Source organism: Siphateles boraxobius, unplaced genomic scaffold, assembly GCF_051911475.1.
Source record: "Siphateles boraxobius isolate OS27281-9 unplaced genomic scaffold, OSU_SipBor_1 2, whole genome shotgun sequence".
NCBI lineage: Eukaryota > Metazoa > Chordata > Actinopteri > Cypriniformes > Leuciscidae > Siphateles > Siphateles boraxobius.
The window spans coordinates 17340455-17628812 of NW_027508810.1; the positions used below are offsets into that span (position 1 = coordinate 17340455).

At 38.4% G+C, this 288358-nt stretch overlaps 4 protein-coding genes across 17 annotated transcripts in view; 1 reads left to right on the plus strand and 3 right to left on the minus strand.

The window, feature by feature from the left end:
- Positions 1 to 25545: 25545 nt before the first annotated feature.
- On the minus strand, positions 25546 to 179021 carry fgf13a (fibroblast growth factor 13a). Of its 9 annotated transcripts, XM_077236225.1 has the most exons (8): positions 178989 to 179021; positions 178786 to 178898; positions 177331 to 177511; positions 109064 to 109231; positions 56623 to 56733; positions 47876 to 47979; positions 31637 to 31835; positions 25546 to 27246 (listed from the first exon to the last, which is right to left on the minus strand). In XM_077236225.1, the coding sequence occupies exons 3-8, from the start codon at positions 177377 to 177379 to the stop codon at positions 27110 to 27112; spliced, it is 768 nt and encodes a 255-aa protein (XP_077092340.1). In that variant the 5' UTR covers positions 177380 to 177511; positions 178786 to 178898; positions 178989 to 179021; the 3' UTR covers positions 25546 to 27109. The 9 variants fall into 9 exon arrangements, with proteins under 9 accessions (XP_077092340.1, XP_077092345.1, XP_077092339.1 ...); XM_077236230.1 differs by lacking the exon at positions 109064 to 109231; XM_077236224.1 differs by lacking the exons at positions 178786 to 178898; positions 178989 to 179021 and adding an exon at positions 177745 to 177920.
- A 13196-nt stretch (positions 179022 to 192217) lies between these two features.
- f9a (coagulation factor IXa) lies at positions 192218 to 198440 on the plus strand. Its single transcript, XM_077236232.1, has 8 exons — positions 192218 to 192363; positions 192494 to 192666; positions 192734 to 192758; positions 192943 to 193056; positions 193143 to 193277; positions 193468 to 193763; positions 193937 to 194063; positions 197623 to 198440. The coding sequence occupies exons 1-8, from the start codon at positions 192309 to 192311 to the stop codon at positions 198201 to 198203; spliced, it is 1506 nt and encodes a 501-aa protein (XP_077092347.1). The 5' UTR covers positions 192218 to 192308; the 3' UTR covers positions 198204 to 198440.
- Positions 198441 to 200803: 2363 nt separating this feature from the next.
- On the minus strand, positions 200804 to 231445 carry mcf2a (MCF.2 cell line derived transforming sequence a). 3 transcript variants are annotated; one of them, XM_077236234.1, is made up of 30 exons: positions 231005 to 231445; positions 224741 to 224809; positions 224444 to 224558; positions 223895 to 223985; positions 221172 to 221291; positions 220963 to 221079; positions 220729 to 220878; positions 219500 to 219621; positions 219276 to 219390; positions 218142 to 218261; positions 217868 to 218059; positions 216967 to 217158; positions 216140 to 216311; positions 214938 to 214975; positions 214093 to 214175; positions 213947 to 214013; positions 213705 to 213820; positions 211957 to 212026; positions 211756 to 211848; positions 211575 to 211667; positions 210204 to 210329; positions 209911 to 210132; positions 209601 to 209693; positions 209080 to 209158; positions 208929 to 208992; positions 207079 to 207179; positions 205664 to 205776; positions 205443 to 205555; positions 201488 to 201591; positions 200804 to 201384 (listed from the first exon to the last, which is right to left on the minus strand). In XM_077236234.1, exons 1-30 carry the CDS (start codon positions 231138 to 231140, stop codon positions 201344 to 201346), a joined length of 3327 nt encoding a protein of 1108 aa, XP_077092349.1. In that variant the 5' UTR covers positions 231141 to 231445; the 3' UTR covers positions 200804 to 201343. The 3 variants fall into 3 exon arrangements, with proteins under 3 accessions (XP_077092349.1, XP_077092348.1, XP_077092350.1); XM_077236233.1 differs by having other exon boundaries at positions 214938 to 215020; XM_077236235.1 differs by lacking the exons at positions 200804 to 201384; positions 201488 to 201591; positions 205443 to 205555; ... (1 more) ...; positions 207079 to 207179; positions 208929 to 208992 and having other exon boundaries at positions 209080 to 209179; positions 214938 to 215020.
- Positions 231446 to 233246: 1801 nt separating this feature from the next.
- The window catches only part of atp11c (ATPase phospholipid transporting 11C (ATP11C blood group)), a 70075-nt gene continuing 14963 nt past the window's right edge, over positions 233247 to 288358 (minus strand). Inside the window, exons 2-31 of one of the 4 annotated variants that reach the window (XM_077236240.1) lie at positions 270137 to 270256; positions 267811 to 267900; positions 260251 to 260331; positions 257739 to 257846; positions 256380 to 256508; positions 255957 to 256045; positions 255180 to 255230; positions 254748 to 254812; positions 254575 to 254656; positions 253936 to 254086; positions 253463 to 253660; positions 252687 to 252848; positions 248799 to 248986; positions 248636 to 248707; positions 248394 to 248467; positions 247725 to 247828; positions 247427 to 247608; positions 247080 to 247346; positions 246403 to 246580; positions 246194 to 246296; positions 245567 to 245712; positions 245410 to 245469; positions 244743 to 244870; positions 244523 to 244658; positions 244041 to 244106; positions 243841 to 243944; positions 243222 to 243378; positions 238328 to 238436; positions 236291 to 236322; positions 233247 to 235774 (exon numbers count right to left, since the gene is read on the minus strand). In XM_077236240.1, coding sequence (XP_077092355.1) covers positions 238332 to 238436; positions 243222 to 243378; positions 243841 to 243944; positions 244041 to 244106; positions 244523 to 244658; positions 244743 to 244870; positions 245410 to 245469; positions 245567 to 245712; positions 246194 to 246296; positions 246403 to 246580; positions 247080 to 247346; positions 247427 to 247608; positions 247725 to 247828; positions 248394 to 248467; positions 248636 to 248707; positions 248799 to 248986; positions 252687 to 252848; positions 253463 to 253660; positions 253936 to 254086; positions 254575 to 254656; positions 254748 to 254812; positions 255180 to 255230; positions 255957 to 256045; positions 256380 to 256508; positions 257739 to 257846; positions 260251 to 260331; positions 267811 to 267900; positions 270137 to 270256 — 3396 coding nt within the window. In that variant the 3' untranslated portion in view covers positions 233247 to 235774; positions 236291 to 236322; positions 238328 to 238331. Of the gene's footprint in view, positions 235775 to 236290; positions 236323 to 238327; positions 238437 to 240697; positions 240931 to 243221; positions 243379 to 243840; positions 243945 to 244040; positions 244107 to 244522; positions 244659 to 244742; positions 244871 to 245409; positions 245470 to 245566; positions 245713 to 246193; positions 246297 to 246402; positions 246581 to 247079; positions 247347 to 247426; positions 247609 to 247724; positions 247829 to 248393; positions 248468 to 248635; positions 248708 to 248798; positions 248987 to 252686; positions 252849 to 253462; positions 253661 to 253935; positions 254087 to 254574; positions 254657 to 254747; positions 254813 to 255179; positions 255231 to 255956; positions 256046 to 256379; positions 256509 to 257738; positions 257847 to 260250; positions 260332 to 267810; positions 267901 to 270136; positions 270257 to 288358 lie in introns of those variants that run through there. The other 3 variants (XM_077236241.1, XM_077236242.1, XM_077236243.1) reach the window with 3 other exon arrangements.

Sequence of the window (288358 nt, forward strand, 5' to 3'; positions counted from 1 at the left end):
TCAAGGCGCACATTTTCATTACACAAAAATACAGGTCATGCAAGTTTTAGGGTTCTTCTGATCATGTAAGCATGCAGAGGTGAACAGTAACAAAGTACATTTACTTGAGTACTGTACTTAAGTACACTTTTTGAGTATCTGTACTTTACATGAGAATTATTTCATTCTGGAAACTTTTTACTTTAACTTCACTACATTTAAAAGACAAATATCATACTTTTTATTCCACTAAAATTCTGTCAAGGTCCTTGAATAGAAAGTAGTAACGTCAGTCAGAGGATGATTTTGGTTCCAGGGGTTTCATTTTGGTTGGAAATGAAAGTCGGGTTGACCTCAGAACCCGACGTCAGAATCCAAAGTCAGACAGAAGTAGGATTTTGGTTGGAAATGAAAAATTTGGTTGGAATTTGGTTGGAAATGAAAGTCTACACTACGAAATCAATCCAGTCTAATGCGTTTTCAACTACCTCTGGAAGTGGTCGAAAGTGGACCTCAAAACTTTTAGACCCCGTTTACACTTGTATTTACCATCGTCTACTTGTGATCCACTATCCCATCTTAATATCAGGTGTAAACAGGACCTAAGAGGAAAGGAATTGCACAGGGGTTTTCTCTGATAGTGCTGCTGCTCTGTTTTTGGAAAGACAAACTGCATTGTCTGCTTCTCATTTACACATGCATTAGCTCAAGCCAATGACTCAATTTCTGTCTCTCTCACTCTCATCCTCTTGTAATGTTTCGATAGAGAAATTCAAACAGGTACATAACAATAAAACCGCTAGCACACTGTAAGCATTGTGAAAGAGGTCGGCTTGTTTTTCAAAAGCTGTGCAGAATTTAGGTTCACCTCATTTGAATGCATTTGTTCAACAGCTTGAGCACAATGACTCATTCACACATCTCTTTCTCTCTCCCCATATTTCTTTCCCTTTCACACTTGTATATCCTGTATTCCTCCAATGCATTCCCTAGTGTGATCATTAAAGCGAAATAAAGAATTGAACTGTGTGCGAGTAAGGTTACCATAGTAACTGATTGGTGGGCCATGATTTGGGCTCTACTCATATTATAGGCATTAGGAGGATTTTGCAGCCCGTTGCCTGGTTTCATTAGAAGCTAATATGGGTCGGGATGAGTCTTCTGCTGACCAGAGAAGACGGTTGCTAGGCGGACAAGCGTGCTGTGTAGGAGTGCTATGCTGCCTTGAGACCACCAATATATAATCTCTTATCTCATATGAATCCTTTTTTCCCTAAAATTGAGCTCTTCTTCTATTCTGTATGTGGCTTCGCTCTGCAGCTAAAGCAGACAATGAGTTATGAGTACTGGGACCTGCCCACACTGAAGGAACAAAGATTTATCTAAAGTGATCCAAACATGTAAAGAAGCTTAGAGAACAGAATGATTCATCACAATATTGTTGACTGGATCCCGCAGCTCTCATGTGTCTGTCTTCTTAACAATCACTCCTCTGAACATCCACATCCTCCTTCGACGTCTTGACGGCCTCATCTGTTTGTACTGACAGAGGGAGGACTGAAAGGGTTCCGAGAGTGGAATTATTCCATTACAGGATCTCATTTACTATGGAAGGAGCAAATCCGAACGAATGATGGATATTAATATTAAGGATTCGGTAGTGCTAAAAACAGCATCTGTTTGACAGAGACAGAAGCACCAGCTGTTAATCACACATGGAGCTCGTATAGCCTCTAGACTCTTCAAAAGGGTCACTGCTAACCTTCTACCTGCTACTGTATACAGTACATGCATGCAGTTATTCTCTATTCAAAAAATTCACAGGAGTTCACAGGCCATAGATGTCACTATATGAATTTCATGTGAATTCAAAAAAGGAACCGTTTGAATAATATCTTTAGAAAGAGGTAATCAAAGCCAATTTCTAGTGCCTGTAACCATAGTGACAAATTTCAAGATTTTGTGTCTTAATTGTTATTCCAAACTATTCTAAGAAGCTCCCACTGCTTTCATCTTTTTAGTTATGCAGTTCCGTCTAGTTCATTTTTTATGACTTTGCACAAATACCCCTGCTGAAAAATCTAATATAAACCAGCATGAATTTTATGCTGGTTTAGGCTGGTTTATGCTGGTCTAGCTGGTGGAGCAGCATAGTCGTGCTGTTCTCAAACAAAACAGCGCTGGTCAAGCTGTATGATAACAGGGGTTTGTTCAATAACCGTGGTTATGAGAAGAGTTCTTTCAATGGTACAGTTAATAACTTGATAATGAAAGTTCAAAACTGAAAGTTGCTGTTTTTAGACTTTTGTGCTCATTTGGGAACAAACTTGTCAAAATCTAGCTATCAGTCTCTGATTCCAAAAAGTTCTCATAGTAATAGATATGTCATTGCAGTCAGGAGCATGAAATATTGTAGACAATAGGGATGAACTTTCAACAATTGCTGAAAGGGAATAATTTAACCAAAGTCAAGGGCCAAGTGTGCAACTACAGGGAATACTGATCATCATAATGGTGACAAACATACTTTAACAACCTTTGTACCATGTATATGAAAGAAATAAAGCCAAACTGGTGTATACTAAACAAACATGGTAATGCTGTTTTGGAGCTGTTTAAGCATCAATTATTGTCAATTATTTTATTTGAAATAGATTTCATCTAAGTTTGTGTAGCTGTGAGTCAGTTGTAGTTGTTGTGTGTCTTCTCTTTTTCTGCCCTTGTTGTTCCTCTTATCTTCAGTGATTCTGCATGTTAACTGCAGGTATCATCACTAAAGCTCAATCATAGAGTGAATCTACTTTATTTCACCATAACTGCAACAATGTCAGGGTTATGTTTGTTTTTGATCTGTTTCCCTGTTTTGTTCGTGTCTGAATTTCACTTGTTCCTTTGTTCAGTTTCCCGCCTTTGTTTGTTACCATGGTTACCGTCATTATTAGTTAATTTGTCCTGGCTGTGTCTCATTTCCCTCATCTGCTCTGTGTATTTAAGCCCTGTGTTTTGTCCTGTTCAGTGTCTGTCGTTATAAATGTTAAGCTGCTTGTTCAGTCCTGGTTCCTAGTCTCCTGAGTGTTTCTGTAAGTTTAAATCTATTGTTAATAAAGTCTGTTGCACAGAAATCCTGTTTCCTCGTTGCTGCAATCAGAACAACAAACATGGCTTAATTGTTAATTTACTCTCTGTATATTGAGACCATAAGAAAACTGAGCAGTGTTCGTTTAACACTGAGGACTTTGCTTGGTACCAGTAGACATCACCTGCAAAAGGCGTTTTTGTATTAAATAAATTATACAAATTAATTGGAAATTTGTCTTGGTCTTTATTTAAAGGTGCAATGTGTAAAAATTGAGTATCTATTAACAGATATGCAATATGGCATCCATAACTATGTGTTCAGTGGTGTATAAAGAACTTACTTAATAAACCGTAATGTTTTTATTACCTTAGAATGAGGCATTTATATCTACATAGGCGCGGGAATCCCCTTCTATGAAGGTCGACATATTGTGACGTCATGTTTCTACCGTAGCCGACAGCGAACAAACAGCGTTACAGAGCGCGTTTCGTCACTACCTTGAAAGAGAAGCAGCAGAAAGCTAGAAGCTAGCCATAAACACCGTGAGTAGTGACTTTTCCCTTGTCAGTGGTGTAAAATATGTAGTTGGATTGTTTCATGTAACTTAATTCTTCTCCCTCGCTGTGTTATGGCTTTGCAATGTGGGGATAAATGTGCTGGTTACGTTCGTGAGACAGCTGATTAGAACTCTTGTCATTGACCGTAAAACAGTTACAGGAATCACCAACCCGTCGATCTTGGAAGCATTTTAAGTCGATCGAGTTTCCAAAATCAGAGAAAAAAGGCCTATTGTGTGTAGTAAATGGTGTCTAGGAGATGTGGAGGCGCGCGCGCTGTTACAATCACGTTATTTTTGCCGCAGGCAGCTTTGGGCTCATGCGGACGCGTCCAGTATAAACAAGGCTTTACGCTTTAACCAGCTCAGCAACAGTAACAGCTCATATTAGCCAGCTAAACTTTTACTACCCTGTTAGAAAAAATACATAGTTGCATAGTTTCATGTGGTTCTTCTCCCTCGCTGTATTATGGGTTTGCTATGTGGGGAGAAATGTGCTGGTTACGTTCGTGAGACAATCAACTAATTACTATTATTATATTACGTATTAAGACCCTTGATCCTCACCTGACTATGGCTTTGTAAACTTTATCCATGATGTGGTTTATAATGGACTGTGGTACAGAAACTTGGTTTACTATGGCTATTCTCTGCCGTCTCAGACGACGATGTTTGTCCCGTTTTAGCCACGGTAGCTTCTTCGAAAGGGACGGGTGAGCGGTGGGCTGAGCCCTTAGTGTAAACTCGCAATCGAACCGCTAGATGTCGCTAAAAGTCACACACTGCACCTTTTATTTAACAGGGAACACACACTAAGATGTAATACATATGCGAGTTTTGTTGTGGTCTTTCTGAGATCATACCTGCACTCAAAATACAACATATGCTGGTCCAGCAACACACCAGCACCCCAAGCTGGTCCCAGCATGCAAAGTGTACATTATGCTGGATTTGTTTCATTCTACTATATTGTAACATTTTGTATAACCGAAGAGAGATTGACAGCCCTAACATTAGTGATTGACAGCAAAAAATAATCAGAAGCATATGTCTTATGACATACTGTATTTCAATGTCATGACAGAGTATTACTGTAGTTCTTTTTCTGCAACACTTATCAACCACACTCACTCTAAAAATTCAGTTGAAAGTCCCAGAATCTAAGGCAGTCCGTTTGGCTATAGCATGATAATTTCTGTCTCTTTTAGCAAACTGTGCATGAACAGAGCCAAATTTAACAATACAAACAGGCCTGATAACTGTGTTTTGCTACTGTGTGAACAGCCATAGATTTTCTAAGTCTTTCCTTTAGACTAGGGCTGGGATAAACGATTATTTTTTAAACGATTAATCTAGCGATTATTTTTTCGATGCATCGATTAATCTAACGATTCATTTTTTCTGTCCGATTCAATTTCGATTCGATCATCTCCCCATTAAAGGTACAATATGTAGGAATTTTCGCCACCAGGGGTCGCTAACCTCTTACAATAACAAAGGCATATAGTGATGACGTAGGGCTGGGCGATAAATCGATTTTATCGATTAACTCGAATGTGTAGTTTACGCCGATTTTTTTGAATGAAAATCGGTTTTCTCTTTAACAACCGCCGACGCTCCCATCTGGGCTCCCGTAGTTCCGACCGGGCTCAGCGCTTGCCATGATAGAGATACACAAACAACATGGCAAATGAGCAAGACCGCGGCAGCAGAAGCACACCCGTCGAAAACATTTACAGGCTGAATCTGCAGGGCCGCCAACTCACGAGTTCACTGTGAGAGACGCAATTCTGTCACTTTCTACACGCTCTCACGCCACACATCCATTTTCTCACACAGAGAAAAATCGCGAAGCAAAGAGGACACTGACACCGACAGACAAGACCGAGCAGGTTACTATCGATATGAAACAGATTCTCAGCTCTCAGATTCTGTCAATTTTATTACAAAATTCAAACAATAAACACCGTTTTGGCGCTTGTAAATGTGAAGTGAAAGAACGCTGGCAGATCTCAGTTCAAGCAGCACGTGAACCGATCATCTGTTACTCTTTACTACTAACTTACCGAGATGTAATAAAATCGATCGATCAGTGCTTTTCAACCGCGGAAAGATGTCCATAAAACAGCTGGAGAACAACATATGCGCCACGTAACGTTACATTTACCTCAGGATGGCTTTTAATGACCCATAGCACGCATGTTAGTTAGACGCATTATAAAATAAAAAACGCATTATATTTAATTTGAGTTAGTTTTAACCTTTAATAACACCAGCTGACAGGGCTCTCTGTATGTTTACAGCATTAGGTGATTTTTTTTTTTTTGGGAGAACAATTAAAACATTAACGTATCTACTGTACCTATTTATCCAAAGGAATTTATGTCACAAGGAATCAAATCACAAGAATTGAATTGAAATTGTGAAATTTGTGTTAAGCAATAATAAAAACAGTAGCATACCAGTAAACTTAATAAAATTATGTTTAGTTACCAAATAATTTGACAATCACAATACACTTATTGTGATGCAAGTTTTTTGTTTTTTTACACATCCCCCATTCCCAATCCACCCATTTTATTTGATGTTACATTTTCACTGTTTACAAAGACAGGGCCTGTCCTCTTTTCTTTTTGGCTTGTTGTTTCTGATTGCACTTTAATGGAGATCAATTCCCAGAAGGGAATATTAAAACAAAATAAAGTTAAAACTTGTTTTGAACAATTTCTTTGTCATCTGCAGATTGATTTTAAGTACGGAGAGAAAAAAATCGATTTAAATCGTAAATCGGATTTTTTTGTGAAATTTTTCACAAAATTTTTTTTAGGCCATATCGCCCAGCCCTATGATGACGTATATTCCGCATTAAGTGTAAGTATGGATCTTGTCGTCAAGCTGATGGATCTTTTATGGATGAGTGAATACATTGATGTTTTTAACATGACTGTGGTATGAAGCAGGGCACGATTGCTAGACGTATACCAGCGCCACACGCAATGCGAGTCCCGCATAATATAAAGGAATAAGGACATTTCATTCTACCGAAATACACGCAAGTGCTGAATTAATACTCACGCAGGTCAGTTTATTGGACGAATGAAACTTGAGGTAACGCAGCGCTGTTTCACTTGCTCTAACAGTTACACTATCACATTGAACCGCATTTGAGTGTGTTGAATGTTGTTAGTTAGGTTGTTTGTTGACTGTACATGATCTACCGGTAAGCTAGATCAACATTAGAATAACATACAGATCATATTCTAACATTTCATCATGTTGAACTAAATAATATTGATTAACGTTAGTTTTATGTACATTTGCTCACCTTTCTAATAAAGTAAAATGCAACACTCGCGTCTCTGTCAAGTCGAAGTTAGTCGCGGACGTGAAGCTCTCGGCATCACGAAAGATGTTGATCTTCGTTTTAGTACTCTTTTTGTCTCAAAGTCTGCTTGCAATGGCCCATAATGTTTGAACAAATCAGTGAGCGTCCTGCTAGGCATAACGGGCATAACCCGGTTGTCCTCGTCTGTCGCCATGGTTACTATAGCCAGTACAAGCATAGACATCATATAGATAGACGCCCTATCGACCGCTACTGCCTATTGGCGCGGACGAGCCGTGGGGCCGCCATCTTAAACCGGTCACCCGCTCCGCTCAGTGTAATCTGTTTGGCAGGTGCAATGAGCTGTCAGCGCATTTAATTAATCATATCTCACTGAATACCGAACTGATTTTCACGCGGGTTTTTTTGCTGCAAAGGTCATACACGTAGCTACGATACAGGACACATTGAATATTTTGTTCACAAAATAGGCCTACAACTAATAGTACGGTAATGTTAAATGTTAAATCTTACTTGTGTAAAGTAATCCCCGAGTGATGGTCCGCCGATTTGAGCAGGAATATACTGCACAGTGCTCTGAAATCTACTGCTGCTATGCAACGCAAATAGGAGTATGACCTGCTTAATATGGCAGCCGCATTTCTTGCGCCACATCGGCCAATAGGGCATCTAGTCTCTATATGATATCTATGAGTACAAGCGCAAATCTGGCGGAAACTGGGGGTAACGCGGATATGACGTCATTGACTGGCGACTCCTCACCCCTGCTCACATGTCCCGTTTCCTTGGTTAAAATCGCAATTTTCTCACGATTTACAAATAGTTGGAAACATTTGGGATATTGTAAGTAATCAACTAAACAAAATATATAACATTGGCCAAGTGTTTTTTGGATATTTTACTGCAAAATTCCTACATATTGTACCTTTAACTGACTAATAGCAATTTATACATGTTTGATTTACATATCTGAATGAAAAAAACATGAATTTCTTAACATTGCAATATATGTTTATTGCTCTTAAAATTCCAAAATTAGTGCAAAGTAATGCATTAGTAGTCAGAGGTACCATTCAATAAAACCTTGAAGCCTTGAAAACACATAGGCCTAGCTTACTGAAAAAATTTGCAATCTGTCACGACACATTGAAGAGCAACACAATAGTAGGCCTGTTTATGGTTTAATTTTCTTTGATTGACCAAATTTGAAAGTTGAGAGTTTATTAAATGTTACCTTCTTGGTCCTGTCTGTCAGCGTGTTGTCAGTGTCCTCTATGTATTTTTCACGACATTAATAGCTATAAGCGCATATTTGCAGCAGTCTCGCACGCGCTTAGAGCTCGTGTGAATTGCACGTATAAAATGAAGATCAACCTCGATCCATCTGGAAACGCCATCAGGTCTTTACATTTCACTGCACTTCATGACATTTTTTCCTTTTGCGCAAAGAAGCCGTTCGCCGGAGATGTGTTAAAAGATAGCGGAGTGCATCCATACATAATCATCCTGGCGCCCGGTCTGAGTGAGTAATTTTTCTCTTTAAAATAAAATACTTTATTTTACTCATTTAAGACTGCTCTTATGAGGACACTCGACAAAACGGACAGTTTTAATTTGTGTGTTATGGTTCGTTCAAGCCCGAAAGAGAACTCGATACTGACGCACATTTTTCGGTGGGTTGTGTGTGTGTGTACTTTAGAGGAACAAGTAACGAGTGCGTGCCGCCTTGCACTTCTGATAGTTTGAGGAGCCACTCGTGTTGCTACTACTCTCCGGCGCCACGATCTTTGTTTTGGGTCTGACGAATCGACACGAATATTTTGCGTCGACGTAATCGATGACGTCGATGTGTTGTCCAAGCCCTACTTCAGACCCAATACGTTCATTTATTATTGATGGCTTATTTCTCTCTATCTGTCATTAGATATTTCAGACTTTATCTTTATTGCATGTTACTCCTGGGGGTTTATGGGCTGGCAGAAGTATTGTGGTTTCTTCCCTGAGAGTCATCTGATTTTGAGTCAGTGTTCTATGGGTTGAATTATTGAAGAAGTTTATGGAGGACTGGTACCCAATCAGTAGTGGTGAAGAGTTGGTGTGGAGCTGATGTGTTCCTGAGTGTGTCTGAAATCATCAGGTCCCTCAGATAGAGCTCGTGTTCATCTCATGCTGTGACAAGAACACCACAGGACAAACCTTGAACATTGCACAGCTCTCTCTCCATTTCATTTTCAATTTTCTTGCATCAATACTCACAGTATAACAGTGACATGATTTGTTGTTGTTGTTGTTGTTGATAAAAGTTACATAAAATCAGAAAAAAATAAAATAAGTATTTAGCCTACCTTTGTCTAATTTGTGTAAGTATTAGTGACTGTGGTTTTCATTCACAGTATTGATTTTTATTTTATTTAAAAGTTATTTAATAATATTACAGATAAAGCAAACTGAGAAAAAGTTTTGTTTCCAAATGTATTCCCCACATACACTAATATTCATAATTTTGGGTTCAGCAAGAAATTAAAACTTTTTTCCCCAGCAAGGACACTTTAAAAGGATTATAAGTGACAGTAAAGACTTTTATAATGTTACAAAAAAATATTATTTCAAGTAAATGCTGTTCTTTTGAACTTTCTAGTCATCAAAGAATCCTGTAAAAATTTATCTTGTTGTCACAAAAATATTAAGCAGCACACCTGTTGGTAAATGATAATAATAACAAATGTTTATTGAGCAGCAAATCAGCATATAATGCTATCTGAAGGGTCATGTGACACTGAAGACTGGAGTAATGATGCTGAAAATTCAGCTTTACTGTACGTTTTGTGCTTTGATCAAATAAATGCAGCCTTGGAGAGAGAACAGATATTAAAAAACCTCACTGCCCCCAAACTTTTGAATGATAAGCGTACATTTGAGCGTGCACGAGATTAGATTGTGAGAATGAAAGCGCATGGCTGTTTAAGTGTATGGTGTTTAAGTGCTTGTGAGTACTCGGCTCTTAGAGTAATGAATGGTGTTGTAGGTCTCCTTTAGGAATGTAGCCGTTGTGTATGTAAGTGAGTGTTTAGGGTATGCATTAGTGTTTAAGTGCTTTAGATAAGTGCCTGCTCTCACTGTAAAAGAACAGTGATTGGTGAAGCAGCAGCGACCCCCCTGCTGGCTCTCGACGGGGGGGATTGTAAAGGTGAGATTCTCGGGTGCGGCGGTACAATGCGGGACCCCTGGTGCGGGTAATCACCATGAGGCCAAGAGCATGCCACAATGCAACAAAGACCCCCTGTAACACACACATGTGCCCTCCTTTGTGCAGTTAACTGCACACTCGGCCCTCTCCGGGGGTCCTAAGAGCCTCGGCAGGGGGCCGATTAAGGAATTAGGCACTGGGGAAAACTAGTGGTGTTGACTAACACTAAGTGGAGGCCCATCTCCAGTCAGAAAGCAGTGACTGAGGACGAGAGGTGGGGGGATACAGATAGAGTGACGTGTGTATGTGCATGTGTTTGTGACCTCTAGGGAAACAGGCTCTCTCTCTTTTTCACTCTAGTGCTGTGAGGAGTTCACTGCCCTTCTCCAGCAAAGAGGCAACATGATGTCAAAACCCAATAAATAAATAATCTCACCGCTGAGCCATGCGCACACATCAGGGGCATTAATGCAAAACAACATGGAGCAAATAAACAGCCATTACGGTCAAAAAATCCAAGTCCAGCAACAAGCAAAAAAGTGAGGATTATGCAGAGTGAAACTGAAGTTTGTATGATGTCAGGAACTAACTAAAGTATGGTCTGAGTACAAAAAAAGATTCAGAGTAAAAGAGTAAAAAGATCCATTGCATATTATCGATTACTGTAGCATAGAGATGTATGAAACACAGCTCACACAGCAATCACTTTCAAACCAAGCCGCTTTCTGTTGGTCAATGCGGTGAATTTGAATACAAGAAAAATCATAGTGGGGAAGCATGTGGATTCCTATCGAAATGACTGGATTTTGCAGTGAAGTTTTCACAGAGCAATAATAAATGACCGTGCTTTGATGCTCACAAAAAGCAGATTGTCTGCAAAAGCAACTTCGCAAGTGTTATCTGTGAAAGCTGTTGTGTAAGAAAACTGCTTATAAAACAGAAATAGCTTGTTATGAAACTGTTAATGCATTTATGTAAATAATAATATTTTCCCTCTAAAACAAGAGAATATTGCTTGTGCAGCATCTATGACAAAAGCCTAGCAAGGTTTTGTTAAACTTTACCAAGAATAAAGCCAAGAAGAAAAACTTTAAAGAATGTTTCATGCTTTAAAACTCATATGGATTCCCTTCAGTGCATCTTTCATAAGAGCTCATTCAGTAATAGCAGAGTGGGTAGTAGTTCCTTTACGCCGTAACCCTGAAATCCCTCACACTTACGAGATGCTCTAATGATGTTCAAACATAGGCAGGGGGAACATTGTGCTTATCCACCTTTACACAAATCCTCCCTCTAATGAACGCTCTCAGTGTTTCCACGGCTAATAGCAGAGGAGCTGTTGAGGATATGCTGATAAATAGAGCCAATGCTTCCTAAGGGAGTGAGGAAACACTGAAAGAGAGGCCTTACCGCTGAGGTTGTACAACACATCATCACGTAAAGGAGTGCGGCCGTCAACTTACATGCCCTGTCCTGAGGAGAGAGGTCTGCATTTACCACTGCCTTATAGTCAGAGCACAGGTGTGAGAGGAAAACAGAGACACCACATGAATACAAATACACAAACATTGTTTCTGTGCACTACACATAGCATGCTGACAATACAGGTATACTGTGAAATACAGAGGGAATTTAGGTGAGCCAGGCATTCGATTTGAAGTTGACTGTCAAAGCACATTTGATTAAATACCCTCATTTCTGTGCAGTACGGAATGCAGCTATTAGCATATTAATGACTCCTGTGCATTGTATGAAGGAGAAAAAGAGAGAAAAGGAGATGCTTGCTCCTGTGTTTCTTATGCTCAGTATTAGTGGTGCTCTTATCTTTGCCTTAGTTTCTTCAAATATTTTATTCTGTAATGTTTTTCGTTTTAGCTTTCTTTTTCAATTATCCTACATATTTTGTCTTTTAATAATCTAGGTGCATTGTTTTGGACTAGTTTTGTTTTTGCTTTATTTCCTTTGAATGCAGCTTAGCTGTCGATGCTTTGGAAATAATTATCTGTTATGCCAATAAAGCACATTAAAACTGAGATAAATATCTTTACAGGTAAAGATTGCTCTGTAAAATATCTTTACAAAACAAAATCTTTTAAAGGGTTAGTTCACCCAAAAATGAAAAATTCTGTCATTAATTACATGAAATCCTCATGTCGTTCCAAACCCGTAAGACTTCCGTTCATCTTCACAACACAAATGAAGATATTTTTGATGAAATCTGAGAGCTTTCTGTCCTTCCATTGACAGTCTATGCAATTACTACTTTCAAGCCCCAGAAAGGTATAAATACAATGAACAAAATTATAAACGCAACACTTTTGTTTTTGCCCCCATTTTTCATGAGCTGAACTCAAAGATCTAAGACTTTTCCTATGTACACAAAAGGCCTATTTCTCTCAAATATATTTTCAATGGCTGTGCGAAGTTGCTGGATATTTGCAGGACCTGGAACACGCTGTCGTATACACCGATCCAGAGCATCCCAAACATGCTCAATGGGTGACATGTCAGGTGAGTATGCTGGCCATGCAAGAACTGGGATGTTTTCAGCTTCCAAGAATTGTGTACAGATCCTTGCAACATGGGGTCGTGCATTATCATGCTGCAACATGAGGTGATGGTCGTGGATGAATGGCACAACAATGGGCCTCAGGATCTTGTCACGGTATCTCTGTGCATCCAAAATGCTATCAATAAATGCCGTTGTCCATAACATACGCCTTCCCATACCATAACCCCACTGCCACCATGGGCCACTCGATCCACAACGTTGACATCAGCAAACCGCTCACCCACACAACGCCATACATGCTGTCTGCCATGTTCCCTGTACAGTGAAAACCGGGATTCATCCGTGAAGAGAACACCTCTACAAAGTGTCAGACGCCATCGAATGTGAGCATTTGCCCACTCAAGTCGGTTACGATGACGAACTGCAGTCAGGTCGAGACCCCGATGAGGACGACGAGCATGCAGATGAGCTTCCCTGAGACGGTTTCTGACAGTTTGTACAGAAATTCTTTGGTTATGCAAACCGATTGTTGCAGTAGCTGTCCGGGTGGCTGGTCTCAGACGATCATGGAGGTGAAGATGCTGGATGTCGAGGTCCTGGGCTGGTGTGGTTACACGTGGTCTGCGGTTGTGAGGCCGGTTGGATGTACTGCCAAATTCTCTGAAACGCTTTTGGAGAGACGGCTTATGCTAGAGAAATGAACATTCAATTTACTGGCAACAGCTCTGATGGACATTCCTGCTGTCAGCATGCCAATTGCACGCTCCCTCAAAACTTGCGACATCTGTGGCATTGTGCTGTGTGATAAAACTGCACATTTTAAAGTGGCCTTTTATTGTGGGCAGCCTAAGGCACACCTGTGCAATAATCATGCTGTGTAATCACTAACAGAGATTTAGACAGATTTGTGAACAATATTTGAGAGAAATAGGCATAGAAAATGTTTATGTACATAGAAAAAGTCTTTGATTTCAGCTCATGAAAAATGGGGGCAAAAACAAAAGTGTTGCGTTTATAATTTTGTTCAGTGTACATCATTAAAGTAATCTGAGTGACTCCAGTGATTTAACCTCAATTTTATAAAGCAACGAGAGTGCTTTGGTTGCATAATTGTTTTTTACAACTTTATTTACAAAATGTTAATCTCCAACGTGCATTGTCGTGCACCACGACAAATTGCTTTTGTGTGAACCTGCGTTGGAGATTAATATTTTGCAAATAAAGTGGTGCTCTAAACAAAAAATTTATTTGTTTGTTTGTTGCTTTTTAGTTGCCTATAGGCTGTCAATGAAGGGACAGAAAGCTCTCAGATTTCATCAAAAAGATCTTCATTTGTGTTCCGAAGATGAATGAAAGTCTTACGGGTTAGGAACGACATGAGGGTGAGTAATTGATGACAGAATTTACATTTTTTGGGTGAACTATCCCTTTAACATACCACTTGAACTTCTGGGGTGCATATTCCATTACTTAGGAATCACTGAAATAAAGCATCTTAAACTCACCATAGCTGATTTAATTTTTTATTTTGTCAAGTATGAAGGTCTGACTAATTTAATCAATTTAAATCAAATGATTGTAAATTTGTAACAAAAAAAATCCCCTATTACCTTTTCCTCTAATTCCACAAAGACCTCAACAAAGCATTCATTAAGATTGGTCATTCTTAAGACTGCTCAGAAACCATGAGATGAATTGTCATTGTTTTATTTTATTAAGTAAGATTTTTTTTGGGAAAAAAAGGAAAACATACATAATGTTAATCTCAGATATTCTTTCAGCTTAATAAAAAGTCATTCTTTTCAATATTTTTTTGATTACAATGACCATCTTATTTCTTTGTCTTTATGATATTTCACTTTTTATCACACATAAGTGCTTTTGTACATGGCAAAATAAAACATAGCTGCCTTTATATTTTCGAAAGGAGATCATCATATTTGAGGGTCCTTGGCATCAGAAATTTTGAAAACCGCTGTATTAGAGACTGAAAACAAACAAAATGTTGTAAATTCTCTGACTCAAACTTGAATAATTACATGGTGCACTGCAGCCCTGAAGGATGTACAGAGGTTAGATCTGTCTCTAACAGATGGTGAACCCCTCCTGTTAAGAATACTAATGTCGGCACATCTTACAAAATCATACAGCAGCAATCACCATGTGTTTCTGAGCTGGTCTTGCTTTACAGAGACCCATATTAGGGCTTCAGATTCTTACAAAGCCCTGTAGGCTTTATCTTTTGTTGTTAATTAACAGTGTCGTGAGTAGACTCGAGTCTCCTGAGACTTTTTAATTGGGTAAAGCAGTGATGTTTGAATGTACTTTTCCAAGAAAATGACCAGGTCACAAATAAGAAATGAGGCTATTCTTCAATACTTTGAGGGCCCTTTCGCTGCCCACCTACATTTCTTTTTTAGATTGTTCTTTGCATGTAGTAAAAGTAGGATATTTAACCATTAAGTCTTTGCTTTTGTGAACATACTGTATTGTATACCATAACATATGCACACCATGATTTTTCAGAGACGTTCCAGCGTCAACATATTTTGTTGATCCTGGAACGACATTCCTGTCCGAAATTTTAATCACTCCTAAACCCAACCCTAACCATTAGTTATCCCTAAAACTCTGGTTGCAAGCCTAAACTTGACATCAACTGTAAACTTATCTCTCAAATCTGATTGGTTGATTGGAATGTTGTTCCAGGGTCAACAAAGATGTTGATTTAGGAACATTGTACTTGGTGAAATCAGGTGCTGCAACATTATTTCACACCGCTTGTGGCTTTTTCAATATTATATCAAAAGTAAGTAAATAAATACAGGTTAATGCTCTCTCTCTGTTATTCAATTGGCAGATGTAATTCATATCCTCCAGATGGGAAGGTGCGTGTATCAGAGATCCATTTCCTGGAAATCTTGGAATCTCCATCTGGCTTGGGAAGATTCAGTGTGCCATTTCTCACATGGCAACGAGAGCCTCACCCCCTGCATGACCCTCATCCTCCCTCTCTCGTTCTCCTGCACACTCAGTTTGTGTTCAGCTCTAGAGGTTAACACAGGCATAGTTAATGAGATGAATTGATTTGTGCTTACATTCAGATATCAACAAGCAGCTCTCTGAAACAGCTCAGTGTACATGTCCTTAAACACAGAGCAAAAGAGGCTTTATACAGTTGTGGTGGATTCAGTACTGAAACCTGCAAAAGAAAGAAAGAAAAACAAAGACTTTGCTCAACACATCAGCACTGGCTCAACCAGTGGCTTGAGTTTAGGGAGGGGCTATCTATTCGACTGACCAATGGCAGAGTATGTTTGGGGAACCAGTGTCAGTGTTTGAAACTTTTTACTTGTTCTTAAAGTTACAATAATGGATAGGCTACACCGCCAGTAATATTCTTACTGCCACATCTTTTTCACATCTTATAAAGTTGCTCATTAAATGGCTGAAAAATCCTCTCGCACCCTCATCCTATTGGAAGCACATGATTGTCTGCTGCTATAGGAGAAGCTGAAGTGCATTTCTATCTCTCTCTTTTTCCTAGCTCTCACAATGCTTTCATCATTTAACCTGTTTCAATGTTTCACCTGTTTCTCAACATGTGACTAAACAGATCCAAATCAAGTTTGACCCACATTGCATGTTCTGTGTAGACAGAATTTAAACAATTAACTCAGAAAATCTATGAGCACGATTTGTATAGCTTAAATGAACTGAGTTTAAATTAAGGTTCAAGAACCATGTGTTGAAAGTGCTATAAAGAACCTTAATGGTGTTATAAATAACCTTTTCAACGATATTTATTTTCATTAATATTATTATATTAGTATACTTTATATTATTAATATTACTATTATTTTAGCCCTCTATCTGCCTGGTCTTATATCTTGTTGCCTCTATTTGGGTTTTATATTAAAACTAAACAGCATGTTGTTTCAAATTAGGTAGGAACTTTTATTTTTTATTGACTTGGCAGATTGTAGCAATAATTATAGTGCTCTAACCACAGAGGTTAGCTGAGTACATTAATAAATAACAATTGACATTGAACACAATGAAGACCATGTTTCAGTGAAATATCTTCACAATCCCCTATATGATGTCTTTACGTCCTTCATTATGTGTGTATTCTGAGTGGCAGTTTCTCTCAGCAGATGATGAGGTTATGGTACGTGACAGCATCTGAAATACACAATTGAGTTTAGAGTTACATTGTGTCTCTTCCATTTGATAATGTAAAAACAATATGTTCATGAAGGCCAAAAATTGAGAGAATGAGCCCTTTGTTAAAAGGAAAAAGTGATATAAAGTCATAGCTTAAATGTTTTTTGTGACTGTGTATGTTTAGGCATAAAGTCATAATTTAAAAAAATCAAACAATTATGGACCATAAATTCCATATCTGTTACTTACTTTGTGGAGAAGAGAAGATGAGTATCCTTAAACTGAACAGAGCTGCTAACTGCTCACTTACATGTTCTGTTAAACTAAAAAGAGAAACAGACATGATTGTTACAATTTTTAAAGTTATAATTTATACACATTTTAAGAAAGAAATAATTTACCTGTTGAGAGTTTGTTGACAGTCTGTAGTTGTATAGCTGAGCTCCAGAAAATCAGTAATGAGGAGGCTTTGACAGTTACAGATTTGAAAAACAAAAAGGCGTGAATAAAGAACCCTAAACTCTAACCATTTCTCAGCATATAAAGGGTTTGATACGGTACTAAATAGAACTGTTACTAGAAGACTCAGAAGGTGCTTTATTGCCAAGTAGTGTTTTACACATACGAGGAATTTGCTTTGGTCGTAAGGTGCTACATGTAGACAAACATACAGTTGACATAAATAAATGTAGGAATATATATAAATATGAAATGAAATACAAATTGACAAAATAAAATATACAACAATAAAGATTAACTACAAGTATGAGCAATGTGCCAGGTTGTGCATGAAATGAGAAGAAAGTTTTTACATGTGCAGAGACATTTGAGTAATTTGCAAGGGGGGAGTGTCAGTGGAGGACCCGGGCCTTGTTAAGGAGGCTAGCTGCAGACGGGAAGAAACTGTTTTTGCTCCTGATGGACCGCAGCCTCCTGCCAAGGGGGGATTCTGAAACAGTATGTGTCCGGGGTGGGAGGGGTCAGCTGCAATTTTTCCTGCTCGCCTCAGAGTCCTGGAGGCGTACAGGTCCTGAAGTGATGGAAGATTGCAGCCAGTCACCTTCTCTGCAGAGTGAATGATACGCTACAGCCTGCCCTTGTCCCTGGCGGTGGCAACAGCGTACCAGATGGTGATGGAGGAGGTGAGGATGGACTCAATGATGGCGTTGTAGAAGTGCACCATCATTGTCTTTGGCAGGCTGAACTTCTTCAGTTGCCGCAGGAAGTACATCCTCTGCTGGGCCTTTTTGGTGATGGAGGTGATGTTCTCTACGTGTAAAGAACCTTTAAATAACCATCTTTTAAGAGTGTAGTGTACCTTATTTACTTTGATTGCATTGTGTTCAAAACGATCCAAGACTCCCTTTATGAAGGTCAATAGTTAAAAAGAGTCTATTGATCAAATGCATCATTTTAGTTTTTGATTACCTGTCTGTCTTCATTTCATCCGTACATGAGACCTTGACTCCAGGGTTTGTTGATCTGTGATCTGTCATTCACGAATACACTGAGATAAAATCTCCTCATAGGCTAGCATAGTTTTCTCCTGTAGTAAATTCCTATTTGTAAATGTCACAGCCTATGTGAATCACAGTGATTCAGATTGATTGTTACAATCCCACGACATCCTGTGAGACATTGTGAAATGCGTTTAAAGTAATTATTGTATTGACTGCAAATTAGACAAGATTGGAAAAAATCTCAAGTGTCATTAGTGAACTGATCCTTGCGGTGATGGATTGAGTTAACTAATGAATGAACAAATGCATTAATTGAATTGGCTGACTTTATAATTAAGCATTTTAGCCAACCAAATAAAGTGATCATTATTTATCAATTTTTTTACAGTGACACCCATCACAATCAGTTTATACAAAAGCCAATAATACACATAGCCTACTGCAACCTTTTAAAGATTCAAGATTCAAAATCTTCATCAGCTATCTTGTAAAAGGCTCACAAGACACAAATAGTTCTAAAACTTAGACACATTTAAGAATAAATTAATAAGAACTAATATGCAAATTTAAAAACTGGCCTTATTTAAATTAGATGGATGAAAGAATTCCCATAAGCCCTCTTTTTGGCCAAATGAACTCTGAACCAGCGATCTGATGGAAGTAACTGAAAAGAATGATAAAGAGGGTGAGAGGGGTCTGTAATAATAGAAGCTGCCTTCTTTTTACGGCAAAATTTAAATTATCTGAAAGTTGAAGTTATGAAGTAGGCTACCAGTATTTTTTTAGTTGTCTCCTTAATTACTCTTGTTAAATTTGTTTGGTCACACTTTATTTTAGGGTCCAATTCTCACTATTAACTAACTGACTTTTGCCTCAATAAACTCTTAATTACTGCTTATCAATAGTTAGCAAGGTAGTTGTTAAGTTTAGGTATTGGGAAGGATTAATGGATGTAGAATATGCTCATGCAAAAAAGGCATTAATTAGTACTTTATTAGTACTAATAAACAGCCAACATCCTAATATGCATTATAATAAGCAACTAATAAATAGAGAGAACTGGACCCTAAACTAAAGTGTTACCATGTTTTTCTTGCTTTCAACTGAAACTAAGTTATACCAAGATGGAATGTTAAGTATAATGACTGATTCAACAAGTGACCAGTGAAACTGCTGTTTAGACATCCTGTCTGACATGAACACCTTTCAACCTTCTCAAGAGAAATAAACACTGTTTAGCCTTTTTATGACTCCATTCACATGTGTGAAGGATAAGTGGTTATCAATCGCAGTGCCCAAATATGTGAAGGCCTTAACCAGTTCCACTACCTGTCCCTCTAGCCTAAGTAGTTCAGAAAGACGGTGTAAGGTAGTATTAAATGGACGGAGCCTCCCACAGCACAGCTCTTTGGTCTTACTAATGGCCACGACATTGATTTCATTTGTATATATGGGAATTAAAATAGGTGATAAGACACAGCCTTGTGGGATCTCAGTATATACAATGATGCTGCTAGATTTTAACCTGTACATTTTAACATGTTGGGGTCTATCTTTAAAAAAAAATCTTGATCCATAAAAATAAAAGTGGCGTATTGACTTGTAGCCTCTGAAGGCGGTCCAATAATAAATATATATTAAATGTATTGAAAGCAAATGAGATGTCCTTGAATAAAATCCTGACAAATGAGTTGGACCTGAAAATCCAGGTGACTGGTCAAACTGGCATCCCCCTGTTTTGGCTTGGAATTTTGTGTTTGAAATCTTTTTTGCGGTAGCTCTGTATATTTCTCTGGCATCGCTGTCGAAGAGAAATTAACTGATGAAGTGGATTTACATAATGTAGAGTTGTAATGTTTGAAGCGGATTTCATAACAAGCTTCAGTAAATCGGGAAGATTTTAAAAAGAGTTGTTCCTTCATAAATCCATAATATCTTACCTTCATGCTGGGGAAATACAAACAAGCCCAGCGCTGAAATGGGACGGGGCTACATAAGGTCTTAAATAGAGAAAAGAAAGTAAAAGAGGGTCTATTCATCCCATTGGTGAGTTATTTGATTATCTGTGAAGTTTCTCTATGTCTATATGGGTGAATCCATCAATGAGTCCATTAGTAAAAGCTTAAAAATCATTAGTAAACTTTTCACACCGGACAACATTGATGAAGATAAATCCATGGCCACCGAGATGCTACCGAACAGGATAATGAGTTTATCAGAGAACTACTTTGAAAAGCTGACAGTGAAGCCAGAGGGATCACTGGACTCATCAGTAGAGTTATTGATCTGCTTACAGTGAATGTGTTACGTCAGGAAACTCACTCATTGGCAAATTCACAGATCCCCCTCATGACCTACCTAATCAATAAAAAAATATTTATTAGCTAACTAACTGATAAACTTGGACACATCTGTGTTAAAACAGCTCAAGCAAGCACTCTGAAAAATAACAGTTCCAAAAGTTTTATTATTTTTATTATTCACAGCAATGCCATTAAAGAGCTATTTTGGGTTCTCCAAAGAACCTATATTGCAGAGTTTTTAAAAAAAAAAAATTGTATCAGTGTGAAGAACTTTTTAATAATCTGATTAACCTTTTTCCACGATGTGCAATGAATAGCTTCCATGGATGTTTAATGTTCTAAATGCAGATACCAATAAATAACCGGTAGCACTTTGTTTTACAGTCCTGTTTCGCATGAACATACTATGTACTTATTGTAGTAATGACACTAACTAGGTACTAACCCTGAACCACTAAACCTTAACTTAACCCATGTAGTTACCTTATTACTTTTGTGGTAAGAACACTGTAAGTACATTGAAAGTGCACGTACTGTAAAATGAAGTGTTACCAAATAACCTTAAATATTTTTAAGAGAGTGGGGATCAACGCAGCTGAAGAATAAGGGGAAAAGTGGGGAGCGAGAGCCAAGGTGTGTAAATTCTTCATGATCAGTGCTGCTGGAGTGGCTGTTTCCCTGGCAGGGCCTGGAAGTGTCAAGAATAGGAATGCAGTTTTGATGTAGAGAGCCTCATGAATAGTACATGACCGGCGGAGAGCGGAGAGGTCTGTCTGCTTCTCTTATGTAATCCCATCGCTCACACTGCAGCAGCACAAGAAGTCCGGGATTCCCTCCTGCACCTGCTCACACACAGCGGCCTGGGACTGGGAGAGGTGTATGATCATGAGGGTGGAAAAAAATAAGGTGAAGGAAATTATCGTTCAGATCTACAGATAAAACATTCGGATAATATAAGTAGGCCTATGTTATGTAACTGCAAATTCACACGCGGATCATTTTTCATTCTGTAATTTAAAGATTTACATCATCTATTTTCCTCACAGGGCAAAGTCAAAGTGCAAATGATTAGTGTTGGATTATCCGTTCAGAGTGGATTGTGCTTTCTGCCCTGGATTATGTCTATACGTTGAACATCTCTGTGGGAATGTAATGCTCGATATGTGATACAGCATTTGAAAGAGGCTGAGAATTATGTCATCACATCAAGAGCTTCCCTTTCCATGCGTTCATGTCCTTCAGTGAACTCCGAGCTGTGCCTATGTGCTAGCGCTATTATCTGAGCACATATACAGCTCTTGCATAACGTCTCCCTCGCATGAGCCTCAGATGTTCCCAATCAGTCTCATTTGCTCAAGCACTCTCTCAGAGATCAAACGACCTTCTCCAGAGGACTCTGCAATCATCAAACCACACGCATGGAGTCACAAAGAGCTTTAGGAAAGACATGTGCTGTGGGCTTCAACATTAGAGGTTACCCAGAATGTCTAATAATGTCATGTCATGTTTTACCTTGTCTTAGTTCATCTTCGTTTAACTTCAGCCCACTCCAGTAGACGCACTTCCTCTCCATGATCAGTAAGTGTGAGTCAGAAAGTTGACATTTCAGAGATGACAGCTGAATGTAATTAAGGGGAATGATGACTTTGATCTGTTCATTTAATTGAATGGATCTGGAACCATACTCCACATGGACAGATGATACATACAGAAGCTTAAAGAGATTAAACTACAAGAAACTGTACTGATAAAGGAAGATGTTATTAATCCATTTGCTCTCCACGCTGATGAAACTTTTGATAGTACTTGACTGAAAAACATTCAAATAAACATAGCATGATAAGTTGGTACCATGTTGGCTATCAGGTGATATTAGTTTTTAATGTATCAGTTGTACTAGATAAATACACACTTATTAGAAAAAGATTATGTGGTCAAGTAAATACAACAGAAAAAACAAACAAATGTAATTTCTACACTGAATAAGTTAATAAAAGGGCAATAAAAAGGGCAATTCTATATTAGTACTCAGTTCAAGCTTGTAGAAATTAAAGAGAAGTATAAGTGTAAGTAGGCCTATATTTTACTTAGACTATTCTTCAAGTAAATAGCAAAGTTACAGAATTAAGTAAAAACTTCTCAACTTTCTAATACTGGTGTTCCCATTATGCAATGGGGCATGAATAACCAATACGTTTTCCAGTTGTATTAACATTGTTTTATCACTGTGTTTGTTACAGTAGGTTTAGTAACTTGATGCTTTGTAATATCTCGAGTTCATTTTCCACTCAAAATAATCCATTCATATTCAAAAACTATCTATTGAATGTATATTGTGTACCAAGTATTGAAGTCTCTGTGTTCAGTTGGCTATCTCATTACCTGTATCGTATAGATATATATTATGCAATATTCAGAAAAATACATCATTTGGCTGGTTCAAAGTATAACATCAAATCTACTGTATTGTTTACTAGAATGATTTTTAAAGACTTAGTTAAGTAGATTTTACTTAATTCCATACGTGTGATATTTACTTTTTTCTTTTGAACTCAGAAAGTAAATACTCAAAATTCTAAACAAAATAATGTAGAATCCCTTAAAATACAATTTTTATAGTTAGAAAAGCTTGAAAACTTTAACATGTATGTTCTGTTTAAGTTTCGTTTTCTCTCTGTTTGCTGTGTTCCCGTTTTGGTTACTCATTCACGCTCTAGTTATTCACTGACTATTAGATTCTGTTCACCTGTGTTCATCTAGTTCCCTTTGTTTGTTCCTTGAGCCCTGAGTTTCCCGTGTTCATTTGTCCATTATTGTTGATGGTATGCGTGTTTGTTTAGTCTATTATTAAAGATGATCTTGATTTTCCATCCCTTTTCTTGTACAAAAAGTACATACCCGTATGCCTATATACATTGAAAAGACCAATATATTAAAAGTCCTATACCCTTAGCTTTCTGTACAAACGTCGATACTAGATCATTTCATGCAGGGTTTCATACGTAAAAAAAGAATCAGAGTCTATTGAGAACTGTGTAAGACTCTTTTCAGCAAAAGGCTCTGATACAGACTGAATTATATGATACATTTCTCTCACTTTTTGTTCACAACATTTGTCTATAAGGTGTGAAGTCTCTATACTGAAACTACTCGGTTCCTGAGGGTTCGTCTTCATTATGCTGTCTGTTCAGGGTAAGAGCTTGTCCAGTTGGCTTACAGAAAATGGTCAGTGTTAATGAATTAGAGTGTTCTGGTTAATCAACAAGAAGAAAAGGGCCTCAGAGAGGAAATAATGGGAGTGCATAAAGCAGTAGCACAAGAGATGAAATGTGTCGATGTGCTGCTGTGGAACAGACTCCTCATTATTTCATTACAGATTACAGAGCGCTAGACTGCTGTATATACATACTGCACCATAGGAGATTCTCACTGTCTTACATACTCAATAGATTTACAGACATCAGTCACATACATTTTTACAGGGATTCACTGATATTAAAAAATATGGCTGATATTAAAGTCTGTTTTGTCTAAATACTGTACATTTAAAATAAAACACAAAAATCTATCGTTTTAAATGCTACAGGTGAATGTATGCATCACATTATAATGTACAGAATGAAAAATGTATATTTATTTTAAGATTTGCTAAAGATTACATTTACAGTGTTATAAAATTAGCGTTTTTTGTTAAGATAAACCCTAAGTGAGCGTTAGATGACAGCAAAGGTAATACAATGAGCATGCATCGATCAACACTACCGTTCGAAAGTTTGAGGTCAGAAAGATTAAAACAAAAAAATTATTTAACTTTTATTCAGCAAGGACACATTAAACAAAAATGACAGTAAAGACATTTATAATGTATCAAATAAATGCTGTTCTTTTGAGCTTTCTATTCATCATCAAAAAAATGCATCAAGATTTCCAAAAAAATTTAAACAGCACAACTGTTTTTAACATTGATGATAATGTTTCTAATAATGTTTCTTGAGCAGCAAATCACCATATTAGAATGAATTCCAAAGGATCATGTGACACTGAAGACTGGCTTCAGTAAAATTCAGCTTTTTGTTAAATATATAGAAACAGAAAACATTGTTTTTAAATGGCAAGAATATTTCACAATATTACGATTCTTACAGTATTTTTAATTAAATAAATGCAACATTGGTGAGCATAAGACTTCTTTCAAAAACCTTAGCAACCCCAAACTTTAAAACAGCAGTGTATTTCTAATATTGACATTATATATACTGTAATACATCAATAAACATCCATATGGTGAACTGTGGAGACCTATAGTTCTATAATGCGAGCTGATTTTCCAATATAAACTCTTTTTTTCCAACAGTGATCTCCAATGTTCACACTATATTACTCAGGGGAACTCTTGGTCACAAGGCTGTCTATCAAACTGATTCATTACATAAACTGCTCCACGAGGTAGAAGCCATGCAGGAGTCTTCTTGACTCTGCAAGCAATTAAACAGCACATTTTTCCAGGGGCGATTCATCTTTGTCCAGAGGAAGTGGATATAGTTGGCTATATCACTGGCTCAACTACACGCCAGCACCAGCCAGGAAAGCATCAAAAACAACATCCATTCCCCATTGCTGCGCTATTTGACACATTACAACATAGTTCTTTGTTAAGTGCTGTTTTACTTTTGTTCACGCTGGAAACCAACAACTGCACAGTTTGATTCCCAATGGTTTTTTGTTCTCTGGTATCAATCTAATTGCTCTGTTGCTTCAGTATTTGATTATGTTGGCACAATATAACTATTTAATATCCCAATTCCAAAAGGGTAAATAGATTAAAATTAGATGTAAGAGGCCATTAAAACAAACTGAATTGGCAAAGAGAAAGATAGGATCCATTGGCCAGTATGCCAAGAGAACAATGATAATACAGTTATGGCGATCGAAGTGAACAAATAAAGCACAGACGCATTTTAAAAGTATATCTTAATATAAACATTTTATTCAGTGCATTGTATGTACACAACAAATCAGAAACAACTTGAAGGTACGTGGCAGAGTGCCAGTCAGTACGTACATGTTGTTTGCCAGTTTTATCCTGGTAGTTTTGAACATATGATCCAGGGAGGAGTTAATACACATAGCCTAAATCATGCAGCTCTATTCCTCACCTCTCTGCAGTCTCCCATGCAACAGATACTGTAAAAGAACGAAACCCAGAAGGAAACAGAAGAGAGAACCCCCTCTATCATGTATGACGTTATGTTGCCAGAGGGAAAGAATATATACTGTGCTGCAGCCCACAAAAAGGGTCCTTATTGTACACAACCTGATTTGTACATGCCCTGTACAAGGTTTTTTTTATGTAATTTTTTTACTTTTACAAATTAGACACACCCTAAAAAATGCAACCAACTGAAGTTCCACAGTATCATTTTTTGTTTGCTCATTTATATAGAAAATTGTCACCACCATAAGTTACTTGTACACAAAACGGAGTCCAGGTGGGACCGGTAACGGTGACCAGCATTGACCAAAGAAGAGACGACATGGGCGGGAAAGGCAAAAACACAAGCACACAGATTTAAGGAACCTAGAAAAGAGATGACGGGACGCTAAAGAGACAAAAGGGGTGACATCGAACAGCCATCATTAACCACACATCCAACTCCTCGAATACCGAAACCTCTCACTTAACTCTCCCATCAGAAAAAAACGATTCATCATTCCTGTCATGCGTGTATATATACATATATATGTACCGGTGTGGTCTGACAGCTCGAGCGGAAACTCTCACAGTTCTGTCTTTGGTGCGCTGGATCTCCAGTCGCTGTTTAAACCTCAAAAAACACTGATGTGGGGGAAGAACAAGAGGAAGAGAAAGTAAGACAAGCTCACAGCTAATTTAAACAATTAGCAAGCCAAGGCCTCTTGCTTCTGAGAGGCTCAGCTTCTCTCTTCATGTGAGCAGAACGTAGGCTTTATATTCCCATGCTAGAGAGCAAGCTCTCTGAGCGAGTGCACATGAACGCAGAGCCCCCTCCCCACACACACGGGGAATGGGCGCTTACCTATCGCTTCACACTCAGGAAGCATGGAGGACAAGGGTGGCTTTCTTCCACCGCACCCGTTCAGCTAAACCCTCACTTACTGCCCTGAACTCTTAACAAATGTATTATTTCATCAGGACCTGCAATGCTAATAAATGAACCTTGACTGTTGAGAGGGACTAAAACCAAACGTCCCACTGCATGAAACGCTACAATTGTTGTTTCACATGGAAAAGGCATTAACGAGAGTGGTAAAGGAGGAAAAAAAAAACCAACAACAACGAGCTAAACATAACAAAAACTAGCTAATTATAAAGAAGTCCAATCAAATGTTACTCTAGTTTGCAAAGTGAAGCATGGTTATGTTGTGTTTCATGTTGTCCTGAACCGCTGAGAGCTTTTTGGAGAGAAGTCTGTGTGAAGTCTCAAGCATTCAGAGGTTTTGGTGAAGGCGTAAGGTAGCGGGCCGGGCCGGGTTTACCGGGCTACGTTGACTCGTTCTGACTCACAGCTTTGCCCCCGTTCAGCACAGCGGAAGCACTCCGGCTCTTAGTGGGTGTCCCGCTGCCAGAACGTGAGAACTCGGTCAGGTCGTGCAGAGAGGGTTCCCTGTACATGGCCACTGAAAAACACAAACAAAGAAATAGAGTTTGGTTAGTAAAAGCTTCCCACATTTTATGTTAGATGTTGTGCACAAAAGAAAAGGATAATGTGGAGGAAATGTGCTTGTTACTACCGTTCCAAACTTTGGGGTCAGTAAGATAAGTAATAAAGAAATGAATACTTTTATTTAACTGTTTTCAGCATTGCTAATAATAAGAAATGTTTCTTGAGCATCAAAACAGGATATTATCATTATTTCTGAAGGATAATGTGACACTGAAGACTGATGGAGTAATGATGATGAAAATTCAGCTTTGCCATCACAGGAATAAATAAAATTTTAAAATATATTGTAACAGAAAACAGTTAGTTATTTTAAAATGTAATAATATTTCACAAATTTGTTGACTTTAAAACTTTCAAAAACATTAAAAAAAAAATCTTACCTACCCACATTTTTTATTGATAGCATTTGTATACTGTAGCTATTATTTTAGGAATAAGGTTTGGTAATTGAAGTAGCAAAATATTACGTCAAAATTGTTAAATTGTTAGAAAACCCTACTGAGTTATACACACAGGTCAAAACTGTTGCGGTACAGTAGAGCAGAACAGACTGTGAGAAGTGATTATGGGAGTCAAGCAGAAAAGTTCTTCGGTTCTGAGAACTTTTCAGCAGAAACATATTCTTTAGGGAGCTAATATCTATGTCTATACAGAAAATGCATCGCCCCAACTCCTGCTATTTGACACGCATGTCAAACCCAAGCACTTCAGACAGCACTTTTACATCATAACTCCAAAAATCCACTAGGTAGCCAGTGTGCTAAAATGTGTCTGTCTGATCATCTTAACTATGGATGTGCAGTACAACCAGCATCACAAAGACTTCCTTCCTTTAACCTCACAAAATGCTTCTGCATGCAACAGCCAATCGATACAGCACTTAAGTGGAAAGCTCTAAGAATCAATAGTTGACATATTGGTAGTGCAACCAAGCGTGGAGCTTCTCCCTGGAGGGATGCAGGAGTCTCGAGGCTCACGGCCAGGTCATTATTAGTCCAGGTTTCTCTGGGCTTTGTCATATAACATCTCATCATTAAAGTCAAATGTTCTGCAACAATGTGCTTCAAAGTGTGACTGCATCAATTTGACAATACATGGTTGAAGTGTTAAACACTTTGAAATGTATAAAACATGTTTTCTAATTATAGTAATTGAACTTAAAAATGAGGCCCCGAGCTCAGGGATTATGGATGAATATACGTCAGCCAGCCGTATGGTGTCTGGTTCTTTGGCAATGGAAATGGTCTTTCAGGTTGACTTTGTGTGTGTGCACTCTGGACTGAGACTACAGTACTTTGTGAGCCGAGAACTGGCAGCCGAAGCTCTGTTCACAGCGAGGAGACCGTTCTTTAATTGGTCCTATGGAAGAATTGTTGGAAAATCCCTCTCTGTCTTCAAATGACATAACTCTCCTCTGCAACAACTAAACACACAACTGACACAATCATCGCTTTTCTACAAAAGATTATAACACTTTGCAAAAAGGTTCAATTTGTTAATATTTGTGAATGTATATGGTTAACAATGAACATTTTTTACAGCATTTATTAATCTAGGGTAATGTTAATTGTTTAATATACTAATATGTTTATGTTCATTCATACTACATTATATTACTATCATAATACTACCGTTAGAAGTTTGGGGTCAGATTTTTTTTTTATGAATAAATTAATTAATACTTTATTTAGAAACGATGCATCAAATTGATTAAAAGTGACAGCAAAGACATTTACAATGTTATCGATCAAAGAATCCTGAAAAAAGAATCAGTTTCCACAAAAATATTAAGCATATAAACTTAATATAAACTTTTTGTTTGCAATATAAACTGTTGTCAACATTGATCACAAGAAATGTTTCTTGAGCAGCAAATCATTATATTAGAATGATTTCTGAAGGATCATGTGACACTGAAGACTGGAGAAATGATGCTGAAAATTCAGCTTTGCCATCTAGGGACTAAATTACATTTTAAAATATATTAAAATAGAAAACAGTTATTTTAAATTGTATTCATATTTCACAGTATTACTATATTTCCTGTATTTTTGATCAAACAAAAGCAGACTTGGTAAACATAATAAACATTTAAAAACGTTGAATTTAGTGCATGTAGAATTTAACATTAACTTAGACTAATAAATGCTGTAAAACTATTGTTCATTGTCATTTAAATTGATTTTTAACAACTCCATTAACTAATGTTAATGTATAAAACCTTATTGTAAAGTGTAATCAATATTTTCCTGCATTTCAACAATTAAAAAAAAAAAATCGGGCCAAATTTAGGTGAAGTATCTCGATTGTGTAAATTGTGTGACCTTCTTAGTTATATACTGCAAACGAAATAATAACATAATGATAAAAATATAATGTATCAAATATCTATATATAAAAATATCCCCAGTAAAATATCTAAATATCCTTAAAACAAGACAGCATTCATTGGAGAAGCAAATTTTCTCAGAGAATGTATCCTGAATAAGCGTACTTTATATTGTTATTTCACCCTTTAAGCACAAACGACACTAAATGGCTGTGAGGTGGCCTCTAAAATCAGCCTTAGTAAACCATCTTCACAGTGAATGTCCTTCAAAACCAATGCATTACTGCAACTGCTAACACTCACCATTATCCTCTCAACACACTACAAGCCTCTTTAGAAAAAGGAAATGCATTTTCACGAGCTAAGGCTTTCTCTGAGAACAAAAATGTTTCTCAGTTGGTAAGCCTCTTAAAAAAGCCATTTTTAATTTCTAATCAAACAAAATACCTTGTTTTAATTCCTTAAGCAGTGAAAAGCATTATTGATTTCTGTAAGTACTTGAATTGTGTGACATTATCAGACATAGGGCCCTATCATACACCCGGCACAATGCAGCGCCAGGCAAGTGTTTTTTGCTAGTTTCAGCCCGACACAGTTATCATTTTCATGTCCTGCGCCACGTTGTTTAAATAGCAAATGCATTTGCGGCCATTTGTGCGCCCATGGGCGTGCTGGTCTGAAAACAAGGTGTGTTCAGGCGCATTTGTTGGCACGTTGCTATTTTGAGGCAATTGAAATAGACTGCGCCATTGACCAACCAATAAAGTTTGACCTGGTATAAAGTCAATTCCGCAATATTTTTTTTTGTTATTTAAAGATCGCGTCAGTAATATGCGCCTATAGGGGGGTCCACAATGCACGTACACTTTGTCCCTTAGATGGTCGTCGCTCGCGCCATGGCGGATTCGCTTCTCTAGCGAGGAAACGGATCTGCTCGTGCATGAGCGCAACTGGCTTTTAAAGGCAATGGGAGATGAGACTCTGATTGGTTTATTGCATGTTATGCTCAAAACACACCCATTAATCATTAAGAGAATAGGGACACACCCTAAGTGCGCTTGCATCATGCGCTTTAGACCATGTGCTTAGATCGTTAAAATAGGGCCCATTATATTCAAAAACTCATTTGTGTAGCATGAGCCATTTGAGAAGTTACTGCTTCGCATAAAAGCAAAGCGGCTCTTAGTTTAGAGATTCGTCTAATCTTCATTAAGAGAAAAATCCTAATTATGCATCTTTACTAAAAGATGAGCAAGACATTAAAAGTCCATCTAAAAGCAACAACACTTAATGTTTAACTATGTCTTAATGTTTTAAAATGTAAGTTTTTATTAGTTATCATGTGACACCTCCTTCATACTTTGTTTTTGTTGTTTTTTACAACATTAACAACACATTTCCACAGAGTTAGGATTTTTGCTTAGAGAACACTCTCTCTGTGTTTGTTGACAAGGAAGTATGCAGACAGCAGATGAAAGTTACAAGGAACTTTCACAATCGAACAAAGCTCTGTTGTGTTCTGGTCTGAGATGGCTGCCTTGGCCTGGATGGAAGAGTACAGGTCTGTTTGCTGTCAAAAGCTGCTTTATCATTCCAGAGCCTTTATGCATAGACAATGCTTGAAACGGTCTGATTGTGCTGGCGTCCGCAGCACTCCTTACAGACTTCACTATTCACACCTCATCACCTCAGCCAAGAGCCAGCGACCAGCATTTCCCACAGGCGCATAGAGAGAACAAAGTGCCACACTTTACAAGGGTTAAGAGACAGATTGTGTGCTCACAGGTCTGGAGCCCAAAGTTTAGAGAATTCAGTCATTTTCAGTCATTTGTGATTACTATAAGCTTTTTAAAGAATCATTTTAGAGAGACTGAACTGAAAACATTCACACTCAAGACTTTTTTAGCTGATGAAATGTTTTAGAGCTGGATAAGGACGGTAGTTCTCACAAAGGGCAAATTACAGTAAATGAGTCAATAGCAATATATTAAAATGTGCAGAGGTGGTGACTTACCTTTCAAAGGCTTGGGGAGGAAGTGTGCAGCAGGCTTGTTCTTTTTCACATGGTTGCCCTTCATGATCTCTCCTTCCTTGTTCAGGCCCAGGTACCAGCCCCTGCCCGATTGCTGTTGTCTATAGATCATGGAGGAGTATGTCACGTAGTAGTTCTCAAACACTGACTCCTTAAACTTGCACTCTGGTGTGAAGTGTTCCTGGACAGCAAGGGACAGGAGAAAAAAGATGCAAGATGAGGATTGGCCAGAAATTTAAAATCCTTTATGTGACACAGTGCATTGTAAGAAGTAATATGGTATTATACACATTCATAGAAAAATACAGCATCTAAAGGTCTCTGGGGGTGGTGATGGCGCAGTGGATAAGACACATGCCTTTGGTGTGAGAGACCCGGGCTCGAATCCACTGTGAGACACCAATGTGTCCCTGAGCAAGACACTTAACCCCTAGTTGCTCCAGAGGTGTGCGACCTCTGAAATATAGCAATTGTAAGTCGCTTTGGATAAAAGCGTCAGCTAAATGAATAAATGTAAATGTAAAATGTCTCTTCACTCTGAACACTTACAGCAGAAGTTATTATAAAATAATTTATAATTTCTGAGCTTAGTATACAAAGACAACTATAGCTAAGCCATTTAATAGGCTGATATCCCTGCAAAGTATATATAAAAAATATATCCATAACCAGTTTTGGGGTGGGTCTATCTGTCTGTCCAACCAAAGGCTGACGAGGTCAATTTAGTTGAAATAAACCACTCAAATAAAATAAAATATAGAAAAACCTTACACTTATTTTATTTCAGCAAGTTAGCAAGGAAACATTTCTAAATTTCATTTAGTTTAACATGATGTACTCAAACGAATAAAACTAAAACTAAAATAAAAATGATTAAAAAACATACATATTTTATAATACAAAAAAAAGAAAAAAACATTACTAAAACTTGAACTAAAACTAAGATAAATAAAAAAAAACATTACAAATATAAATAAAAACTAGATTATTTTCTCAATTATAATTATATAACACTGTTGAAAACAATACATTTTTTGCAATCGCTCTTGAAGTTAATAAAAAAATAAAAAACATGATTAAAAAACTTTTGGTCCCAGTGCAATAAACTGTATTTTTCTCTTTTATCTGGTCTGGTCTTTTCTTTTCTTTTTCCCCCTAATAATCCTCACTCTTCCCTGCTTGGTCTGTTGTACGCTCTCTCCCATTATCACTTCCAAAAGCAATCTATGTTGTAGTGTTGCATAAACATGCTAATGGAGTTTGAGGATGGATCGCTCTTCAGCTCGGTCTATGGATCAGGCCGTATTGAATGTGTTTGAGTACACCGTGTGCACTTCATTGAGTCATTATAAATGCTCGCCTCCCACTAGGCTTGATCCTGTATTGACTACTTGCTTCGTTAGGATATTGCAAACAGTGTAAGAGGGTGAAAAGATGAGAGACAGTGAATGGAGCAACATCAAATGTTATTCTGCATGTTACCTGACTAACTAATTGCTTTTCAAGAGGTGTCTAACTCATTCACCAGCACAAAAGAGCATTTGAATTAAATCAATGCCTAGGCAAAGCCACAATAACACACCCACTGCTCATGGATCCACACTTCCTGCTTATATATACAGGTGCTGGCATTATAATTAGAATATCATCAAAAAGTTGATTTATTTCAGTAATTCCATTCAAAAAGTTAAATTTGGATATTATTCTTCCATTACACACAGATTTTTTTATTATATTTTTTCAGATATATTTCAAATGTTTATTTCATTTAATTGTGATGATTAAAACGGACAACTATGAAAACCCCAAATTCAGTATCTCCGAAAATTAGAATATTACTTAAGACCAATAAAAAAAAGGATTTTTAGAAATGTTGGCCAACTGAAAAGTATGAACATGAAAAGTATGAGCATGTACAGCACTAAATACTTAGCTGGGGCTCCTTTTGCCTGAATTACTGCAGCAATGCGGCGTGGCATGGAGTCGATCAGTTTGTGGCACTGCTCAGGTGTTATGAGAGCCCGGGCTTCTCTGAGAGTGGCCTTCAGCTCTTCTGCATTGTTGCTTCTGGCGTATCGCATCTGCCTCTTCACAATACCCATTGATTTTCTATAGGGTTAAGGTCAAGCGAGTTTGCTGACCAATTAAGAACAGGGATACCATGGTCCTTAAACCAGGTACTGGTAGCTCTGGCACTGTGTGAAGGTGCCAAGTCCTGTTGGAAAATGAAATCTGCATCTCCATGAAGTTGGTCAGCAGCAGGAAGCATGAAGTGCTCTAAAACTTCCTGGTAGACGGACCTTGGACCTCAAAAAACACAGTGGACCAACACCAGCAGATGACATGGCACCCCAAACCATCACTGACTGTGGAAACTTTACACTGGACTTCAAGCAACGTGGATTCTTTGCCTCTCCTCTCTTCCTCCAGACTCTGGGACCTTGATTTCCAAAGGAAATGCAAAATTTACTTTCATCAGAGAACATAACTTTGGACCACTCAGCAGCAGTCCAGTCCTTTTTGTCTTTAGACGCTTCTGACGCTGTGTCTTGTTCAAGAGTGGCTTGACACAAGGAATGCGACAGCTGAAACCCATGTCTTGCAAACGTCTGTGCATGGTGGTTCTTGGAGCACTGACTCTAGCTGCAGTCCACTCTTTGTGAATCTCCCCCACATTTTTGAATGGTTTTTGTTTCACAATCCTCTCCAGGGTGCGGTTATCCCTATTGCTTGTACACTTTTTCTACCACATCTTTTCCTTCCCTTCACCTCTCTATTAATGTGCTTGGACACAGAGCTCTGTGAACAGCCAGCCTCTTTAGCAATGACCTTTTGTCAGTTTTGTCAGTGCCACAGGCTGATCGACTCCATGCCACGCCACATTTCTGCAGTAATTCAGACAAAAGGAGCCCCGACTAAGTATTGAGTGCTGTACATGCTCATACTTTTCATGTTCATACTTTTCAGTTGGCCAACATTTCTAAAAATCCTTTTTTTGTATTGGTCTTAAGTAATATTCAAATTTTTGGAGATACTGAATTTGGGATTTTCATAGTTGTCAGTTTTAATCATCACAATTAAATGAAATAAACATTTGAATCATATATCATATAGCACATATATCAGTCTGTGTAATGAATGAATATAATATCCAAATTTCACTTTTTGAATGGAATTACTGAAATAAATCAACTTTTTGATGATATTCTAATTATATGACCAGCACCTGTGGGTATATATATATATATATATATATATATATATATATATATATATTAGGGCTGGGAATAGATTAATCGCGATTAATCGCATCCAAAATAAAAGTTTGTGTTTACATAATATATGTGTGTGCACTGTGTATAATTATTTTGTATATATAAATACACACACATGCATGTATACATATAAGACAAAAATTATATTTATATGTAAAAAAATTATATTTATATATAATATAAATTATAAATAAGTATATACATGCAAATATTTCTTAAATATATACATGCATGTGTGTGTATTTATCTATATACAAAATAATTATACACAGTGCACACACAAACTTTTATTTTGGATGCGATTAATCGCGATTAATCTTTTCCCAGCCCTAATATATATATATATATATATATATATATATATATATATATATATATATATACACACATACACACATATATATACACATACACACACACACACACACACACACACACACACACACACACACACACACACACATATATATATATATATACTATATATATATATTCCAGCTAGTCTCAGCTGATTAATGCTGGTGAACCATGCAAAACTTAGCCATGCAAAGCTAAAATGCAGCATATTTCTTAAACATTATGAAGAGGTACTTGTACAATCTTTGACAAAAAAATAATTTTAGACCCATATTGGTAATAATATACACATTGGATTTATTATGCTTGACTTTTCTAAATCAAATGTTCATACAATATCCATGTCTTTAAATGCAAGAGTGAAGTAAATTCAAACAGAAAGTCATTAGAAGAGGTTAGATTAATATCCACACAAGCCTGTGGGCTGCTGTTGCAGTAACTGAACGGCTCAGTTAAAATGGATTACAGCACCTCAGGGTCTTATGGCTGTAATCTTTACTGTTTGAGTGTGGCAAATGATGTGGAAATATTACAGAGAGAGCTGTAAATCAAATTATGTTTTTCATCAGAGCTAAGGGAAGAAAGAAAAAAGGTAAATAATCTGTGTCGCTCAGCAAATATCACTCGGGTAAAGTGTTCCTTCTGCTCTGAGAGCTTAATGCACTTAAAAGGAAAATTTACAGCAACTTCGAGATTTATACAGGAGACAGAAGATTAAGTAACAGCAAATTTTGTTATTTCATGCTGCTTCCTGCATGACTTACATAAGTGTGTTTGTACATGAATATTGTGGCTACAATTTCAATATCTGACAAACATGCATAAGCTAATCAGACATCTCTTCCACCTAATCTGAGTTTGCCACTTAAGAATTGTATCAGTTGCTATTTTTCTAGCATACCATATCAGTTCTATTTTTTTAAGTGTGTAGCTCCACCTATAGAGCGAAATCTCATTGGTCGAAAATCTAATGCAGCATAACTATTAAACTTGACATATATTCTGTTTGGCTGTGATTGTTTGTAAGCATGATTTGGTAAATTCATGATACAATTCTTAGTTTATAATATGTGGGGGGGGGGGGGGGGGGGGGTTTAAAGCATCCTTGCTGAATAAAAGTATTAATTTCTTTAAAAAAAATCCTATTAAAGTCCAATTCTTTAACAATAGTGTGTATGCGCATATTATCTTAGCAAATACCTACCCAGGGGGTGTTACTAAGATTGGCTACCAAGACCAGAGAGCAAACTGACTGCCTTAAAGGGAATTTGTAATAAACATATATAGGCAGCTTTTGTAGCAGCAATGCTGAGAATGTCCCTTCCTCATGTGTCCATACTCAACTCTCACACATCACAGCTGAACAGGAGCACTCCAATGTTCGACGTACAGACTTGAGTCGTCCTTCTGCTCCGGGTGACTCACACAGACACTGAGCTCCCACACACACTGACAGGAACATTCCTGATGTCACAGACCAGTTGTGACATCCCACTTCCTCTGAGACAGGCTGTCGGCCCAGCACTGAGCTACATCCCGTAAACACCCAGGAAACAGAAAGTGTTTGGGAAGTGTAGACATTGAAAGGACCACTCTGATGTCAGCCTGGTCAGAAAGTTTGATCTGTGATTACGTGTGAGATCCTACGAGCAGGCACACCGGGACGGATCTGTGATCGATACTTCGCCTGTGATAAACATCACTAAAATTCGGTGAGATGCTACTTCGGTTAGCTAAGAATACTGAGGCAAAGACACTTTTGGGTTCACTCAGGGTGAGAACTTAAAGGAAGGCAGAATCTCATCTCAACACTTCTCATCTGTGCTTCCAGTCAGAAGAAATGCTCCCTCTCAGACATCCTGTATCTCTTCGCTTTAAATATGATTACTGCTATAAAGCTATTCTGTTAATAACAGTTAATGTCTCAGCTGAAGGTCATAATAATTACAACCAAATGGAGCACAAAAGCATTATGTAGAGCGGCTCTCAATAACAATTGGATTGCACCCTACCTTATCAGCAATAATTCATCATAATTATCATAATAACATAAACAAAAACAAAAGAGTGTAGTGTTGAGAGGATGAGGTCAGGAAACAGGGATGATTGTGAGTGCCACATGCTTACCACTGAATCCATAAAGCACAATAACATGATACTTTTAAATGCCTCTGTAAATGTCCATCCCAGCAAAAGTTCAGAAAAATAAAGGTCTTAAAATAAACCGTTTCATGAGACAATGTGCTGCTATGAAATTGAATAGGCAACGTGCACTTTAGCAAAATGAATTTTAAATGTTCAAGTCAGCAGCTGTAATACCTTTCAAATGTGAGAGAAAAAATATTGTTACAATTTAAAATAATAGTTTTCTATTTGAACATATTATAAAATGTAATTTATTTATGTGTTGGCAAAGCTGAATTTTCAGCATCATTACTCCAGTCTTCTGTGATCCTTCAGAAATCTAATATCATGATTCGGTGCTCAAAAACATTTATTATTATCATCATCAACATTGAAAACAGTTGTGCTGCTTAATAGGTTTGTGGAAACTGCAAGTAAAAAAAATAATTAATTAAACTCTTATTTTCAAAAAAGACTAATGTAACTATTGTCTAATTTCACATGTGTGTTAACAGTTGCTTTTACTGCATCTTTTTATGCCACTTCAGATCTGTTTCTCCATGTGGAGAAGAAAAAAAACACTGTTTATAATTATGTTAATATATGAAAAATTATTTTTGATCGGGTGAAACCAATCTTAAGCTCATATCTGGACTATGGTACACTAATTGGAGACCGCTGCTTTAGAGAGCTGGTCCTCTGACACTCACTCAGAGAATCATTAATCATTTTCATCCGTTAATGCTGAAATTCACTTTCATAGAAATTCTTCTTCCTCCTCTGTGCTTTAAGTTGGCCCTATTATTCTTTTTTGAATTTTACCTTTCGTGCAGTGTGTAAAATAGCTGTTTGTGAAGGTCAAAGGTCCACAACGTTTTAAAGATCAAAGTGCACGACAAATAAAGTTAGTCACATTATTCCTGTCTTACTGAAATATTTCTGCTAGCAGCTGTGGGCCAACTATTGCCTACAATTGTGTCCATTAATGCAGATTGTCTGTTGATCTTACTACTTTGAGTAATGATAAAGGATGGCGCAAGATTTGAGTTACTAATTTTAGCGTTACCTCAGTCATTCATGTTAGTGCTCGGTTAATGTATGCGCTGTTATGATAAAAACCTGCATGTGCACTGCAATAAATTAGAAATATACACATGGGTTTGTTGATGGACATAATCTTGTTAATGCTGATAATGATGGTGATGAATTACAGTTGCAACATCTCATAATGTACCTCAAACTGAGTAGCATATCACTGAGAAACTTCCTGCTGAAGTAGTCCTTGCGATGGAGGTTTGGGTTGAATAACCATTTCTTTTAATGTTTTATCAATGGACTCGCGATCAAATTAATACAGTTTGGTGAAACTGACACCATTGTTACTGTCTTTACAGAGTGTACAATTGCTTAGGAGTGAGGAAGCTTCCGGAGCTGAAGTTCACTTAGGCATTTCGTTTTCGGTAGGCGCTGTACGCGGTAGACCAATCACAATAGACTGGGCAATTTGGCCAATGAGACAAGAGCAGGCTCTCAAAAAAGGAGGGGTTTAGATAGACTGAATCTTCGAACGAGTCGTTTGAGAATCATTGAAAAATGTGGTGATGTACATTTTGAGAAAATGACCTTGGTGATGCATGTAAACCTGTTTAGGGGAGACCTCCAAAACAAAATTAGGAACCTTTAAAATAGCATAATAGGGACACTTTAAGATAAATCAAATCTTTCCTATGTTTTTTTTTTTTCAGAAATTTGAGACTAGGGCCATTCATCATCGATATAGAGGCACAATGCATTACAGTATTGATTTAATAAGCAAGACAGAGCCTCTATTTTGCCTGTAAATGTGGTATACTAGGCACAAACGTGGGTATGTGTCGTGGGTATAAGAATGTGCTACCGTATCCTTTCAAGAAATGGACACAGCAAGAATTGACACCACAGGCTTAGGAAGTGCCACGATATCATGCACAATACAAATGTACTTGTACCTCCACGCACACAGAGGAAAAGGCCTGTAATATCTCAGAGGCATCACTAGAGGCATACACACTGTAACACAGCTTCCAGATGGAGTGTGTTAGATGAGAGCCGCACTGTGCAGAAACGGCAAACACATTTTCTTAATTGTCCATGCCATTTTATCACCAACAGTGATGAAAATTGCAGTAAGCTGTGGCATCATTTGAAAATGGTGGAGAACAGCTATATAACACAGCAGATATTTTTGGACACCCGCTGATGTCTTGTGGAGAACAGAGGCTGTTTTATCGAAATTAACGCATATACTTGCAAACAAAGAAACAAAGAGAAGTGAGATAATGTGCACTGTGAAGGGACGAGAAATATTATGTCTCATTTAGCTCTTCACTATCCACCATTTTTATTTTTGGCTTTGTGGCTAATACAGGGAATATTCCCTCTATCTGTCACCACATGGGAAAAACACTTTTATTTAGCAATTCACAGAAATTTCTAAAATAAACAAATAAAATGAATGTTTGGTTTCGGCTGAAACCGTTTTGGAGGGCTGAAATCATTACGGTATTGATTATTACAGTATTGAATAACCAGTTAGCAGTTCTTCAGTGATGCTAAACTTTCCTTGGACTGGTTTATCACCTGTGAACAACACCCTGAACAACATACAGACTTCAATTACCCAATTATAATTACCAAAACTTTATTTTGTGTTTCATTTTTTGGTTAAACATAACCTTCGGTTTTGGCGTTTAAGGATTTTCATATAAATTCTGTTGAAACCATGTATTATATTGTAGTTCAGTACCTCAAGTATCAAAATGTTAATTTTGGTAAGTAATGTGAGCTCCGCCTGTTCCTCAATACTGTCCCTAACCACACGACCAATCCACCATCCTAACAGCTAAAATAGAAGAGAGCAGATACTGAGGTGTTGTAGCGCTTTGCATTCGAGTTGACTATCTCCTAGTGTAATTATATCAGGAGCTGCAGTCATGCTGTTGCCAGCTCACTGATTCGTATCTAATATCTTTTCCTCTGGCAGGGGAAATCCCGCATTGCCCCTCCCTCTCCCTTCTCCCGAAGGGTTTCCCCCTCCCTGACAGAGAAGCATGAAGAGATGTTTGTGTGTGTGCTAGAAACAGATAGAGTTTCTACTTGTTCTTCATATGTGTATAGGTGCTCTATCTCCTGTCATTCGCTCAGCTCAATGCCTAAATAGACATCCATGAAAAAAAGTAAAGTCGTTTCAGAGGAGCACGCCATTACATCTCACAATTCACAATAATTTAAAAAGATTTTCTATGGTATTTGCAGATTGTTAATATCTAAATAATAATATATTACTATGAAACAGTTTGTATTAGTCCTTAAAACAAAATGTATGGAATTTGCACCCTAATTGTTTTTTTTTTAAGTTATAGGAGACCAAAATGTACTGTAATGGTAGAAAGTGCCCTGTACGGTCTGAATTCTCCCCTTGCAGAATACAGAAGGACACCGTGTCTGTGCTTTCTCTGTAGTCGGTGGGCTTTTAATATTGATGTGCCTGTCTCTGCTGTTCCAAATGACCCAACACTAAACTGATTTCGACTTCAAATGCGGCCGCAGAGCAGCTCACAGGGCAGCCAATGTGCATCAACGCCGGTCATCTGATTAACTGTTCATTTGTAATATGTTGTGATGAAATCATGTATATTTGCAAGGTTTTTTAATATTTGATGTGCTCACTGATTAAACAGAAGGTATTATCATTAAACAACTTAGCATTGGATCACGTGGTTCTGTATAATAAATACAAAGAGAAAATGTGCAGAGAACAGGAAATATGTTTAATTGATTTCCTCTCTCCCTCACTCTGTCAAGCTGATGGATGAATACATTTGAACCCAGACATACAGACTCACTCATGCATTAAAAAAAAACTCTTTCTATTATTTTCAGGCTTCTTATCACAAACAAAAACGCACACAATGTTTTTAACGTGTTGCTGTGGGGATGCTTCAGTGTTCTAGGTGGTCACTGACCAATCATAAATTCAGATTCATATTGTAATATTTGTGTGAATTTAAACCTGGTTAGTGTTCAATATGAGGGAACCTTTGAAAATGATTAAAACTTTACAACAACATGCAGAGGGTCAGCAGAGGTTACACACCACCACTATGCTTTCAAGTGATAAAAAAAATAACTCATTCATGGACTGCCAAATTAATCTCCAGAAGAAAATCACTGAAAAGTTCACACAAAAAAATGTCACTGTGCATCTTTTAGGGGTGTAACAATATACAGTATTGCAATACAAAAATGCAACAATATGTATCATGAATAGTGACAATATGTATCGTGGATAGTTCACCCAAAATAAAAATTACTGTGTGAGAAATCTGTTTTGAAAAAGTTTGGGTTTCTAGCACCAAGACCAAGCATATTCATTTACACCCACAATGTAATACCAATTTTTCACCATTTTAATCAACAGTACATTTTATGTTAACTTTTTATCATATGTCTTCTAGTATCGCAATAATATTGTACTCCGAGTTCAGTATCGTGATATGCATCGAATCGTGACATGAGGGTATCGTTACACCCCTAGCATCTTTTCTTCAATCTGATTTAATTCTGTGCTGATGTAAACCACGTCAAACCATCAAAAGATTAGTTTGCAGGATCAGTCAAAATGGTCATGGATATCTCAGTGTGGCATTTTCATAAAGATTTATGAAGATAAATAAAGTCGGTTATGAATATCTATTGCTATGTTTTTATAAATGTGAATTATTAAATATTCTTCCTTCGGTAAACAAAGTGTGGAAAATATGTATTTTAAATATTCAAATTTAAAATACTTTTTTTACTTATTTAATTTTTTTTAATCTGCTTGACTGCAAATGGGTGAGGCAAATTTCAGAGCGAATGATACATATCAAGATAAAGTATATTAAATTGCCCAAAATATCTAAAAAACTATGGAAATACGTCACCATTCAAAGGTTTGGGGTTGCTACAATATAATTTTTTTTTTTTTTAAAGAAGCCTCTTATGCTCAAGGCTGCATTTATTTGATTAAAAAATACAGTAATACTTTTACAATTTAATTAACACTTTTCTATTTTTATTTATTTAAAAGAAATGTATTCCTGTGATGGCAAAGCTGAACTGTCAGTTACATGATCCTTCAGAAAACATTCTAATATGCTGATTTAGTGCTCAAAAAATATTTCCTATTATTATTATTAATGTTGAAAACAGTTATGCTGCTTAATATTTTTGTGGAAACTTTAATACATTGTTTTCAGGATTCTTTGATTAATAAAAAAATTAAAAGAACACCAATCATTTGAAACAGAAATCTATTGCAGATTCATAAATGTCTTTACTGTTACCTCCGATAAGTTTTATGCATCCATGCTGAATTCAAGTAATTTCTTTCAAATTATACTGATCCCAAACTTTTAAACGGTAGTGTAGATATAACTAAAGTCAAACTATTAAAACAAAAAACAGATTATGAAAAACTATAGAAAAAGGAGAAGCAGCAACACAAGAGCAGCTTCAAACCTCTCATACATCACTCACTAAACTCTTCATTGATTGGGGATTTCCCAACATCACTGGTGTGTGATTGGCTGGCTGTGTAGCTCAGGCTGTGTGTGGCTCCATAGCAGCAAACACAGAGTCAATGAGGGGCATCAGAGAGCACAGAAGCACCCATACACATTACAAAAACAGAGAGACTTCAGAATTACAGCATACTAAATCATTCAAATACCTTATAATACTGTTTAGAATGCAGTAATGCCACACATTCGGTATCCACTTATGCCAGATGAAAGCTCTCCACCACTGTAAGCGCTGGATTACTTCAGAGCTACTGTATACTCAATAAGATCAGCACAGTCTGCTTTCATAAAAAAAAATCCACAAAATTGAAAGGTAGATCCAATATTGGACAGTTAAAATGGATTTAATTCACAATGGAGAGGACACAACTGCAGGAAAAGCTTTTAACATGGAAATGAATACAGGGAGTAAATGAAGATGAATGTTCAAAGACCTAATTAACACTCTCTGGGACTAACGGTTACAGCTGGAATAAAATATTAACACCTACAGAACCTTGCTGTGCTGTCACTCAGAGAAACTGTTAAATATAGCCTCCATCCTTCTGCCTTCGACCAGGATGCCACCCGGCAAACACAACGTTGCTGTTGTGGAGAACAGAGCTTTAATTTAATGAGCACTCCGGCACATATGTTTTAATTACAGACGCTGAGGCAAACATCATTAAAGTCACTGAGCGGGAACAGAGAACCTCCGTGAGTTAGTGTGCTTGTGCTCGGGATGTGCAGTAGCTCTATGCGTGCGTGTGTGTGTTTAGATCCCGCTGCTTCCCTATATCATCAGGATATGTCACGGCTGCATCACACCAAATGTTATGATCAGATTACATGCTTTTGTCAGACTTCATACGACAGTCTCTTGTCTGCTGCCTTGTTTGTCTATCTCCTGCCTGCTGCGAGCGGGTCCAGCACAAAGCTTCCTGGAAACAGCATTACACAGGACAGATTAGATGGCAACAGGTATGCAGTGAGGATGAGCGAGCTGAAAACACTGCTCCTGGACTAGGTATGTAAACAAATTCATATTTTCTAAATTGACTAGTTGGTGGGTTGCTTAAATGACTAGTCAACTAAACGGTTTTAGGAAAGTCTTGCATAATTAGGGGGTTTGAGGCTCGCCTGATGTGTTTCTTAAGGGGTGTTTACATAATATACATTTAAAAACAGATAAGACAGATGCAGTGGGGCAGCAACCTCTTTGCGCAATTTATAAGGTAAAAGATTGGTTTATTTTTAACTTGACATATCCAATAAATCAGTAATACATCAACCAAAAACCAATTAGTCAACATTAGTGAGGTTCATGTTTAATTTTTTACAGTTGTTACTCTGAATCAAATTATATAAATTGATCAAAAGTGACAGTAAAGACAATAACAAAAGATTTATATTTCAAATAAATGTTGTTCTTTTGAAGTTTCTCCTTATAAAATAATCCTGAAAAATGTAAATGTGTTTTCACACAAAAAAATATACACTGTTTTTTAATATTGATAATATTAAGAAATATTTCTTGAGCAACAAATCAGCATATTAGAATGATTTCTGAAGGATCATGTGACCCTCATGACTGGAGTAATGATGCTGAAAATTCAGCTTTGTCATCTTACATTTTAAATTACATTAAGTAGAAAATTGAAGAAATATTTCACAATGTTACTATTTTTTTATTCTGTATTTGTGATCAAATTAATACAGCCTTTACCAGGCAGCATAATTTAAAGTGCTTTGAAACAATCATCCATCAGAGTCTGTTCTTTATTTTGAATTTGCAGCAGCCATTCCCTCCAGACAGTACATCACTGCAGACGCTCTCCTCTAATAAACAGAACGGGTTGACATTTGAGGAAAAAGGCTTAGCAATATACCATTATCAATATAGTAAAGTTTTGCTAACTAATAAATACACCCTTGGTGAGCATAAGAGACTTCTTTCAAAAACATAAAAATACCTTTTTCATTCAAACAACTTTTGAATGATTTTGTGTGTGTGTGTGTGTGTGTGTGTGTGTGTGTGTGTGTGTGTGTGTGTGTTCCTGGTAATCCCTACATTATGGGGACAAAAGATGGCAATATCCAAAATCCTTGCCCCTGTGAGGACATTTTGGGTCCCCATGAGTTTATAAATCATACTAAATGATGTTTTTTTCAAAATGTAAAAATGCAGAAAGTTTTCTGTGATGGGTAGGTTTAGGGCATAGAATATACAGTTTGTACAGTATAAAAAATCATTGTTTATGGAAAGTCCCCATAAAACACGGAAACTCAATGTGTGCGTGTTTGTGTGCATGTGTGTGTATGTGTGTGTAAAATCTAGATATATCAGTCGGACTTTGTCAATTTGGTAATTTGACTCATTCCTATCCTGGGCCAGGCCAGCTTTCTCAGGCAACGTCTGCTTACTGCGTTCTGATAAGTTTCCTCAATGATCCTTTACTGTCCCATCATTCCACTGTTATTCATAATATGGAAGATTTCTGTCAGCCTCGAGATTGAGGTTGAGTGAGAGACTGTGTATTCGTTTGCACCCACTCTCTCTTGTCAGACAACACAAGCTCCAGTAATGCCAACCACATAGTGAAATTCTGACATTAGTCTTGCAGCAGAAGATTGGCAGGTAGGTTATTGCATTATTAATGTCTTCATGCAGTCAATTAATGTTGGGGTGCAGGCTGCCTGTTCAGCACATTTCCACGAGTCTCTAAACGTTTTGATATTAGTCATCTTTGTAATTATAATCATGTTCCTCAATTCATACACTTGGAAAACTCATCTGTCCAATTTCAGAGCAAGGTGGAGAAGAACCTCTCCGTAAGGGACCTAATCATCTGGACAAAAAACTATGAATCAATAATGGTAATAATTCACAATTATTGCACCAGTCAAAAAAAAATCATCTTGAATGTACTTTTAAACATTTAGAGCAATTACAAAGAGTCCTCCATATCAACATACTGTATTTTGCTAATTGCAGATGAGTTCACATGTGCTGGAGGATATTATGAAAGCACTGGGTCTCATCCATCTTTTGCTGAAGCCGAATTAAATGATAGGGACTGGTGTACATTCACACAACCCACATACTGCCTTGCCTGCATCACCATAGTAACCAAGACGAATGCCAGAGTGCCGACAATTTGTCTGGTACAGGCAGGCGTGAGGTCAGGACTGTGAGGGAGTGAGAAGGGCAAAAGGGTGGCCCAACCACAGCCAGTAAACAGACATTTCTAAGCCATCTACCCTGTAATCACGCCACTTAGTGAGCAGGGCTGCGCATAATCTAAACTATGAGTGTGGAGCTGAGGTTATCAAAACATCTTGAGATATTTGTCATAGCTGTAACTTAACTCATTTTATGACAGCATGCCATATGGAGAGAGGGTGTGAGAATAGTGCACAATGGAGGCATCATCTGTTTATATGGATAACTCTGTGAAATACTGTGCAGTGTTCTTGAGAGTGACAGTTTTTTCAGCACACTAAGGGGGTTCAGGAGCAAGAACGCATCTTAAAGGCTATGTGACCATTTGATCTTGGGTCACATGAAGGTCTGTTTATCCGGGGTGTCTGATATCAGGATTTGGCAGTAGATGAGTGGTGTGTGTGTGGTAATGGAGAGAGTGTTGATAGAATAGAGCTCAGGTGTTGGTCTGTGATGAAGCAACTTGGTGTGATTTCCTCATCTTGTTTTAAAGGGGTCATGAACTGAGAAATCAAATTTTCCATGAGGATTTAAACATATAAGAGGTCTTCATATTATAAGAATATCCTGAAAGTTTCAGAACTGAGACCTTCCAGGTAGTCCAAAATCAGCTTTTATTGTTACCAGGCGAACGACTCGTCCTGGTTTGTGCCTCTTTATGACGTAATAAGTATAGTGAAAGACCGCCTCTGCACAAGAAAACCAACAGGGTCCAACAGAGAGAAGAGCACAGGGTCACTCACTGGACTAAAAATAACATTACCTTCCAAAGGATCCTAATGCTAGGAATGTGGATATTTATTTTCAACAATGTGAATTAGTAGAACTCAGTAGAACATTATTTATTCCTATTTGGTACATTTCACTGGATTCTTTGGTAAATCAATCCGCAAACTCGGCGCAGACTTTGCAGGCTGTTACGATGTGGACTCGACAGTATTGCCACAACATGTAAGTATCCCTGTTCACTAATGCCTGACCTGTGACCAGTGATTTCTGATGTAATGATTCATGTAGTCAGATGTTCTTTGTCCTGTCAGTAAATCAAACCAGTGACCAACTTCACATTGTTTCTCTTAGTATGGTGTAAATAATATGTCATTTAAACGGATTGAATTATAAATAGAAAGTGATCAAAGAACGCTCCGTTTACAATAGCTGTAGCTGTCAATCAAACCGCGCACGCTAGAGCTGTCAATCAATCAGTGACTGAGTTCTGGACTCTCGCCAAATCTCCCATTAGAATCAACTAATCTCTTATTTATATATGCACTGTTAGTTATGATGAAAGCATTCGTTAAGTGTGCAGAAATTATGCAATGACGCAATGATATCGCTGCATTCATGCGCTCAACGTGTCTGTGATCGGCTACAATGCTCACCAGTCATCACTGCAACCTTTCATGCCACGATCTAAATATAGTGCCATAGATCTTACTGTAATGCTAATTATTACTTCACACGATTAGCTAACATTGAGAGCTGTAATAGTAAAAGCGTGCTAAAAGTTTTCGAGAGAGTTCCACATGTAATATTAGCTATTTCATATGCAAAGCTGTTAGCCAATCACAGCAGTGGGCGTTTACACTGAAGTCTCACAGCAGACACGCCCCTTGACACACATAAACAAACTTCTATATAGGAAGTTGCAGTTACTTACTGATGTATACAGGTAGCCCTCACTGTTCATGGCCAGGTAGAGTTTGGTCTGAACTCCCTGGATGGCCACCACTCGCAAGCCCACCGGGATGAGGTTGAACATGGCTGTATAGGAAACAAGAAAAGACACAATTATATTTTCAAACATTTATGCCGAGTACAGCTAATTAATAAGGATATCACTATCATGTGTTTTATATAGTAACCTATAACTGTGTTTCTCAACCGATAGGTCGCGAGACCGTTTTAAGTGGGTTGCAGAATTTTTGGTCAAATAAACAAAAACAAAAAACGTAATTCTAAATGTTTTACTCAATTCTGAAAGGCATGCGTGAAAGGCAGTTTAAGTAAAGAATGCCTGAGGAAAACGTCTTGTTCTAACTCAGTATCTGCTGTCAGATGAGTTGTTGTCAGGCTATATGTCAGTCATTATTCTAATTTCTAACATTATTTACATTATTCACTTTATAACTGAGATGGTCAGAGTTCATTTGAAGTGTTCACATGCATTGCGAAATTTTTGCACAGCCCCCAGAAACTAATAAAGTGCCACTGACTGAGAGGTGGACATACCACACAAATGTAAGCAGAATGAGTCTGAGAATGCAGATACGCATCATCATCATTCTGGCCACTCACATATGCTTCATCAACGCAGCATCAAGCTCACCAGAATCAGCAGACCACTAAAGCTGCACAGCTAGAAACACCCTAAAAAAAGCTTTAGGAACTTTCTAGAAAACCTTAGAAAAACCCTAGCAACCGGCCAGAACATCTTAGGAACCACCCACAACAACCTATGTTTTTGGAACCACCTATCTGATGGTATCAGTCTATTAGATTTGTCAGTAGAAAAATTGCTTTAGAGACAAAAAAAAAGTTGTTAGGTACAGAAAAAAAGGGAATTTTTTTGGGAATAATGGTTTGTTCTGGTGAAATTTAGTGTTTGAAATATATTTTTTAAATATTGTATTCAACATTAAAACTTCACTTTATATTGTTATTGTTAACTACAACTATTAACAACCTTTATCATTAACTTAAAAGCTGAAATAACGTAAACTTTTCTCTGAACTGCCGCCTCTTTAACATAGTTTCTCTTTTTCCCTTTCACACACACGCTCTCTCTCTCACTCGCAGTCTGTCTTGTTTCACACTCTTCCCTCGGTCTCTTTCACACATTCTCTCTCTTTTGAGCAGAGTTAGTGAGCTGAGCGGGGCTCGGGCTTCCGGGTACCACTGGCTGTGCCAACTCTCCTCACACCTTTGTACCCCCCCCCCCCGTCACCACGTAAGCCATAAAGCTGACAATCTCTCCCATCCACACAGCCTCTTTCTGCCAGTGGGAAGAGTGAAGCAGCCAGATAGCCACCCCTGACACTGGGAGTATCTGAGGAACATAAGCTTGGGAAGAAAACAGCACAAGCTTTTTGAAAGAAAAAAAATGTGTGAGCCATTTCACTGGTTATGTAACCTAGCTTGATTAAAAAAAGTAAAAGGCTGCTGTTTTTAAAGAGAGAGAGAGAGAGAGTTATTTTCACACATTGTGTGTGTGTGTGTGTGTGTGTGTGTGTGTGTGTGTGTGTGTGTGTGTGTGTGTGTGTGTGTGTGTGTGTGTGTGTGTGTGTGTGTGTGTGTACAGAAATCAATGCACACTGATCTAGGTTACCAAATGTATACTGCCTTGATATGGCAATCACACAAGATATTAAAGTACAAAATTTCGAGTTAAGAATATACACTTGCGTCATCTAACATCTATCCTTCATCTCTTCAATTTTTAGTTCAATATAAAATGAAAATTTTGCCATGTACTCAGACTTGTGCAATTTAAAAGACTGATCAACAAAAAAAGCTAATTATTATGTAATTTATTTTTAAAGGTTTTTCTTATCAACTACTCACCCTTGTGTCACTGAACCCATAAGACTTTTGTTCAAAATGCAAATACATATATTTTTAATGAAACCTGACAGTTTTCTATCCCTCCACCGAAAGTCTATTAGAAAAAGCTATAATATAAAGAGATCATTTCAGAAAACAGGTCTTAGATTAGGACAGGATTAGGCCTTAGTTCAACTAGGGCCTTTAAGCAGCTTTTATAAACGTGCATTAGAAAAAAAAACATACTGGTGGGAATCTTGAGACAAAACAATGTCTTAAAATATGTCAGTGCAAGTTGCTATCAGTTAAAACAGCTCAAACATGCATTTTAGTCTGGGACTAGGCATCTGGGACTAGAATCAAGCGGTTTAATCCAGGTCTTCTGAAGAGATACGATAGCTTTATATTTATAACGATTTAGAGTGCATCAGATCAAGTAAAAGGAATCTCAAATGTTCATGCTTGAAGATGAATGAAAGTTGTTTAGAACTAAATGAATTGATTAATTGATGGCATATTTTAGATTTTTGGGTGAAGTATCCCTTTAAAGGAAAAATGTCTGCCAAAAAACAAAAAAAAATTTTTGTCAATATTTACACTCTCTTATCTAATTTAAAATCTGTCTGAATGAAGAACTTTAACTCAGCCCACATTCCTGCTTCCTCATTCTCCAGAGAGAACATAAACAGTAACCCCTTCTGCCTTTCATCGTAACCATGAAAGCTCTTGATTAATATTTTTTCTTTCCTGCAGAGCTCAATCGATGGCCATGTTGCTATTTTATCTAACAGTCCGGAGTGTTCTCCATCCCCTCTAATCCAACATTAAGGTCCTTCCTCTTCTCTCTGAACCCGTCTGACACCAGCCAGGTCCACCTGTAGAGATCAGCCCTTTTCCCTGCTCTGTGCTTTACAGCCACTGAGTTCATATGAAGAGTTTTTAGAAGCTAAATGCAGATGATTTAATGAGATATTGATTATATTAGTACTATAGGAAGATAATACGATCTGTATCTTTTTTATTTGTGGCATACACACATGGGCGGCACACAGAACCCCAGGGTTACGGCGGACTTCATTTCAGAGGGATCAGCAGAGCTTGGTCGCTGAGGGTTGTGGAGAGAAGACTCAATTACTCGCACCTAATAGAGCACCTGAGCACAGAGATTTGGGAAGATCAAAAGGGCATAATATCTTCTCTGCAAAAACACCAATATAACAACCATCAGAATTCAAAAAAGCGCCTCTTCTACAGCACCAATCACTGAAACCATGGGTGAAAAACCTTCATGTTCACATATAACATTACTGCCTGGTTTCACAGACATGCCTAGTTCCAGACTAAAATGCATGTTTGGGCCGTCTTAATACAAAGCAACTTGCACTGACATATCTTAAAATAAGATGCACACCAGTAATGTTTATATATTTTTTTCTAAGGCATGTTTAAAAGCTACTTAAAGTCCCTTAATCTGGCTAATCCTGGCTTAATCTAAGCCTTGTTTGTGAAACCAGGCTATAAGGATTAATTCAAAGTCATATTCATGCACTTTTTTCTTCTTAAAGGGACAATGTGTAGTTTTTTAGGTATTTTATTATCTAAAATCAATATTTTTATTCATAAATATGAGTACAATATATAGTGTACAAATACCTCTGCCAATTATCTGACTTACCCTCGTAACGAAGAATTTATTATCTTTATATACATGTGACGGGTAGGTCCACGGAGGCTTTCCTGTCGTTCCGCCATCTTGAAAAACTATCTTTATATAAAACTATAAACTATAGCGGAGAGGGTCAAAAAGTACTAGGCCAACGCGTTTCCACAACGCGTTTTCGTTCAGAGCCAGCGTCACGTAACTGAAAGCAGCAGAAATATGTGTGTGTATATATATATATATATATATATATATATATATATATATATATATATATATATATATATATATATATGTGTGTGTGTGTGTGTATATATATATATATATATATGTGTGTGTGTGTGTATATATATATATATATATATATATATATATATTATGATGCTCAAAATTGAAAAGACTGATCAACATTTTTTTTTTATATATTATGATAAATGTTTAAATATTATGTAATCTATTTTTTTAAAAGGGTTAGTCCAAAATTCCATCATTGTTGACTTTCATTCATCTTCGAAACACAAATGAAGATATTTTGAATTAAACCTGTCCCTCTATTGAAAGTTGTCCTGGGTCAACATTTCATTCGGTAACATTAGGCAGTTTGATTTATATGCCATTTAATGTTGACAATCACGTTATTTTACATATGCATCTGCTCACATACGATACTGTTTGTTTCTGCCTCTTTATTGCCTGTGTTTTGATGAGGAGAATCAGCACTCTTTCAGAAAATGTGTAATTGCCCCCTCTACCGTTTAACAGTGAAAAGACGGAAAAGTCCGTCAATGGTGAGGAAGTGTTCCAGTTTGTATTGTGAACAAATATTCAGTTTGGGTTTTATGGACTTATTTAGTGAGTATTTTATTTTATTTTTATTTTTTATTTATTTATGAGAGCTGCTTTCTGTATTGTTTAGTTTTCACATAAATATGCTTTAAACCGATCTGTTATACGTACGTTATACGTTGGTTTACTGTACTGCCCTCCACAGCACAGTGCAATGCCAGTCACAAAGAGTTACATTTTGATTGTGCTCTCTGCAGATGTTCATTTACTTTTTTTGTATAAGCTGTTTTTGATTGTGATATACAGCAAACATTTAAAGGTATAACTCTTTGTTATTTAGTTGTGTATAAGAGCGACTTTGTATGTTACTACTTATTCAATATATACTCATTGCACAGGAGTATATATACAATAACATGAGGATGGTTTGTTAGAAGTCCATTATTATTAAATGTTAGAGATTCAGAATATGCTGAAGTTTGTATTAATTTACTACAAGTATGCTGCTAGTACAGGCACACATTTATTTTCCTGTTGGTTCTTTGCAATGTTGGGACATATGCTGGCAAATGTAACCTACAGTTGACTTGCCAAATCACTTCCATTTGTTTTATTAATAAAATGAATATAGGAATTATTGAAAGTAAATTCTTTATGGGTCATTATAAATATGTTTCTTTAAAAGTACCAATTAGTCACACAAAAAAAGATGTATCAATAATCGCTTTAGCATCGCAGCCCTTTGAATCGTAATCGCATCGAATCTTGACGAAATACTATAATAGTTAAAGACATAGCTAAAAGTGAGACTATGTGTGTCGTGATGCTGTATTATTCTGCTAGTTAGAAATGTATTATGCATTAACTTACAATATTGCTTGGAGCGTGTGCGTGTGACAGTGATTCATGGCCATACATGTAAGTCAGCATGGCATCGCACATCAAGTTCGTAGAAAGCTATATTCAGTCCATTTCAAATTCTGATTTTGGCCACCACTCAAATAGGTCAAACCAAACATATTATCTAAGAAGTTCAAGTAAATACGCTAGAAATTCAAGGATGTGCATTTATTGCATGGACGGAGAAAGCACTGACACCTGCAGGATTTCACTACGTGCACAAGGATCTGAAACCAAGGATCTGTTCCGTGAGAGCAACAGTACCGCAGAACGAGTGTAGCGTCTATAGACGTTTGAAAACTCCAAAAAGCAACAAAATTGTCAGACATCCATTAGTGCATGTTCACAGAGAAATCACTTGTTCTCTCGATACTCAACAACGACGGAATCCAATGGCGTGGACGAAGGTATAATGCGCGTATTAAATTGCGGCAATCCACCTGTCACTCAAGTGGCCACGCCCTTATTATGTAGTATTATGCAGAACTTTAAGGCTTAATATAATTTAAACAGATGAGTTATAAAAAAATTCACCCCCTTCATAGTTTTCATGAAGGACAAAATGAGCTAATGAGTAAATTTGGGCTTTTTAACATGGGTATATATGGAATTGACTCCCTTTTGGAGCCTGTCTCTAGCGACCAGTCGATGAATAGCAGTTTAAGTCACTTTCGTGTTGGCTTCAAGAGAGAAACAGGAAGGTTTCCGCTCGGTTAAAACACCTCCAGGGCCCAGAAAACACCTCAGATCCCAGAGGGTTAATGCCAGAGAGTGAGGTTTGTCCTTTGCGTATCAAGCAAGTATGGTTGAGGTGCCATGGTTGATTTCTCAAGTTCCATTAAAAATATCTTTATTTTTGAAGATGAACAAAGTCATACAGGATAGAACAACATGATAGTGAGTGAACGATGAGAGAATTTTTAATTTTGTGTGAACCTTTTGAATTTTATTACAAAAGGATCTTGGATGTGTTCATTTTGGTGGTTTATCTGGATGCCTGGATAAACCTCTATACAATAAATGCAAGTAAAGTTTTATTGCTTGTTTAGAGAAGTGTTTTGGCATTTCATTCAGATGTTAGTATTTCCGTTAATTATATTTAGAGACAAATCAGACTGATTAGAATATGACTGTGACTGACTGAAAAACACATCAGCCCACTCTATAGAAGGAAGACGAGTTAGTAGAGATAAAAACGAATGTTGACGGAGAGAAAGGCCTCCTGCCACGGCACATTGATTAGGAATTGAATTAAGCGCTAAAACTCTGCACAAGGAGACATAATCCAATAGAGCAGCCATACCTGACATTTACTGCCAAGAATGAGCTTTTGTCTTGTTCCTCCAAAGAGCTCATCACAGTCAGACTTGAGAGATGGAAAGGCTGATTTTCAATAAGATCTTTATCTTTAAATGTTCACTTTCCAACCCCCTGACTAGCTCAATTTCATCTAATAAAATCAAATATGATCCACCGTTAGCAAATGGGAATGGGAGCTTCTCATTCTCGCTGTCATTTCTCACGCAGTTAACATTTTTTTTTAATTATTTTATTTATTTGTTTAACATTTTTGAAACTTAAAGGATTTATAGCAGACTGGCATGACTTCAGGGCAAAAATAATTAGTATTTGGCTGAGATCTGCTGTAATCACACTTAAAACCTGGCACTTATGTGATATTTAAGTGATTTAAGTGAATCAATGACATAACCTGGCACTGCTCTGAAGTGCAAAGAACAACAGTCAAAGAAATATGATAAGAGGCATACATCAAGAGAGTAAAGACAGCATTGGAACAGACCCTCATCCCTATAACACATACACACACACACACACACCAAGAGATGAGCCAAGAGGACTGCACTGCGTCGCTATGGAGACAAGGGCACCAAGCTCCTAACAATTCTATTTTTGTAGCGTGAGAGATAGAAGCTCCCTGTTTTCCCACTTCTCCTCTCCAGCAACAGCTTTTCATTCTCTCCACAAAATAAGGGAGTGTGGTGGGAAAAGCAGGTCAGCTTCTATTATCTAATCTCACCCCTATGCAACTCATTTTACCTTACAGTCAATCACACAGGGGAAGAATACAGACAAGAAAATAAATGAGCATGCAATGAAAGAGGAGTGGCCAATTGCACCAGTGTCGCAGATGGGTGAACTCAAGGGTGAATAAAACATGTATACGTGAGTCAAACAACCACTATTTAAATTCAAGTAGGGGGTGTTATTTCAATTAGCATGGCCCTTTATGTTAAATATTGTTTATGTGCACTAGATACAAATTTGTGTTCATCTAGATGAGCTTGATGGATGAGAGGATTTGGAGCCTTGAGTGATCACAGATCCAAATGACTCCGATCACCACAAACTCATTTGCTCGACATGAGCATCATCTTCACCCAGTGACTAATTGAATAGTCAAGCTAATTTACAGGCCCCAGAATGCCACAGACACTTAGTGTCAGTGAGATATAGCACATATTAAATTAGAGCCCTGCAAACCAGCCAGCCGGCTCCTATATGCAGTATAGCTCAAACACTGACTGGGTAACGCCGCACTTGCCTATGGACTAAATAATTCACACTTGCAGGTGCCCAGTAAGATGACTTCAAATGGCACAAAATAATTTGTGGATGAAAGGGGAGATAAAGTTGTTTCTCAGGCATTATGGACATCTGCCTAAAATGTTTCACTTGTACTTGGGCTTTCCAGCTACATTAACTGTGCTCTCAGAATAATTGTTTTCTGAAGAATGGTAGTTTTATGCGACTGCTCCTGCTGAATTTTCCATTTCATGATAATACAGAACCGAGTCTCTTGACTCTTCTGACCAATACAGGAACTGAAAAGGTATTAAAAAGTGAAAAGCAAAGCTGAAGCTGTCTATAAGTGTACTGTAGGAATAAGGCAGAAATAAAGTCTGATAGAAGAGTTTACAGGAATAAATAACAACAGCAGCTGTCACTGAAATACAATACCAGTAGACACACAGTGGCCCAATTTAAAAAATGTGGACACTTAAGACACACTTCGATATGTCTGGATGTCATTGCATTAGATGCAATATATCAAACCTAGTGGCATCTGCACATAAATGATGCAAGACCAGAACCAACTTCACTTTCCTGAGCCATTTCTGTAATTACTTTTAACCAACTGGTCTAACTAGGAAATATGAAGTCAGTGTACTAGCTGAGTAACTATGGACAAATGCTTTTTTATTATTTATTCTAAACAGTATACTGTATATATTGTTTTTTGCTGTATCAATTGAAGCCCAAAAAAACATTTGCTTGAAAAGTCTCTATAGTTCTTTTAAAATGAAATGCCAGTTGTATTGACGTTTTATTATGTAACGCAAAAACATTCATAAATCAATGTGTCCAAATACTTTTTGGGGGGCCACTGTATCAACCTATTAATCTAGTACTTCCTTGTTTCCTACACTGAACCTCAAGCTGTGCCTGGATAGGTGAACATTTGAAAATATATTCTGACAAGATGCCAGCTGACTTACTGAAACCACTGTCCTCCTCTTTAGTGCCGTCAATGGTTCCATCTGCTTGGAGTTGCAAATGAAAGCCCTGTCGACTGTACAGCTTCGTTACTATCCCCTTCAGCTGGGGCTCTGCAAAGAGAGAGAGAGAGAGAGAGAGAGAGAGAGAGAGAGAGAGAGAGAGAGAGAGAGAGAGAGAGAGAGAGAGAGAGAGAGAGAGAGAGAGAGAGAGAGAGAGAGAGAGAGAGAGAGAGAGAGAGAAGACAGGGTTAAACAGGCATTGCCACAGTGACAGTTTTAGGGGCTTCAAAGCTTCTGGCTAGGCTAGAGCATTCCCAGTCTAAAGATTTTAGCTTGCATGCATTACAAACAACAGTCCACAATGACAACAGCAACAAAAAAGAAAAATCTCTACATGTGGGAATAGTCACCAGAGTCACCACACAGAAAATTGGTGAGAGCTGCGATTTGTAAAGAAACTACAGTCTGCTGATAAGAATTCATGTGAATATGTAGATGCACAGAGCAATATTATTTTAAATGGATCTGATCTGCATCACTAGAACTAATAAACACATATATAGGACACAGATCTCCTGTGCAAAATACCAGAATGCAATTGCATTAGCAGATATGTAGTTAATCAGGCTTAGTAAGTTGGTGGATCATGCTCTTAACACTGATTAACTTTCATTTATCATAGGAGATTAAAACATGTGTGGATATTAGGTTACGTCTGATAATAACAACTATAACACATACCCTACATTTCAGTCAAGAAAACACAAAGAATTGCGTATTCCAATATTCCAAATAAGCCAAAGATACCAATTCAGAATAAACCAAAATAAACTACCATACAGATGCTATAATATGGTACAGTATAGATACAATACGAATGGCCCAATAAAGGTGTGAATGAGTATAGATTTGCTGAGGTATCGCTCCTCAACATATCAAACGTCACTTGTATATGAAAACATGTTTAAGTTCACATAAAGAAGCACATTCATGTGAGTGTTAGTCCATTTGTGTATATGTGAACACGATTGTTAAGCATGAGACTGTTTAATGAAGACCAAATCACTGCTATAAACAGCTGCTACTCTACACACACAAACTTCCACACTTCTGCTAAGGTGTCACATAAGGGTTATGTAAGATGCTGTCTGGGGAGGGAAGCAAGGTAATTGAGACTACGACAAGCTTGTAAGTAAACAGTTGTGCTGAATGTGGGTTTTAGATAGATAGATAGATAGATAGATAGATAGATAGATAGATAGATAGATAGATAGATAGATAGATAGATAACCCTCAGATCTTCATAATTTCAATTAATGAAAATGAAATGTTACTAAATAGATATAATAGATTCAACTGAAGGTAACTTTTAGTAAAGGAATTGTAGTTAATAAAGCAATCAAAATCATTCAGAAGACTGAACGATTCATTAAAGCAGATTTTGCTGCAGAATATATCTATATGGCCCACTGTGTGAGAATGAATCACCAAGGACTTGTTAGCTGCTGTCCATGGCAGGCAATAACCTGCTTAGTGTGCTTTCTATTGTCCCTCTGTCTCTGAAGGCATTACACACACTTGAGATCTGACACTGAATCAGCATCAACATAATTGCAACACAATATCTGCAGAGTAACAAAAAGTTGTATACATTCATGTCTTTTTTTTTCCTATGACAAATTATTTGTTCAAAATTCCTGAGAAGTTCTGTAAGGTCATATAACGTAGTTTAAAGGAGCTCTCACAATTAAGTGTGAAAGCACATGCTGGCTAAAATTTTAAACTTGCAGTCTGACTTAAGCATAGCAAGCACTTCGTTTTAAAATCCAATGTTTTGAAAAGTACAGACAAATGCATTGATAATGATGGCGATTCTGGTACAAATACAATGGCCATATTAAAACAGGACATAAACAAAGGTAACATCAGACCTGGTCGTCGTCGTCTGCGCTTTTTGGAGCCGAATAACTTGACCCTGGAGAAAACACTGAGTCGACTGGGTTTCTCGCAGGTTCCTTTGGTTTTGTTCGGACTGCTCACGCAGCGGCAGGCGTTGGATTTCTCACGCTCCCTTGCCTGCCTCTTCTGCCGAATAAGGGAGCTGGCGATCGCCGCAGCCATGGCCAGTTTGACGGTGCGACACCCAAAACTTTCAGAGGACACTATCCGTTTCCCCACTTACTCCACAACAAGATTTTTTATAAGGGAATCGTTAACTTAACAGCTCACATCCAAGTCTTCATACGCCAGAGACCACCATTGTGACAGATCGGCAGAAAAGAGTTAACTAAAACGGCTTTAACACAAAACACAATTATGCAGGTGACGGCGCATCTCTTCAACGCTCATTGTTTTCTTCGGGGATAAAGTCCTTAGACGGCTCTACATTCAGTTGCCTGAGGTCTTACCGCATCTGTCTCTTGATAATGTCACTACCTTGTCATTTCGACAAATAGCGGAGATGTTTCTCCAGACACCGAACACGTTTCGCAGCATCCCACGACGAAGCGGTCAGTCACAGCACACAGAACAGAGCCATGTAAGAGAAACACCTGTTCGCGAGTGCGATTCAGCGCTCTTGTGTGCGCGCGCTTTGCGTGTGTGGGTGTGTGAGCGAGAGTTTGTTTTCAGTTATCATCTGAATCCGTGTGTAATGTGTAGACCCAGACAGCTACAACGTGAGCGACAAGTTTCTATTAAGTCTTAATATTGCACCTGAATCATGGCAAGTGCAGGAAAAGAAATCACTCAATGGGAGGTCTAAAACAGTTGTTAAATTTGTTTGTGGTATGTAACGGCAAGTGATTAAGTCCGACTCATTTGTGCGAATCGGTTCTTTCGGACAGTTCATTTCCAAGAATAATTTAAAGTGATTCAGCAATTCCTTTACGACATGGCGTAGTGACGGTTATTTTAACGAATTATTTTTAAGTTGTATTAATATGGGTCTTTATTGTAATTCGTCTTTTCCTGTAATAAATAGTCTGTTTATTATTATTATTATTTTATATTAGTGAAATGCAAATATATCCAGGTTTATTAGTAGGCCTAGGCTATAGCCTACTTTGTAGCCTGTTGTGCTATTAAAGTAAAATAAGTCTAACTAAAAAATGCAATTAATATCACGTTATTCATAATCAGTTCTTCGGTCATTGTAAATTATATTATTTGATTAAATGGCTGATTAAATTCATATATTAATATATTTGTATTGTACACTCGTAGGCTAGTAAAATCGTTATAGTCAGATCAGACTCTGACTACCTGTCCGAGAAACGGTCTTGGTTCATTGGGTCAGTGTTGACTCGTTGTGACTGATTCAAAATCGTTACAATTTATCAGACTAGGACGAATCGGACATTTCGTGACTTTTACTGTTTATGGTTCGTGAACGTTCACCACCACAGAGCTAAGAGCTGCTAGACTGTGCGATTTCGGCAATCCTATAAGATCATTAGTCTACAAATCACTGACATGAATTTAATAAACTTGGATACGACGACATGTATGTAGTAGACTGTAGGCTACTGATGAATCCTAGGCTACGACGCAAGTTACAGCGTGCGCTAGTGGTAAACTAATAGAGCAAAACCAACCGCACTCTGGCAATTGTGGTTTTTAATGTGCGCTGAAAAAAAAGTTTAAGCGAAAGAGGAGAATATGGACGCGGCAATGGCTAGGGGAATTGACACGCCAATTTAATGAAACTTGAGACAAGTAGTGCCATGTCGCGTTGATCATACCATTTCATGTTGTATTTTTATTGGCTAGTCAGTAGGTGTAGGTCATAGCAGCAAACACAGTGAGACGATCATGCTAAATTTCTGACACTGTCAGAAAATTAAGGCAGGCTGTCTTTGGTCGCAAGACCGTCTTTGAACCTCTCTCACTGTACGACACAGAAGAACCACCGCTTAGAAGCCACGACCACAGAAATCGCCACGATTGGTCGGTCATCTTTCGTCTGGGAAAGCCAAAATGTGTAGCCTACCGGGTATAAATTGGGCAGTGGGCGGAGACTGATGTGGAACAGCAAAACAATATTTTTATGCGTAAAATTAGGTTAGTCTTGAATATTTGGGTGTTACTCAGAGTGAACAGCAAGCTAGGTAAAGAGCGCGATTAATCAATATTTAACAGGGATCCGGATCTATCAGGCTGTCTCTCCCGTTAGACTCGCAAGGAGACGGTGACGCACACGAATGTGACAGTTGCAAGTGAACTGGAGATCTTACAGCTTTATAAAATGCTAAGACAGTTAGTCGAACATAGTATGCTAGTCATGTGTTATGTTTCTTCCCCAAAACATTAAGGATTGCGTGGAAACAACAGAGTTGCGATGTCCTGATTGGAGCAGTGTTGGTTGCCATGGCAGTGAGTTTCCTGGATGCGTGGCAAAAGCACATTCTGTCTCCTGGCCCACTCATAATAACATGCATAGGCCTATTAATATTTGCACAGCACAATATTTTAAATAATGAATAAAATTGTTGTTTTTGTTTACATTGGTATGATGGAGGTATGATGGATAGAAAATTTGTTTTTAGCTGTTCTTAAATTATATTTGTTTAAATATGGTAGGCCTATACCTTATTAGCCTACTGAAAGATAATATTTAGAAAATAATATACTTGTTGAATTAGATATACAAACAATGTATTGCCATTGCACTAATCAGAGGGAGCCAATCAATATCTTTAAAAAAACGCAAAGTCCAAGAACAATCACGTTAAATGAGCCATTGAAGGACGGCCAAACACACACAACACCCTCAGCAACTAGCCTAACTAGAGCTCAACCCTCCTGCCCTACTCATTCAGCAGCGGGATATTATATCTTCATCAACAGCGCCATCTACTGTACAATCAGGACATTATGAAACGGAATAACTAGACTAGACGTTTGGACAGAAGACAGATCGGCTTACGAATGTAAAGAATGAAGAATAATAATAATAGTATAGAATTATATTCCTTAAGTATTGCAAAGTTATTCTGAAAACAAAAATCAGGAAAAATATTTCTGTCCTTCTCATGTCAATAACAGACATTCTTAGTTTAGCTAAATAAACGTGGATTCTGAAGTCCACAAATATAATTCAGTCCACATAGAAGGGATTTTAGTATTAAATTTGGGTCAAATATATTTTGAAATGCTCTTTAAATTAAAACCCTGTCCCTAAATCTTTACAAACACATGCTACAAAGCTTAAATAAAACAAACCAAGATTAAGATAAAAAGAAGACTGAAAGAATGAAGAGTGAATGAACAAAAATTCAAGAAAAAAGAAGACTCTATCTGCAGTTCAGCACCTCGGACAGCGCCAACAAGCTGAGATCCCACAGAAAACTTCTAGACAAACCAGACAAATCCACTGAAAGCAATACACAGTGAATTCAGCAGGTGAGTCTCAATACTCAGTACACAACTCTAAATATTCCTTAAAACCAAAGAGCAGAAAAAGTGAAGATAATTCTTACCTGATGTCGATTTTCTTAGAGGAAATGTCATATTTCGCAGTTAAATAGTGGAAAGAATAAAGCTGGAAGCCAGTGACGATTCACTGCAAGCAGGAGGATGTTTTCAAAGTTTTTACCATACTAAAAAGAAATCCTAATGGAACAGACGAGAGGCTATCAAGGCGGGGCCAGCTGTATTCAGAAATCATTAATGGACATTAGTGACTAGCCATTACGACTTCTAAAGCGGTCATTAAAGATTCATTGCGAAGCGCTGTTGATCCGGCAAACACAGGGCGTGTGTTCACTAAACTGCAGTACTCTGGGTCAAAATTGCAGGGAGAAAATCGAACATTGTACTTCCTACTAGAGCAGAGCTTTCGTTCCTCTCACGTTACAAAGAAACGGCTGTAAAGTGATCCTTTAATGCGTCGTGTAAACCAGTTATACCAGACCTTCCATTCTCCACTCAGAAGCATCAAACATTAGCTGTGCTTTTCACTTCTGTTGTTCTGAACACGCCAGGCAGATTTAGCAATGATCTGAGCATCCAGATAAAAGAGATTCAGCACAATTCTTTAATAAAAACAACTGTAAAAGCTGACGGTAGTCCAGTAAAACGTCCATGATCTTGACAAAACGATTTGAAATGCCAAAATAGCAGGAGGAATTTCAATATATAGTTTTAAATCACGAGCATGATAACATTAACGTGGTCAAACTTATAGTTTGACACATCAAACATGTGAATCAGCCCCTGAATGTTAAAAAACAGTGCAATATGTGACCCTGGTTCACAAAACCAGTCTTAAGTAGCACGGGTATATTTGTGGGAATAGCCAACAATACATGGTATGGGTCAAAATTATAAATTTTTCTTTTATGCCAAAAATCATTAGGATATTAAGTAAAGATCATGTTCCATGAAGATATTTTGTAAATTTCCTACCGTAAATGTATAAAACATTTATTTTTGTGAGTGAATGCAGCACAATCGCGTACATAAATGGACAACTTTAAACGCGATTTTCTCAATGTTTAAATTTTTTTGCACCCTCAGATTCCAGATTTTCAAATAGTTGTATCTCAGCCAAATAATGTCCTATCCTAACAAACTATACATCAATGGAACGCTTATTTGTTCAGCTTACATCATTTATGATGTATAAATCTCAATTTCAAAAAAAAAATGACCCATGTGACTGGTTTTGTCATCCAGGGTCACATATAACCGTCAGAATGAATATGCTCATGACTGCAGTGGGATATGTTAAACGAGGCAGATCTCAAGTGATTCTCTAACACATCATTGGACGTGAAGCCAATAAACAATCAACTGTGACATCCAATCACACTTAAATTTAAAGTGTATTAATGAAGGCAACATTGTATTTATAACCTACTTTTGTATTATGCCTTTGCATAACAGACATTGTAAAACTTAACAAGAGGTCCAATGTCCAGATGTACAAAATATCTTCAAACTAAGGTTGGAGAGAGGATCTACAGCATCAAACACAAAACAGTAAACACACCAAATAACACTCACTGTCCCACTTTTTATTGTATTTACTGTCACACGCCATCATGGTTAATAGCGAATATTCCTTGCTTATACTGGAGGGTAAGTATTGTGTGTTTAATCTTGCAATGTGTATCCCCTTCATAACTCTTTATGGAGCCTATAACCATATTTAGTCCTACATATTTATTAAAAGTGACATTTAGAGAAGGAAATATCCATGAATCACTGCCTCAAAAGTGTTTATCTGTGGTTTGTCCACTAGATGGCGCAAGCGAAGCATATTTATGAAAACAAAAGCAGATATTTTGAAGAAAATAATCAAACAGTGGACGGTATTGACATTTTTTTCCCTACTATGGAAGTCAATGCCGGCCATCAACTGTTTGGTTACCAACATTCTTTAAAATATCTTATTTTGTGTTTAACAGAAGAAAGAAACTCATACAGGTATAAAACAACATAAGTGTGAGTAAATGATGACAGAATTATCATTTTTGGGTGAACTATCCTTTAACCCAAAGCCAACTCTGTTTGTCTGATACATTATTATGCAATAGTACATATTTACTACTGATAATTAGGCTATTAATATTATCTATTTGGCCTAACTTGAAATTGGCAAACTTTAATTTTATAAGGTAAACAAGTAGCCTTAAAAAAAAACTTTTTCACATTTTTTGCATTTTGAAACCTTTAAAGAAAGACCAGCATTCTACATACATTGTGAGATCACTAATAAAATACATTGATGTAGAGAAAGAAATGCAAGATAGCCTGTATAAAATAAAAATGTATGATAGCGCGCGCGCGCACACACACACACACGGTTTTCATGTTTTATAGGGATTTTCCATAGACGTAACAGTTTTTATACCGTACAAACTGTATATTCTATTCCCATACTAACCCTACCTCTAAACCTACAATCACCAAAAACTCTATTTTAGATTTTTTTTAAAAACATCAAATATTTATAACATTGTTTCCTCATGGGGACCAAAAAAAAAATGTCCCCACAAGGTCAAAATGTACTGGTATTATACTTGCGGACATTCGGTCCCCATAACGTGGGAATACCAGGACCACACACACACACACACACACACACACACACACACACACACACACACACACACACACACACACACACACACACACACACACACACACACACACACACACACACACACACACACACACACACACAAAGAGAAAGAAAGAGAGATAAAGTGTAGACAAAAGGCACAGTGGAAGTAACTGCTGATCAGGCGATGTAAACGGCTTGATTATTATTATGGATTATAGCAGCTCTGCTGAAACTGAAAGACACTGCTGTACAATTAGTATGGCTGCTGTCCTCTATTCGAGAGACCATGAATAACCACATTATACTCTGAGCATTAGCTGCATTTACCAGATCTATGATGCTTTTACAACATGAAAGATCCTCCCTCCACTAAAGGTGTTACAAAAAAGTGCATCTCCAAACCATGTGTGTTCAGTGTTTGTTCTGCATGTTTAAACATTAGAAACATTTCATGCAAAGGCACATCAGAGGGTTCATGAACACATGACACATTGCTGCAGAAAATGCCTTGGAGATGAACAAACGACTACAATAAAGCACCTGTTTTATTACATTTGCTGTGCTATGACCAAGTCAAGACACTCTCACACAAGTGATAATTGTGCCAGTTTGCAGTGTGCTTCCTGCTGACACACACGGGCACACAGATGGCCATACTGATACTCTCTCTCTCTCTCTCTCTTCGCCTGGGAACACTCAGATATCAGAAACATACAGCCTGCCAGAAAGAATGACATCATCTCTCAGAGATGAAGACATCATGGCTGTAAGCGCCGTCAACGGCCACTAGATAGAGCTGTTGTTAATGGACTTTGAGATGCATAGCCAGATAGGGAGAGCAAAGAGCCTTTTGACCTTCGCATTCATATCTTCTTTTCAAGAAGTAACCTTTCATGTATAATAAATAAGTATTTAGAATGGATATATGGTAACACTTTAGTTTAGGGTCTGATTCTCACTATTAACTAGTTGCTTAAGTTATTAGCATGAATATTACTAGGATATTGGCTGTTTATTAGTACTAATAAAGCACACATTAATGCCTTATTCTGCATGAGCATATTTTACATCCATTAATCCTACCCAATACCTAGACTTAACAGTTACCCTATTAACTATTAATACGGAGTAATTAGGGGTTTATTTAAGCAAAACTCATAGTTAATAGTTAGTTAATTGTAAGAATTGGACCCTAATCAAAAGTGTGGCCATATATATTTAAAACATGTATTTTGGGGTGTCAGTAGCTATGTTTCCATCTACTGTACCTATTTTTATGTTAATTTTGGGATATTGCAAAAAATAATAATAATAATGCTGTATGGACACAGCAAGAAATTCTACAAATGAGCATAAAACCACATGCTCAGTTGAGGCGGATTATATTTGTATACTTTTTATCTACTAAGAAGCGTGCATGAACAGGCAACACTTTTACCAAATAAATCTCTCAACAAAACACTTGCCTCAACAGAGGATGTGATTGGATATCTGAACTAAGCAATGGACCAATCGCATTGCAAAGCATCTTAAATGTTGGTTTGATCATTCTGAAAATCCTGAGCCAAAGTCAGTCATCAAAATGAATTGGTTTAATTCCCTCCGAGAACTGTCTCACACAATCGCATTTACAAACACCAGGTACCCGAATGCATGATAACATGCATTTTTTGTTTTGTTTATTGCGTTTCATCAGCATGCATGCTCTGCAGGCGCAAGTAATTTATGATGTATGAAAAAACAGCCACAGTGGTTTCTCAGATTGCAGGAATTTCCATTTTAAATCACAGATATTTTGTGCCAATATCCCAGGAAGAGACAATTTTATTCTCTTGAACACAAGGGATGGTAACAGTTCTTTATTCACAAATGCGTATTCCAATTACCTTTAAACAACCAGTGAAACCAACAGAGATTAAGCTGAAATCGGTGGATGGGAAAAGCAGTAAAGGTGAAGTATGTGTTGTCCTAATGTGGCCCACGAGCCCATGAAAGTTCACAGCATCTCACTGCTGCTAAAAACAGGAGGGCCTTCTGCTGAGCGCTGGCCACTAGCAACATGGCAATGGCAGGCGTTGTCATGGAGACAGTGTGTGTGTGAGCGTAGTAGATGGGGGAAGGGGAGTATCATCCTCAACCCTCTATTCTACTACACCCTGCTCCCCCTTTTTCTCTCTCGCTCTCTCGCACTCTCCATGATAGCAAAATGGGATTATCAAACCTGTCCACAACCATGTTACCTGCCACGTGCGGTCTGCTTTGAGCCGCTGATGTAATACGTGTTAGATGCTGAGAAATAAAATAAAATATGTAATTGGAAGAGATGAAAGGGAGAGATTGAAATAATAATAATGGTGTCCAACAGAATGAGAGGGATGGGACATATTTGTCATCATTAAAGGGTTATAATAAGGAAAAAGATGCAGAGATGGTGAGTGAAAGAAAAGTAAAAAGAGCAAAAAAAGGAAGAATAAATGAGGATGTAATAACAAAAATGGAGGGCAGGTAGATGGCAAATTTTGCTACTTTATTTATTTGTTTATTCACGCTAATGTTAACAATTTTATATATACATATAAAAAATACTGTAAAAACAGTAATATTGTGAAATAGTATTACAATTTAACGGTTTTATATTTGAATACGTTTTTAAAATGTAATTTATTCCTGTGATGAAAAGCTGAATTTTGAATTTTGTGTCGCATGATCCTTCAGAAATCATTCTAATATGATGATTTAATACTCAATAAACATTTCTTTTTCTCAACGTAAAGGATTCTTTGATGAATAGAAAGTTGGAATATGAGTTTATTTGAAATATGAATCTATAATAATATAAATCACTATTAAAGTCGTTGCTGTCATTTTGATCAATGTAATGAATCCTTGCTAATAATAAAAAAAATCAGGTTTTGATTAGTTTTAATCTGAGGTCTCTGAGACTCCAAATATAACTAATCTAATACTTTTCTTGGAGGACGTTTGACGTGTGATCAATTTGAAGTTGTTTATAATCCATTCTCATAACATTAAGAAAAGCATGAATGTTATGCTCAAATGTGAACTATGGTTTTGAGCTATTCTGAGTCTCTGATCCCAATCAAATCATGATTGTAACTTGAATTATAAAGTTAAACATGAATCCTTATTAAACCGCGATAGAAAACTATGTTGGAGAGTTGCATCACACTGCTACATCACGGTGATGCAGATTGGATAATGAAAAACAAAAATGAGTAATTACATACATCATAAAGTCAACACTGTCCCAAATATTAGGCAGTTGTGTTCTCATTAGACCATCAGCTGCATTAGCTGGGGTGAGCAAGAGTCCATCACAAACCAGGCGGCTGATTATTCTGCAACAACCAAGTACACAACTACTGCTAATTTCATTCTGGACCTCCAGGGATTTCCCATTTAGCTTCAAGGAAAACTCAATTCACAGACTCATCATCTCCAGTGCCCAGAGAAACACACTGTGTGTTAGCTATTGCGAGTCCTGACTCATAGGAACAGAAGTGTAAGCATCAATAATCGGTGAAGGTAATTACAGATGGCCGTTCTGTCCACTTCACAGTATGAGGACACTTTAACTGAGTGCAATAAGAACAGATCAAGAAGTCATTCTGGCACATTCGAAGTCTTCAGTTAACATGTGGGTCATGCAAAAAAGCTGTGCATTTAAAGCTGGAGTGTGATTAGCCTCAGCAAAAGGAACTGCAAAACTAATTCTTTTTCAAACATGTTTCCTGTAGTATAACGCCATGGAACCACAACATATGGAAAGTCATGTTTTTACAGTGATCAGGGGCCGTATTCACAACACATTTTAAGGCTAAAAGTAGCTCCTAACTGGCGAATTTAGGAGCAACTCCTAAAAATAATGGGCGTGCCACTCGTAACTTTAGGACTCCTAATTTTTTTGACTAAGAGTAATTCACGAAGCATTTTAGCCCTAAAAGTAGCACCTAAGTCTGGGACAGCTTAAAAGAAGTCGAGAGGACTCCTAACTCACTAAGACCTATTCACAAACCGCTTTTTGTGGCATTTCACGTTGCGATGTTTTGAAATGCGAATCATTCCCGCGTTACAATCATCAGCCAATCAAGGTGGTCACTTCAGTCAAGCTCGTGCATGAGTAATGACGTCATCCATAGCAACGAAGACTCACTCTTAGTTTAGGAGTTGTCATTTTTCTTTACTAAGAGTAGGTCTGAAAGGCGTTGTGAATAACTTTTAAGAGAAAACTCCTAGCTAAAATATTTTAGTGCGATTAAGGAGCACTCCTAGTGGTAAGATAAAATGCTTTGTGAATACGGCCCCTGATCTGTTCTGTTGTGAACAAGGTGCCCATTTTCTGCATCAAGCATGAGTTTGTGAACCTGGTCTCGGTCCTGGCCTGAGAGCGTGCACTCTTTGAAGAGTGGGAGAAGTCTCAATCTCCAGAGTCAGATGAGCTGTGAAACGCTGGAGATCCGTGCTAGGGCCCATCTGACCGGAGTTATCCGAGCACTAGTTTCATTTGTATGAGCTCCACAGAGCCTGAGAGAGAGATGGCCCGGGTGATGCTGCGAGCAATAAAAAGGAATAAATAAACTACCATTCAAAAGTCTGGGGTCAGTCCGATTTTTTGTTGTTGTTGTTTAAAGTCAATTTTGAAATCAAAATAGATAATTCTTATTGTTTAACTGAATATTGCAGTATTAATTATGATTTATCAGTGCAGCTCTTCTTTTTTATTTTATTTTTTTATTCATGTGCCCTCGTAATCTTTAATCAAAGTAACTTCCCTTCCCTCTTGTAATGACATCTTTTCTCTTCTATGATCCACCAACGCTATCTCACGACCAATTCGTACGAATTTGTACGAGTGATTAAAAAGTGGCTAATTCGTATGAATTCGTAAGACCTCACTCGTACGAATTTGTACGATTTGCCTAAACCCACGTGATGGGTAGGTTAAGGGGCGGGGTCAGGGGTAGGTCATTCGTACAATTCATACGAATTGGGCAACTCGTAAAATATGTACGATTTAGCAAAAATCGTACTAATTCGTATGGATTCGTACGAATTAGCCACCTCGTAAAATTCGTACGAATTGCCGTGAGATCGGGCTGGATCCACTGGTGACAACCTGTCACTCATATGAGATCATAGCAATAGCAAACCACAATGATCCAATGATTAAATCAATCCCTGAAGAACAGAATCAAGTCCCATTCTACGTTTTACTTGTTTGTGAATCTGTTATACACCACTTCTGTTTCATGCCTACTTTTGAAAAAAAATTAATACATTTATTTAGCAAAGAAATATTAAATCGATCAAAAAAACAAAGACATTTCCAATGTTACAACCAAATCACCATATTAGAATGATTTCGGAAGGATCATGTGACACTGAAGACTGGATTAATGATGCTGAAAATTCAGCTTTACAATCACAGGAATACATTACAATATATTAAAATAGAAAACTTGTAATAGTAAAATCGCTACAATTTATTATATACATGTATATTGTATATATATATATATATAAATATACAATATACATATGTATAATAAATTGTAGCGATTTTACTATTACAAGTTTTCTATATACTATTTACTATATACTTTTCTATATACACACACATATATATATATATATATATATATATATATATATATATATATACATACATTTACATTACCCCATACTTTTGAACAGTAGTATAAATAAATAAATAAACAAACAAACAAACAAACAAACAAACCCTACCTCATGTTGCTAAAACTCATGGATAGAGATCAGATTTTCATATTGGGTAACATGACAAACAATCATAGACAGTCTCACGTGTTGTGTGTGTTTTTATTCATGTTTGCATTTCTGTTCTTGTGTTTTGCTTTCAGTGTGTTTAGTTCAGTCGGTGCATCCCAATTCGCATACTATCCATCCTAAATAGTATTCGAAAGTAGAATTAGTACGTCCCAAATCGTAGTATTTTGAAATGAGTGTTCCAAGATACCCGGATGGTCTACTATTTCCGGTCAGAATCCGAAGTGCAGATCGATGCACACTCTAATGGCTAATATTGGCCATAACCCATTGCGCGTTGGACGAGGATTCGTTTAGAACTACAAACTAAAAAGCTAAAGAACATGGAGGATGTGCGAGTCCGTTGGTTAGAGAGGTTTAGATAAAGGGGTTTGAGAGCGATTAATTATTAGTATCTAACCTGATGAAAAAGTATTTATGCAATGTTGTCCACATTATATTTCATCTGCAGCAGCATTGTTAACTTTTGTAAAGATACGTTTAGCCATTAACTTTTAAATGCATCATTATATTCAAAATCCAAACACATGAGGAGAGTCTCCGCATGAAAGGCCCACGACTGGCAGATGAACGTGCTACAACATTTCTTTCCGAAACGTTAGGAAATGAAATTCGATTGATGGAGGATTTTAACTGTGACAAGATGATTGACAGGGCGGTTTACGGTGACAGCACACACGTAACTAAGCACAGAGCTGTCCGTTAAAGATGACAAAGTAATATGTCCCAAAGTTTGCCTACTCTTTTGCTACACACTCAATAGTATGTACTTTTTCTTCACAAAAAGAGTACATACTTTCAGGGCATACTAGAAGTAGGCGAATTGGGACGCAGCAAGTGTTTCTCCGTCCCCTGCCTGTTTGTATCCGTGGTTACTGATTTGCGATTCAGTTCAGGTGTGTCTCGTTAATTAGTCTCATTAGTTCCTCTGTTTGCGGTCTATTTAAGCCTTGTTTCTTTCAGTTCTTTGCCAGTTCTACTTTGTTTGCTCATGCTCCTGTTCTTGAGAATCTGTTTTAGGAAAGATTTTAGTTTATTTGTAAATAAAGACTGCTGCACTTAGATCCTGATTTATCTCTGCTGCACCTGACCGTGACCGGCTGCGTGGCTGTTGCTTTCCAAAGTTACTAGCCACACAGCATTTTCACTGGCCACAATTTTGTAGCTACTAAATTTATTGGGAAAAACTGCCGTATAGATTTTTTTATTTTTATTATCTCATAATTTGGCAGCAGGTATATTAGGCTGCTGTCACTTTAAAACCTGGTGCACAGATCCATTATACTGTTACACATGCATTTTATTTTTTAACGTAACTAAATGCATTTATGTGAATACTTGCCGAGAGCAGAATTTTGACAATTTTTATGCATTTGATTGTTAAAGCGCTGAGACACAGCTTTACAAAATCTGTGGGAATAAGTTAAATTATGTGCAAAACGCACAATCCCACACTGAAATTACAGCCCTGTAACACTACCATATTCATCTATTCTAGAGCAAATGAAACGAGTGAGTGAGGGGAGGCATGTTTGTGTGTCAACCCGCTGTCGGAGAGATGAGAGAGCGAGAAAGCGCAGCTGGTATTGAGTATCTCTTCTGCGGAAAATGAGTATTGGAAGCGTTTCAGGTATTTCAGTGTCGATATGTACTACATTGCACTTAGTTTATTATTTCAAATGCTTTTTTAAAAGACTTTAATTGAAAAATGTATATAAAATTCAACCTCTGATCATACGTACTTGGATGACACCACTGCTAATCAATAAATTAAAGTAAACTGTGAGTCACAGCAATTGAGACTACAGTAATCATGAACCATCACAGTCTTATAGGACCACATTTCAGCTAGCAAGTGGCTAATATCTCAGAAAGAGGCCACGCAGGCGCAGCATGACGAGGCTAGCCCAGATTACTGCCGTTTCTGGGTTGCTGAAAGATTGTACCCTACTTTACCATCATGGGACTGAGTGAGTGGAGATCAAAAAAAGAAAGACACCATATTTACAACAGGTGGCCCAGTTACAGAATGTTTTAAGAAACTAAAATGCCAACTTCTACCTGCAGAGTCACACATGCAAAAAAACATTACAATTTTACATATACTGGCTCCAAAAAGTATTTTGACACTTTTAGACACTTAGAGACAAAGAATCTAGGTGTCATTGCTTGTGAGTGACATCTGAAAACAATAGTGCATTTTCTCAGTACTCACTTTACTTTACTTTACGGAGCCATTCGGTCTCATTTTTCTGAAACCTTAAACTTTTTTGTGTGAAATGTTTTGACTAAAAATAATTCCTGTGCAATTTGTCTTCAGAATAAATGCCACTTGGTTTCACTTGTTTTAAGTTCTGTTGCATAATGCAGACATTCATACATTAAGTGTATCTTAAGTGCCCAAATAGTTTGTGGGGCCACTGTATACGTTTATTTGTTCTGTAAATTGACTTCTATATTACCCAAAATAGGTCATTATTTACTGCTATAATGAGAACAATAAAGTTTATAGACCACTTCTGTTCTTCGTAAAACTCATTCACAGCTTATTTAAACGCTGATATCCTGCCAAACTCCAGTTCACTGGGCAAGACTGCATCCAATTAAATGAAGAATGAAGCATTCATCTATTTGACGTAGTACTTTTTTGAAGCATGCAGATTGTTAGTAATGTCAGTAAACCTCCCAGCATGGAATCACGAAAAGGCAGATCTATACTAAAACATTTTAATTTTAGATGCTGGTTTATATTGGCGCTCCATGAGAAGAAGGGCTAAGAAAGCACTCATCGCTTTTATATGACGTGCTTTCATTTCTTCAATGGCCCTGAGCCTACAACCCGGTCCAGCAAATCACCAAGAATGAAAATCACTTAATGTCTGCAAACTCGCACACGTTTTCCACCAGGATTCCCTCTGCAATAATCATGAGCTGCTGAATTACACACTACCTAAGCATATTAATAACTAATTTTCTATTTTCACCCTGGCAGCGGGGCTGCGTGAGGGGCTTCTGACCTATATCGAATTCCAGTCAGACAGATATAAATGGAAATAGTTGGAAATGAGGGGCAGATGACCCTGTAAATGCTAATTCAACAGAGTGAAGATGAGATACAAGATAAAAGAGAGAAAGGAACAAAGGAAACTCGTCCAGCCTGATGGATGAGCAAATAGCACTGTCTTCCACCTCAGCTCAGAGGTGACATCTGTATCACAGTCGACTGTCAGAACTCTTCGCATCACTCTGACCCATTCTAGAATGTGTGATGCTAGGCTTAGCAACTGCTCAAAAATAGCCCTTATCATCTCCACTTCGCTTCTGGCGCATATAAATAGACGTGGAGGTTGCGCAAGCTGTCTGATTACTTTGCTAAGTTTCCTACGGAAGATCATATGCAAAATCCATTTAGCGTGGCAGGCAGTTTTCATTTCCCATGCTAATATCATGGTTCCTCTAGGAGATATCTGATGTCTTTGCCTTTCTTGGTGGCATTGCGTAAAGGTCTGGCATAGCTTTGCGCTGACAGCTGAGTGTGGATCAGTGGAGCTGGCTGAGGTAGAACTGACTTCACATGTGCTGGCTCATCTTCTGCAAGTTAGTTTCTAGCAGGTCTTTAAAATTAGCACTAACAATAAAAACCAGGGCTGACAATTTAATGTGATTAATTATAAAATAAATAACACTTTTTGTGATTAACTCATATAGACACACTGGCAACAAAATTCTGACCAAAATTCAGTTTAGTTTAAAGGGGACAGATCATGAAAATCTGACTTTTTCCGTGTTTAAGGAGAGACACTACAGGTGAATAGGGTAAAATAATGATGTTGATTACAAGTTTTCTGTAATTTTGTGATTAAATATGGTAATCAGGCTATATCTAATTAAATATGCACTAATTTGCATATATTTTGAAGTGATGAATCTGACCATTGAAAAAAACAAGGTTCAAAATTATTTTTGCATTTTGTTGATATATTCAATGAAAATACATTACCAGAGGGGATTATGATTATCTCCTTTTGTTATCCTGTAAATCAGAAAATACTGCCAATAGCCTTAAAAAATTGATTTCCGCCCTTTTTGTAGGCATAACATGTCATATAAATCAGACCAAGAATTAATATCAACAAATCCCTCTGGACAAACCTTCAAAATATAGTTAGGAATACGACTGTAAAGTTTGGTGTATGTAGGTGCTACAGAAGTGGAAAATCGTCACTCGGAGTGTGAGAAAAAACTCATTTTGAGAAAACGGCCTTTAAATATTTTTAAGGCAAAATTCCACAAATTTCTACTGAAAGCCATGAATTACAGACAAAATATGCTTTAGGTCCCAGTAAAATCCATGTTTCACACTGTTTAACATCCAAAACTCATTATTGCTTCATCCATCACTGATCATAACATCCAAAACAACACATCAAAACAACACATCAACAGTCCATCACAGGTGAAAATGTCTCTGCCTGAGGGACTCACAACCACTTTAGGATCCCACAATTACAGATTTGTTTAGCATTATATAGTAATTATATTATACAAAAACTGAAATGTGTGTGTAATGTAATTGTTTTGTATATATAGTGTGTAAAGTATAGTATACAGTATGTGGTGTGATGTATGTATATAATGTCAGAGCGCGTCACGTGACGATTCTGAACGAATCACGTTGTCAGAAATTGGCATCAGCCAATGAGATTGCGCATTTCGAGTTAAATCGGCAATTTTACTTTCATGATTGGTTGCTGATAAACAGGAAATGACCATAATTGGATCTGACAGCATTGCAAAGGAGAGAGAGAGAGAGAGAGAGAGAGAGAGAGAGAGTGAGAGAGAGAGAGAGAGAGAGAGAGAGCTTTCTAACGGTATATGTGATGACAGGGTGCAGACAGCGATCGCAGATCAGCGTGATGATTTAAAACACCAACTTTTGAGGAATTTAGGCAAAATCTACACACGCAAACAGACAAAGTATAGTAAAATAAAAACCTATATGTCTATTTTGGACTTTTTTCAGCACAAGTCTGAAAGAAGACATGTAATTGAAGACAAATAGCCGTAAAAACGACCAGTGAAAAAAAAAACCTATGTTTTTGCCTGCCGTGTCGCGCCTAAAAGGGCACCTATTATGCCCCTTTTTACAAGATGTAATATTGGTCTCGGGTGTCCCCAGAATGTATTTGTGAAGTTTCAGCACAAAATACACCACAATTAATTTATTATAACCATTTGAAAATGTCATTTTTGGGGCTTGTTTTAAAAAGAGCTGTTTTGGTGTGTACCACCTTAAATGTAAATGAGCTGCATATCCCCGCCCAGCCTTTGGATGAGGGCGTAACTTGCAAACCTATGGCGATATACCTGCAATAAACAGTCGGTAGAAGCAGAAGAGTGAGTGAGAGACCTGCTGTTTTGTATGGCATTCAGCCGTACATGTTTGAACCGGAATCAGACCCAGATGATGAAGAGACTCAGGCAGAAGAAACACAAATGAGAATGGACCAGGACGTCTCGGAATGGTTATTTGATACATTTATGTACTTTTAGAGTTGTAATCGCGTCCCCTTTGCAATTATGGATGTGCAACACACACACAGACACACACAAACTGTGATAACGTTTGCTACGTACAAACGAAATTACATTTATGCGAGGGACCTGTTGCAACATGTTTACATTGTCATACAGGTGCTTATGTGGCAAATGTGAGAAGATGGCTACAGAACAAGAAAATATATGCTGCAGGGAGATAGAACAGGTAACGTTATTAATTTATTTACATTTGTAATTGTTGCAAAAAATAATAAGTGACATAAAACTGTCTGACGCTAACTCTGGAAGGCGGAACCACACCATTTCAAGTTCTTGGTCCAGTCAGTGTATGATGTCCTTCCTAGCCCTGCCAACCTGTTCACCTGGGGCCTGGTGGACTCACCTGCTTGCCAACTCTGCCAGAAAAGGGGATCATTAGAGCATATCCTCAGCTGCTGCTCAGAAGCCTTGGGAGATGGGCGTTATCGTTGGCGCCATGACCAGATCCTGAAGGCAGTAGCAGACGCCATCAGCACTGGCATTAACATTAGCAAGCAGCATCATCCAACCAAGTCTGCAATTGCCTTTGTTCGAGCAGGAGAGAAGCCTCAGCCCCCTAGAAAGACCCAAGGGGGCGCCTCGCAACAGCAAGAGACTGGCACCTCCTGGTGGACCTGGGGACTCAATTGAAGTTCCCAGAAACCATTGCAGTTACATCACTACGACCGGACATGGTCTTGATGTCCGCAGCAAGTAAGCAGGTGGTGTTACTGGAACTAACGGTCCCCTGGGAAGATAGAATGGAGGAAGCCCAGGAAAGAAAGAGGGCCAAGTACGCTGATCTGGTAGCGGAGTGTCGGAGGAATGGGTGGAAGGCCCGCTGTGAGCCTGTTGAAGTGGGCTGTAGGGGCTTCGCAGGCCAGTCTCTACACCGGGTCCTGGGACTCTTAGGGATTTGCGGACTGCACAGGCAAAGAGCCATCAAGAACATCCTGGAAGCCGCTGAAAAGGCAGCACGGTGGCTCTGGTTAAGGAGGGGGGACGCGTGGCGTAGAGCGCTACCTGGACACAAGTCGGGGCTTGATCACCCCCGGCTGGGTCGCCCGGGTGAGGGTGTCTGATGTAAGACCCGAAACACCCTATGACCCCGGGAGTATCACTGACGATGTGTCCAGGTTGCACCACAAGGTGTATTCAAGTACTATGAGGGTTACAAGACGGATGAAACAGCAATTTTGATGTCTTGTCTTTACTTTAGTTTTTAATACAATATCTTTAAAAAATATATTTATAAATGTGTGGTTACACACTATACAAACAAGGTTTCAATTATTACACATACATCCTATGACGACGACAACAACTTTAGACGCATTTGTTGTTGAATTGACATCGACTGAAATGACTATTTGCTCAAAAATCATAAAATACACTTACTTCTACTGGAGGTGATGTTGGATTGCGAACAGTAGGCAACAATCCAAACTTGAGGATTAACTTTGAAGAAAGACCTGGTTTGAATTGACCCTCGTTCACAAAACAGTCTGTCAGAAAATGATTTGCGCAAACATAAATGTATTTTGGAAGTTTAAGTGGCGCCTTTCCTTCCTAAATAAAATCCATCCACTGCGTTTTCAGTGGCTCTGATGTCGGAAGTAAGTGAAAACTACTATGAACATTATTACATCCCACAACAGAACAGTTATCTTTCTTAGGAGACATTTTCGACAAGGCAGCACAAATCGTCACCGGCTGTAGTTGAAACAATGGAGGATGGTGAACAGATCACCGAGGGCCGGGTCTATGCCAAAACCACAGTGTCAATCAAACCACGTCGGTGGGGCTTGCTCAATTCTACGTTACATTGAGCCGAATCTTAGAACAGCTCGTTCTGAGACAGTGCTTATGATTTATTGAGATTGTAAAAAAACCACAGGGTGAATTTTTATCATTCTATGTGGGTTTTGCTCACATTCTGCCAACACGCATTTATGTTCAAACACCATTTAAAAGTGAATTTTGCATAATAGGTGCCCTTTAAGTGCTATACTCGGGTCCCCGGGTGCATCTACCAACCCAGAAAACGTGAAAAGTGACAACCCAACTTTGTTTTGGTAAGCCTTTCTCTACAAGCATGTCAAAAAAGCTGATCAGATTTCGCTTCCCCTCTGACGTAGGAAGGGGATCTTATTATAACATTACCGCCCCTTAATCTGTATGTTTCCATCCACGGCGCCACCATTTGGTTTTCGCAAGCGGCAACAGTGTAACTAGTTCTAACGCAATGACAAAAGTTCGAGCAAAGCATGCAAAATGCTTTGACAAACACAGAACACTATTTGACCAAAAAATTTTACAGCTGTCTTATAAAAGTCTCAGGGAAACTGTCAACTTGGGTAAAGACGGCACATGCAAGTCGATGAGATGAATCAATGTAACTTTACAACAACTAGATAAATGTATCCACTAACCATTTAGAAACGACCAGGTGCAGTCTAAAAGTTGCAACCTGGTTATAATTTCTGAGATTTTTGGATGACTGAGATTTGTGTATTTTGTTATTGCCAAAGTATCCAAAGCTACTGTAAAGGATCGTCCGTCTTCTGAACGGAGGTGGGAAGCAGTAGCTCATTTGCATTTAAAGGGACAGGCGTGTTTTTGCACACATCCAAAAAGGGGCAAATTTGACAAGCTATAATAAATGATCTGGGGGGTATTTTGAGCTGAAATTTCACTGACACATTCTGGGGACACCATAGATTTATATTACATCTTGTGAAAAGGGCCATAATATGTCACCTTTAAATTAAACAAAATGATTCCCTCACTCTCCCACTTCACTTCCTGTTCATTTTGAATAAAAACAAAATGCGCCTTAAAAATTTTGACTTCGACATCTGATTGATACATTAATATGGATATAAACAATAAATTGCCTATTTTTTGTAACCTTTATTCAACCTTTATGTTTTACTTAGCAGCATCTTTAAATTCTTAATTTGGGGGATTTTATCTGTGTGACTAAGTAGATTAATAACAATATTATACAATTTTCATATCATGTAACATTTTTCTTTAATTTAAAACACTGAATTTGATCACTCTTAAGGGATAATTCAACCAAAAATAAAAATTATGTAATTATTTACTCTCCCTCATGTTGTTCCAAGCCTGTATGCATTTCATTCTACTGTGAAAAAAAAAGATTTTTTGAAGAATGGAATGGAATATGAAAGAATAAACAATCCCTTTGCGTGCAAAGTTTTAGCAAAAGGTAAAAACGCCTCAAGGGGGGACATTTCTGTTAAAATGCGGTTTCACGATTTTAAATCCAAAAGACTGAATTCCTTTTATGAATCTGAGCTGCAGCCAGCTTTGATTTGAGCAGTACATTCAGAGTAGATTTGACCTTCTGCATTATTGATGGCCCTTGCCTTTTTTTCCCACCATGCTGTTTTTTTTTTTTACCCCAGAAACAAGTATCCAGGAGAGATCCCAGGCAAAGCATCACTTCTGCACAGCCTTCTGGGACGCCTGCTCGGCATGCTGATGCTCTCAAAACTTTCTTTATTTGATTTGCCTTTGCTCCCTCTGACAGACCTCATCTCTGAACACACCACCTGTTCTAAAACCATGGGGATCAGCCACCGCTGTACTGCAGTGCATGAATAAATTGTTGGCTTTTTTTCTTCTCATAACTCATTTCAGAATTAAATGAGGAAGGTGCAGAGAGAATTTGTTTCTTTCCTTTGTCTGCTGTCCAAACAGACTTCATGAATCAGCATTGTAAAGGGAAAACAATTTAACTTCTATCATCATGTCATTCTAAATATGTATGACGTCATGTATGACTTTCTTATGCGGAAAACAAAAGATCATTTGAAAAATGCCAAATGCTTTATCTTTTTTTCTTTTCAAAACTGAAGTTTGCAACATCAACACCGTTATTGAACTGATCTGAATCGTCATTATTCAGCTTGCATCAGTTAAAATGTTATTACTATCTTCAGTGGAGCTACTTGTAGTTAAATTTAACTTTTTGCATAATGAATAAACTACAGTTTTGAACTGAACTGAATCATCACTACACTATTATCTTGCTACAGCTGCTTTACAGCAGAATTTGAACCTGTCTCATCAGTCTGCATCATTAATTCTGTTACATTCCTTTGAAATGTGTCACGGTAGACATATTCTCTGTTCCTTCTAGTCTTGTGTTTATGTTGTTGGGTGAGTGCACGTGTGTAGTGGGTGTGAGTGTATGACATCACCTGATCCGCTCCAGCTGATCGTCATTCATCACCAGCTGCAATCAATCTCACGACTCTTTAAATACTTACCGCTGTTCTATCATCCCTGTCAGATCGTTGTTTGATGTCCTGCGTGTTGGTGTTCCGGTGTTCTGTTCCTGCTTTGTGTTCCTGTTCCTCGTCGTCTGCATCTGGTTCTCCTGTCTTCTCACCGTCACCTCCGCACCGCACTTCTTCACGGATCCTGGCCATCGAAGTCCCTGCGTCACGGTGTTCCTCCTGCTTGTACTGTATTCTTATTATCATCCATTAAACTGTTAACTCGCAACTGCTTCCTGTCCTTCATCCAGACATTATGACAGAACGATCTGACCGTCAAATGGAAACAGCGAGTTCATCTTCGGGATCTTTGGAAGAATTTATTCAACATAGCATTCGGAGGATGGATTCTCAGCAGCGGGATATCGGCGACACGGGCCGGGCAGTACAAGCATTAGTGACGCAGGTGTCCGAGCTCACCCAGCAGATCCAACGCCTACAGAATCCCGCTGCGCCGCCCACGCCGGCCGTTCCCCCACCACCTCCAGAGAGACCATCGCAGACCGAGCCCCGCCTACCGGTACCAGAGTCATACGCTGGAGAACCAGCCTTTTGCAGAGCGTTTCTGACACGCTGCTCCATGCACTTCGCTCTTCAACCACATACTTTCAACACGGAACAGGCTAAAGTGGCGTTCGTGCTGACGTTGCTAACCGGGAAGGCGGCGCTTTGGGGAACGGCGGTGTGGGAGAATCAGAATCCATGCTGCGCCTCGTTCCAGACCCTCGCCGCCGAGATGAGGAAAGTATTCGATCGGGCTGTCTCTGGGAGGGAGGCAGCCAGAGCATTGGCGGACCTTCGTCAGGGAGAGAAATCTGTCTCCGACTTCTCGATCGAGTTTCGGACCTTGGCGGCGGAGTGCGGCTGGAACGAGGAGCCGCAGTGGGATATGTTCCTGCATGGGTTGGCTGACCACGTCCAGAAAGAGATTTACGCCCTGGATCTGCCGACCACACTGAATGGCCTCATTGATCTTGCGCTGCGGGTGGACGCCCGACTGTCAAGAGTCGAGCGTCGGATTCCGTCCACCCGTACCTTCGGAGGAAATGACGGGACACGATCCAGCGGCAGGGACGTGGTCAGCCCCGTCTACGATCCCGAGCCCATGCAGGTGGGTCGAGCTCGGCTTTCCCGGGAGGAGAGGGAGAGGCGGAGGTCCCAGGGCCTTTGCCTGTATTGTGGAGGAGCGGGACATTTTGCTTATAATTGCCCGGTAAAAGGCCAAGCCCGATAGTAAACTTGAGGCTACTATCGGGTGGGATCTCCGCCAGGAAGACCTCATCAGCGACTACATCTACCTCCACGCTCCTCCCGGTGAGACTAAGATGGTCAGTCCATCAGCACGACTGCCAAGCACTTCTGGACTCTGGGGCTGAAGGTAATTTTATGGACCACACTTTTGCACAGAAATTTCAGATTCCCCTCAGAACTCTCACTCATAGGATCGCTGTTCACGCACTCAATGGACAAGAACTCCCCACCATTTCCCTCTCCACTCAAGACATTACCCTTATCACTTCTGGCAATCACTCTGAGACAGTTTCATTCTACATCATGGATTCACCTCTTGCACCCGTCGTCCTCGGACATCCCTGGCTCCTCCAACACAATCCCCGGGTGGACTGGTTTCATGGATCAGTGCTGGAGTGGAGCAAGGAATGTCATAAGTCTTGTCTCGTGTCTGCTTGTTCGTCTGTGCCTGTTTCTGTTTTTCAGGAGGAAACAGGGGATCTGTCTAACGTGCCCGCAGAGTATCTGGATCTGAAGGAGGTGTTCAGTAAGTCTCGTGCTGCTTCTCTTCCTCCGCATCGTCCCTATGACTGTGCTATAGATTTACTGCCAGGTAAGTCTCCGCCTAAGGGCAAGTTATATTCACTTTCTATTCCAGAAAGAGAGGCTATGGAGAAATACATTTCTGATTCTCTAGCAACCAAGTTCATTCGCCCTTCCTCTTCTCCAGCGGGGGCGGGGTTCTTTTTTGTGGGGAAGAAGGACGGTTCTCTGCGACCTTGTATTGATTACCGGGGGTTGAATAACATCACGGTAAAGAATACGTATCCTTTGCCGCTGATGTCTTCAGCCTTCGAGAGGTTGCAGGGAGCGTCTATCTTCACAAAATTGGATTTGCGTAACGCTTATCATTTGGTTCGCATTAGGGAGGGGGATGAGTGGAAAACTGCTTTTAACACCCCCAGGGGGCACTTTGAATATTTGGTCGTGCCTTTTGGGTTGTCCAACTCCCCAGCAGTTTTCCAGGCACTGGTCAATGACGTGTTGCGAGATATGATCGATCAGTTCATATATGTCTACCTGGATGACATATTGATTTTTTCTTCTTCTCTCCAGGAACATGTGCAACACGTCCGACGAGTGCTTCAGAGGTTGCTAGAGAATGGGCTTTTTGTCAAGGCGGAGAAATGCGATTTTCATGCACAGTCGGTTCCGTTCTTGGGACACATCGTGTCGTCTGAAGGTATGCGGATGGACCCTGAGAAGATCAAGGGTGTGGTGAATTGGCCAACCCCGGATTCTCGCAAGGCCCTGCAGAGGTTCCTGGGGTTCGCCAATTTCTACCGGCGTTTTATTCGCAATTTCAGCCAACTAGTCGCTCCTCTGACTGCCTTGACCTCCCCCAGAACTACGTTCAGGTGGTCTGACAAGGCGGAAGCCGTGTTTACCAAACTGAAAGGCCGCTTTGTTTCAGCCCCCATCCTTGTCGCCCCTGATCCCTCACGTCAGTTCATGGTGGAGGTCGACGCGTCAGAGGTGGGAGTAGGTGCAGTGTTGTCCCAACGCTCTCCGGCAGACGACAAGATGCATCCCTGCGCGTTTTTGTCCCATCGTTTGTCACCAGCCGAACGTAACTACGACATTGGTAACAGAGAGCTGTTGGCAGTTAAGTTAGCATTGGAGGAATGGCGCCACTGGTTAGAAGGGTCGGGGGTACCTTTTATCGTCTGGACTGATCACAAGAACCTAGAATACATCAGAACCGCCAAAAGATTGAACTCCAGGCAGGCTCGGTGGGCACTTTTTTTCGGTCGTTTTGACTTTACTCTTTCTTACCGTCCGGGTTCCAAGAACATCAAACCCGACGCCTTGTCTCGCATATTTGATTTTTCCGAACGCCCGTCTACTCCCGAGTGCATTTTACCCGAAACTCTATTCGTTTCCACACTCACATGGGAGGTCGAATCGAGGGTCGAGAAGGCCTTAGAAGGGGTAACGCCTCCGCCCGGTTGCCCACCGAATCGTTTGTTTGTGCCGGAGGGATTACGGTCTGACGTTATCCAGTGGGGTCATGGCTCCAATATAGCTTGCCATCCAGGAGTTAATCGCACTAGCTTTTTAGTCAAGCAACGATTCTGGTGGCCACTTATGGCTCGCGACATTCACGATTTTGTTTTGGCCTGCTCGGTTTGTGCTACTGGTAAGACTTCCAATCGACCTCCAGACGGGTTACTTCGGCCGCTGTCGGTTCCTTCGAGACCCTGGTCCCATATCGCTCTAGATTTTATCACCGCCCTCCCCCCCTCTCAGGGGAACACAGTCGTTTTGACTGTGGTGGACCGGTTCTCGAAGGCAGCCCATTTTGTTCCCTTACCCAAATTACCCTCAGCTAAGGAGACAGCGGTGACGGTCGTTGACCACGTTTTTCGGTTACATGGCCTCCCGATTGACGTGGTTTCCGACAGGGGACCCCAGTTCGTGTCCAAATTTTGGCAAGAGTTTTGTAGATTATTGGGGGCGACGGTTAGTCTATCCTCTGGGTTTCATCCCCAGAGCAATGGTCAAACCGAGAGGGCCAATCAGGATTTGGAGAGAGTGTTGCGATGTTTGGTCTCCAAGAATCCTTCCTCATGGAGCCAACAGTTGTCTATGGTGGAGTACGCCCACAACACGTTGCCAGTGTCAGCCACGGGCCTATCTCCGTTCGAGTGTAGCGTAGGTTACCAGCCACCAATTTTTCCCAGTATGGAATCCGAGGTTGCGGTCCCCTCCGCTCACGTCTTTGTTCAGAGGTGTCACCGCACCTGGATTAGAGCCCGTGAGACTCTACTCCAGGTGGGGGCGCGCACCAAGGCCAAGGCCGATCGCCACAGGTCAAAGCCTCCCGTATACGTCGTTGGTCAAAAAGTGTGGCTTTCAACTAAGAACATTCCACTGCGCACCGTCTCTAATAAGCTTGCACCCAAATTTATTGGCCCGTTTCCTGTCACCAAGATCATTAGTCCGGTGGCAGTCCGCCTCAAGTTACCTCCAGCGTACAGGAGGGTCCATTCCGCCTTTCATGTATCCAAAATTAAACCCGTGTTTCATTCTCATATTAATCCGCCCGTCCCGGTTCCTCCCCCACCGCGGCTCGTAGATGGGGAGACCACATATTCGGTTAATCGTATTCTGGACTCTAGGCGGAGAGGACGCGGATTTCAGTACTTGGTGGACTGGGAAGGTTACGGTCCGGAGGAGAGAAGTTGGGTGCCTGCTAGAGACATCCTGGATCACTCCCTTATCGATGATTACAATCGACAGGTAACGGAGTCTGGGAACGCCAGGAGGCGTTCTTAGGAGGAGGGGTACTGTCACGGTAGACATATTCTCTGTTCCTTCTAGTCTTGTGTTTATGTTGTTGGGTGAGTGCACGTGTGTAGTGGGTGTGAGTGTATGACATCACCTGATCCGCTCCAGCTGATCGTCATTCATCACCAGCTGCAATCAATCTCACGACTCTTTAAATACTTACCGCTGTTCTATCATCCCTGTCAGATCGTTGTTTGATGTCCTGCGTGTTGGTGTTCCGGTGTTCTGTTCCTGCTTTGTGTTCCTGTTCCTCGTCGTCTGCATCTGGTTCTCCTGTCTTCTCACCGTCACCTCCGCACCGCACTTCTTCACGGATCCTGGCCATCGAAGTCCCTGCGTCACGGTGTTCCTCCTGCTTGTACTGTATTCTTATTATCATCCATTAAACTGTTAACTCGCAACTGCTTCCTGTCCTTCATCCAGACATTATGACAAAATGTAGTTCCTTTGAAACTATTTCTATTTTATAAAGCGCTATAAAACTATTTCTATTTTATAAAGCGCTATATCAATGTTGTTTTGGACAAAACCATTCGAAATATGTTTCTATCGTGTTCCACATTTGAAAATGTCATACAGGTTTGAAACAACATGATGAGGAGCAAATGATGACAGAACTTTTTTATGTGATTTTTATGTGAACCGTCCCTTTAAGGTGGAGTATGTAAGCATTTCCTACTGTATCCCTCTTTGGATAACCAAGCTTCAAGTTGCTTCCATGTGCATGGCGAATGCATTATACAAAGTTTCTCTTTTCATCTTTTAACATTCTTTCCTTTTTTCCACCCTGCATAGTTTGTGATCTAGGCAGACGCTCATGCAGCGTGAGCTGTCTGAATAGGAGGTCGAAGAGTAAACAGCAATTGAAATTCCTTTGATTCTGCCACTCTGCGCTCCCGTCTGCTGCATCACGAAAACGCAGTAGTCCTTTAGCTGCAGGCGCTCTCATTTCTGAAAGCAAGTGAAATAATAATAATTCTGACATTAATGAAGCAGGAAGTGTGAGGGCTAAGAAAAAAGCTCTGAGCCAAAACTCTTCTTTTACAGAGCCCAATTGTCATTTTTGATGCCTGTGTTTCTTTCTTTCTTTCCCACACCCTCTTCGGAAGCCATGTTTATAACCGAGTCCGAGACTGCAAGAGGTTGAGTATTAAATAATAGATAATGTACATTCATCCGGTCATCATCACAAAATAAAACTAGATAGGGAGATCGGGTCTTGTATCACCTTGAATGAGTTTACTATACAACCACCCACTCAACCAACCAACCATACAAAACAACCACATAAATAAATATTGTATTCATTTTGTGCGAAGACAGAAAATGTGGGGGGAAAAAGAGGCTAAATCTATGCTGAAATCGTTTGCCTGGGACAGCAGTCAATTATACAGCTAAACAGTCAATATACCCAAATATTTGTCGACCAATCGACCAATCGCAAACAACCATTCCAGGAAGCCATGTCATAAGTCTCAGTATGAATCTGAGATTACGCTGAGCTCCCTGGAATGACTGAGTGATAAGTTTAAGTGATTATGGTCTCTCACCAAGCATTACACTATCACGATTTACTTTCGTAACCAGGGTTGATTGGGCATCTTTTGGATTGGAAGCAGCCATTTGATCCATTTTATCCCATTTAAAAAACATCTGCCATAACAAGCACACACTGCAGGAGTTGGATTCACGCTGCTATAAAATCAGCGAGGCTTAAGTGCAGATCATCACACAAAGCTACAGAGTTATCCAGCAGTCCCTGCTAATCAGCTGATAAAGTGTGCGACCACTGCCGGAAGGGATAACAATAATCAGGCCTTTATCAGTGTTAGCGCTGAGATTAGTGCTAGCTGGAATCATCAGCGCTGCTTTTTGTATGCTGGGTCCTACGACGATGATGACGCTTGATTGCTGCACATTACATCATCCAAAGCATGCGTCTGAATGGTGCAACAGCCAATCAGACGGCTTCGTGTCTGACGGACGGGGTAGGAGGAAAAAGAGAGAGCACACTCATTGCTCACATGGCCTACATTCTAACACATCTGTCAGACAGAGACTACATACTGCAGTGAGCTAAGATACTGCCAATCAAAACTAAAGGGATAGCTCACCCAAACATTACAACTTTTATAATCCTTTATTCACTCTCACTGTCTCAAAACCATGACTTTTTGTCTTCTGTGAAACATAACTCTGAAGCTGGTTAAATTGGGAAGGAGTCTTTAAAGCATAAAAAAAAACATGCAAAAGCATCATAAAGTCGTCAATTTCATGATACTTCCAATATGAGGCTTGAGAGCACTCATTCACTAAATAATGACAGAATTAGCAATTTTGGGTTAACTATCCCTTTACATTTCTGCCACACTTGCACACTTCCATGAATATTTCTATCTCTATAACTATGTAACTATATTTCTTTGAGAAAGGGATATATGAGTTGTTTCTTTATCCTACAAGTTTTTTTTTTAAATGGTTATGATACAGTGGAAAATTGTAATAAAATTGCTAGAGTCATGAAAAATATTTGACTGCTGGTATTGTCTTTAAACATATGATAATACTGTGTCTTCAAGCAGAAGGAAATGGATGAAACATTTTAATAATACCAATGCACAATCTGACTTCTGACTTGTGATGCAGCCTGGAATAAAACCACACCATGTTGCTCCATTTGGCCAGAGGAGAACTGGTCCCCTGACTGAGCCTGGTTTTCTTCGCCATTCTGTCACCTGATGGAGTTTGGGTTCCTTGCCACTGCCACCTCTGGCTTGCTTAGTTGGGGACACTTAACCCCAGTTTCACAGACAAGGCTTAAGCCTAGTCCAAGACTAAAATGCATTATTGAACCGTTTTAACTGAAAACAACTTATACTGACATATGTTTTAGTCTAAAGATGCACATTAGTAATGTTATTTTCGAAGGCACATTTTAAAAAGTTACTTAAATGTCCTAAACAAACTAAGGCCTAATCCTGGCTTAATTTAAGTCCTGTCTGTAAAACCAGGCCTTAATATTCAACAATATTATTGATCTGACTGCACTGACACTATTTGATGTGAACTGAACTGCAATGGGCGATGACATCACAGTTTCCTGCACAGCTGCTTTATGCTGAATTGAACTAATTTATAAACTGATGATCATTACAACAGAACTGAAGTGTTTATAGCTGAAAAATTTCTTTCTTTTTAGAGCTGCTTTACAGCCAAAGTGAATTAAGTTTGCATAATTGAATCATAAGTTGATCACTGTAAAGCAGCTTTAAAAACATCTGTGATGTATAAAGCACTATAAAAAATAATGGTGACTTGACTATGAAAACAATACCACAGGAAGACGAGCCTTTGTAAAATAATGTAACATTGTTAAAATGCATACTTGACATTCCTGTTTCACATCTTGTAGCTCTAGAATTACTAAGACATGCACATATACTGTAAACAAATATTATGTTACAGCGGATATTAATGACATATATCCGATTGTTCTCTTATTTCACGGTTTTGAGATTTTAGACTTAGGTCACATGACCAGATATTGGATAAGTATCAAACAACATATGAAAATGGCACAAATCGGATGCATAAAAATGTGATTTGCTCAGTTTTTGCCGTTTACATGCATGCAACAAGATCCGATCAGATATCGCTGCGGCAGTATGAATAGAGCATGTGAGTGTGTATACATATTTCATTTTAGCGGACTCAGCCTCGCGCCCGTGTTGCAGCGTTGTCATCGCTCACAGGTCTCCTATTAGTAGGGTGACCAGACGTCCCGTTTTTCCCGGGACAGCCCCGTATTTCCACTCTAATTTTAGTGTCCCGACTTATTCTGAAAAAATCATGTTTTGTCCCTTATTTCACCGTTAATATATATATATATTTTTATATATAATAGGTTTCGTTTCCGAAAGGCTAAGTGAATATATATGTTACGTTCAAACCGTGTAGCGCGCGCATGACAGAGAGGGAGAGACCTTGTGTGTGTGTGCTAGTGTGCCTAATGAAGCGCATGTAAGACGCATTAATAGAGGGAATGCATTAACGTCACTTTCCCGCCGGAACACGCCCCCTCAGCCGGACTTAATAGGGGAAACTGCGAAAACGCAAATAAAACAAACGATTATCAGTTTAAACTAAAGATTGGACTCAATATAGTGTTCCTTACAACTTACTAAAGATCCAGTGATCCATGGATATTAACATGCAGCCAGGAATCGTGTTTCCTGACATTTATATGTGCCTGATTTCGACACCAGGGAAATACATACAGCAAATTTGCCTGTGAATGCTTTATATAAATACAAAATAGGCAGGTCTAAATCCAGGTGATCACTTATATCAATGTTATATATATATATCATCATATCGTCTAGAGACTTAAAACTTGTATAGTTTTTTGTCAGTGTTTATTTAAAAATGTAAAATTATACAGAATATACAGTGGTAAATATTTGATTGATGAGTTGTCACTGCAATATATAACAATACAATATATAGAGAATGATTTTACCACTAAATTCAGCATATTGACACAAAAAGGATAACTGCAAATCCACCTTTCGCTGCCTGGAGTCCAGTTGTTTCTATGAATTGTAGCGATCTATTTGCTTCTCTGTTCTGTAGCTTTAGGTAGTCTGTAAAAATATTCCTCATATTTCTTGTCAAATCTAGTTGTACAGTCAGTCTCAAAGCTCTTTCCCGTTTTAGACGCGTTTTGTGTGTTTTTCCGCAGCATTCACACTGAAAACCAATGCTGCCGCTCAGTCTTTTTGCCACTTGTGGGCGTAACTGCAGTCACTCCGGCCAACGGTGACGTCACGTGCATTCCCTCTATACGCATGCGTTCTGTATCTGTCCCGTATTCCACTCCGAGAAATCTGGTCACCCTACCTATTAGGCATGTGGCTACTCTCTCTAATGCTCTGGTTCGGCTTGTGCATAGAGTGTTAATTTATTCTACATCCTCAATCTTTTACCCACAAATCTGATTTTGTTCTATGATAACTTCTTTCCAGGCTCCTGTGTCCTGCATTCTGTCAGTCCGGTGTCGGAGGGGTGCGGAGAAACTCAACAGGGTTCGGAAAGGGGAACTCACTGGAGTAGAAATGGCGCACGTATCCAGTCCATAGGAGGGGAATGGTGCAGCAAGTCAACACTTTGAACCGGGCTCACGGTGAAACTGGCTTCATGAGAAGGGAGCCCACGGGAAGCAGCGGTTCAAGTAAGGGCGTTGCCCAGCCCCCAACTCTAGAATATCTGTCAGCAAAGCACCTTGTCAACACCTAGGAGGGAGCACACACTCATTTAGAGGAGCTCACCACCTAATTGGACAGGTACATCTCGGAATTTTCACTAAGATGAAGGCAGCCACCATTCAGTGGGCCAACCTCGCTTGGAAACAGCCTTCCCTCTCTGGTGAATTCCTAAACAGATAAAGAGCTGGTCTTAGGACCTAAGGCTTGCGTTCTGTACACGTCTAACGCGAGATTGCTCTCTCCCAGTTGACCTGAAGACCCAACTGGCTATGGAGCACTCGAAGGGAAGGACTCTGTACTGATACTTCAAACCCTCACACGCAACACACAGGACGGCCTGCTGTGCGGAAGGTAGAGATCTGAAGCACATAATCCAGGTCAGATGCTGCAGACCATCTTGGGCCAAGATGGTCACGACCCACCACATAGTAGCATGAAGAACGAGTTTACAACAACTGGCCTTCATAACGCCTGGAGGTAGCGGCTATATCAAGTCCTTCACCAGCAGGAAAAAGGCAACTAGTGCGTGCATCCACTTCCATATTTATACCCGCGTCCCGGGGGCGGAGTGTGTGATGCGAATCACGCACGCCAATTCCATTGGCTCGTTTAATAGTACTCGAAGAACATTGGCTCTCTGACGCGATCCCCATTCAGTCGACGTAAGACTACGTCTGACGTTCTCGACTGAAAGGGGACCTCAAAGGGATAGTTCACCCAAAAATGAAAGTTCTGTCAGTATTTACTCACCCTCATGTTGTTCCAACCCTGTAAGACCTTCGTTCATCTTCGGAACACGAATTAAGGTATTTTTGATTAAATCTGAGAGCTGGATCACTCCTCCATAGGCTTCTTCAGGGATTGAAACTTGCCAGCCCCGAAAAGTCATTAAAGACATCGTTAAAATAGTCCAAGTGACTACTGTGGCTCAATCTTAAGTGTATCAAGCTACAAGAATACTTTTTGTGCGCAAAAACAAACAAAAATAACGACTTTATGTCAACTATTCATTTCCTTCTCTGTTGGCATCTAGTCAGTTATCTTAGTATGATTGCGTAGAGCTACGTCACACGTAGGCTCACTATTGGCCGACGCTGGTCATGTGTGTGATGCGTGTGACGTACAACAACAGAAGAACTGCTCTATATCACTAGTGAACTGACTCGAGGCCCACAGAGAAGGAAATGAATAGTTGAAATAAAGTTGTTATTTTTTTATTTTTTTTCGCACAAAAAGTATTCTCGTCGTTTGATAAACTTAAGATTGAGCCACTGTAGTCACTTGGACTATTTTAACGATGTCTTTAATGACTTTTTGGGGCAGGCAAGTTTCAATCCCTGAAGAAGCCTATGGACTAATATGGAGGAGTGATCCAGCTCTCAGATTTCATCAAAAATATCATAATTCGTGTTACGAAGATGAACGAAGGTCTTACGGGGTTGGAACAACATGAGGGTGAGTAAATACTGACAGAATTTTCATTTTTGGGTGAACTAACCCTTTAAGTTACAATCTGTTCTTCATATAAAGATTTTGAATCACTTCAGAAGACTTGGAATGCAACACGATTTGTTTGTAATACTTTCATACTGTTTTATTTTTGGCAATAAATACCTGTGACTACATTTTTTTTTTGCATGTTACATGTTTTAAATTGTTGAGAAGTATGTAGGTTTATGGTAGGGGTGGATTTAGGTGCTCCAAAATATCTATAATAATGAGGGAGGAATGATAATAACTGTAAAACACTGTAAAAGTACAGGTTAATTAAAAAACAAACACACATTAATTTAAGGGTGGAACGCTGTGTAAATATTTATTTACCCGTTGAAATGTTTTATAGTTATACATATGTCTACCAGCTGTGAATAACTCAGAAGGCAATGACGAACACAACCACTGATTTTAGTGCTTCTACATTTAGTGTTAGTGACAAATGTATCCTCTCTCAAAGTCCAAATGCCCCCTTAAGTAATTCATCCTTAAGTAATTCATCACATATCTGAACAAGATGTCTGTCAAAACCCAATAAAAAAGCCCCATAACAATAAATATTTAAGGTACTGTAGCACATAACATCGACTGCACTTCAAAGTAAACAAGTCACGATGCCCAATGGAGACAACATGGTTCTGGATAGTAAGTCAGCATCCTCCTAACACACATGTACTAGACATGCTTTGCAATGTTCTCTTTTCATCCTGTTCTCCCTGCATCTACCCTGAATGTGTGTCCCAGAACAGTGTTTTAGCCCCTCTTCCCTGTCACATTAGGATTAGCTATAAATAGCTTCTCGCCTGGAGTGGTTGAATAAACCGAATCTCATCCTCGCTGTAAAGACATCACTGGCCCATTGAGCCTATTGCTTAAACCTACAGCAGTGCATACACAACCGCACTGAGAGGGAATGGCGCTATGTTCAGGTGCAGACTGCTTGGAGATCTCTGATTGTCAAAAACAGAAAAACACAAAAACAATTTATTGCAATGTTTCTAGGAGATAAAGTACATCTAACATCCTTATTCAAAAACAGAATTAGCTTTAATGTTTAACCCACATACTGTAGATCTGGCTGTTTAACATTATATATATTACATATATATTACTTCAGTTTGTAGTAATATCAGACTTCCCAAATTTAGCTTTGCCATCTCAGGAAAATGTATTTGACAATAATACTGTTTTTCTGTATTTTTGTTCAAATAAATTCAGCCGTGGGGAGGAAAAGAGACAAACTAAATCGCACCAACCCAAAACTTGATATTGGTATCATAACCATTAGCGGTACATTTTAATCATGTTGGACAATATTTAATTGTTCATGCTCATTTCCCCTATTTTTGCATTTAGATTACATTTGCCTTCATTTAATTTTCACTTAAAATTTATCTTTAAAAACACTAATAATTTAACAACAATGTTAAATGTAACCTTTAGCCAATCTCACAATTAATATAAATTTTTTCATACTGTACATTATCATTTTGTGATGCCTAAATTCACTTATAGCATTTAAGTCGATTGATTTTTGTTTGTAGTCTTATTTTTTTAATGTTACATAAGTCATGTAATGGTTATCACCGCGTGAAAATAATTATTGGCTAATCTGTATCATCCAAAAATGTTATATCGGAGACTACATTTGATCATTCTTTATAGTGGTGTGGTATGAAGAGGTTGAGTCTCCACAAGGAGTGAGCTTTGAGAATTCCCCACAGTGCTTTGAGCAAGGCACTTAACCCAAGGTTACTCCAGTGGGATTATCCCTCAAATAAGTTAATGTGACTGATCTACAGCATTACATTGCAGAAAAAAAGACTGTTTCAGGTAGGCCGATAAAGATTCCTATAAATGACAGAACATCTACATATATATGTTGGTTTGCTGGTGGGTGAGAGAGTTGTGCTGGCAGACATTTAATCCTGCCTTTTCCATCCAGCCCAACACTCTCAGATCCTTTACCAGGCCTGGCAGCAAAGACAATGCTCCAAATTGGGTGTCTCTGTAAATCAGTGCCGACAAGGCCTTAGCCTGCCAGAAGACCTTGGGGAGAAGACGCTCCGGAGTCTTATGTAATTGTGCTATTCCATTGTGTCCCATTGGCCCACGGGACAGGACCATATCACAGAATGAGGGCTTGGGGTTCAACTAATCTTTTGTACTATAGCAATAGAGAACTAAACTATCCTGCCGTTTCCAAAGTAAACATTTCAACAAAAATGGGGGCATCACCAGTCTGTGAAGTGGCACGGCTTAGGCAAGAGCACAAATTAATTTAAATGGAGATGTAGAGTGTTCATATATTGATTTCCACTCTGGCAGGATGGAATATTTCCACTGCTGGATTAAGCACTGCTACAACATCCCCTAGCTTTAGTTTTTGTGGATCTGTTCAGCGAGGGAGCGGAGGAGAGAAGTTACCCACGGTACACCTCTCAGTTTAACTCTCCAGGAGGGCGAGGGATTGAAGAGGTGTGAAACAGGTTGATGAAAGAGGAGAATAGGTGCGAGCGTCTGGGGAGATGACTCATGACTACCCGTCTAAACAGGCATCTGGAACACACTAGTGTGGGCGAGAGGAAAAGACCAAGCGTGTGCGTTTTGTGTGAGGAAAAGAGGGGGAGTTAGGCAGGAGTGAAAGCTTGCAGTGAGCCAATCCCCTCCTGCTCTCTTCCTCCCATTCACATATTTTCCTGTTGAACTGATAAAACCCATGCATACCTTCAGTGCAATGCAAGTTGTTTTGGAGAAAAAGTCTGTCCAAAAAAACTAAAACAAATTCTAATTGATAATTAGACAATATATGAATTGTTTATATAATTATTGGTTATTTATATAAATATTTAAACCATTTTTATAAACTGCTTTCAACTGCAGTTATTTGATTGTGGCTACATTTGAATTGTCCAATTTTATAAAGCACAATGGAAATGCTTTATACAAATGCAAATTAAATGTTCATCAATTTATTATCGTTACATTTAACTACAAACCATTTATTTGTCAATTTCAAAAAGTAATGTATTTTTTTTATTCATTATTTCTGTATTTGTTTAAGTTGTTGATTCCATCATTTTGTTGCACTCCTAGTTCTCCATAATTTAAATCACAGCTGATAAAAATATCACAAAAAAGAAGATGATAAATCTATATCCACATGCGTTTATATGCAAGAGTGTGGAGTTAAAAATAGTCCAACACATCTCAAGACCACAACATTCAGTTCTCTTATGTTCACAAACAAGTCTTATGTAAAAACTCCTTAAAGGAGAACTCCGGCGCAAAATGAACCTGGGGTGTAATAACACATTGTTACCGAGTCGACTGTTCTCTGGGATTTGTTTTCATGATAATCGAGTGTAAAGAGTTTTATCTCTAAAAACTGCTTAGCTTATAACGCTAGTATATGGGGCATATAATAAGTAAAAAGAGATCGCTAGTTAATACCATTAGCAAGGCTCAAAATAGCCCCACAGTAACACAGTAGCTTATGAGCGTCTACATACAAACCGAAGCACTGAGAACTTTGTAAGTGTACAGACCTTTTAATAATAATATACTTTATAAAGATAGTACCATCGCGGAGCCATCTTTGGAAAACAGTCTCGACCAGTCGAACCACGAACGCCGTGCTACGAGCTGTGACTTGGAATCTCACAGTTCAGCTCACTTAGCACGCAGTTGGTTCGACTGGTCGAGGCTGTTTCCCAAAGATGGCTCCGCGATGGTACTGTCTTTATAAAGTATATTAGTAGACGGAACAAACTAAAGTGACAGGAGGTGAGATTTGGGGGCACGTTTGTAAAACAATCAACTACAAAACAAAATCTAAACAATGGGGGGAAATGGGGGGGGGGGGGGGGGGGCTGGAGCATATTTGAAAATGTCAACAAAACAACAAATAATAAATAAAATAATATATTAAAAATTTTATTTATATAAAAAATTAAATAAGATAAACTAAAAATCTTTGACATTTGATATACTGTTTGATATTAAAGGGCAGATTTACTAACAGTTTGCACCAGTGCGAACCCTCTTTTGCCATTAAAAAAGACATGCAGTGAAAATAGTTTGCGCTGAAAAGGCGTGGAAACTTATTTTTGGGGCTGACCTTATTGCATATGCATTTGTAGGAGTTTCCCTTTCAGACGCAAAATCTATGGGAGTAGAGTATTAAAATGAATCACGCAAGGTGATTAAGGTTTGTGCTAGTCAATTTACTGGTTTTCGCACCATTATTTACCGTTCAAAGAAAGCACGTTTTAAACCAGACTCTAATTTGCACTGCTCTTGGTAGGTTGTGTTGGTCGTTATGGAAATGATCCGGCTGCGTCCGAGTTCTTTAATTTGTGCGTCGTCAGTAGTTCACACGCTGAACTTTTCACTCCCATAGGCTTTTATGGAATTGCGATGTCATGTGCCCGGTTTAGTAACTAGCTCAATTGAATAAGATTGGAGCATGGCATACTGGAGCCCCTCTATCACGCTGGTGGGATTTCACGGCAGTTAAAAGTCTGGTTGTGTGTCCTGGTGCATGACGACGGCAGTAGTGCTACTACCCAAATGACCAGTCACATCAGCAACACTAACTCACATCTATCTGCTCTAGGGCTGCAGCTATCGATTCTTTTTGTAATCGATTAATCTAGCACTTAATCGATCGATTAATCAGATATTTTTTGTGTGTGTGTTTTATTAACAGAATAGTTATATTAAACTTGTGTCTATTTCAGTTAAAGCTGTTATAAGTTATATACTATAAGTTATATAGTATGCAAGTTATAAAGCTATCTCATGTGAATTTTCCTTTAAGATGTTACAATATAACCACTCTAAGCATATTTGTGTATTCTGGTAGTTTAACGCTGAAGAAGAGCTGTAACGTGACTTGTTGTTGAACACGCAGTAAAAGCTGACGCACTTTTTGTTCCGTGCGTTTTAACTGAAAAATGAGTACTCCGGATTTTTATTAAAAACCAACAGGCTGGGGACTTTAATTTTTTGTTGTCGTCTGTAACTATTTGGCAGACGTGAAATACAAACAATGTCTCGCAAAGACTTCCTCCATCACGTCCCGGTGTGTACAGTGAATGCATGCTGAAATTATTGTTGCGTGGCTACATAAAAGTTTAAGCATATGTGATGCATTGCTGCAATTGGTCTGACTGAAGTGTGTGTGTGTGTGTGTGTGTGTGTGTGTGTGTGTGTGTGTGTGTGTGTGTGTGTGTGTGTGTGTGTGTGTGTGTGTGTGTGTGTGTGTGTTTGTGTGTGTGAAGGGGTTCTTTTTTTAGGCTATACTCTCTTGCAATTGAACGTGATAGTTACGTTTACTACTTAAAAATGTCATCAAAGCTAAAAATCATATCTAGTCAAACCGCATCACGACATCGCTACAAATACAGTATGGGATTAAATCAGCGAACATCAATAGGCTTAGACTACGTTACCTTGTTTCAGCGAGTTACGTGTATTAAGTGAATTAAGTGTGTAATGATCCCACACTTTAGACAATTTCTGCCGTTTATTTACATATTTATTCTCCGCCATCGCGCCCGCGCCAACTAAATTTAAAATATATGCTTCCTGAACAGGTCCGTGTGAATAAACGGTCCGTGTGAAACAATCAAATCCCTGCGCAGCGCGTGTAGTGCGCGTCATAGGAATTTAACGAGGCTTCGAGGCAGAGTTTTTGCCTCGAGGGATTTTTGTAATAGAGTAACTCGAGGAATCGATTCAGCCCTAATCTGCTCTCTCAAAAGACTCATCTTTTACACATATTTAGGGACCACATCCATGCAAGAAATACAACTCTGCTGTCTGTACATAAATTCATCCCCCGAACCCCCACACCTTTTTCGGGCAAGTGTGTTCACCTAGAGTTCACTCTCGTGTGATGTACGTTTCATTCATACTCGACGCCGGAGGGCGCTCTCTCACAGACAGTCCAAAACGGATTCGTAGAAGTAATAACCATGATGCCCATTTTATTTTTCAGGATTCTTTGATGAATAGAAAGTTCAATGAACAGCATTTCTTACATTTATGTATTGCATTAATTAAAGCATTAATTAAATAGAAATATTTTGTAACATTATAAATGTCTTCACTGTCACTTTTGATCAATTGAATGCATTCTTGATGAAAAAGTATTAATTTCTCTCTCTTTTCCACAAATCTTACCACAAATGTTTGAATGCTATCATGGTTTCAACAAATTAAATTTGATTAATATTACATTAATAAACATGAATAATATTCAAAAATATTTCCAGCAGCAAATCAGCATATTATAATAATTTCTGAAGGGTCATGTGACTGAAAACGTCCTGGTTGCGTATGCAACCCACCGTTCCCTGAAGGAGGGAACGGAGGACGTAGTCGACGCGACTGAAATGGGATCACGCTAGGGAGCCTATCATCTTCGATTACTATTGAACGAGCCAATGGAATTTGGCGTGCGTGATTTGCATCACACACTCCGCCCCCGCGGCGGGGGAAAAATACGTAAGTGGATGCACGCACTAGTTGCTTTTCGCTGAGGAGCCGAGAGTAACCCGGGGTCAGCGGTGGTCCAGCGGTAGTGGCAAGGGGACTACGTCCTCCGTTCCCTCCTTCAGGGAACGGTGGGTTGCATACGCAACCAGGACGTTCCCTTTCAGTCGATAACGTCGGACGTAGTCGACGCGACTGAAATGGGATCAACCATTGAACACGCCACTAACGCTGCCACCTTCCAGTGCCTAAACCAAAGCCTCCTGATGCCCCCGCAAACTTAAGGCGGGGAAGGACAGGGCTTAGGCCAGGGAAGTCACTGCTGTTCCTACAGGACCACTGGGAAAGCGTTCCCCGTACGTTGGAAGGAAGGGACGCTGCGGAAGCCACATCCAACCCGAGGGAGGTAACGTGGAGAATACACATATGAACTGGGCGGAAACCGGGCAGTCTAACATATGGAATGTCACTGGGGTGGCTCCAGCCTAAGACGGGGGGAGACACACCGGACCGTGACGGCAGAGAGACTCTGCCGAGGGAAGACACGGGCTCACCGCAGGGAGCCGTATCGTGGAAGAATACACATATGGGGTCACCGAAGGGACCGCAACATATGGACCCAGCCTAACACAGGTTCCACACTGCTTACGAGTGGTAGGCCTAACACCAGACGTTCCGCACGTCCGACGTCGGAGGGGTGTGGAGGAACTCAACAGGGTTCAATTTTAAGGGAACTCAACTGGAGTAGAAAGGCGCACGTATCCAGTCCATAGGAGGGGAATGGCGCAGCAAGCCGACACTTGAACCGGGCTCACGGTGAAACTGGCTTCATGAGAAGGGAGCCCACGGGAAGCAGCGGTTCAACCAGGTGTCGTCCAGCCCCCAACTCTAGAATCTGTTTAGCAAAGTATATCGTCAACGCCCAGGCGGAGCACTTTACACTCATCATAGAGGAGCTCAACACCTAAGTGGACATGTTGCATCTCGGATCTTTGCCGAAATGAAGGCAAGCACTAAGTGCAACTTTGCATGGAAACAGCCTTCCCTCTCTGCTGAATTCCAACAGATATTTGAAGAGCTGGTCTGAGGTCTATGACTTGCATTCTGTACACGTCCAAGCGAACGGACAGAGAAGCCAGGGCTGGATCTGCCTCCTCCAGGGCAGCGCTTGCAGGCTCACCACCTGCTCCTACTACGGGAGAGGTAGGAACCTTGGGCTCAATCCGAGCCGGGGTCTCAGCTTGTGAGAGTTAGCCGGCCCAGACTCCAGGCACAATACGTTGACCGAAAGCGAGCAAGTCCCTACCCTCTAGTAGAGACCACGCGAGCAGGAGAACTGATATAACAGAATTTTTAACTCACTACCTGCAGTGGCTCAGGGGCGGTCTCTGCAGTGCAGTCGCACCAGGGACAAGGCCCAAGAGGATAAAGAGGGACACAAGGATTTACAAGACCTTGCTCCTCAGGAACCTGACGATCAGAACGTGCTTCTGCATACTTCTGCAACCCGATGAGCGTCGTTTAAACACCGAGGCAACATCATTTTGAGGGTGATTTAGAAAAACAGCCTACTGCAACCCATTTTGCAGGAAAGAGAGCACTGAAGTGATCGAAAGCTTTCAGGATCTCCTCTGGAGAGAAGACGCACTCAACGACTAGGTTCCACTTCTAAAGGCGTAAGCACGCTACCCCATTCTAGGGGGTGCTCGCAGAAGTGATGGTAACTATCACACATTCTTGTGATAGCCACCTGAACCTCCGCGTTCAGATGTAAGACCGCCCGGAATCCCCGGGGGAAGAACGCGTGTGCCATCGTGCCCCGCCCCTGAAGAGTTTTCCGGGGAAGTCAGGAAGGCTGTTGATGGGAGCCAGGTCTAGTTGGGCCAATAAGGGGCAACTATGAAGACCTGTTCCTCTCCTGACTTGGCACGTAGGTGCAAGTGACGGGCGCAAAAGACAGGAGCATTGCTCAACACAACATGTGAAGATCACTGGGCTTCAGGAGCATTTTCTGCTCAGCACTTGGGTGTGACAAGTTCACTGAGCTTCAGGAGCATTCCTGCTCAACACCTGAGTGTGATAAACTCACCGAGCTTCAGGAGCATTTCTGCTCAACACTTGAGTACGAAGAACCTCACTGAGCGACAGGAGCATTTCTGCTCAGCACTTGAGTGTGACAAGTTCACTGAACTTCAGGAGCATTCCCTCACTGAGCTTCAGGAGCATTTCTGCTCAACACTTGAGTGCGAAGAATTTCACTGAACGACAGGAGTATTTCTGCTCAGCACTTGAGTGTGACAAGTTCACTGAGCTTCAGGACCATTACTGCTCAACACCTGAGTGTGATAAACTCACTGAGCTTCAGGAGCATTACTGCTCAACACTTGAGTGCGAGGAACTTCACTGAGCACCAGGAGCATTTCTGCTCAGCACTGCGTGTGATGAATTCACTGCGCTACCTGTGATGGACTCACTGAGCTACAGGAGCATTGCTGCTCAACACCTGAGTGCGATGAACTTCACTGAGTTTCAGGAGCAACTCTGTTCAACATGAAGTGTGATGATCTCACTGACTTGAGCAGCGCCAGGCGACCCTGAGTCGCCGTCACTTCTTAAAAGGCTCACTGGGGTTAAACGTATTCTGCGGGCCCCTGGGACAGCTGGGACCCAGTGTTTGTCCAAGGGTAGTCCGCTCGGTTTACCCAAACACTGGCGGAAAAATAAAACCGGGGGGGCAATTGAGCGGCCCCGGAATGGTCAAGACCCAGCGGACCCAGGGGATGGAGTCTCCACTTGCCCTGGCTATAACTGTCGTGAGGCTCGATGGCGGCACGATTGAGTAAGCGGGAGGGGTGGAACAAGGCGCCCTCAGAAGCGTCTGACTCCAAGGAGGAGGTGACGGGAGAGTTTGTGACACCCGCAATGTCTAACAACTCGAGGCACGAATGCCCGTGTAGTCGGGGGTCGCCCAGCCCCCGTTAAAACACGCCCTTTGTACATGGCCCCTCTGCTGAGGAGGGTTTGGCAGCAGACCGGGATGAACTATAGTCACACCGGGTGAGCTGCTCTGCCACGGTCACCTCGGGACTCGATCGTAAAGCTAGCGCTGAAGCGGTCACATACGGAGGAAGCCAACTTAGGCTGCGCCATCGTATACCCCAGGAGCCTCTGAATCTTTTCAGTGGGACCCTTTCTCACTTCAACACCAGCTGAACACATTCTCACTGGAGAGACGTGTTGGACCGAGTACCTCTCCAAAACTGAAAAAGAGATACTCAGCCCGTGGGAGAGATTACTCTCTTCCAGTTGACCTGAAGACCCAACGGGCTCTGGAGCACTCGAGGGGAAGGACACCACGTGTCCTTCAGGTCAAAGCTGCAGACCAATCTTGGGCCAAGATGGTCACGACCCACCACCTAGTAGCACGAAGAACGAGTTTACAACTGGCCTTCGTACCGGCTGGAGGAGCGGCTATATCAAATCCTTCGCCAGCAGGATAAGATAAGCACGCACAAGTCAGGAGCACTGCTCAACACTTGGTGTGAAGAATATCACTGAATTTTCAGGAGCACGTCTGCTCAACACCTAATGTGATGTTACTATCACTGACTTGAGCGGGGTAGCCGAGCCTGAGGTGGGGCAGCAAAGTAGAGATAGTGGTGTTAGTGTGCAGTGCAACACTTACCTGTCTCCACTAGCGGCAGGGGACGTGAGAAGGCGGATGACCGGGTCCTCGAACGCCCCAAGCTGCCTGTTGGCGACCAAGGGAAGCTGGGGGATGTAAGGCTATTATACAGGGTCACATCCGCCATACTGGCCCACTTGGGACTCAGGAATAGAAAAATTGCTCTTTTTCTGAATATGTGGGTACCGCTGACCCCGTTTTTATAGGGGCCAGCGGCGGAACAGACACACACATAACAAAAAACTCCAGCCGGCCCTCCAACCAGCCAGAGGGAGTGGATCGGCGACCACTCCACAAGCAACTCTTCCATCCCTGAGAGCCCGTCCAGGTTCAGCGTTTTCTTTTGCGCTGGAGCTTACCACCTGGCTTGGCAGCGCCTGGAGCGGGCTGGGCGCCCCTTCCGCGGCCGGCTCCACGCCGGAACCTGGGTGAAGGCTGCTGCGGTGGTCCGGCGGGAGCTGAGGCGGCTGCAGGCGGACGCCCTCGGCGACGAGCAGGCGGAGGATCTGACCTCGGGGGGCGGGTGAAGGCAGCAGCGTCCCTCCGAGGCAGGATGTGCCGGATGGCCTCCGTCTGCTTCTGAGCTGTAGAGAACTGTTGGGCAAAGTTCTCCACAGCGTCGCCGAATAACCCAACCTGGGAAATGGGAGAGTCCAGGAACCGAACCTTGTCCGCATCTCTCATATCGGCCAGGTTGAGCCAGAGATGGCGCTCCTGGACCACTAGTGTGGACATCGCCGAACCCATCGCGCGAGCTGCAACCTTCGCCGCCCGGAGGGCGAGGTCAGTTGCAGTGCGGAGCTCACCCATGAGCTCAGGGTCCGAACTACCCTCGTGCATGTTCATGAGTGCCTGGGCCTGGTGGACCTGGAGCAACGCCATGGCATGCAAGGAGGAAGCGGCTTGCCCACAAGCTTTGTAAGCCTTGCCCGTAAGAGCGGACGAGAACTTACAGGCTTTAGAGGGGTGACGAGGATCACCTCTCCAGGAAGCGGCCGCCGTTGGGCATAACTGCATCGCAACAGCCCGCTCCACCGGAGGGATAGCCTCGTAACCCTTCACCGCTCCCCCATCAAGGGTAGTGAGGGGGGAGGAGCTACTCAGGCGGTTTCTGGCAGAGAAAGGTGCCATCCATGCCCTCGTAAGCTCCTCATGCACTTCAGGAAAGAAAGGAACCGGGGCGGCGGACTGAGAACCAGTACGGCCCGCCCCGATATACCAATCATCCAACCGAGACGGCTCGGGACACGGTGGAGGGTTCCACACGAGCCCTACCGCCTCGGCGGCCTTTTTCAGCATAGCTGACATCTCTGGATCTGGCTCGGGCAACACTGGTCTCCCGGAGGGAGGCAGTGCAGCCGAGTCATCATCTCCAGAGTTCAGCTCCCCCTCCGATGCTGCGATTGACAACGTATCCCCTGGAGGGGCCCCAAATGACACGGCTGGCCCGTCCATTACAGAGGGACCAGCGGGATCAATGGGGAGCTCCACCGGTTGCGGTGTGAAAGAGGAGTGAGGGACCCACGGGGCGTGGCCGGGCGGATTACCCCTCACTGTGATCCTCAGATCACCCAGCTTGGACGGCACCCCAGTCCTCCACTGGGAAGGTAACCCAGAGGAAGAACAGGGGCGGGGCCCAGAGGTGGGGACTGCACCAACGCTTTTAACGAAGGCGAGTCTAGATCTCAACACCGAGATGGACATGTTCCCGCAGTGAGAACATGCCTCATCCACGAAAGCTGCCTCAGCATGCTGTAAGCCCAAACATGCGACACAACTTTCGTGACCGTCAGAAGGGGATAGTGCCAGACCGCACCCAGAAACGCACGGATGGAATGGCATCTTGAAAAAGACGCACTCACACCCGTGTTGCTCTTTTAGGAAATGGGACCGTCACCAGTGCCGGAGCACACAGGGAATGACCGCGGCAAACACTGAATAGTCTTTCAACTAACAGTGAAGCACTCACTTCTCGCCCTCTAACCAACCGTCAACACACAAACAAACAGTAGAAATTTGATGCTGTTAAAACAGCAGTTGAGAGCTGAGAAGCTCGCGATCACCGCTGCACCACGCTGTAGAACACCAACACTGGAGAGGTCTTCCCGCAAGAACACCGACACACTCGCTCGCACAACAGCACTCTTCAGAGACATCAAAGACGAACGGCTCCGAAGCGAAAGGCAACTAGTGCGTGCATCCACTTCCGTATTTATACCCGCGCCGCGGGGGCGGAGTGTGTGATGCAAATCACGCACGCCAAATTCCATTGGCTCGTTCAATAGTAATCGAAGATGATAGGCTCCCTAGCGTGATCCCATTTCAGGCGCGTCGACTACGTCCGACGTTATCGACTGAAAGGGAACTGGAGTAATGATGCTGAAAATTCAGCTTTGATCACAGGAAAAAATATATATTTTACAATATATCCACAGAAAACAGCTATTTTAAATTGTAATACTATTTCACAATATTACTGATTTTACTACATTTTTGATTAAATAAATGCAGCCTCGGTGAGCAGTAGACACTTATTGCAAAAACATTAAACAATTGTAATGTTTCAAAACTATTGATAGGTACTGAACATTTTCTGCCTTATTCTGTGATCATTTTTTTACATTGTATAAAATCCATTAGGACTTAATACACTAGAGTTTGTAGTACATAAACCAATCATAAAATTGTCAAAATATAGGGGGAAAATATGATAGATATTAGTGGTTATTGAGCAGCGTATTTGATTTCTAACAACAACAAAAACAAAATTGTCAATTAGACAAAGGTCATATAAAAAAAAACCTGGTATTACACCTGACATTTCTGCAACCCTCACTTCTGAAATGATGGCTACGCCCCTGAATGTGAGCACAAAAGCCCCTGCAATAAATATAAAACACACAAAAAAATACAGTGCAGTCCAGAAGGTCCTTCACTCTGCTCCACCCATCTAAATCCCCCCTGCTCACATCCATTATCATAACCATGACTTATTCATGCTTTCTCTATTTGTGCAAACATTTGCATAAATAGCTCCAGCCTGATCCCGTGAGCGTGATGCAACTAAATGAGGAAACAAACAAACAAAGAGTCCTAGACTTTGTGCTGTTAGCGATAACAGTGTTGAGTAACGCAGTTTGAAAGGAGCAGCTGACATGAGAAGTGGGGGTCAGATGAAATGTAATTTCAAAGCTCATCAGTCCTACTAATGCTGTTTACACAGGTGGGAGTGAAGGTGCTAAGCACTTAAATTGCTACACACAGTTTGTGATATGAGCAAGCCACCCATATTTTCACATTCTGCTATGTAGGGTTATGGACGTAGACGTGGTTTAACTGCAATAATGTTATGTGTTTGATGAATACCATATACTGTAGCTGGCATCACAACAAAGGACATCACTTGCTAGACTGGTTAATGGTTTCTTGTAGGGCTGGGTGCTACATATACATGCAGTGTCATGTTAGAAATGGGTCACCCAGTAGAGGTCTTGCAATAGTTTATTTTGCACTATATTTACACAAATACATATTTAATATTTACACTATACAACAAATCAAAGTTGCATTTTATAATGTTATTTGTGCTGTTCTGAGTCTTATTAAAGTCACTCAATGTGTTAAATAATGTGGAGCTATCACTGAATTGTTATTTTTTTTATATATATAAATCTGGTTCAAAATAAAAAGAGAAAACTTTAATTTGTAAATAATTCATTGGATTATCCAAAAGTTATATTATTATTATTAATACAGAATGTGTTAAATTATAAACAACAGAATACATAAATAATAACCATTACATACATCACCATTAAAAAACAGAAGAGGGAGGGAGGGGGAAGGGCCCCTTACCAACTTAGCAGTTGGTAAGTAAGTTTTGGGTCATTAATACTTAAAAAATATGCTTTTATGCACTAAGGACACATTAAATTGATCAGAAGTGACATGTATAATGTAATAGAACATTTCAAATAAATGCTGTTCTTTTGAACATTCTTTAAAGGATCCTGAAAGATTAACAGTCACAGTTTACACAAGTTTCCACAAAAATATTATACTGTTTTCAACATTGACAAAATTAAATTATCAAATTGTTTTGTAATAATAGTACTGCATTTTTTGATCAAATAAATGCAGCCTCAGATAGACTTTCAAAAACATTAAAAATCTCTCTGACACCAAACGTTTAAATGATGATAGAGCAAGTTATTTTATATCATGGTAACATTAGTTGGGAATTCAATGGAAAAATAAACATTTATACCCACACAAACATCACTATGTGATATACAGTTTCCGAAGAAGACAAGGACATATTAAACTTACAGGTTATGAAAGTTTGGCCTGTGAACAACAAATGTTAGTGTGCACTGAGGTTTGAGTATGTGCTTTCGAGGATAAATACTGAAAGTACAACATGTTCTCGGTTATTGATTAAATATGATAGAGAAACAGGCCTTTGGGACACATTTCACAGTAAGAATGAGAAAGACACAGAAAAAAGAAATGGGGACAAAGAAAGAGGTTAGGATAGAGAACAGACAGAATTCAAGCAGATATTGATTTGGGGATGAATTTGAAGATATCGAGAGTGCGCAAAGGAGATAATGGATGTTGAGGCAAGCAGTGTAACAGTACAGGAGAGAGAGGAGAAGTCAAGGAGAGAGAGAAAGAGCGAGAGAGAGAGAGAGAGAGAGAGAGAGAGAGAGAGAGAGAGAGAGAGAGAGAGAGAGAGAGAGAGAGAGAGAGAGAGAGAGAGAGAGAGAGAGAGAGAGAGAGAGTCTGATGGAGTGACAGGGGTTTTGATTATAGACACCACTGCTGATCGATCTAAATCTCCATCTAATGTGTGTGTGTTTGGGGGTATCCTGATTCTGATCAGGGAAAGTGGACTGCACCCATTGCCCCCCATACTCTATAGCAGTAACACAAACTGATCCCAGAACAGCATGTCTTCCTCCTACACAGTGGCTCAGATGTCCTTCCTCTTCTAAAGGAATGGTTCACCCAAAATGAAAAATCTTTGATCTTTAACTCACTTATGCTATTCTAAACTTTCTATATGGAACACAAAAGGAAAGGTTTAGCAGGAATGTCATGCTGCTCTTTTCCATACAGTGAAACACACAGTGTAAAGGTGCTTTGAAAACGTATCCTACAAGTAATTTATACTACATGTGCACAATATTACACATCATCTAAAGCCCCATGATAGCTTTCTGTATGAAACCAACCACATTTTAAGTTACGATGTACCATTTAAAAGATGGCAGAAGAATTTGCTACGTGTCTCACATAGGTCATATGGAAAACTTCTAGTACTCCTATGGTGCTTTTGGTTTCATTTTAGAGGGTTGACAATCTCTGTCCACCTTCACGTTCATTGTATGGAAAAAAGCAGTGTGAACTTTTTGCCAAACTCTTTTGCGACCCACTGAGGAAAGTCTGAGGAAATTTTCATTTCAAGGTGAACTATCCATTAACCTTCCATGGTATGGTGCTTATGAACACATTTCATAAGATCAAATTCAATGCAAATTCAGTCATGTCCAAGCAAAGCTTCAGTCAGACTGAATAATATATCTGCAGTACTCCAGTCTGTCTCTTTATAAACCTCCCGTCCTTCACTTTTTTCACTCATGTCCTTTTGTTTGCAGCATGATCCAGACAGATAAAAAATTACCACAAACAGACAGAAAAAGAGTCCCCATGCTCAACACACTCTTGCTCATCAGAGACTCTCTACATCTCTATACCACACAGAAATAAGGTAGTAATGACCGTGAATATAAACCATTACTGAATAATTGATTAGGCACTTGTTTGTCAGCAGCAATGGCACTGTATCTATGACGACTAAATTATCCATCAATCTAGAGCTGAGTTCTAGTGATGCGTGAACAATTCATATGCCATCCAGCACATCGGTGGAGATGAGCGCATTTGTGTGTTAAATTTTATTTACTTAGGCTTGAGGTGACTACTGATGGCTTACCCAGTGATCTGAGAGTCTGAAAAGAAAAACACTTTTACAATCATATTTACAACATGATTGGACAATCTTATCACTCTACACTCCCAACATAAAGACAATACAGCATTCAGCCACATGCAGGACATCAAAGCAACCCAGTACATCACGACCCGTGTACCCATGACCATTAGCAGACATCAGCAACCCTCATGCATCTGAAAACACCTGACAGAAAGAGCGAGATACATAGAAAAGAGAGATAAAGAAAGAGACTCCAGTTCCTTTTGAAAGTAGAAACACAATCATTTGAGAAACAGATGGGCAGCAGTTAAACAGATATTCATCTACTGTAGAAATATGAGTGGACCTGATGTGGGGGAGGGGGATGTCTGAAAATGGGTGCAGGGCTAAAGAGAAGAAAAGAAAGAGAGATATATAGAGAAAAGGGAGACAGAGACAAGTTGTATTCAAAAAGGGGAGGGGCTTGTGGGAAGGGTGTGGTGTGAATCATCATCATTCACTCACTCACACTGAAGGGTTAGAGATAAAGGGGCTTTATTGTGTGGATGTTATTTATTTGCAGGGCTCGACAATGCAATGTCATTCAAAAACTAGTGACATTATAGAACGTTAATTGGTCGCACCAGAAGTGAGACTCGAAAATATAATATAATAAATATAAGCTTATAGTTTATTTATGTTATCTATAATTCTATAGTAAACCTTACAGTACAGTGGCACATAAACATTAGTCAACAAAACGTTGAATGCACCTAAAAATTTGTGCCTTTGCCTCTTAAAATCAAAAAATATCAAGTGTAGAGCCCTGGTTTTAAAATAGAAGAGTAAAGCATCGGATCAGGTAGAGTGACATCATCAGTGATCTGGTAATCATTGGTGAATACAGATCTGAAGGATCTTGATCACAAGTCTGTATTCAGCACAGAGATACACACGCACGCACGCACGCAATGCACACACGCACAGACAAGAAGGAGAGTGTGTCCTTAGGCCTTAGGGCATTCAACATCACAGGATTCAAGCGGTTTCAAGACACACAAGCCAGATGCTTTTAAGAACAGGCAAAAAACTAAAGTAAGTTCAAATGAAACTTAAACTTCTGTAAAGAAAAACATGGATGTGTTTCACACAAACCTTCGGGATCTGAGCTGTCTTTGAGGGTGACTTGCTTCAGTGGGCAGCAGAAGATTTCGTGACACTTAGCACGAAAAGGGGAGCCTTTACCCCTTATATCCGCAGAATGGATGGAATCCTGCCGCAACATAATGTACTCCTGGGTACCTGGGGCAGCGTCATCCTGGACTGCGGTCGGGCCATAACAAAATGAATGCAGGGTTAGAAAGGGAGAAAGTGCTCAAAGCAACAGAACTAATTCAACACAATGAGAGAACTACGCAAAGAAAAGAGACAAAGTATAAATGACAACAACAAGGTTATAATAAGCAACAACAGTAACAAGATTAGCAGAACACATATAATAACTAGATATAAAGAAGAAAGAGGAGGAGAGAAGGTAAAGATAGAAAAGAAAAGCTTAATACACAGTAGGACTGGGCGATATTCTAAATATTTACGATACATTTCCGAATGATTTCAAACTGAATAAATTTTTTTACAATATTTTCAATATTACAATAATTTCACATCATTCCTTTTCGCACCTTGTGTTGAGAATATTTATTTATTTATTGGTGAATGAGATTTAGTTAGGATGTTCAAATCATTTTAGTAAATCGGTTCAAATTATCTATTTTAAATAAACCATTCAATGATACATTTGCGTAATCACTCAAACATTCTCAATACAGGATCTGAGTGACATTTTTTGTGTATTAAAATCACTAGGTAGACTTTTTTTGCTGCAAGACTATGCATTGGTGCATATTAAAGAAAACTATTTTAAAAAAGGGAGGAAATCACCCTTTTAAACAAAATGATTAAAAATATTGAGTAAATGACTTTAGTTACATCACCCAGCCCTAAAACACACTACAGTACATCACAATGATTGAAACAATATGACAGCAGTTTGTTAAGCATTGGGATCTGGGATAAGGTGGTAAAGTCAGAGCAGGCAGGGGATTTGGAGCTACTCTGGCTCTCATCAACTGAAATCCAATATTTCAGAGGGTGATGACCAGAGTCAATAGTGTGTGTATAGACAGAGCCCTCATGCAAACTTACACACTTGTGTTGGATCAAGACATATCAAGAGACTATTTCTAAAGTGATTCCTTCAGTACTAAAGAAAGTCAACCCAGTGAAAGCATGCATCGTCTTCCACCACAGGCATCTTCTGCATCACACATGCATAGAGGAAGCATTTCACACTGTATATGGGACATTGTATACATACAACGTGCACTTATGAACAGCTGTCATTGTTCCGGTACTGATAATGAGCTAATGTAACGTAATGTAACGTAAATTGTGAGCAGGTAGGCATCTGTAAAGCTTTGATGTCCATAAAAGCTGCTAAAAATAAGACCTTTAAGGTTTGGAGGATTTTTTCAGTTAGCCCCTGCTGATATTCGGTAGACTACTACACCATTCTGGTGGAAAAAACATCTTTCCCCAATAATGGTAATTTTGAAAAGTGGTGTGTAATTTTGATATTATTTGACTTTGACCTCTGAACCTCTCATAACGTAAGTGCAGGCTAATGCTCACTCACTCTATTAATTCCGGCACATACTGTGAGAGGTTAATAGAGGGTTTCATTTCCTGGTGCTTGCAGAGTCTATTTTTCCCTGAGATGAAATGTACTAATAAAGTTCAGGCTGCTGGTCAGGCAACCATCTCTTTTTCCATTGTCATAATTTGAGGCCAAACACATCTACTGCCAGCAGAGGTAATAAAAATCAGCCTCATCCCTTGCTCTTACCCCCCCCCCCCCCCCCCCCTCTCTCTCTCTCTAAGACATGTTATTAAAGTCAAAAACATGAATGGTGGTTAAGAGAAGACATGTCATTTTCTCAAGGTACGGTCTTCTCTGGTTTAAGTACACCTAAAACACTTGGGGTCCAATTTACTTTGGTATGAAGTAAAGGTGCTCTGACAGCCACCTTCTATTTTAAGCCATGATATGTATTATATACTGGAGACTGAAGTTTAACTCTTGATTTTCTTCTGGTGAAGTGGCCTTTTTTTTTTTTTTTTTACAAACTTTTAATATACCATAAGAATGTGTAGTTCAGTCATACTGTGACCGTAATTACTGAAAAGAGACATTAATAAGCACTATATTACATGAGGACCGACACAAGACAAATATCATTGTGGATTAGTGGAAAACAATTAGTCAGAATTATAAACAATTTTAATGAGTCGTTCTCACAGGACTAATATAAAATTATATTATAATTAGGGATGTGCCTGAAGCCTAAATCCAAATTCGAAAACGCTCATCCTTAGCGTCATTGACAAATATCTTGTCCTGTAAAATGTGTGGTCGCGAATTTGAAAGTGAAAAATATATATAAAAAAATATTTTTTTTTTAAAAAACGAGCATGCACTCAAAAGCAAATTCAATACTCTGCATATTAATAGTGGCTCCCTGATGACTGAAAATTAAATACAACATAATTATACCAACTGTATAATTGTAAGAGAATGCGAAGAACTGAAATACATATTTTCCTCCCATCTAATTTTTTTCCATCACCACATCCCTTTAGAGAGGCTCCATAGAATGCATCATTTCTTTTCCAAGCATATTATTCAGCTTCAGACACGTCCATAATTATTATTTATTATTAAACAATTAAATCATTTTTATATAAATGCCAGGTTTTCAAATGCACTGTCTTGAAACTACGGGTGCTTTTCATTTACACAACCTGAAGTTGGGATGGGGGGAGGGATTTCCTCCAGAACACAGTCTCCTTTTGTCTCCAATGCATTTTGAAGGTCTTAGTCCATCAATGGTTATTAAAAGTCATGTTAACTGCAGCCCAATAAACCATAATTAAAATGAGTGGCATATTTAGGAGCTGCACAACATGCCAAACCTTGATGGAGAGTGCACGGATGGGTCACAGGAAGCCTGATGGATATGCAGCCTGCCGTAGCTCCGCCCTCCCAATCAGCTGGGCCTTCAACATGAGCTGTCAGCCCGTGCCTGATGGGACATGATCTACAGCTCATGGTTCTGCCACCACTTCAGCACCGCGCTGATGAACATCCCTGTCCATGGTGCTGAAAGCCAATAGCTGACACTCCAGAGAGGAACTTGAAGGGAGAGAGGATTTAATGGCACAGAGTGCATAACCTTCCTCTGTTTACATCACCTTGCCCCTCAGCCCCAGAGTTGAAGGTATCATGTGTCACAAGTTGGATGCAAAACGACCCTTATTCAAGGAAGGCAATAAAAGTCAAAACGAAATGATCGATGATGGCTTAATCTATTACAACCCAGAAGTGTACATGGGTTACAGTTACACTGCATGTCAAAGATCAGAACATTTCATTTACAATGGCCTCAATGCACAAAGTCTTCAAGGACAGGACTGACGCTATCAACAGCTCTGAATTATGGCCCTGCTGCAGTTTGCACATTTAGGCCGAGAGCACGCAGCAGATTGAGGTCATGAAGTTTAAGCTGAAAGACAGATTTAGAGGTGGACTGTCTCAGTTTGTACAATTCAAATGAGGGGAAGTCAGAAGCAATTTCAATCACTCTCATTCTGCATGAAACGCCAGTTAACCGTCTGATGGAAAAGCACACAAGAACATCACCATCAGCTGCTCCAGCAGCCCTAGGGGAGCATGCGCTTAAAATACCAGCACTTTAAATATCATGTGTATCTGAGTCAAGACATCTTTTTGGTCTCTTGGGATCTTCTTCCGCAGCTTTAAGGAAATGGATTTAATTTTTATTGCTGTGTCATTCTGAAGCTCCTGGAGCTGTGGTGAAATTGAGCTTTTCTTCACACCAGTAAACCTCTTTTATTCTGTACTTAAAAACAGAATCCATATTTTCCACTTTCAAATGCCTGAGAGCAGTCAACATGCAACTATGGAGGGAGAAGGGGGTTATAGTGAACGTAGGAGTTTCATCTGCTCAGGTGTAAATATTAAGAATGGCATCAATTTTGCCATACCAATTCGAGCTTGATTCAGACCCAGATAATGTTTATGAACAAGAGGATTGTTCAGAAGAACCTTTGATTTTACAGGTTTTAAGTCCCAAAGGATAGATGAACAGTCTTACAAAAGCAACAGCCCCGTAGGTAAACACAACATCAACACTGTCTTTTATTAATTTATTTAATTTATAATTTTGGGGGGTTTCTAAAGATAAAAATTGCTTCTTAAAAAAAAGGCCTTAGCTTTATGTGGCGAGCAGGACGTGGGCGTGATTAATGATGAGCGACGCCCAGGTCTCGTATCTCACGGAGGAGCGGAAGCATAAAAGGAGGAGCGACGAAAGTGAAGATCGAGAGAGGAACAGGCCTGGACTTATATTGTGTTTTGCTTATGTTTTATTACAGTATATGTGACAAGAGGCATCCGTGAGGGGCCGCTGTCTTTTACTTTCATTTCTTTATTTTATTATTAAAGTTGTTAAATGTACGCTGGTTCCCACCTCCTTCCCACAACAACATACTGCGTTATACATTATATTAGGGCTGTTGACTGATTTAAAATAATAATTGTAATAATAATAATTATTATTATTATTATCATTATTAATCACATAACATAAAAAAATGTTCATACATATTTTCACATTGACTCTTTGTAGTAAATTAATGTAGAAACAACATAGTATTTACTTGAAATATATTATTTTAAATTAGTGGTCGACCGGTAGTGGTTTTTTGATGGCCAATGCCGATATCAGCAGGGTGTAATGTAAAGCCGATATATATATATATATGTATATATATATATATATATATATATATATATATATAAAAAGTTTGAAAGGTAGACTTGTGTTTAAAGTTTGGTTTAAAGTTTGTCGATAATGCATCTTCAGGGAAGCTGAATTCATTCATTTACATGGACCGATCGTCATGCACAGAGTAACACGTACATGTAGGCTACAAATGTGCAAAAGCCTATGGCCTTGTTGATAAATAGGTCGACCCCTATTTTAAATGTTTGTTTAAATGCAGCTTTTTACTAAGTACTATGAATGAAGGCCAGTTACAGCATCATACCAATACTAATACTGATGCCGCTAAATTATCAGATTGTTTTTATTAACAATTACAATTAAAAATATTATAACACCAATTTAAGTGAATTTATATTTAAGTGAAACAATATTCATGTAATCCCATTATGTAAATTTATTCTATAAATTTTGTTTAGAAGGTATTGGACAAAGTTTCTTCATCTTTCACTGAAAGTGTACATACATCCGTCAACTATTGGATTCTGTAGCAAAAGGTATTAGAAATGTGTTCTGATCAGTCCGATTTTGTCAAGATCTCTGAAGTTGCACATATACAAAAAGTTAACATTTAAGATGTCAATATGTTGACATTTTATGTTACAGTATCATTCCAAGCAAACAAAAATGTACTCTATGTAAAAACATCACAAAAGAACTCCATAAAATACCAATGAGCCAATGAATTTAGAAGTTATTTTTCATCTGAATTGTTTCATTATTACATAATGACCATGTTGAGGCAAACAACGTTGTTATTAAGAACATTATCAGAAATATTATGCTTTAACAAACTCTCTCAACTAACCCCACATAACTCTTTCCTCTCACTCGTCCTCATCCAAGCAACACCCCACAGCCTCTAACTCAGGAACACATGATATTATAACCGTCATATTACACCCTTATTCATCGCCACCACCTCCCTGCCGAATCAGTCCATTTAACACAACACAGACCACCTGATGCCTCCCTCCCACAGGAACACACAGCAATGACGCACAGGCCATGCTTGATTCTCCCAGCATCTGTCAAACACACACACACACACACACACACACACACACACACACACACACACACACACACACACACACACACACACACACACACAGGCAGAATCAGCTCATTTCAGCCAATCCAGTCAGTGACTAACAGCTAATCAGAGGCTAACCAGAAATGGCCCTGAACGGACGCTTTTATGACCCCTTAAATGGCCAAGTGAGCTTACTGTACGTCACAGGCCCGTATGAGAAAGATAAAATGCAGGGTAGATGGGGTAAAATTAGTCAGGGTCCAGGAGACTTAAATCATCAAGGACTTCCTAAATGTTTATTGAAAAAGTTATTTATTAGAATAAAACTCTTAATGAAAAAAAGGGTTAATTTATTTCAGACATTTTTTTTTTTTTTTTAATGATCAATGGATATTTAAATATATGTATATATGCAGATCCGATCCTGACCTCCCTGGGGCCCTAAGCTAAATTCTGTTAAGGGGCCCTCCTATCTGACCCATGAGCCATGTAAACCATTTGCCATTGCCACACAGTCACACCTGACACCCCAGTGCTCCCACTCCTTTAACTAGTACTAATGAAATGTAATTCCTGATATCAGAAATAGACATTGTTACTACAAAAAGTTCATTCTTGATATCAAGAATTCACATTTTACATAGTACAAATCTAATTATTGATGTCAAAAATGCATCCTGTGAATGAATAAAAGCTAAAATGGCTTGTCATAGCATGCCACAGTGTTTTAAATGATAAAAGCAATACTTGATAGTTATTATTTACTGAGAGATGTGCATCCTTATTGACCAGTAGGCTATGTCCAGCTAATCAACATTTTAAATGCAATATAGCCTATAAATCAAAAGTCAATGTCAATACATTGCTTTCCATCTTGCTTTATTTCAGAGTTGTAACTAAACTGTCTTGGAGACTAGATAATCATTGTCTTGTTTTAAAAGTATGTGCGCCTATAATGAGGAGTGCCATCACGCCCATATTGTACTGGTCCCCACAGATGTTTTGCTGGAAAGTGCGCGTTTCATTTCGTGCACGCGCATATGAACGCATGTTAACGCGGTTATCTTTTCCAAGCTGCAGTTTATAAACAAACACCGTTGCCCTTTGTTGTTTATCAAACGTAATGAATAGTTGTATTTCACTCTCACTGTTTTGGTCAGGCACAAAGTCACAGAACACAGCCCTCATAGCCCTGGAAGTGGCCGGTGTTTTAAGCAAGACAAAGAAAGACCAAAATATGCACTTGCCAGTTATCAAGACAGACTAGAGGTAGATACACATCAACTTAACTTTACTATTTTTGGCTGACATCAAACTTGGAGAGGAGAGAACACGTTTACCTGATTGCTGTTCCCGCAATTCACTCTCATGGTGTTTTTTTCTCTCTTTTCGTGACAAGAAGGATACAGTTCTGCTTAATTTTCTCATCGATATTGTAAACTTTGATTGACGTTGTTTGACACGAGGGAGAGGCGGGGCCTTGAGTAATTTGCGGGGCCCTACGCAACTTGCGTAGTGTGCGTATAGGGCTGATTGGCTCTGTATATATGTAAATATAGGCTATATCTTCTGAAGTCATTTAAGGACTGCAAAATAGCCCTGCCACACGTACATGATTCATGTGGAGAAAAGTTACACCTCCAGGTTCAATTTAAAATAGAAACGAGCGTGAAGAAAATTGCAACACCGAACACGTAACAAGAACACTAGCGATCATGAGGAGCAGAACAACATCACTTATGCCTCTACTCTCAGGTTTTATCGTGAAGCAGTTCAAAAACGTCATACAAAAGAACTCAACTCAAAAAAAGAATTTCCTCAATTTCCTGGTTTGCAAACGCAAATAATTTATGCATACTAAATGTAAAGTTTGCAATTTCTGTACAATTATAGACTTAATCTTTATGTATATTTGTTAAATATACACTACTGTTCTAAAGTTTGGGGTATAAATGTATATAAATAATACATTTTGACTATGATTTAAAAGATAAAAAGTTACAAAAGATAAATATATATAAAAAAAAACTGTTTGAACTTTCTATTTATCAGAGAGTCCTGGAAAAAAAACATCACAGTTTGTACTAACATTTAGCAGCACAACTATTTTCAACATAATAATAATAAATGTTCCTTGAGCAGCAAATCAGCATATTAGAATGATTTCTAAGGATCATGTGACACTGAAGACTAGAGTAATGATGCTCAAAATTCAACTTAGGCATCACAGGAATAAATTACATAATATTATGATATATTAAAAAAATATATAATAATAAATATCTATTTTATTTTATTTTTGATCAAATAAATGCAGCCTTGTTAAGCATCAAAAACATTAAAAATATCATACCAACCCCAAACTTGAATGGTAGTGTATTAAAAAGACTTCTCCAGGCTTGACAACACAATTATAACATTCAATATTTCCAGGTTTTTCCATGGCTTTTGGAACACAAGCTCAGACAGATTCAACTTTGCAACAAAGGATGCATTTATATTCAAGGACACAACTAATTAAAATAATGGCAGTTCACCACCGGGAAGCGTAGTTAACTCCCTGTTACTGCTGTGAACACACAAATGAATCACTACAAATACTCAATCAGCAGAGCATGAGGACATCAGAGACATCCCATTTGTGACTTAATAAGAGTCTAGTGTTAGTTCTCTGAACCGACCTCACTTTTCTTCAGAGGCTTTAAAATTAATTTAGATATGGAGATGCTCTCAATTTAAATGCAAGCGTAAAGGTGCTGATATGCTTTCAAGGGGTGACCTTATGCCTTCCCACATTCATTTATCATCATGAGTCACCTTGGCTTACAGCTTTAATATAAACACGCTCCCTTAGGTCTTAATGAAAGCAGGGTAGCAAGTTTGCTTGCATGCATATTTAGAGAGTTTAAGCAAAAGATAATGTTTAATACAACTGAACGAAATCAGGATATTAACATGTTCTTTGCTGAAAGCACAATGCCAGGTCACAGTAGTGTCGAATACATTATTAATAGCAGCACAGACTAATTAGTTCTTGAAGTATTTATTCTCTCGCTAAAGAGGCAGTTTACTCAGTCAGTAACACAACCCTTGTAGCCGAATTGTTGAAGGTGGACTGGATTAAATGCTGAGGTGGACTGAATCTCTCTATTGCCTGGAGGTTCTGTGGCTGTCTTGTATGACATCTGACTGTGATTCTTATTCTCTGAACACTGCAGAAACCAAGAGTACACATCCTCAAACAATAAACACCTTCTGACACAACCAGCTCAGACCAGCATGCATTTTCATGCTGTTAGCACTTGTTTAGTCTAGTTAAGAAGCCGGTTTAGTGCACCAGCACAACAACACATCCAAATCAACATACATTAGCTATGGTTTGTTCCCTTTTGTGAAATCACTTCTCAGAGATCTTTGATGCCAGCCGAGCATCTTCTGCAGAAGGTTGCGCTCGATCATTGCCCAGCTTCACACACATATACATACATCCTTTTCCAAAAATGGTAACACATCCTATAGATTATTTTTGGGGTCTTGTACCATGTGACTTCTCAGAATAGAATGGCAACATTCCATGCCTTTCTTCAGGTTTCCAAAAGTCAAACCAAAGTCACACACTATGACTACACACAATAATAATGTACAAATATATAGCTAAATTACTTATTTTCTAAATAATAAAATCTTCTACACTATGACTCCATTTCCTTCACTTTTTTCCATATCATAATTTCTAAATATACATATTTTTTGTTGTTTATTATTTGGGATTATTTGCTCATCGTAGCCAATTTATATTGATGACCAACAGGCCTATATTATTATTTATAATTGGTGCCATTCTTTGGTGATATAAAGGTTTATATGAGTTTTATTTAATCTATAAGTCTTAAGTCTTAACTGTGCTGCAAATTATTTTATCTTATGCAATGCAACATGCACGGACAAGATGTCAGTCAGCTAAATGTGTCAGTCAGTTGCATCTGTCAGTTTGCATGATGAATAAAATAAACTGATTTTAATCGTAAAGATACTGTATCTAAATACTTTGGATGTTAAAATATGTTCTCAGAATTCTTTACTTCTGGTTATAGGGAGTCAGTCACAATATCTTTTGGCTATCAGAAGCATGAGACAGAGGTCTGAGGGATAAATGTTAGTTAAACGAGATAATGTTGTATGAACAAATAAACACTGCATAAAATATTCTGCATTTAGAATTGTATTCATCTAAAATATAAGGTGTACCATGTAAACAGGGTGGCTATGCAGTGTATTTTACAAAATATTTACAGGAAGTAACTTAATCTGGAAATATTAACACATGTATGAGTTAAAAATAAAATAAAATAAAATGTAAAAATGAAATAGAATAAATCAAAAAATTATGTATTAATGTTTCTATTAAATGTTTTTTTTTCTTTTGTGATTTCTTAAGATAAAATTGGTACAAGAAAGACATTTAACATTTTAATATAAAAACATGGATAAAAATAAACGTATCTGCCGCTGAAAGTGCCCCATGCTTTTTCAGATATGCAGTGAGTAATATGGATGTTTGAGAATGTAAAAGGTCTGCAAAGTGCACAATCTGTCTCCCAAAAGAAGGAACAGATTGGGAACTGCCTGAAACGAGTCGGCAGTAACTCCAGTCTCAATCCCTGCACTGTAGTGTGTGTGTGTGTGTGTGTGTGTGTGTGTGTGTGTGTGTGTGTGTGTGTGTGTGTGTGTGTGTGTGTGTGTGTGTGTGTGTGTGTGTGTGTGTGTGTGAAAGTGAAAGTGACACGTGATGGCCAAGTATGGTAACCCATACTTGGAATTTGACCTCTGCATTTAACCCATCCAAGTAAGTGCACACACATTAGGAGCAGAGTAGTGAGTAGTGAAGACACACACACTGCAAACGTGGATACACACACCCGGAGCAGCGGGCAGCCTTGAGTGGCGCCCGGGGAGCGATTGGGGGTTAGGTGCCTTGCTCAAGGACACCTCAGTCATATTCCTGCCGGTACTGGAATCGAACCAGCAACCTTTGGATCACCAGTCCAACTCTGTTACCATTAGGCCATGACTGCCCCAGTGTGTGTGTGTGTGTGTGTGTGTGTGTGTGTGTGTGTGTGTGTGTGTGTGTGTGTGTGTGTGTGTGTGTGTGTGTGTGTGTGTGTGTGTGTGTGTGTGTGTGTGTGTGTGTGTGTGTGTGTGTGTGTGTGTGTGTGTGTGTGTGTGTCCTGTGAGGGAGAATATGGATGGGCCACATTTAAAGATGGCAGCACATGGAGAGGCCACACAGACTGACTTACTGCTTTCCACCTCAAGATCTCGTTCAACAAGACTCCTCTTCACAGAAGAGGACAAAGTACAGTCCATCACTGCCAAACAGGTTCTCTCTCGTGCTCACTATGTGTGTAGATAGGTAGAGAGCAGAACACATTCCCCTCTGGCTGAAAACCTGCCGACCTGCCCTTGGATTTAAGGTAACAACATAAACACAGTGCTCGGTGCACACGGCTGAACACATTTAATACTACAGGACTGCTCAGCTGCGCTTCTCTCTATTTAAGGGTTTGCAACAACACAGACAACTTAAAGCTATTAATAAACATTAATGAGAGTCATATTTTATATGTTAAACAATAATAAACAATGTGACCATACATCGAAAAGAAATGTAACATTTCAGTTTCTAGAGGTTTCTTAAATTTAGATGATTTCAACCAGTGATTCGCAGTGTAAAACAAATTCCACAACAAAATGTATACATTTTTTATGAATATTCGTATTTAATATATGATTATAAATCTAATAATTATATTTCCCATAGCCTGGGACATATTTTTTACCTTATATTTTTTACTGTTTTGCGCATGGTTTTTAAATGTGCAAAGCCTTACCACGCAACCTGTCCATGTTGGCATCTGTATAATTTGGCTGCTTATACTAAGTGACAGATGACTTTGCATCAAAAAGCTGTTTCGTTGATTAGAGGCACAGCCTTTGATGTCAACAAAATATACAGGAAACTTAACCTTCTCGATTTTGTTGACAAGCCCGTTACTAACTCTCTACCATTACATGGTGAGTTGCACTTTATTATGTGTTTTTAGCATTGTATTTTTTTAGAATCAGAACTGCACATACTGTATTAACATGCATTTAAAGAACCAGCTGTGACCTATGAACTCAAAGCAATTAATGCAACCCTGATATGATTATACTGTTGGTAGAACAATGAAAGTCATTTAAAAAAGAACAAATGGGCTGAAGTGAACAGCTGGTGACTGCACTATAGGGCCCCCGAATAGTGATATGCTAAGTGATAAGTTTTTGTAACATCAAAAATTAAGTTCCAAGTAAGCATCTTGCAATTGTGATGAGTGCGTCCTGCAAACATAAAGATTTGGTGATCTCAGTGTGTGATTTCTGCTCAGCGCAGAACTGATGCGATCCCTCTGTGTTTTTTTAGTCAGAGCTGAGTCATTCGCATTAATGAAACTTTCACTGCGGCCTCTTTTCACAACCTGAGAGGAGCGTCTCCAAAGATAACGTGTAAATCACGAAGGCTCTCCAGACTGTTTTGACACTGCTCTCTCTGACAGGACCCTCAGAGCTGTTGACTGAGCCGCTCTAGATGAATGCTGAATGCACTAGAGTACACATTTTGAGACACTAGAGTCAATCTTTCTTCTCAGGTAAATAAGACTGTCTCTCTATCTCACATACACACACTGCAAGTCATCTTCACTGAAGCTGAAAACGAACAGATGTAAGAATTAAGTGGGATTAATGTTTTGGACCACATTTACTGCAGTCGACAGCTGATGGAAGCTAATGGGATTCAGTACAATACTAGGCCTGTTAGAGGATGATTAAATCATTCATTATGCCAATAAAAAAGATGAAAATATGACAACATACAGTACAGGACATGGTAAATATAAACTTGAAGAACTCCACATGCACTCTAAGGCGCGTGGAAAAAGATTTTATGTGCTGGCTTTATTTGAGATCTCTTGTTTAGTAGTCAACTGTGTAAAGCATCATTAGCTGTTTAAAAAGGCTTAAATATACAGATGAGTATACTGTAGCAATCAACATTGGTTTAATAGCAAATGTCAGATGATAATTAACAATAGAAAAAATGTTCGGTATAACGCTCGATAGTTTCACGCTCATTTCATATAAAGGTGCATGCTACGGGTGACAAACAAACAGACAATAAGTTGCATTGCTGTGAGGTTTGGTTGCGCCATGTGACGTCACAACACAAATGGACACATGCTGTGATGAGAGCCGTGCTTGCCTTGATGAAAAGATAGTGGATTAAAAGGACACGAATACTCGAATACTAAAATTCAAAATAAAAATCCACATTCGATTGCAAAAATGGTGCGTTCGAATTTTAGGTGTGCTTCAGGGAGCCTTATTAGTGGCGCACAAGATGTGATGATGATGTAAGTGTCATGGACCCTTTTCACAGACTGTGATGACGCGTTTTAACTGTCATCGGCATTTTAAATCCTGCAAATTTAAAGGGTTTTTATATATTTTTTATATATATTTTATTTTTTATTAGGAGAAACATTTATAATGTGTGTGTTTACAAACATGCTCGATACTTGACACATATAGAAAAATAATTTCCTCTGGGACTACAAGCAACTTTATTCCATACACTACACATCCCTCAGGAAACTTTGCAGTGACTTTAAAGTACTTACAGTAGGTTATGAGCTTGCGGCTCTACGCAGAGCATTTAGATTTGTTATGTTATTCAGTACCACTAACTTCCTTCCTCTCTCCCTCCATCTGTCAACTAACTGTTTTCGCTTTACACTTAGGAGGTTTCCCTCTGAGCTCATGTGTCTCAGAGGTGAAAGAGTGGGATTTCACACAACCCCAGCTCACAGTCAGACACCACCTCTTCACACCAGACCCCAGCTACCCAAGCGGCCCTGCAGAGAAAACCTCCGTTCATTCATGTATAAGCACATTTAAAAGACAGAAACTACAACTGTGTCATCATTTGGCACTCTGAAAACTGCCTCACCATTAAAGTTGAAGCTGCTTCAGTGCTTAATAAGTGTATACATTAAGATTTTTATGTGTACACTAGTCTAGTTTTTTTTATGTGTACACTAGTACGGTCCATTCCTTGACCATCTGATGCATATTGATCACAAATCTAGAAACTAGAAAAGTCTTGATCTGGTAAGCTCTAATCTGGTAGGCTGACTTGATGCAACATCCAGGAGTAAAATAATTTTTTTTATTAGTTTGTCTGAAAACAAATTCATTTTCAATACCAGGTTATAAAAAAAAGGAAATAAAATGGGAGAAAAAATAAATCTATATTTGGACTGGACTGAATTAGGTTTGTCAGGTTAGCATCAAATCTTGAATAAATAAATAAAATTCATGATAGCATGTATAGGCATATGGGCCGCTCTTTGCATCAATTTTATATGAACTCTCCCACACTGAAGGGGTATGCTATTACTAAACTGTCAATATAATGCTCTTATTATTTGTTGTGCTATTAAAAGGCATAGTACAAAGGAGGCTCCTACTGTCAAGTTATGGCTTGGAGAGATGTCTTCAACTTTACATTTGGAACAAATTAGATACAGTTTGAAGAGAAAATTTGAGCAGTTTGACAAAATCTGGCACCCTTTTAGCTGTGATCTTGATGGAAACCATGTGGATTAATGCATCATTTTGTTAATGTAACGTTTTAACATTCCTTCATCATACCTTGTCAAGTCAATGTCAACAGGTCGGGTTTGGGATGGTTTGTTTATATTCTTTTATTTTTAATAATAATTATTTTAAATTTTTTGTATTATTGGTAAAGAGATCTGTAAGATTGTAAATGTATCTTTTTTTAATTATCTTCCAATAAAACTTATTTGACAAAAAAAAGGCATAGTACACCAATGTAAGTACATAGTACTTAAAGCCACTTAAAGGTGCAGTGTGTGATTTTTAGCGACATCTACCGGTTCGGCTGCGAGTTGCACTGAGGGCTCAGCCCACTGCTCACCCCTCCCTTTCGAAGAAGCTACGGTGTCTAACATGGGACAAACATATCGTCGTCTGAGACAGCAGAGAATAGCCAGAGTAAGCCAAGAGTGTGTAACATTGTCACTGTTTCTGTACCACAGTCCATTATAACCCACATCATGGATAAAGTTTACAAAGCCATAGTCAGGTGAGGATCAAGGGTCTTAATATATAATATAATAATAGTAATTAGTTGATTGTCTCACGAACGTAACCAGCACATTTCTCCCCACATAGCAAACCCATAATACAGCGAGGGAGAAGAACCACATGAAACTATGCAACTGTATATTGTTTCTAACAGGAAAGTAAAAGTTTAGCTGGCTCAATATGAGCTGTTACTGTGGCTGAGCTGGTTAAAGCGTAAAGCCTTGTTTAAACTCCACGCGTCCGCATGAGCCCAAAGCCGCCTGCGGCAAAAATGGCATGATTGTACAGCGCGCGCGCCTGCGCAATCCCCTAGACACCACTTACTACACACAATAGGCTTTTTTTCTCTGATTTTGAAAACTCTTCGCGATCAACTTAAAATGCTTCCAAGATCGACGGGTTGGTGATTCCTGTAACTGTTTTACGCTCAATGACAAGAGTACTAATCAGCTGTCTCACAAACGTAACCAGCACATTTATCCCCACATAGCAAAGCCATAACACAGCGAGGGAGACGAATTAAGTTACTTGAAACAATCCAACTACATATTTTACACCACTGACAAGGGAAAAGTCATTACTCACGGTGTTTATGGCTAGCTTCTAGCTTTCTGCTGCTTCTCTTTCAAGGTAGTGACGAAACGCGCTCTGTAACGCTGTTTGTTCGCTGTCGGCTACGGTAGAAACATGACGTCACAATATGTCGACCTTCATATAAGGGGATTCCCGCGGTTATGTAGATATAAATGTCTCATTCTAAGGTAATAAAAACATTACGGTTTATTAAGTAAGTTCTTTATACACCACTGAAAACATAGTTATGGATGTCATATTGCATTTCTGTTAATAGATACTCAAATTTTTTACACATTGCACCTTTAATATAAAGTGGGACCAGAAGGTGTGTTTGTGCTTGTTAATGTCAGTTCTGTTTACTCTTCCATCTGTGTGTTTGTGTGGAGTCTGAAAACAGAGACCGGAGCCGAGGAGACTCGAGTCTCCCTCGTGTCAATGTTGAGCTAAAACATAATAAATGGATAGTGAAAAGTACAAAGTGGAGGTTAGGAAGTAATTGATTTCTTTCTCCAGAAGACACAGCAAGTTAACATCTACTATTGTCGCCTCAGATCCACATTCAGCAAACTTCTTTAAAGTACACAGGCTCACAAATTTCCTGATCCTACCCCCACTGGACCAAAAGGAATTGGGCTGTTACACAACAGTCGCCAGCTCTGTCTGCAGGCGCTGTCTGTACGCGTAGTGACGGCAGCGCTTCACACACGGGCGGTCATCACTTCCCAGAAGCTATGACATGTTGTAAGCTCAAAGATATGGCTTATTTTGCAAGGAGACAAGCTCTCGTTGAGATTTCAGTTTCGGGCTCTGATCCGATCCCACTGCCCTGCCTCATAGTCTTTACACATACATCCTCCTATTATATATATTGGTTCTTAGTTCAACCAAATATTTAAATTGTGTCATCATTTACTCAGCCATTTGTTGTTCCAACCTTGTATAATGTCCTTTATACAGGTTTCCATCCAAAGTTGCGAATTTAACTTTACTTTAAACAAAATTGGAATATTGCATAAAACATTTGCGAACAAAGCAGCGTTTCCATCCCATGTGTTTAATAGAACAAAATAGTCACTTCCTTGGAAAGTGGCACAAAATATCTGTAATAAAAATGGAAGTTGCTGCAAATCTTTTTTCCAACATCATAAATCACTAAAAAGACTAAATGCAATAAACACTATCATGTTATCTTGCTTTTGGATGCCTGGTGTTTGGGAATGCAATCATGCGAGACACTTATGGGAGGGAATTTAACCAAATAATTTTGATGACAGATAGACTTGCTTCAGGAATTTCATAATGATCAAACCAACATTTTAGATGCTGTGCAATGAAATTGGTCCATTGGTTAGTCCAGATATCCAACTACAATAAGTCCCATGAGTGAGATATATATATATATATATATATATATATATATATATACACATACACACACACACATATATGCGCAAATATATAATATCTCAATTGGGCGCACACGATTTTTTATGCACATTTTGAAATGCTCGTGCAAGCGAAACAGAGCAGAACGCGTAAAATTATGTATTACATTATGTATGTATTTTATTTTTCAATATTCTATTTATTTTGTACTTTTATAACACAAGATGTTTTTTAATTTTGTAGCTGATCGTGACCAAATACCTTTTGTTTTCTTATCAGCCCAGCAAAAAAAAATTACCTATGCAAGAGTGCATTCTGTTTGCTGTTTAGCACTTAATACAATAAAGGAGGCTGTACTGTACCAACTACCTCAATTTGCACTACTGTCTGTACAAAATAAATGAAAAGAAACGTAGCATTGTGGATTTGTTGCTTTTTCCGGTAACACTTTAATTTAGGGTCCAATTCTCACAACTATAGTTGCTTATTAGTATGCATATTACTAAGATATTGGCTGCTTAAAGCACATATAATGACTTATTTTGCATGACCTTATTCTACATCCTATAATCCTACCCAATACCTAAACTTAACAACCTTACTAACTAATAAGCAGTAATTAGGAGTTTATTAAGGCAAAAGTAGTTAATAGTGAGAATTGGACCCTAAACTAAATTGTGACCATTATTCCTATTTTACTGAACTCGTATCAAACCATGACCCCAAAACCGGGGTACGTATCGAACCATGACTTCTGTGTACCGTTACACCCCTAATAGCTACTTGTATACCATGTCAAGTCTGTTTCTTTACGAATGACTCTTTTTGTGTTCCATGAACGAAATGAAATAATTTTCGTGACCTGTTCCTTTAAAGGGTAACTCAACCCCTAGTCAGAGCCTGACTCCACCCACTGGCAATATTTGAAAAATACTGGAAAAGTGGGCAGTTTTAGGGTTTAGTTACGTACCTTTTAAATCATAATGTAATATAGCAAATGCTTAAAGTGATTTATCTAAATAGCACAACTTCCTTGTTCGTCCTGGAAAAACATTACAATCAATTAATCATATTTTCAGACTTGGATAAACAGCTGTTGTACTGAGCCAAGTACTGAAAATTACACACAGCTGCCTCAGACAGCCTTGAGTTACTGTCTGTCTGTCATGTCAGAACTCCTTCAAACAGCCTCTTCCGCTTTTCTCCTACTCCACAACAAAAAAATGTGAATCCATGCGCATGTGTAGGTTATTTAGCTTCAAGGGTCATATTAATTCTTTATCTGTGCAATGGATATGCTTTCTGCAGCTTCATAAATGTTCTGTTCCAGACAGGTGGTTTGAAGAAACACACCAAATGACACTTTCCCTCAAGCCAGCACAGATGAGTCAAGAGAAACACACAGGTGAGCGATCCCTCCACAAACTACCACAGTTCTCTCTTCCACTGGCAAAGGTTCACACGTGTGGGTCATGCGCTTGATGTGCTTACGCAACGGCACAGAGGACAACACTGGCAGCCTGTGTGAACTCAAGCGGATCGCCCATTCGCCCCACAGCCCCCAGGACCTCATGAGAATGGCAATGATCACACAGCTCTTTCCGCAAATCAGGGCTGACTTTTAGAAAGGAATTTCTATAGGCAATTTAAACGAACAATGACGGTTCATCACACTCAAGACAAATTTTCTCTTGGTTAAAAATGTAAATTTAAGTAAAATAAAGTTAGCTAAATATTAGCAATCCTTCAAAGCTAGTTCACACAAAAATGTATGACTTTCTTTCTTCTGTGGAACATAAAATAAGTTTTGTTGAAGAATGCTACAATTGCTCAAAACAACGTTATGACTTCGGCTTTATATTGTATTTTTGGTGAACTATCCCTTTACCTAGAGATACATGTTAGGACTAGTAAATAAATAAATAAATAAAATAGTTTTAAATGCTGAATGTAAGCATCAAAACAATATGAAAAATAGATCTTGATTTTGATATCTATTAATTAATACATTTAATAGTGTCAAATTATGACATTAAAAAAAGCAACAGCATGTGCTCATTTCTTTCTATTCAACCACTAAACGTAAGTTTGTCCTTTAAATGCCTGTATTCAAAGCCATATCTGTGTCAGAGACGTTCAGTTGTCAGCACTATCTATATTGTGTCCACATATGAAACAGCTGGGGAGCACCAGTGGTCAAAGCTCTCGATTTTTGGTCAAAGCTCTCAGTGCAAAGCTCTCTTATTTTATCTCCCACAGGGTCTGTCAGCGTGACCAGCATCGATGAACACCTTCCTGCTGGCCAGACCTAGCTTTGCATAATAGTGTCTGACGTACAGAAGAGTGAATATTGTACACACTTGAATCCGAATCCATAATGTCTAGACATGACAACACAGCTGGTCTAGAACAACTCATACCCTCGGTACAGCACAACCTGGAACAGACAAATGGGTTGAGCCTCTAAATCACCTAAGGGAAACCATATAACTTTTTTTTCCATTTGCAGGTTTTGGTAATGGGTTTTGCAGCATGTTTTGGTAATGGGTTTTGCAGCAGGTATTGATTAGCTGTCCGGTTGGCATTAATCTGGGACAACAGGAATATAAATAAAACATACGGCCCTGTCTTGTATGCAACTCTTTGAGGTGAACAACCCCTATTACAACTGGGGTTCTAGAGTAATGAACAAATGAGATAGTGATCCTTATTTTACACCATCCGACTTCCATAACCTAATAGTTTGAGGAGCTGAGAAAAAAAGATTGCGCAGATCCAAATATAAATGGATTGCATAACAGCAAACCCGCTAATCCATTAGGAAGACACATCGGAAGATAAGTGAAGACAATTAAAGTTTAATTTTAAAGATGAAAAGGCAAATTAGGTATTTTTGTCAGTAATTTGAAAACACCTAAAATGACCCAAAATAAACCCACAAACTCGATACTCATCACAGCAACCCAATTCTGTCAGACACTACTTTAAAAGAAAGAGAGGTGGCCTAGACAAACACACTTACTCTGTCTGCAAAGTGTTTAGCTCTACACAGACAAACAACAGCCATTTAACAATTTGAGAAGGTAATACAGGAAACTAATACAAATTAACCAGTAGTGCCCTTGGCAAAATAATGTGAAATAACAATATTTATATATAAAAACATGAACATTTTCTATAGAAAGTGTAATTATATTTTGAAAACACACATTCATATTAAAGGTTTTTAAGTAAACGGACAATGCGTTTGGTAAAAAGAGAAGAACCTTAATTTGTACTAGGTAGTATTTCATTTAACACTAGTGAGTTACACAAGAAGTACATACTGTATGATTGTTATAAAACCTGGAGCTCTGCAGTACAGATAAAAAGACCATGACGCGTTTGTCCACCCATGTCCTTTAACTCCTTCAGATTTGACCTTCAGATCCAGCTACGGTGGGGGCTGATGGCTGGGATAGCTTCATGCATAATTTGTTTTGACAGAGAAGGTGGCCTGGGAGAAGAGCACAGGCTCAGTTCAGTGTGGCACAGATTACTAGACACTACTGCTGTTCAATACAAGACTACTGAGATAATGATTACAGGCTCCCAAGTTAGCAACCTTGAGACCATACAGAGAGGAAGAGAAAAGGTATGTATGGTGAGGCAAGTTTAGTGCGGCTCCCTGTAGGATGCTGGATCTGTGTCTTCTGTTATGAATGCTGAACACATCAGTGCTGCAGGGGAACTATCCCACTGAGAGGAACGGATCTGCCACAGACCCTTATAAACACAAACTGGAAGGGTCTAGAGGACAGAAATAATCCGATAAGAGAACATCACACATTTGAGTTAGGGGTGTGATAACTATCTCTCATTGCACTGATATGATTGTTAGATACTGATTATGCACTCTAAAAAATGCTGGGTTATTTTTTCAACCCAAACACTGGGTTGAGCCTGTTTGAAAAGATTTTTGGGGTCATTTTTTCAGTGTTTGGGTAGTTTTTGTGTTACCCCGCTCCTGAGTTGCTTAGTGCTGGCTTTTTGCATCATCTTCAAGAGAGAGCAGTTCTCAGTGCCATATAATTGGTGCATTTTTTCAGTGAAATACATGTTTGTGTATGCTTTATTAAAATACCCAGCCGCTGAGCTAAAAACAACCCAAAGCTTGCACAGACCTATAGCTCGTCCTGGGTCGACATTTCATTCGGTAACATTAGGCAGTTTTGATTTATATGCTGATTAATGATGATCACGTTAATTTACACATGCATCTGCTTACATATGATATCGCTCGTTACTTTCTACATCTTCTTCGCCTGTGTTTTGATTTGAAGATTCTGTACTCTTTCAGAAGATGCGTCATAGCGCCCCCTACCATATAACAGTGAAAACACGGAAAGAGATTCAATTACTCACTCACAAAAATAGTAATTTGCTTTGATCTTGAAGTAATCAGTGTTTTTGAATGAATAGAAAGAATGATTCATTGACTTTCTCATAAAGACAGTCACTTATCACCATCTACTGATTTATCAATGTAACGTGAAGAAAAATTTGATTTAAAATCTTCACCCCTTATTGCACAGGCTGACAGTCTGTCTGTAACACACGGACAAGAAGAGTAATGAAAACAGTGAAAACATACCGATCAAATTCAAAGACTAAAAATAGTAAATAATAAACATAACTGTTATTTTTTTCTGTACATCCAATAACATAGAAGCATTTAACTCTAGTCTAGTTTAGTTCAAAACAGTAAAATGTTGCTCAGTTATACCTTATACCACAGCACATTCTTTCATTTGATAAACTGTTCTTTACAGTATCTTAAATAGCACTTTATGACCTTGAGTGCTCAAAGCATCACCATGGGAACAGTTGGCAAGACATATTTGACAGGAATATAAATCCAATAAGACTCATTTCTCACCGCTTATACAATGATAGCTGACTGCCTTTTACATAATCCAGTTGTTGTTCTAAAGTCAAAGCTATGTTTAAGGTAGAAAAGTAGAAAAAGTTGAGTGGCCAAAAGATTTATGTCAGGGATATCAGAGATGTCAGTCGGGGTATGTGAAAGTAAACACCTGCTAGCAGAAGCTACAGGAACTCTGCGTATCTGATAACCACTGACATCTCTCCTGTACTCTCTAGAACTCTCTCAAGCATCCACCACCAAACACCAAAGCCAGGGAGATATTTATGGGAGAACAACTCAGCTCAATGCAACTCATTATGCTCTACATTAAGACAGAGAATAATTAACTAATAAACATCAGAAGCAATCGGTCAAAACAGAGTCACGTTTAAGATCTGGGTTTAAAAACCAATTTTGGCTGATACCAATAAATATTTTAATGCTATGTCTGAAAAGCAACAAATGGATGCTATACAGTTTTTTTTAAAGAATTATCTTATGCTCAAGGCTGCATTCATTTTTGCAATAAATACAATAAAAAAAGTAATGTGTAATGTTATTTAATAAGTTAATCAATCTTTTAAAATGAAATGTATTGCAAAGCTGAATTTTCAGCATCATTACTCCAGTCTTCAGTGTTACATGATCCTTCAGAAATCATTCTAATATGTGAATTTGATGCTCAAGAAACATTTCTTATTATTATCAATAGTAAAAACAGTTGTGCTGCTTAATATTTTTGTGGAAAACGTGATTCGATGTGATAGAAGTTGTTAATGATGCAAAAAATGTTTGGCTATACTAGGCGTTGAAGAAGAATGACATTACGTATTAGGCAAGAATCCCTGAGGGAAATTAAGTGTGTTGTGTTATGGTGACATCACAGACAAAAGCTACTCTTTAGTCTGCCTCACTCAAGCGGTCGATGCGGAGCAATTGCATAAATTCTTTAATAAATTACAAGACCAAATTTACTTGGCAGAACGTCTGCAAGCGAAGGGTAAACCAGGTTGGGTTTTTATTACTAGCCAATGGTCAGGAGAAAAAAACATGTGAATATCTGTTCTACGTCGTCTGTCAACATTTAATATACAATAACGATTGGCAATGGCAGGATTCAGAGTAAAACAACCTCAGATAGCTTACCGAAGCCGCATGATCACATAAGCACAGATTTTCAGGGTGATGACAGCTCAGTTAATCGCACATTTGTAGGGTTGGAATGAAAGATATGAGGCTTTAGCCTATAGCAAATGCTTAATGAGCACATTTAAGTCCTGTTCATACAAGTTGAAGGAAGCCTGTTATTGCTACAGTTTATAAGACATTAAAAAAGCATCTCAGATCAGTAGTTATTCTATGATCAATGGTGTGACGAGATTTAACCCACTAGACCTCAGCAGTCTGCTTCCCTAGATGTAACCCATTGTTCCTAAATCAAAAGGCTGTGGTGGGCATTATTAAAGCCCCCCAGTGAGGACACATCTTGTGTCATTATAGACTGTTACAAAGTAATGACTTGCTGCACTGGGAGAAATCTGAATCAAGAGGAAAGCACATACACATCTCATCTTTCATGCAGCCGCCCCCACGTTACTCACTGAGACTGGGGGAATCCCTCAGTGATTCAACTTCAGTCACATTCTACATTTCAGGGTTTTGTTTTGAGAAGAAAACTGGTTAGCCATTATCATTAGTGTTCCAGCAATAGTATCCCTTCCCCTTTTGTGTACAGAGCATCAAGAGAAACATGAGGTAAAATGTGTAACTCTGAATCAAACGTCAATACAAAAAACACATGTTGCATTCACATAGCTAATGGATCATTAGCTCATTTTAAAGGTGAGGAGTTTAATATCTGCACTACCGATGCAATAAAACAGAACTGTAAAAGTAATTGTTAGAAAACGGTTTTCCAGTAATGATGTCCCGATTTTGAACGGATCATTCTTTTGAACCAGGTCACCAAATCGAACTGAATCGTCTAAAATATAGCTTGAGTCAACACTGATCCACAATTGTACTCAAACAAAAATAAAGATGTGACTGATAGTTACTAAAACTCAAAATTAGCCAATATCCCTGCGTAAGGTATTTGATCCTAGGATGCCGCTTTTTGCCAACTCTTCTTTGAAAACTTAAATGAGGGGGTTAAATGTTTCTTCATGGTTTCTGTAAAAAAAAAAGTTAGATGGCTTGAGTTGATTAAGACAAGCTTAATCACTTTACATGCTTTAAAATTTTAAAATATCTTCTTTTGCACATAACTGCTTCGTCCACCGGGATAATAGCATTACCCAAAAAGGGCTATACAAATACATTTGACTTGACTAATCTAAACTTTTGGGCTTTTCAAACAACCAAGCAACAGTGCAAAATACTTCAGTGTGTTTTAGATAAACAACTGTTTGTTATAGACCTTGCATTTTACTAGTTTAACTCTGGTCTCCCATCAAACAACAAGCCAGTCAAAACAACTGCACACGTTGGGTTAGCAAACACTTGGCCATTAATCAAACCCCCCTAGCTGCTGGTCTGAATGATACACATAGCTGGTCTCTTAGTTTTGGGCAGATCTGAGGAGTGAGAAAGGAGGAAGAAAAAGGCAAGTTCTTTTCATGAGCACAGCCTCTGGCGCAGCGGGAGCATGGAAGCATTAAATTGTTTTTCAGTCAGTTGTTTCCCTGCATCTCCCTCCAGATGTATGTCAAGGTTTTACATCACTAGCCTTATTAATGTCAGCGCTCTGAACCTGAGGTGACCTGAGAAGGACACGCACTCTGTGAAAGCAGTGGAGGTTATTGTTTATGCCACACATGGCCTACTGGGAGTTCAACTCACTGAGTTGACTTCTGAAAAAGAAAATGCTTTAGCTAGGAATTGAATGAATGGCAATTGACTGATGCAGTAATGCAATGAAATCATGACTATACAGATTATTCATGTCTATATCATATCAATGTAATTTCAATCTCTGATGAATGGTCAATCACATCAAACAACTGTTACGTAGATGAACAGATTAGATATACTGAGATCCTTTGGAATTAGTTATGATCTCTGATCATAATTAACGACACTTCACAACATATACAGTGCTGATCAGAATTATTTGTCCCCTTGGTAAATATGATCAAAGATGGCTGTAAAAAATTTTTTTATATTATTATTTTTATTTTATATTTTTATTATATATATATATATATATATATATATATATATATATATATATTTTTTTTTTTTTTTACACTCAAAAAAATGATTCAAGCCCTTCTTAGAGGTGACACATTTAAATCTAATTTGCTTTATTTAAATATATCTATTTAAGATCATATGTGTAAATATATTTAATTGGTTTAACAAAAAAATTATTAATAGCTCCACTCAAAAAAAATATTCATTGGATGAACTCAATTAAGTTGTGGGCAGGATTTCCATCCAATAAATATATGTAGCCCCAACTCAATCTGAGTACATCCATTCAACAGAATGTAAATCAGTTAGCCTAACTCATTTGTAATAAATAGATGCAAAAGAATATAAACTTCTTTATAAAGAGAGGCTAGCTTATTTTTAATAAATACTTATTACTAAGCAGAATGACTTTATTTCTGTCAGACGTCTACAAAAGTTTTATTGAGAATTAACAGGGGTTTAACTCTATGTTTTCCATTTGAAGTCACCATAACAGTGATCAATGATTCCATTAGTTGGGCTCTTAACTCTTATTATATCTATTGTCTTTTTTTTGCTACTGTGACAGCGTGTTTGTTAAACACATTTGGAGCAGCAAAGAAAGCTAAAGTGAAATGAGATCAGCTGATGATGGTTAATGGTTGATGGTTTTATAATCATCATGAACCAGACTGATTCACTGAGGTATTTTAAACTAACAATTATCTAATATGGGTTTGGTTCATACAGGGATAAAAAAGTATCCCATTTGTAAAATGAAATACTTTGCTGTATCTTTAATGCTGTGGGCCGAATTTTCTGCCAGAGGTCCTGAACATCTTGTTCAGATACATGGCATCATGGATTCAATCAAATACCAACAGATAAAAAATCAAAACCTGACAGCCTGTGCTTATAACGTGCTATAATCTTATGACAGGCCATGTTTGGATCTTCCAACAGGACAGTGATCTAAAAACAAACATCAAAATCAAAACAAAAATGGGTCACTGAGCATAAAACCAAGCATCTGCAATGGCCATTGCAGTCCCTGACCTGAACCCTATAGAAAATGAGTGGGCTGAAATGGCTGAAATGGTCTCTGATCTCTGGTCAGGTGTTCTCCAAACTCATCGTGCATTGTAGGTGAAGACTCTGAGCTGTTATCTTGGAAAAAGGAGGTTGCAAAAAGTATTTGATAAAAGGGGGCAAATAATTGTTCCCAACGTGTTTTGGAGAAACGTTTTGAGTTTTGCTTTTTTTTTTATTAAACATCAAAAGGATAAACAATGCAGATTTATTTTTTACAGCCATCTTTGATCATATTTACCAAAGGGGCAAATAATTCAGACCAGCACTGTATTTCTAGCTTACAAAGTTATTCGAAAATATAGTTACAGGTAAGATAAATAAAACACATGTGAGAAGTGCTTCTGTTTGACATCTGCAACCCTCTCTCTTCACAAAGAAGATAAGTACAGCTTGAAGAGACACACATCTCATCTCATTTCATTTCGGCATTACAATGCAAATAATGCATTGTCATTTTCCTTTCAAACATCAATGTATAAAGTAATTAAATATGCTATTTAACCTAAACACACGCAAATATAACCTGATGTAAAAGTTCAGTATTAGGAATAAATGTACAACAGAACATAAGTCCATAAGTTTTTTGGGTCAAAAGTTAAATTAAATTAAATTAGTTAATTTCACCAATATACCATCAGTAAGAACCACTGATGAAACTGATGAGAAACACTCATTCAAGATGGTCAAAAGAAGCTGAAATCTCCACAAAAGTCCTTATAGAGCACATCTGATGTTTTACTCATACTGTCTATTGATAGCGTGTGTATCTGTGTGGCTGTGTAGTCTTGAGTCAGCACTGATCAATAGCCAAAGGCCAGGAAGACAAGCCCTTAAAAAGAGCGATGGGAGGATGAGAGCTGAGGTTGTGCAGCTTCAGCGAGCACATCACTTCAACAGCAGGCTATAAGGCACCTCAGTTTGTCCCATCATTTCTCAGCTGTCAGACAGCAACAACCCAACCACTGCAGAAAGCAGGAACAGGCGGCAAGGAAAAGCAGCAACCATATCAAAAGCTATCAGCACTCTTTAAAAACCGTGGCCTCCTCATTCCTACCGTAACTCTCATGCCTTGAAGTCTGACCTCTATGCATAGCAACATGCATCTGTTACATTGCTTGAGACCTTTTGACCCTAAAGATCATAGAGATCACAGCTGTTAAGTGCCCAATTTAATGTTCACACTTTAAATCATTTCATACACTGACCTCCCCAACCTAAGGTAGCATAACTTCAACATGGCTTCAGTGTGTAAACTTATACATAACACCTTGTAGTTTCCACATGCATGCAGTCTATGAAAGTTTAGCAGACACAAATGGAATGACAATTACCTCGGCCCTTGATCTTTTTGCTACATTCTGAAGAGAAATGAGAAATGCAAATTGCCTGGCATGGAAAAAGAAAACGTATTGAAATGAAGATGCCAGTGAGTGGTATATATCTGCAGATGATGCACAGCTTTAACAGTTGTCATGCACTGCAGGAAGCTGTGTCTTTGATTTACTGGCAGACATGTAACACACATCCACCATTGCAGATGCATTAAACAAGAACTTCACTTCAGGCAGTTCTCTGCTTTCCTACAAAATGTGAATGTTATGGCTGATATGATGGGCGATATTATAAAGCTAGACTCTTTTCTTCTTATATCTTTCATTTATGTCTAAAATACTAGATAAAGTTGTGTCCGTTCAATTGTGCTCCATCTTGCAAAAAAAATGACATCTATGAAACATTTCAGTCTGGATTCAGGCCCCATCATAGCACAGAAACTGTGCTCATTAAAATGACAAATGACTTAATTCTAGCTTCTGACCAAGGCTGTATCTCAATACTAGTTTTACCTTATTTTAGTGCTGCATTCAACAATATAAATCATAAAATAGCCTACTCTTAGATTGACTACAAGATTACACTGGTATTTAGGGACAGGCATTAAGGTGGTTTAGATTGTACCTATCAGACAGTTACCATTTTGTCTATTTTAAAAGGGGAAATATCTAAGGTAACGTCAGTAAATTATGGAGAGCAGCAAGGACCTGTGTTAGGCCCTTTGCTATTTTTCAATATATAAGCTGCCATTTGGCAATATTATAAGAAAACATGGAATTATTTTCCACTGCTATGCTGATGGTACTCAGTTACATATTTCATCACAACCAGATGAAATCTCTAAATTAATCGAAGGTGAAAGAGTGTGTTAAAGAAATAAAATATTGGATGACCTGTAATTTTCTTCAATTGAATTCGGATAAGACTGAGGTATTACTTATTGGACCAAAAACCTGTAAACAGGCAAACTCTCTTAGAATACGATTTGCATTTAGATGTACTGTTACTTCCTCTTCAGTAAAAGACCTGGGTGTTATTTTAGACAGCAACGTGTCTTTCGAAAATCATATTTGATACGTTATAAAAACAGCCTTCTTCCACCTCAGGAACACCGCTAAGCTACGGAACATGCAACCTGTTTCTGATGCAGAAACGTTAGTTCATGCATTCATGACCTCTAGACTAGACTACTGTAATGCATTACTAGGTGGTTGTCCAGCATTCTCAATAAACAAGCTACAATTGGTACAAAATGCAGCTGCTGGAGTTCTTACAAGGTCAAGAAAATATGATCATATAACACCAATTTTATCATCTCTGTACTGGTTACCTATAAAGTTCTGTATCAATTACAAAAAGTATTGCTACTGACCTATAAGGCCCTAAACGGTTTAGCTCCTGTTTATTTAACCAATCTTCTATCACCCTACAATCCACCATTTAAGTTCACAGAACGTTGCTTCTAGTAGTAGAATATCTAAGTCGACTAAAGGAGGGAGAGCGTTTTTTCATTTGGCTCCTAAACTCTAGAATAGCCTTCCTGATAATGTTCAAGCCTCAGACTCACTCTCCCAGTTTAAATCTAGTTTAAAGACACATCTTTAGCCAAGCATTCACAAAATGCATCTCATAACCTTGTACTCCAGTTATATCAGATCAAATGCACATGATTATCTTTGCTTGAATGTTATGAACAGCAGCTACGCTAATTATTTTCCATTTGCTTTTCTGTTTTATCTCGGGATGCCCATCCTGAGGTAACTAGAGAGTATGTCAGATCCCGTTTGGATCCAGCCTCTTATGAAGAATTCAGATGCCACAACACTTGTGAAGAGACACCGCCAACTCCCGTGAAGACATCAGATGAAGAAAACTCAGAATCAACATGCACCTATGCTAAATTTCTATGCATCCTAAACATTTTATTAACAACATGTAGCCTATTCATTACTTCAATGAGCTCATTGTTTCTGCCTTAAATTAATACATTGTTTAAATTAATACATTGTTAGCTAACTGCGTGATCTGTATATGTAGATTTCTGAAATACATTACTTGGACACGGTCACCTCTGATAACAGATCACTCTAAATTGTAATGTAGACATACATTTTCTGTAAAGCTGCTTTGAAACAATATGTATTGTGAAAAGCGCTATACAAATAAATGTGAATTGAATTGTAGGTAGCATACTGTTCAAAAGTATGGAAACAGTAAGATTAAAAAAAATACTTTTATTTAGCAAAGATTCATTAAACTGATCAAAAGTAACAGTAAGGACATTTATAATGATACAAAATATTTCTATTTCAAATAAATGCTGTTCTTTTGAACTTTCTATTAATCAAAGAATTCAAAAAAATGCATCAGTTTCCACAAAAACATTAAGCAGCACAACTGTTTTCAACACTGATAATAACATGTTTTTTGAGCACCAAATCAGCATATTAGAATGATTTCTGAAGGATCATATGACACTGAAAATTCAGCTTTGCCATCACAGAAATAGATTACATTTAAATATATATTAAAATAGGAAACATTTATTTTCAATTGTAATATTATTTCTCAATATTTTTATTTAAAAAAGCAGCATTGCTTAGAATAAGATACTTTAAAGTAATAATAATAATAATAATACTGACCTCAAACTTTTAAACAGTTTTGTAATTTTGAGACCTGGCAGAGAAAAGATCGTGCTGCATTGGTAGAAGTATGATAAACCTTATTCTAGCTCTGTTCCAAAACCTACATAGGCAGCATCCTAATCATCACTGGAACCTCATAAGTAACCAATTTGGTACACTTTATTTAGGTAGCATGTCACATACTATAAATAACACTGCACATGAGATTCAAATCACATCTGATTACAATACAGTCTGAAGCTGACTCTTTAGCTTCAGACTATGCTTCCATTCAGTCAGAGGACATCAAACATGAGTCGATTTTAGAACATGTTTTCATTTGTCATGCATCTAGCATCTAGTGTTCAGCGTGAGTTGTTTAGTATATGATGCCCAGTTTTTCCTCTGAAATCAATGACAAAGTTGGCAAGTGTATGATGTCTAGTGTTTTAAAATCTGTCCAGATTTCAAGCAGTTTTTGGGTCAGATATGTGTTTCGGACACTTTAAAATGCAGCTTACTGTTTAGCATCTTTCTGAAATAGTATCAGTGCTGGTCACAAAGCTTATCCTCACAGTCCAGCATGACGACAAATGGTGATGATGTAACATGTAGACAGATCGCTTTGAGTTCTTTTAAAAAAAAACATTATTCAAATTTAGCTCTCTGTCAGTTTCCAGATTTAGACTTTAGCTCATAAATAATTCAGCATTAAGATTACAGGTGCGATTAAACAAGCTCATCTGCATTAGTCACAGTCACCTGCGCTGACTGCAAGTGGACCTGATCAGCAGCGCTGTATCACTGACCACTGAATGTCTGTAAGTAAAGATTCGACATAGCTTAATAATTGGTCATTTGCAATGTGCTTCAGCGTAAACTAACATAGCATGTTTTTCAAAAGAAATGTTAAAACAATGCACATACACATACAAGAACTCCACAATACAATACCAGACAATCAAATAATAACTTCAGACATAAGTATATTGGCAAATATGAACATCTAAATGGTTCCAGTATGCTAAGCCCTATCCTCAAGAAAGTATGCTATCGGTTCGATTTGCTATAGTAATATAAATAGTCAAACCCAAGACACACACACACACACACACACACACACACACACACACACACACACACACACACACACACACACACACACACACACACACACACACACACACACACACACACACACACACACACACACACACAATAAAGATATATTTACATCAAGTTCAGAGTCACAAAAAAGGTCAAGCATGTAGAATGAAACGATGCATGTCCATGAATTCTCTACACCAAGGCTGAAATTTCACACTGACACATTGAAGGAAGGTTCTCCACTTAGTGTCTGATAGGTTGGTCAATCTTACAGACTCGTTTGTTGTGTCTTGTAGGGAAGGCTGCACATGCTTTATAAAGGCTCTCTATAATGAAGTTTGTTCCCAATCAAACACTAGTAATCCTGCCAGCTCATCCATTCTTGCCACACCAATTCCTGCCATTACTTCCCTTTTCCCTAGATGGATCTGGTGAAGAACAGCATCTAATTGCTGACTCAAAATGGAGGAGGGGAGTGAGGGTGATGGGGGGGTCAGGAGGGAGGCTATTTCAGAGCCTCATCCCCCTGTGGAGAGAGATACTCGCAGACTCTTTGATATTTTTACAGCAGACATGATGACAACTTTGTAACTGTAATAATCAACTTAGGGCTCCTCAGAGATGAGATGAGAGAGGATGTCAGGGTGGATGTCCTCAAAAGAACTGCAGACACTTTTGTGTACAGCAGACTATTGCATTGTCTCCATGTCAATAAGAGTACATGTGCAGCATGAAGAGGCATTTGAGCTACAAAGGTGAAAATGTGGTGAACAAATGGAGAAATTGGTATAATGACGTATGCAACCACCTCTGCTGCATACTGCACCAAAAGTCTTAAACTTAAACATTAAACACTTAAACACTTTTAGTATTATTTATATCCTATTATAGGATTTCTAAAAAACATAAAAATAAAAATAAAATAAAAAATTATATATATATATATGTTTTTTTTTTATTGATCAATTTTAATTTTAGGCCCCATCCACACTACTGCGTTTTTCGTTTAAAAACGGAGACCTTTTGCTACGTTTGCACCTCCCGTCCACACTAAAACGGGAAAAACGAAGACCCAAAACGGAGAAGTTTAGAAACGCTGCAGCTCCGTTTTTCGTTTTGAATCTCCGGAGGGCGTTTTAGTGTAGACGGGACAAAACGGAGGAGTTTAGAAACGATGACGTAGAAGGTCACGCTCGGCTCTATGATTGGGTGTCATCACCCATGACGTATCCTTCCCTGATTCGTCAGCCACCATCACATGTCCCGTCACCGGAAGAAAACAAACAAAAACATCCTGGACTACGTAGCTGATGTTAGTGAGTGCAACATGGATAACGAATTACAAGCGTTACTGACTTTGATGTCTTTGTTAGCAGCTGTTGTGCAAGCAAATTCTTCATTTTACAATGCTATAACTGCCTACATGCGCCGGAGGCAAACTATTATTCGAGCGATCTATGACAATTCCCGTGTGCAGCGGCGGTCCATGAAAAGAAATCTCTGGTCTTCGACATTTTCTAATCTTTGCAGAGGTAGCTAACGTTACTTGCTTCCTCATCAAATCTGAGGAATAGTCCATCCGTTTCCTGTTTACACCGGCACGCGCATGCACAGTGTTGGAGAATGGTCACGTGATCCGAGTTTTCAGTCGTTTTAATGTGGACGGAGATCAATTCTAATACGCAGCTAAAACGCTGGTGTGGACGGAGATCGTTTTCGTTTTAATTCTCCGTTTTTAAACGAAAACGCAGTAGTGTGGACGGGGCCTTAGTTAAAGTTTTAGTAGTTTTGATGTCTGATTGTAATTTGTATTAGTTTATAAATCTGTTTGGCAACTGTATGAACCCCAGGGCTTTGATTTAGTTTTTGCACTGAAAAAAACACATCTGTGCTCCTAGAAATTGCATTAAGCCAGTCAACCAGAATGAAACTGCTCATACTGCTCATAAAAATGGCTGAAATAGCCAGTCAATAAACTGAGTGCGGGCAGCCCACAGGCGTATCATCTGAGACTAGTAAACCCAATTAACACTTACTCATCAGATGAATCTGAACAAAGAATTAGTTACTCAATATGTTTAAAGCATTTAGTTGATACCCAAAACCAAAACCAATGTGTATGTGAGTGCTTTAGGTTCAAATGTTAGCATTCACAGGACAGAGTTTTTGTCACTTTCTCTCTTTTTTCGATCACCTTGTGAAGGTGACGAGAGCAGATGTTAGCAACGCAATATGCAAATCGGCAATGCTCTCATACTCCATTCCTCCTCCTTCATGGTTCATTCCATCATGGTTCTCTCTCGTTCTCTGTCTGTTTCTGTGAGTAGGTGTGATGTCTGCCACCTCGAGGTTCAGGCCTGCCGCTGTAAATCGTCCCATCAACCGTTTGCTGCCTCATAAACTGACATGACTCTTTAATAGTGACCTTAATGTTACCTCACATCCTCTGCTCAGTAGTCACTGCACCTGATGTACTTTACACTAATATCTGTCCTGACTGGTCTCATAAAACCCGGTCATTGAGAGAAATCAAATATTCCAACACCATTTATCCAACATTAAATGGTACAAATGTGGCCAGCAACCATGTTCTTGTGTGATATCATCAGAAATACATGTTTTTATGTTATGGCTTTTTTACTTTTGGATTACAGGTGTATAGTGCTGTAATTTTTACCTTTTGCGGGGTTTTTTATGCCCCCTATCAGTGGTGGCTTATCAGTAGAGGGCGTCGCCCCCATCAAAATTCCAGAAATATACATGTAAACAAAAATGTTATAAAAAATTAAAATTAAAAATTAAATAAAAAAACAGTTTTGCTTTAATCGGTTAATCAGCTATTTTCTATGTTTTTCAATATGTTTCATGCGGTTTCATGGGCGCCGGACAAATGGATGTCTATATGAGTCCTTAAATTTTCGGGCAGCATGTGACCTGAAGCTGGTCTCTAATTGGTTTCTTAAAGATTCTCCTCTGGACGCAGGTCGCTGCATCCCTGGCGAATCAGAATTGGATACATGTTATTTTATCCAATCTGATTGGTTCTCGTCACCTGTCATTCAAATTTACGCTCTTGGCCACTACTGCGAGTGCGCAGGCGACTCCGCCAAAACCTTGCTAGGCGGATCACTTTCGTAGAGATAAGTTAAACCAAATTCTTCCATTGATTTGCAAAAAAACCCTTTCAGAAGGCGGTCGCTGGTAGAAAAAAAAGGATAAAGGATCTCGGTCTTATGAACAATTCATCAGTTTGTTTATTCAAATACAAAAAAAAAATGTGTTCCTCTGTAGCATTTAATCAACATTGCTGCTTTTCCACAAATCAAAAATCTTTAACTCTGAAAAACGTCACAATACAGAATTAAAATTACATTTCACAACGTCACAATACAGAATTAAAATGGGACTTGAATGGAATACAGAAAAATGAGTGCTTTAGTTTTTGTTATGGCATTTTAAAGATTTAGTAAATGGTTTTGAAGTGTGCATGTGTGCCTGGCAGCTGGGTATAAAGGGTTATCTGAAAAGACACTCATCAGGACAGGGCTGGGAGCTGAACCACTTTTTTACAAAACCCTAACAGCAGATGCAAGGACTGCAGCTTGCGCTCATATCTCCCCCTCCTTCTGTGTTTTGCACACGTGCACAACAATGATTACGAGTCCACAAATCACAATGAGAACAGCTCCCACATATGTTCAGCCACATTCACACAGGCAGTTGTATTTTAAGAGGCCATTCACACAGAATGAGTTACTTCCACTGTGCTACTTTTGCACTGTTTTTTAATGTAAACAGGCGCTAGATGGACATTTTTAAGCTTGCATTCTAAAAACGTGGCATTCAAGTTAAAAGTAGTTCAACTTTTTTTAAAACGCGTTTATAGACTTTGCGTGTTTTTTTTCGTTCCACTGACCTGTGTCTCGCGTTTCGTGTGAACCAGCACTAACACTACATCCACCAAACCAGCATTTTCCATTAAAAGACCAGACTGACACTGACATCAAAGTAAAGAGAAACAGAAATTGTAGGGAAAAGAATGAAAGATTTGTGGATAGACTTTCAGTATTTGTTGATGAAGTGTCAGAGGCAGCAAAAGAACTAGAAAAACTCGAAGTCAGCTGAATCTAGTTGTCTTGAGAAATGCTGAGGAGGAGTAGCAGAAGAGGCTTATGGTCAACTCTTGAGGAAATGTCTTCACTAAGCTCTCCCAGTTTTGACACGACTCCCTCAATATAATCCATCAGAAGCATTCTCATAAAAGCCTCCATTACAGTCACAAGACAGCTCTGTTCATTTATGAAAATTACACTGCCATGAAATGTAAGCTTTAAAACGAATAGCCAGAATTTTACTACTCATTTAAAGGGATAGTTTGCCCATTTTAATTCAAAATTAAAATGCTGTCATCATTTACTCCCCTCATATAGTTCTGAACCTGTACAAAGGTGCATGCCAACCGCAATTACAAGATTTCTGTCATTTCAAAAGATGTGCTAGTTGTGCTTTTCCATGCAATTACAATGAATAGAGTCTGAAGCTTTCAACTCAAGCTTCAAAAAAGCCACATAAACACCATGAATGTATCATAGCAAATACAACTCATGTGACAGACTGAAATTTAAGTCCCTATATCTTAAAACCCTTCCAAAATCTTGAAATCTGCTCATGAAAAATGTCTAATTTGCAAACAAATGGACCTCTTTTAAAGTGCTTTGCATCATTTATGAAGATTGAAAGCTTCATAGCGGACGCTACCGTTGTTGTGCAACGTCGCAACAATTTGAGGCTGTCTACGCTGGGCACGACAAGGTGACCATTGCAAAGCTATCTCAGAAGCACAGAAATAGAACGGACATCAGTTTGTTTGATTTTTCGATTTGCCACATCCAAAGTAGACACCATCACTGATTATAATGGGTTCTACAGTCTTTTGTCGCGTTGCGGCACTCAATGCTTGTGTATACACTCTTTGTCCCCCCAAAAAAGCGCAGGTACATCCTTCAGAATTTCTCCTTTTGAAGAATGAATCTCACTGAAGAATGAAAGCCATACAGATTTGGAAAAACAAAGATGAGGACGAATAGCCTATTCAATGCTAGATGGACACTGGACATGATGCTCAAATTTTCAAACTGTCCAGCGATGTGCTTGGTGCTCCCCTGCTCAGAGACCCATGCACTGTGAATCGTACAGTCATTACACTATACTCATTCATACAAACATTCCTCCCCCACAACACTTTAACCCTGCTGCTAGAGCTAAGCCTCCTTCACAAAGAGATCAAAGATCCACCGTACACAAGGTGAACTCAGCCGGACCGCTTGTGTTAAAGTCCCATCTCTAATGATCTTCCAGTGAAGCAGTGTGAAGGCGCAACAGGTCATTAGCATGTAGAAGTGGGTGGAGATAATGAGTTGCAAAAGACAAACAACTTAATTCGCTTTAGCAGCCTTTAACGCCATCTCTGAATAGTGTAGAAATGCTTCTTAATATATAATAACAGCAATCCTGTAATTACGGCCAGCTCAAATTTCAGCACTCACTTATTCTTTAGGGACAAAAAATTAAACTCAGTCGTATTAAAGATCGAGTGGCTACAAATGGTTAAAAAACTTGTGGTCACTACTGTTAAGCCATCATGAGATAGATTATCAGGACTATCTAAAGGGCCACCAGGCATTTAAACAGTGTGTGCAAATTACTAGATGGATAAATGGAAGGAAATCTAGAACTGTTTATGGTAACAAGCATTTCATGCATTATAGTAAGAAAAGGTGTTAAAAGAAGAAATCTATTAAAGGAAAAGCCAAAGAAAGTCACTACCAAAGAGGTAATGCTCAGAGGTTTCTCTTTCATATTTCCTAGTTTATTTAGTTAAATTGTCATTTGAGTTTCAACTTTGTCTCAGATGTCCGTCCAAAAAATTCATTGAGAAACAAATTAGACCATTCAAATGGTGTTGTTGTTGACATACAGTAAAACCACAAACACTGGTAAGATGATTTTTAAAAGTAAAATAATATTTTTATTCTAAATGGATGCATTAAATTAATCAAAAGTGATAGTAAAGATGTGTAGTATAATGGTACAAAAATATCATATTAATTCTGTTGTTTATGAACTTTCTAATCAAAGGAACCCTGAAAATTTTAAGCAGCACAACTGTTGTCAACATTGATAAGAAATGTTTCTTGAGCAGCAAATCGACATATTAGAATGATTTCAGGAAGGATCATGTGACACATTTTTAATTGTAATAATATTTCACAATATTACTGTTTTTACTGTATTGTCATCAAATATATGCATGCAAGAGTTTGAGGTTAATAAATAGAATGTGCAACGACATACACAGACAAAAACAAGCTTAGATCGGATGTTGTTGCTGTGAAGGAAGTTGAGAGAGAAGCAAAGAGAGACACATCCACGCCACATGCAGTCTGAACTGCTGTCACGTCCCATGTTTACAGGCACGCATACAGGAGGAGCAAGATGTTGTGAAACAGAAACATGAAGATGTGAGCTGCATGCTATCACTCGTTTCACCCTCTCTCACACGTGGCGCGGTGCGGTGCTCTCAGAGCCTGACGTTTCATTGACTGCAGTGAGCAGCCAGCGTGTGTGGAAAGTCATCAGTTTCTCCGTAGGCTGGAAATAACCTTTCCTGCACATTTGTGTACCCCACCTCAGCCTCTGAATAAATCATAAGTCCCTTGTCTCAGCATAAGTGATCCTGTATTGCTTCACTACATCTACATGTCAAACGTTGACGTTCAAGAGAATCTTAGGTCCTGTTCTCAAGCTCAGCAGAAAGCTCAACATAATTATGTGGAGAACGTGCTAGAATAGCATCATGTCAGGGCGATTAGTGTAGCGTCCGGTGCGCGGATATAGGTCTGGTCACCTGGCGCCGGTGTGTAGGCAGCGTAGTAAGCCAGAGGCTAAAGAAGAGCTTGAAACTGTAATAAATATAGGAGAGGGCTGTCGGGGGCCAAAGAGTGTTACTCTTTCTGTGTGCCAGGACAGGATGAGAACATAGAGATAGGGTACAGGAGAGCAGCAGGACAGGATGGCAGAAGGGCCATCTGTCCCTTGAGCAAAGCAAACACCGCTATGAGCTACATGCGCCATGATCAGACTCTTAAACCAGATTTAGAGCTCTTCTGTTGAGCTGGTTCAGTAACGACACAGCAGAATGGTGCAATATAGCAATGTCACTATTTCTGCAATCACAGATGCTGTTTTCAGCATTCCTTAATTAAGCAATATTTGTGTTCATGCGACGAACAACCGTATAAGTCCAAAAAAACAAAAATTGAGATAACCATGTGACTTGAATGTATGTGTGCCACTTTGTATACAGAATCACTTTGGGGGTGTGTTCGCGCGACCAAAACTCTGTATTTTAAATTTTAAAATAGTCTCCCGCGGAAAAACCGTTTATGTCCACTAACTAAAAATGGAGACGCCGGGTGCTTTCATGTCCGCTGCGGACATTAAAAGGCAAAACCTCGGCAAAAAAAGGAGAGCGAACATGAATGAATGGAAGGACAGAGCAAGGAAGTCTTTGAGGGATGCTGGGAAACCATATGTGAACCGGAGAGGAGAGCAAAAACGAGGAAAAAGTCCACCGAAAGAGGTGAGTGAAAGAACCGTATACAAAGTATCTACTTAACGTTAGCTGTTACAGTCAGAGGGGCGGGTAGGCTACTGGGGGTCGTCTACTAGAGTTCATTCAAATAGCTCACTCTGTTTAACGGATCAATTCATGAATGGGTCGAAATGAATGCTGTAGGCTACTCCTTATAACCACTGATAAATTAATCGAAACATTGCAGCTGCGTTTGATGTCTCGCTAGCCAGTTACTTTGTAACGTAGGTTACAGTCAGGGGGCATATTGCTGGGCCTCTACCGTTACTAATGTTCATACAGCTCGGACTGTTTAGCGAATCATGTCATGAATGGCTCGAAATGAAAGCTGAGAAAATTAGACTTTGCTTTATGTCTTCACTGAAATTGGTAAAAATATATATATATAACCTATATATATATAAAAAAGTTATTGACGTGTTTAAAATATTTAGATATATTTTTTGGATCCCCTGTTACCATTTAATGCAACACTTTGTTTTGTAATATTGCATGCTATGTTTGTTTGTTACTCATTATTTAATAAATAAAATAAATAAATAAATAACTAAAAGTTAATAATAAAAAAAATGCATTGATTGTGTAAGCTGTTATATATTCTAGCTAGTAACCTTAATAGCTGTTAATAGCCCTAGTGTTCTATAGCTAAACAAAAAACAACCGCTAATGTGACTTTGTTTTGGTTAACAAAGTTTGTTTTGGTCTCCAGTCATAAACTCCAAAAAGAGATCTACCAACACTGTCCTTCTAAATACAGAGCACTGGCATAAACAACACGTTTTGCAGCATTCGGTGCCAAATTATTGTCTTTATATAGCATGTGCTGGATCTTTTAACAAGAACACAACATGGCATACAAGAGGAAAAAACTGCAAGGCTGCATTATTACTAAAAGAGGTGCTAATGGAGATAAAACAAGGAGGCATGAAAGGGAATTGGACATTCTTGTTTTGGATTAAAGCTGCACTGTTTCATTGCATATCACATTATGTACACATTTGCATCAATGCCTCCAACTTGGCAAAATGTAGGCATCTGTGGTAGGACGATCTAAAGCAGAGATGCGCAAAGCAGGTTTTCTTGCCTGTGGACTCACCAGGAATCATTCCACACTCTCTAGGATTAGGAGAAAGGAATGAGAATAAAGAGGGACAGAGATACTGAACATAGCAAAGACTCAATTATGTGGATGCCTGGAATGATAAAACATTGCTATGTGAGGCTTCATTTCTGTCTCTGGTACTCAGTGATAAGTGAACCCAATGATTATTTTCACTAAACATCTTTACACACACTCCTAACTAAAAGACTTGTTCACCCTGCCTCATTGAACACCAACAAATTTAACTGTCTGTTGTGTTTTGTTGGATCAGTGTGGTAACACTGTTGTTTTGAGCCAGTCACTTGAGCCATGAATGCCATGTGACTAATCATTTTGGAGCTGCAAGAAAATGGTCATGGTTGGCTACTTAACCGATAACAGCACAAGAACATGAACAGTCCCAAACCTTTCACTATAGCGACTATCCTGATCTGTGACGGCAAAGGCAAGGAAAAATAAAAATCCATTTCATACTTCTAAGAGCCTCTGAAAAAGATGAAAAATATCTACTATGAATTGCAAATATTTAATCATGTTAACAAAATCTAATCTGATACATTGCTTGCCATCATCAAAAAATATACAGTAAACTGCCATAGTTTGTAACGACCAGGCACCAAACCTTGATCCCTTGGTTGGGACCGGGAACCAGCCTTAAAGGGTTAGTTCACCCAAAAATGAAAATTCTGTCAGTAATAACTCACCCTCATGTTGTTCCAACCCCGTAAGACCTTCGTTTATCTTCGGAAAACGGATTAAGATATTTTTGATGAAATCTGAGCGCTGGATCACTCCTCCATAGGCTTCTTCAGGGATTGAAACTTGCCGGCCTTGAAAAGTTATTAAAGACATTGTTAAAATAATCCAAGTGACTACAGTGGCTCAATCTTAAGTTTATCAAACGGCGAGAATAATTTTTGCGCGCAAAAAATCCCAAAAATAACGACTTTATTTCAACTATTCATTTCCTTCTCTGCAGGCCTCGAGTCAGTTCACTAGTGTAATAGCGTAAGCTTCTGTTTTTGTACGTCACACGCATCACACACATGACCAGCGTCGGCCAATAGTGAGCCTACGTGTGACGGGAGGCCCACAGAGAAGGAAATGAATAGTCGAAATAAAGTTGTTATTTTTGTTTGTTTTTGCGCACAAAAAGTATTCTCGTCGCTTGATAAACTTAAGATTGAGCCACTGTAGTAACTTGGACTATTTAAACGATCCCTTTAATAACTTTTCGGGGCTGGCAAGTTTCAATCCCTGAAGAAGCCTATGGAGGAGTATGGAGGAGTGATCCAGCTCTCAGTTTTAATCAAAAATATCTTAATTCGTGTTCCGAAGATGAACGAAGGTCTTACGGGGTTGGAACAACATGAGGGTGAGTAATTACTGACAGAATTTTCATTTTTGGGTGAACTATCCCTTTAAAGGGACAGTCAACCTAAAAATGAAGTTCTGTCATTATTTAATCAGCCTCATGTCGTTCCGAATTCGCACTTTCTCCTGTGGAACACAAAAGAGGATATTTTGAAAAACGTAATAGTGAAAGTCTGTGGTGTCCAATGAAGTTTTGGAACCCACTGACTTTCATTGTATTTACAAAAAAGTTTAAACATTAAGAGGTTGAGTAAATGATGACAGAATCATTAAAATGTTTTATTTTTGATTGAACTATCCCTTTAATAGAGAAGGACAGACAAGGCACACTGCTAGAATTCTGCCAGACACTGCTTTTAGACATCTGCGACATTAAGCTGAGAGTCCAGAAGGATGGAGGTAATGGATTATATGAAATACATAAACAAAGACATGCTCAGTTTGCTGAAGAAAACGCAGTTTTGTTTGCTGACAAAACTGCAGACACATCCTCTCACACTACTAGGGCAGTCAGCAACATGCTAATGCATTGAAGTGCTTTCATTTTGTCAGGAACATCTGAACTAGACTTTCCGACTCTCAGTGGTATCCGTCCATCCAATTTCCACATACATTAAGTAATGCATAGTGCACATTACAAGACTAAAGCTCACCAGCCTTTGCATATTTAAAGACACAGTTTCATGTTTTGTCATGTCTGGGTGCACATCTAACTGCAAAACATACTGTATCCATCAATTACATGACAAGATCATCAAAAAACAAGACAACACATTTACTTAAAGAGCAAAATAACTTAAGTTTTTAGAAGTAAAAACTATGAATTGACATCATTTAAGGTGAAAAACAACAAAAGTCCTTGCGTGGACTTTATTTTTGACATGTTTTTTTTATATTCTTTTCTCATTTTTGTTATCAGTCATGTAAATAAGTGTTTTGTTACATTTTCTGTTATTTAGTGTCATTTTAGTGTCGTGATGATGAAGTGACAAAACGATGGCGAAGAATTTGGTGTCAAAGGGAAAAGTAAAAGTTGGTCCAACAGATTCTGAGCATCATTGACAAATATCTCAAATATAAAAAGTGCGGTCAATAGCAGATGCTCCCTCTACACAGTAAGAGTATGTGTAATCGTGTGTGTAAAGTACTATATGTGTAATGTGTAAAAGTCGAAAGTGAAAACGAAAAGCAAGCGTGTATTCAAAAGTGATTTCAATACCTTGCATATTGATAAAGGCACCTGGTGTTGTGAAATGTATTATCCGGTGGGGTGGGAAAATTTCCTCACTGACATCCCTAGAGGTTATCAGTACATTTTAAGGTGAAAAGCAGATTTTGGTAGGTCAAGTAGATTTGTATATTTACATTATATCACTTGATGAAATTTACAGTTATAATTTGAAAAATATAGAGGCAACAATACGCCACTCCGTAATACCGAAACATTGACAACAATTTATTCTGTAAATTTCTGGCAACCACAGCTGCCTTTTTTATCCATAAATTTAACAGTATTTTTAACAGTGTAGAAGAGCTTTGACGGTCAGTAAATACTCAGAGACAGAGACTGAAGCAACGGATTTCATTAAGTCCATTTGCTTGTAATGAAGTGCAGCATTTGAAAGGCTGAGAGGCTTGTGCTATAAGCACACAGTACAAGACTGACGATTGTTGCTCTTTGATGTTTTGAGTCTGTGAAGAAGTCTGTGACAAGAAGACCCAAAATTTTGCCAACTTGCAGCCATTGCAGATGCTCTTCTAATGTGCACACTTGTCAAACACACTGAGGCTAGTTGCAGGCTCTATGGCCGTTTCCACTCAGGTTTACTATGACTAGGGGTGTGAACCTACACTGGTCTGACGGTTCGGTTCGATTACGATTATGATGTCATCGATTCAGTTCAATTCGATATCTCGATGCATTAGCACTCCATCCTCAATTTTCAATTTTACTTAAAAAGTGATTCTGTCAAATCAATTTTGTTTTAAAGAAATGTTCATTTAAAAGCAGCGCTCATTCATCAGTGTATAATGTTACCCTGGTGATGCGCGCATCAACCGTCGCCGAGTCCGCTGTTGAAGGTGCACGACCGTCCATTTATAATCCCGCTTAACAACACAGAATAATTGTAATTTACCCATCGGGTGCGGATACTTCAATCAGAGAAAATTATTGGGGTGGGTGGATGATTTGTTTTTGGCAGCAGATTCGGGTGACGTTGGAGCTCATTCGCTTACTCTAAAGCAGTCAGATTTGGCCAGGCGTTAACAGCTCGGGGTGAAAACGGCTAACGTGGTTTATCAAGTTAGTGGTATTACCTCCTGCATATTCTATTTGTGCATGACATGAGCGCACACAGCGCGTGTCTTCTCCAGGTCTTGCTTACCAGGTTGTTCATAAAAGCCGAAATGTGCCATTGTATGCTACCGCGACAAAGCACATACGCGATAAATGACGTCAGAAAAGCGTGAGTACATTATAATCGGTTATGGTCTATTACTGAACCGATACCGAATCGTCCTCGTCTGCATCGCGATGCATCGTAGAAACGATTAATTTCAACACCCTTAACTATGACTGGATTACTTTTCTCGTTTCAAGCATAAAATGTATTAAATTGGATTAAATGCTTAAAATAAGACTTACAATATCCATGCATTTTACATTACTACAGTAAAATGACATACGTTGCATCTGAAAGCTTACGCCCCTTTCACACATACGCCGTGTGCAGTGCATATGCTGTGCGTGTTGCGGTGCGTATACGGTACAGGAGCAGCACGCGCTATAGTGCTTTCACATATGCTGTGTTTTGCAGTGCGCTACTGATCCGCAGTTTCTGTGTGCCACAAAATCAAAAATGGCTAAGTAATTTTGATTTTAAATCCAAAAATTAACTTTGACATTGTTTAAGACATTGAAACAGTATGAAAATTAATTTCAATCATTGTAATTCTTTGTTTTACATGTCAAATTTACATTGTTCCCCCCAACCCAAAATATATAATGTATTTTTTGAGGGGGGAAAAATCGTATATATGATGATATTTTGCAACTTTTGGGACTATAATCATACTTTTTTGTTTTTCTTGACCATGTAATTTAGTAACTCTAGAACACATTCACTGTAATTATGCGTATATGATAAAATTAATACAGTTTCTTGTCAATCTATGTCTATATTAATGTGAACAATGCGCTGCAACTTTAATTCAGTGCGGTGCAGCAGAGCAAAAATAGACTCGGTGCGGAAACAAATCGCTGCACTGCTGTATATCCACCGCACCTGGAGCGGATCGCCGGACCGCACCCGCGTGCAGTGTGAAAGCTCTAACCTGTAAAAAAATATGCACCCCATACGCACTGCAAATGGAGTAGGTGTGAAAAGGGCGTTAGGCAGTGGACTTGTTGCATCCATGCCTTATCAGGCAGTGACTTTGCAGCGTTTGTATTTGAAGGCACCTCCCAAAACATATTTCAGGCAGACTTCTAAGGGGAGCATAAATGTTTAATGATCTACAACAATATAGAGAGATCTTTGGTGATAACCAAGCAATATTTAATTACTACAATACTAATTTAACTACAAATTACTACAAAAGTTGGTAGCATATATTTACATAGTACATTTATACACAAACTGAACACCAAACAACTTTCCGGCGCCATTTTTATTTTTAGCTCGATGTCACGGAATTGAGCACATGGGATTGTGGGATATCACAGGCAGCGAAGGATACATCTATGCTGCCTTCAAAAATCAATCAGATGAAGGTTTTTCAGTAGGATGTGACACGATCATTGGAATCGGACGTGTTGCCTTCCTACCTCACTATGCTGTCTGTTTCTGTTCAATTTATAGTGATTCATTCAAATCTACATGCACACTACTGATTGCATGCAGTTGATTGGTGCAGTTGAGGTGTAGTAATGAGACTGTTAAAGCTGACAGACATTCAGCACTGCTCAGTGAATTGACAGACGTAAACTACTGTACATCATCCCATGAAGCTTTAATCCATGAAAACATCTCTATTGCTAAAACTGATGCCCGACTTAGAAGCAAAGGGTAAAAAAAGTCACTAATATAGGATACTTTTTTTAAGCTTCTTTAAAATCATGGCCAAAATGAGGTATGCTTTTATATTCTGTGAGAAACCAAAAGATTAGAAGCAATATTTGATGCTGGGCTGACAAAAGGAATAACCAACAATGGTAGGTAAACTTCACCCAAAGCTAATGTACGGCATCAGAAGACTTGGAATGTAGCATCAATATAGACAGATCCCATTTCCATTAACTTTTTCATTGTTCTGGAAATAGCATCAAAGACATTCTTCAAAACATACGGGGGTGAATACATTTAAAAATATGTTTATTTTTTGTGTGAACTACTGCTTTAGACATCAATCCTTTTCTCTCCTCATGTTACAGCGCAAGACAGTTGAGAGAGTCTGTGACTGTTTGCTCACTACTTATTTCTGATTTGTTGTATTGGCTGTCTTCTAATGTAAATTATTCTTTCTCGTGTGTGTATGCTCCTCCTAACGTTAAAGCGCATACACACCTCATAATCGTCACTCCAGAGTGTGTGAAATTGTGTGCTTCAGAGAACAAGAGCGGAGCTATTTTTAGCAGCTGTCATCCTCACAATGTTTTATTTCCATTCTTCTTCATGAGTCTGTCATAGATAAGAATGAGCTTGGAGACACACAAGTGGATGTCAGTGTACACTCAACACTTTTGGTATGTTTATTCAAAAACCTTAGTATCTACGACATTTTTCAGATATTTGGGAAACGATGTAAACAGCAACCCCCGAGCACTTGAGAGCTCATCACTCATCTAAATGTCATTACAGCACAATAACAAGGTAGATGGAGATTCATTGCATTCTCTTCAAATTTGGTGGACTCTAAATCACTCTGAGAAGAACTGAATGCACTTGGGTGAAATTCCCTGGTTTAACCTGAAATAAACTGCTGGAAAGAACTGATATGAGTCCAATGAAAATTAAAAAAGTGCTGACATGGCAATCAAGCCAAAGAAGGTTCCCTGGAAATAAATAATATTCATCTGATTTCCAGCCATGTGCCTGCTGAGGAATCCACCACTCTACAGGAAGAACTCTGTTTCAGCATCTGAATGTAACAACTATGTTGACCACGTGACCCTAGAGATCAATGTGGTCAATAGTGTTAAAATTAGAGATGCAAAGAGCACAGCACATGCATTAATCATGTGACACATGAATCTCAACCTTAGACGACAAAACCCAGACTGTTTACAGACCATCTTCTGCATATTGCAAACAAAAAAGGCCAAAACTGAATGAAATTGCCAGTTCCAATCTAAATGCTAGGATTACATGCAACTGCTAAGTTTTTAGCAGATTTTTGCAAATTGCATCACACTTTATACCAATATTTATAACTCTGCAGGTGACCAACTACTTGAAGCTACTGCTTTAAGACTACAAGTTAGAAATTCAGCCAGGAAATGCCAAGCATTTACCTCCACAAAAGTTCATTATTACAGTCTTGAAGAGTTGCTGGAATTGGTGCCAGACACTAATAGTGCAAATATAGGTAATATTTGCTCTGGCCAGAATGGTGTCAAACTGTGGACAAATATACCCCTTTTCCACCAAAAAAGAACTGGTTCGGAACTGGTGCTGGTTCAAAGTTAGTTCGGAGTTGGTTCAACTTGCGAACCTTCTCAGAACCGGTTTGTTTTCCCACTGACTAGAGCGCCCAGCGAACGACGTCGTTACGTCACTGTGTACGTCGCCATACAGAAACGCTAGCAAGTACATTATTTTGGGATTATCTCTAACTTGTGTACCATGAAGGCTTTAAAAACAATTGAAATAAGTAAGTCTTTTAATCTTTTCCTTTGATATGTAATCATTTCTGATTAGTTATGTACCTCTGTCTTGTGTCTTTTTTCTTTCCGTTTATTTGTTCTATGTTTTGACTGTTTTCTTCTTTGCTTACATAATGTTTTCAATAAAAAAATAAAATTTAAAAAAAGCTAGAAACGCTTGCGCCAACTTCAAGCATAATAATTACAATGGTGGACTACATCGTGTTTCTGCAAATGTTTCTCCTGGCTTTGCGGTCATAAAATATGTTTAGGACACATCTAAACCCGCCCCCAGCCCCCGACGTAAGCATGACACGGTGGTAAAAGAACGGTTCTCTGGTTCTAGTCCAGCAAAGAGTTGGTGCCGCTTTGGAACCAGTTTTCCTGGCCGAGAACCGGTTCTTTGGCTGTCGAAACACAAAGAACCGGTTCGCGAGTAGGCACCGGCTCCGAACCGGCTCTCAAAATGCTTTGGTGGAAAAGGGGTGATAGAGTCTTTATAAAGGCACTCAGGCCTCTCTAATCCAGTGGTGGCGTTCACAAAAACCTAAGTTAGGCATGATTCCTTCTGGTCATACAACAATGACATTCCAAAGTAATCATAATATATCTAAACAAAATGTGGACAAAAATCCACCATAATAAAATAATGTTTTTTCCACAGACATGCACAGACTTGCACAGACTTATGCATTTTTAATCATGTTAAAATGGTGTAACATTTAGGAATGTTATAAAAGTTCTTATTCATTTCGTTGTGAATGCAGTGTGCTTGTAGAGAGAGCCCGCCCAAACGCTCTTCTGATTGGCTGTGATTTTTGATTGTTGCGTCTTGGCTTGAGACTGGTTTATACAGATAAATTGCTTGCCGTTGGCAATCTTATCGCATCGTTTCTGGTTAGGACACACTGTTATGCTGTTTAAATTTGCTGCAATTAGCTGCAATTTCTGCCAAAGGCCAACTCAAGCAACAGACAACCATCATGAGCTGTCATTCACCCTGTTTTGTCTGAATGCCAGGGTATGGCAACTGCCATACATATACGAGGCCCCTGCTCTAATACTAAACAATTTGTAAAAAGAGGCACTTGGAGATTCAAAAAGCTCTTGTAATGAAAATATGGCTGGATGTCAATCAATTGTGCATTAGTAAAATGTGCCTTATTTTGTGCCTGAGAGGCTGTCAATGCCCTAAACCAAGTCATTTTCAGGCTCAAAGAGGTACACCCTGCATATATCACAGATAACCTCCAGCTATTTTTCTCCCTCCACTGACCCATAATGCACTTTTCAAGGGGCGGTCTGTATCGTCTCAAGCCCTGTTAGGTTTATTACCTCCCTGTTGTAATTTGGACAGCTTTAATTTGATCATGATCAGACCATTGACTAATCCTCAGCATGTGACACATATGCACACACGCACACATTCATAATCACAGCTATTTGCTTAACACTAGAACTACCAAGGCGGTCATTTTGACCGTTTTTGAATTGTAGAGTGTAATAACTTTGTTAAAATAAAATCCATGTGGCTGTATGATTCTGACTTTTCATAAATATGTGTATATTTTATTCTGACACTGTTATTTTATTAAAATCAGAAAACACAAAACAGTTCTGAGTATTTCTACCTAGAATGGCCATGGCGGTAATTTTGACCGCACGCATTAGATATCATAAAACGTCCGCTATATTTCCCGCCTCTGTAATCAGTGTCCCCGTTGCATAGCAACGATTTGTCTTTTTTGTTCACGCTATTCCGACGCTAATAAATATTATACATTTGAGCTAACAAAATGTCATCAAAAAGAACAATGTCAGCCACAGAGATTTTAGCCATGCTTAGAATGCTTGACGATGAGGAGTCTGATGGAGGAGCAGATACGGATAGGGACAGCGATGTCTCTTGGTCCCTGGACAGTTCATCCAGCGCTGAGAGTGATTCAGATAATGAATTCATTCCCCGTCGAAAAAAGAGCCGGCTGGACATCTCCGATCCTGGAACTGACCTTGTTCCATCGGATAATATTCCAGGTATATTTCTCTTCGTTATCTTTTTATACTTTGCGAGGCAGACTAGCTCAATAATCGTTGTAACGTAACTTCAAAGTAAAGTTATCCATCTCTAACTACCTAATGTAGGCTATAACTTTACAGATCGGATCGGTTATCATATTAATTTTCCCCTCACACACCCACCACTGTTACCAACGCAAACACGCAACTTTCGTCCACCGATCCATTCATTCACATTTTTACATCAGGTACACACCTCCACACACACCTTTTCATTATTATTATTCTATTGCTATTATTATTATTAGATTATGATTTCATGAACTAAAAAATAATTAGTCTGTTCTGTTCTCTTTTTTTTTTTTGCAATAGTGTAAAATCCTGATCCATCAAATGTGCCTTCTGTGCCAAGACAACGCAGTCCGCCACGAGATGACGAGCCTGGCCCAATAAACCCACTTTCAGCCGAAAGGCGTGAAACTGCGAAAGACGGCACAGTGTGGACCTATGTAAAGTTGGGTGAAGACAGAGGAAGGCGACAATGCCAAAATGTAATAACAGAAGCGGCAGGCCCCACAGCGCACGCCAAGCGCAATATTGAAGATGCCCTTACAGCCTTTTTGTGTTTGGTGGATGATGGCATGCTGAAACACATCAGTGACTGCACTGTGGCTGAGGCCCATCGAGTCAAGGAGGACAACCTATGGGACATGACAGTTGAAGAGCTAAAAGCCTTCATTAGTTTAATTTACATTCGTGGTGCGCAAGGTGGAAAAGGGATGGATTTGGTGACCTTTTGGTCAGCCGAGTGGGGCTGCGCTTTTTTCAAGGAGACCATGTCCCGAAACAGGTTTCAGGAAATAATGCGATTCCTTCGTTTCGACAGAAGGGAAACCCGACGCACACACCTGCGAGACAACAAGTTTGCCCTTATGAGTGATGTTTGGGATAAATTTGTCCAAAATTGCATCGCCTGCTACAAGCCTGATGCTGACATTACTGTGGATGAGCAGCTATTCCCTACAAAATCAAGGTGCAGTTTCATACAGTACATTGCAAACAAACCGGAAAAATTTGGAATCAAATTCTGGCTTGCTGCGGATGTCGACACCAAATATATGGTAAACAGTGCGCCTTATCTGGGCAAAGACGAGACGAGGAGGCCAGGTCAACGACTTGCAGACAGTGTGCTGCCGAAAATGGTCGAGCCATACCTGGGGAAGGGAAGAAACGTCACCACCGACAATTTTTTTACTTCTTTTGAATTGGCAAAGGCACTTCAGGCCAAGAAAACCAGCTTGGTTGACACGGTAAACAAGAGCAGACGAGAGCTCCCCCCGTGCATAAAGGCGCAAATGCCGCTGTTCAGCACAGAGTTGCTGAAAAGTGGCGATGCAACACTGACCGTGTATCAGAAAAAAAAAAAAAAATGTCTGAATCCTGAGCACTGTCCACACAGCTGTTGGCATCACAAGTGGCCAGAAAAGAAAGCCAGAGAAGGTAACATACTACAACAAGACCAAGGTAGTAGAAGACGTTCTAGATCAAATGGCTAGAAAATATTCATCAAAAGCACCCTCACGTAGATGGCCAGTAGCTGTTTTCTATAGCATCCTCGACCTGGCTGTAATCAACGCACACATATTGTTCAAGAAGTGCACAAATGAGCAAGTTTCACGGAGGGACTTCATCATGCGACTGGCGAGCGAACTTCGCTCCGACCACATGGGATCAAAAACCTCACATCTGGTGGTGCGAGAGCCAGGACCCGGGCAGGAGCAGCAGCAGATGGAGAAAAGGCGGCAGTGCCAAGTAAGGAGGAACTGCAAACAAAATAAAACCAAAGAGACATGTGCCAAATGTCGTAAAGTGGTGTGTGGGAGCTGCACACGAAAGGCGGTGTTTCCCTGTGTGGACTGTGCATAAGAGTCAGTGAATGATGCGGGGTGTTTGCGCCGTTCAAATGAGCTTTGGGGAAAACGTTTCAACCTTATTTTGTTCGTTAAGTTTTTTCTTTTATTTTTTGTTTACTGAAACTAATAGTTCTAAAGCAGTTTTCTTTTTTAGCTAATGTTCGTTTATCTTAACCTGTTTTTGTGTACTGTATTGTGCTGCATACTGTCCAGTGTCCATGAAAGTTTTTTACAGTGTATTCAAATGTAGGTAGTGTTTTTGTTATTGTATATATATGTTATAAGTTATTGTATCATAAGATTTGTTTTTATTGTACAAAGAAAATAAGAAAATATTTATCAATTAGGCTGGAAAATAAATGTTCACATTCATTTGAATTTAAATGTTGTGTCCTGATCTTTATTATTACCTATCGTAACATTGTAAATCCATTTATTTTTAGATTTTGTATTGATTATTGAACTTATTTACAAACAGGGCTGTACTAAACAGCTTTGACGTTTCCTAACTTTTTGCATGTCTATTCATGTGGTAAGTGCGGTGAAAAAAAACATTTTTTGACGCAAAACTTTCCTCACATAGAGAGGCAGCACGTGTCGGGACAATCTTTCTTCCGTGTTTGTTTTAAGCGGTTTTAATGGCGATGACGTCATAACATGACGACAGGAATTAAATGTTTCATCGGAAAACTTAAAGAGAAGGTTCAAATGTAGTTTAGTACGGCAATATGAACGTCAAAGTATGAGCGTTCAGAATGACCGCAATGGTCGTTCTAGTAGTAATGGAATTCCGGTAGTTCTAGTGTCAAACAACCATAATAATAATAATACATTTTATTTGTAAAGCACTTTACATTTGACACCAAATCTCAAAGGGCTAAAAACACATCATGTTAAAAAGGCAAGACTAAAAACAAGCATTAGCTATTAAAATAAGCCTGTGTAAAAAGATTGAATCCCGATAGGAATCCCGATGAGGAGTGCATTATAGTAGTCCAGCCTGGAGGACACAAAAGCATGGACGAGCTTCTCTGCAGCAGAAAGGGAGAGGGAGGGGCGCAGTTTGGAAATATTGCGTAGGTGAAAGAATGCAGTTTTGCAGATGGTGGTGACATGACTGTCAAAGGAAAGGTGGGGGTCAAATTTTACCCCTAGGTTAATAACAGAGGAAGAGAGAGGAGTGGTGTGTCCAAAAAATGAAAAAGTGGTAATTGGAGAGGAGCGGAGTTGATGAACAGTTCCAGTTTGAATGGCCTCTGTTTTGGAGCCATTTAGCTGCAGGAAGTTTTGACTCATCCACGCCTCTATCTCCTCCAGGCAGGAGCTAGGGCGTGCAGCCGTGGCAGAGGGGGAGGTAGAGGAAGTAACTTGAAGGTACAGTTGTGTGTCATCAGCATAGCAATGGAAGTTAACTCCATGCCTGCTGATGACACAACACAAGGGGAGCATGTAAATGGTGAAGAGGGTTGGACCGAGTACGGAGCCCTGTGGGACCCCACAGATGACAGTGTGGGGTCTGGATTTTACATCCCCCAGAGGTACATACCCGGCTCTATCAGTGAGATAGGAGTGAAACCATTTCAGGGCAGTACCCGAGAGACCTGTGTAATATTGAAGTCGATGCAGGAGAATGTGATGGTCTATAGTGTCAAACGCAGCAGAGAGGTCGAGAGAAATGAGGAGGGATGTGGAACAGGAATCAGAAGCCATCAGCAAATCGCTGGTGACTCTGATAAGAGCTGTTTCTGCGCTATGGGATGGACGAAAACCAGATTGAAATTTCTCATATAGCCTGTTGGATTTGAGATGATTATTGAGCTGGGTGGAAACAACTTTTTCCAGAAGTTTGGAGATGAATGGGAGATTTGAAATTGGTCTGTAATTCGACAGCAGTGTGGGGTCCAGGGTGGGTTTTTTGAGGAGGGGTTTGATGAGAGCAATTTTGAGGGAGGTGAGAACATAGAGAACATGTCTCTACGGACATGTTTATTATTTTACTTATGAGGGAACTGATAGAGTTAGTGTGAGTTTTAAGCAGAGGAGATGGGAAGGGATCAAGGCGGCAAGTGGATGTTTTGGATTTACGAATGATGTTTTCGACCTCCTGCTGCGTTGTGGACGACAGTTTTGATAGGGTTTGAGCAATTGGTGTTGCGGGCAGGTCTAGTGAGGTGCTATTTAGAAGTGGAAATGAAGAGCGAATATTGTCTATTTTTGATGTAAAAAATCAAGAAACCGGTTGCAATTTATATCGGTTGGACTATAGAATGGGGAGATCTGTGGTTTGATGATGTGATTTATTGTGGAGAACAGTTTTTTGGGGTTACCTGGGTCGTTGTTTATAAGTGTTGAGTAATGTTCTGATCTAGCCTTGGAGAGTGCTTTGTCATAAGCCCTACGATGTTCCCGGTAGGCCAACTTATGCACCGTCAGGTCAGATGTTTTACAGGCACGCTCCAGGACACGGCCAGACCTCTTCATCCCTCTCAGCTCGTTTGCAAACCAGGGGGCAGAGCGAGTAAACGTGACTGTCCGGGTTTTTAATAGAGCAATACAATCCAGAATAGAAGTGAGGCTGGTATTGTAGTAGTCCATTACATCATCAGCTGATGAGTTAGGAGGGGGGAGAGATGCTGGAGATATTGACTGAGGGAGGTAGCGTCCAAGTTCTTGATGTTCCTGAAGGTCATATGGCGTTTTGGTTTGGTGGGAGGAACTAATATTGGGACCTCAAATGTAACTGCCAGGTGATCGGAGACACCCACGTCATACACCTGAAGGCCTGAAACTGAGAGGGAGTCTGTAATGACAAGGTCGAGCGTATGCCCCCTATTGTGTGTGGGGGCATCCACAAACTGTTGAAGGTTAAGACAATCCAAGGTTTGATTGAAATTTGAGGCCAGTTTACAGTTATGGGAGTCCACGTGTATGTTGAAATCACGAATAACCAGAATATTTGAGTGCGCTGTGCAGACGGAGATTAGAAAATCATGAATGTCAGAGATGAAAGTTGGTTGTGGTTTGGGAGGGCGATAGACAAGGGCTATTTTTGCTGAAAAAGCTTTTTTGCAACTGAAAACCAGGCTTTCAAATGAGCCAGTACTGTGCACAGACACGAGGGATAATCCAATGTTGCTGCGATGTAAAACAGCTAGGCCCCCACCACGGCCAGTTGTACGAGCCTTATCGAGATATTTGTACCCGGGTGGGCAGGCCTCATTTAGGGATGAGTATATTCCAGGCTGCTGCCATGTGTCTGTAAGACAGAAAATGTCTATCCCCTTATCCATATGGTCGTATATAAGTCCAGATTTGTTTGACAGGGACTGCACATTCAGCAGTTCAATGTCATTTGAGCTCTAAAATCCAGTTTATTTATAGGGCGGAGAACCCTGCGATCCACTCCAGGTTTTACAATGCACCGTTTACACCCAGCACTATCTATGCTAGGAGTGGCGGTACTCTGATGACGGAAACGGTGACGTGTCAATTTCGCAGCGGGATGCGATGCCGACCAGAGGGATGGGATGGAGCTGTGGTCACCGGATTTAGACACAACAAAACGGCGCCTTGATCCCCTATGGATATATCGAGGTCGGTACGGAAGATCCAATTGCTGCAGGGGAGCTCGGCCCCTGCCATTGAGAGCTTGGAGATGTTGCATCGAGGCGTCGGACCACAACATGATGCTTGATGTGTTAGCAGCTAGCCGATATCCAGGCGAGTACCGGTGAAAGACAGCAACACAAGCCAAGGTAATCCACAGCTTTCACAGGGATGGTATTCCACATGCAAACATCCGCTTGAAGGCAGAGGTAATGCAGAACCCGAAGTTGGTTCCAGGGCTCAGAGATTTGAAGACAAAGGGTGGAGAAATACACTCTGACTTTGCCGGTTTCAGCTTTCTATTTCTGTAGCGATTTCAGTAACTACAGTAAGAATAGTACGGTAGGGCGGATTTGCACGAATTTGAAGATAATTTACAGAGAGTTTGCAAAGAAGCGGCAAAAAGCCAGCGCCAGCGTCCTCTCTCCTCGCTCTCAATCTCTCTCCTGTATCTTACTTAACCATCTTACTTAACCATCTTAACTATTTAAATAGCAGAACTACTTTACACAGACTAGATTGGTGGCATCTTCTCAGACTTCATCTTAAGAACTTAAAATGCCACTTCTTGCCATGTCCATTACAGTCATTTTTTAGTTACGAGGCTGCCTACAGAAGATGTGACGAATGTTGCAAATCCATTTGTCCTTTATGTCAGAAGATGCGCGAGCACTTGGAGATATTTGATGTAGATTCATCATCTGCTTTACATTTACCTGGTATTGGCAGTACTTTTACAAACTTGGCCATGCTTAGTGCTAAACTATGCATCATTCATTTGTAACCCGTGCTGGCAAAATGAGTCACAATGAGCAAATTTTCAAAAATGAGTTATTGTTGTTTTCATTCTCTATTCAAAAACATTCTATATTACATTGTAACTATTACATTCTCTATAAAAAAAAATGATGGATGATTTGTTGGAATCAGAGATAAAATTAGAAATGTACATATTTGAAGTTGATAGAGTCAGTAAAGTCAATTTCGAGAATAATCTAGTTAACGTATTATTTTGTTGTTTTATTTACATTAAATGACATAGAGAGCAGCGGGTTTATTAGGCTGCTGTCACTTTAAGAAAACAAATGCACAGACCTCAGAGAAGTGAGAGAACGTGCAGCTGGTATCTGTGTATCAATACTGCGGAAAGGGAGTTTTGGAACGTTTCAGATATCATTCAGTATCATTATATATCTAAATATCAATATATTTGACTACACAAGTGTGAAGCGAGCCGCTCTAAGACGCTGCAAACACCAGATCATTAACTGCTCATGAGTAAAAGAACAGTTTAGAGCTCCACTCTGAAAGTGCATATTTAATTACAATTTTGGTTTTATACTGTACCTACCTCGTACCAGAGAAAACCAAAACAAGGCATCTTGAACCTCTACTTTACTTGTTGCTTATGAAATGCAAAGGCAGAGAGTCATTCCCTTAATTTGATAACACTTAAATACTTGTCAATCACTGAGTGAGAAACTTGACCGCTAATTCACAAACAAGTTGTCTTCTGTACGCTTTGCAGCAGAAAATTAAATCCCATCAAGCAGTGCCACGTTCAGGCCCGGGGGAAGTGTAATTAGACAAAACACAATATCCACAGCAGGCCCTGAGACAGAGGCAGCTCAGAGCGTCATTGACACAGGTACAATAATCAACAAGCAGTGATGGTTTTAGGATTGAACCACTGCCGCTATACTTGAAATGTCATGCGTGACTGAGGTAAAATAGAAGTCAGTGCAGGTAACACGGATCACTGGAAATCAAGTAGCAAACAGCGTTGCAGTAATTATGCATTTGGTAGTGTTTTTGTAGCTGCAAGGTTTTTCCTTGCTCTGGAGAGCAAAAATAAAACTAAACCGCTGGAGTCTGATGAAAATTTCACTCCCTTACATATACCATGTCTAAGATGTATTAAAAATGTACTGCATGACCTTGTTAGAAGCAGCTGAAGGCTAAGAACTCATTTATGTTTTCAACTAACAACAATTACCACATTCTCCATTTCAGCCACAAGGTTTTGACTAGCTGAAAGAAACAGCTGAGATTCATGACAAAGTAATTAAGTACAACCCTGACACATGCACTCTGTGTGTGTCTACTGTACATAGTTTGTCTTAGACATGTTCACACCGAGTCCAAGTCTGAGCCTTTTGAAATGAGCCCAAATCAACTTTTGGTTCAAATCTTTTGTTTTCTGTCACATGTTAGATATAAAAAACCTTTCACAAAACAAATAATTTTAAATATTTTATATATATATATATATATATATATATATATATATATATATATATTTTTTTTTTTTTTTTTAAGAGATTTGCTTTATCATTATTGTGCAAAATGCACATTGTGTTTGAACATAACTGTGTGTCCACAGGGTGTGTAAACAACCGCCCTATTATGGTAAAAATCCACCAACTCCCCATTTTTATAATCCCCATAAATCAGAAACAGTGTCTTAAAGCTACAATATGTAAGAATTTTGTAATAAAATATCCACTTGCACATTGTGATATTTCCTGCAGTTGTGACCTAACAATAACCCAAGTTCCCAAAGATTTTTAATTTCAGAGAAATTCCAATTTTAAATAATGGCTCGTCCCTGTTCACTTATCGCCTGTCAATGACCTAATATCCGCGTTATCCCTTGTTTCCGCTCGCACTGCCATAGTAACCATGTCGACAGACGTGGACAACTGCGTTACGTCTAGCGGCACGTTGAAACATTAAAGATCATGGCAAGCAGACTTCGGGACAAAAGGAGAACTAAAAGAGGATCAATATCAGCCTGGCGTTTTTGCCGAGAGCTCCACGTCTGTGACAAACTTCGACTTGACAGAGAAGCCACTCTTGCATGTACTTTATTAGACAAGTGAGCAAATGCACATAAAACTAATCAATGTAATATAGCTCAACATGATGAAATGTTAGAATATGATCAGTATGTAACTCTAATGTAGATCTAGCTTACTGCTAGTCTTATACAGACAAACTAACACAATGAATAACATTATAACTTTCAACACACTCAAATGCAGTTTAGTGTGATAGTGTAGACCAAGTGAAACAGCGCTGCGTTACCTCACAAGTTTAATTCGTCTGATAAACTGACCTGTGTGAGTATTAATTCAGCACTTGCGGGTAATTCGGTAGAATGAAATTTCCTTATTTCTTTATATCCGCGGGACTCGTGTGTGGCGCTGATATCTGTCTCTCTTTAGCAGTCGCGATCTGCTTCATACCACAGTCATGTTAAAAACATCAATGTATTCACTCATCCATAAACATTATTAGATCCATCAGCATGATGACAAGTTCCATAATTCCGCTTATGCATCATCAACCTACGCCTTTGTTAATGTAAGAGGTTAGCAACCCCTAGCGGCGAAAACAATTACATATTGTAGCTTTAATACGAGCTGTTCCAGTTTTCTCCCTACAGTGGCATCACAGTAGGGCAAGCCCCGCCAATGACTGGTAACGATCTCTGCCCTATTAGCATAGATCCTGCCCTTAGTGAGCCGCACATAGTCCACCATGTTTATATCTTCGCTAGAGTAGCTATAGTGATAAAATGTCTGAGCTACATAATCATTACACCTGTTCTGTTTTTGGATGTATAGTTATGAACATTAAAGACTCCATAATCTCCAGGTATCTAAGCTACTGATGATGCAGTGGATGAATTTCATTCATGAATTTGTGAATTTATGAAATTCTGACTCCGGTTTGAATATATAAGGCTGAACTAGGGATGGGCGATATACTGGTAGACACGATTAACCGGTATAAATTTGTCAACCATTTTGGACTATCGTCTCTATCGCAATTACGCACGCTCACATTAATGTGCAATGCAGTCACAAAAGCATTTGCATGTGTTTTTAGGTATAACAGTTTAAGAACAAGTGATTTTCAACTGTTGAATCACAGTAAGTAGCAAAAGACAACTCATTTTGCTATACGCACGTGCTGTCAGAGAGACTGTTTCTGAGCGCGTTCTGAGAGACTTGGCACTTGAAACCGCTACTAATAAAGCGACTAATTGGGCTTGAACAGTTAAACACACATACTTATGCGTAAAAGTAACTATGTCTTTGCAAGTAAACACAGTCAATTATCTCTTAAGTCAACAAACAGTTGAGAAAGAAAACACACAAGTATATTGGATCCGTGCAGTTGGACTTAAAGTGACAGCATCCATATTTACATGCTGCCATTATTAATGTTAATCAAACAACAAAAAAGAGAAAATCTCTCACTGCTCTTCACTGAATACCTTAACTTTATTAAGAATAAATGTATATTTAATTTACACAGTGAAGACTAAGCAATGTTTTTTATACATTTGATACATTTTATACTTTATACAGTGTGTGTAGTACTTCTTATATCTAGTGCTTAAAGTTTTTAAGTCCATTTCATTTGTCTCTTTGTTCTATTGTAGTTGTGTTTTTCTATGCTTTTAATTATTAGTTTATTTGTTCTTTCTTCATCACTGTTTACTTGTCTTCAGTAAGCGTAAGAGTGTTTTTTTTTTACTTGGTCTTAGTTTTCTAGTGATTATTTAGTTTTCTTGTGATTTTGAAAATGGTTCAATATCACAAGAATAGTTTTCTTGTGATATTGAAAATGGTGACAAGAATTATGAAATTTTAAAAAGTTTATCCAAAGAGTTGGTATAATAAAAAACGAATTTAAAGCATAAATAACTATATTGTGATATATATTGTTTTCGCGAAAATAAAATTACTCATATCGTGATATAAGATTTTGCTCATATCGCCCGACCATATATAGGCTGAACACCGGTATTGACAATTTCTGACATATTTGTTGCAGTTTTGTTGTTGCCAGAGTATCCGAAGCACAAGCTGTAAAGGCACCACCCTCTTCTGGAAAGGGGGCGGCAAGCAGCAGCTGATTTGCATTTAAAGATACACAAATGAAAACAGCATGTTTTTACTCCCACATTTGGGGCATGCCATAATAAATGACCTGGGGGGTATTTTGAGCTGAAACTTCAGACACATTCTGGGGACACCTAAGACTTTATTAAATCTTATAAAAATGGGCATAATAGGTCCCCTTCTAAAAGAGAAAAGTAGGAATCAACAATTTCTTTAACTATCTTTATCTAATACAATTTTAATTAAAAAAAAAATAATTTTTTTTTAAACTTAAATGTTTATTCGTAAGTCAACAATAAAGTCCCCATAATATTGTTCTAAACTTGTATGACTGACTTTCTTCTCCAGAACACAAAAAACTATTTTGAAGGATGTTGGTAAACATGTTGGTGACCATTGACTTATATTGTATAGACAAAAAACACTAAGACTTCTCAAAATATCTTTCCTTCCACAGAAGAAAGTAAGTCAAACAGGTTTGGAATGACATGAAGGTGAGTAAATTAATTTTTTTGGGTGAACTATTCCTTTAAAGTAGTTGACCTGCTGCAGTTAATAATTTTATCCCTAAAAAACAATTTTTAATAATTAATTTAATAACAATTTTTAATAATTAAAATTACATATTTAAAATAATTTTTTTTTAAATAATTTTTTCATGCCTTAAAATAGCTTGAATGTAACTACACCCTTGCTTCATTTAAGATAAGTAAATACTTGAATATTCAAATTGGTCCCCGCCTCCACTCAATCACACCAGCTCGGACTACCTGATCCACTCAGTCAACTGCAGTAAATGCTACACAATGGAAAGTGGAAATATTGGTGTAATTCAGCCATATATGTTGAAACAGAAACAGATTCAGAAAATAAGAAGAAGAGCGAATTATACAGGGCTGTCTACGAGTCGATATTTCAGAATGGTAATGCGTTTTATGTATCACTCTCTACAACGTCGAATACATAACCGTAATTGAAATGATTAGGTTTCGGCTTGACAATGTGTTCAATTTGTTGTTATTGTTACAAACCACGTTCCCATTCACCATCTCAGAGTCACACAGATACCTTCTAAAAATCAGCCTCCTTAGAAATGTTTTAAACATCATGGAAAGTCAGTGGAGAAAGACATAATTCATCATAACATCGTAAAATACATCATATACATAATTCACCCGCTATATTGCTATATGTACCTGATTTTTCCTGTCCCTTCTTGAAGTTGTTCCTGAGCTCACTGTGGAAAAGCCTGCACATTGACCGGATTGGTCACGTATTTGTGAAGGTAGATAACTGGGACCCTTTGAGATTGTCTTTGGTACACTGCAGTTTTAAGGAAAAAAATCCTCAGCAATGGTGTTGACTGATGAATTTGCACATGGTTTGTCTTAAAGCATATTAAGACACCACGCAGACATATAAAAAACATTAAAAACTTTATTTTCAGCACAGGGGGTCTTTAAGTGCAACTTGGAAACTTAAGTCTGAGGCTCAGACAAACCTATGGTTTGTGCATACAATCAAAGTGAAAATTATACAAAAGGAACAGATTAGCTGGGTCCAAATTCAGAGGCTGCATCCTTTCAAAGGACGCAGACTTCCAAGGCCACACCTTCGAAGCCTGCAAATGTCAGAGCGAGCGTTGTTAAATGGGACTTCTAGCATAAGGACAATTTTTCTGGTCACGTAGCAACTGTGACAGCTGCCGTTGACAAGCGTCAGTAATGTTTCTATTGGACTTTTTAGAAAGTTATATTCAACTGTCTAAAAAACAAATCAGGGTTCACAACCTGTCTAAATAGGTTCACCTAGGTCCTACTCGGTACATAATAATGAGTATAAACTATGTAAAATAGCATTTTAGATTTAATTTATCAGCATAACGAGAGTGAGACGAGCTGACAAGACGATGGCGGAAGATTTAGTTTCAAAGCGAAATGTAAATTGCCTATTTGGGAATATTTTGGATTTAAACCCAAAGCTAATCGGGAACCAGCAAATATTAATTTACATTTTACATTTATTCATTTAGCTGACGCTTTTATCCAAAGCGACTTACAATTTCTATATTTCAGAGGTCGCACGCCTCTGGAGCAACTAGGGGTTAAGTGTCTTGCTCAGAGACACATTGGTGTCACACAGTGGATTCGAACCCGGGTCTCTCACACCAAAGGCATGCGTCTTATCCACTGCGCCATCACCACCATTAATGAGGCAATCTGTAGACTTTTTCCTGATGAAGGTGGCAGTATCGGAGGTAACACTTTCATTTACACTACTTAAAGCACACCATAAGAATGAGGCTGCCATGCTTATTCTTTTATTTAATAAAGCCATATTATTAGTTTGTAAAATAAAAGTTCTATGTTTAATATAAGCGATTTTGTCATAGTAATGAAAGCTTAAGCGTAAGTTCTGCCAGGAAGACTCAATCGTTACGTCACTTATTACCTTCACACCTAACCAATCATGTTCTAATACTTGCAGTATAAAAGATCGGTACTGAGTTCGCAGATGCTGACGCAAACAATTACTTCCATCCTCCCCACCACCAGCAGGATGGTCCCTTCCCATACCTCCCAGGGGTTCGGCTGCGCCCCTGCCTTCGCCTGCAGCCAGGAAATGCAATATTCCGCTACCCTCGGATTGTGTGCTACGGACGGGGTCTATGCCAAAGAACTAAATATTTGCTTGCTGGGCTGTTAATAAATATATGCTTTTGTTACATCATTTTATCTGCCGAGTATATCTGGTAGAACTGTTTTGTTGTTGTGTTTGTCATTAAGAATAATAATGAGCCCACCGTTCAAGCAATTTCCATTTTTATATTTTTATTTTATTTTGTTTTGTATCTATAAAATATTTGAGTAAATTGAAACCCAATACTTGCTACTAATTAAGAAAATATAATCCAGCAATTTCTCAAAAAATATCCTGTCGTCACCAGCATACAATGAATTCTGGGGTAGGGTAGGCTGCGAAGGATTAATCTGTTGTATTCTTCAATGCCCAGGGAAAAACAAACAGCCATTTTAATGCGGCCTTTGAATGATGCAAGCCTCTGAATTGGAATGCAGGAATTGACAATAGTTTGTGGATGAATCTTGTTCCAAACATTCCATGATGTTACACAAGTTACTGTCCTCTAAACTGCCCTAGTGTACTTCAAAACTTAGATAGCAACATAAAAAGTGAAAAGCCTTTGTACATAAATGACAAAACGAAGCGGCTTATCTTTATATCAACAAATGGCATGAAAATGCATTTCTAAATCTCAAACAATTCCATTCAGACCTGTAATCCAAAATCCTGAATTGTCACGTAATCCCACACCTACAAAAAATTGTCACTGAATCCAGCCATTAGTGTAATGAAAGAACCCAACAAATAATACACATAGCTAGATCAGTAAAACATGATTATGAACACGATTATTTCAGAGATTATGACTCAGCTGAAAATAATACCCAACACACTGTTCTCAAAGAAACCTACAACACACTAGATACATATAGGAAAATAGTAAATACATAATTGCTGAATAGCCTCACCATTAAAGGCTTCGTGATAACTAAATGGAGGAACACGAAGAGGAACGCTGAGATATTGAATATTCTGATTTAGAGGATGTGCAGCAGTGGCCTACATGCACAACACAGAAGGACTGATTGGGTTTTAATCCCCATAAATGTATTGCTGCATAAATCCCATTACAACCATCACTAGGCCACTGCTGTCATCAGTCATTATATGAAAACTCCATCACAATAGACCATTTAAGGTCACTTGCTCTCTTTCTCTCTGCCATTTCTTTCACATCAATAATTTTTTCCTCTTATAATTGAACTTTGTGAACTCAGCATTGGCAGAACATGTTATATTAAAACGTCCAAATTATTCACATGACAAATGAACAGTAAAAAAACCCCAAATAAATCAAAGGTTCAGGGTAAAAAGGGCTGGACAAAAAAAGAACAAGAGAGAAATGTACAGCAGCAACCACAGATTATGTTTGTATTATATGACGTTTACTGTACATCATAATAAAATAGATAGAATGTAATAATAATAGGACTCGCCATTGTATTCTTGAAAGCACAACTTTGTTTGCAAGGCAGACATATAAAATCATGTGTCCCCTTTACTTCCAGAAGAAAGACAGCCAATCAGAAAAATCCTTGCCAGATCAAAAAAGCATTGTCCAGTTCTGTGTGCAATATATGCACCAGTGGGCCAGCGAGATTGTAGGCCTACACACTGAGGCTGAGAATGGGAACAGTGAACAGACCATCTGATCTGAGCAATGTGACCTATAATTTATAAATTGCCATCTGAACAAAAGCTGTTTCCACAGGAACTAAGAGGGTAGCTCAGACCTCCAGTCCATTCAGCTCTCTGGATTACTGCTCCTCTCACATCACCACAGGTATTTGAAGAGTTTAAGGTCACAGCATTTAATTAAGAGGCTCACCTGGTTACTTTTTGCTCTACTATATTTGAAGGTGACATAACCATGGTTTGCATGAATATTAATTCTAGCATGAATATGCATCCCACTACGACAAAAAAAAAATACAGTAAACCATAATGCTGGGTTCAGGCAAATTGCCAAAGCAAGGAGAGACACTTGAAATTTCATGACTGTTCTCAAAAACAAAATTTTAATTTTTCTCTTCTTCTTTTCAGGCATGTTTTGAGGCTGCTGTTATGATAATCGGTGGGGTCTTGTGAGGAGCTGGAGATCAAACTAAAGAGAGTAATGGCCGGCCAATCAGAGAGCACTAATCATGCTGCTTTTACCAGCACAGCCGTCATTTACGAGGTGGAGGGAACAGCTATAGAGACAGGCCCGGGACATTCCCAAACATTTCAGAGAGCAAGGAGCTGATGCAGAGTGACAGCTCTCTAATGCAGATGGAGTCTTGCTCTAGGGCTGCATGTTGAGATTTCTGAAAGCGCTGAGGAAGCTGTAGACTACAATGTGTAGCACTGTCCTGAATCACACCGCCCTTACACAGCCTTTACAAAACACTTATTATACAAACATTAGACACTTCCAAAATGATTACGATTCGTGCAACAATTAGTATTGTGCAACATCATTTGCTACCTATATTAAATACTTAAAGGTGCTGTATATAACTTTTTCACTAAAGTATAAAAATACCATAATATATGTTCACACACATATACATATACATATATATATATATATATATATATATATATATATAAATAGAAATATATATACTCGTTTCTCTGAAAAACACTTCTACAGACATTTTTTTTTTACTTTGAAATGTGCGTTCCGTGTTTTAATGTCTATTTTTGTTTTGGTCGGTGTGATCTCGCCCACTGCCAATTCACCCAATAATATTTCGACACCCCGGTACGCCAGTTGGCAGGAAACATAGCCAGCAAACAAACTGGGTCAGAGATTGCAGATTCTAACCAACCTAAAAATTCTTGGTATCCATCTAAAAATCTCTATGGACGAGAGCATATTAAAACGCGAATAAATCAACTTAGTTTATAAGTCTCCTCGGCTTTCATCGTCAATTGCGCTCACATGTTACGTGTCCTCAAACTGGCAACCTGCATGTGCATCGAGTCTGAGGAGGAAGGGGCGGGGGAAACAACGATCTCCAATATTTTGAATTTGGACGGCAGTACCTATTTCGACCACTAGCTGTCATTCTTACAGACTGCACCTTTAATATAACAACATTGGGTCATTTTGTGATAATGGGGAGTTTGTGCTTGTATTGTTCCACACTAGTAAGCGGTAAAATGTGGAAGCAAACTACCTTTGATGATGGAGAAAGTTTGGGGTTAGCAAGATATTAAGACTGGAGTAATGGCTGGTGAAAATTCAGCTTTGCCATGACAAAAATAAATAAATAAATAAATAACAGAAAACAGTTATTACAGTCACAAAATTACTGTTTTACACTATTTTTTTTATCAAATAAATGCAGAATTGGTGAGAATAAGAGCCTTCTTTTAAAGACATTTAAAAATCAGACCCCAAACTTTTGAACAGTAGATATTAGTCTGTTGTACTGAATATCATATTAATATTCAACACAACAGCCCTCTTAGTTTTGTGAAATGACTTAAATGATGTAATACTTTATTTCTGGAACTCAGGAACTTAAAGCATGTTTGCATTTGAGTGTCAAAATGTGTTTCCCCTCACTTTGGGGGCGGCAACATCCAAACAACAAGTTCAAAGTCTGCTGCTTAAAGCTACTGGCAGCATTTAACCATCTGAAACGAACTGTAGAAAACATCCCTTTATACACGAGCCATTCAGCTATTTAATTTACTTGGGTCCAGCAGATCAGTGAATTTGGATGCTGCAGCAGTCAGGGTGCAGCTATGCCAAGAAGATTAGAGCAGGTGTCAGAGCAGGGCACAAAAAAACAGCTTCTGCTGCTTTGTGATTAATGAAGCCTCTCTAAATTATGCTCTGGATGCCTATTGATCTGGCACTGCATCTGACCTGGAGATGAATTCATCTGCAAGGAAATATGAAAGACTCGCAAGCCCTGCTCAGCCAGTCCAGAGCCTGTGGCATTCATCCTCTGGCTAATTAGCCAGTGCCCTTGAGCATTCAGCACCATTGCCCTAAATTACAGTGCAAGGGTAGACTGATATTTATCAAGCCCTAAATAACACATATATGGTTAAAAAATCATAATGGTGTAAATATAAACGAGCATATAGCTGACATTGTCAATTTTTAGTTGTTGCCTCTTTTATTAAGAGATATTGACGAAAAATAAGAGAAAGAGAGAGAGAGAGAAGGGGATCTGTGCGCATTTCAGATTCAAACTTGCATCGCTAACATGATCATCACCACAACTCCAATGTGTCAAAAGCTTGCGCACTGTCGTTACACCATGGCATTTTTCCAATAGCCATGCCAATCTAATTTTATCAAATATGTGATAGTACTTCAAAGTTATTTTTTTGTGTGAATAAAGACCAAGATTTAAATGAACTGGTTTTAAGACAAGATTATAAATTTATGTGACTGAATCAACCTGACATAATTTGGCAACACCAACCAAAAGGATTTTTTATGGGTAAGTTTAAGTAGAAACAACCTTTAATGCAACAACTCCCCACGGCCCACATCTATTTTTACTGTGAATTTGCTAGCCACACAAAGTGTGAATGTCTTCACATAGTTTCCTTTGAAAACAAAAATGATCTCAATGACAACACTGCTCATGCTGATGCAGCGTGCAGAAAACCAAAACCGAAACTTTCACACATCCCGGGTAACTGACAAACGAAAAAGGGGTGGTGAGAATCCCAAAATTAACACAATCCTTGAAGTTTTAATGATGTAGAGGCAGCCACTGCAATGTGTTTCATAATAGCTCAAAACAAATAAGATGAAAGCCGGCAAGCTGAGCAAATGAGTCACGTACAATGCTATGACAAATTCTGCCTAAAACAAAAACAAAAACTAACTCCTCTCGGTTTTCAACAAAGTCTGCTGTATATTTACTATAAACACTTATAATAACAAAATACACGAGGATATGCTAAAATGTCCATAACATACTGCCAAGATAGCTGTCTGTCTGTCCATTTTTCTCTACGTAGAGAGGGGAATGGATTTCTTTCTCTTTTCCTCGTGCACATATATAAACAATACAATAAATATACAATGTTAATAAACAAACTTATAAACAACATTTTCCATTAACATATAAGGCTAATCACTCATCTTTACTTCTGATCAACATTACACTCATATCAGTAAGCCTATGGAATAATTAAATAATCAACTTCACAAAATACTCAAAAATCTATGAGACGGAAAGTATACAAAACGTTTTATTAGGACAAAGTAAGATTCGATTTGTGTTTTTTAGGCTATTTATCTGTGGGGTTTCTTCAGTCGGAACAAAGGACCACAGCATATTCATGTCGTTGTAAACTGAACTGAAACCCATTGGCAGACATGCACATTTATCGCGCGGAGGTTTCTTTGGCAACCCTGTAGCCCCTTTGTCTCCATGGCAATGGTTGGCCAGTTTACATCCAGCTAAAGCGCGGCTGTTCCAGAGACATGCAGAAGCTCCGTTTTACGCAATAGGTCATTTGCGCAGTAGCTACCCAAACAAACGAATAAGCGTCATCACACAGCGCAGATCGTTGCAAATGTGATAAATAGCTTATTTGAATAGTTACTGAGACCTGTATGTGCAATGAAGAAAACATAAAAGGGACTTTTAACAGAACAAGCATGGTTTTTATTGAAGGCTTCGTTAAAGCGACAGCCCGATAATTCATCTCTGTATAACAGACTGAATAAGATGCTGATTTTCTGTCTTTATCAGATGGCAGTTTTTTCCTACTCGGCGAACCAGCTAATCATTCATACTTGTGTAATATGGTGGATATATATTCTCATAAACGTTTGTCCTAGACCAACGTTTGACATGAATTTTGGCCAATTTCCATTACTGCTTTTATGTTTTCACAATTGAGCAACAATGCAACGAGTGGGAGATGAATGAGCTCACGGTCGCTTTAAATCTGTGATGCACGGTGAGGAATCGAGACGTTTTAAGACTCTTCTTACCCTTTGAAGCATCCTTTTCTTCTTTAGACTTAGCCACTTTTCCACTCATAGATCCCAGTTTGGATGTATAGATCCCGATTTAGATTAAAACCCGAAATCCTTCAGTCGTGTATACCCACTGTCGATTTAGAAAATCCTTGGCCAATCCAAAACAAAGGTACCAGGTGAGGAGATAAGAGCTCTGTAAGAAACGCATTTTAAATAAACAAAAGTATTTTTTTCTTTTTGTAAAACATCAGAGAGAAAGTGATGGTTCTCGTACCTTCTATCGACATTTATCAACAGCCGTCAATGCAGTTAAACATACAGACAACAGAAGTCGAGTTTACAAAGCGCGTGGATAGTAACAAGTCCGCCAATGTCACAAAAAACAAAGACCTTCAGTGTTCTTTGTTATCAACAAGGTTATCTCACCTTATCTCTTCCACGTTGTCTCCTACATTAATGCACATTGATATAGAAAAAAGGCTCCCGCATGAAGCTCGAGGTGGTGAAAATAAGACTAACCCTGGCGAATGAAGCAAACGAGAGAACAAAAAGCGCGAGGGAAGGAGAGGGGCTTCCACCGAGTGTCAGTCGACGTCAGCTGTGACACATTGGTCGCGAGCGCTGATTAAACCTGAGGAACCACCTTTTGAAACTGTAACAGATGTTCACACATGTACCAGCCTGTTTGCAGAAACTGGATTTGATGTAAAACACGGAATAATGTTGTATGAGCAACAGGAGTATTGAGTCAAAACATATAGCACCTACACATGTAAAGGAAATAAAACCACTGATATTCATAATAATGGACGGCTTACGGTGGAACAATTGTCTGTTTGATATTTTCCAGAAAGGTATGGTACACTTTGTAGGCTATTTCTTGTTTTTAACGATGCTAAAAAATTCCAGTCCACGAATTCCAATTAATATTAGGCCAACTATTTGTCTACCTTTTCAGTCGCTTATAAAACTTGGCCTAATATAGGCTAATGTACTAATATATATATATATATATAGAGAGAGAGAGAGAGAGAGAGAGAGAGAGAGAGAGAGAGAGAGAGAGAGAGCGAGAGAGAGAGAGAGAGAGAGAGAGAGAGAGAGGTTGTTGTTTTATGGTAAAAGTAGCTTAGTAGCCTACAGTTACCGTAGAATGAGCATAGTGAAGTCAGATTGCATGCAATAAATATTTACAAAGGGATACTGTAGAAGCTCAAACACATAGTTTTTAGGATTAAAAACTGTAAACATCAGTTGTTAGCCTATATATGCACCATATTTTGAATATGAATGGACACGTCGTCCATGTTTATGGCTATTTAGCAGGCAATACAAATTATTGATTTTTTTTTTTACCTGCGCATCTTTGGAGTTGACAATCAAACTAACGTCGAGGCGAGAATGATTTTGTACCGTCTTAAAAGTGGTCCTGACACAGTAGGCTATCTCAGGTAAAAGATAATTTCTTACCTGTTTAATCGATGAAGAGATGTAGCTACAATACCGATGAGGTAACTCTAGGTAATTCAACCACGAAGTAAAGTTCACGTACTGTAGCCTACTCCTTTGTCCACTTTTGACACCTATTGAATCACAGATGTTTCGCTTTAAACTGCTGGATTTCTTTGTCCCTGCTAATTTGGAGTTGACAGAAACCAGACTCTGTGTATCACCTGACGGATTGTAGCCTACTCCTTCTCTGCACTGAGTAGAAGGAACCAGAAGGCGATGGTTTAAGGATCCATACTTGCTATTTTTAGCGACAGTTGGACGCCTTTCAAAGTTTCATTGACCAGACTTTCTTAAAACGGTGTCCAAAGCTTTAAACTAACAGTGCTGGTTTATGATTTGTTAAATCATAATTAATTAAGCAAATTATACCTCAAACAAGGGTTATGGAAGAATTATAGAATAGGTCCCACCTCCATTATGTAACTGACCTCACTGTATCTCACAATGTAGAAAAACTTTGAATTATTTAATACAACATATAAACAGCATACACTCCTCTCAGATGGGCAAATAAATTCTACAAAAGGGAAAATGTAAAGCTTTTACTGGAGGAGGTGAAATATACATTTTTAGCAGCTGCATTTCCAGCAGAATGAAGTTTACCTCCGCAAATAATTATGCCATTTTTAGGTGCAATCTACAAAGTCACCTTGGAGAATTCAAGAATATAGCTGGCATAAAAAGAGGCCATCCAAGATGAGTTAAAGGGGTTTATCTGAGCACAGTGTGTATGTTCTGGGTTTCCAGTTTGTCAGGCAAGAGCTCACATCATAGCATGAGAGAGCTGGCTATTCTAACCTCGCTTTGCCCTTCACTGTTACTTTGCTAACATACACAAATTCGGTCAATCTACACTTAATTTAGTGTTGGAAGTCTGTTGTTCTCACATTGTAATTATTTCTTTTCAAGTCTGTCATTATCCTGCTTATGCCACCGGCATTAATGCTGAACACTATGTGCTTATTCAAATGATATGGAACAATAAATGCTTAGTTTTTTTTTATTTACTGAAGAACTACATTTACTGAACAGAATCACTTTACTTTGAATCTTTACGATTAAATATATTGTTTGCAGAATTTATAGATGTTGAATTGTAGTGTACAGTACAGGTCCTTCTCAAAAAATTAGCATATTGTGATAAAGTTCATTATTTTCCATAATGTAATGATAAAAATTAAACTTTCATATATTTTAGATTAATTGCACACCGACTGAAATATTTCAGGCCTTTTATTGTTTTAATACTGATGATTTTGGCATAAAGCTCATGAAAACCCAAAATTCCTATCTCAAAAAAATTAGCATAGCATGAAAAGGGTCTCTAAACGAGCTATTAACCTAATCATCTGAATAAAGGCTTTTAAAAACTCCTAGATTGTTTCATTACTCAAAACCGCAATCATGGGTAAGACTGCCGACCTGACTGCTGTCCAGAAGGCCATCATTGACACCCTCAAGCAAGAGGGTAAGACACAGAAAGAAATTTCTGCACAAATAGGCTGTTCCCAGAGTGCTGTATCAAGGCACCTCAGTGGGAAGTCTGTGGGAAGGAAAAAGTGTGGCAAAAAACGCTGCACAACGAGAAGAGGTGACCGGACCCTGAGGAAGATTGTGTAGAAGGAGCGATTCCAGACCTTGGGGGACCTGCGGAAGCAGTGGACTGAGTCTGGAGTAGAAACATCCAGAGCCACCGTGCACAGGCGTGTGCAGGAAATGGGCTACAGGTGCCGCATTCCCCAGGTCAAGCCACTTTTGAACCAGAAACAGCGGCAGAAGCGCCTGACCTGGGCTACAGAGAAGCAACAATGGACTTCAGGCATTTTGGCATTTCCTTCTCCCGTCTTCCTCCAGACTCTGGCACCTTGATTTCCGATGACATGCAAAATTTGCTTTCATATGAAAAAAGTACTTTGGACCATTTACATTTATTCATTTAGCTGACGCTTTTATCCAAAGCGACTTACAATTGCTATATTTCAGAGGTCGCACGCCTCTGGAGCAACTGGGGGTTAAGTGTCTTGCTCAGGGACACATTGGTGTCTCACAGTGGATTTGAACCCGGTTCTCTCACACCAAAGGCATGTGTCTTATCCACTGCGCCATCACCACCCCGACCACTGAGCAACAGTCCAGTGCTGCTTCTCTGTAGCCCAGGTCAGGTGCTTCTGCCGCTGTTTCTGGTTCAAAAGTGGCTTGATCTGGGGAATGCTGCACCTGTAGACCATTTCCTGCACACGCCTGTGCACGGTGGCTCTGGATGTTTCTACTCCAGACTCAGTCCACTGCTTCCGCAGGTCCCCCAAGGTCTGGAATCGGTCCTTCTCCACAATCTTCCTAAGGGGCCGGTCACCTCTTCTCGTTGTGCAGCGTTTTTTGCCACACTTTTTCCTTCCCACAGACTTCCCACTGAGGTGCCTTGATACAGCACTCTGGGAACAGCCTATTTGTTCAGAAATTTCTTTCTGTGTCTTACCCTTTTGCTTGAGGGTGTCAATGATGGCCTTATGGACAGCAGTCAGGTCGGCAGTCTTACCCATGATTGCGGTTTTGAGTAATGAAACAGGCTGGGAGTTTTTAAAAGCCTCAGGAATCTTTTGCAGGTGTTTAGAGTTAATTAGTTGATTCAGATGATTAGGTTAATAGCTCGTTTAGAGACACTTTTCATGATATGCTAATTTTTTGAGATAGGAATTTTGGGTTTTCATGAGCTGTATGCCAAAATCATCAATATTAAAACAATAAAAGACCTGAAATATTTCAGTTGGTGTGCAATGAATCTAAAATATATGAAAGTTTAATTTTTATCATTACATTATGGAAAATAATGAACTTTATCACAATATGCAAATGTTTTGAGAAGGACCTGTATATTATGTTGACATTTCTTTATCATGACGAGATCTACTAGACAATATGTGTACTGTACAACAGTTACATGCGTACACAGTATCTTTCCATGTACATTGTAGTAAGACAGAACTGGCCTTAATGGCCTCCTCCTTCTTCATTTATATTCATGAGAACTGAGCTATACATAAGAAATGTCTCTGCTGAGTTTGGTTGCATTAAACAGAGGTAGAGATTTCCAAACTGGGAATCAATATTTGCCAATCAGAAGCAAAATGTCATGGAGGTCAGTGTGCTCCTGATCAATGAAGAATTGGGTCATCAGCTGGAAGACTTGATGAAAATGTCTTTCTGAAAAATGATCTCACTATTCTGCAACTGACTTGTCAGTTAAGAGTAATTAAGAAGCCCAATAGTATCACTAAAAATTTATCAAAACATTGCATTTTTGATTCAGTTACACACGTTTCACTTCATAAGTGGCCTTTTGATTTTCCATTATAAATTACAACATCATGCATTAAATCAACAGACCACTTATTTAACCTTGGTGTGTTGTTGCATTTAATGTCCTAAATGATTTGTTAGGGCCATATTGATTACCGGTTAATATAGGTCTTTTAATTACCATCCCACACTGATGTCTAGAGAGCAGGGTATATGCAGCAATGCTAATATACAATTTAATAATGGTAAATTAGATATTGCACATAAAATTGCAGACTTGCCATACTTTACAGAATATTTAATCTGAACAGAATTTGTTCAAATTTAAAAAATGAAATCCAGAACTGGAAAACAGTTTGTGTTGTATAGTTTTAAGAAAGATTGTTTTTTCAGTTCCTCTACCAATTTCCCTAAAAAGTAATAGCAGCTCAATCCTAACTGTCAATCAAACATCCCCCCGGTATGATTGTGTCAAAATATGATCCATTAAGTCTTTACATGATTTTAGCTCCCAGACCGTCCATAGTGCCACTCAATCGTCACTCAATTAACCTTGTTAAAATAACAGTAGTTAAGATTAAGGACTAAGTCAGGGGTGTTGTTTTCCAGAGGTGTCCTTGAAATGCTGTTACTGATGAATGGTTGGAACGTTGGTATTATGTGGGCAACAATTATCCAAATGTTCATGAAGAAAATTTCAGCTATGAACGCTCAGTTATGGGCTGACATTAATGGCAGCTTTACTTACACAGCCAGGACAGGAGGAGGAGGCGACGCACACTTCAAAGTGACTTTGGAGAACACAAGAGTAACTTTTGTAGAAGTTTTTAGCTTTCAAATAAGTCATACACACTTTTCTGTCCTATTTAATCTGAGTATTTATAAGTTTACTGCTTTAAATAAAGTCTATGAACATCTGAGCTCAAATCAACAAGCTAGTCAATGTGGTCGATCAAATAGATTGTTTTATTTTTTTTAACAAACCAAATGTTGGATGTGAAAATATGTAATTTAAAAATTGTTAGCTTTGAGAAGTTATATGGGATTATTCCAAAAATAATTTTCTGGGACAGAGAAAAGTGTTTTAAGAGCAAGTGATTTATGGACTGCTGTTATGCTGAGGTTAGAGGGCTTATTTTGTAAATAGTGCTGTGGGCGAGGCTGATAAAGCAGTAATTAACTTACAGTTATGATCAGTGTTCTGCTACCACAGTAAGACATCATACATACAGTAGCAAACACATCAGAGGGTTATATGGCTGACTTTGCAGTATAGATAATTGCCCACCACCCACAAAGGTATTTATTAAATACCCAAGAGAGGATATCTCTAATTCCCACTGTTTTTGCTGTATCAGTACTTCTTCCAGTAGGCTACTGTATAGCGCACATGCTAGCAATGACAGGTCCTATTGGGGTTAGGCAACTGTTACAATTGAGGTCAAAGGCCTTGACCTGACACCACAATTCTGTCATCCCTTCTGTCTAAAAGTGGCACAAGACCCCATTGGGTTTATGGCTGAAAGTGTCATTACTTATAAAGGCCCCAATATACTCACAGCGAAGGTCTTTTTCTATTCTTCGTTTAAGGGTAAAAAGAAGTTTGAAATACCTTTGGAGCGATATACTGTTAGTGAAAATCCCGATGTCGCCCACGCTGCTGAGAGTGACATTTAGATGAATGTGCAAATATGTGTTGCGCGCTTTCTTCTCAATAACAAAATAAACACAACAAAAATGAGAACAGTGAGAAAACAGTAGTTAAGAATGCATCCTTTCATGGTGATGTGGATGTTTGCAAGAGCTCTGCAGTTCGACACTCCAGTGAAGTAAAGTCATTTCACGTTTATTTATATAGCACTTTATGCAATAGATTGCTTTAAACCAAGCAGCTATTCTTATATATCTTACAGTATTAAACATAAAAAAACAGTGTCAGTGTTGCTTTCAATTAGAATTACACCTCCTTTTCTACTATAAAGCAGCTCTCCAGTGTTTGTTTTTACTCGCGGACGTATGACCATTACGGATTTAACAGAGGAAATGAACTGGAGAACATTTCCATGTAGGAGCCCCAGAGAGCACCTACCCTTTAGGTGTAATCGCCACGGACCAATGGTAGTTGCAAAGTGTTTACTAGCTGAAGCGAACTTTTCCAGAAAGTTGCTTGAAGTATATTACAGCCTTAAACCGTCGGAGATCTACTGCTTTCTGGCAGTCTGTAAATGTGATCAACCCTTGGTATATGTATATTAACCATAACATCTTTTTATCTTACATTGCTGTTATCCAAAGGTGTAAAAAGGAGATACATGTAAGAAAACCTTGTTTCTGCTACAACTTTCAGCATGTTTCCTACAACAATGTCTGACGTTTACGTTTTAAGACAGTCACATAAACCACACGAAATGTGATTTGAATAGGATTTCAAACCACATTTGAATGTAGCTCGAAATGTATTTGTTAAAATACGCATTTAATGTGATTCGCACTTGCTAAATCTGATCGGATTTCAGTCAGATATGCACAAAAATTTACTCGGGAGGAACTAGAGATAGAAAAAGATTCTGTGGTATTTTGTTAGGCACAATGTGAACATTTCTTCATGATAATGAATGAACAAAGTATGCGCGATTGTCTTTTGTTGGCATTTGATGAATCCCAGAGGTCTGAGAGCATTCTAAAATTTTAACAGCTTAGCAGAATATCATATTGTAGGGAGGAGTCAAATGTGGGAATGTCATCAAATGTGGGGAGAAGATTTTAGAACATTATCTGCCCACTGCAGTCCAATTACCCCCAATTAATTTAGACAGGGTCGACAAACGACCTGTGAGAATTAATTAGAAGGAATTGATAGAGTCCCAAAAAAAGTTTTAGTGATACATTTTTTAAAAAGTAGGCTACATACAATATCCCTTCCAATATGATGAAGCACTGCTAGTCTGTAGATTGAGAGAGAGAGAGAGAGAGAGAGAGAGAGAGAGAGAGAGAGAGAGAGAGAGAGAGAGAGAGAGAGAGAGAGAGAGAGAGTCAAAAGAAATGTGTTTACGGTTTTGAGCACACATAAAGTGGCTATTTCTTTTCATCCTCCTACTAAATATCAAGCAGATTGTTTAAATGTCAACTGCTTAGATTGGGCCGGGCTGGAGTGGTGCACTGGGGCCGTGGGTGTGAAGCATTACCCTTTCAGACTCACAGAAAGACCGTGCTAATTAACAGAGGTGCACTCGAACAAATACCAGATTAATGTCAATGGCCACGTCCAGGAGACTATGTAAGGCATGGGCAGATTCTTCAAGCCTGCCGTTGTTCCATTTATAACTGCAGTAATGCACCCACAGGAAGGGAGTCGGGAGTGTTCTGTGTGATTTAATGGTGGAAAGGGAGACAGATGTTAGAGCCAGCAGCAGTAAATGCCCCCATACTCACCTTTAGAAAATAAATGGGATGCTTTCATGTCATGACACATGTATAGCATGACCGAATAGACAATTGTACATTAGTCACGATACAAACTGATTAAACAAAGACTGAAACATAATTGACATGATTAAATAACTAATATTGGGACAGATACTATTTCCCCCCACATTTTGTCATATAAGCAACCAGTGCTATACTGTACCTTAATATATTAGGTTGCACCTGATTCTCAGGTCAAAGAATATAAATTAGATGTGGGCTAGGCCACTTTTTAGATCATTGATATAAAAATATACAATTTTAATTTACTAATTTTAAATTTGATTAAATTTTTTGTCAAATTACATCATTTAAAACTTTATTTTTCAATTATGCAATATTATATTATAATTGGAAAATGTTGAAATTAAAAAAAAGTTTAAACATTAAGTTCAAAACATAAGTTCAAAACATTAATGAATACTACAATAGTATATAAACAACACTAAAATGACACTGATAACAACAGGGTTAAATAATTTACTCTTCTTTATTTAATTTATTAAATGTTTATTTTACAGTATCTGATTTTTTTATAATCTTGAGATTACTTCCTCTAAGTGAAGAGAGGGTTAGTTCAGAAGCAGAAATCAAGACTTGTAGCCCAGCGCATGACCCAAAGGAGGGCAGAGTTCTGTAAGTGATTCTTCAATAAAATTATATATAATTTGCATAAATAATAGCTTTGGTTCATTATGCCACTATGATTGAAAACACATCCACACACGCTCCCCTGCAGCAGGGTAAACACACGATGTGGAGTGACTGATGTCTGTATTGCGCTCTCAGAGAGGGCGGAAAAAAGTAAGGACTTAGATGGTGAGTCAATACTAATCCAGAGATTGTGGTGCATGCGTGATGTGAAGGTTATTCTCAGACAGCCTGCTATTCTTAGGCTGTCTGCATTCGTCTGGGATGGTGGAAAGTTTATTTTTCTCTCTTTTTTCCAAAAAAGTATAAAGCAAAGTGAAGTAATTACAACCTTTCTCAGTCTTCACTGTCCTGTTTCCTGTTGGTGTGATGTTCCTCTGTTCTCACTGTTCACTGTGATGTTCACTGCTATATCTGTGGTCTGGCCTGCTGCCTGGCCGTCTCTGGAGAATAATCAATCTCACTAAAGGAAGAAATTCATGTGAAACTCAACCTCAGTTTGCGGTTTAATTAAGTATACTGTATCATCTAAAACAACTTAAATATATAATATACTTACTATACACGTTACAAGTACTAAATGTGCATGGTACTAATTGGACACATACAGTATAATGCTATAAATAAGTACCTTTGTGCCAACCTTATTAAAGGAATAATTAAACAATTAAAACAAAAACAATTATTGTCATCATTTCCTCACCCTCATGTTTTTTCAAATCTGTGCGTTCTTTCTTCCATGGAACACAAAAGATGTTAGGAAGGATATTCACATTGCTCTTTTCCTTACAAATGAAAGCAGGGCATGTCAAGCTCTAAAAATGACAGGGTAAAAAAATACTTCATTAAAGTAGCATAGAAATTATCTGTATATGTATTCATTTACCAGATGTTTTTATCCAAAGCAACTTTAAATGAGGAACATTAAATGTACTTGCCAGCAATAGTCATCAACAGTATATCAGAAAGCGAGATATACAAAGTTCTGTCATGAAACTCTAGATGGAGCTGATAATAGGACCTTAACTCAACCTGCTTGCAATTACATCATTCTCTATAGGGCAAGGCTGAATGGTTCCTGCTGTATCAGTAGCCGATGAGCTTGTGTGCTTAACCTTCAAGCGTGCCTTCAGAAACCCTCCAACTTCCCCAGCTCCACCTGCATAGATACAGGTATACCGTACACCAACAGCATGTCTTACTTGCTCACAGCAGCGTGTCATATAACAGCAGCGTAGCAGATCTCTTCCGCCAAGACCATAGAAACTAGGTTCTATTCAACAATAGAAACTAGGTTTGAAACAACACGAGGGTGAGAGAATAATTAAGAAACTATTCCTTTAATAACGTAGTGTGGATCAAGGGAACATGAAGCATCTAAAAACGTTGCAGTCTTGTACCTGTTATCATTTCCCGATACAGTTAGCACTGCAAATTTCGCTGCCCGTTATCTCTCTCTCTTTATCCCTTCTAACGGGACTTTATGATACACCCAGTCAGGTGCTTTTCGAGGCCAAAAATAAGTTTGTACAAATGGCTTGGGGACTCTAATGAGCTACGCTGACCTTATGCAGAGTTCACAAGTCCTGGGACCTCTGCGATCTGCTTACCTCCCCAGAGAGAGGATGCTCTCCATAATCGATTGCACTGAACAGGCGTCACATTTTTATTATCTTCTGCGGTGGGCTGATCCTTCGCAGTAGCCTCTAATCTAATTGGAGACGGCACCAATTCCCAGCAGTACAGGGCAGGCAGATAGACGCACATCACTGCTGGAATCAATGGCTGTGTTATAAACCAGCTGCAGCTCCCACATGCTCCACATAACCACACCAACCTGCCCTGCTTTAATCTACATTACAGTCTCAGTATTTACATTGGGCAGACGCTTTTATCCAAAGTCATTTAAGGCCTGTTCGACCTGGATTAGTATTACCTGGTGACCTCTAGTCATGTGTGATAATTGCGGAGGTTGTCTGTGATCTTAATCCCGTGTGAATCGGCCATGTCTGTAATAAAGTAAAAATTCCTACCTGGTAAAAAAATGACCTACCATATTTCGCCGAACACCGGGTGATCTCTGTGAATCGGCATCTCTGTGATTTGGCCGGGTCGTATATATAATTATTTTAAGGTTTTTGTTTCCTGTGCGCCTTTTTATCCATCTTTCGCGCAGAATGTAGGTTGCGTTGGAGTGTTTTCATAGTAATTTGGGTGCTGGGTCATATCGCTATACCTACATCACAACTATACAATTTGCAGAAAGATAAGGCTGAAAATATTCAGAAGAGTAAAAACAAAAAGAATGATTAGATTGAGATGGATTACATACAGCAGCATGCGGTAAGGAACACTATTCTGTATATGCAATAGCCTATTGACATCATATCCGGAAGATAAGTCAGTAAATTCGAGTAAAATCGCAGGTTTCGCTAATCGCGTGCGAATGCGCCACACGAAATTCAGATGTGGGGGTGGGGATTTCGAAATCACACAAGGTCCCCTGATTATACTAATCCCGTGCAAATAGGGATTTACATTGCATTTCAAGGTACACATTTTACATTCTTATCAGTTCTTGCTTTCCCTGGGAATCAAACCCATAACCTCGGCATTGCAAGCGCCAATGCTCTACTGTTTGAGCTACAGGAAAGCAGTCTCAGCACCTGCTTGGTATCAAGAGTAAGATTTACTCTGTCTTATTCTGTAAAACTAAGCGTATCCCATCATGCATCACGCTCAGGAACTGATGTGCCCAAAAATTGTGTGATTTAGAGTAAAACTTTACAGTATTAGATAAGCTATTACATGAAAGCTTTAGCATAAAGTTCTGCCAGGAAGACTTAATTACTACGTCACTTATTACCTTCACATCTATCCAATCGCGTCCTTATACTCTCTGTATAAACAATTGATACTTAAACACATTTGAGTTCGCAGATGCTGAGGCGACAACTACCTCCCTCCTCCCCACCACCACCAGGATGGTCCTGTCCATATCTCCCGGGGGTTCGGCTGCGCCCCTGCCTTCGTCTTCAGGCAGGAAATGCAGATCCGCTACCCTCATATTATGAACTACGGACAGGGCCTATGTCAAAGAACTTTATGCTGCTGGGCTGTCAATAAATGAATGCTTTGTTACATCATTATATCTCCCGAGTCTTTCTTGTAGAAATATAATTTGTTAGCAAAACATAAAGTGTTGCATATTTTATTGGTACAGAGATGCTAATGTGTTTTTGTAAAATGTTTACAACTGTTTTTTATCACTTAATTAGAAGCATCACAATTAAATTGTGTTTACTGTTAATGTCTACTGAACAGATCTTTAGAAGTTTAAATGAAAATAAAAATATGTAAATAGCCTAAAGCTTAACTTGCATTTACACAACACTATGGCTGCATCCGAAATCGCATACTTCTATAGTAGACATAGTAGGCGAAAAACAGTATGTGACAAAAGAATGTCTGAATTCCCAGTAGCTACTCATAAAAGAGTAGGCAAAAAGTACCCGTATGACATAATACACCCGGGAATACTCTGAAGTGTATATACGATGGACATTTTACTATCCCATGAGGCCAGGGGAGATGATTTATGAATGGCAGTGAAGCAACGCAATTGACACTGGTAGGTCACACATGATAATGACAACATGACAGATGTATGTCCAGATTACAATCATACTACAATCATACATATTTTTTAGAACATACTGTTTTAGCAGTTGCGAAGTAATTACTTATTTCAAAAAAATTAGGCCGCTACCTAGCAGTATGCTATTTCGGATGCAGCCAGCAAGTGTGTCCCAGTGTGTAATGAAAATTTCTTCACACCTTGACGTTTGCAACCTTAGCCGAAAAAAGCATAACGCTAGCCAACGCTGTGGTACAGGGAAGATAAGAGGCGTTTTTTTTTCATGGATGTCAATGGAGAGGCTTCACTATGCTGAATAAACTGTTTTGTGAGGAAATAGCTTATCATTCAATGAATCGACAGTCCTTCCGCTAATCTTAAACATGTTTACTCTAAAATATCCGTTTTATATTGATCTATTTTTATGCGTATTAGAGTTTACATGGAAAAAAAAATGCTGTTCTTCAAGGGCAATTGTGCGACAGGTATGATTCTGTTTACGGAATTTCATTCACACTTTAGACAATGATACTAAACATACCATCTATGATAACTTTGATACTCCAATGATATTTAACCGTCGCTAAGTAGTTTCAAACCTATTAGTAGGATAACTATGCAATTTCTGATGCAGTGTGTAAAGTTTGAAAAGGCCCAAACTGTCTGGGAGAAAAAAGTTAGCAGAAGAGAATATAGCGGACTTTCCATCGCTATTGATCAGAACATATGGTGCGTTCCAGTCATTTAGAAAAGTCAAGATCGTATTTACGAGTTCAACGCCCATGAGCGGCACTATAAAGTCGTAAATAGTGGGAAGCTCGGGATTTTCTTTAAGCCCCGAAGTGTGAGACATGGCGAAATACCTCAATATTTATAGGTATTTAGCAGTGACATTGTCAGCCACAAATTATAATAGCATTGTACAGAAAGTTTACAGTGGCTTCATAAATTAATAAAAACGAGCGAGTTCACGCCTCCGCAGACATGAACATACATGAACACCATCATGTGCACCTAGATGGACATCGGGGATGGCGCGATGATAGGCCATCATTCATTCTTCATACCGGTTATACTCCAAGGGTCGGCTGCAGTGGGGCCTATCCCATTCCCAGCATCTCGGGCCGAAGGCGGGAAAACACCCAGGACCAATCGCAATCAAGTGTTCTTAGCTCGGCGTTCAGAGTTCAGCTTCATTGACTGGTGTTGGTTTTAAAAATGGCTGTGAATTCAAGGCTAACTGGAGGGAAAGCTTTTCCTTGCATTAAGTGCTTTAATGAAAAAAGGTTTTGAGTGATGTAGTCGTGCTGGTCAGCTGTAATAACAGTCTGTTGATTGCTCCTTGAGAGGCTGCGAGCCAAAGCCCATCACAGCAATGAAAAATCTCAGTTACAGATTGATTGGCACTCATACAGTGGGATGGATGACCAGTGTTAATTACATAGAAATGAATAATTCAGCCTCGTAATGGATGGATGAAAACGAAGAGCCCACAGTCGATAAGAAAGCTCCATCTGAGAAGATAACAAATCCCCATGGGGAGAGAAGACATCAAGACAAGAGCACTCACAGTGAACTGAAGCGTAGACTAATCTCCGTCATGATTAAGCCCCTCCCACAGTCCCAATGCAGAGGCCATGTGTGTGTGGAGAAAATATAATAGGCCTACACGATACACGATGTTGCGTACTTAATTGCATTATAGTGTCATCTCTTTTATCTATTAGTGAAATAGGAAACCAGTAATTGTAAACGCTTAACTGTTTCAAGAAGTAAAAACTATCTAACAGTCACGTTATTGATCTAGTCATTGGAGCAGCAGCGCCATCAGGTGGAGACTTGATTTTGAAACTTTTTATGCCAAGGACTCCCGAACATGATGATGTCCGGGAAGATAGGGAATCTTCAGGCTAAAACCCACGTATAAAAATCCATCTATATTTTGTGGGAAAATATTAAATGTAATATTACAAATACTAAAAAGTAAAACGCATTTTATTAAATTTAAATATTTGCATTGGCATTATACAAAAAATCGGAGATTTACTTATTACACTAGTCTTCATAAAGCAAAATCAAATAGTAAAAACGTAACGAAAATAGTAGTGAATGTAAAAAAACAAATAATAATTATTTGAAACATTTAATTATTATCTAACATTAAATTTGACTGGACCACCAGTTTAAAAGTCAAGTACCCTGAATTAGAAAACATAATGATAGTCAAATGGAATTCATTTTGATGTTCAAATATTATTTACTTTAATTGTGATTGTGAAATGTAGTAGCCTATTTTGTTCTACTTTTATTTCTGTCACTCAAACAGCATGTCCTGTGCCAGTGTGGTTGACAGGTGTAGACTTTGGAGCGTAGGATCAGGTTATTTGTCAGCTCACTGTGGAATAATAAGGGACTGAATTTGGTTTGGCACATGGCTTCATTCATTCTTGCTCTTTTCCCATATATTTTGCATCAGGCCTTCGCAGGTAAGACCTACACAACTATTTACCTCATAAATCAGACTTCTGAAAGACTTGGCATTTGCTTTCTGACTCTCTGAGGTTTAATAATCGAATTCACACGTAAGCTTTCAGTAGTTCTCAAACTCTGTAACAGCACCAGGTTCAGTGTTCCTAGATGGGCAGAAAGCTGACAGCATTTTGTGGAGACGCAGACGAGCAAACACACTGTTTGAGGAGTTTCTGAAGGGGAATGTGGAGAGGGAGTGCATGGAGGAGAAGTGTGTTCTGGAGGAGGCCAGAGAAGCCTTTGAAAATGATGAAAAGACGGTGAGTAGACAAGTTGTGGTTCGTCATTTGTCACTGCATTGTGTAACACGGCAAATGTGTTTTTCAGATGGAGTTTTGGGCGAGTTATGTTGGTAAGTCTGTTAAATCATTAACTTTATTATTTACTTACTCTAAACGGTGAGGCAATGGAGACGTGTGTTGATTTCTGCTGCACCTAAAGACAAACAAATTATTGTAGGCTATAATATTTGAACTGGATATGATTAATACCGTATGAACAAAGACCAGTTGTTGACAAATGATCCTGTTTGTTAGATGGGGACCAGTGTATATCATCACCCTGTCAGAACCGAGGCACATGTGAGGACCAGATGGGCACATACACCTGTAACTGTCTGCCAGGCTTTGTCGGAAAAAACTGTGAAATAGGTTAGACAGGATCTCGCTTTCCTCAAACGCACAGTTTAAGTGCACCGTGTTCACGACTTTAAAAGATGTTTCGTTCTGTTTATCAGTGACTGCCAAAAAGTGTGATGTTGATAATGGTGGCTGTGAGCATTTCTGTGTTCTGCTGGAGTCTCGTGGGACAGAGTGTCAGTGTGCATCCGGATACAAACTCACAGAAGACGGATTCAAGTGTGAGCCTATAGGTGAATCACATTTACTCTTTTGTCCTGATTGCTCCAAAAACATCTCAAAGAGCTACTTTCATTCTTAAAGCTTTTCATATACAGTATTATATGAAGTGGCATTTAGAAAGACACTGCGAGCACAATTTCAGGGCTTGCAAAACATTTCAGAAAAAAAAAAACATGTTTGTGTTTTTGTATGTGTTACCAGTGAAGTTCCCATGTGGCAGAGCTAGTAAAACAGCCATGAAAACTTTTGCAAGTGGCCTCACCTCTGTTACGAACACATCTGTACAGTCTTCCAATGGGACAATCAAATCCACATCCAACATACTCAAACCGGACAATCAGACCATCCCTACAGATTCTAAACAGAAAGTCTCGCCATCTCGTGTTAAACTGCCTAAGTGGATTTTTGCTGAGTATTTGACGTCGCCAACAGAAAGTGCTCCAAAAAGCCGTATTGTTGGTGGCAATGCGGCCTTACCTGGAGAAATCCCTTGGCAGGTAAAGACTGTAAAGTTTAGGTGTTTTAACAGTCAAGAAATGAAATCTAGAAGTATAAAAAAAAGAATCTAGGAGTAAATTATGGAGTTACTTGTGTTGTGTATCTACAACAACCCAATCTGTTTATGCACCAAAAATGATGTAATTTATCCCAGTTGACGGCTGATTTGTAGGTGGCGCTGGTGTCGCGCTCGACGCAGCAGGTGTTCTGTGGCGGCTCCATCCTGAACCCGTTATGGGTCATCACTGCAGCACACTGTCTGCTAGGGAGCCAGAATGGATCCTTCTTCATCAGAGTTGGTAAGACCCTACAACAGAACAACAGCAGAATTTTACAGCCAATAAAACGGATTAAAATAAATTGATATATGGTGCCGAGTAGGGGGAGACCGGGGACGGTTGTAACACTTTTTTCTTCAGCACCTAAAACTACCTCTTTTTTTTAGCTACAGATTTGAAACTTTTAGGCAAAGTACACATATTTGTTTACTACAAATGGCAACAATTTAAATTTCTTCAAATATATCACAGACTTTGTGAGATGATCATGAATGGGTGATTCTGCAACTAAGGGCACTTTTGACTATCCCAATTTTAAAAAAATCAACCTCCATGAATTTAAATTTTAACCATCACAGTCTGTAATTCATATAAAAATTTACACAAAATAGAATGCAGTCGTTAAGATTTTAATCTGGAACATGTTTATTTTTTATGTTTTTCGGGTCATCTTCTTAAAAAGTGTCCTTACAGCAACGTTACAATAACGTTAATTTTTTACATTTTTCTTTAGTAATTTCTATAAAAAAATTATATATTTAAATAGCTTTTTCAAATTTGATGCAATTTTGTAAATACTGATATAAAAAAATTATATACAAAATAGGGAATTTCATGTTTTTTCTATGCCACGTAAAAAATGTACAGTAACCTTAGATGTCAATTGTTTCCATACACACAAAAGATAACATATTTAACTTTTTATGACAGATGTTGCAATTTCAATGTGTTAATCATCTCAGCTTAAGTGTAAAAATACTTTTTTGCAAATGAAAATGTGAAAAAATTTAAAATAGAGCAGTGCTGCGGTAATGACATCTTGTGTCGGTAAGGACACGATGTTAAAATCTAGGGTTAAAAAATGGCATGTTTATATATATATACTAATATATATACTAATATATACTTCAGTACTAATAATATACAGAATATTTGTAATTTAATATACAGTAAACCTTGAATTTGTCTCTACCGCAACACAAGGTCTTTACCGCAACACCTACATTTGCTGCGGTAAAGACATGTTGCGGAAATGACAGTTTTCCTAATATTTCAGCTAATTGGCAGCTAGCAAGGCCTACCACATTAGTTTTAACTCTTAGCATCTTAATATACATGAATTTAACAGTAATATACACATTTATTTTTAAAATGTAGTTAAAAATACACATTATTAAGCTGAATGGTAAGGACGCACAATAGATACTAGAGCAGAAAAGATGATGTTTACCTTATTCTTTTGGTATCTTGTGAGTGAGGTAGTGCGGTGGCCCAGTCTGTCAGCAATGTGCTCAAGTGATAATTTCTGTTTCAATAGAAACTAGACTTGTTTGTGTTCGATAAAATTTCATAACAAAAGCTTTTTTTCATTGTTGCGGTAAGGACTCAAAAGTGTGGGACAGGCACATTTAGTTAAAAATTTAAAATTAAAATTAAAAAAAGTTAAAATTATCAATTAATAATACAAAGAATTTTAAGATACTGTAAATGAATCTGTATATTAAACAATTCCATTTGAAATAATGTCAAATTGTAATTAAATTAGCTTATTTTATGTATCTCAACATTGAGACCACAGGTGTGGGACATTAACAAAAATGGTGTTTTGAGCTATAAATGCTTCATAATATTATATTTAATCACATTAATCAGTAATTATATTTTTTGTCAATGTGTGTAATGGCACTGTGAATATATTTATGAAACATCAAATGACAAATTTTAACATAAATCAAAAATTTCACTGCTGGGACTTAAAAGTGCCCGTAGTTGCAGAATCACCCATACAAGGTGGTCCTTTGTTACAACCTACCCCACTACTGGGGTAGGTTGTAACACATACTGGGGTAAGTTGTAACAGACAAAATGCACAATAAATAAGGGTAGCCTACTCCAAGTCATATGCCCCAACAACATTTTTATTTTAAATGAATGGCTGCAACAATAAAATATGTGTGAATATGGAGAGTGTATGTGCATATTTTGTGTGTTTGTGCATGCACATGTGTGCGTTTGTGTGTGCATGTCTGTATGTGCACATTCATAAATGTGTGTGTGTGTGTGTGTGTGTGTACATGTCTGTATGGGCACATTCGTGTGTGTGTGTGTGTGTATGTGCACATTCGTGTGTGTGTGTGAAAGCAAATTACATAAACACGAACAAATGATATGCATTCTTTATCAGTCACAATGGTGACAAGAACAAACAAATGAAATACATTTTACGTCACAAACGGTGACAAGAACAAACTTCCTCTGCTGCTCTTTTTAAAAGACTGGCATCGACTCCACGATCTGTCTTTCTCACCGAGTTCTAGGCATTCTGTATAATTATTAAAATCACAAAAAATTTCATAGTTGAAAGTATGGGGATGGTTGTAAAAACAAAATATTATCTTATGTTCTTTTACTTTGATATCTCAGAATTTGATTTTCTGCTGTAGCTTCATGAAAGAATGCAACACAGACTTGAAAACCTCCGTGTGCGATCGTAAAGGAAGCCTGAGGAAACTGAAACGGTCACATGGCTCCTATCTTATCCCTGATTGGTGGAATTGATAGTGTTACAACTAGCCCCGTGTTTCAACCGTCCCCGGTCTCCCCACTAGGCTTAATATTTAAATATATAACATTATAAAAAGTATACAGTACACACCAACAAGTAATTAAAATACAATACAAACTCATTGTTTGGCTGTACACTTCAAAATTACTTTCTTAATAAAGTATCTAAATCCTTACAACACAATAAAATTACATAAAAACACAAAATCATTTGAAGATAATAAAGACTTTAGAAAATATATATTGAGTTGTTTCATTTACGTTTTTGTCATATTGCCAATAGGGCAATAAAAATAGAATAATAAGATATAGAAATATACAAAAATATATTTACAAATATACACTACCATTCAAAAAAGTCAAAATGATTTAAAAAGAAAAAAAGAAATAATACTTTTGAGAGGCAGAAATTGACAGTGGTCGTTTATAATGTTACAAATGATTTCCATTCCAAATAAATTCTGTTCATTTTAACTTTTTATTCATCAAAGAATCATGAAGAAAAAAAATGTATCAGCATATTAGAATGATTTCTGAAGGATCATGACACACTTAAAAGTGGGCTGAACATTCCATCACTAGAATAAAATACATTTTCAAATATATTAAAATAGAAAAAAATAGGTAACACTATTTTATGTAGTAACTATAGTAATAACTATAAATTTTGCACAATTACACATGCAACTGACCCTTAACCCTATAGTAAGTACATGTAGTAAATCAGTACTTGGTACTTAAATGTATAATTACACTGTAACAAGGACACATTAAAATAAGAGTGTAACCAAAAATGATGTGAACTTATTTTAAATTGTAATAATATTCCACAATATTACTGTTTTACTGTATTTTTGATCAAATAAATGCAGCCTTGGTAAGAAAAAGAGACTTAATTCCAAAAACATTATCTTATGCAGCTTTGCTTATCAGGTAAATTTAATATTTTGCAAATCTTTAGATATTCTAACTGAAATTTTACTGATGAAAGATGTTTCATCACCATGTTTCACAGGGGAGCATGACCTCACCAAGACTGAAGACACAGAACAGAATCTGGATGTCACCCGTTTAATCTCTCATCCCCGTTATGACTCCAAGTTAAGCCTCTACAATCATGACATTGCCTTGTTGCGGCTGCGCACCCCCGTCCGGTTTACTCCAACGGTACGTCCCATCTGCCTGGGACCTATGCTCTTCTCCAAGTCACTGCTGCAGTCTGGATCTCTGGCCACTGTCAGCGGCTGGGGACGTCTGCGCTTCCAAGGACGAAGTGCAGGGACTTTACAGAAGGTGGAATTGCCTTATGTGGACAGAACAGCATGTAAGGAAAGCAGCAGTGACCCAATCACATACTTCATGTTCTGTGCGGGATACTCCGATTCTCCTAAAGACGCCTGTCAGGGGGACAGCGGAGGACCTCATGCCATGCGGTATCACAACACCTGGTTCCTCACTGGCATTGTCAGTTGGGGAGAAGAATGTGCTAAGAAAGGGAAGTATGGTGTGTACACACAGGTTGGGAACTATTATCGTTGGATACAACATGTGATGGGTGCTAGCAAGGGAGTACTGCCTACAAATGTGGACCAATGATCTTGAGTTCTCTTCAAGTCTCAGACATAGAGAAAGCAACATTCAAACCTTGAGAGAAAAGGATTCTCAAAGGATTGAGAATTAAGTTGATGTTTGCCTAATCAAGTCAAATAAAATGTTTTGATTGTTCCTAATCCATTGATCCCATTATAATGGATTGTAATCATGCTCCGCCCCTTAAGACCTGGCTGGCCAATGAGAGATTCCATCATTAAAGCCTGTGCAGTATTTTATCAATTATGCATGACTTAGTGTCTTCACTGTCCTGTAAGGACATTTAATAATCGATAATTATACTCGGTAGCACAGTTTTCTCCTGTGGTCTAATGAAAGCAAGCATGTTATTAAGGAAAGTACTGTCTTGCTCCATTAGAAGCTCTCATTCAGACAGCAAAGGAAACAAAATGTAGCCCCTCAAGCTTTGAACTACCACTGCATTAAGAGGGAAAACTGGAGGAAGGTGAACGGGAGGGATAACTGAAAATGTCTGATACTAGAAACCTACTTAAGATTTCAACAACGTTCTTAAAAAGACTCGTGCCCTAGTTCTGAAAATCACTGGATCTTACCCATAAACACTGGAGGCATCAGATCACTCACATCTCAACATGCAGTGAAAGATCCTTTCATCATTTGAGGCCAGTCTCTGGGAGATAACAACACAGTTAGTGTTTATGGTGTATATGCGTCTTTGACTCTAACCCTAAGAAGTCTAAAAATCTAGTAGTTGTAAATTAAACTATTATTATTATTATTATTATTATTATTATTATTATTATTATTATATGCATTACCGTTCTAAAGTTTGGGTTTAGTAAGATTTTTATTTACTTTTCAGCATGGACACAATAAACTGATTAAAAGTGACGGTAAATACATTTATAATGTTACAAATTATATCGATTTAAAATTAATGCATTTAACAACTTCATATCCATCAAATAATCCTGGATATTTTTTTTTATCGTGATTTCCACAAAAAATATGCAGCACAACTGTTTTCAACATTGAAAATAAGAAATGTTTCTTGAGCACCAAATCCGCACATTAGGATGATTTATGAAGGATCATGTGACACTGAAGACGTGGGAAACGATGGAAAACAGTCATTTTAAATTGTAATATTTCACAGTTCTAGTTTTATTTTTTTACTTTAGTTTTATTTTACATGCTGCCTGGGTGAGCATAAGAGACTTTCAAAAATATAAAAAAATCTTACCGAACCCAAATAATTTGATAAAATTTTTTTTTATTTATTCATTTTCAATAGGCTGTACAAATTTACAGTAAATATATCATGGTTAAAAATACAATACAACAGTCAATACAGGTACATTCCTTTAAAAATAACATTCCTTTAATAATTGAGGCCAGCACCCCCCCCCCCCCCCCCCCCCCCCAAAAAAAACAAACAAACAACATAAAAAAAATTCGGGATATACCGTAGGGTCCAAAAGTCTGGGACCACAAGTGAAAATGCATGTTTTGCATTATTTCTACGTTAAGACACATTTTTCATTATAATTCATATTTTGAGTGAAAAGTTGAACAGAAAATTTTACATGAACATAAAGGAAACCTGATGATCACGTTTAAATAAATAAAAATTTCAAAGTGGTCTCAGACATTTGGACGTGAAAAAAGCCTGTAAATATGCAAAACTGACAGAACATATGGCTAAAGGCCCGTTCACAGCAAGGACGATAGCAATAACGATAAAGATACAGTTACAAAATCCGTTCTAAATATAAAAAGAATAGGAGAGTCCACACCATAAGATTACAACACAGAGGAACGACATCGTTGGAATCGCTTTCAGAATATATATATATATATATATATATATATATATATATTTTTTTTTATACAGCTGATTAACACTAGAAACAATGACAGCCAATCAGAATCAATCCTGCTTTAAAGAATATTTAAAGCTGCAGACAAGAAATTGCAGGGCACGCTTGAAAACAGAACGACATCGTCCGCTGGTGTGTACGCTTACGCTACTATAGTTATCGTTATTGATGTGAACAGGACTTAATACAGCACAGGCATATATCCTTTATGTGGCTTGATGCTGGAAGGGAACAACTTGATAGCGAAATTAATAACATAAGAGATATGTACTTCACAGCGTCTCCTGCTGCGACACACAGCTCATTTCCACTTCAAACGCTGAATATCAAAGTCAGCCCTCCAACTGTGGGCCTGAGTTTATGTAGTAAATTCATATAAGGCTTCAATTAATATTTAATTAAGCATTCGAAACAGTGGGTATATTTAATGTTTGCTGTATGATCTCACTTAAGAAACCTCCACTAACACTGATTTTGCAGCAGCACGTGGCGCTATGATTGTGACAAGAAACACACATGAGCTCTGCTCGCCCCCTCATGACTCATATGTGTAGCTATAAAGTCAACATTACATGAAGGCCCCCAGGTCTTCAAGCAGGCGGAGTAGATTCTGTGCCTGACAAGAGAATTTTACTTAATAAGAGAGGTACGAATTGATGGCATGCAAAATTCAACTGGTCTAAAGCTGTAGATAGACACAAAAGACCACACATTTGTGTGGCCTGAATAAAGTGCTTTGAAATATTTTTTTGAGGTAACTAGTGCACTACATTAAATAAAAGTGGGGATACGGGCATTATGGCACTGCATGATTTGGCATTAAAGCTCTCAGGTAGAGCTCTGTTTGTTCAAACAGGATAAATACAACAATAGTAACAGTACACGATAAATAACAGCACATACGCACAGTTTAAAAATCCAGGTCCGTTACGAGTACAATGTTTTCAAGGTTGAAGACAGCCACAAAGCCAGATAAGAAGAGGTTTTGATGGGCCTTAATTCGTTAAAAAAACTGTCAAGTCTACTGGGACAAACCCAAAGTCATAATGTTCTGGGCTTCATGTAGTCAGGAGGACTGAAGTGCTTAGCCAGAGGACAGATCTTTAAAAGCGCTCTCTGGGTTTTCTGAAATGGTGCAGATCTCTTGTAAGGTGTAAAAATCCCCATTATGTATTTTGCATTTTAGCAACATATTCTTGCTGGTCAAGTCTGAATCCGTGTAGTCACGTCCAATATGAGTGTAAATGTTAATGTGAAGGTCCAATATAGCACAAGATGATTTCTTCATGGTGAGCTGAGCTTCCGCGCTTTACGATTCCCTGGATCTGCAGAGAAGATAGGGCAGCATGGATCATATGCAACAAGGAAGCTTTCGTCTCTTCAGGGAACTACACTAAACGGGCAGCAGATGTCCAAATAGACTCTCACCTCCAAGCCGGTTGGAGTGATTCTTGATGCAGTCTCCCAGAATGCCCTGCAGGTTGGCAGTAGGGATACGGCCTTCTTGTCTGCGACTCAGATTCTTCACCAGCCTGTGACAGTTCACATGTTTGAATGTAAGGAAGTAGAATTAAAATAAATTGAAATTAATATAACTGCAGTTTTTTTCACTAGTCAAGCAAATAGTGCCTTTGAAAGGAATCTAATTCTTTAATTTTGCAATAAACCCTTTGCCCAACCCTTGTTAAAATGGTTCTTTTTGATAATAGGACTACATTTCTCACAATGCTTCACATTTAACGGGCACCTATTATGCAAAATTCCCTTTTAAATGGTGTTTGAACATAAATGTGTGTTGGCAGTGTGTGTGCACAACCACCCTATAATGATAAAAATCCACCCAGTGCTTTTTTTTAATCCCCATAAATCATAAGCAGTGCCTCAGAACTAGCCATTTTCAGATTCTGGGCAATGTGACGTACTTTTGGACAAGCCCCTCCCACGACTGTTGACACACTGCCGTATAACCGTAGACCCGCCCTGAGTGAGCAAAATTGTTTCGAGGCCAGAGCAGCTGTCGACAAGAATGTCTTCTAAGCGACAGAGGTATTTTGTTGTTGAATGTAAGAATGAACATAGCAGTCGTCATTAACTCCCAACATCAGACCCGCATGAAGACGCAGTGGATTACTTTTGTTTTTGAAGGGAATATGCCCCCCAATCTACCCAAATGCGTTTATGTTTGCACAAATCATCTTACAGCAGACTGCTTTGTGAACGACGGTCCGTAACAAAGCAGGCTTTGCTAAAAATTTACTCGAGGATGGATCTGTACCAACTGTTGTGTTCGTGATTAGTGATCGACCGATGTATCGGTTTACCGATATTTTTCCCGATATTTAAGCATTTTCCCATAATCGGGTATCGGTTTTCTAATATCGGATTCGCCGATAAACGTCGCCATGTTGTGGCCGTTTTGAGAATTCCGCCATTGCAGCCCGCGTCTGAGGAGATCAGTCAACAACAACTCTGTGCACACGTAAAGTATATGTTCTACTTGCTTTGCTTTAATTATTCAACTTTATTTAACATAACAGGCATGCAGAAATGAGGGTTGAGACATAAATGCCTGATATAGTTTATGAAGCTTGGTTCTCAAAAATTGAGACGAACTCATGGAGTCACGTAGCGTAATCCGTCATGTCCTGCCCCAATAAAGACGTAACTTTACATGAATTAAATAAAACAGACATGAATGAGTGCATGTTGAAAATAAAAGCGTTGAATTTAATTCTTTATCTGTTTTTTTTGCTCACCATTAGTCTCGAAAAAAAGTTCGTTCATATTGCTGAGCACTCACTGGGTTGATGATCATGCTCAAGCACGGCCACTGAATGAAACTTTTGAGAAGATTATCTTGTTTAAACACCCTAGATTATATTATCATTTACTACATAGCAATTATTTCGCTAATACACATCTAAATATACCGCTTTGTGGAAATTAATTATTTATTATCTGCACGCGCGATCGCGGTTGAGTAGCCTATATATAGTTCTGTGAAAATGCGTATAAACAGCACTTTGTCAGGAAGCATTTCATTATCTAGACCTACAAAAATATTATTAATAATTTATAATGACAATGTTATATTCCAGCTAATATCATTCAGTGAATTAATATTACCCAGTGAATTATTCCTCACTCTTAGTTTAAACCTATTAAACGGCACATAAACCTTCTAAAACTGTTCAAAATGAATTACATTTCTGCAAAGGTGATATGACTCCCCTGTCAATTATTTTCTCCATATGAAAACATTAGACTTTTAACATTTATTTTGCCTATTGTTAACATTGTTGCTGCTGATGCTTATAAATTATATGTATAATTTAGATAAAAACATTTATATTATTACATTATATAATTTATATTGTAATTTGATTTATTTACCATTTATGAAAACAAACGAAGCAGCTTATATAGGAGGGATATTATATATTATTTAGGAGGGAGTTATTATATTATATATTATTATATTATATTTTATATATATATATATATATATATATATTTTATATTATATAGAAGGGAGTGATTGTTATAAATAAAATGGTTTGTTCAGTTCATTTGTGTTGTAATAATTGTGTCAAAAACAGAAGTATAACAGTAATTAAATATCGGCTCTGCATATCGGTTATCGGGGACATAAACATGCAAATAATCGGTATCGGTATCGGTTATAAAAAATCAATATCGGTCGATCACTATTCGTGATCCAGCTTACAGTCTCTGGAGCGGTACTGGGTCACGGCTGTAATGAAAGGGAGAGCGCGCAGTTTATTACAGTTCATCAGAGTCGTTTTACGCATATAAAGTTTACGAGTTTATTAAGCACCCACTGAAAAGGTCTGTACTTGCTGTGTATGTAATTTGAATGCATGGGAGAGAGAGTTTATGGATAAGACTTTAATGCACACTTTTTGTACTGGTTTACTCAGCTTTTTCTGTGATTTTCTGGACTAAAACAAATGCTTCATCTTTTGTGTGAAGTACAATAAACTCATCAGTACATTTTGGCCATCACACGGACGGGGTCCGCTACAACAGGCTTGTACTAATAGTGGATAAAAGCAAGATGACAATTAAGTTATAACCGTAATTAATCAAATCTAAACCTGTTCTATCTCCATGCAGCAAATATTCACTGGATCTGTAGGCATTAATGTCCGACTCCGGTTCGAACTGAACACTGCTAGTACAGTTTCTGTTCTGACATTTTCATTCCGTGAGATGAGATTGTCCTGAGGCTACGTTTACACGTGGCCGGCCATTTTCATAAACGGACATTTCACCCTCTCCGTTTTCAAAAATAACATTGTGCACACCTGTCAGTTTTCAGAAAGTGTTCATTTACACAAACCCGTGTATATATAGCGTCAAGAGCATGCCAAACCTGTAGGTGGCAGTGTAACGAGAAGCCCACGTTAGCCAATCAGAATCCCCAAAATAGCAACAACAGCAACGAATCACTTCCTCTTTCTCTTTTGAACAAAGAGGTTGCACTTTTGATGCAGGTGCAAGTTGTGTCGCATACTGTGACGTCGGCTGCCTAAAACTCAGTTTTTCTCAGTTTACATGCAAACGTTTTCCAAAATCTCCACTCTGGCCGGAGTTTTTAGAAAGAATCGTTTTCAGAGGCGAATTCTCCGTTTGCGTGTAAACGAAGGGCACAAGCGAAGGAAAACCTCTCCGTTTTTCAAAATAACCATGTACGTGTAAACGGGGCCTGACACTGAAGTGTGAGCTCTTGAAGCTCTGCCCTCTTTTTGAAAGAGGGGCCAGAGGCACCAGCTCATTTGCATTAAAATGGGATGGACACAAAAATGGCACATTTTTTGCTCACCCCCAAAAGTGGCAATTTTAACATGCTGTAGAAAATTATTTGTGGTGTATTTTCAGCTAAAACTTCACATACACACTCTGGGGACATCAGAGACTTATTTTACATCTTGTAAAAAAGGGGCATAATAGGTGTTTTATGTTTAGGGGTTTAACTTTTTTTTTTTTTTACACATTTAAAGAATCAAATTCATGATTCTGTTGAGTTTAAATGGATAGTTCACCTTAAAATAAAAATTCTGTCAATAATTACTCACCCTCATGTTGTTTAAACCTGTATGACTTTCCTTCTTCTGTGGAACATAAAATATGATGCTTTATGAATGTTGGGAACCAAACAGTGACTATTGATTTTCATTGTATGGACAAACAGACTTTGAGGCATTTCTCAAAGTATCTTTTCTTTTGTTTTCAACAATGAAAGTCGTACAGGTTTGGAATGACCTGAGGATGACAGAAGATTCATTTTTTGATGAACTATTCCTTTAAGTGGCATTTTACAATTAGCAATATCCCTTTATGTTCCCCACACATCACTCACCACTGGCCATCATTTTCCTCATGCTGTAGTTGTATGATATCACCACACTTAATGATCAAGTTATCCAGCCCGGTTTTCCTCCAGTCGACAAAGGCCCTATATCTACCTGGAACCTAAAACAAAAGTGAAGGCTATATATATATATATAAAAATAAATAAAAAACATGTGTCACCCAACACGAGTTACCACATCTGAAATAAGTGAGTGTGGGATGTCTCACCAGATGGGCGGCGTCCTCTTCCTCAGTGTCAGACGGGTTAGAGAGGCTGTTTGCTCCACTCCAGTCCTCCAGACCTTCACAGATATCTACAGAATAAGGTGCACCCGGCCAGCCTACACAAACACACCACATGCATGTTTCAGTGTCAACCCTTGCATTCTGATTCATGAAACACATTCAAAATTCAATGTCTGATTAACTCAACTGATGCTGACGGCCTGTGCCAGCTTAGAGATCATGTATGTGGGTGGAGAAATCACATGCTCCTTCATGTATTTTTGTGTGTGGTTTTGAGCTTAGGCTTGAAGTTTGTGGTGATGGGCATAAAGGTTTTACACTGAGTGTGATGTCTAGGATCAGGTTAAACAGTAAAAAATTACACTTTAATTATGCTGCTTTGAAAGTGTTTATTATAAGTATAAATTTTTATAAGCGTATCTAAGTATGTTTTTTTTAAGTGTTTATAAGTATATGTTGGTAAGTACTTACAATTAAGTTTGTACAATAAGACAAAACTTGCACTGTGTTGACCTAAAACATTCATGTCTGCATTGTATACTTAAACAGCACACTTAAAGGGTTAGTTCACCCAAAAATGAAAATTATCCCATAATTAACCCTCAAGCCATCATAGGTGTATATGACTTTCTTATTTCAGCCAAACACATTCGGAGTTATATAAAAAAAAATCCTTGCTCTTCCAAGCTTTATAATGGGAGTGAATGGTACCTTAGATTTTGAAGCCCAAACAAATGCATCCATCTATCATGGATCATCATCATCTTTCATTACTTTTTAAATTATAATCACTGGCTTCCGGTAACGGCCTTACATGAGTCTAGTTCCAGCAGAAGAGTGACCGCTGACCCGATGCATTGCATATTGGGGAACGCGGAAGCACAGAGGATGGAGCAAAACAAAACACCGGTCACAAATGAGAAGTCTGAAACGAGAATTTTTAAAGAGAAATGTCGAAGAGCTCTATTTGTTTGAACTGTGAGAGCTGTCTACTCTCACCTTGCCTTACCTACACCTACGTCATACGCCCGAACTCGACTCTCTCGTGAACGCGCGGACGGCCGTTATCCGTAAGCTAGTGATTACAGTTTATAAAGTTATAATTATGGATATTATTCTTACAAAAACTAATCACTTCACTTCAGAAGGCCTTTATTAATCCCCAGGAGCCGTATGGGTTACTTTTATGATGGATGGATGCACTTTTTTGGGCTTCAAACTCTAAAGGTACCATTCATTTCCATTATAAAGCTTGGAAGAGCAAGATTGTGTTTGACTGAAAGAAGAAAATCATATACACCTAGGGATGGCTTGAGGGTGAATAAATTATGGGATAATTGTCATTTTTGGGTGAACTAACCATGTGTACAGTATGTGTTTAAGTGTAAAATACTCACTGCGTCTGTTGCGCTGGTGCTGGCTAGAGCAGCTGAACGGGTCTGGACTGCCGTGGCCAGACTCAGTCCCCTCTGAGCTGACTGACGCTCTTTGCTGTTTGCTGTGGGACAAAAGCAGAGCATGAAGTAAATAAACAATTATTCACACATACACCATCTCTTATACATGAAACAGGAGCCAAACCAGCCATAAGCTCAGCAGAAACCATATAAGAAGCTGGCAGATATGGACAGATGGCAGTAATTTTATGAGTCTTTCATAACAGACGTGCTGATAAGGAAATGGAGAGAAAATAAAGAGATACGCTCTTGATTTATTGGGATACGACTCAACAGGCAGAGCTTGTTAGCATATCTTTAAAAAGTCCTGTCTTCAAAGCGTTGTTCAACAGCCAAAACAATGGAGTCAAACTAAACTCTTCTGGTGTTCTCTTTTGTTTGCATGTCATGCAAAACAGATGCAGAGATGAGCTGGCAAAGCATCTGTCTGTTATAATGATGAGCAGGGCACTGCTGGTGAGGTCGGAGGGGTTTGGTATGTATGGAAGGAAGGGACAGCGATGGTGGTTAAAGCCCTGTATGTGACGGAGCACAGATTCAGCCTGCTTTACCACTGAGCGTCACTGTCGCTGGGAGGGGCGAGTGAGGCGTGGGCTCCGAGCACGAAGGCACACACACACGCCCCCCGACAGGGACACAAGGTCCAGGCGGGGCAGGCAGCCCTTAAGAACGCCACGGGAAGGCCGCACGGCCCTGTGGGAGGACAGGCAACCACACACAGCGGCTTCATCCCCATCATCATCATCACAATTTTTTTTATACACTTTTATTTAGGATTTGTTAAAATAAGACAACCTGAATGTGTATGGGTTCCATATATGCAAATACAAGAAATATGTCAGGCTTACACACAGGGTCCAAAAATAACAAGATTAAAAATAGCATTGGCGACTATGGTGAGTAGATAAAACAGCTACTCACCAGTAGGCCAGTTACTACTGTTAGAAACTCCAACATTATATGACTTATTCAAATTTTAATAATGATAATCTGACCTTCACTGATGTTAGTGACGAGCGATTCAAATCTAGTAAACAAAACGTCCATCTATCTATCTATCTATCTATCTATCTATGGTTTTCTGTTTTAATGTTTTAAAATCCTCTCAGTGTCACATTATCCTTCAGAAATCATTCTAATATGTTGATTTGCTACACAAGAAACATTATTTTTATTATCAATGTTGAAAACAAGTTGTGGAGGATTCCTTAATTAACAGAAAACTCAAAGGAACAGAATTTATTTAAAATAGAAAACTTATGTAACATTATACATGTCTTTACTCCCATGTTTAGTCACATTGTGTCCTTGCTGAAAGTATAAATGAAACAAAAAAAAATTACTGACCCCAATCTTTTGAATGTGTATATATACAAACATATATACATCATATATAATAAATATAGAATAAAATATAATTTGAGTAATATAACGTAATATAAATATGAAATGTAAAACAATACAATTTTATGACCTGAAGGACCTGTTGCAGGTAAACTTTCTCAATTCACAAAAGTTGCATATAATAATAAAAAAGAAGTTAATTTTGGACCCTACTCACACATGTATTGCTAAAGCAGGGGTTATAAAAGCAGGGATGGTACTATACAAGCTATTGACAGGATTCTGGGAAGGAAATGTCATGTAAGAGATCTAACAGCTAAAAGCAGCAAAAAAACTCGTCTAAGCCAAAGGGTCAAGGAGAGAGAGAGTGATTGGTGAGTGCTGAATATGAGGGATTAGAGAGGTGGGCTGAGGGATAGTGTTTTTGCACATTAGTGGATTCTTACCTCACGGAGAGGGGAGGAGACATTTGCATCTGCTCTGAGACTGCAGCAGAGTGACACAACTCCTCTGGACCAATGAGAGAAAAGGACAGATTACTCCGAGGACTTGTTGAGGAAGAAAAGTGACATTTTATCACGGGAAATGTGTTGAAACCTTTGAGTTGTTTCTGTTGGTTGGTCAGAATCTTTCTGATCTCGTTCAGCCAGGCGATCTTCACCTCCACTGTGGGAGCCTATGGGAAGTTTTTGCATATCTATGTATATAATAGTAATCATTATCACAGTCCATTTAATAATACGTTTTTTTAGTTTGTTAGGAGCTATGATCTAATTTTTGTATTTACTTTTTGATTTATTTTGTATTTGTATGAGTAACATGAGAAAGTCAAATACACAGTACTGTATGTTTGAGCATTCATTTCTGAATATTATGTTAGAAAAGGGGGCGTTAGAAATGGTCTATTGACTGTGAATCATGTTTTTATTTGAAGCTTGATAAATGTGTACGTAGTTCTCTAGGTTCCATTATTTTGCATGTGGACAACAGTTACAGTGCAAATCTTGGTTTGACGGATCTAATTGAAATGATAACCTCTATGAAAATGAGTTGAGAAGAATCGCTCAGACTGCAATTTCATTCATTTTTGAATGAACTGTCACTTTAAACATTCTTACCTGTATAACATAGACTTCCTCTCTGCCACTGTACCAGATCTCAAACTTTTTCACATCTCCTTTGACGTTCTCCGTAATGCCTACTGCACTCATCTGCATCATAAACACACCATTTTATACTACAGTCAGATACATAGATACCTCCTGTATAAACATTTCATTTCCTGTGACATCCTGATTTACAGTATAACATCATTTTAAAAAACAAGGAAAGAATGTTATCAGGAACAAACCGGCTGATATACAGCGATGCATGCCTCCAAGGCTTTCTGGGTTTGAATTAGTGCTCACAGCAGGAAGTGTGTCATACCTTAAGACAGTGCTTGAAGCTGTAAGAGGGAGTTTTGTCAGCATTCTCTCCGTGTTCCTCTCGCCGCTTGCAGAAGAGCAGTGCGTGCTCATGCAGGAACAGGTGTCTCTGCATGGGCTTGAAGCGGGCCAGTTCCTTGACGCGGGTAGGACCCTTCTTATGACTAATCCACACACTGAAGGAGCCCTGCATTAGCACACGGCCCAGATCGCTGAGATCGCCCTGCAACGAAAAACATGTTAACTACGCACTGACACACACATACACTCACTTTAAGTTGGTAAAAATGTCACCTCATATCCAGTGATTGCAATCTGGTGCATTGAGTCATTGACTGACTTCAGCAGGTCCAGCATGGCTGCTAGCGCCCCCTGCAGTTCAGAAACTCTCTCACAGCCTGAGCTGTACTTCAGAAGCTCCTGTTATAAGACACATACAGTACAATTCCTGATTTCATTATTGACAAAAGATGCCTGCTAGTGTCATTTTAGTATTGATTGATTTAGCTTTTATTTTTGTATTTTTAGTTTTTGTTAATTTTAGTTTAATAATAGTGTAATTTCGTTATGTGCTTTAGTCATTTTATTATTTCTTTAAAATATTGCTATTTAGGTTTCGTTTATTTTTAGTTCAGATTTATTTTCTATTTACTGTTAGTGCTTCACCTCAAAGTTATTTCAGTTTATTGCTAAGGCAACATTTCAAATATTCTAATATTAGAATGAAAAATTTATAATATTTATATTTAATATTATTTCAACTTTATTTCAATGAACAGAAATGTTTTTAATAGTTTTAGCTTTATTTTTAGCTAAAAACAGTAACCCTTATTCTTTCATAGAAACTACACAAAACTGGCTGATTTATTAGGTACACATAACAAGTACTAGGTTGGACACCCTTTTGCCTTCAAAACTGCCTTAATTTTTCATGATATAGATTCAACAAGGTCCTGGAAACATTACTCAAAGATTTTGGCCAATATTGATATGATGGCATCATGCATTTGCTGCACATTTGTCGGATGCACGTCCAAGATGCGAATCTCCCATCCCACCAAATCCCAAATGTTGTCTATTGGATTGAGATCTGGTGACTGTGGATGCCATTTTAGTACAGTGAACTCATTGTCATATTCAAGAAACTAGTTTAAAATGATTTGAGCTTTGTGACATGGTGTGTTATCCTGTTGGAAGTAGCCATCAGAAGATGTGTTCACTGTGGTCATAAAGGAATGGACATGGTCAGCAACAAAACTCAGGTAGTATGTGGTGTTTAAATAGTGCTCAACTGGTACTAAGGGGGCCCAAAGTGTGCCAAGAAAATATTCCCAACAACATTACACCAACAGAAGGAGCCTGAACCATTGATACCGTACAAGGCAGCATGGATCCATGCTTTCACACTGTTCACGCTAAATTCAGGCCTAAACAACTTGAGCAGTTGAACAGGTGGCTGGTGAGTGTATTTCTTGGCTGACTAAAATGACACAAGATTGCAGGATCATATGATACCAATTGCAGTTCACATTAACCTTATCCTAGATAACCTTTTCAAGCATACTGAGGTGTAACATTTTCTGGTCAAATGGACTTGGCACCAAAATATGTACTGTATTGTGAAAGCATCCTAAAATGCACATTTGTATTCAGCTAAATTCACACCTTTAATAGGAGTTGATATTTCGTAAGGCGCTGGACTGGTTTCAGCAGGTATGAGTCAAGAGCAAGTTTATGTTCCAGCTTCTTTTGGCACTCCTGAAACACAAAGCACACATCTCAGATTTTTCTAGATGCGTGCAAGTGAGCTGCAAGTGTGTTTATAGATGGAGATGTTTTTTATTACCTGGAAGAACGGACAGTCAGAGAACTGCCTCCATAAGGACTCAGATCGAGGCTTGTTTTGACAGTAACATTCATATAAATGGAAATGGTCTTTCTGAAAATAGACAGATATTTAATGTTAGATCTGTTTTGTGAAAAAAACGAGTAAAGACATGAACACTAACCTCAAATTATTCTCATATGGTGTTTTAAACTCCCTCACCCGTTCCAGAAAACATGCCCCTACTGCCTCTGGACTCTCTAGACAACTTTCCAAATCCTGTAGGAAGACACTGGAAAACAAAAGACATATATATATATATACATATATATATATGTAAAATATATATATAACAAATAATTATATATATATATATATATATGTGTGTGTGTATATATATATATATATATATATATATATATATATATATATAATTATTTGTTTTATACACCCCTCACTGAGAGTCAGTCAGTCTTATCTATTACAGAGATGGAATGAGGAATAGTGTGACAGGGAAAAAAGGAAACAAAATAGTTGCTAAATTATTAATGCATACTAGACATTGTATACATAATTACTGTGATGGTAAAGCTTAATTTGTTTATCAAAGTTTAGCTCTTTAGTGTCACGTGATCATTCATAAATCATTCGGATAATATGCCGATTTGGTGATCAAGTAATATTTCTTATTATTTTCAATGTTGTCAGGATTCTTTGATGAATAGAAAGTTGAAAAGCATTTATTTAAAATAATAAATTATTTGCAACATTATAAATGTCTTTACTGTCACTTTTGATCAATTAAATGCATCCTCTCTGAATAAAAGTATTTTTTATTACTTCTTTAAAAGTTTCTTAAACATTTTTTTAATGGTAGTATATACATTTTTTTTATTTTATTATATATTTACCCACATCATTTAGTTTATCATTATCTTATTAGTATGTGTTTCTAACCATAAAATGTTTTCTTGTTTTAAACATAAATCAGAAAAAAAGGACAATTAATTCAAAATATATCCACTAAAAACTCAGTCTTTATCTTAAAACGATTTTGCTTCTCAAGTAAATTTATTTTGTTGTAAGAATGTTTAGTTTTTTTCATTTTTACTGGAAAACAAGGCAAGAAATATAAAGAAATGAATGTTTGCTGTGTACAGCATTATAATCTTACTGAGTCCAATCTTTTGAACGGTAGTGTATGTGTATTGTAAATATGTGCATTGTGTGCTGATATGCATGTACAAATCATATATGTTCTACAACGAGTGTGTATTACATTAAGTATGCACTACAATTAGTATGTATTAAATCAAATTTACATATGTGTATACATATACATAGTATACGTGCTGTTAATATCTAGTATGCAGTATGCACTTACAATTAGTATGTATTAAATATAATATGCACTATGCAATATCTAGTACGTATAAATAATTTAGCAACCATTTCGGTTCCCCAGTCGCACTAGGCCTATTTCCGTCTCAGTAATAGATAAGACTGACTGACACTCGGTGAGGGGTCACAGCTGTCTATCAGAGCCCCCGCTCTGCTGATGCGCTCCCTTCCAGCTGAGCTCTCATTGGCTTAATCAAATCCTTATTTGACCAACAGCCATTTAGCTGTAATTAAAGTGCTTTAATTGGCGTAACGACTTCCTGCAGTCAACCAATTTGGCAATTTGCCTCACCCGGGGATGAAGACCCAGCAGGCAAGACAGGTTTCAAAGCCACTGACAAACACAGCTGCATAAAGCGATAAGTTTTATTTAAAATGAGATGTTTTATGAAGGTGTCTTGAAGTCAACTGTGAGTGTGCAAGTGTGTCTGAGTTGCTTTATCTCACAGCAAACAGAATCATATTTCGGTCTGAAGTTATTGTTAACATTTTGCTCCTGCCGTTAGCAGCGTTATGAAGTTCTCTGTGTGTGTGTGTGTGTGTGTGTGTGGGACTGTGTGTGGCCTTGCCTGCTGTGGAAGTTGTAGATATCAGGCAAGTTTCCAAACAGCACATCTCTCTTGTTGCGAAGACTTGTTGGCAAGACCGAAGCAAGAGACGGATTGTCCATTTCAGCCCTGTAGCCCTGCAAAATCCAGACAAATAAAGTGAGAGAGATCATAAACAAATCCATAGCATCAACACCTCATACAGTAACTTTAAACTCTATTTTGACTCTGTGCCACAATAAGAAAAATGAAGGTGATCTTACCAGGAGCACCGCCAGCAGCTCCTCCACATAGATCCTCTCGGTCTCTATCAACTCCTTCATCACATGTCTGGAGTCACACACATTCACAGGGTCATCAGACACGCGAGAGCGTCATTTAAACAGACCGTGTCAGACAGCAGACTCACCGTTTGAGCAGGTCAGTGCTGTCTTCTCCATCTATACAGTAGGGGAGAGGACTGGCCATCTGATAATCATGAATCACCTCAATCTGACTCGCACAGAAAACACTAAATGATTTCCTGATGTTGATTTAATCAAACCACACATACTGTACACTTCGTTTCTATCGTTTCTGATCTTTATCATCTTTTTTTTTACATATATATACACATATATATATATATACATACATACATGTATATATATATATATATAAATATATATTATATTATATTATATATAAATATAACAACCGAAACACATAACAAAAAAACAAAAAACATGAACATATTTTGTTATATGAAGATCACATTCAAACGGTCAAACCTAAATCACTTCCTGTATATTTCAGTGAACAATTGACAAATGTGAAAAATATTTGCTTAGTTGTTTTCTAAACACATTAAAACACGATTAAATAACATTTTCAGTTTTTTAACGTTTAATGTTTTAACGAATGTCAATTGTGTAATGTGTGATTTAATTGTGATGTTTAAATGTATTTAGAATACAAGCAATGCAATTATCCTTAGCAAAGCAAAAGTTTAAAATGTCACCATAATTTCCACTACAGAGTCTTACAATAAATCAAAAAATACAAAAAATAATTTAAGATGTGATGGACATGAGTTTCAGACCAAAATTAAAGAATTCTACTTTGACTGGACAAACAAACATTAAACTGGTGAGAGAGTTTATTTTCAACAGAAACATCCATGTATTTTATTATGATATTTTATTACTACAATATTATTATTAAAAGAACCTCGCAAATGCATCCGTAAAGTCCAAATGAAAGAGTACTGTTTACCTTCCTGCAGTTTGGGCTTTTCCTTGATGTTCTTTTGCCTGGCAGTGGAAGGTCAAAGGTGAACTTTAAACTGGAATTAAAGTCTGTTTTAAACAAGAAGAGCAGGTGGATACAACACAGAATCAACACTAACATGTACGTTTTTTAAAACATTTACAAGAAAAGCATCAGTCATTTTTTAAAGGTTGCATTACTAAAATAGACCAATGACTATAGCATTAAACATTAACATCCACAGCACTATGAACAATTCATTTATATCAACGAAGACATTCAGACAGCACTGGACATAACACAATAAATATTTCCAATATCAGTCGGATCTGACTTCGGAAGTCATTCAGAAGACAGCACCAGTTTATGACCTCGGCAAGTGAATAAAATCCACCCTAAAGCCCTTGTTTCAGCTACAGATCCATCTTTACATTGCGTTCCAGTCAGATCACTTTTGATAGGCTGTTATCCAGCTGTGCTGAAGATCACTGTGTGTCAGGTGAGCTCTGCACATCTCTATCACTTCTCCCCTTGATCTCTCCATCTTAAAGTGCTCAGCTCTCTGAAGAATACTGAGTGCTAGAAATCTCTCTCCTTTATCATCTCCTTCACAAATTAACTCATTGCTAATTTTAATCTAAAATATATTATTATTCTGCAATCCAACTTACTTTTTCTCAGGACTGGTTAGCTAACATAATAGAAGTCGCCATGGTCACTAATGACGTATACAGTTTAATGGTCATTACACAAAAATATCTGACAGCTGAGATTTGACCACTATTGACCAATCAGAATGAATAAAATGTATTTTTTTGCATTCTGGGGTAAACAAGAAGTTATCCTTCCTAATTTACACAAAGGCATTCATTTGACTGTAGGTCATAAAAAAAGCCCTGGAGTTAAAAATGATCAAAAGAGCTTTAATGTGATTTCAAAATACACCCTATTTCACAACTTCCCAGGAAGTCTGCATGATCCGTAGGGATTTATTAGTAAGAAGTAGCAGCTGTGTAGTAGGTTACTTGGCCGCTGTCTAGCTTCATCTCTCAGATATGAATCATGTAATGCAGAGTCTTGAGAAGAAGGATTAACCATTTATAAGATTGTGAGAACTTATGGCTGAGAACATATTGAGGATAAGTGGACCTAAATCAAAGTATTTATTATAAAAATAGTCTTATTCAAGGTCTTGTGCTGGCACATACCATGTTTGGGGGAGAAGAGGGGTGATTTGGAGCGTGGTAGGTTCTCTGGTCGAGGGGCCACCAGTTGAATTGGGCGGACGTGCTTGTGTGCCAGTTTCCTCAGGCAGTTCTGTCTGGATTGAATTAGAGCCTGCACAGAGCTATGCTTTTGAAACGTCTTCTCTATATGAGCCTGAAACAGCACAGACACACATAATTAGGCATTTACATTTATATACTGCCTAGAATGTAGCCAAAAGCCGCTTTTCCACCATCGGACCAATACAAATACACTAGTCATTGCCTTGGTAATGCAAGAGTTTAGAGATGGTACAAGATGTAAATAACGACCGCGTTGTGAAGGATGATCGGATTCTTTGCTCAAGAAGAAATCGCTTGGCCAGCTACTGAGAAACTGGCAGCCAGGCAACAGACAAGTAACCAATCCTGACTGGCGATGTCACTACACACACACACTCTATCAGCCAACCAGGCTGAGAATTCCTGGCCGAGAACAGTTTGTAATCTATATCTGGAACAGCATTATTATGGTTTCTAATAATATATCTGGAACCGTTCCTTGCCGTTCTTAGAAACGCTCAGCCCGAAGGAGGAAAAGCGGCTGAATGTTCAAGACTGAGAAGTTCCAAAAATCTAATTTTAAGAATTAGCCATTGAGAGAACCATATTGATCAATTGTTATTCTGAACATCAGCCAAAGAACAATCAAAACTTTCAGCTTCCATCAAAAGCTAAAAAGTATATTTCTGTAATTACTGTCTTTAGGAATTTACATCAAACAGCTACTGAAACTGTGTCTTGTCTTTTCGTAGTCTGTCAGTATTCACCTGTATATAAGGAGTGAGCACAGATTCATTCTCCAGAAAGAGCACATTCGTGCCTACACCGAGGAGAGGTGGTGCCGCCTCCTGGAACTTCTCGATATCTCGAAGAGCTGTCTGTGCACCCTCTTTAGACTGGAACTTATCCACCTGCTGATTGGCCAAGAGATAAGCGCCATCATCACACCACCGCTGAGCCTGCAGAACAAAAGATATTGCCGAACCATAAAGATCAATACACTGGAATATTGTCAAATATATACACCCTTAAAAATAACATTTATGGTTCCATAAAGAACCTTGAACATAAATGGAACTTTTTCATAGGACGAAAGGTTCTTTATTGTGGATAAAGCTATTTAGATTATTAAAATGTTCTTCACACTAAGAAAAAAAAGAAGGTTATTTTAAGAACTGTTCACTTAAAGGTTATTTGGGGAACCAAAAATTGTTCTTCTATGGCATTGCTGCAAAAAAATTTTGGTTCAAAACATTAGGCAAGGACACATTCAATTGATTAAAAGTGACAGCAGAGTCATTTATGTCACAAAAGATTTCTTTTTCAAATAAATAAATAATGTATCAGAGTTTACAAAAAAATGTTTAAGGAGCACATTTGTTTATAACATTGATATAATGAGGATCATGTGACGTGTGAAAATTCAGCTTTGCCATCACAGGAATAAATAACATCTAAAAATATATTCAAACAGAAAGCTGTTCTTTTAAATTGTAATAATATTTCACAATATTACTGATTTTACTTTATTTTTGATCAAATAAATGCAGACACAATTAAGCATAAGAGACTTCTTTCAAAATGATTTACAAAATCTTACTGACCCAATTTTTTTCATAATAGTAAATGAGATGCTATAAAAAATAAAGAGAGAATGTGTTAGCCCACCTCTTGGAGGCGACGCAGTAGGGTCAGTGCTTGTGTCAGTGAGTTGCTTTTAGTACTGAGGGCAGAGGTCAGGGTGTCACACTGATGTCTGAGTTCATTACAGCGCTGGATAATCAGAGCCATGGCATAGTGGTGCCCAGCAGCCAGCTGATGCCCGTGCAGAATAAGAACCTGAGCCCGACTCATCTCCTCCTAAAACACACACTGCTGTCAGAAACATCAGTATATTTGTGACTGCATGTACAACATTAACAGGGTGGCATGATGCGGCTACCTGCGCCCGTTTTTCCAGATTGTCCAAATCTCTGACGGTCTGCTCTGTTTGGGACAGGGATTCTCCTGTCACACTTATCTTCCTTTCCTGTGCTCTTAATTTCTCTAAAGAGCACTCCATCTGACAGAAAGAGAAAATTTGTTAAAATACCTTCAATGCCTCTTACTATTATCACAGGAGGAAAGAATTATCAATCTCTCTTTTCTTTACTTTTACTCTTGAAATTAGGTAATGCAGTACTGCTAATATTTGTGGATCTTGTAAGATAAATTGCTTGTGTTTGTTGCAGGGGTGTAGAAAATAATTAAAAAGCAGGGCAACATTCCAGAATTTGTAACTAAATAATCAATATAATGCAGTTTTACAATTATAATAAAAAAAACTATCAGCATTTTAGAATTGTATTTATTTATATTTATTTTTGCATGACGCAGCATTGGCTGAATACAGCACCATGTTGAATTCAGTGGAACAAAGTGATTTTGTGAATACTTTCCTCATACATTATATACACTATATTATTTCAGATTTACTCATTGCCTGGCCATGTTATACTGTACAAACACTCTCAGGTATTGTTTACTATAGTTTTTCTACATTTTATTCAAAATTAGCAAGACGTTTATAGAGTGCTGTGGGGATTATGTATTTTATAAGACAAAACCCAAAAACGAGTTCTGGTTCCATCCTCCCGAAGTCAATGGTTTTTTTTAATGGGATTTTGGTTAAAAGCCTGAAATAAGGTTTGTAGTGAATACAAACTCAAGATATTTTCAACAGTGTTATATTACCTTCAGGGTTGGCCTACAAAAATATGCCATCACTGCAGCACTATATTGCAAGGCATCAAATATTAAGCAATTTTCTTGTTAACAATGCCAAAACTAAAAAAATATAAGGTTCATCAAAAAAGTTATCAAAAAGTCACTTTGAATAATATGCAAACTCTTGCCTTGACAGATCAAAATTACCCAGAAGATGTGGATATGATCAGAATCATTTCATGATCAAATGCCAACACTGGCTTTGCATAAAGCATTTGTTTGTGAGCCAAGGTTGTATATCAGTATACTGTGATCATGCCTAAAACAATCAGAAGTCGTTTTCGATGTTAGGGACAGAAAGTTAGTTCACCTCCTGAAAACTGTGCTCATATCTCAGCAGTTGTAAATACTGCTGCAGTTTGAGGTGGTGCTTATCAAAGAAGCCATCAAAAGCCATCTCCATATCTGTGAGCTGAGCCAGCAGCCTGCACGAACACAGATAAGTGAGGAAACTTCAAAAAGTTCATAATCACTTTGGAAAGGAACATGTGTGAGTATTTGTGACGCAGACTATTTGAAGATCAAATTGTATACCTCTGCATGGTATCCCAGTCCTGTGTCATGTCCCAGCGCGTGTCAGCGTCCGCCTCCTTCCTTGAAGTCTCCAGGTTAGAGAGTAGCTGCCGCCCTTCCCTCATCACAGATCTGATGGCATCCTTCACCCATGAATAGACACAACAACAACACTGCTATCATTGACATCACAAAATCATGGAACAAAACAACAGCCAGAGCCGAGAGGGCTGGAAAAACACAAGAAAAACTAGACAGGAGCTAAAAGTGACTGCAGACTGGGGTGGAATAGACCTTTTGTGCTCTCAAGTACTGTGTACCCTAATCATAGTTTATTCCCCTAGGTTTGGTACATCAACTATTTTTGATGTTTTCCTTGGCAAAAGCATGTGGTATAAACAAAGGACCAAAGTTAGGGTAGACACCATGTTTAATTTGATGCAAAAAAAGAGGCTGTGAAAAGAGGCTGGCTGATAGATTGTCCTGTCAAAGGTATTAGGTCATTTTTAACATAGCCAGTACATTATTTATTGAGTTATTTTTCTGTCCATTTCTATTACTATTACTATTACTATGATTACTATTACTAATGATTTTGCATGCCCCTCTACTAACCTCATATTAATTTAGAGACTGGTGCAAGATAATTGTATTTATAATTTTTTTTTTTTTTCACCGCCAAACCATTTCAAATAAACTAGACGATTAAAAAAAAAAATTTTTTTAATGAATATACACTATACTTTATACCCTACTGTTCAAAAGTTTTGGGTCAGTAAAAATTTTTTTTTTTAATTAATACTTTTATTCAGCAAGGATGCATTAAATTGATCAAAACTGACAGTAAAGACATATATAATGTCACAAAATACTTATATTTCAAATAAATGCTGTTCATTTGCACTTTATATTCAAAGAAAACTAATATATCAAGCTTTTCACAACAATATTAAACAGCACAACAGTTTTCAACATTGATAAGAATTGTGACACGTGACACTGAAGACTGAAGTAATGATGCTGAAAAATCAGCTTTGCATCACAGGAATAAGCTACATTTTAAAACATATTAACATACAAAAAAAAGATATTTTAAATTGTTATACTATTTTACTAATGTAGCCTTGATGAGATAGAAAATCTTACTTACCCCAACATTTGAACAGTAGTCATATACTGTACATGCTAGGCTAAATGGCTTGTGATGTTGTTGAGAGCGTTCCCTACACGAGCACTTCATTGAGCTGTACCTTAAGTCTCCTGTATTTCTCGGTGTGTGACATCAGGAGAAACTCAATAGCACTGCACTCCTCTGATAACTGTGTCTCAGCCAGCTCTGTACCAAACGCCTGCAGCATCTGAGCAATGTCTTTAACCAAAACCGCAAAACTCTCAATGGCCTGTAATGAGCAAAGAGACTGCCTTGTTTAAGATATTATTGTGTATCAAGTTAATAGCAACATTAGTATTGCATCGTTCTTTACTGTTCTCAAGACGATCCAGTCGCTGTGGCAGTAGTCAAGAGTTCCTCCAAACTCTGAGGTCAGCTGGTTCTCATCAATGTACCGCAGCAGATCTGTGACAGAGCTGAGCATCACCACCTTAATAACAGACACACGTGGGGACACAGGGTGGTGCTGCAGTTCGCAAAGATTGTAAAATCACAAAGAATTGAGGTTGTAATGAGTCATACTGGCATTTTGAGCATGAAGTCCTCTTGACTAAAGCGGAAGCCGAGATCTGTCACGGTACGCTGGAAGAAGCTGGTCGGTCTCAGCACCAACACCAGGTGAAGGTTTCCAGGGAATGAGGCCTAAGACAGAGAGAGATGAAATCAGCCTGGCAGACACACGAGGACAGACCACCTTAAAGAGACCGATAAAGGCATGCATAACCCTTAAAACATGAGGGACATAAGGAAAAACAGAAAAGGATGTTAACATGTTTTAAGGAATGCTGGCTTCCATGGAAACCTTTTCCCTGCATTCATTGTTTACTTTTACTATTTTTCAATTGCCTTTAATGGTTAGATTTGATTGATTTACCTTCATCCCGGACTCAATGTTAAAATAAAAATCCATTTAAAACACGTTTTACATGTTTAAAACTATGATAAACAGAGAATGAAATATGCATAAACCATTTAAATTATTTATTCACTATTCATTTAAATTCTTTCCAGCACAATCATTTCCATGGCCAGATAAAGTTAGTAAAAATGCTAGCTATGAAATTAGCCTCACCAAGTCTCACATTGCATTAAAAACAATTCAATAATTAAATCGGGTAAATATGTAGTTCAAAGTAGACATGCAAAACTTGTACTCATTTTAAAGCACTTATATCAGTCATTTTTCTTATTTCCTTACAAAAATGTATTATTTGGCCTGTACAATTGTGCAAGTTGTACTTTTAACAGTGAGACTACTGCTGTATGCTCTAAGAACATCTGAGAAAATGAGTTCACACAATCAAAATGTCACAAATGTAAGTATATGATTAGTCATTTAGAAATGGCACGGAATCATATTTCTAAATCACTTTAAATCATAATGCCTCTGTTTTAAATCTTCATATTTTCTGTTGTTATCTTTTTCCAGGTTTAAAACCCAGATTTTCAATGTGGTCTCCGACTTTTGGACCCCACTGTATATGTGATACATACAGTACATGAAATAAACCTCAATAAAAAGTAAAAATTCTAAAGTTCAAATATTACTCATTGAATTGAATGTGATGTCACTCCATGTCCCGTAGACACAGACAGCACACTTCAGTCACAAAGACAACTGACAATAAGTCTGGAGAGACATCAACAAGCTGTCAATCAAATTGATCAGACAACACTAAAACTAGTTAACATGATAAGATCACCAGTCTGTTTAGCTGCTCTCAGTGACATCTACTGTAACTACACAGCTTATAGAGAAGACACGAGCTGAATAACAAGACAAGTATTTGCAACATATCGGTCTAACCAGCCGTATTTATTACTTTGACAAACAGAAACAGGAAGTGGCGATAGTTTATCTTAGCACATTGAAAGGACACCACTTGACATTGATTCGTCCTTACGTATTTGTAAACAATAGCATAATCTGCGACAATATTCACTCGGATTTCGCTTAAATTCATTATAATACATATCTTATTAGGTATCTAATAGGTTACATGAATAAATAACGCCTTCGCTAGCACATGCCCAGGACGAATGACTACGCTAAAGGCGTCCGTCGCGCCGCAGTGTACCGCATTGAGCTCATCTAAACTTCTGTCCAACTCTTTACTGCAACTACTCCAGACATATTACCGTGGAGCGGCGGATCCTCGGAGGTCCTCGCCTGTAGTTCCGCTCACTCATAGTTATCGATGTTTTGTGGGGATGTTTTAAGACCTCGCCCATCCTGCTGTGGCAGCCCGGTGCCCGGCGCAGTGGACGGTCTGCAGGATTCATCGCCGCAGCGTCGGGAGGGAGTCAGCACCGTCTCTCCTGCGGTCTCCTCACCCTCTCCCTCGCCTCAAGAGCGTCATCATGTAAAAACCTGCGCATGGTTTGTGCTAACTCATGCATTCCCTTTACCAGCTCGGATTTCACACACTGTTCTGCAAGCTTTTATTAAAATCAAACTTCAGTCAGAGCTGCCGCATTTAGTTATTTATTCAGGCGAAAGCTCAGAGAAATGAGCTGTAAGCACGTACTGTACTGCACTGTACCTGCGTTGATGGATTTCAGCACCAGGGACAGCGACAAAAGCAGTTTAGCAGAGCGCAGTAAATACAGGCGCATAGTGCATTCAATCCCCAGAGGACAAATAAGGGTCGATGACGCTCATTTATTTTGCCTAGCTCTATTAAGCTTTTCAAAACTACAATAAATATGCAATCAGTGCAAATGACTTGAACATCTACGCTGCAACTATGTTCACTTTCTGGATTAAAAGTAAATGATGATGTGTTAGGATCATTATATTAAGAATATCACAGATTTTGAACTTTTAGACAAAAATGCACCCTAAAAACACATCGATAGTCAAAAGAATGTGCAAAAGAAAAATACATATATCTTCAGAAACATATATACAAACTTGGCAACAAAACCTTTATGTATTATACATTATAAAAGCAATTTAATGCAATAATTATGTCATTTAACGCACCTTATAATGCATTTTTATGATCTCATGAATAACCACAGTTAGGCTATAATAATAATATTAATTGAACACACATTTAGAAAGCATTAGGAATTAAAACAGATTACAAACAACCAATTTCAGATGTAACAAGGAATCTGCATATTATATATATATATATATATATATATATATATATATATATTGTGTATTATTCTAAACACTTCATAGTCTTTTGCTTCAATAAAAAAAATATTATAAATAAAACATTGTAATCTCTCACCGCTATCCTTGCCAGTGCTGTTTTGATTGAGGTCCAAGTATCCAATCTTCGGTCTAAAATGATGATAAATTTTACACCAGGTTGCCGCGCTCTGAAAACATGTGAAATGCATCAGGTATCACAGTAAGTTCTTGGTGAAGAACACTGGAATGGCATTGTAAATATGTATAATGTATGTAAATGTACACTGGATTTTTTTTGCATTGCAATATATATATATATATAAAATAAACCATTAGGCCAATAATATAAGCATTATTGGTCCTAATGCTTGGTAAAAAATGTGTGTGTATAATATATACATACATACATATATATATATATACGCACATACACATTTTTTTACCCTAAGGTACTGACTGCATTGTGTCTGCATTGTGCATTTTTAGAAATCTAACAGTTCTGCATTGCCATAGTGAATACATTTATTTGAACAGCTCAATTTGTGTAAGGGCTTTTGCAAGGCTTTATGTGAAGAGAATATATAAGGGACTTTTGCTGTACTGCAATGCAGTGAGATGGAGAGGCTTTTAAATATTAGACACAGACCTCGGTATCAGTGTGAGGTATGAAAGAACTTTGGCCAGGGCTTCTTCAGGAATGTCACTGAAAGCAGAGCATTCTGGGAGAGTGATGATGACACTAGAGTCCTCACCACATCCCCCTGGAATCCAAATAAACACATGCAATTATTACTAAGTCAAGGACAAATTCTGTGGCAGCTGAAATTTATCCAATCTCAAACATCTCATCCTAATGAAGTTAATTTGATATGATGAGACAAGCCATTAGTCCACATGTATAATGTATTTTACGTCTCCAAAAAATAGAAAACAGAAACCCCACCTGATAAATAGGCCACTTGTTTTTCAATATACCCGGCCACTTCCTGCAGACTCACAGGCACTGTGACCTCTGAGGAGACACATATAAATCACACACATAAATAACACAGCAGCAAGCTTTAGGTCATGTTTCTGTGAGTTAGTGTGACTGTCACAGTTATGTGAAATTTGTGGAGAAGCAGCACCACCCAGTGGTCATATGTACAAAGTACAGCTGGAATTCACAGAGCTATATAAAATCCAAAAGTTATTATCTGTTAATAGACTCCTCAGTAATATTGACAACATTAGTAGTAAGTGGGAATGAGTCTTAAGCTTGATGTCTGCAGAACTATCAGGATGGACTGAAGCCATAGTTTTCTCTGAGCCTCGTCTCATGCTACAACACACTGAAAGTGGAGGTTGACAATAGAGGATGTGTTCAAATTACACATACAGCAATACTGGTCTCCAGTGACTTCACCATCAACTCACTTCCTGTGTCTGCGGCGAACAAAAACAAATGAATTCCGCAAGGGGAAACGCAATACGCTGTAGAGGAGATTGATTATTTCAGGTCTTTATCAAGTTACATAGAAATCAAGCTTCTTTTTCTGACTATAAGGCTCCCCACATTCTATGCTATAACCATGATAAATTAAAATAAAAACACACACGCCCACAATTAAATTTATGTATTCAGACGCTTTTTTCCAAATCGACTTGCAAGAGAGGAACAAAGCAATTCATCAAGGAGCCAAGCATATACGTATTATATGTAAATATAATATACAATGCCATGTTTATTTGACAACTGTAAGCAAACTATGAAGAGAAGAAATGCGTGTGTGTTTGTGTAAGTGCATTGGTTTAAGGGTGTGGGGTGGTTAAACATGCTATTGTTTTTAAATATAGGGTCATGTCTAGCAGAATGCTAACAAACATGTTGTAATGTGTAAAAAAACTGCTAGCTATATAACTATTAACCAATTATAATCAAAAATGAATGCTGACGTTAAAGTTTAATGAGCTTCCAACAGGTACAATGTTGCTGGGGCAGAGATCGATGTGAATGAAGTCCCGACAGAATATTTAATAGCACTTGAGACAGTTTCAATAGATTAAAACATTAAATACTGCATACAGTGCTGAGCACAAGTGAACACACTCATGCTAAAGTTGACAACAGAAAAATAAAAAAAATCATCTTTTGGAAATTGATCTTAATGCCTTAGTTAAAAAAAAAAAGAGGAAAAATCCAACCTTTAAGGACACCAATTTTCTTTGTGAATTAATAATGTATCGTAAATAAATAAATGTTCTTCCTTAGAATACAGGGTGCATAAGTCAGTACATGTTAAATTCCCATAAAGGCAGGCAGATTTTTATTTTTAAAGGCCAGTTATTTTATGGATCCAGGATACTATGCATCCTGATAAAGTTCCCTTGGCCTTTGCAATTAAAATATCCCCACATCATCACATACCCTTCACCATATCTAGAAACTGGCATGGGGCACTTTCCAAATAATCATCTCTCAATGCAAATCAAACCAGCTATTAGGCTAACGGAAATAAAACCATGCCAATCTTAGTCAACTTTAGCATGGGTGTGTTCACTTATGCTCAACACTGTATATACACACCTCAAGATCTAAATTAATGAGACTTTTGGGGCTACAAGATAAATAATTTTAGTCAATTTTAGTGAGATGTACTTAAACTAGACTAAACTATTCAATGATAGAATTTAAGGTATGTGAAAAATTTATAATAATCGTTAATTCAATTAATATATTTAGACATTTCTTATTTTTCATTGAGTCCGTAAAGGCACTAATAATTGTATTTGCTCATTGTTCTCTGTTTGTTCTTCATGTGACTTCAGGCTTTATAAGAAACCCCAGCACTGGCCTGGGACTGCTAACTTTAGGCAGCATCGCCCTTCTAAAACAACATGGATAGAAAACCACACCTTACACTCGTTTGAGGGAGTGTTCAAGAGATTTCATCCAGTCTGTGCAAAATAAACACATTCTCGGTCCGTCAATGTGATGTGAGCATGTCTAAAGGCCCCATTAACACCATAACTAAAGAGAGTTCTAAACATAAAATAATAGGAGTCCACACCACAACTACAAAAATACCAGCACATAGAAACAATATCGTGGGAATCACTTTCAGAATGATTTTTCCAGCTGAACGATGAAAACATCAACAGCCAATCAGAATCCATCCTACTTTAAAGAGCTCATGCATTTAAAGCCACAGGCGACAAAACTGCAGCGCAGTAAACAGAACGTCACGACATCGTAAACTGGTGTGTACACTAATATAGTTATCATTATCTTTATTATCGTTCTTGGTGTGAACGGGTACAGTAGCTCAGTAACAAAAAAAAAACACAGTAAGTGTTTACTGGATAAGAATTCCTGTGTAGGAGCCTTATTTTTAGATTTTAAGAAGGGATTTGACACAGTCAGCCATCAAGTACTTCTGACCAAGCTCACACACTTTAACTTCTTCGCAGATGCTATATCATGGTTTCAATTATACTTATCTAATAGAACACAATGCGTCGCTATAGATGGTGTCAAATCCTCCTGCCTTCACAATCATGTTGGAGTTCTGCAGGGCTCAAATCTCTGACCTTTATTATTTTCGATAGATGTATGTGGAAGACGCTGTGATTTTCACACATGGTAAAGATGCTAAGACAATAGCTACAAACCTTACGAATGCACTAACCAAAGTTCAAAACGGGTTAAGTCAAACTTGTCTTAATCTCAACACCAAGAAGATTGTCATTATGATATTCACACACAAAAAAACCCAGTGAAACCAAATAATGTAAAATTCGCCTACCAAACAACCACCAACAAGAAGCAGATCTTCTGTGTTTTTGGGAGGAGAGGAATTGGAGTTGGTAACAAAGTTCAAGTACCTCGGGGTTATACTAGATTCGAATCTCACCTTCAAAAAACACATAAAAAAGGTAACCAACGATATAAAATTTCTTTTACAAAATTACAAACAAATCAGGCCCTTCATTATAACAGAGGCTGCTAAATCCTACCTCCATTGTATGATTTATTCTCACATCGAACACTGATTCACAGTCTGGTTGTTTGCTGGTATCACTGCACTAAAACCCATTGATCAACTCTACAAAAAAGCAGTTAAGGTATTTGATAGGAAACCACAGTCGTTTCAACTTTGTTCAATTTTAGAGAAGTATCAATTCCTAAGTTTTGAAAATATCAAAATATTTAAAAGTAGCTGTATTATACATAGATCAATGAATGGAATGGCCCCACCACCCCTGGGGGATTTTATCAAAAAGAGAAACAACGAAACTGGTACTAGGTCAACTACTCAGGGTTGATTGTGAAGTACAATTTAGAAAGTCTACTTTTGCACAAAACGTCTTCTCCATTAAAGGCTGCACAAGTTGGAACACTTTACCAACGGTAGTTAGAGGTAGCCCCACTTTTGCTTTGTTTAAGAAACAGCTTAAAAGTTAGCTGAATAACAATCAAAAATGTGAACATTACAGAACTACTTTATGCAATTAAAATAGATAAATAAATAAATAATTTATTAAAATAGCTACATTTATAACAAGCACTTCAGGATGTCTATGCACATGGCATTTTAAAACACGCACCTTTAAAAATTATTATAACAAGTATTTTATTTAAGCATAGCCTCTTTTAAAAAATGTCTAGCTCTATTATGTCTGTTTGGTTTTATTGTCTGTTTTTTTTCTTCTTTTTTTTTCTCCATGTCTGGGACCACTGTGCTAAACCCGGCGTATTTACATCAATTTACATTGTACGTTCATCAATATGCATTGTCCCATCTAAATAAATGGATAAATAAAAAATAAAATAATTGCTGTGTTGTGATTGTTGAGTTTCTATTTTTAAAGGCTGAAGTATATATTAAATGCATTAATGATGCATTTTGATAAAGGTTGTTAATTCAAACTGTGCTGTTCCAAACAACAACAACAACAATAAAATGACCTCTGAGTAGGCTAAATAATAACCATTTCTGACTGTTTCACAAACATCATTGTAGATATTTTTAAATGGGCTTGAATGTTGAGAGGATTATTGCATGAGCTTTTCTACTGTAAATTTAGAAAAGCACTAAACCACAGTGACAAGCTTAGATAAACATGTTTTTTTAGATTTACAAGCTCAAAAGTATTTTGACACTTTAGTTACTTTAGTTACACTTACACTTGTGTGTGTACACTTGGCTACCTATCAAGCCAAGTGGAAATATACCAAGTAAAACATTACACAAAAAAGAAATGTATTGGTTGTCAAATGTTAGTGGTTAAAGGGATAGTTCACCCAAAAATGAGAGTTCTGTCATCAATTACTCACCCTCAAGTTGTTCCAAAGCTCTTTAAATGTATTTGTTCTGCTGAACACAAAAGAATATATTTTGAAGAATGTTTGTTATAAAACAGCTGATATAGGGCACCATTGACTTATGAAAAAAAAAATATGTAAGGGACAAAATGACAATGGAAGTCAATGGTGTCCCATTAACTGTTTGGTTAGATTATTCAAAATATCTTCCTTTGTATTCTGCAGAACAAATACATTTGTATGTTTGGAACAACTTGTGTAAATGATGACAGAACTTTCATTTTTGGGTGAACCACCCCTTTAATAAAAAATCATACTGATTAAATAAAAATCACCTTGACACTGAATCATGTGTGCCACTTGGCTTAATATTTAATCTATGATATTTATCAACTAAGTGTGGTTTAATGTCCAAATACATTTTGGGGCCATTATGTTTGGCATAAAGTATCATGAATGATTAGCACGTTAATCTCCATTAAATAACATACAATACAAATCAAAACTTTTGTAATACATTTTAAATCTTATCTTAATGGGATAGTTCACCCAAAAACTAAATTAAATCTGTTCATCATATAAAGCGATCAAGTATCTTGGACTATATTTGGATTAAACCACTCGATTCATATGGACTAGTTTTACAATCTCTTTATGAACTTTTTGTAGCGTCAAAGTTTCAGTTGCGTAGACTGTCAATAGAGGGACAGAAAGCACTCAGATTTCATCAAAAAGATTTTCATTTGTGTTCTGAAGATGAACGTGAAAGATCATTTTTGGTTGAACTAACCCATTAACATTTAAAGCCAGATCTAATGTAATGTGGTTGTGGGAACGAAGGGGTGAGAGTTCAGATCTGAGGATTAACAACACAAGAGTATTCGGAACACAACAGTTTAGCTTTGAAACGGCTACTCAGAAAGCAAGTTCAGATTTAAATACACTTCATCATAATTGTAAACTTATTGTGTCAAATACAATACTAACATCTGACTTTCTCTGAACACATTCTGGCATGCACCAGCCAGACATGTGTTCACAATGACTCTGTTGTTGTTGTGAACCTGTCTTGGCCTGAGAGGGACTACAGTCTTGTATTACATTGCATCATTACAACATAATAAACACCTTTCCACAGTATTACTCTAACACAGACGTGACACTCACATAAAAACAACACCAACATGGAGACAGATGCCAATGACCCCAGCCACACTGCCAATGATAATCCTGCTACAATCACTTTGAGCAATCCGAAGATTTACATAAAGCATTAGCTTATAGTAAATATTACATAACACACAGCAGAATTGAGTGATTCAGACTTGGACCTTTAAAATGCATTTAAGTGACGCCTTTAGAAAGACACTGGCTAACAATGAAGATGCTGAGTCATTGTCTGAAGGAACATCCTCTGGGTTTAAAGCCGAATTGAGAGACAGAGAGCAGGGCAGGGGGTTAATAATGCTGGTGCTCTACTTTCTGTGTCTCAACGTGCCTTGTTTTTAAAATGGACAGTACAACTTCTATTTTCAATCTCACTGCTGGCCCAAATTCACATTGTATGATTATAAAATGAAAGCTTACTGTATCAGCCCATCAAAACACTCTTAATATTGAGATTTCATGGAAACATTATGCTTTTCAATAGAAAACTGTTTATCCATGCAGAATTCCAACATATGGTTCTGGAATTCCCAATGCACGTCATTACAGAAAGATTGAATCTTGCACATCTCTCAAGCAGATTATCAAAATATCAAATCTAGGTTATGGCCAAAATAAATAGCATCCATAATCCTAGCAATACTACATAACACACCAGTGAACATCCTGAGAACCTGTTCTCCTCATAGAAAAGTGGTAGTTTTAAAGACATATGTAAACATATAGGCTACTCACGTTGCAGCGTGCTCTCCAGCTCCGAGCCTGCCTGCAAAAGGTTGTAATAGCCCTCCATGTCTTTTTGGGGCTCTTGAAGAGAGGCCGAGCCCATTCCCTGGCTGTTACCGGAGAGAAGTGACTTGACTCTGGGCATGCCAGGCCCTCACATCCTACTCCACCAATGATTCATTTCACTACCTCCACACAGATCAGATCCCAACTGAGGCTCCACTTCAGTTCCGTGCCTATGAACTCCCAATTCACCTTGAGCAGGAGCAAGTGCATCCACAAACTCCAGCAGCACAGACCGGAAACGCTACCTGCAATGATCTTCTGTATGGCAAACAGCCTGCTGCAGCTGGTAAGGACTGCAATATCACATCTCAGCTTACAAAAACCACACACACACACACACACACAAGGGACGGGCAGAGAGGATGAGGTCCTGTCCCAAAAGTGAATCGCATTAAAAGGGTTTCCTGTCCACAGTGCTGACGGTCTCCTCTCTTAAAACACACCACACACACACTCCATCCGGCTGCAGACTCCTGTGAGTTAGAGTGCGTCAGATCTGCATCGCTGTTAGACTCAAGACTATTGACACTCTGCCAACTCCCTCCCCATTGACTTACTCCACTGTAGAGTTTAAGCCCCGCCCACTGCTGATCTCCACCCTCCTCATTGGTCGGTTTTCCATCATAGGCAGTGACTTTCTCACTGCTGTAAATGATCGCTGCATGCTGTATTACACCCATTCTCAGCCTTACAAGCACACACACAAACATGCAGGCTGTTCTGAATATCACTATTGACAGCAAAACAATTTTTTCTTCCAAGACTAAGAAGTTTCATTGTTCACAATACAGAAAAGTATGAAGTGTGGGAAAATTGCACAAAGACAAACAGCTACATGAATAAGAGGCATTGTTGTCAAAGAACACACTATTTATGCTTACAACCACATCCTATGTCCATGAGAGACTGCTGGTTTGAAATAGCATATGGCATTACACTCTTTATTGTACGCATCCTCTGCAATTGTTGGAGCGTAGGAGAGATTAACTTTAACATCTGTAGACAAATAAAGGACAACACCACAAACATAACATGGACAATACTTTTATCAAGATTTTACTTATCTTCTTTTTTTATGAACTTACACTTTTACTCATGAACATTTTTAGGATTTTAGGTAGAAATGTATGAATACATAAATATATAATTATTATTAAGATATCAGTATTTATTACACAGCTCTGTGGAATACTTGCTTCTGATTGGTCAATCACCATCCAGCGGTGTGTTATTCCACGATAAGATAACTCAGTCAAATCAATATTTTGTGTACAGTTATTTAATTATGTCATCCAGTATCGTGGACTCGCTCTCTCGTTTCATTCAAATGCAGCTGCTGCCATTTTGCGACTATTGTTTTGTACACCGTTGGATTATAAAATATCAAACAGGTAAGATTTTACAAAATTTAAAGTTTCATCTCAAAACAATATCAAAATCAATATCCCCATAATTATTTATGTAGCGAAATGCTGTGTAATAAGTGGTACGACTGTATTTTATCCCTTAAATGTCTGTTTAGTTTGAACTTGCCGCGCAAGCAACTGCTCTCTCTGCAAAAGCTTTGCGTTTAAAGAGCTAATAAGATATTTAGACTCAGATCAATATTCTGTGTCTAATTGTTTACTTATGTGGCAAGTAGCCGAGTAATAAGCTGGATAATGTATATCCAGCCGGTTGTTATCTCAGAATAAATCCCTTCAAGCTGATGCAAAATCCTGATCACCCTGTCGGGTTTATTCTGAGATAACAACCGGCTGGATGTACATTATTCCTTACCTCACGTACACTTCTACATAAAACTTTAATGTTCATGAATAAAAGTTGAAGTTCAGAGTTAAACAAATGTATACCCTATTATTATTATTATTATTATTTATTAATATATACTTATATTCATATACACACAAAAATATACAAAATAATAAAACATAACATCAGGTCATGTAACTGGTTACCATTTCTTTTAAATGTGAATCATTTAGCTTGTTTTGTCGATTTACGGGTCTCTATGGCATGACGCATTAATTTTTAAACATACAAATAATTTAATGTGGTTTTATTTACTTTAAACCCCTGTAAATTGCATTTCACAAGCATTAGAGGAAAAAAAAACAGTAAAAACAAGAACAACAATTGAACAACATGTGCTAGGCAAAAAAGATAAAAGCGTCAGACACAAATGTCTTTTCAAAACAGCTTTTATTTAAGAAAAGTTTGAAACAGACTGGTCTTGAGAGGTACATTCAGATCAGCTGGAGCCTGAGGGACATGATGGAGGGAGCAGGGCTGACCGAGTTAGTGCCTGACTCATTTCACAGCAACACACCTCAGCCCTGCCTCACGCTCCACAATCAGGCTGCCTTTTTTCTGCTTTTTTTTTTTACATTTTCTTTTTCTTACAAAAAATGGCTCAAAAAGTTTAATTAAAAATACAATCAAATAATTCAGATACATTTATATATATTCAGGCAACATGAGAATCCAAGAATTATCATTAGCTTTGAAAATAGCATCTCTGAAGTAATTTAAAGGTCTGTTTGGAAATTTCAAACATTGCAGGCAATTTCCATTTACCCCTCTTAAACTGAGCTGAACAAACACAAGAATGTCTTCATCTTGGTGAGTGTGATTTGCTCACCAGGGTTCAGTCCAGAGGTGGCATTAGTGGTCACACATGCACAGAGAGAGAGAGAGAGAGTGAGAGAGAGAGGGCTCACGCTGGATTAATGTTTACACTAAAACATCACCCCAACTGGCCTTACATGTCTTGTTGATAAGCAAATAGAGCTCTGATATATTTTCTCTGGAAAGCTAATTCATGATGTAATCAGAAATGAAAAGAAGGCCTGGTGGTTACGCTGGGCTGCGATACAGCTGGATTAAGCCTGGCCCAAGATTTGGAGCTGAGCTTAAGATGCTTAGCATCATGACACAGTCAGAGGTCTAACACACATCACTTTCCCTTGGATAAACCACACACACACAAACTTGAAGATATATTAGTTGAAGCTGGAATGAGGGCATTTTTCATATGGCATTGTTTTAAGAGAAATATAATCAAGAAACACACTGGCTCTTCTAACACCCATTTTGGGCTACAAGCAGAAAGAAGAACGTAATAGAACGCTCATATTAAAGGGACACAGAGATTTCAGCTGCATTCACACCATATAGGATCTATCGGACTGATCTCTGATCAGAGAAAGAGCCCAGAGCTGCTGGTCTACAGGATCTGCTCAGGCTTACAGGATATAGAAACCCAATCTGTTCAACAGCGGATTGCACAGGCAAAAAAAAACAAAAAACAAAAATCAAATGGCACAAGCTGATAAGGATTCATTTAAGAGAAGGAAATTCCTCTGACAAAAATATAACATTTATGAGTATAATTACGAGGTACAATAAATATGTAAAAAAAGAATCACATAATAAGAATAAAATAATTCAATTATAATCTTAAAGGTGATGAAATCATTACATGTAGAAATGGAATGTATTCAGAAGTGAAGAAAGCAGAATGAAAATCCACTCCCTCCTAACCACAAGGGGGCAGACATGGGTTTTAATAGGCATTGGACCTACAGCTCCTATTTCACAGACTTAAGCTCCATCCCCTTTAAGTGATTCATTCAGTAACCTCAAAATAGTAAAATGAATACATGTGAACGTGAAAGTGTGTTTTTGAGTTCTGGCCTGGTATTTAGAGCTGACACATTGCTCAACAGTGAAGTTCACTCCAAAATACACAATTAACTTTGCTTTGAGGACTTATCTTAGCATGTGCCTTTACCACAGATAATTCACCTTCAAGGAAAAACTGAAGAAAGATGGTCACCCGCTTTTTTTTTTTTGGCATCAAGCTAGAATTTCCACTTTTCATCAGTACATTTCTTACATCTATAATCCAACTGTAAACTTATCCCCATTTCAACAAAGAGTAACATTGAAAACTGTGACAGTACGTTTAGTACGAGTTTTCACACGCGCACGTACATGTACAGAGTTGTTGGGCACCGTGGGATATCCCAGAACTCCATGTGGTTGAACAAACAGCAAGTTGTTGAAAGGCAGCTTTTATACCCATAGGGTCAGTGCCCTCAGTGCAGCATCTTAGAGAGAGCTCACATTTAGGGATCTCGAACAGCTACATATCACAAAACTATAAACTATGATCTGGGATTGTGATCACACCTGTTAACCGATCACAAAGGGGGCCAACCGTCTGCTAACAAAGTAAAGAAAACCAGAGAGCATGTTGACGAAGGAAAAGGGTATTTATAGGATTAGGGATTCAAGAAAGAGAGCCAATAAGGAATAAACCAGGGTCGGTACATTCTGCAGCAGTTGAGCGCTACAGACAACTTCTCCAGCGACACATTTATCCCGGTACGGTTGAATATAAGAGTATGGCAGTAGGGCAGGGGCAGAAAACGTTGTGAAAACAGTTCCCGTGGAATTGTTCTGGGATGAGAGGCTTTGAGAGAAGTGAAAGGACAGGACAGAAAATGTGGAATGACGACTGCTGGATCAAGGCCTGGTCTGAGCAGTTTAAGGTGGTTCCATTCTCATGTTTCATTTAAACAGGCAGGAGGAAGGGCAGCGACCCTGGAAGATGCGAGGGTCCCATCAGTAGTCTTAACCCAAAGCTGTCCGTGCCCATCAGTAGCGCTCCATCAGATGCTTATAGGAGAGGGGTGTGACAGCAGCCATCTGTGGTGTACACACAAAAAAATAAAAATAACCACAAAAAACTGTTTAGCACATATGTAAAAAAGTATTTAACAGGTGAAGAGGACTGAATAGCAACAATGCGTCGATTTCTTATTTGATTGATTTAGCAAATATATCCAACCCAAACACATAAACCCAGACAATTCTGTACACAATACCAACCCTAAATCAAAACTGATCTGCACCAATGAACCATCCTAATCACAGGAGGATCTGGTTTTCAATGATTCGCTCATATTATTAGTCCAAATAAAACATGTACAATGTATTAGCAACTACCAATGGAAGTCTATAATTTACATTTATATCTTCCATACAAAATGTGTTATTTGTCCTATAAAGTGGCCAAAATTGTTCAACGATTTGCAGATGAATTTTTGGTAATGGATTACTGGCGTAATTCCTTTGGATGGATTTGTCGGTACACGTAGATGCTATCCAAGATCAATTTGTGTTGAACCCAGAACATTCCTTAGATCATATTTAGCACTTTACCTGTCTGTGTAAGTTGAAGTTTCCTCTGACAGCTGAGAAGAACAGAAGAGCAAGTTTAATGCTGGTGAGTACTTCCTATATACAGTCTCACCAATAACTTATTACAACCATCACAAATTGACCCCAAAAGCTTCAGGCACAGGCGAACATGCAAAACACCCATACCAGCATGCAAAATGCGAAGCATTAATGCAGGGGAACAATCACTGGAACCAAAATAACGTCCCACAAAGGTTAAACAGGCAACGTCGATAGTCACAAAACAATTTTAATAAAAAGAATCCAAACCACAAACTACCACACCATACAAAATACCAAACACAACAAAAGACACGATGGACCAACATGACACTGCGGTTTCATTTCAATGTATTAAAGTATTGCACAAAACAACCACACTCATGTTGTCATTCACACACATATAAATGAGGTTAACCAGAACAACACGACAGATAACTGGTTTAGTCAGTTAATAAGGACCCAATCACAGGTTACTTGAGGAGCACACATGCAAGGCATAATGAGGGGCGGTGCTTCCCCTGGCAGGCTGAAAGGATCATTTAATATTCATTCATTTTTTCCCCCTTCTGCTCATTTATTTTTTATTCCTTACAGCCAACAGAACTGCACTGTGGTCTATTATTATAGTAGCGTCACTTATTAAATACATACGTTAATTAGGAATATGAAAATACTACAGGGTAATATGTCCTGTAACTCTTGATCCTTTTTAATATAAAATGCAACTGTAGAATTCTCAAAAGTAAAAATCCCATTAAACATCTCCATAGAGAAAATATTACATCAACTTGTTTCATTGCAAAATTCCTGGTTAAGTAAGACACTATACACAATCCTGACCCAATCCCAAATCAGAGAAGTCTGTTAGGAAATGGGAACAAGAGTGTTATTATTTCAGGCTTGTAGAGGCTAGCAAAGTAATGCAAGCCATCTATCTAGCTTTTTAATACTAGTTGGTATGGGTATAAAAAATTCAATTTTTGTTGTGTCAAAGCATAAAAGACATTAGTGATTTGTCCAATAAGAAAACAAGGTTACACTTCATTTTAAAGGGTAAGTTCGGCGTTTTACAAGTAAAGCCCTGTTTTAAGATCGTTTCTGATGAAATCGAACGGTTAAGATTAAAATTTGGACACATGCTGCTGTCCCGAGAATTTTAGGTTTTTGTGTTAGCGCCCCCCCACCTATACAATGGTTCCATAGGTGCATTGGAACAATCATTCATATAAACGCATTAAACTTTAGTTTACAAAGAAGTGAAACTCACCGAGTGGTCTGGGGTGTGCACTGATATGCTCACGCAAAAATCGCTGCAAAAGATGCTTTCCAACAGGTGTTTTACCATTCGTTGTAAAACTGTGGACCTATTTTTCCAAACGCCTCACAACCGGACATTCATCCAAAAACTACGATAAAACCTGTTTAATAATTAATTACATGTACTTACTATAGGGTTAAGATTTGACTTAAGGTTAGTTGCATGTAATTATGCATAATTTATAGTTATTACTATAGTAACTACATGTAACATATGTAACAATGACACGGTAAAATAAAGTGTTACCCAAAACAAATTAATCGCAAAGATAAATGTGTGTCTTTTTCACATTTTCAAATACTTTTTGCATCAAATCAAATGTTATAATTATAATTGCAATTGTCAATCTCAGAGCTGGATGGTTTAGTTCAAGAAATTTAAAATCTCTAAGGTGCAGATTTTCTAAATCTCTATGGAGAAAATCAATGGGGAGTGGGGAGTCACTGTTGAGCTGTAGTGTGTTCTTTTTCTTAAATAAGTCGAAGACTAAATGTCTTTTCAGCCAACCGATGTGAGTTCATCCTGAGGTAGGGAGAATTTACACAGCAGAATTTTGAGGAAATTAAAAGCATCCCACAGAGGGGGCCCGACTGAACCCAAGGGGAGGAACTGCACCAACTACGAGGCAAATCCCTTGTGGATGACTAGGGTCAGGCACTCAATTGGGGCTCTGATTGTAAAAGTCTGGGGTCTTGTACCTGTTCATTTGACAGAATTGGACTCGTCTGAAAAGGTTCTCATGAGCAGGGGTCTGGCTGAAGACTGAGAGGAATGGCTGCCCCCAACATTCGACTGACCCGGCTTTTTCTGAAAGGGGGTGTGAAAGACACTTGAACACGATGGATCGGACACACACATACCCACTCAAACACACAACTGCGGTACAGTAAATCCTTTAAAAATAAGACAAACATGGTGAAGGATGTTTATAATGATGATATGTCATATTTGAGGGCACAATAACGTGTTTAGAGTTTCCATACAGATTAACTTTCATGGAAGAATCCATAATGCCCATTGTTCTAACATAATCACTCATCCCTTTTGTGACCCACACAAAAGTCAGCCAACACTCAAACAAACTCACAATATAAACCCACAAAGAGATGGGTTTCGATTTCAGTTCCTTAATGATAATTGTTCCTAACTACGCTACCGTATAAAAATGTGTCAGTAAGATTTTGTTTTTCAAAGAAAATAATACTTATTACAGTGACTAAAGACATTTATAATGTTATAACAGATTGGTATTTAAAATAAATGCTGTTCTTTTGAACTTTGTATTCATCAAAGACTCCTGAAAATATTTTACCATAGTTTCCACCAAAATATTAAGCTACACAAGTCTTTTCAACATTGATAATAACAAATGCTTCTTGAGCAGCTAATCAGCATATTAGAATGATTTCTGAAGGGTATTGTGACACTGAAGACTGGAATAATGATGCTGAAAATTCAACGTAACCAATAAAAAGGAATACATTACAAACAGTTATGTAAAATTGTAATAAAATTTCACAGTATTACTGTTTTTACTGTATGTTTCAATAAATGCAGCCTTGGTGAACATAAGAGACTTCTTAAAAAAAACTGTTAGAAATTCTTACAGACCCCAAACTTTTGAATGGGAGTGTATATTATACCACATATTATATTTAATACAATATTTAGGGAAAATTCTAATTGGAACCCATAGAGGCAGTGTAGACCACTGAGACTCATTTGAGCGCCACTTTGACTAATTCAAGAAACGGTGTTGCCCTTGGACCCCGAAGCCTTTCTATTGTACTCTATTCAGCACCTAATTTTAAATTATAAAAATGGAATAAAAAAAGAGAAAAAAAAAGAATCGCATTATGGTGTATTTATGTTTAATTATGATAATATTTAAATTACTGTATTGCCTTTTAAATTGCAGACCGCACACAGTGCTTAGCATAAGTGAACATACTCATGCTAAAGTTGACTAAAAAGAGGAATGAAAAAAATCTTTTGGAAATTGATCTTAATGCCTTAATTAAAAAATGAGGAAAATTCCAACCTTTAAGCCCCACATCATCACATACCCTTCACCAGACCTAGAGATTGGCATGGTTTTATTTCAGTTAGCCTAATAGCTGGTTTGATTTGCATTGAGAGATGATGTTATGGAAAGTGCCCCATGCCAATCTCTAGATATGGTGAAGGGTATGTGATGATGTGGGGATATTTTAATTGCAAAGGCCAAGGGAACTTTATCAGGATGCATAGTGTCCTGGATCCATAAAATAACTGGCCTCTAAAAATAAAAATCTGCCTGCCTTTATGGGAATTTAACATAGGGGTGTACTGACTTATGCACCCTGTATTTTAAGGAAGAACATTTAGGCTATTTATTTACGATACATTATTCATTCACAAAGAAAATTGGTGTCCTTAAAGGTTGTTTTTTGCCCCATGTTTTTAATCAAGGCATTGAGATCAATTTCGAAAAGATGATTTTTTATTCCTCTTTTTAGTCAACTTTAGCATGGGTGTGTTCACTTGCGCTAAGCACTGTGTGTGCGTGTGTGTATGTATATATATATATATATATACACACACACATATACACACACACACACACACAGTGCTTTCTTCTCTTTCCATTTCTTCTCTATTCTTTCGTCTTTTTTTTTTTTTGCGATCCCCAACACTAACAAGACAAACACTCTCTCGCACATACACTCAAGATCTCACTTTGAATCAAGCAGCCCAAATGCACCCATAAAGTCACAGTGGTTTGGGTGGGGAGTGGAGTAGGCTTGGCCGAGCACGCATGCAGGAAACCCTGTATGTTTGTGTGCTGCATTCTCCTGGCTGGGCATGCAGAGACAGCAGGCACCTGGAACAGGCAGCTGAAGGAATCCCCATCATACCCTGCAGCCCTTACAGACGCACACTGAGGACCACCCAACACCGCGGCTCAGCTTTTGGGGACAATTCTTGCACAACGCCTCAAGACAAACACCCAATCAAAAAACTGCCACCACGATACACCGTTTGACTGACAATCCAAACCCAGAACCTGTGACAAACACATTTAAGCTAGCGAAGAACACCACCTTACAAAGAGGGAGCAGAGACAAACGGGTGGAGAGACGGCAGGCAGGACACTGAAGATACAGACAGGCAACCCCAAAGAAGGAGGGACAGTGAGACAAAAAGCAGAAGAGGAGCAGGCAGAGAGACCTCAGTCACTCCAGGAAAAGCTGTGAGAGCTAGCAGTCTGCGACAGCATGAAGATAGTGGATGTCCCAGAGGAAGGAAGACGTCGTTTCATCTATGGCACAGCACATAGGTGGGCAAGAGACCAAAGAGGACAGGAAAATTAAAAGAAGATCATGGGTAAGAAAGGGTGGGAGTAAAGTTATGGGGGTAGAGATAGAGAAACAAGAGAAACGTGGAAGAAACGCAATTAAACGTGCAAGTGAAAAGCTCCAGTAACTAGAACATTGACTATGTGCTGTTTGATTCAGCAGAAAGTTGACCAGCTCAGCATAGATAAGTAGCTGGGCTTTCTCGGAGTTATAAAAACTAACTAACTTCTCCTAGTGGAAATTGATTGCCACATAAATCACATAGTACATTTATGGTCTGCAGAATAGAATATTAAACTATCAGGAATTGTAATATATATATTTTTTTAAATCACACACTACCATTCAAAAGTCAGGGGTTAGTAAGATTTTTTTTTAAATGTTTTCGAAAGAAGTCTCTTATGCTCAGCAAGGCAGCATTTAATACAGTAAAAACAGTAATACTGTGAAATTGTGAAATCAGAACATTGCTTTTTTAATTTTAATATGTTTTGTAATTTAATTTATTTCTGTAATGGCAAAGTTTACTCCAGTCACATGATCCTTCTGAAATCATTCTAATATGATGATTTGCAGCTAAAAAAAAAAATTCTTATTGTTATTAACAACAATTGTGCTGCCTAATATTTTTGTGGAAACAGTGATATATTTTGTCAGGATTATTTGATGAACAGTAAGTAAAAAAAAACAATATTTATTTAAAATAGAAATCTTTTTTAACATTATAAATGCATCTAAATAAAGTATTAATTTCTTTTTTTTTTAAATGTACTGACCCCAAACTTTTGAACGGTAGTGTAGCTTCTGAATTGATGAGCTGCAGTTGTATTTGTAGTAAAATGTAAATAAACACACCTGTGACCGCATGTTCTATATTAATGAGCATATTTGTTTAATTTTCAATAACAGCTGACGATGCGACTAAGTTCAGCAGAGCTTGACTTTAAGCCAACATCACTGCTCATTTGCATAATGTCTGAACTGCAAATACTTTTCACAGCATTTTCAACAAGATGCAGTCATTAATAAAAAACTGCTTTACAATGTATTAATAGAGTGTAATAGAGTAATTATGTTTTTTCTTATTCATGTTTTCAGTCTTTCTAGGGACCTGTAACACAAATTAGCTTGTGATATAACCTCTACACACAATGTATCATTTCACATTTTACAAGTTACATTGGTCAATGAAGACCATGTTTCTCATCCGATGGAGTTCATTAGGCAATAATTATTAAACCATTATTAAAGTTGACAATTGAATAAATGACATCACATTGACATCAATGACACAACATTTCTCCCCATTATCCATTTTAATTGACATTTAGCATTCTTGGAAGGGAAGCGACACCTACCTGTGAGGAAGCAGGGGGCAGATTAGCACCGTATGCTCATCTCTGGCCTGAAAGCCTGCTTAACTAGTGTCACAAACATTACCGACTCCCTACAGCGGGTGCTCACTTCCTTTAAATAATTCAAATTACTGGAGGGGTCTAATTATTGTTTATAGATTCTAACTGTGGTACATGTTCGCTGGTTGGGTAGCCACTGACAGCAGCAGAGAGTGATGCAAGTATTTATGTCAGTATTTAAGTCAGAGTGATACATGGGACAAAAAGCTACAAGAGAGTAGGAGAGGACATCGAAGAAGAGTGATAGTAACAATTAGACTGATTGACTTCCTGTCTGTTTGACCAACCCCAACAATCCAAACTGTTCACAGCTTTGAAACGAGGCAAGAGTTCTGTTAGGAAAAAAGTCAATGGTCTAATTCATGACAATCAGGGGAAGTAAGGAAAAGAGACACTTGAGAAGTGACAGAGTTTAAGAATAAAAAAAAAAGTAAGGTCCTAAAAGGTAAAATAAGGTTGGGGGTACAGGGGATTATTAAATGTGACTGCGTGTCCTAAACAGGTGTGACGTGATAAAGCAACAAATGACACAAACCATCTCTCTACAATGTATATCAGAGTTTATGTGCTAACCAGCCATGACGACACCAAGCAACAGTGCATTTTGCCTGCCTACACTGGTCCTAAAATCCTGGTCAACATAACTGTGAATTAAACATCAAATATCTTCTAATTGGCCATGACTGCATCACGTCATGCCTGGTTAGGACGCGGTGTAAGATGAAAGAAGAACAGAAGAGAAGGTAAATCAGGAAGAATAAGGGAGAATAGGATGGATATGGTAGAAATGAAGAATTGAGGAAGTCAGAGAGGAGTAAAAATGTGAGGGAGAAGTATACCTGTCGTGAATGGGGGCCCCTGGGCTTGCGGAGGACCACCAAAAGGAGCTCTGGCAGCAGACTGAGGAGAATGAGGATGATGATAACCAGCCAGGCAGACACTGAACTTAGCATGTTAGCAAACACAAAGTACAAACGCTGCTGCTTCAAAAACGGCCTAGAAAAAGAGAAAAGAGAAAAGAAGAGCGTAAGACAAGTTGACTCATGCGATTAAACATAGGTTCATTTATGTAATTTATCTTTACTGATAATTATATTTGCTTCATTCTACAATCAGAGCTGTACAGTGGAGCCGCAGCACACCAAAAAATCCCCAGTGGACCGCATGTTAATCTGTAGTCTGAATTATCAGTAAAGAAATACACTCTTTAACAATTCAAGATGTTGAAGTTATTTACATCCTTCAAATATAATATCATCTTAAAAAGTGAAAAGTTGTCTGATGACATGTGCAAAGGCACCAGGGCTGGACAATTATCCCTCCCCTCCTGCAACCTGTCACTCACATGAGATTTGCAGCAATTAGCAAAAGACAACGATCCAATTAATTCCTGATGGACAAAATCAAGCATGCCCTTAATAGAGAAGAAAGGACTTTGGGCACTTAACGTTTCCTCACCATATGATGCCTCCCCAGAAGAAACTGAAGAAAACATAGAAGGCCAATGAGCCCCAGATCACAAAATGGTTGATCCACGTCCAGTGCCGCGTGTCTAAAGCCAGCTGGGAGAGGGAACACAGTCAGTCTCTGACAAATGAAGATCTGAGATACTTCTTTTATAGTTTTGAAGTTTGAGACGAACTAATCAAGTCACCAACCTTCAATGTCACAGTGAAAACAAGGACTGTAAAGACAATTGTTCCATAAGACCAGTTTCCGAAGACCTATTAAACGAAGGAGTAAATGAAATGCAGTTCCCGCTTTTTCATTCAAACAGTTTTTAAAGTCACCATGAAATCATGGAATATTGCAGTATTATTCATTCATTTTTAAAATTCAGGTATCCTTGTAACCTTTAATCGAAAGAACTTCTCCTCCCTCTTGCAACATATTTTCTCTTCTCTAATGAGGTGTTTATTTGCATGAGGGTGTGACAACATGTCACTCACATGACATCACAGCAATAGCAAACCACAACAATCCAACAAGCCAATCCATTCCTAATAGACAAAATCAAGTCCCACCCAAAAATTTTTTTTAGAAGCCATTTCACTAGGATACAGTATTTCACAATAGAGAAAAAAAACAACTATTGCGACTTCTGTTTCATGCCCACTTTAAAAAGCAAAACAGCTCTAACCTGTCCATTATCCTGCAGTGCTGGATTGCTGAACAGAAAACGGACACCAAAGAAGAACATGAGACCCTGAAAAATTCCTAATACTGTCCAGTAGAGGAAGGGGCGCCAGCGTAACATGGCGTTTTTGGCTATTTCTCTGTAAGAATGATAAAAACACAGTATATCAGCAACAGCATGGTACAAATTAAATAAGCAGAAGAGTTGCAGTGCAGACTGGCACCTGTAGAGGGTGGCATTGTCCAGCAGAACTTCGATGGACATGTGCTGTTCCAGCAGGCTGTAGGCCAGAATGGGCATGGAGGTGAAGCAGATGTTGTACATCGTCAGATAGGCTGCGTCGTACAGGGGCTGGGAAGGGGAGCGAGGGAAAGGACGGGGCACCGGGGAGGTTAATACCACAATAAGGACATCGCACATATTAACAAAATCTGACTGTGTGGCCACATGCAATGATCGCTTGAGATATATATATATATATATATATATATATATATATATATATATATACACACACACACACACAAAACACATGCTGGAAAATGTGATGTCAAGATCCGTTAAACCAATTACTGGAAATCATAGCTGAGAATTGGTTAAGAGCTGTTTCTAATCTTTTGTTACATTTTCATTTTTTCATCGATGGCAGAAGTGACAGGACAATACTAGAGGAGAAAGAAGGAAAAAGATGGGACACAACTGATATATATATATATATATATATATATATATATATATATATATATATATATATATATATATATATATAAATATCAGTTCAAAGAAGGGCAGAGAGAAATGCAGAGGAAAGACGCAAAGTCAAGAGCAGAGGCAGAGGAGAGGGACCTGCTGGGACGTAGTCTTCTAACAGGTCCTTTATTTGCACATACCTGCTGAGAGTATCCACAGAAAAACTGGTAAAGGAACTGAGGTAATATGAAGCAAAGATTCTAAGGGAGAGAAGAGACAAAATGTTTAAAAGAGTCAATAAAATAACTATGTTTATATTTATAGACTGAAACATGGGCCACTGGATGCCAGATGTACCTTATAAAAGAAGTACTGGACAAGATGAGCAATGCGCACATAGTAGAGATGCCCATGAGCCAGCAAAAGCTTCTTTAAGTGCTTGAGTTTAGGGATGGCATAGTCACTGTTCCTCACAGCTTGACGACCCTCCTTACCTTTAACACCTGAACACACAATAGAACAAACAACACCATCACATTCCATCGCAATAAATAAATAAAATTGTTATTTTAACTAAGGCTGCAATTATTTGATCAAAAATAATAACAGTACAACAATTTAAAATAACTGTTTTCGACTTGAATATATTTTAAAATATAATTTATCGCTGTGATGGAAAAGCAGAATTTCAAGCATTATTACTCCAGTCTTCATCATCTCATGATCCTTCCAAAATCATTCTAATATGGTGATTTAGTGCTAAAGAAACACTTATTCTTATTTTCCAAATTGAAAAAAGTTGTGCAGCTTTATATTTTTGTGGAAACTGTGATACATTTTTTTTAGGATTCTTTGATGAATAGAACGTTAACAGCATCTTCTGTCTCTTGCTGAATAAAAGTATTCTTTCAAAGTATTTCTTAAAAAAAAACTGAGGCCAAACTTTTTAACAGTAGTTTACATGTATGCACAATGAGATCTCACCAATGCCCACGTGTGCCTCAAGAATCATGCTAACATCATTGGCCCCATCGCCAATGGAGAGAGTGATTGGGGAACCTTTGGAGTTCTTCACCATCTTCACGATCTAAAGTGAGTTAAAGAGAGCTTTAGCCAACTATTTCATAAAGTATAAGTGCATATAATTATAGGCACCATAAAGAGATGCCAAAGTGTCAGCCTGCAGGTGTGACCTGAGCTTTCTGCAGGGGTGCCATGCGGCAGCAGAGGACGGCGGTGCTGTTCTGGCAGATCTGCAGAAAGAGGCTCCTGTACAGGCTGGCATCTGCATCACGGGGTGGGTTCATCAACAATGACAGCGTAGCACCATCTATGATGAAGCCGTACTCCTGATTTGCTGTAGACCAACTCCTGTGGTACATGACAGTAAATTAGAGGTCATATTACACTCATATTAAAATTCTGGCTGATACGATAAGCCTATAATTATGTTCATGTTATGACTGATAGCTAATAAATGGCAGATACAAAAACTCTGTCTAAATAAATTAAAAATAAAACATGTCAAAATTCAAAACAATTGTCTTAAATGCTACAAGTGAATTTAGGCAACATAACTTTGTTGTTAAGTTGCTTAGTTCAATACCATATTTGTTATTACATTTATTCATGTTTTTAAACATCCACTTAGATGAGCTTTAGGTGACACGTAGGTCAAAAATTTAAAAATAAGGAAAATTAGTATATAATTTCCATATTGAGAGGTATATTCAATATTAAGTGATCTTAATATTGATTCAAAATAAATTAAATAAAACAAAATAAAACTCTACTTGATCCTTTTATAATGTCCATTCCTTAACTGTACCAAAATGAACTAAAAAAGCCAATAAGAGGTCAAGGGTCTGACCTGGTGACCCCTGCTTTGACAGGTGGGGCATCCTGCACTGCTCTTCTATGGTAGTCCCGTAACAACTCGAGAAGTTTGTCCTCGCGCTTTGTCCTCCCGTCCTCCAGTGTCCGCACAGTCAGTTCCAGTAGCTCCGTACCCCTCTGGAACAGGCGGCAGGCATAGCAGGTGGATTTGGCCGTCTCCATTTTGTCCCCCGTTAGCACCCAAACTTTTATCCCTGCACCCTGCAAGGCCTCCATTGTCTCCGCTGCCTCTTCCTGAAGTCTGGGACACAAGATGTTAAGATGTTAAGGGCTTCTCTTTGAGACAAAAACGTGGCATAAATAGCCATTTAGGTCACCAACCGGTCCTCTACAGCGGTCGCTCCAATCAAACTCATGCCCGTCTCCACTTGGTTGTAAATGGCCATGAGTTTCTCCTCCCTGTCCTGAAGAGCCAGTCTCGCGTCCCTCAGACCAGTGTCTGCCACGGCAAACTCCTCAGCGCTCAGCTGCTTAAAGGCTACACACAATGTACGATAACCCTCCTGGTGATCAAAAACACACAATTAGGCTTTTTCAATATTTAAAAAGTCAATATGGTCATAACATCCTTGTAAATGAAAGACATTGCATTACATTGACATTATGTAATCTACTGTACCGTTGCATTTCGCTCAACGTGCAACCGAATGCTGTCCACCTCCTCTGGTTTGACTCTTGGGAAGATGGAGGAATCAGCTCCCTTACAGAAAAGCAGCGTCTCCCCTAAATAAACATTAGAAGATAGGTGAGAGACATTCAGAGTTACAGATTACAACATAAACTTGCTTCTTACATCATCTGCAAAACTCGCAATCACAATGCTAAGATGTTCTGTGTAGTTGCAAAGCGGTTGTGGTGTTTCACAAATTATACTTTTTTTTTTTTTACTCAGCTAATCATTCTGATGTGATAATATGTAGCATTTTAACTGTGACAGAAAAAAACAGGTAAAAAAAATTCGAAATTAAGAATAAAAAATCTAAAAAAAAAAATCGAACTAATTAAAAAAAAAAGTTTTTTTTTTTGTAGCTATTGGTTGATAAAGGAGAGAGATAAAATTTAAAGCTGTATTTGGGTTCCGGCTTCAATGTAAGCATATGGAATTTTCCTGCTAAGTCCATCTACTGCACGCTAAAAAGGTCACTTCACCTCAAGTCACATGGTTTAAGTTATTATTCATGTCAACAGTGGAAATGGTACAGGAAAAGTTATGCAATTCAAATCTATAACCCTGCATATGAGCAATAGCAAAAGCCTTAGCAAGCATCACTAATGATCTCTAGCTCACCTGATTTGGTCTGCACGATGACGCTCATTCTCCGTCGGACTGGGTCAAAGTTTAGGACATGGAGCAATTTATACCTAAAAAGTTAGATAAATAATATGTAGAAATGCGCAAAACTAATAATAATAATACGTAGCTATGCAAATCTTCCTTACAGCTAATTATATATCGCTCGAGGTTTAAAAACATCCATGGGTGTAAGTACTGAAGAAGTATATAAGCAGTAATATTGTGTTTTTACTTACTCCTCTATATCATTTTGCCTGTTCTTGATCTTCATGCTCTTACTCTCCAAACCAAGAAAGGTGAAGCCATATCTAAACAGAATAAAAGTTATGTCAGTAAGTGCAAACAATCCCACCAATATCAGCCACAAGAAGAAATAAAAAATGCATATCATGGTCCCACCTCATGGCTCCTTTGACCAATGCAATCTCATCAGGAGAAGATGCGATGAAACATCTTTCCTCCTCTGGCTGGGGAAACATCCCATCAACACCATCAACTTGGTCCCTAGCAGTTTCCTCCGCTCCGTCCTCCTTGACCTGCACCGTGTGGCACAGGCACAGGGCCCGCAGAAACAACTCCTCTTTCTCCTAGCAGACAGAAAAATAACACGCTGCTTATGAACCATGCATATTAGTGCATATTTACTTCAATACTTGGAAAAACTTGAAGTACATTTAAACATGAAAACTAATTGGTAAATAATTGAATAATTTAGCTTCCACCATTGTTTTCATTTCATTTGTTAATATTTATAATATAATATATTATAATATTATTATTATTATACCGTTCAAAAGTTTAGGATCAATCTTGATGAACACAAGAGAAAAATAAATCTTAGTGACCCTAAATGTTTTAACTGTAGTGTTAATGTAATGTAATTGATGTAATGTAACTTTTTAACCCTTTAAATCCAAAGAATTTTTTTTAAAATTTACATAATGAAATTACTAAGCAACCACTGAATGGAATAACTCAAATTAGGTATAATTTTAAAGTAATGCATCTAATGCATCATTTTGATCAACTCTTAACAGTTTGGAGCAGTCCCTCTAAACCAGGGTTTCCATTGTCCGGTAATTACCGGACATTGGCCGGGAAAAAAATGAAATGTCCGACAAAATTAAATCTCTCCGGTCAAATTGTCCGATTAAAATTGCCTAATAATCCCGCCCCCTTACACAATCTGAATTTGAGAATAAGCCTAAAATGTATAAAGCAAAAATACACCGACCTTTGGCTATGTTATAAATATAAAGGAACAGGCTCTACTGTTTGAAAGTTATGGAACAACATTGCATGCTGCATTTCAAATAAAGCGCACACCTAAAACGGCTGTAATATAGACCTAAACAACGAACGATTGAGTGAGACGTTTCAAATATGGCCAGGCCCAGGCAGACTAGCCTTAAAAGCTTTTTTCAAAGGCTAGACGATGGTGAATCAGGAACATCTCATTATAGCTTATAGATCAGTGGTTCTAATCCGCGCACTCGTAGGCCTACAGTCTATTTTTCTCTCATCAAAACTGAATAGCCTATACGTTCATCAGTAGGGCTGCGCGGTATACCGGTACTGCAAAAATACCGGTATATATTATATTTCAAACGGTACAATATCCTAATTTTGTTCAATTCGGTATTTAATGCGCTGCTGTTTCGAAGTGCACCGCTAGGCGGCAGTGCGCTACCTAAACTGACGCGGGTCATGCAAAACCGGCAAACGGTGACAGAGGAACACGATGGATCAAACGAAGCTCATTCGAATTTCTACACGCCCGAAGTTAATAAATAGAGAGAGCAGTATGAGTGAAATAAGGCATTACTTTGCCTACAAAAGTAATGAGATAAGTAAAGAAACAGATCTCAATGCACCACTCTGCAAACGGGGAGGCAACACATCAAATCTGCCTAAGCACTTGACTTGTCAGTTGCTAATCCTGACTTGTTCAAAGAGTTCAGAGATCGACAGGTTAGTCCATCATTCAACTGATTTAATTTAGACTTTTATTGAACACTGAACAGCGCACATACGTAAGAGCTTATCAATTATATATGATACGGTAAACAGGAAAGCTCAAATCTGCTTGCATGGCAGGCTAGAACCAATTAAGTTTAGGTCTCATCATTTTTGCATTTTCAAACAAACATATATTAATTGAATTTGAATGAATAAAGAATAAAAATTTGAATAATATTAATTTTAGTATTAGTGATAGTAAAATGAATGGCATATTAGAGCCACTGTTGCGACCCCTAGAGGAATAAGCCGAGAGAGAGAGAGTAATAGTAGTAATATGAATATTACTAATATTAAAATTAAGCTACATTTGTCAACATTCATTAGGTAACCAGACCTAACAGTATTATAGCATTTATTAATCTATATCAATCAGTAATTAAATGACCTAGAAAATTAAATATACTAATACATGTTTAGCAATGCATTAAACTAATAGGAACCCAAACAGTAACCAAACCAAGATGAATAAATGCAATAAATGTTGATAATTCTCTATTGATGCATGACAGCTAATGGTTTACATGTCATTTCATTATTCTATTATTATTATATGTTAATCTATTATTATAGATATTAACCTATTTTAATTGTATAATTTCAGGTTTTTTTTTCAAAATCAAAATTTAACCTACTGTATGTTCCCTGACTGACTTATTATTTTATTTCACATTTTGATACCTTTTCTTAGCACATTTGGTAGTGGAGAGTTTCAAGCAGTGTTTTTTAAGTGTCACTTAAATTTTGAGACTGATTTTTTATTTATTTTTTTACCTGTGGTATCGATTTAGTATCGATACCGAGGTATTAGGTTCTGGTATCGCACCGAAGCCAAAATTGTGGTATCGAGCCATCCCTATTCATCAGTGCATAGTTACAGTCTATATCAAGCAGGGACACCTGTGTGTGCATTTTATTTTGTGATTTCACCGGAATGAATAGAGAGTCTCCACAACAGCGATCGATTGAAACGCGCGTCCGAGTGAAGATTGCGCAACTCGTGCAGCGCGTCGTCCATGCAACTGATAGCAGCGGACACGAGCGCTCAGCTTGATTTAAATACAACCGATTTTAGCGCTAGATCTCTTATTTAATAGCGAACCAAATGAATGATCTGCTAGTTAACTGGAGATTTTTTATTTATTTGTATTAGGTACATCCGTGCCTCATGTTTCAAAAAGTGAATGAGTATGAAACATGTGTGTATGACGCCAATCAGACGTTCATGTTTTTTTCCATCTATTTGAAAGTTAAGCTAATAATAACATGTTGCATTCTATGCGGTCTTATTATTTCATTTTTTAAGTTACATAGACTGCCTCCAGTTTTCCTCAACTTGACTAATTAAGAGGCGATATTTGACCGGCATATCATCAAAATGTCCGTAAAACAAAACCTCTGCTGGTCACTTTGACCGGCACCATTTTTTTCTAGCAGAAACTCTGCTCTAAATCAAGTGTATCACCGGCAGGCACCACCTACCAAGGAAATAGTTAATAATCATATTTTTCAAAACTACTGCCTTGATCAACACAAAATAAGTATCATTTGAAAGCTTAGAGTCTGAACATTGATCAACTCCTTAGTAGTGTTGAGTAATTTGCTGATAAAAAAAAAAAAATTCATAATTTATGTACTGCTATGTGTTAAAAACATCATACCGTTCAGATAGTCATGTGTAATATGTCATTTGAAAGGTCCCACAGAGTAGAATACAACAAGCATGATTGTTTTGGGCTTTGACAAATCTTTAGATCCATCACTTAGATCTCAATATATTATATTTTGTGTATGTCTGAAAACAACAATTTAAAAAAATCCCTTGCAGGTATCAAGGGCTTAACAAAACAGCTACCTTGGTTCAAAATTGAAGTAAAAAATTGGTAGAGAACAGTGAAATTACACTGGTATTAGCATGAATGCTAAATTTTTGGTATTGTGACAACCCCAGTATACAGATCATATGCACAACAAACTAAAAAGGGCGAGGAAAAAAAGGACGTGCTCTCAAAAGACCATCCGTTTATGGAGCATATTAGTGTATTATAAAAAAGGAGTTAATACACATAACTTAAGTCCTTTAAAGCCTGCAAACACAAACATTTGATGTTTACTGCCTTTGTGTTTATATCTCAGCCTCAGAGGATTCATAATTTAAAAGGTCTGCAGTCACTTTACATACTGAGGTGAACACATTCAACAACACGATCCGTAAGTGTAAAATCAATCCCATCTTAGGTCCTTTGGGTCTCAGAATGAGTAACTCACCAGTCCTGCCTTCTGCTGCAGTTTACTCACAGGACCGTCCGTCACAGGGAAGCCGTCCACCTCGTCTCTGTGTCTGTACTGGAAGCCGTCTATACAGCACTCGATGAACTCCATGTTGTTCTGGGTCAGTGTGCCCGTCTTGTCTGTGAATACATATTCCACCTGCAGGGTGCAGACAAATGTTGACCTTACCAACTATAAACACACGCAATAAAGCACTCCTTCCCAAATTAACAGAGTCCAATGATAAGAACGGACCATTAATTTGTGACAAAACCAGTCTGCTTGCATAAATCAGTTTAACGAAGCATGGCCTGTAATTTAGAGCAATCATCTGCATAACCAGCCAAGGATGATCTATGACCTCACTGGCAATGGAAGAGCCAGGAAAAGGTCAGATTATGTTCATGTCATGATTTATTTTCATTTGGCCATTCAGACTAAAACACATTTCCACATATATATGTATATATATATATATATATATATATATATATATATATATATGGAAATGTGTTTTAGTTTGCTTGTCTCGGTTTGGTGCGTGTGTGCGTGCACGGTTCCACGCATGCGCAATGTAACCTCGTGCCTGTGACCTCAGACAGTGTGTTTACTTTTTGCGCGAAATAAGAGATGTGTGGACAATGGACATACATATGAGTCTTGTTCGACTTCAACCGGCGCTGCACAGACAATATATATATAAATAAATAATATATGAATGCAAAAAACAGACAGATTTGAGTCAGAGATGCCAAAATAATCCTGTGTCTAACCTGGCCAAGTTCCTCATTGAGGTCTGAAGTGTTGACGAGAGCGCCCTCTTGGATCTCCGGGTCAAAGAAGTCTTTATCCCAAGTGATAAAGAAAGAGCCCAGGAATTTCTGCATCTCCACAGTGACGTACATGGACACGGGGATTATAAAGTTGAAAAGGACCATGAAGGAGAGGAAGTCTGTAAACATCTTCAAATACTGAAATAAAGACAGAAAACCTGCATTGAGTCTCTTCAAAGCCAATATAATGGCTGGAACGGCAAAGAAACATGGAGGTTAAACATAAAGCTATTTCCTAATTATGATTTATTAAGTACGATCTGTGTAAGAGCTGACCACAGTCACCAGAGACCAGATTAGCTTGTAATTCATATTAATTGCATCAAGAATGACTGATGATATAGAGGGAGTTGCTAATTGATTCATGCAATCGTGTTCAAATCGGTCAGATGTGAAATCCACAGACTGCTCACCATATTAGTGTCTTTCTCCTTCTGTGTTTTCTGGTTGTACCAGGGCTCATCCTGACCTTCTTTGCTCTGCCATACGTACTTTAGTGTAGTACACACCACAGCTTTACTGATGAGGATACACAGATACACCAACAGAAAGGCATTGATGGATCTGGAAAAAAAGAGGAAACGTATATCATACGTACTTAATCATGTTACCACACATCAAAATAAGATGCTAAGAATTTCCTTTTTTGTATGTTTTTTATTTATTATGTATAGTTGCTGTCAACATTCTTATAATAGGAGATAAATAAATAAATACAATCAATAAATACAATCTCTGCATAAAGATAATTAAATATATATTGGTTATATAAACTCTGGAAAACAATTTATTCAATTAAGTTCTGATTCATATTATCTTGATTCCCTCGATTTGATAATGATTCAAGAATTTTTAACTAATGTTACAATTAATGTTTAAGATTAGAGACACTATTTTCACATTAACAAAAAAAAAACAGACATAGATTAAAAGATCGATTTTAGGATTTACAATCAATATTGGCTCGTTAAAATGAACTTTGCTAATGATCTGAAAATCAATATTTTGAACCTTACTGCACACTGGGGTATTAATCTGTCCTCGTCACTCACTTTTCAACAGCTGATCGTTTCTGAGATTTGCCCTGGTAGTTGAGTGCCATCTTTGTCTCCATGCCTGTGTATACTGCAACACCTTTAAAAGAAAAGGCAATGAAGAGTGATTCGGGTGAATATAATTCGTCGACATCAAAAGATTTCTTTAATTAAAAGGTGCCGGGACCTACCATAAATCTTCTTGGTGTTTTTCAATGTAGCACCTTTGAGGAGAAGGTTCTCTGGGCCCAAAGATCTAAATTAAACCATAAAAACAAATAATTATGTCAATAAAGACACATTCTGGCATCCAATCCCACGTAAAAGTGGCTCCTAATGAGCAGCATTGCTGGAAGTATGTAGGCAAGTTTGACCTAGCCCGCTCTTGTGAAGGACATGGCATAGAAACTCATAAAAACATTTCAAACGGTCCAGTGACAAATGGAAGAGCGTGCAGGGCTTGAAAAGCTGCCAGGCCGGCTTTACTTTAATGCTGCTATGGCGTTACGGTTCGATGGAATAATGATCAGAGGTTAATGCAAAGGGAAAAGACAGAGCTGGAGTGACTATGAGGTACTGTGGGATATAGTGGGCCCATGGGAACAGACCAAAGACGGTCTCACCTTACTGCTGGTTCCTGCTCCGCCTTGTAAATGTGCATTCGGCCCACAAACCTGCAGAAAAGCAAACAAGCTACAGTCAAGCAGGCTTATACATATTCTCTCAAACGATTGCGCAGACGTAGCATGAATATAATCAAGAGTGCTTGATGAGGTCAACCTGAAAACATTCATCAGCCACGGGCCACGGCAGCAAATTACAGACGCCATCATGCACATGCATTCATTTTGTTTTATATAGACTCCTTCCCCATTATAAAGGCTTGATGATAATATCTGTATTCCAATACAGTACACTATGCAAATAAGCCCTGTACGAAATGAACCATTTACAAGGAAGATGCTCATTGGTGATGACCCAACAGTCTGGCATATTGGCAACAGCCCTTTGAAGTTTTTTTTTTTTTTTGACTGAATTTTAGCAGGTGACATCTGGTGCTCTAGAAATCAGAAATGCAAATGTTCTTCCACCTAAAGAGGCTATAAAGAGATGTGCTTAGTGATAGGGGGCGCTGGAGTAAAAAAACTGCTATTACACTTGGACTGCCTCTCTGAACTTGCAGATTGTGTTTGTTTCAAGGTCTGTTTGTTCTTATTACTCAAACAGAGAGGCCAGATAGTGTTTGACCGCTCCATGAACCACACTGTTAGCTGCTGATCTGAGATCAAACTGGATCCAACATGTTACAAACAGGTTTTCTAGCAATACGCTCACAATGCCTCATATTTTGGTGGCAGTGAAAGGGATTTCTGGTGTTTGTGCTATCAAGGAGTTCGTACTTGTAGAGGTCAGGCTGGGGTTGTTCACACTCAATGGTGGCAGAGAGAGCCAGCAGGTCCTTCTCTGTGTCTGGCACCGTGTAGTGTGTCTGAGGGAAAGACAGGCGGATTAATATTCCAGGTCGCGTTGAACACACAAATGCACACGGATGGAAGAGGGAGAAAGATGAAGAGCAGAAGAATAATGATGATGGTGATATCTGGGCCACCTATTTAAAGAGTTTGACTAAAGCGAAGTAAAGGAATCCATATTTCATATTCGATTTATACTTAAAAAAAACACACACAAAAACACCAGGTGATTCTTATTTAAAAGAGCAAGGAAAGCAAAAAGACACCTTTTTAAAAATAACATCAATAATCATGTCAAGACAATCATATTTTTGCCCATGTGGTTACTAAGTAAGAGGGGCAAAAGCTCACTTTATGGTTGGATTCTCCATCCAGGCTGGCTGTGGTGACAAAACAAGTGTCATCTTCTCGAGTTGACTGCAAAAGTATCAGGTCACAGGGAAAGATCTCGTCCTCCACCACTTCAACCACATCGCCCACCTGAGCAGAAACACTTCGACATTAACCACACACACAACACTCAGTCTTAGACACAACTAAAGATTCTGCTTCTTTAACAGGTGGGTTGCAGGTTTGTTCGGATTCAAACTGCAAATAACTATATAAAAATATAGAATTTTTAAATGTAATGCAAACAATAAAACACAGCTACATCCACAAGTGCCCCTTGATTTGTGCAGGCTAATGTTAGCTGCTTTTCTGGTTTTTACAAAATTGTCATTTTTCTTATGTCATGTTAATGAGTTTGCATAAACCAGCGCCTTAAAGTTAATAGTAATATTAATAAATGTCAGTGTTTGTTTAGAAAAAAACATTTACTTATGAATAACAATATTAGTACCATACTGGGTTGCCACTTGATGTCTAATCAGTACTAAAAAACATACGAGTAATATTAGAGAGTAATATAAAAAAAAAGATGAATATTTTTGTCCCACTCCCACGCCCAAATTCAAGCCCTGTAACACTAACAATATTTATCCAGAGCAAATGAAAAGAGAGTAAAGGGACACGGGTTTGTGTGTAAACTCGCTGTCTGAGAGATTAGACAGCAAGAATGCACGTTTGTATTGTGTCTCATGCGGAAGAGTTTCAGATATTTCTTTATCGATAAATCTATATTTTTGACAAAACTAGATTGCACTTAGTTTATTATTTCAGATTCTTTTTTAAAATACTACAATATGTATATTAAATTAAATTCAACCCGCTTAAGTGGCTAGTAGGAGTGACTGCGTTATACACTATCTCTGAAATCCACACGCAATCTGACGGGTTGGCGGGTGTTAATGTCAAGCCTTGTGTAGGAGTATTAATACAGTATGTAAGTGTGTTTGGGTATATGATTGTTAATAGTAACAATATTTAATGTTGCTGAAAGAAGTGTCTTTTGCTCATCAGGGTTGCATTTATTTGATCAAGACTTTTAAACGGTAACAAAAAGGGTTATAAAAATCAGCTTTAACACAAATAATTAACATCTAGCTAGCTGTATTGGCAAACACTTCCAAACGTCTTTGACCCTAACGGTTTCATAGTGTGAATCGCATTTGTTCCATTCCATATACAGCTAGGAAACACTCCCAGCTGTGAACGCCCCTAGTGGGCATACTTCTTTTCCACATGTGAAGTATGGCAGCATGCCACACCCTGCTCCCACGGTGCATGTTATATTAGAGACTTGGCAAGCGTGTAGCAACAGAAAGATACCTTGATCCTCTCGCTCTCCTTCTTCACTGACCGCCCGTCCTCTAACACCGTCACCGGGTACTTATTCACCTCGTAGTCTGCTTTGTGCCGCAGCCAGTCCTCATAACCCTGAAGAGAGACCGAGAATGTGACAACGGTATGCTGGTGTGTGTGAAAACAGAAGAAGATCAAATGAGGACTGAGCCATAAATTAGGGCCCCCACGTGGGACTAATTGTTAGTGACTAATTTAAAATTTTATAAGACGGTTAGTTACAGAAGAAAAAGAACGGTGGGTCCTTGTTGTAATTACAATATGTCAGGCAGGAAATCCAAACGTTCGCCTATCATCCATCGACCTCAAATATGGCTTATCATTTGAAACATGGAAGTAGCAACTTTACATGGCTGCTCGCTCTAAAGTTAACCTAGATAAATGTGCGCTATTATTAGGTGCATATCCAAGTGTTTGTGTGGAAGTTGAAGTAGGGCTGGGCGATAAATCGATTTTATCGATTAACTCGAATGTGTAGTTTACGCCGATTTGTTTTTATGAAAATCGGTTTTCTCTTTAACAACCGTCAACGCTCACATCTGGGCTCCCGTAGTTCCGACCGGGCTCAGCGCTTGCCATGATAGAGATACACAAACAACATGGCAAATGAGCAAGATCGCGGTAGCAGAAGCACAGCCGCCGAAAACATTTAGGCTACAAGCTGAATCTGCAGGGCTGCCAACTCTCACGAGTTCACTGTGAGAGACGCAATTCTGTCACTTTTTACACGCTCTCACGCCACACATCCATTTTCTCACGCAGAGAAAAATCGCGAAGCAAAGAGGACACTGACACCGACAGACAAGACAGAGCAGGATACTGTCGATATAAAACAGATTCTCAGCTCTCAGATTCTGTCAATTTTTTTACAAAATTCAAACAATAAACACCGTTTTGGCGCTTGTAAATGTGACGTGAAAGAACGCTGGCAGATCTCAGTTCAAGCGGCACGTGAACCAAACATCTGATCTGTTACTCTTTGATAAAGTTACTAACTTACCGAAATGTAATTAAATCGATCGATCACTGTTTTTCAACCGCGGAAAGATGTCCATAAAACAGCTGGAGAACAAAATGTCACGTAACATTACATTTACCTCAGGATGACTTTTAATGACCCATAGCACGCATGTTAGTTGGACTTAAAATAATTGCTATAGAGAGGAGTATTTTGCTAAATATGATAACTATATTACACATTTATAATATTTTTACCTATATCATTAAAATAGTATAAGGTTGTTATTATAAAAAAATGCATTATATTTAATTTGAGTTAGTTTTAACCTTTAATAATACCAACTGACAGGGCTCTCTGTATGTTTACACCATTAGGTGATTTTTTTTTTTTAATTGAGAACAATTAACACATTAACGTATCTACTGTACCTATTTATCCAAAGGAATTTATATTGAATCAAGATCAGAATCAAATTGAAGTTGAAATTGTGAAATTTGTGTTAAGCAATAATAAAAACAGTAGCATACCAGTAAACTTAATAAAATTATGTTTAGTTACCAAATAATTTGATGCTAGTTTTTTGTTTTTTTACACATCCCCCAATCCCAATCCACCCATTTTATTTTATGTTACATTTTCACTGTTTACAAAGACAGGGCCTGTCATCTTGTCTTTTTGGCTTGTTGTTTCTGATTGCACTTTAATCGAGATCAAATCCCAGAAGGGAATATTAAAACAAAATAAAATTAAAACTTGTTTTTAACAATTTTTCTTTGTCATCTGCAGATTGATTTTAAGTAGGGAGAGAAAAAATCGATTTAAATCGCAAATCGGATTTTTTGTGAAAAAATCGGGGATTTTTTTTTTAGGCCATATCGCCCAGCCCTAAGTTGAAGTATACTGCGATTACTGCATGACATGGAGGCTCCAGCGCGATCACTTGCATTTTCACTGACAACAGCGGAAACAACTTAAAATATTAATAACTAATAATTTTGGTCATACAGATAACAGGCCTTTATTAACAGGCTTGTGTTAATAAAGGACACTGTGCGAATGAGCGGAGGGAGTCGAGGCATTTGAAGTCAAAGTGGGCTGGGGTCACACGGGCCTCCTGGGGTATTATTTCAAAGCCCAATTAAGGCCTGAGACCCTCTCAGTGTGAGGCCACAGAGATCTGGAAGGAAGTCCACCTTCTATTGTGCTATTCTAGAAGCTTGCGGCAGGCCGGTGGAAAAAGTTGATCCTAAAACAATACATCTAAAGCTGTGAGAGGACCCATGTGTTGTGACAAGCCCCCGGATCATTTGTTTTGTGCGTGCGAGATGGACTTTGGGGTCCGGCTGGGGTCGGCATTATTTAAGCAGTGACACAGGGCTATAAAACATCAAATGCTTTAGTGATAGCCAGAGAAACTAGAAGTGGCAGGTGAATAAAAAGAGAGAAAGAAATGAGAAAAGAGTTCAAAAAGGATGAAAAGAGCAGACAGGGGCATAAACAGAACATAATTCAACTAACCTGTTTGATGGCCGTCACTGTGATGACAAAAAACAAAGGTAAACCACTGGTCACAGGGCTGGTTGGGGTATCAACAATCACCTTTAATAAAGGACACGCATAAATAATATTATTTAGATTTACAGAATCATTTTACTTTGAAGTTGCATAAACATTGATGCATTGCATTAACATTCATAATAGAAATCTATAGGGCAAGATATTTCAGAGAGCAGAAATGCGACGCTTACTTTCTTTGTTGCTGCTCGTTTCAATTCTCCTGTTCAGAATGCGTATTATTTAAGATTTAAACATCCGCTCAGCAGTGGAGCTACCATTCAAGGAGGATAAACGTTTTGTTTTCAATTACCTCTTCCTGTGGGTGTATTTGTCTCTATATCAACAATATTTTGTGAATAGTTGTATCGTGTCATGCCAACAACATGCCAAATAAATGCTGTTCTTTAGAACTTTTTATTTCAAAGAATCATGAAAAAAATGAATCACGGTTTCCAGGAAAATATTAAGTAGCACAACTGTTTTCAACATTGATAAGAAGAAATGTTTCTTGAGCAGCAAATCAACATATGTGACCCTGGATCATAAAACCAGTCACAAGTAGCACAGGTATATTTGTGGCAATAGCCAACAATACATTGTATGGGTCAAAATTATCGATTTTTCTTTTATGCCAAAAATCATCAGGATATTAAGTACAGATCACGACACAAAGATATTTTGTACATTTCCTACCGTAAATATATAAAGCATTTATTTTTGTGAGTGAATGCAGCACAATCGCGAACATAAATGAACAACTATAAAAGGTGATTTTCTTAATGTTTTCATTTTTTTGCACCCTCAGATTCCAGATTTTCAAATAGTTGTATCTCAGCCACATATTGTCCTATCCTAACAAAAGCTTATTTATTTAGCTTTCAGGTGATGTATAAATCTCAACTTAAAAAATGTGAGCCATGTGACTGGTTTTGTGGATCATGTGAGCAATGACTGTTGAAAATTGGGCAGGGATAAATTACATTTTAAAATATATTCAGAAGTACTTGGTGAGTATAGGTATAATTTCATGTTTTAGTCGATAATCGACAAATAGCCAACATTCAAATTATATACTATTTTGCCAAAATAAATTAAATGTACAGTACAGATTTGCTAAAGATTACATTTAACAATTAAAGATTACATCTAATTGTTTTTGTTTGATTTAAAACTGTTGAGTTGAAACTGCTGTATGAGACAAATTTATTTTCTCTGGTAATCAGGTATAGTCACAAACTTTTAGGCAAACTCAGAACAGATAGATTTTTAAAAAGGCATGAATAATAGTCCAATAATAATAATAGAATAATAGTCCATTAAAAGCCTAATGCTTTGAAAGCGCAGGTAGAGATGTGACGGAGCGATGAGATGTTTACGTTCATTTTAAAAAATGCAGTTGGACAGGAAAAGCAAGCGTCACATCATAACCTTGAAAGCGTGAGATTGAACATTTAAGATCCGATTGCTGAGAACAGTAAACACCAGTCTATCTTTAACTTGAGCAGTTTGTCACACAGTAGGAAGTACAAACATCACTCTTTCAGGAGAAAAAAAACAAGGTTACAACCACCTAGTTTATTTATACTTCCTCTATGTTTGTGTATCTATGGAAGAGAAAAAATAGGGTAGGATATGAAGTCAAACCCACAGAAGTGTGAACATTTTGTTCGTCCAATGAGCTACAGCCAACACGCAACACACTGCGTCTCCCTGTCAGACACACAGGAACCCTGCAGGGCCTGGCTGAAAACAGCCAGTGCAAACACCACACACCACTGTGAGAAACGGCATTTTCACTGCAGAAAACGGCTCAAACACAAAGATGCCGTGTCTAGCATATCGGTGCCAAAATTCCTGTAGGGAGAGAGTGTAAAGTCGGCAGGACTTCAGAAGGTGAAAGCCCATCTCAGACCAGCAGCACTCCAGCTCAGAGCTAATAATCCCCATCATCCTGATCACACACACTTTTAACACACAAACACCAAAGTACATTCAGCCCTTACCCAGTCTAATACCAAATAATCCCAAACAACCTATCTGAAAACATCCACACACACACACTTTAATTTCGGACTCGGCCATTAGACGTCATCTAAACCGCTTTGCGATCGGGCCAATCGTGTAACATCCCCCTCCTCATCCCACACGCAAGCCGTTGCTTAACATCCACAAGTTAGAGCTTGCAGACTAACCCAAATACACTCAGGCATCTTTAAATCCTGCCCTGCGGCTTATGCTAAAATATCATGCAACACCATGAGAAAGAGGCGCCATATGTGTGCACGCATATTCACAGGAGCACAGATCTTTCAACAGTGGCCCATTAAGTGTTAAACATCTCTTAGTTGCCAGGTGTCTGCTGACAGCTGTTTAGCAGTGGCACTACCATCAGGAAAAGAAAGAGGAAGAAGAGAAAGGGGGCTTTTCCTGCCAACTCGCCACATCTGCATGAGAAAGCAACATTAAAGGGATAGGCCTAGTTTACTCAATTTTAAAACCTGTATGAATGTCTTTCTTATGCAGAACATAAAACAATATGGAAGAAACATTTAAAAACATTTCATTAACTGATGTTAATAGAACAAAAGCACTGAAATATGTTTGTAACTATATAATGCAAACAAGTGGTGAAGAGAAAACCACATGATGAATCAAAGTTCATCATAACTAGGCTAGCTTTCCCACAAGCTGAGGTACATACTAATAGATACAATACTAATAAAATAATGCAATGAATATCCATTTAACCACATAAGAGGTAACATATTAAAAACCTAATATACATAACTGATAACAACAACAACAAACATAAAAAAAATTGTTTAACTGTAGAACCATCAAATATCAAGTGTCTGGAAATCACGGTAATGTCAATTTATGGTTTTTCACTGTAAAAAACGGACCGTTTAAACTGTATTTTACTGTAAAATTGCATTATATGTCCCATTAGATCTATGGTTTTCCATCGTATATAGTAAAGGAACTTATCCATAATTAGTTAATTTACCGTAGCATTTTCAAACAGGTTTGGAAGGGTGAGTAAATGAAGACAGCATTTACTTTTTGAAGCAAACTATCCCTTTAAATTGAGCAGTTCAGGAAGGTACTTTTGAAACGAAAACACGAAAAACACCAAAGGAAGCACTTGATGCCTGTGAATATCACCCCAGGTTTCCCTCGTGGCACGTGTGCTTCTCTCTTTCTTCTTTCTCTCTGAGACTGACCCTTCTCCCCAGGAGCCAGGGCTGAGTCTAGAATTCGGTCAGCAGAAAGCGCTCTAATGCGCTTGTGGTTCCTACAAGTGATGGATGTTGTGGGAGCTAGTGGTCCCACACATTGTTTTTTTTATTTTTATAAATTGATAAAGGCCCATCTGGATGGAGCCCACTGCGGCTTCCCACTCGATTAAAAATATTAAGACAGATGCGGCACAAAGTGCTGAGGACAGTCCGTCTTATGTTTTCATTTGTTATCTGTTTTTAATACAGACACATAAATGCATGTATAGTGGGAGTTTATTCCTCTGGAACGCTCAGTTACAGACAGCGCCACTGATACAGTTCATCAGTGACTATAATGAAATACAGTCACTTCTCTGATGAAGTGCTTGCCCTTCGTCGTTTTTACGCTCACACAAAACACCCCCACCCATCACTGCCAGACCCACCTCGCTTGTAGACGCAAATACCATTCATTTAAGCGCCGCCTCGAGGGAGCCAATTCCCGAAGCTAACGCTGAACACATCAGTTACCGCCGAAACACCTTACGGAGGCAGACACACAACGTGTGCGTAACTAAAAACCAACAAGAACCTTAGTGAGAGTAGATGCCGTAACTTTATTGGTTGCAAATTAAAATGAGGCTGTGAGGAACCACAATACAATCTGTTCAATTTGTCCTACTGTCATAAACAGGTAGTATTTACTGTATACTGCACATAAAATATCCCTAATATGTGACAAACATCAAATGTTATAGGGAAATTCAAGGAAAGACATGGATAGTTAAAAGCTTGACACCCAGGTGCCGATATAAGGGAAGAAATTTTGAAGTACCTCACTACTCGGTTCTCAATGAAAGGGTCAGGGCCCATTGGGGGCCTCAGCAAACTTCCAAATGAGCCAGAGAATGACTTAAATAAAAACATGCTATTCAAAAAATAATAATAATTGAGATTTAAACTGAGAATTTTTCCCCCTCAATAATTATTGTTTTTATTGAAAAACTTACAGAATATTCTGAAATCACAAAATTTTTTGTGGTTTATTTAATTTTAATATATTAAATGATTATAATAATCATTAAATTGCATACACTAAATATTAATAATATAGTATTTTAATGTAATCAACAAAAAGCAGCAAATAAGCAGCATTTATTGAAAATAAGCAACATTGTCATGATTACAGCAGAAATGCCAGAGAAAATAACTTTAATATACGTCCAATACCTGGGGCCTATATTTCCAAAGGCTGAGAAGTGCTGGACTATTTGATTTTACTAAATGATTCTTGAGGCATCTTAATTTTTAACAACAGCATTTTTTACAAGTTTGCATAATTCTACGTCAATGAAATTCTGCATCAGAGCAACATTAAACTCTGCATTCATACATTAGTGTGAGACTTGTTTTCTGAGCCTGTGCATAAGAATTCCCCAAAAATATAAAGTTCATGGAATTTATACTGTTGGTGGGTGGCCTTATTTAAGATGATGTAAAATAACGTTTATTCAGGCTTTTTGTCCTTGGCTGTAAAATGTATCTGCAGGCTCCCACCTGTGTGTGTTTGAACAGGTGTAAACCAATGTTTCTTAACGGGTGGGTAACAGATCTGTTCTGCTGGCCTGTTCTGGTCTTAGACAGTATGAAAAAATGCTACATACAATAACAATACAATAATAAAATTCAACGAGGGTATTATTTAATAATAAAAGTCAATGTTGCTTTGAGGACATTTGGGTTTACTCTCGTATGGTAAAAGGTTTTGATATCGTGTCTGCTTGCCACTTTACATCTAATGTATAATCTGGGTCCTGAAGCATAATCAGAGTTTTGTGGTATAGATGTCACTGCAGATGTGCCCCTGTTCCATTTTTGAAGCATTGCAGCCTGGCAGTGTGCATCGTGTTTTCCCCAGCATATGCTTTTAAATAAGAATTAATTACTTATTTCAAATAAAAATGTAGAATTTTTGTGGATCAACCCAGAATAGTTTGATAAAGAATTGATGAATCATACAGTAAACGCTGTACTTCTACTCTCACATCGATCTGCTCTAAGAAACAGTATATGCACATTTCACTCTCTCTCTTTCTCTCTCTCTCTCTCTAACGTTTACTCAAGATTATGTGCTAATTTCCTCTTTACGGTTATGCACACTTCCACTCTGCTGAACACTGACTGCTTGTTAGCGCAATCCCTCATCTGCATTCACACACACAAACAGGTATTTAGAACATATCAGCAGAATGTATGTCAAAATGTGCGTGTGAAAGACAGATCCCCCTCAACTCCTCCCCTCCTTCTGTTCTCCTCTCCTCCAATCTCTCTTTTCCCATCAGGACCCCGGCGAAGGCACGCAGTGCTATTTTTAGCATACTGGTGCATTTTTTATCAGTCAGTGTCTATTTGTGGCTCAAAAGAACTACAGAGGGCTTCCTAGCTGCTGACGTCAGCAGTGCTGTGCTGCAGAGGCGTACAGGACAGGGAGAGAGAGAGAGAGAGAGAGAGAGAGAGAGAGAGAGAGAGAGAGAGAGAGAGGGGGGAGAACAAAGAAATGAGGAAAAGAGAGGGGGTGTGGTACGGAAAAATGGCTGGATGAAGAGACATGGAAGGATGGGGAGATAGAATCGAGCATAAGACGGTGAGATTGCAATGGTGCGTTTGCAATGGGCCTCAGGAGAATAGAGCGGCTCTATTTGGAGGCTGGTGATTTAAGAGCAGGTCTTGTGTGACAGGCGCGCGTGTGTCTCCCTCGTGCTGTTATAATAGTGGGCTGCATGGGGAGAGCTAGTCGGAGAGAATAAGGAGCCCCTCAAGAGAAAAGCAGGATTAGTAGAGGCATGCGAGAATCAAGCAAACTCCTGGGGATCTCTCTCACACACGCACTCAGATCACATCACAACATGAATGTACATAAGACATACTGAGGCATGCACATTTATTATAGACTGTCTGAAACTCCCTTCTTTAGTTAGTCAATCTTTTAGTAAGAAGAATGCAACTTTTATAAACCATGATGTCGCATTACGCCATAATCTGATGATCTAAAACATTTAATTAATGTGATACAGAATCCTTACGTTAAGGGAGAAATTGGTTCATTACACTGGATCAAAATACATATTTATATATGAATTTGCTGCTTTCAACTGATCTGTCAGAAGTTTTTTCATTTATTTTCAAAGAACTGCTAATTAATGCGACTGATTTTGATCCATCAAAATAACTGGCTTATAAACTTAATACATTAGCGAGAAAGACTATGATGGTCGACATTGTTTGTTTTTACAAAGTCTTTTTCCATTTTGCAGTGTATAGTCCTATCTAATCACATTCAGTTTAACTCTGGTGACAGGCTTTCTGTAGTATTCTTTCAAACATTAGCGCTCAGTATGACCAAAAATGAATACTTATTTAGAAAGGATGAATTAAACTGATTTAAAAGTAACAGTAAATAATTTAATGTTAAGTTTCTATTTCAAATAAATTTGACTTTCTATTCATCAAAGAATCCTGAAAAAAGTCAGTTTCCACAAAAATATTAAGCTTGACAACAGTTTCAATATTGATAATACATGTTTCTTGAACAAACAAAAAAAAAAACAGCATATTAGAATGATTTTGAAGGATCATGTGACACTGAAAAAAATCACAGGAGTAAATTATATCTTAAAATCTATTCAAATAGAAAATTTAAAATTGTAATAATATTTTACATTAAAATTTTTACTATATGCTTGGGCAAATAAATGCAGCCTTGGTGAGCATGAGAGGCTTCTTTCAAAAGCATAAAAAAAATCTTACTGAACGGTAATATATAAGTCTTTTTTGCCAACATACCTCCATATAATGCCTGAGAACACATCATTCACAGGTTTTGGATACATTCATTACTTCATACATCAAACTCACACATAAAATCAGCTGCCAAATCAGGTGTCAAATCGCGCGTTTCATTTCTCACTCCTCGTGCACCTGACAGCAACAAGATCATATGCTCTTCATCAATCCACCATTACCCTTTAAATACACGCACTTAAACGGCATCAGCTGTTTATATGCTTCCACTCTCTAGTTTAACTAAGGTCATCTTCATGTGCTTTTATGGAGCGGAGCAGAGGCTTCCCTGTCTCTGTCTCTCTCTCTGCCATTATCACAGGTCCAGTGACATCAGATCAGCATGGAGCAGAAGCAGCCAGGCTATGAGTCATACATAAACACACTTGTATCCTCACACACACAGTAGGTTTCTCTAGGGATGGCAAACGCTTATGACTGATCAAATGAGCTCACTTACCTGCACCAAGAATATGATGAGGAAGTAAAAATTAGCAATTCTTCTAAACTGCTCGAATAGGTTCTTTGGCAGGAAGTTCCAAACGGTATACTGAGGAAGTGAGAAAACAAAATTAAATGTCACAAGTTAAAATTCAACAAGCTGTCAATAAATTACTTTAATCATTTAACCCTCTGGGGTCCTTCATTTAACAGTCACACTCAGGACCTTCGGGACCAAATGGTCCGAGAGGGCAGGATTAATATATGAAAAGAAAAAAAAAATCATAATTTTTTTTACACTTTTTTTTTAAAAAAAATTCTTTTATTTTTTGGTGTTTTGAAATAATTTTATGATTTATAATTAATATTTATGCAATGATTATGACCTCTCACAGGCCCTGACTGTGACTATTTTTTTTTTCAACCACTTAGACTATTCAAATCCTGTCCCAAATTTATTTGGGTCTTCATATACCAAGTACCAACAAAGCCACCAAATTTCGGACCATTCCGATGAAGCTATGATTTTACACAATTTTTTATTTAAATGCTTCGGGTCCATTTAACCCAGAGGGTTAAAGTTGTAAAAAAAAAAATTTTAATTTTTTTTTTTTTAACAATGAAAACTAAGCCATCATTTAATCATTTTCACAGAAAGCTATTGTTTGGCTTCAGAAGACTTTTAATATACTGTTTTTTTTAGCTTATCAGTCCCAGTCGTCGTTCATTTTCACTATACAGAAATGCTGCAAGGACACTGCAAAATAATACAGATTTTTTATTTGTGTGTGAACTATTCCTTTACAGCCATGTGTTTGTAAACCTACATCCTGATGAAAAGCTGGAGGAAGGATTAAATGCATTCAATATTCATCAGCTCCTGTGTTTGTGCTTTTCTGGGAGAGGGAGCTGAGATGACTTCAATAGCTCCAGAGCTCTCTGATGTGTGTGACCGGGCAGCAGCTCTCTGGGCCAGCAGGTATTACATTGATTTGGATTAATGACTCATCGCCTGGAACCCCGGAAAGGGGAACCTGCCACCTTATCCGTTTGAAGGTGTCTCGCAATTTCTCCACTTCTCTTTTTAGAAATAGACACAACAGCAGAAGCGCACCAGTTCATTAATACTTAACATAAAATGTAAGGCCGAATCTAACACGAGCATATAAAAGAAAGTGTTTTATATTTTGTTTTCAAATAAAACTTTTTAGAGTAAAAAATTTAATATTTTTGTTCCAAGAGAATATCTGCTTTAATTTTAATTACCCAATAAGCCAAATACTCAGCAATACAACTAATAAATACAAATACTGACTGGATAATGTGGAAGGGGAGACAGAGAGAAAAATAACTGGAATGTGGTCAGCTATTTCCACCTAATATAGGCATGACTACTAAATAATGGATCGCCAAGAGTGAGGAAAGTGAGGAAGAGCAGATTGAGGCACCGGCAATAAGATAAAAGGGAATACATCATCATTTCTAACAGAGCAGATGTTTTACTGAGGTGAACTTGAGAAGATGTGGCAGGTCTGGACCTCTTTTAAAGGAAAAACTGGATCCAAGGGAGTTAGAGAGGGAAGATGCAAAGCAGATGCATAGAGAAGTGTAAACATTGCAGTGCACGTAATTAAAGTGTGTTTAGAGTCTTATGCCAGAGAAAAATTGATCACCGTACACCACAACACGGCCACAGGTCTGATAAATCTATTACTTCTTATTCCCTTGTTTCTTCCTTTCGTATCTTAAAACACTCCTCATCTATCGACTGAATGAGAAGATTCAGGAAGTCCCACAAGATTAGGGGGGCAGAGTCAACCACCCTGAACACTTGAACTTTAATTGCAACTATGTATTTATCAGCCGGATCTCAAGCACTGCTCTGACAGGCAAATTAGGGTGTTTCATTGGGTGGAAGGGGATGGTAAGATTTACTGCAGTTTGTGATTTGCGTATAATGAAAGAATAGAGAGGGAAAAAAGAGAAAAGGGAAAGAATGTAGTCTGGTCCCAAACGCAGTAGGGGTTTCCAACAGTCTCTTCACACCTGGAGGAACAGGTGGCTGAACACCAGGACTCGAGAGAATCATGCTCCAGCCATACTCTCAACATGCTGCTGTTACCACGCATCTCTTAAGCGTTAACGCTGCGCTGCAGTTGCCATGGCATTAAACAACACTTGCTAATTATGAGCTAAAGAAAATTAGAAACAGGCTCTTGTAGGGAACAAAACTCCTAATGCTGTTATCCTGTAAAATCTGATTACACTGCGGCGAGCTTAAGTACAGCCCAGCTCGTGCTTTCATATTCGTGACAAGGTGTGATATAACAAATACCAGAAGTTACCTTGGAGGACACAATCCTGTTGTCACAGAATTTGGAGGGGATGAAGGCCTCTGTGTCCGGACACGACCGACATCCTACATAGATTGTCCTGCTGTCCACTCGCTTCTCATCTCCTCCACACTACAGAGACATGTGGGGAAACAGGAAGAAGAGAGAGAGAGAGAGAGAGAGAGAGAGAGAGAGAGAGAGAGAGAGAGAGAGAGAGAGAGAGAGAGAGAGAGAGAGAGAGAGTGATCATTTACATGAACAGTTAAAAGTGACAAGTCTGACACAGCAACTTCAGCTGAAAGCAATGGCAAAATTCTGACCAATGTCAAACAGGAAGTGCGTTCTGAGTAAAATGTTTGAAAACAGTCATTATTTTTGCTATTCAGCATGGTGACACTAGAGTTGTTGTGAAATCTTCTAATGTAAAATGTCACAAAGGTAATATTCTGTAGTGGTTATACCGGATGCCACAGTCTTCCAAAAAAAGTGTTTGCATTTATTAGTAGCTTTCATGGTGTCACAATTATAATTATTAGTTTGCAAATTGTTTATTTAGTAACAATATTATAATAATTATACACTACATAGCAAGACGGCAGTCAGAGCCATTTATTGCATTGTAAGAATGTGGTGATTCTTACACAGCACTGGGAGTGTTTGGGTATTGTTGTGTGAAAAACGGAAAGAGAGTAGCTGGGGTGAGTATTCAGAAGTAGTTAATGAACAGAACACAGTTTTTCCTGCACTGCTATTCAGCAGAGACAATTCGAAGATGCTGAATCTACAGCATCACAGCAAAAGAAATCCTATTTTTTACCTGAGTTGGGAGTTTGAAGTCTGAGCTGAATGTAATGAGACAAAAAGAGTGGGTACCGGCAAAATAATATAACGATAATAAACAGACAGCATGTCTTTCTTTTGAGTTGCCCTGAAATGTTTTTTTTTTTTTAACAGGGCAGACCAATATAGTTTGGTCACGATTCAAAACATACTTATAAGCGGTTTCTCATAAAACTAACAAGAACTTACAAAACTAATTAGTTATCAGAAACAATTTGAAACTATCCATCAAACTTCCTAAATTATCATTTGAATCACTTACTGACAGGAAGTTTGTGTGAGTTACACAAATTACATAGTAAAAGATACACAGTTAAAGATACATACTTTATTTAAATATAATGGGATATTACATAAAACAACAAATATCATACTAAACATCAAAATGTGTTATACAATATATAGCATGTTTTGTTAAGTATATTTAGGACCAATATGTTGTGTGTGGCAGAGGTGTGAGCCAGCCCACTGAAAAATTCCATGGGAAACACTGAAACAGGTCTGTTTCCTCTTCGTGACATTCTTGTAGCATGAAAAGGGCAACAAGTTGACTCGGAGATGTGCAAGTATTGGATTGCCGGAGAAAACGTTGGCACAAAGCACACACGGTGACGGACAGCCAGGAAACTACACTGCTAACTGCATTTAAGGTACTTAAATGGGAATATCTTTTTAAATATATACCTACCAGATGATGTCATTTAATTTAATCAGAGGCTAATCTTTCTGGCACAAAAACAATGAGGGGTTTTTAAATGAACGAACAAACGAAAAACCAAAAATCTCAATAACGGTGACATCAACACATTTGAAATCATTCAATTAAGATGCAGCTATAAAATTAGATTATGCCTTAATTTATTAGCCTAAGAAAACCCAGACGAACTTCCGGCAAATTTAGATTTGCTCTGCAAGTTAGTCTGGCGAAGGGCCCATTAAAGCTCATTTCCAATCTTTCCAAATCAAGGCACCAATCACACACGTTGAGACGGGCTTTATAAGATTACGATTGGTGGTGACGCCCCTTTGGAAGTGAGCTGTGAATGAGCCTTCCCCAGACCCTAACTCAGTAACGACTGAGAAGGGTCTGGTCTAAACCAGGCTATTAATTTATACAACTGAGTGGAAAACCGTTTTCAACTAGATTCACAGATTTCATTTACGATCAAAAAAACAGATTCACTTGCATTGGACTTTCCAAAGCAACATGGAAAGAGAGAAGACCATTTAGAACTCAATTCACTGTAATGAATCAAAATCAAGACTTTCAAGTTTTACATATAAAGATGACAAAATGATTCACAAACCAGTGACAACAAAAACGATTTTTTTTTTGTCGATTCACGATTTGTGGTCAAAACGATTCACTAGTTTGAAGCAGGGCTTTTCAGTGCTATACATTAGAACAGTTTAGGACAAAACGATTCACTAGAATAAACCTAGACTTTGCAATGTAACAAACGAAAGAGAGAACCGTTTCATACCAAATAATTTACTAGAATGAATCAGGGCTTTCCAAATGCAACACATGAGAGAGAGAACAGTTCAGGACAAAACAACTGACTAGAATGAATCTGGTCGTTCCAGTGCTAAACATGAAAGATAGGACAGTTGCTTTTTAAAAATCTACATTTAGTTAGTCACACCCCAACACTGCCATTTCTGTCTCTTAGGGTTTCGATGAAGACCACACATGGTTATCACATCTCAGCAGGCTTTCAGCATCACACTTCAACCACACCCACCGCCCACTCTTTCTCACCCCCCCCCCCTCTCAGCGTTCCCTGTGACAGTGCAAGCAGTAGCAGCACTATAACTGTTAGTGTGAATAATTCAGAACGCATTGAGAGAAAGAATGAGAGGGTTTGAGCCACAGCCTGAGAATGTGTACGTGTATGTGTGTGTGTGTGTATAGAGCTCCCCTCCATCGTTGTGGTTGGGTAATCTGTCCCACACTTCTGCCCCCTCAGGTAGAGGGATGGTCGGTATCAGGCCACAGGCTAAGTGCTGTCAAAACCTGTCCGGACATGTTCAGCAACTCGGCGACAGGACTTAACGGCATGTATCAGATAACACACTGATCCTGTGCTATAGCATATCTGCCTGAATCACTCACATCAGTGTATTCATCACCTGAGAACTCAAACAAAGCACATCAGTATGCGTCAGTGGTAAGCGATAACTCCCGTCCCTCACTCAGGGCCTAGAGGAACAAGAGGCTTGTGCGTATCTACTGCAAACTAGATGCAAATCTTCAGCATACAAGTCGCTCTCATGCACATCCGTGCTCTGAGTCAGAGGAGGAGACAGCTATTTAAAACAGTCAACGACTGTTTCTCCTCCTTTCATCTGCATCATCTTCTCGTCTCCCACTGGATCTGCCCTCGATTCGGCTTCTTCTGAAAACGTATGTGGCGGCGCAATGTGTGTATTCTGGCTCTCCGGTCAAAAAGAGCCTGGGATTATGTACGTTTTTGTGAAGCGTGACGGCTCTTCACACATCAGCGTGGCATGCGGTGTGTTACCGGTCCCGGATGAAGCAGGCTGGTCTAAACGAAGAGGGGAGGGGCAGGTGTGAGGAGAGAGGAAATGGCACAGGTTCCAAAACTCAGGGGATTGAATCCACCTCCAAATGCCACCCGGTGTAAAGGAACACAGCCCAGGGCCTCGGAAACGAAAGCACATGGACCTGTGTAACATCTAAATGGAATGATAAGGTTATCAGAGCTGTGACGATGCTTGTGTGTGAGGGCTGCCGTTTCAGCGTTTAACAGAAAGGTCAAAATTCTACGTAAAAGTGAATGATTCAGTGAGGCACTTTAGGTTAGATGCTTGCTCAGATACAGTCTCTTCATTTCATTAGTTATACATCAGCCACAGTATGGCAAATGGTTAGGAAAGGGGGAAAAGGGCCTTTGGGAGGGAATCCACCTTGAATGACTCTACTGATGATGATTATTTTCATGCTCTCTGTGTTGTGAAGGAATTTTGCTGATGGTAATGGCACAAAAAAAGGCTATTTCAGGGAAATAGCGTCATAAAAACATGGCCTAACAAAAGGCTGAAAGCAAGCACGTGGAAGGATTGAGACTTGAGGGAATTTGGAAAGACAAAAAGTCCATGATTACACGGGCTCCATTCACTAGAAAGTATCAAATCTGGTTCAGATACTGTTTCTATCCACAGTATTCCTGCGCCACATGAAGCTTTGCGCGAATTATGGGTGTAACTTCCGTTAAGCTGTAAACAATCAGTGAAAGACAGGCTCTATGGACGCAATAATATTTTTTCTTTTAAACCGTGTACGATGACATATATTATTCTACTCACCCTTCAACCATTGAACATTAAAAGGACATTTAAAAGTGTAAAAGCATCAACGAGGTACTTTCAACAGACCATGAATAATCTCTGAAAAAGCATATTTCCACAGCAAAATCGGTCGATTAAATCCTGTGGTAATCTGTATTATGTAACATACGCCTTAATAATAAAAAAAATGTTTTACTTCAGCATTTTGTGATACTATTTTAAAGTGATTTCAGTCATTTTGACATAATAAATTGTATTTACCAGTGAAACCAAACCTGGAAAGAGACGTGAGGATTTGGGGAGGATTCCAGTGAATTATTAATGGAATACATCGTAAATTAAATTGGGAGAACAGGCCACAAATGTGCAGGATATGTTGACCTTTATCATACTATTACAGCGAAATTCAAAAGTAAAAAAGAAAATAATCATGAGGAAAAGAATGCAGAGCTCTTACTATAGATATTCTTGTTATAAAATGTCACGTTAAAATACCAAGTGTTACGTTATTCTCATGTTATTCTTAGATAAAACATGAAAGGAAACTGATAGCTCATTAAGTCAAACTGACGGATCAGTTTTATTTGTATGGCAACCTTATGATTTGAAATGATTCGTTTCAGTCTTTTTGAATGGGAGTTCCCCAAACCGGAAGTGCCACCCATAATTCAAAACACAGTAAGCTTGTCAGGAATAAGGTGGATTTAATGATTCCCGTTCCTACATGATTCGATTAAAGTTTCGATTCATTTGACAATTCAACAAAAAAAAAAAAAAAAAAAACACCCGCTTTTCATGACTCTCATGATCTTCATATTGCAGAAAAACAGATAACTTATAAGTTTGAGACCGATTCATACATTTATTCAACTAAAACACAAAAAAATCAGACTACACCGGTCAGGCTATTGGGAAGACACATGTACATTAAACTGCCCTTTATCCAGGCAAATGTAACAAACTGACACAAATCTGCACTTCTATATTCTATACATTCATGATTTGAAAAACCACCCCACTCACGAGATTCAGTTTACATAAACTCATGAGTAACTCATGGATAACTTTGAAGGAATCAAAGTCAGACCAAAAAAAAAAAGTCAGACTAAACTGGCCAGGCTATAGTGAAGACAACACATTATAATGATGTTGTCAGTTTTTATATATATATATATTTTTTTTTTTTTTACATCCTTCTCTAATAACATACAATGAAAGAAACTTTAATATCATGAAAACCATTAATTTCACTCAACCAAACAGTGACAAATGCTGACATTATGAATCTGCACTTCTATTCAATTATGTAATGAGCCGCATTTGCACTCAAAAGGAGATGTTTCCCCGGAAATAATGACAATAACTTTTTAAAAATTCATGGTGTAGCACTTTACCAGCACATATGGTATGTGAATAAGACAAAGCCAACGGTTGAGTGAACTAGCTCCTCAGAATCTCTGACAAATCAAGCAACAAGGCCTTTTAAGGCATCTTTACACAGCTGATTTAAGGCTGCTCTGTGCCTGCTCAAAATTCTGTGTAAAGACGTAATGCTGCATAAAAGCCAAACTAAATAATGCCAGCTCTGACCCACCTTACCCCCTAGTATAAAAGTGTGCTTTTAAAATTTCTGTGTAAAAGCATTTATGCCGCGGTTTACGCTTTAAACAGTCTTCACAGTGTAAATTTGGCAATAGTTAATTATTCCCACAATAGTTCTCGTGAAACCAACAAAAAATTAATCTCAAACCTATCACAACACTAAAGAAATAACTAGTTTTTCAGGAAACTGAATACAGAGAAAAAAGAAAAAAAAAGAGTGTAAAAGTTCAGTTCTGACAGTGATCGATTTCTGTGCGGGGTTAAGAGTGCAGGTCAGCGAACCTGTGTTTTAAACTAATCTTGCTCATCTTCTCTCGTGTCTCTCGCATTGGGAGTCATTAACCACAAGATCAACGTTACAGAGCTATCTCAAGGTAACCCGCTAAGCAAACACTGACAGGCTTCAGTATAAATCTTAGTTACTCAACAACAGACAGAACGCTACGGCTATATCATTCTGGAACACTGACAAAACAGACATATAGATAGTTAAGAGAACACAAATCACAGACAAAAAGAAACAGAACGATGCACATAGAAAGACCGTGTAAGGAGGAAAAAAAACAGGGGACAGGAGAGATAAGACAACTGCCATTGAACTGGCATTGATTTTGAAGGGAGTTCAGTGTTAAACATAATGAGGGTCAGAATATAGGGCCCCGTTTCATTTTTGAAATGTTGCACGCTGGTGATACTCTTTTCACAACCGCTTACTCGAGGCCAAACAATGGAGGTGCTAATGTAAGAAAGGAAAGTGAGAAATGATGGAATTATCTTTTCCACAGGGTGTGAAGTGTGACCTCGGACAGAACTCAAAGAGTCACTACAAATGCTGAGCAAAAAAACTAAAATGCATAGTTTGAGTGCATCAGTTTAGTAAACTCTTGTTTCCAAGAACGCATTAACCCATAAGGGAGAGTGGGATCAAATGTGTCAGTGGGTTAACCATTATATCCCTTTAATCCAGCATAATGTACAACATTTTCGTCACACAACCATTTATTAAGGTCTATCATATTCAGCGGTCTATGATTGTGAGAGGAACATTAGAAAAATGAAAAACATTTTTATGAGAAAACTGTTTTAAAATGTTAAACAAAAATAAAATGAGTTTTATCAAACCAAGTTTAATATATGGGTTGACAAAACTAAAAGTAGTATGCCATATATATATCTTGGTTTGATAAAACTCATTTTATTTTTATTTAACATTTATACATATATACATGCATACACACACATACATACACACACAAAAACATAAAAATACACACAAGCAAATGTTAATAATTCATTTTAATAAATTAAACATTAATTTCCAAAATGGTAGCTGAGCTGTGGGGTAAAGTGTGCCAGTGGCTCATCTAACTGTGAGCTTTACATCCAAATACAGGAAATACTATTACATTGGTCTCGTCAACAAAAACATTCATTAAAGAATCTGAGGCACTCTTTTCTCCTTGACTAGAGGTCAAATCAATGAAATGTGGCACAGTTTACCCTACTCTCCCCTACTGTCTAAAGGAATGAAGGATCAATATTACAAACACTGTATGCTCAATTGAGACCCAACACAGCTGCCATTGAATAAACACGACGTTGGGGAATTGAGTAAACCGTATCATTACTATATCAAATTAGAATTTAAAGACATCATGTTTACACGGTTTCAAATAAACACACAATCACAGCAGTTGAGAGTGCTGTGATTTCAATGGAAACATAAAGCAGCATTCAGTCTGTGCCAGCGTTACAGCTGCAGAACACTCACTCAGATGCAGACAGCTCACAACGTGTTTAAGGCCGACACTCAAATCAGAAGAAAAAAAGTGTGCCATGACTGTGGGCAAATGCCTACTCCACCTTAGAGTAGTTCCACAAAAAAATGAAAATTCTGTCAATATTTACTCTGCCTCATGTCATTTCAAACTCATTTGGTTATTTCTCTTTTGAACATAAAAAACTGATACAAAACTGGTCCATGTTTTATGAGTTATATTCTAAGACAGGGGTGCCCAATACCGTTCCTGGAGATCTACCTTCTTGTAAAGGTAGGTACATTATTACATCACCTCTCCCATCAGTCTGGCTTGAACAAGGCAATTACGATGAAGCCCCTCCTTCCGATATACGAAATGTGCTGTGCTTGGTTAGCTGGCTCAGTGTGTTGTGATTGGCAGCGCTTAGCGCGTGTTCAGGAAATGTCCCACCCCTCCATAACTTCCTCTCTAGTGTAAATTTATACCAATATAGATATGATGTTATCCACCATTTAATCGTGATATTTGTTGGAAAACTAAGGTAATACAAACACTAATCGGTAACAAAACCATGGTTAATTTTCCAGTTAATCGTCTTACAAAATCGAGAGCTTACAAAAGCAACAAAAAACGAGCATAAAATTTGCAGCGCACAGATAAATGTTGGGGTTGTAATGTTCAGAAACACTGTGTTCAAATACATTTTAACCACTAAGTTCGTCAGTCTTAGGAAGGTCAAACAAATTTTTTTAGTTTTAGAAATTGTGTCTCTTTGACATAGCAACAACACTAGGGATGTGTATCGTTAAGGTTTTGATAGATCTGATGTGCATCAAAAGATTGTTGAGCATCAAAAAATAGAAAGTAGCCGTAAGAAAATAGCTAAAGAATTGAAAATCCCCATTTTGACCATCAGGGCAATAACTAAGAAGTTACAATCAACTAAAGATGAGTGTTATGAATCTGCCAGGAAGAGGACGTGTGTCTATATTGCCTTAATGCACAGTGAGGAGGAAAGTTTGAGTGGCCAGAGACTCTTCAAGGATCACAGATGGAGAATTGCAGAGATTACTTGAGTCTTGGGGTCAGAAAGCCAATTTTTTTAAAAAAAATCAAACAACCCCTACATCACCAGCTGTTGTTTGGGAGGGTTTCAAGAAAAATCCTCCTCGCTCGTCCAAAAACAAACTCCAGCATATTCAGTAGTCAGAATGACTGGAACTTTAAACGGCACAGGGTTCTGTGGTCAGATGAAACTCAAAAGGAGCTTTTTGGCAGCAAACACGCTTGATGGGTTTGGTGCACACAAGGATAAAAAGTACCCCATGTGTACAATTTAATGTACCGTTGGATCTTTAATGTTGTGGGCATATTTTTCTGCCTGAGGTCCTGGACTTCTTGTTCAGATACATGGCATCCTGGATTCTATCAAATATCAACAGATAAAAAATCAAAACCTGACGGCTTCTGCTAGAAATCTTATAATGGGCCATGTTTGGATCTTCTATCTGGACAACGATCCAAAACAAATATCAAAATCAACACAAAAATGAGTTACAGAGCACAAAATGAAGCTTCTGCCATGACCGACCCAGTTCCCTGACCTGATGAGTTGAGTGAACTGAAGAGGAGAAGCACCAACATGGATCTGGGAATCTACAGGATCTGGAGAGATTCTGTATGGAGGAATGGTCTCTGATCTCCTGTCAGGTGTTCTCCAAACTCATCAGACATTATAGGAGAAAACTCAGAGCTGTTATCTTAAAAAATGGAGATAGCAAAAAGTATTTAATAAAATGGTTCCAATAATTGTGGCCAACGTGTTTTGGAGAAAAACATTTATTTCATAATGTGATTTCCCCTCCACTTTCAATTCTTTTACTTCAATGAAAGGTTAGATTTTTGGCAATTTTTTGAATGAAAAATCAAAAGGATAAACGATGCAGATTTATTTTTTACAGCCAGTTTTGATCATATTTACCAGGGGTGCCATTAATTCTGACCATAACTGTACGTCCATTTAAGATATATAAACTGTGTTTAAGTGAATGCCGGTAATTTTGACATTTTTTGCACATTTGCTCGTATAAATTGCTAGTCTCTTTCTGGTCTGTTTCGAAGCACGTGCCGCCTTGGGAACAGCATTTCTTGCGCAGATTTTTGTGCTTTTAATAGCTCTTTTTATTATTAAACGCGTTCCACGATTTAGCAACAGTAGCAAGACTGCATTTTACAACAATCACAGATCGTGCTGATTCTTTCATTGAGTTTGAGTTTTAGGGAGAAATTACAGCGTACTGCTGCGAAGGAAATGAAGTTGCGCTAGACAGAATGCGGCTATAGTTTTTAATGGTTTTACCTCAATGTATTCTTTTTATAATCTTTGGAAGCTGAAATCTGAAATAAAATCAGACTAATATCACAGATATTACACAGAAGTGTAACCAGGTTAGGGCTGGGCGATAAATCGATTTTATCGATTACCTCGAATGTGTAGTTTACATCGATTTTTTGAATGAAAATCGGTTTTCTCTTTAACAACCGCCGACGCTTCCATCTGGGCTCCCGTAGTTCCTACCGGGCTCAGCGCTTGCCATGATAGAGATACACAAACAACATGGCAAATGAGCAAGACCGCGGCAGCAGAAGCACAGCCGCCGAAAACATTTAGGCTACAAGCTGAATCTGCAGGGCTGCCAACTCTCACGAGTTCACTGTGAGAGACGCAATTCTGTCACTTTTTACACGCTCTCACGCCACACATCCATTTTCTCACACAGAGAAAAATCGCGAAGCAAAGAGGACACTGACACCGACAGACAAGACAGAGCAGGTTACTATCGATATGAAACAGATTCTCAGCTCTCAGATTCTGTCAATTTTATTACAAAATTCAAACAATAAACACCGTTTTGGCGCTTGTAAATGTGACGTGAAAGAACGCTGGCAGATCTCAGTTCAAGCAGCACGTGAACCGATCATCTGTTACTCTTTACTACTAACTTACCGAGATGTAATAAATTCGATCGATCAGTGTTTTTCAACCGCGGAAAGATGTCCATAAAACAGCTGGAGAACAACATATGCGCCACGTAACGTTACATTTACCTCAGGATGCCTTTTAATGACCCATAGCACGCATGTTAGTTAGAAGCATTATAAAATAAAAAACGCATTATATTTAATTTAAGTTGGTTTTAAACTTTAATAATACCAGCTGACAGGGATTTCTGTATGTTTACAGCATTAGGTGATTTTTTTTTTAAAGAAATTTGGGAGAACAATTAACACATTAACGTATCTACTGTACCTATTTATCCAAAGGAATTTATATTGAATCAAGATCAGAATCAAATCACAATAATTGAATTGAAATTGTGAAATTTGTGTTAAGCAATAATAAAAACAGTAGCATACCAGTAAACTTAATAAAATTATGTTTAGTTACCAAATAATTTGACAATCACAATACACTTATTGTGATGCAAGTTTTGTGTTTTTTTACACATCCCCCCAATCCCAATCCACCCATTTTATTTTATGTTACATTTTCACTGTTTACAAAGACAGGGCCTGTCCTCTTGTCTTTTTGGCTTGTTGTTTCTGATTGCACTTTAATCAAGATCAAATCCCAGAAGGGAATATTAAAACAAAATAAAGTTAAAACTTGTTTTGAACAATTTCTTTGTCATCTGCAGATTGATTTTAAGTAGGGAGAGAAAAAAATCGATTTAAATCGTAAATCGGATTTTTTGTGAAAAAATCGGGGATTTTTTTTTTAGGCCATATCGCCCAGCCCTAAACCAGGCCACGTTTAGTTATGTCCTCCGTCGTCACTCATTAAGCAGTGCTGTTGTGTTGTGCGCGCTATGGCACCGCGTGAGAGATCTCTCTCTCTATTGGACTGTGAATAGCATAAATGCATCTCAGACAAATGATTTAATGTTATTATACATAAAAATAATCTGGCTGGCGAAATAAAAATTTAAATAACGTCTTTATAGCAATAATAAATAGCATGTGTATTTTCTTAATTAGTCCAGTACCGACAGCAGAACTGATAACGTCCAAGCTTATCGATACAGCTGTCTTTCAAAATTTATCCGTTTAATACCGAGTTTCGGTGCCCATCCCTAAACAACACGGTCTTCTCCGCAGCTCAACAAGGCCTCGCACCTTTTTTGCGCAATCCGCGATCGGGATTATTTAAATGAGTACTATTGTGACTTGATAAGATAAGAAAAAAACGTGTTGTAGTCTCCCTTTGGAGTGGACTTAGAGCTTTTTAAACTTGCAGATGTTTTTTTAATGCTCAAACAGCAACATTAGCCTACACACTAACTAAAGTTGAAAAAGCATAATAGGACCCTTTAAGATCTTCAGGAACACTTGATAATTATTACAGATATGTGTGTTTGGTCAGGGTTGCAGCTGAAATCCACAAGAAGTAGATCTCCAGGAACAGGACTGGGTACCCCTGTTCTAAGACATTAAGCAAAAGATTTAAAAAAAAAATTTAATTTTATGTTTACAACAGAAAGAAAAAAAATACAATAAATGGGTTTGGAAAGACATAAGGGTAAATGGATAATGACACAAATTTCATTTTTGGATGAACTTTCCCTTTTAATCCAGGGAGGCAAGACCATTGTGTTGACTAAACAACAACAAAAAGTGTTTAAAGTAAACAATTCTTAACATTTAACAGCTAACTTGCATGAAATAGTTTAAAGCACGAGAACGTGTTAAAAGATTTGTCTGATATGCCCACATTTAACCTCTGTCACACTAAATTTACCAGAACATCCTGTGCTTGTGTTTTTTTTAAATAGCTACCTTTGATAAATGGACAAACCACAGATTGCACAGTCATGACTAATGATTCCCATGCCCATTTTTGCTTTTAAGGCTTTATATTTTATTTTCAGGTAAAATAAATTAGGCTTCCTGACAAAATTGCCAAGCTGAGCTGCTCCTGCCGCCCAGGCACCTGGAACTGTAATGAATATACTGATGAAACATTTTAAAGTTGCAGAAAAACACAGAGTCAGCTTGTGATGGAGTAACTCTCTCAACAAATGATTGATTGCTCGCTGTTGAGCAATGGGATGGGAAATGGTCTATGATATATCACTTATAAATACACTACCTGAACCCTAAGCTGTTGAACCTCGCGTTGTGTTCCACAGCAGTAAATAAAGAGTGGATAGAAAGATGAAAGAGTGATAGCGTGACCTCTATCCACCACACTGCTGTGCATCCAATAACAACTGAATTAACAATTGATTGCTGTAAATCATATCTATTTCTCTCCGTGTTTGGTAGGAAGGCATTTTACATTTATTATTAGCAGTGCTTGCTAAAGCAAGACTAGTATAACTGCTAATAGGGATTTGAACTTCTAAGTATTAAACTCCAGCAAATATTACAGACAAATGATATTTATGCCTCAAACTGTGTGGCTGTTCCATTACTTTTGCACGTGACTGGATTTATGATTGATTTTTGCCTGGCGAATGATTAAAAAAAAAATCCACAGATTTACAATGGAGGAGTAAGGAGGTGGGCTCTACTAGACTTGGGGTCAGTAAGCAACGATCCATTAAGTTTACTGTATTTCTAAATAAATGCAACCTTGGTGAGTATAACTTGAGCAAGACTTCTTTCAAAAACACATTCTAAAATTCTTACTGAACCCACATTTTTGAACAGTAGTACAAGTTTTTTTTGCTTTTCACATTTGGTTCCAAATTTGGTTTCACATTTGGTTTCACATTTGGTCCCCCCCCACCCAAATGAATAATTGTGTTCACATTATAATATCTGGGTCCGAACCGAGGTCCGTTTGCATCATCAAAGCAACAGCTGTTTATCTCTGTTGCTTGGCAACGACAATGCAGGAGAAGTCGGCAAAATGCATAGTGTTGCCCACCTCACTTTTATAGTTTTGTTTTCCAAGCGTCAGCAAATAACGGCACTTGCATCTATCTGCCACGAATGTACTCCAAATGTTCTAAAGACCGCAGGAGTCCATTTCTGCTGAAGGCGGGCAGAAATGAGATATACATTCTCTCTGCTTGCAGTGTCCCCGTTACGCTTGTCAGGAAAGTGAGTGAGAACACACACAGTTTTATCAAACTCATTTGTCATTAATAGCGATTCTCTTCCGTGATTTAGTATGACTGCCTTCATATCAGCAGCAAACCGTATCAGAGTTCACAAGAACCGTACCCCAGACCACACTTTTTAAACTGACTCGGGTACGGTTCACAGATGCACACGAGTACACATCATCCAAACAAACTGAAATCTGACGTCAATCGAACCCAGGTTTGTCTAAAACCAACAAAATAAGTCACACGGATCAATAACAGGTTCACATTTCCAAGTTCAACTGTATAACACTCTAAAAGTCAATTTCTACAGTGCTTTTAATAATACACACTCTCTTGTGTTTTTATTACAGAACATAAACACAGTGGGCTCAGAAAGCAACCAGTGGATGGCACCTGCGTAGAGAAAATAATAGTGGAGGAAAGCGTTGTGATTTGGCTGTATGAGACAGATAATCCCATGTGTTCAGAATTTCATATAATTTCACAATAATGGACCAAATTCTCTTCTATTTATAAAACATCCTCCAGGCCACATCGGAACTGCGTGCCGCAGTTTGGACACCCTCTGAGTTAAATTAATAATTAAGTAATGGAAAGAGTACAGCACAGCTGTAAATCTACCGAAACCAGGCCGTCCTTGAAAAGTGAAGAAACCAAGAGACCAACGATTTACAAGTTTCAGAGTCAGACAGGAGAGAAAACTGCTGTGCGGACACTCCACCAGTGACATGTCATATGACATCTCCCCTACAATGTACAAGAAGGCACGTGGGATATCTGAAACCAGCTAGAAGAAGTTTCTATGGTCTGATGAGACCACAATTGAGCTTTTTGGCTAAACACTGCACTTTTTGGTGTGAAGTCAAATGCATCATAACACATAACATCCCCTGTGAAGGCCTCTCGTCAGAAGGCCCTGTAGGGTTTGTGAATACTTTTTGTAAGCAGTGTAAACAATAAAAAAAGATATATAAATTTGTGTCCTACTGATGGTGACAAGGCAAGAATTTGGTTCACCAAAAAGGGTATTTCCATACAATGCACTTCCTCATTCTTATTCTTGAGTGAATGCATACTTTGCATTTCAAATGGGCTCAGCAGCCATGTAGAAAGACACAGCCCTTGATCATCCATCAATGCCCAGGCTCTAAACCCTTCCGGAAACCTATATGAACCAGATTCCCTGCATTACACAACAACACGAGACAAACAGATGAAAACGGCGACAAATAAAGTGGTTTATATCCACAGCGATATTGCACCTCTGACATTCAGAGTAGCAGGCAATCTGTAGTAAGAAAATAGGGCAAGAAGACAGGGCATCAAAGTGACAGTGACAGACTGAGAGCAGACAAACAGACTCAAGTCGAGTGTGAATGACTGAGTGAACAATGAGCTTCTAAATACTCCTGAAAGTGGATGTCAGAGGAGATCTCGTGGCCCGGCGCTGATGAGACGCTGCATGTGACCGGCCCACAACCACAAACAAATGGCAAAACAAATGGTCTACTACTGACTTTTCATATTAATTTGCATACTCGAATATGCAAGGGTGCTTCGTCTGAGCGGCCAAACACTGACAGAGACACTGGTTGTCAGAGGAACAAGACTGTTGCTACACTGAAAAGGGACCTAACTAAGAGAACTGATGGGGGAAAAGAAAAGGACTGAGCGCTTAAAATAACTGCTCAGTTTTAGAGACTTGAAGTAGTGTAAGGGGCTTTATAAAGGCTGTATTAAACCATAAACCACCCACTCACTCCACTCAGCTCATAACCTGATGTGAAGTTGAGCAAAAGGGCATGTTTTTAGAGACCCAAACAGCTCTCATCAGGCACATCAGTTTGTCAACACCTAAAATCAACAAAATCAGTCACAAGGATCAATACCGGGTTCACAATTCCAATTTCCAATATATAAAACTCTTCATAATACATTGTTTCAAAGCAGTTTTACAAATTGTGCCAAACATATAAATTGATCATTTTATATTTTAAAACCACTTAAAAATATTAATTATAAAAAACTGGCGTTAAAGATTTAAATTATACAGTTAATATTATATAAAACAATTATCAAGCTGAGAAGTTTAAAATATTGACAGCCGAATTTGCACCAAATGAGTGGGCCTGCCTTGCACAATAAGAAAGCCGTACACTTTTTTGACACAGGAAAAAAGTAAACGTATCAAAAAGTGTGTAGAAACATGTCCAATTATGATCCCTGTGGCAGGACTCAGTGTGCCAGCTCTGTGCTTTACAATAGTGGTGCAGCAAAACATTCAACAAGCTTAAAGCCAAAATAAATCAAGCTATCTGGCTACAGTTGTGCCATAGTTGGGCATAAAAAAAAAATTAGTTTGGTTCCGATTTCCGACCGACCCGGTCAATTTATGAGCGACCCAAATTTATTTTATGAGCTTGGGGAAGAAATAATACACAAATAAAAAACTTTGAGGTGAACTATAATTTATGTTTTTGTACAGCACCGTATTTGTAAAGCCTGTTGTCCTCCAGCAATGCTAACAAACGAGGCAGCCACGGGCGTTCACACATCGTTGTTGTCATGTAGATGCACTGCTGCGCTTGTGACAGGGCGCATGAACTGAACGAGCAGAGACAGAGAGCGAGCCCCGGTCGCGCGCGCGCGCACTCTCTCTGCGGAGCCAAGCAAAAGTATAGGCTTCACCGTCTCAAAACTAAGCACTGTCTTGCTCTCTCTCCCTCGCACATATTAATGAAAATAAATCGACACGATGGCAAGGTCGGAAGACTAAAGTTTCATGTGGAGCATTCGGAGATTTCTTTTTTCCTGAATTACCGCTGGTTGGGAATTGTGCTAAAATACATTGCCTTATCTTCTCTGAAAAGCGTTCCACACAATCATCTGACATATAAACCACACTATAAAAAAAAACGAAAAAACTATCCAGTGCTGAAATGTTTTCTGTGATGAAACAAATCTTGTGGGATTTCCTAACCGCCGGGATAATCACACAACGCGCACACGTCCGATAATGACACGTCTAATTCCCGAACTAATGACTCATTTGAACCGATTCGTTTTAATGAATGGTTAAAACAACTGATCTTTCCAACACTGAACTCACGAGACGTCTGAATCGGTGGATATAACTAATCGGTAACACTTTACAATAAGGCAACCCCGTTTGCCCCCGCGCACACATTTAAAATCAGCATGTGTGTGTGTGTGTGTGTGTGTGTGTAACATGCTGGGACACACAAGGTGGTAGAGTACATGTACAGGTAGGCTATGTTATGAGAAATAGAGTAGCTTATCCATCGCTACTGTAAATAAAAATAAAAATAAATAATAATAATTTCTTTCCTATCCATTGCTGCCACTGAAAAAAAAAAGTCCCTACCTCAACCGGTACCAAACTTTTTTTTTTTTTTATGCCTTATGCAAGGAGTGCCGATGTTTCCCACCAATCGAAACAAAACCCAGATTATTTCGACATCAAGACTACATTTACACAGCTAAATTTAATTATCAATTCGTCTGGCACAGAACATCATTTTGATCGGATTAGGATTGAGCTTTCATGGGGGAAAAATGAAGTACATAAAGTAATATCAACATCATCAACCTTACATTAGGACTTCAGCAGCTGCTTCTGTACATTACCTGATAATAAACCTGAATAAAAGGCTTAACCACCTTCATTAATCATATGTTATACCGATAGTAGACACCGCAGAGTAGGCTATAGCAGATCCCACAATGCTTTGTGGTACTGACTCCTAAGTCTTTTATTCTCCATCACATGCAGAATACAGGGTGGCACCAGGAGGATATTAATAGCACCACCATGACACGGTGAAGTGAAGACTGGTAGTGAGAGAAGTCTGAGCAGCGGTGCAGTAGACACTCTGTACCGTGGCCTGGCCTATATTAACACGGCCTCACTGAGAGAGAGAGACGAAAAAGGACAGAAGCAGAAAAATGACAGCAACTAAACTGCATCTGGGAATTTTTGGTGTTGCACGCTCAAATGATGTGTGAGATCAGTTTTCACTGATAGCTTTGTGATGTCAATGCTAATTGCTTTCTGTTAGAGACCTTTTTTTCCCTTTCGCTTTTCCAAATGAAATTATATCAAGATGTGTTCCCAAAACCTTGCTGAAGACAAGCCTGTTCTTGCTCTCAACTACAAATAAAAAAAAAAAAATGCAACTGGTCGGAGCTTGCTTGGCTCAAGCCAAGTTCTCAGACAGAGTCTGCTGAGACATGTGAGATTACAGAGGCATTAGAGAGAGGTGAAAGTTTAAGGAAAGGATGAAGGATAGAAAAACAGCAGGAAGCCGGTGTGCTGTTGTCTGCACAAAGAAAATGTGACTTGTGATGACAGCTTGCTGTCAGCGAGGCTGGGAACTTATTTTTGAACATTACTGACATAACAGGCATTACATTCATTATTCATGATTACAGATGTCATGACACACCAACACAACACAAAAGAAAACTCTATCACTATAATTATTTCTTACTTAACACAATTCATCAGGTCCCACATGTGGGGAGAAATTTTATTTATTTTTTATTCTTCTCTTTCGAATATTTGAATCTGCTTGGTCAGTCGT

What these genes read in the sequence shown, in the direction of transcription:
- fgf13a (XM_077236225.1), bottom strand. Translation starts at nt 177,379, where the DNA reads ATGAGTGGAAAAGTGGCTAAGTCTAAAGAAGAAAAGGATGCTTCAAAG. An exon ending in AGAAAAGGATGCTTCAAAGG is followed by an intron (nt 109,232 to 177,330) that starts GTAAGAAGAGTC and finishes GCCCGACCGCAG; the next exon opens with TCCAGGATGACGCTGCCCCA. An exon ending in AGAGGAGGACAGTGGTTTCA is followed by an intron (nt 47,980 to 56,622) that starts GTAAGTCAGCTG and finishes TTTCCTATACAG; the next exon opens with CCATGTTCAACCTCATCCCG.
- f9a (XM_077236232.1), top strand. Translation starts at nt 192,309, where the DNA reads ATGGCTTCATTCATTCTTGCTCTTTTCCCATATATTTTGCATCAGGCC. An exon ending in TTTGCATCAGGCCTTCGCAG is followed by an intron (nt 192,364 to 192,493) that starts GTAAGACCTACA and finishes ACTCTGTAACAG; the next exon opens with CACCAGGTTCAGTGTTCCTA. An exon ending in TTGAAAATGATGAAAAGACG is followed by an intron (nt 192,667 to 192,733) that starts GTGAGTAGACAA and finishes TGTGTTTTTCAG; the next exon opens with ATGGAGTTTTGGGCGAGTTA.
- mcf2a (XM_077236233.1), bottom strand. Translation starts at nt 231,140, where the DNA reads ATGCCCAGAGTCAAGTCACTTCTCTCCGGTAACAGCCAGGGAATGGGC. An exon ending in ACAAGTGGCCTATTTATCAG is followed by an intron (nt 224,559 to 224,740) that starts GTGGGGTTTCTG and finishes TTTGGATTCCAG; the next exon opens with GGGGATGTGGTGAGGACTCT. An exon ending in GCTTCAAGCACTGTCTTAAG is followed by an intron (nt 209,694 to 209,910) that starts GTATGACACACT and finishes TTTATGATGCAG; the next exon opens with ATGAGTGCAGTAGGCATTAC.